Raw genomic sequence first — 227,551 nt, forward strand, 5'->3', positions numbered from 1 at the left:
CACATTTACTATTTACATTACTAACAATTCCGAATAACAAAATTTACAGAAATTTGTATCAAAGTAGTTAGACTATGAAAAAATTAACATAGAAATGATGAAAACTTAAAAGTAAATGACATGCATGGAATGCATGCTAGCAATAGGCTAAGTGCGAGCCAGCAAATATATTTTAGCCTCCGGGCAATAATTTCTTGCACGAAAACTCACTGACTTGTGGTTTTCGATTTGTTTACTCAAAGTCACAAGTCACAAGGTGGGTATTATTGTTTTTTTATTCTTATTTTATTTCCTATTCATGTGCAAGGTTGTTTGGTTTTGATCAACTGCATTGCCTACTAAATCCACCATTATCTTTTTGGTAGATAGATGATTAAATGTGATGTCAAACTTGGCAGCTCTGTCATCTAAAATGACATCGGGTTTGTTTGGTAAACAATTTTGTTTCAGTTTCGGTTTGATACTGTAGTAAAAATTGATCGATGTGAAGAAAAAAAAAAAAAAAAGTTTTCTTTTCTAAGTGAAAAAAATAAGAATGTTTGGTATGAAAAAATGAAAAAAATTTATTTTGTAGTAATTTTTTTTATATAAATAATAATAAAAAAATATTGATATGGTGTAAAAAATAAAAAAAAAAATATGTTGCGTTTGCCAAAACCCTTCATCATCATTCGTTTGGAGGGATAGGATGGATTAAGGCGATGATCTTTTACTTTACTGGGTCTTGGATTAAGGCGACGAATGACAGCTCGCCTAACTAATCTTTCTGCTGTGGGCTTGGCTAAGGTAAGCTTGCTTCCTTTCGGTTTTTTTTTTTTTTTTTTTTTGAATCCTCCTTTCGGGTTATTATAACTTTTACTGAGGGCCCATGGGCTTGCCCCAGTCCTCACTCTCACTATCATTGCTATGACTTATGGGTTCAAATTCCCAACAGTTCAGGAAAAGTTGTCAAATGTATGGGAAATCCACCGGCCGAACGAGAAATTTTAACGTGGTGGGTAAAACTATAAAATTATTTGTCAAATGAGTAGGGTACTGATACTACAACTTTTCTTATAAAGTCATTTTATAAACTTACGTGGCAGTATTTAATTGGTAAAATAGTTAAGAAAAAATCTTGATTGTCAATTTTTTATAATTATTTAACCAACTATGAATTATCACGTCTGTTTGTATGATTTTGTAATAAAAATTATAGTATCTCAAGCAATTTTCTTGTCAATTGGTCAAGGATTGAGATCCCCTCAGAATTTTTAAAATCTGAGATTTTTAGATTTTAAAATTTGAGTCTTCCATTACATCTAACGATCTAAATAAATGTAGAAGCTTGTATGTTACCAAGGCAAGTGGGTTTGACATGTTGAAAATTAAAATTACCTAACTCGGTAACACAAATCTTTACATTTATTTAGACTGTTAGAAGTAATTGAGTGCTTCAAATTTTTAGAATTTAAAATCTAGTAATCTCATATTTTAAAAAATCTGAGAGGATCATAATCTATTGGTCAATGTGCATGGTTTGACGGTGTGATAAATAGATTATTTGGTTTTAAAATTAAAAAAATAACTCTTTGTGGTATGTATGTGGTATCATTACCATGCAAATAACTTGATATTGTGTACTTCAACCTCGAAAACACCCCATATCCAATTAGCCATCTCCAATATAAAATGGGTAACGTTACTCTCTATACTAGATTTTTACATCTACTTTAGAACGATTGTTGTTACATTTTTTAAGTGATACAATCACTTAAAAACGCGTCAAATCAATCAATGCTATTCATGAAAAACATGTTTGAGCTAAAATGCAAATTTTTGTTTATTCATTTCTCTCTCTTTAATTAAGTGTTTGTATCTTTTGAAAAAAATTAAAAAAAAAAAGAAAAAAAAATATTATAAAGAAATAATAGATAAATATAGCCTGGATAGGCTGGATTATCTATTTCAGCTTAAAGAGAGAGAGAGAGAGGGAGAGAGAAACGGTTGGATATATAGTAGAAGGTTAGAGTACAGTTGTTTCAAAAATAATGAATTTATTTATATGATTATTTATTTATTTCTAATTTCCTTTTGTAAGTTTCTCCTAATAAAATTTAAAAATCGCAATTATATACGTGAACTGTGATGCACAAATTACAAAACAATGCACGTTCTCTATTGTGACAAAGATTCTAAGCGAATTCATTGCACCTGTGATACTGCACGAGTTTACACACACTTGTTACTGATTAAACACGGACCCAGCTCATGGCCTTCCTTTCTAATCAACATCTTTCAGGTGGCCATACCATGCAGCTGGAGGAATTAATGCACCAATATAAGAACAACTTCAATCTAATATTTATGAAAAATCTTTGGGGTTATACAAATTTTTACCGCAATTTCTTATAAATAGACGTGATAGTTGATATGATTGTCGCGTTAATTTATAAGATATTTGTAATAAAAAAATATTATAGATTTAAGATATTTTAGTCAGTAATGTGGTAAGTATCATGTTTGTAAATTGTAACATTGAAAATTCTAATACATGAATAATGAAGTTTTAATATGGATATTCATATATGAATTCTGAAGACAAAATGGAGTTTACTACTACGCTTAAGCACATTATAAGAAATGTGCTTAATATAGCAGTTTAACGGGCAGAAATCCCTCGTGGGACTCGAGAACACCACATGAAAGTTGATCTAAATAATTTTGTTTGATGTCGTTTATTAAATTCCGTGGGTCTATTCTATTAAACTTAAAGCACATGACTCATGTATGCATTTTTAATGAGCGATGCTTACAAATTGATGTAGCAATCTATAATCGAAGAAATATTTAAGCAAAAATATCACTTATTAATTTCTCAAAATTATTTTAAAAATTATGAATTACCATATCAAATTGTAAATGAATTTTGTAATAAATTTGTAGTATTTCAATGGCGAAGCATCTCCATTTTCATTTTAATTATAACATATTTTAAAGATATATATGTAAATTTAATAAATTGAATTAAAAAATTTATTCAAACTCAATTTAGAAAAAAAAAACTTTATTCAACAAATTATATATACACACAAGGCTATAAATTATATTTTTTATGTCAAAACTATCCATTAATACAACCTACTCTTATATATATATATATATATATAATAGAGTTCTAGAAATCAGCAACCTCTACAATGATTAATTCACTTGAACGGTCAGATTTGATAATGCACAAAAAAAGACAAAATTGATTTAATTGTTCGGGACCGCACATTTTCCGGTTCAGAAAAAACACAGTGATCGAACATGGGTATTGGTACATCATATGCAATTACCCAGAATCAAATGTAACAACCTCCATCTCTGTGTGTTATGAAATTGAAGAAAAATAGAAGAAGATCCATCATAGACTAGCTGCACATTCAGGTAGGCTAAACTTGCAGTTCACATTCTATGATAAAGTACTAAACAAGAGTCTTTTGCTATTGACTATTGTCAAACACCAAAAGGATCGGACGGTCCAAATATGAACATCGAAATCATATATATTCGTCACGTTTAGGAACTTAGGAAACTTAGACCAACAAAAAGTGCCCAGGTAGGCTTGTAACTGAGAGAGAAAAGTTAAAGAAAGAACCTGAAAGAAAAGCAAACTAAGAACATAGAATTATCTCAGTACTCCATCTATGTAAGACAGAGAAAAGGAAGCGCCAACAAAGAGAAAAAGGAAAAAAAAAAAAGAATTTGACGAGTCTATAAACTATCGCCATCACCAACATCTTCAACATCATCATCGTGATGCGTTGTGGATCTTGACCGTCAATTATTCATCTCGTGAAGTCATGGATGAGGCCCGGCCTATCAGTGACATTGAGGCGCCAAGAAAGGAAGGGAATGCCGGTATCCGAATCTCGGTCATTGTCTTCGATGAACCGGAACTCGTTGCCAATGGCAGGAGAGTAGCACGGCATTTTCTGGCTCTGTGAATGTGCGTACCATGAAGTACTGTTATGGTGGCCTAGCATGTGATTCTGCTCTGTTAGTCCTCCTGAGCTCGCGCCGTTGATGTTTGTCGCTGACGCCGCGGCGCTGGCTCGCCGCTCTTCCTTCTTGAATCGAATACCACAAGCATTGCATAGCGACTGCATTTCACAAATATATACATACATGTTACTAAAATCTACAAAGCAAAATAAATTAAATAAGAAACAAATTAAGTGATCGATATATATTGTTAGTACCTTTGGGCCTCTTGGACCGTTTCTCCAGAGGGGTGTGGAAGTGGTGTCACAGTTAGCACAGCGGCGAGCGAGGAGGGGGTCATTGGCGGCGTTGTTATTGCCGCCATTATTGGCTCCGCGGCTACTTTTGTGAGATTGAGGTGCAGAAGGTTGTTGCTTGGTCTGTAACAAGTCCCAGCAAAAGTTGGAGACGGAGGAGCCAGAGCGGCGTCGTTTTTCGTCATCTTCGGTTAGACGAGTAGATGGGGTTCCTAAAGAGAGAGTGCAATCGACAGAAGAGGAAGAGGATGTGAAAGAATACATATCGGATTCATCATACGGCCTGTGGTTGGGCACGGAGAATAGCATGGAGAAGGGACTGCTTTGGCTGTGAAACATACCACACGTACATGGCCCCACCTGAGAGGTGCTGCAGCGATGCATCGTTTCCCTTCTTTTTTTTCTCTCAATAATATCTTGATTTGAACGGGTGCCCAGTAGTACACAGTTGTAGTCTTAATTTGCTTGAGGAGAGATCAAATGAGGGGTTTCTTTGAAGGCAAACAGAATTGGGGAGACGGATTGAGTTTATAGTTGGAAGGGGGAAGATGAGTACAAGCGAAACAGTAATGTGATCAGAGGGAGGGAGAGAAGTAATAATATTAAGTTTGAAAGGAGAACTTAGATGCGAGAGCTTAGTGGGTTGTACGAGATCAGGGCCGGGGCTGAGAAGGAAGGATTGTTGTCTGGTAGCTTTATAAGCTAGTAATAAAATGGCGAAATACCAGTCAGCACCTGCAGTCCAGCTTTGTCGTCAAATGCAAATAGAGGGATCTACATACGTAATGAGTGAGAGAAAGAGTTATAAAGAAGAGACAGAGAGGGACCCGATTTGCATGTTGTGGAGAGAGAAAGCCTGAGTCATCTAGTCAGTTGGTCAGTGTGTGTGGGGGGTAGGGGATGAACAAGTGTATGTGCTCAATTTCTCTCTGTGCCACTGTCTGTAACTCGCATAAGTTTCACTTCTCGCAATTCAATTTATACCCAAGACAGCACAAGCCTAGCTATAGTAGACTATAGAGAGAGAGAGAGAGAGAGGGGTGTTTTGGGGCGCTCTTAACAATGGGGGAGAGAGAGAGAGAGAGAGAGAGGGAAGGAGGGGGGGAGTGGTCATTGGGGTAGTCAAAAGAGCCCACGTGACTAGCGGGAACAGTCTTCCATGGATCTGCCTTCTCCGATCACGAGGCCTATTAGTCTCAAACCCAATACATCAAAACCTCTGTCCGTATCCGTATCTCTGCCACTCTGTTCTGTCACTGCCAGCCTCCCAAGGAAAATGGAATAGTCCCCATTCCCTCCTCCACGCACCCCCATCCCAAACGCGTCCCACGCACTCTCCGATCCCAATGTCACATATACCCCTCCTGTCCACAGTATATTCATGCCTAAAGTTGTAGCACCAATTCCCCAATTAAGAAACCACGTGTAACTAGCTTATGCTTCCATTGAGATTTTTTGTAATTCAAGTAATAAATATGTGATATTATTTAAAATTATATTTGTTATCCAAATTACCGTTCATTCAGGCAGTTAATTGTTTAAAATTGAAATATGTTCAAACCTTGACACTCTAATTTACTTTTGTTTCATTTAATTTTTCTATCTAACTTAACTTCAAAACTTTGAATCAGGGTCATGTGCAATTTATGCTTGTTTGTTGAAATTCATGGATTTGAATTGTTGCAATTGATGTGAACTAATGTTATATGATCACATGCAAAAATGGTTTAAATCAGTGAAAACGATCATGAAAAAATCTAGGGGGGGAGGGGGGGGGTCAGTTTGACGCGCCTTGGGGCGCTTGGAATTGGCAATAATTTGATATGTGTGACGTTGAAATATTTTTCAACAGAACAATGACCACAACTCTGTTAGTACATAGCCCACTCCGTTAGTAGTTATAGGGAGTCCAATCCGTCAAATCTCCAAAACAACAACAATAACAGCCAGTTTTTGAGCTTACTACAAGCAGTAGCCGTACCGTGGGAATCACGTGAACCAAAAACAAAGCCAATTCGTCATGATAATCACCTCAAGTCCCGAATCCGAAACCCATCACAGCAATGGTAGCTTTTGGTGGGTAGTCGCAGTAGTAATAGTAGAAGATCCGGAGATTTTGATCAGAGAGAAATGAAAAAGGTAAAGAGAGAGAGAGAGAGATAAAGGTATCTAAATGTGATACTCTGCAATCATCAAAGCAACAACTGTTTCTTCTTGGCTTAGCGTGAGAGAGAGAGAGATCTCTCTTCTCTTGGGTCAAAGATAGAAACTCAAAAAAGAAAAGGTCAAAAAATGTTTTTTTTTAAAAAAAAATACTAAATAAACCCAAATATATGAACAGTACAAAAAAAAAAAAAGGTCGACCCCACATTCATCATGGCCAAGCCCGAACAAACTCCTCTGGAATATCGTCCCCATTCGATCAAAAGATTCAAAAAACATCAAGAGAGAGAGAATCAGATCGTCTAGAGATTGGTGAGCCACAGTTCGACAAACGGGACGACCACCGCTTTCCAAAAGATGCTCTCTATTAGCTTTGTGAACTACGAGCAAACTACGTTTAGCCCAAGACACAGCGTAGCATTTGCCCTTCCCACATGCACTTCTCCCATCCCTACGCGACCTTGTTCCACGTGACTCTTACCCTCTTTAAAACTTTTAAAATGAGTTATTAAACTAAAATTATGTAGCGACTGTGTTTGGCACGCTCTATGGAGGATGGTGGTGGAGTTTGGGTGGTGCTCTAATGCCCATAAAATCCTTGTAATTAATGAGAATCTAATTATACTCTTTTTAATGAAACTCTGGGATTTGCTTAATCATACAAAACCAACGAAAATAATTAAGGTTCACCGCCTCACACCCACTATAGAGACGCATTTTGAGATGCTCCCTTAATCATGATGTTATGTGGCTCGTTGGATTCGGTGGGACCCGGTTGGTTTTGGTTCCACTTTTCCAAGGTTTAAGCAGCAGGAATAGGATCGTATCTGCTGCCTAAATATAAATAAATAAAAACACTCCATTATCGCTAATCAAGGTGCCACGTGGGCTTCGTGGAGAGATTTCCTTTGCATGCATGCATGCAAATGTGTTAAACAAGCCCTAGAGTAGAGGCATGAAATTATTAACAAGCTAGCTTTGGAAGACATAAACATGCATTCCTCAAAAGCAACAAGATACAACTGGAATGTTTGTCTCTCTCTCTCTCTCTTTCTCTTCTCTTTCTTATACATTTTTATTTTTAAAATTTGTTAGGTGGTCTGGGATTGGTCTAGTGATTTTGTGTTGACTGAGATTTGCCTGGCAATGGTAAAGTAGTAATATTTAAGTGTGGGTGGAGAAAAGAAAAAGCGAAATCAGGAAACTAGTGGACCAGCGTTTAGAAAAGGGGTTGTAGGAGAAGTCTCTAATAAGCCGTCCTATGAAAGATAACTTATTGTCAGTGTGATGACCTAAGGAACACTGTAACCCCTAATTGTCTCCTCTAAGGAGGTCTATAACTCCTTTAGCCCTATAGCCAATGGAAATACTTCTATCTCTCTCTCTCTCTCTCTCTGGGTCAGGATTCAGGAACTTTGTTTTATTTTCTTAGTACTTTAACGTTTCGTGACATTGTTAAAACATTAATGGTACGTTTGTTGTTAATATATATATTTGGAGGTATTTTTTGTTTTTAATAAAATGTATTGACCTAACATAAATAAGATGAATAATTTTATAAGTGTTTTATATTATTTGTTTTGATTTTATAAGATATATATTCTTGCCAATGTATCTTGTTTGATGTAATTAAACTAAAAACCTAATTGAACAGCCTAATTTTAGGGGATTTGAATCGAAGTTGTCCCTTGTTTCTTCTCCAAATTATTTTTAGTTGGCAGGTATATATAGTTTAAGCTAATAAGAATATGTAAATTTAATTATTTAATCAATACTCTAATACTCTTTTAATAAGTAAGACTTAACACGTAAAATATTTAATTTAAATGAGAGAGTAAATTGCTGAAATCAATATTCAAACCTAAAACATATTGACTTTATTATCATGCTAAATTACTATTTATTTTAAAAACTTAAACTAAAACAAATTACACATGGCTCACATAAAAGAAATAGATACTTTATGAATGCAGGAATGTACATATGATGAAGTTTTACATCCAAACAAGCTAGGTACAAACCGTACAATAATTTGTTCAAACAAATAAGGTACAATAATTGTGTATCTTAAATACGTGTTTATGTGGGCATAAGGTCCATTGGTTGTCAGTACGTAGGTGTAGTAAATTACTACTTATTTTAAAAACTTAAACTAAAACAAATTACACGTGGCTCACATCAAAGAAATAGATACTTTATGAATACAAGAATGTACATATGATGGAGTTTTACATCCAAACAAGCTAGGTACAAACCGTACAATAATTTGTTCAAACAAATAAGGTACAATAATTGTGTATCTTAAATACGTGTTTATGTGGGCATAAGGTCCATTGGTTGTCAGTATGTAGGTGTAGTAAATTACTACTTATTTTAAAAACTTAAACTAAAACAAATTACACGTGACTCACATAAAAGAAATAGATACTTTATGAATACTGGAATGTACATATGATAAAGTTTTACATCCAAACAAGCAGGTACAATAACTTGTTCAAACAAATAAGGTACAATAATTGTGTATCTTAAATACGTGTTTATGTGGGCATAAGGTCCATTGGTTGTCAGTACGTAGGTGTAGTAAATTACTACTTATTTTAAAAACTTAAACTAAAACAAATTACACGTGACTCACATAAAAGAAATAGATACTTTATGAATACTGGAATGTACATATGATAAAGTTTTACATCCAAACAAGCAGGTACAATAACTTGTTCAAACAAATAAGGTACAATAATTGTGTATCTTAAATACGTGTTTATGTGGGCATAAGGTCCATTGGTTGTCAGTATGTAGGTGTAGTAAATTACTACTTATTTTAAAAACTTAAACTAAAACAAATTACACGTGACTCACATAAAAGAAATAGATACTTTATGAATACTGGAATGTACATATGATAAAGTTTTACATCCAAACAAGCAGGTACAATAACTTGTTCAAACAAATAAGGTACAATAATTGTGTATCTTAAATACGTGTTTATGTGGGCATAAGGTCCATTGGTTGTCAGTATGTAGGTGTAGTAAATTACTACTTATTTTAAAAACTTAAACTAAAACAAATTACACGTGACTCACATAAAAGAAATAGATACTTTATGAATACTAGAATGTACATATGATAAAGTTTTTCATCCAAACAAGCAGGTACAATAACTTGTTCAAACAAATAAGGTACAATAATTGTGTATCTTAAATACGTGTTTATGTGGGCATAAGGTCTATTGGTTGTTCAGTATGTAGGTAGTAGGTAGTTTGCTAAACCACATCGTACCTGTTTTCTCCTGTAAACGTTTTCCACAAAATAGTACTGACTACCTAAAAGTCCATTAACTGCCCGTTGGCTAGCCACAATGAGTTACCGGAGTTGCTTGGACTGATCACCTATTATGGCCACCATTTCCAAGTTCTCGTGAGATATTTTCAAAGTTCAAAGACATGAATAATGCTATATTTTTATTCTATAAATATTTCGTAATGTGAAACATGTAAGATAATTATATACATTTTGTTGAAAATGTTAATGGAAGTGGTATATAGTATTACTGCCAAAGATATTCATCTAACATTACCTTTGTCATCTTGATCAGAATTAATTTTCTTGTTGTGATTTCCTGTTTAGATTAATTAATGAAAATGCTAGAAAGACTATAATTTTTATATAAATTGATACGACAATTTATAGCTGGTGAAATGATTAAAAGTGTATGATTGATAAGTGAGGGGTTCAACTATCATAGAGGGCGGGATATATACCTGAAAACTATTTAGGTAGGTGAATCTCGTAATGACTTTTTCATATTTGTTGACTAAATTATTAGCAATTTAAACAGTAAAATTAATGCTAGAATCTCTATCTTGTAACCACTGCCAATTTTATCCCAGCCACACCGGTCATGATCCCATGTTTAAAGGAGGTGATATGGGTTTCCTTTTTTCAAGAATAAGTTATATATTAATTAGTGGATTAATTTCTGAGTATGAGTAATGATGATGATTAATTAGGTAAATTAATCCACCGACATGGCAGTTTGCCCGAAATCGGGGAGTAGTATCATACTGTTGCTGGGTTGGATCTAGTCTCCTACATGTCCTTTGCCTACCCCATGCTTTCTCCCTTATCCAAAGATCTTTCGTCGTATAGCTTTGAATCTCTTTTGGACCTGATGATGAGGGGAAAGAAAATCGATTTCTTTGATTGAATTCTTTACTTCATGATGGGGGCATTGCCGCATTGGAACCTCTTTCTACTATATATTCACACAATTGTTTAATTATGGTGCTATATATATATTATTTATTGTAAGGTACCTCCAAAATTGTTGTTTATTATTGAAGTGGATCCTTTAAGTAATAGTACTAGCAAAGCAGTTATATTTCCCATTAAAATAAAATAAAAATTTTAGACAGATTGGAATGTTACATTAACTGGGTGAATAGTTGCTGATATCTTATGATGTTATTGTTAAATGACGTGACACAATGTATACCATTAAATATATCTTAATTATTTGATTTAAAATGGAGAATACCTTGATCCGGCCTGAAGTAGCTGGTATGATTCAATCTTAGTTGTTTGGTTGTAGAGTTAAAAGGAAAGAAAACTATTTAAGTTATGGGTAAAACAAAATCTTTAACTGTTTGTTTATTTAAGTTATGTTGAAAAACTTTCCAGTATTATAATATAATTAATTTTCTCCTCTTCTCAAAACTATTTGGTTTTTTATTTTTATTTTTATTATTGCAAGAGTAGAGGGAAGAGAAGATTTGACAAAATGATCTCCATTTTACAAAATGTAATGCCTAAACAACTTTATTAATAAATGGTAAAAATTATATTTTTATTACACAATTATCTCGCAATGTTAAAGTGAGAAACTGTTTTTTATTTATTTTTAACTATAACTAATTCAAAAGTTAGTTAGAATTGTCACATTGGTATTATCTGATAATTATGAGTAATGCTACAAGTCTCTCTTATATCCTTCTAAAGTCCTTCAAAGAATGATGTGGCTATTAAATTTATCATTGGGCTTGGGTGATCGTTATTAAATTTTGATCAAATGATGATTTTAATATCCACATCATTCTTAGAGTGACACAAGAAGAACTTCTAGAATTACTCAATAATTATAGAATAATTTTGAAGTCATAATTTTACAAAAAGAAAGGAAAAAAAAAGAAAAAAAAAAAAGGGTAGTGGCACAATTTTGACTCCTTTGTGAGCTGTAGCTGCTTTTGTTTTTGTTTTTTTCTTTTTCTTTTTCATTTGGGCTGGGCTTACCCAGTTTTGTTATTGAGACTTTTTGCCTTAGCAAGCTTTTCTGGGCCTCGTGCCCTACAATGATGAAGGTTATTGGGCCTACTTGCTCGGATGCTATTGGGGGAATCAATTACGGCTGGATTCTAAAATCCCAAAGACTACAGAATTTGTCTAACCCAATATCGAGCTTCATTAGTTACCCATATATATATATTGAACTTCATTTGGGTGCATCGAAGTCCAGATCAGCATCCTCCACAATTTGTAATATATTCTGTCATATATAATTCTTCAAATTCTATTTATTTTAAATATATATAATTTGGTTATATTATTTTTACCAACCTTCAATTTATCTTTTTAACATTAAGACCTGTTATCTCTTTATCTTTTATTTTTATTTTATTTTTTCTTTTCGAAATCATGGTTGATTTGGAAAAAAAAAATGCTGGAAGATGAGAAATAACATTTATCTTTAACGTTTACTACATTTTAAATTATAAATTTTGATGTGATAAAATTCTAATAATTTAATTTTTAAAGAAGTTAAAATTTACTGAGTTATGCATGGTAAAATCTCATTTTACTCCCATTTTCTATACTCCCTAATGTAGTAGTGCGATGCGGCACCGGCACACCAGCCCCCCTCCAAACAAAGCTGATTTGACAATGCGACATGACATTGCTACTTTATCTCAACAAAATTTGGCTAGCCTCTCTCGTGAATGACTAACCACGCCCTTGTTTAGTAGTGCAATCCCTAGAGCCATCGAGGTGGGTTGTAGTCATATATGACGTGCGATTTGGTAGTTGCAACTACCAGCTCTCTTTGGTTGGGTGGTTGCGGTTGCGACCATCAAATATCTCCAATTTGAGGTGGTAGGAGGTGACACGGACGATGGAGGATGGGATTTTTTTTTCCTGCATAAAGGAGAAAGTGAAATGAGAGTATTTGTGTTTTGTAGCATTAAGAATTATAGAGGATTTTAATAATAATAAAAAGTGTCAAAAACATGAATTGGGACCATTTAAGAGGAGTAAAGTATTAAATGTTTCCGGGACTTAAAGCCCAGCCCAGAATTTATAAGAATAGGGTGAGAAATGAATTTGGGCCTTGAACACTCCCAGGCTCAGCTCCTCGCTCCCCCCGCCGTGTATTCTGTTAAACCCTAATTCTTGGCAAAACCCTGATTTCCCGTGTTTCGCCTACAAAACCGTTACTACGTAGAGGAAACGAGCGAAGAGCAATGGAGCCTGATGCACTTACGAACTCCATGGACCTGAAAGTAAGGGAGTTCCTGAAGGAGGTCCGGCTCGACCACTCGCCTGCCTTCACCAAGCTTGTCGACGACACGGTTTCGGCTATCAAAGACGCCATCGATAAAATCCCCGAAGACTTGAAGGTTTCCAAAACCTTAAGGCCCATCCTCTGTTTGGTTACCGAGAAAACGGAACATTTTGAATTCAGTTTTTATGTCTCCCCTTTTTTTTTTCGGCATTTGGTAGGTACTTGTTGAACTTACTGGCAGTGATTTATTAACAATGAGCAGGTGACAGGGGATGAAGCTCCTGGGTTTGTCAGAGACATTGGTGCGGACAAAGTCGAGTTCAAGTTTAAGAAGCCAAAATCTATCAAAATTGGTGGGAGCTATGCGATACAGTGCATTGCAAAGCCTGATGTAAATGTAGATCTTTTTATTCAGTTGCCAAAGGTACTCACATAGCTAATCTATTATGTGTGTGTGTATATATGTATATGTATATGTAAGTGAGTGTGAATGGTTTCGTTGTCGATGGGTATGTAGGGGTTAGAATTATGCGGTGAGTACGGTTTTTTTAGTGCTAATGACTGACGTCTGGATTTAGATGGTCGGCAACTTACTATAACATTAGACTTTGGGATTTAGTGAAAAAGGAAATCCTAAAGAACTTGGATGATTAAGTTTGTGATTTATGTAAAACTAATTTCTGCTATTCTTAATTGTTTTCTGTGTGAGTTTGGTAAGTTCATCCATTTTCAGTCCATTATGCTGTAGCAATGTTAGTTGAATCAGTTTATGATTTTACTGCTCCACGTACCGTATGTGGAAGTGTAATTGTTTCTTAATTAGCTTAGACATGGTCAAATGAACATGATTTGCGTTATAATTAGGATAGGTGCAGTTTCATGGTGGATAGTGTTTATGTAAATATACATTTTTTTATCAGCTTACCGTGGTGAAAAGAGAAGGCATTGTGTTACTAGGACCATGCTTTTATTAAGTTAGACATGAATACACCTGTCATAAGATGGGCTTAGCACCAACTAGGACCAAAATGAGAGAATAAGTGCTTTTATGTCACATGAAGATGGGTGGAATAGGTGTAATTGATGGGTGACGTGGCTACTCATCAAGGGTCAAAGTAGTGTATGAGAACGATATTAGGTCATTCACCTTGAATTGTACATCTAGTGGTAATTTCCTTGAGAAGACATAGGTTTTTGTAGAGCATCAAGCAATTGATTGTATTTGAGTACATAGATTACAATATGATCCCTAAATTGTCTTAAGACTCTTAGCGCAATGATAAAGCAGTTGTTGGGTGGGAAGGGATATGCTTTCAATCTTTAGTGCTGACATTAAATGATGTAGGATGGATTCAAGGTCGAGGCATAATGGCCCGATCACACCCACATTTGGATCCCTTACATTTAGAAGGGAAGAATTGCTTGATCGCACCACGTTTTAACAAGAGTGCAATTGGGGGCTTTCATTAGGCCAAGCCGACTCAATTGCCTGCATCTAGTTAAAACAGGATTTTGACTAGTTGTCCCTAGAGTCTTGGCAGAACCGCTCGGTTGCACTCCTGTTTGAATGGCGAACATAAAGGTATAGGAATGTGTGGAAACCTAGCAATCGACCAAAAAGGAATGTGTGAAAACCTCAACAGACAATGTCATTCGATTTCCTGAAAGTTTGGGCGGTAATGTACGTATGGGAATTTTTCCTTGATTGATCAAAATGCCTACCAATTTTCTTCCTTATTAGCATTAATCTTAGCATCGATAATTTCCATGAAGATTATAACTTGTCATTTTTATTTAGTCTTTCCATCTTTAATTGATTTTATTGCCTCTTAAGATTTAATATTTTCCTTTTTAGATGATTTACTTACTCTTTAGGTTTTAATTTCCATCCTTAGGTGCCTTAGATTGATGTTATATCAAGACCGATGGATATATTGCAAATCACCTTTGAGAATGAAGTATTGAAATTTTAGTGAAAATTTCCACTTTGTTTTTCTAAGCTACTTGTTAGCTTGTTCCTTCGAATAGAAGATGTTATTGCTTATGTTTGTTATCTTTCATGCTATCCGCTACGTCCAGTGTTATCAGAGCAGGCTTTATCCTATTTTGATGGTCAACTTGTGCAACAATAGCTATCTCTCTAACAACGTCACTTGTAAGAGGGGGGCTGTTTTTTGGGTTAGCTTGGCTTCTCTAGGTGTTTGTTTTTGAGGGATTTTGGGTGGGTTTGAGGCATTTCTTGTGTTGGATTTTGGGTGGGTCTTTTTTATTATTCTAGTTAGGTGTTTCTGCATGTATACTTCTGGTGTACATAGGGACACCTTACACTTTTAATAAAATTTGATTATTACTTATCAAAAAAAAGAGGGGGGCTGTTTTGAGAGCTGAATTTATGAAGTTCCAACATGCGAACGCACAAGTGTAGCAAGAGTTGCATCAAGAGGTGCAACAAGCGTTACGCAAACTCCCAGACACTTTTATTAGACAGATGGGGAAACCTGTTCAGTTTCAGGGTGTTGAGAAGTTTCATGACGATGATGGAATTCACTTTCAACCTGTTCGTAACCGTAGTCTTGAACCTCTGAATAGGCAGCCAATTTATGAAGAGAATTTCATGAGGATGATGATGTTAATTTGGCCATGAAAGTTGAGCCACCATTAGAAAAACAACTTGAGCGGTCACAACCTTTTGAGCTGTTAACCAAGCCAGTTGGAGATCACTCATCACGTTTGCAACTTTTCAATTCAGTCAACGAGATGGAGGAGAATGGAGACCCTTTTAGAAAGAGCAGTGCGGTCGATGCAAAGATAGTTGAAGATTACCCTCCACCTCCTCAACAACAATTGCAGATTTTCCATGGAATGAAGGAAAATGGCGACTCCTTGGTCAAGTATCAACTCTTGGAGGAGACACCATATCTAGACGAAAACTTAAGGACGAGTTGTTTTTAAGTTAAGGAGTCTAATGTAGGATGGATTCCAGGTTGAGGCAAAATGACCTAATCGCACCCACATTCAAATGAGAGTGTGACCTGTACATTCAGAAGTAAGAGCAAAATAGCTTGATCGCACCCTATTCTAACAAGAGTGCAATCTCGGGCTTTCGAGAGGCGAGGCCGACTCAAACAGCGAACATGGTTGCTACTGGTTGTCCTTAGAGTCTTGGCAGAACCAATTGCTTGCACTCCTATTTGAATGAGAGTGTGATCGCGACAAACAAAAAGGCATAGGAAGCCTCCTGGGCATGAGGATAAATTGCTTAGCCCGTCATGGGTGAAAGCTTCTAGGTTACCTGGTAACTGGTTCTGGCGGGTAGGGTCAGTTACTTGTAGGAGTTTGATTAGCGGTGAGAATTGTTGTACAGTATGCGTTTGCGACGTGCAATTAATCTGAGTAAAGTTCTCCAATGTTAAAAGAACTTATCAAAAAGAAAGGCATAGGAAGTGCGGAAATCCTGATGTTCAATATCGTTTGATTTCATGTAGATTTTGGGCAACAATGCACATATAGGAACTTTTCCCTGATTGATCACAATGTCAACCAATTTTCTTCCTTATTTAGCCTTAATTTTAGCATCAATAATTTCTATAAGGATTATTCTTTCCATCTTTAGTTGATTTTATTGCCTTTTAAGATTTAATCTTTTGTAATGTTTTCCTTTTTAGACGATTTACTTACTCTTTTTGTTTTAGTTCATCTTTAGGTGCTTTAGGTTGATGTTATATGAAGACCAATGAATGTATTGCAAATCAGTTTTGAGAATGAAGTATTGAAATTTTAGTGAAAAATTTCAGTTTATTTGTTTTTCTAAACTACTTGTTAGCTTGTTACTTCGAAAAGAAGTTGTTGTTTCCATTCTATCTTTCTCGCTATCAGCTCCGTCACTAAAAGGATTAAAGCTAAGAGATAGTAAGTTAAAGAATTTCTTGGGCACTAATTAACCAGATGGTAGTTACAGAATCTGCTTATTCAAATTTAGGTATATATATGATATTAATTGTTATATTTGTCAACATAGCATATTACTATTTATTAACAAAGTTTATTTTCTTACAGGAATGTTTCCTTGAGAAAGACTATTTGAATTATCGGTACCACGCCAAAAGGTGCCTATACCTTTGTATAATCAAGAATTACTTGAAGTTTTCTTCATTAGTTCATAAGGTTGAATGGTCTACCCTACAAAACGAGGCCCGAAAACCTGTATTGCTTATCTATCCTGGTTTGTTTTTCTGTAGTATTAACTTTTAAGTATTGTTTTTCTTCTTGCATTTACCTGATTCAGGTTATTAGAAAATGTTTCACTGCTGCACCATTATTGGAATTTTGGGTTGAAATAGTATTTGTATTGCAGCTGGGGAGTTTGCTGAAGTTCCTTCATTTTTTGTGAGGATAATCCCTACGGCAAAATCCCTGTTTACCATCAAGAAGTTGAACCTAAGGCGGAATAATGTCCGTGCTCTGAATGATGGTGGTATGCTATATTCAGTTGTATTTTATTGTCTTGGAGATGTTTGGTGATGTCTTTACCTAAACTATTGACTATTTCTTTTTCTTTTTTCATTTATTTATTTATTTAAGGGAGTATTCCTCAGGCTACACCAAAGTACAATACTAGTATTTTGGAAGACATGTTTTTAGAGGATAGTGCAGAACTTATTAAGAAAACTTTTCTTGGATGGAAGGGGCTAGGAGAGGCTTCAATTTTACTGAAGGTATAATTCCAGAATATCTTGTTCATGCTCATTTTAACAGGTTATGTAGTAGCCTTATACTGGCTTATGGAAATAAGAGTTTGTTTTATTGATGTAGGTTTGGGCTCGGCAGAGAAGTTCAATATATGTTCATGATTGCCTAAATGGATTCCTAATTTCTGTTATATTGGCATACCTTGCAAATCGGGAGAGGATTAACAATTCTATGAAGGCAATGGAGATATTTCGTGTTACTTTGAGCTTCATTGGTATATTTAGTTTTTCTATTGCCCTTATAGTTAAGAAGTTTTAAGTTTTTAACTATATTTTGTATTTGAAATGGTTGTTTTGAATGCACTGTGAAATGCATTAAACAATTGAACCTGAAGTTATGAAATTAACGGTCCATTTTACTTGTAGAATTTGATATCATGTATTATATGTGGTGCAATGGTCTAGCTGTAATTTCTATCAAGGGCAAGTGGTGCTTATTATTGGTGAGTATAGTGGTACAATAAGTATCCTTGTTCGAGCAAACGGTCTTGGGCGAGTTAAATGGTAAACTATAAGGGAAATAAGCCTTTTCTTTTGTCAATCGGGGCTAAAGAAATTTGAATTTGTTGCCGTATTGGACAATTTCTCAGTCAAACTTTTTTGATAAGTATAATAATAAAGAAAACTTCTCAGTCAAACTTGTTAGATTTTGTATTATCTTTTCTGATATTTTAAGAATTCTTGATAGTAATTTTTCTTTTCTGTTTCAGTTTGCAACTAGGTTGAACTCTTGGACCAGTTAATTGCTTTTCCAGGAAAGCAAAATGGGGAGGAAAAAAAAAAGAATAAAATTCCAATACGTAATTTTCTTTTCTGTTTCAGTTTGCAACTAGGTTGAACTCTTGGACCGGTTAAATGCTTTTCCAGGAAAGCAAAATGGGGAGAAAAAAAAAAAGAATAAAATTCCAATAACCATAGTTATTGAAGATGGTCAACTGGCCTATAAAGTGTTTATTTGTGTTGTACTTTAGGTGGTTCTCTTTGCAATGAAATAAAAACAGCAATTTTGATGAGACTTTTTAGTTTTTAGAGGGTTGTTTTTGTGTTTTTGGTTGAAAAAGTGTTTTGTTGTGACATAAAAACAAAAGTTGTTTTGAGTGTTTGGTGAGTGTGAGTGTTTGTGTTTGAAGTTGTTTGTTAATGCTTTTCCTTTTTTGCAAAAAAGCTTTCCCAAAAAGTGTTGTCGAACGAGGTTCATATCTTTTACCGTAGTTAGTGCTTATAGTGAATATCAGAGGAGTAATACAGAAAAGATGGTTGAAAGTGCCAATGTGCAATAAATAATTAAGTACTATAATTATTAATCTTTAGAATTGACATTATTCATCTAAAGGAAGTTCACATTGTTGGTGGTCTTGTTACTAAAAATTGGCTCTTTGGGGGTGTAATTTAATGTCAGATAGTGCATTTTTGCCACAATAATGTAGGTTAATTTGTTTGCAGCCAGGCAATCAAAAAAAGGAAAAGGATTATGGGACTATGGGCTTTACTTCCAGCAAGAAGGGCAGAATGTTATTCCAAATGAGGTTTGCTGCTTACCTATTCTATATGAATTTAATTTTTGATTGTTATTTTTTGATTTTTGATTTACCATTGTCATGCACATTATGAATAATCTCTTGTATCTGTTTTTTTGTCTGTTTTCCAAAAAATGATCAATAAAGATAAAAATATTATAAAAAACAAAGATGGCATTATAGCAAGGGCGAACTATAGTTTAGTTTAGGCCTATTAGTGGTACCATGAGCCAAATTATCTTCTGGTATATTGTCAACCTTGAAACTTGGAAGAAAATAGGTGCGCAATGTAGGCTATTGATGTGTCTGATCATGTGAAAAAATTGAATATTGCCTTTTCTTTGTGTATTTTTCATTTCTGTTTTGTTTTTCTTCAATATCTTTGTCGTGAAACGTGTGATATTGCTTGTATATATGTAATTATGAACCTTGGAGTTGCAGGAAAGGATGCCATACAAAGAAACGTTTCCAGTTGTTATATGTAATCCATCAGCACCCTACAATCTAGCTTTCCGTGTATCAAGGAGTGGTTTCATGGAGGTATTATTTACCAGGACACTAATTTCTGGCCCATGTCTATTACATTAAAGACTTGAATTTATTTTTAACATCTTTTTGAACCACATTGGACTTATTTGATGAAACATATACTTTTTTTTTTTCACCATTTCAGCTCCAAGATGAAGCTGCACTGGCACTTAAATGCATAGAGCAATGCAAAGATGGGGGATTTGAGGAGATTTTTATGACCAAGGTTGACTTTGCTGCTAAATTTGACTATTGCATAAGGTAAAATTGTACAACTAATATCTGTAATGGTTGTCATTTATTGTTCCATAGAAGACTTGTTTGATGGAATATGGAAATGAACTATTCTTTCTAGACGTTCCTTTTTGTGAGTGAATCGTTCAATTAAAATCTTGTGCTTGAGGGGTGCATAGAGGGGCGCAACCATATTATACAAGCCCCGTATTAGGGAGAAAAAGAGGATCAGAAGTCCAAAACATAAGAAAAACTAGAAAAATGCAACTAATATACGCCACTATCCATGTTTAAAGGGATTTGAATGTAACAATTTTTAGCTCTACCACCAAAATCTTTTTTTATTTTATTTTTATACGTAATTTCGTATCATTATCCCCAAGGGGTTGGCCCAAGTGGTGGAGGCCTTGGTCTTAAAGTTTGCTCCCTTTAAGGTCTAAGGTTCAACACCTTATGGGTGCAAACAATTTCTTGGGGCTACACTCCCTAGTAAAAAGCCAGTGATTTAACCAGTTCCGTGTAGGGAAACTTTCGAGGGTGCGGTGCACGGGACCGAAGTTTACTCTGCAGGGGTGGGTCCGAAGGACCCTGCCTTGGAGAGGTTCCCTGACATCAAAGAAAAAAAAAAAAAAAATTAAAATTAAAATAATAATAAAGCTCTACCACCGAAATCTTACAATCTTCAAAGCTCTTTCCATTCCGCTCACTCCAAATACTCCACATTAAGCACAAATGTGTTATCCTCCAAACTTCCAAAATGTTACAGCTTCCCAACTAACCTCTTCAAGTAACCAACAACTCTCTTACCCTTCTAAGTATGACCCAATCAACACAAAAAATACGGAAACACGAACTCCATAATTCTCTTGTCACTTCAAAGTGAAGAAAAAACGTAATCAATGGACTTCCCACTCTTGCACATGTAACACTAATTCACTACTATGACGTTCATCTTCCTCAGGTTATTCAAAGTCAAAATTTTCCCTAATGTTGCCGCCTACACAAATAATGCAACTCTTGAAGGAGCCTTAACTCTTCAAATACTCTTTCAGGGAAATGGGGAACTAGTAAGAAGGGACAACACACAATAAAAGGACCTCACTTCGATCTTCCGCCTTTTGGAGGGGATCTAACATATTCTATCCTCATTGCCTTGCCTCAATCTGATAGAATACATCTCAAAGAAAGGAGAGACCAAATCTACCTCCCAATCATGCACTGGCCTAGTAAAAGATATATTCCACTGAAGACTGCATATTTTTTTTTGTTTTGCTACAAGTTTTACTTGTTAGATATATAATTACATGACAATTATGATGTGGTGGATTTACACTAATTTTTATGCAATTGACTAACTCATAGCACCTTAATCAAGTTGAAAGTAACTGTCCCTCAATATTGTCTTTCCAAAAAAGCAAAGCAGATTTTACTGTAGGCATAAGTAATTATGCCAATGAACTCTAACTCAAATGCCACCTCATCTTCTAGTGATAGTTGGGTGGGGGGCATGGTCTTGGGTTCAAGACACATTGTATGCACGTTTAACTTTTTTTTTCATTTAAATTTTTATAAATAACTCATTGCATTGCTAAACGCAGACGGGTGCAACCAACACAACAAATTTATTTTCCCTGTTTTCGTTAAATGAACAAGAGCCACCCTCGATCCATACCACCATCTTTGCTTTCTGAATCTCCTCGCTGCCTTCCTCCAAATCTTTTCCCAAGAAAACATCAGAATTCTTAGAACCACGCCCCAACGACAGCACCCTGTCACCTTCTTCGGAATGCATTATTATTCTGTCTAAATGCATTGTTTGAAGCTAGAATTTTTGAATCAAGGATACAAAATAAGCTCATGGTCAAGTTTTTTAACATGTTTAGCATTGTTCTAGATGGAATGCTTTAGTTACAGTCAATTATCTTGGTATTGCAGTTTTAAAAAAAAAAAAAATCCTCAATTGAAAGCTTGGAAGTCAGATGGCCATCATCCTGAGAAATTGTCGCTCATGATTTTAACTTTAAACATTTTGTCAGTGTTTTGCTAGAGTGATGTCAAATAGGATCCTGCATTTTAGTCATAGCATAAAGTTGTGCACATTTAGTTGTTCTGTGCAGGTTATGGCCTTAAGTTGAGGAAAAAAAAATTCAAATAGGAAAATCAGGGTTTATTTTCCCCTCATAGTTTAGCGAAGCAATGGAAATGATTCTTAGGTCTACCACTTGTTTCTTCTTTTAACGCATTTTCTATTAATTTCTAATTTTCTAGTGTAAAGCTGGGACATAAGTTTTAAAAATTAGGCTGGCTGGTAGTTAATTGATAATGTTGGGGGCATTACAGAAAACTATGGGGATTAATATATAATATAAGAAACAAGGAGCTGTGACATCATAGCATGTTACTCTAATTAGCAGTTAAGAATATAAAACATGTGCATGTCTTTCTTTTACATGCGTTTAGAGTTTCTGGTTCCCATCTGTACAATTTATATGCTTTGCACAATGCATTCCTGTTACTAGTTGTTGCATTCATTGAACTATTGTGGTGATCACTTGCTTGGAATTGTTTAAGCTGCAATATATCTTTGTTGCCCTTTTCTTTTACATTTTTGCTTTTTTAGATTGAACTTGAAGGGAAAAAATGAGGTTCATACATCAGGATTTTGCTTGGATGATGAATGTTGGAGACTATATGAGCAGAAGGTACATGGTGTTCTGAATCAGGGGTTGAGCAATAGAGCAAAGTTGATTCGTGTTACCTGGAGAAACACATTGTCAGGAGGCAGTATAGAAAATGTATGCAATCAAGTATTAAACTTAAATATCTCATTCCATTGATCAGTTATGTTTTGGATCAACATATCCTAATGAGCTTGCAACTGCAGGGCTTGTCAATATTTGATAGAGAGCCATTGCTTGTTGGAGTTTCAGTGAGCTCTTTGGAGAAAGCTTTTAGGGTTGTTGATATTGGTCCCAATCCTGAAAATAAGGAGGAGGTATTTCAGTTTTTTTTTTGGTTGGGGGGGAATATGTTGTGATATATGCACTGATTCTACTCATGTTTGCACTAGGCTCTCAAATTCCGAAGGTTTTGGGGGGACAAGGCTGAGCTTAGGAGATTTAAGGATGGTACAATTGCAGAAAGCACAGGTGAGGCATTTATTATGCTACTGTTGGCTACTGTTATTGAAGCTTCATTTCTTCCGGATGATTTTCATGCATTTTTTAAAGACTTTTGGCTTAGATCAAGTGTCAAGATGATAAACCTAATGATTTTCCCAATTTCATAGTATGGGAAAGTGAGCAGTGGACGAAACATCTCATTTTGAAAAGAATTGCTGAATATGTACTTCTGCGGCATCTTTCTTTGTCAAAGGAGAATATTGTGCATATTGTGGATCAGCTTGATTTCTCTCTGCTTCATGGTGTTGGTGGTACGATATTGAGCACTGAGTACTTTTAGTTTTTGTGAATTATTTTTTCTTCTTTTCTCTTACAACTAATCAATCCCTTGTATATATATATATATATATATATATATATATATATATATATATATATTTGTCAGATCCTATATCATTGTCAGGAAGTTTGCTTCGAGCACTTGAAGTTTTATCGAAGCGCCTGCGTCTTATAGAAGACATTCCTTTGAAGGTATCTAGTGTGCAGCCTATAGACCCAGGTACCTTTTCACAGCTGGGATAGCAATCATTCTTCATGTTTATTGTCTTTATTTTAAAGATTTTTCGTTTTTTAAAAAATTTATAAAGGTAGCTTGGCTCATCAAAATTCTATCAAGAATAATGGTTCCCATTGTTTTATGCATACTTTATTTCGTAATTAAGGTACATCTTAATTGGGCATATCTTTTATAGCCAGTTGCCCTCCCTCTGCCAAGCAATACTATGTGCTTATCATAAATTACTGTAATTACAGCTTTCAGGTTTACTTCTGTCTTCCCTCCTGAACCTCATCCGCTAGCTAATGACAAGGATAATGTTCCAAGGCTACATAAACTAATGCCATCCTGCACTCGGCCTCTGGAAGTTATGATTCAGGCATGATTTCTTGTTGATCAGTCAGGCTTTTTTATGTATTCTTATTATTTAATTTCTGAAAGTTATTATTTGCTTTTATCTAGTTGGAAGGCTCTGGGAATTGGCCGATGGATGACTTTGCAGTTGAGAAAACTAAAACTGCTTTCCTTCTTAAAATTGGAGAAAGGTGGGTTGGGTCAGCCATGGTTTTTTTTTTTTTTTTTTTCTTCGATAAATTAATTTTTTTGGCTCTCATGGGGAGGGAAAAATTGAGATTCTAACTAGTGATCTCAGCTTAATGAGGCATGGTCTCCAGCCCCCTTGAGGTCATATCAGGCATGGGTTCCTTTTCACAACAGTTGCTATATTCTTTTAAAGAGTTTATCTAATGATACTGCTATGGCAGTCTCCAGAATACTTGGGGGATGAAATGTACTGCTACTGAGGATGATGTGGATATTTTTACTTCTGGATATGTATTTCGTCTTAAAATTTTGCATGAGAGAGGCCTGAGTTTGGTGAGAAAGGAAGGTAAGAACTCTTGAGTCTGAAATACATATATACAGGTGTGCTTGTGAGACTATTGCATGTTGTCTAATGAAACCAATGCTATTGCAGTTGGAAGTGACCAAGTTAAGCGGGTCACATCTGTAGACAAGAAACTTTTTTTTCGCAGTCAGCATTCGAGCATGATTAATGGATTACAGGGTTGTTATCCGATATATGTGCCAGTTGTTAGGTAAGCATTTGATTTTGCATGCTGAATTATCTTTCTAGTTTAATCTCTAACTGCACATAACGTGTTTAGTTATTTTGTAGGCTTGCAAAACGATGGGTTGCTTCACATCTATTTTCAACTTGCTTGGTAGAAGAGGCAGTTGAGCTATTGGTTGCGTACCTCTTTTTAAAGCCTTTACCATTTAATGCTCCTTGCTCACGCATAGCTGGATTTCTAAGGTTGGGTATTTGTTCCTGCTTATAAGGCACCTTAAATGTTAGGAACTGTGTAATGCTTTCATGCTTGGTTTTGCATATTAAATAAATCATGGAGATTAACTTAAAAAATTATAATGAAATGGATTTACAGGGAACCTTTCTTCCATTGCTTTCTAATATATAACTCCCTGTTGTTGATTGGACTGGAAACAAGTAAAACTATTACCATTGAATTTAATGTTGGTTAATATGAATTATGATGGCTCCATATGTGGTTGTTTAATAAGTGGGTAAGATTATTGTATCTACGAACTATTACAGTCTTCTTGGGCCTCACGCTGTTCTGTCATATGCATGCCAACTTTATTAACAGGTTCCTGCGATTACTATCAGAGTATGACTGGACCTTTTCTGCTTTGGTTGTTGACATAAACAATGATCTGGGCCCAAATGACGAGAAAGAGATAAGTGTAAGTTCTGTAGCTGAGTGAATTAGCACCAAAAAATGTATGATAATTTTGGTACATTTCTACTTAATCTGTGATCTTATTTTTCACTTAACAGCTATTAAGCATATCATTTTTTTAGGATAACTTCATGTTGAGTAGGAAAGCTTATGAAGAGAACAAACAAAATGTAAGCGCGGCAATGTTCCTTGGTACAGCTTATGACAAGGCATCTGAGGCTTGGACCAGGTTTTCACCAAATGTATCGGTTAGTAGTTCTTTTGGATAGAATTTAGTTGCATAATTGTTGGAAAGATGAAGCTTCCTCAAATATATTCATGCTTGCTATTGTGTCTGTTTTCCCTACACTCTTCTGCTTATTTGATAATATTGCTAACTTTCTGGTGGTTCTTCCTCTTCCATTAAGACATGATTTCTGATGTTCTTTTGTATTCTGAAAGAATCTGGCTGGTTTTCTGCAAATATTAATTTAACCATAGAGGACATTCTTTTGTATCATCTAGTAGATTATGTATATGTTAATGATAGACAAAGTGGATCTGCTGCATTATGCAATAGGCCAAAAATTGACTTGAACTTGTGCAATGGTGACACTTTGTGCCTAGGGGCACGCTCAAAACCTATATTCCTGCATCTAGTTCTTGTTTTTTAGTGCTAAATAGAGTTAGATTTATTATGTGTGGTGTTCCTGTCCTATTCCCTATTGACATATGGAAATTGTTTACTCAAAAGGAACTTAAAAGGTTGGTGGCTTATGCTCGAAGCAGTGCAAACTTGTTGACCAAACTCATATTGCAGGACCAGATTGATTTTTATAAGTGGGAGGTGAGTCTGAAACATTTCTCACGTTTTATTGGCTTAGGGCTCTTGGATTTATTTTTATTTTTTTGTGTATGAGTTACAGCGGGATTTTTTACTTGCAGTGCCTTTTCCGAACTCCTTTGAACAACTATGATGCCATAATTCTTCTCCACATGGACAAATTACCTTATCCCCAACGTCTTCTCTTTCCTTCTGAACTAAACCTAGGTACATTTCTGCAGCCTTTTGCACTGGCAGTGCTGAATCTTTGGGATAGTAATTATCATAACATGTACATCCTGTGCAGGGAAGCTTGTTGCTCGTGGGAATGGTAGCAAGTTTTTCAATCCCTTCATGTTGCCTGGAGACTTGAAGGGGAGCTTAGAGGAAGTGAAAAATAAGCTATTGGTGAACTTTGATCCATTGAGGTGCTTTGTTGGGGATTTAGAGGCAAGTCTCTTTAATGCTATTACAATAATCTTCAAAGAATGGATCTCCTTTTTATTTACATTTTCTTTGGGCATGTGCAGAAAGAGTTCTCTGACACGTTCAAGGTATGGTATGATTCTCTGGGAGGTGATGCTATTGGCATAACGTGGGAGAAATTTCAATCCAAGGTATACTTGAATACGTCTCCTGAGTAAGAACATTATGCGTTGTTTATAGTTTACATCCTTATCAACTTTAATTCCCTGACCACTGAATTTATTTTCTGCTTCCAGAAACGGAGCCGAGAGGAGGAACCAGGTGAGGAAGCGGGTGAGGAAGGAAAAGATCCAGTTGAAGTATTAAAAGCTGTTGGTGAAGTTGGTAAAGGATTTGTGAGGAGTGTTTATTTTCTGAAGGCCCCAAGGCTGAATTAACCCTCTACTCAAGGCCTAATAGTTCGGAAATCACAAAAATATATTGTTGTAAACTTGTTTTCTTTTTAAATTTATTGGTAAATCGTGGCGTCCCATTTTCCTCATGTCACCACAGTTTTGATTTTTTTTTCCTTTCTGTTTTGGGTTGGGGAGTGAGGTGAATATTGCAATGAAACCCCATTTGGCGAGCTTGGGAAGAATGTGGAAGAGGTAAATTTCTGTGTTAGGTATACTGGTGACTGCAACACACGAGTTGAGAAAGTAACCCTCTGTAATATTGGCGGATGTTGCTTTTGTAAAATAAATTTAATGATTTGGAATGGTACTAGCCTACTAGGTGGTTCATTTTCAATTCTACGTGAAAGATAGAGCACTGATTGGGAGCACGCGTTGTGCGTGGCACGCCCACGCACGACAGTGCAAATTTTTTTTTTTTTTTTAAAAAAAAAAAATTTTTTTTGCACGCGGCGTGCATTACCCTGAAAGATATATTGAATGCCAATTATGGAAAAATGTTTACTATGAATCCCTAACAAATTCACACGGTAATTCACATTTGATAGAAATAGTGCTACATGGACTGGTAATCCATATTTTAATGACCAAGACTTGTAATAAAAATTATAGTACTTCTAGCAACACACTTTTTACATTGCCGTTTGAATCATTTTAATTTGTTTTCTAGTTTTCGTATAACTGCTTCTTTGTTAAATAAAGAAAGACTTCCTGAATAACGTTCCGTAGTTGCTAGAATGATAAGTAATGTATTAAAAACCCACTAGCCAAGAAATAGCCTCATTTATCACCGTTCACCGGACTATGGCTGAGTTCGTAGCCAAAAATGCAATCTTACACAAATGGAATAAAGTTTCTATGCTTTGTCGTAGTTGAAACTTTCATCCTTGTAGTTGTGGAATTCTTACACATCATGAGATATGCTCTTAGAATTGAGAATAACTTTTAGTCTTAGTACAAATTAAGTTTTTTGTACCCTCCAATAAGAGGATGACATATAGCATGAAACAACAAAAATGAATTTTATAGAAACACCCTAAACCACCTCTATCACTCATCGGCACAAACAAAAAAAATAAACAAAAACAAAAAACTCCCCATCATCTCCCAATTCTCTCAAGACAAAAATCTCACCGCCACCAGCCAGGCCAATGGCACCCTTCCCACTGCCAAACGCCACCCTACAACACCATCCACACCGTCTTCCACACCAAATGAAAAACTCACATACAGCTTACCTCTAAGTCCTTGGAAAACCCATAAGTTCAAGCACCGAGCTTTGGTTGGTACAAAACCCACTAGTTCGAATCTTCTGATACGGCCATGTTCAAGTTCTAGTATCAAGTTCAACAGTTTTGACCTTTCTTGGTTTTCTAGAGGAAAACCCAGATTTTATTCAACCTCTGATTCATCCTCCGAAAATGAGAAAAACCAAAATCCTAGTCATTACCCAAGTCAAAACCCTGATTTCAAGCACCAAGAATTGAGGGACCAACGGTAGACCGTGACCTCTCGGCATTGGCCAATGAGACCAGAGAAGTTTTTGAGGGGAGATGAAGACCATGTATGGTTAAGTAAAGGTATGATGCACTATATCTGCTGCAATATTTAGACAAACTGTTACTGATGTAGGAGTCATCATCATCATGAATATGCTGAGCAATCGTGATCGGAATAGGTAGGTTTAAAATGAGGAAGTAATAAGGCCCAGTGTGTTCAAATTGGAAAAAAATTAAATAGAACTTGGCTAAAAAATTGATAAGCAACAATCAGTTGTTAAAGTCCACAGCTTTGAAATAATGGATGAAAAACAGATTCAGCTCATGTGAAGGGTTTTGAATAGAACCGTGTTGATATGACCACAGCATCTATAGGGCTTCCCGTATGAATTTTTCTGTGAGAGCTATAGGAAGTCCCATCACGGTATCAGTAGTCCCCACCTGCCAAACATCAAACCCGAGCTTATCTCAGAAGACTTGGGGAAGGTGAGTATCAACTCCTAGCATGTGACAATGGGCAATAATTGAACTTATCAAACCCTTGGCCTATCATAATCAAGTCAGTAATTCAGATAAGACCCTTCCATTTTTTTTGTAAGTACGTCCAAGCCAGAAAGGGAAAACAACTAAGCCGAAATAGAGGGGGGAGGTGGATCTTTGTCTCTAAGAATTGAGATGGAGGGAACGGGGGGATATAGGAATGTGGCCACCATTTTTGGCTGTGACCCATTGTGCTGCGTGATGGGTACAAAAGTTTGAATTTTTATTGACATTCCTAGCTTCCCAAGAGAAGGAGGCTGGGATAGTGTCAATGATGTCTGAGATTGTTGGAGAGATCCTCGAGTCTTGGATAAAACTGGGATTTTGTATAGATAGTGCTACAACAAGGGAGTCTCCTTCCAAGATGAAGTGATCAAGTTGGAGAGAGACTGCCAATGCCAATGCTTGATAAATGAGAGAAGTGATCAAGATAGAGGTAATCTTAATCATCCAACATGCCGATGCTTGATAAATGAGAGAATGTGGCAAGAACTGCATTTTTGTTTGCAGAGAACATAAAGAATAGAAAAGAAACTTTAATAACTCATCGACAGAGCATATGAAAGGTTTTAACTGGGGATGTGGGCCCACTATTCTGGTAAGTTCTTTGGAGTGGCTTAGGGTGCCAGAAAGAATTGAGTGCCGAGTGGCCTGACCAGATCCTCCAAAGTGGGTGCATGTGCATACATGTTTGTGTTTGTGTATGTGTGAAGGAGAGATAGAGACAGAGAGAGCTCTGCTGACCACTGCTTCCACAAAAGGCAATGTCATTGGATGTTCCAGCATCAAACCCCCAGCAACATTGAGTGTAATTCCCTCGTGGATCTGAGTACAGCTCATCCATCAAGAAAGTTCATGAACAATATCAGCAAAGCAAGTTGCCTGGAAAAATAAAATCTGACAGCAGAAAGAATATGGATGTTAAGAATTTTACCAGGCTATCAATGGCCTCATCTGGTATGTTATAAAAATAAACCTGTACACCACACCCACGAATATTAGTCTTCCAAAGCTAATTATAGAGGTATCTTCTCCAGGGAAGGTAACAAGATGCTCAACTCAGAACCTCTAATTACAAACCTAAACAGAAGTTATTGCAGAAAATGTGAACATTGAAAGTACCATGATGTCAGAACTTCTATAACGAAGTATTATGATTTTTTTTTGTCTTGCATGAAACTAGGTATTAAAATAACTTATTTCAAACCATAAAGATTGATCATATGTGCTCGACCCATGTTAGTTTGAACAAGTATCTAACTAGATAGACTCAAAAGAATGGGAACAAAATATAATAAAAGAGTACCAGTAGCTTCTTCATATTTAGATAAATGCAATTTAAGATGTCCTTAGAGCAGGTTGGCTTAAAATCATTTAATTGTCACTCATCACAAAGAGCACAGCTAAAATAAAAGTGCTAGCAAGCTGTACCTCTGCTCTGTCCCATCCACCTTTTCTTTTTCCAGTCTTAAGATTGGTTACAAGAACAGATCCTACCACAGCTGCCTGACCGCCAGAATATCCTGCAACCCACAAGTATGTAACCATCAAATCCAGCTTAACTTATTAACGTAAAAAGGTGAGAGTGAAGCCCATTAAGCAAACCTTTGATAAACTCCCGTGCTTCTTCCTTGCTTGATGGTTTTTCCCTGATTATCCCTTCATACACCACCACCTCAAAATCAATTAGATGGAGCAGTAAGAAATAACCTTGAATAAGCTCTACATGCCAACAATACAAAAGACAAAGATGCTCTATTAATAGTAGTCCACAACTTTAAAAGCATAAATGCAAAAGGTCAGTTTTAAAAACAGAGGTACATTCATGACTAGAGATGTGGCTTATGGGCTATCTTTTAGAGGTCCGAACCAATGCCAATTTTTTTTTTTTTTTTTTTTTTTTTTTTTTTATTTTTAAAAAAGGGTCATTCAGGCATTGCCTAAGAGAGGGTAGAAGGATCTAGTTTATGCAACAATAAGGTACATTATCAATCAGGCAGTAACTAAAGAGGAATCAAAACATACTGTATCTGCAGTAATTAACAGTGTTGCGTGAGCATCCTCCTTAAATTGATCAGTACTTTGGAGCCTTGATACAATGGCATCTGCCTAATAAGAAAATCAAGATAAGGAGGTTTAGTGAAACTTCTCGTCAACAAACGAGTCCAAAAGACAAACCAGGTACTGAAAATCAAAGAAACATTGGGAACAGATGATGTTCACAAGATGAAAACAAGGTGCTGAAAACATTTTAACATACGTAAACAGAATTATAGAGTTTAGCTACGAAGACACGATTTAGTGAAGAATGAGGTGTACTAACCCATGCGGCCATGCCCCAACACAAAATAAGTTTTTCTCCAATGTTTTGTACAGCCCACCAGAATTTGTTCCAATTGCTATTTGAAGTCATTCTTTATTCAAGTATTTCACCTTGTATCTCTCAGTTAATCTCATCTTTCCTCACAGCATGTCTCTCTTTTTCCCCTTAATATCATTAAAAATCCTTGACATTGTCTGAGGATGATAAATTGATAATTCAGAGGCCATTTATAACATATAGGTCGTGTCTCCTAGACATAGTTTTCCTCCAAAATGAACTATTAATTTGACATCTGTACTTAGAGCATCTGATTCTTACATGCTCTGTTAATCCTATTAAAAATGTGAGAATCACATGCTCCGATGACAAATATCTAATTCTTCCAACTTAGTTTGGATGAAAAATGTGACAATCACATACCCTTCTCACGTGAATTTACCATAAAATATACAAACATATGCACAATATTAACACCAGGTTTTAAATGTTTGCAACACGTTGAGCTCCGATTCCTAGTTATTATAAGTCATAAATCTCATCCAAAAGAATCAACAGCATCTACATTATACTAGTGAACCATGTATTACTTACTAGCCGTACATCCCTAAGATATTCATCAGCGAAAGAGAGCAAACAATTACGTCATACCTTCGCTTCGGCTAGAGCCATTACCAAATCTTCTGGCTTTTCCTTCCTAATAACTTTCTCATCTATGTCTGCAGTCTAATTCATAAGCCAAGTTAATCCTCTATAGCTCCACCCTAAACAAAGAAAAAAAATAGGGTTTCCATTACTATAAACCATACCATTATTGCGAACTCATACCCCATCTCGGCTAAAATTTGTCGGCGAGCCATCGATGACGAACCCAAGATTATCTGCCATTAAACATCAATTTCATGCTAATTCAACTCTTTTGGACCCGTTTGTTTCAGTGAAAACTAAAAATCAGGTAAAGAGAAGACAGAGATAGGCCAAATTTGGCTACAGTGCATGTAATTTACCTTAAATGCGGAACTGTTCATAGCCATCTCTCTCACACGCGCCGCTTGTAGATGCGATTTGCGTAGTGCTCGAAGAGTTCGTATACTTTTGTCTTTAAATATGATATTTTTCACACTCATTTACTACATTAAATGTCTTAATAGGTGACATACTAGATTTTCTGTCTTATAATGTCAACCATTTTAAAAAAATAAAAGTATAACTTACTTAAAATAACGGTGTGACATAAATATAGGAAATGAGTTTGGAGATAAGCATTACTCTATCATTTACATGCTAGTAAAAAATGACAATTTTTAACCTAATCCCCATGACCACGACAATGAAAAGGACGTTGTGTTGTGTTATCTTCGTTGTTAGATGAGAGGTCATTCTTTTCTTTTTTCGCATATGCATCCATGCTCTTGTGAATGAACATACGGCATTGCCTCAAAATTAGGACTGCCAATTTTTTACAAATATCTTAAATTTGATATAAACTTATTGACTTAACACGAAATTAGTAATAAAGTTTAGGGTTCTAACAATCTGATATATTTAATTAAATAAGTTATATTATAATTATTTAATTTATATAGCCTCATTATCACGTCTCAACACAACCTGAGTATGATTTCAATTTTACTAGAGTATTGTAAACTCAATGTTACTTCTATAAAAGACAGTTCATTAAAATAATAATAATAATAATGATAATGATCTTTGCTTTTAATTTGATGACTAATTTTTGTAAGAAAGAGAGCAAATAAGTAAGCACAACTACGATTGATCTTCCTTGGTACACATGTAGGACAGAAGAAAAGCTTATTACATTCAAGCAAAGGTAAAATAGTAGCAAAAATGAGAACCGTCTAAGGCTGTTGGTTGTTAAATGCCAGATACTTTTAGAGGATAAATGGAACTTGTTTCTAGCGTTGGGAATTATTCTTGGGTTCTTCAACCTGCAGGAAAAAAATAAATAAATAAAAAAAAAAATTCAGAGTTGTAGGTCCTTACTCAAAATTATAGGCAAAACACTGATCAGTCCATGTTAAGATTCTTGTAGAAAAAAGGAAAAAACTTCAGAGCATAGAATCTATTTGTGATTTCCATTTGGGTAAGGGACACGACTTATTATTAGAGTGGGGATTGAGTTCGAATTATATCTTTGTAATTCACTTTTCAGCTTAATATTTTGGGATAATCGATAATCTTAAAAAAAAAAATCTAGAGCCCATATAATTTTTTTTCTAAAGACTGCTAGTCCTGAAAGGCTAGAGGAGAAAGTGTGTTACCTCTCTTCTCATCAATTGTTAGTGTTATTTAATCCACTGCTTCCTCCAATTTTCCTGTAATTAGGAATAGGCACCTTCCCTGACTCAATGCACTTGATGTCCTCTAAAAGGATCTCATACTGCCTCTTCACTTCCTCTTCAGTTGTCCCTCCAATCACATTTGCAATATTCTGCCAACGGTCTGGTGTTTCCTTGTGATATACTGCCAAAGCATTTTCAAACACTTTGTGTTGCTTTGCCGTCCAAGTCGTATTGGAGTTGGTAGATCCCATTTCTTTAAGCTGAGATACCAAAGCAAAGAGAAGGTGTTGTGAATGATGGGTTTTGGAGACAGAATGAAAGAGGAAATTGAAAGGAAAAACCCAAGGCTGGGAAGATTTGTGGGGAGGGAAGCTGGTAAGACAGATAGGGGGAAATATGGGTGAAGACTAAAGACTGAAGACTCGAGTCAATGGAATGCGGATGATGAGGAAACACTTCACAAAGAAAAACTGGAAACTCGTCTGCAGAGTGTACGTTAAAATAATTTAGAGTCTTATAATATGATTCCTAATGTTTCCAAAGATGGTCAATTCCTTCATTTTCAAGTCTTCATTAATATAATACGAGTGGTATATATGTTCGTATATAGTATATATAATTTAAAATAAAAGCATGTGGGGTTTCCAAGTATTAAATTCATTAAACAATCTTGAAAAAGATTAACCCACTAACCTGTAATTAAGCTCACCAGCAGAAAAATTAAAGTGAGAAGTCAAAAAAAGGTCCCACCGAGACTTGAACTCGGGTTACTGGATTCAGAGTCCAATGTCCTGACCACTAGACCATGGGACCGCCGTTGGTTGGATTAATGACAACCTTTTTACTTGTTTACTAAACCAACAATTTGAACGTTTTCGCTCCCTCTTTGATTTATGGTACCGCTTTAGACAATTGGCAACTAAGAACCGCCCTCAACTCAATACAATTGCCAACGAAAAAAAGCTAAAAAATATATATCGAATCCCAATCCAACTATCAATAATTAAACATTTTTAATCAGATTAAAGAAAGCACACATATATAATCAGATATACATACCCCTGGTGACCTCCACCGGCGGTGAAGAGAGTGAGGAGAGCTTAATTTGAATGATGTGGCGAAGAAGCTTCAGCAGCAGCGCTACGAGCGCGTTGAAGGACAAGAAATGGGACGCGCTAGTCATTGGCGGCGGCCACAACGGCCTCACAGCTGCTGCCTACCTCGCACGCGCCGGCCTCTCTGTCGCCGTCCTCGAGCGCCGGCACCTCATCGGCGGCGCCGCCATTACAGAAGAACTCGTCCCCGGCTTCAGGTTCTCCCGTTGCAGCTACCTCCAGAGCCTCCTCCGACCTTCCATCATCAGGTAAGTCTCAAATTATTACGATAATCAAATTTGGTTAATTGCAATCAATCAATTTAATTAATTACGCAACTGTGTTTGTTTTCTTTGATTGCGCTGGATGGAAAGGGAGTTAGAGTTACGGCGTCACGGATTGAGGCTCTTGAAGAGGAGTCCGTCCTCGTTTACGCCTTGTTTGGACGGTCGTTATCTTCTACTGGGGCCTGATAAGGACCTCAATCGCTCAGAGATTTCGAAGTTCTCGGAACGAGACGCCGATGCTTATCCAAGGTTCTACACCGTGATCTCGCTCAGTTCAATGTTAATTTGAGTCGCCAATTTAATCCAACTTTCTGGGAGTGTCAAATTAAAAAGTCTTTTAAAATTTCAAATAAAAAGTTGCTATTAAATGCGCCTTCCTTTTCTTTTCTTTTGTTTTTGACGTAGCGGAAACGATAAAAAAGAAAAGAAGAACAGCGTCTTCAATTCTAAAACTCAACAGGCTGAGAAATTAGCTTTGAAAAGCAAAGAAACTCTGAAATTTTACTAATATTCAAAAACTCTCTTCTTCAATACAGTCAAATTTGGATAAAAATTAACTACAAGTCGGTTTGTAGCTAATTCTTACAAACCAGTCTAATAAAACACCTGTATTCCTAAAGCATGTGAGAACTTATTAATGCTATTAAAAAAAGAGAAATGAATTGTGTCAATATTTTTCCTATATTTTCTTCATCTCATTTTACAAATCAACCATTAGATTTGTACACTTATGTGTTGAAAGGAATTGCTTGGGCAATGTTCGGAGGTTGTCCTTCATCAGCTTTTATGTTCTCTGATCATGAATGGTATAACAAAGACTCAAGATTCCAATTCAGTACCCCGTGCTGATACCATGTAAAAATCACTGAAAATGATTGGAAATGGTGTATGCAATCATTTATTTAATATTCGAACAAAACTTTTGTAAACTATGTTGAGCATTTTTCTTTCCATAATATGCAGGTATGAAAATCAGCTAGAGAACTTCTGTAAATTCATGGATCTGCTTTTGGATTCAGCCCCTCCTGAATCTTCGCAAGGCGAGTCGTCTTTTAAGGATAAGTTCAAGAATAGAATGCACATATCAGCTTTTTGGGCTCGTTGTCTGCGGCAGGCTGTAGCCTTGGGCCAGAAAGATATGGTGTAAGAGTTCTTGTTCTTGATGTGTAGTCGTTTTCTTCTTGTGTTAACACTTTGCTTGGTGGTTTATATGTTACATTTAACTACAAATGACATTTCCTAATTGGGAGTCTCTCTTATATACTTCATGTGTACTTGGATTGCGCTCCTTTGCGCTTTCTAACAAGATTGAATTAATTATTTAAAAAAAAAAAATTACAATTGGTATAATAGGGGATTTACTCTAGTTGAGTCCATGTGGATTCCATATATTGAATGATGTAAAAATTATGAACTATGGTCTCAACCATTTTATGATATGTATTTATTCGCTTTTGACAGGGACTTTATGGACCTTTTATTGTCCCCAGCTTCAAAGGTTTTGAATAACTGGTTTGAGGTTGTCACTAAAATCTTCATTTATTTGAATTTAATCCTTTAAATTTACGGACTGTAATTGTCAAGAAGATATATTATTTCCATTTGTGTCAAGAGTGAAGTTCACTTTTCTGTTTTTATTTTTATTGTTATTTATAAGTAATCAAAATATCTTTAAATGTGAAAGGCGCCCCTGTTACACATGAAGTATATATAAGAAAACACCTAGCTAGAAGGAGAAAAAAGTGCAAGAAAATATTGATAATTAATTACCAAAGGAGTAACAAAAGCGGCTGTCCAAAGATATAGAGTATAGAAAAATAAAGACTTAATCTATTCCAAAGTCTTCTCACAGTTTTCAAAACTTCTATTTTTTCCCTCCATAGACACCACAAAAGGCGCGAATGCACCATCTTCTGCACAACTACACTTTGAGCACTACCGGCAGTTCACCAACATGCATGTAAGTCGACTACTAGTCTAGGCATAACCCAAGACAGCCCAAATCGACTAAAGAAAAAAATCACATAATGCACATGAAACCTCACAATGGAGAAAAAAATGGTCCAGAGACTTATGCAGTTCACCCCTACTCATCAAATCATGCCCATTTCTCATAGTTCACCCCTACTCATCAAAGGGTTTTCCTAAAGGTTTGGAATATACCCTTTTTGGGGCCATAATTTAGGATGATAATGTTCTGATGGGGCTTATGCAGTTTTATGTTTATCAGTTTATCGAATGTGTATTATTGATTTTGCTATTTACAGACAGGTGTTCTGAAGGCAACCCTTGGAACAGATGCTGTAATAGGAACTACGGTAAGATTTATTCTTAAAAAAATCGAGCAGCATTAATTTGAGCAATTATTCATTCTATATAATACAAATAGAAATGCGCACACCCTCAAAAACAATATGTCACTCTTTCTGCTACATTATAACTATTAATGTACCATTGACCTCCTAAAATTCTGCAGGCAAGTGTCCATACACCAGGGAGTGGATATGTTTTACTTCATCACGTGATGGGAGAAACCGACGGTGATCGGGGAATTTGGTCGTATGTATCTCTAACGATGGCTTGAAGTGTAATTTGTTCATCAAAGAAATCTAAAATTCATCAATTATCAGTAGCCAACTATTATTTTGTATACTTGAATGCCAAGGAAAATGAAGCAGTGATATATAATAATTCTAGTCTAACTGCATGGGGCTAGTTAGATGGCAAGAAAATAGGGCCTAGCACAGGATAGCAACGTCATAATTGGTTTTGGAAAGCGGAAGAAAGGGATGCTGCATCCTGTAATAACTTGATGACAAATAAACTTGATCATTTGGGTAAAATTCTAAAAATATGTGTGACATTATGTTTTTGAGACTTCCATCAACTTCAGCAAACTTCACATTTGGAGTGAAATTTGCAGAAACAATGCAGCATTTTGCATCTCTAAAGCATTATATATGTTTCTTAAGATCATATTCCATGCCCATTTGTTGGTCAAGATTAATTTAGTACCTTTCAGAAAAATCCCAAATTAATGTTTTCTGATTTTCTCATTAAGCTTGGTAGTTATTGAGTTACCCATCATGTATTTAGATTTATACAAGTATGACTTATTGCTTCAAGCCCTTCTTAGAGAACAGGTGTACTTGAAAACCATTGTTTCCTGTAGGTATGTGGAAGGTGGGATGGGTTCAGTATCCTTGGCTATTGGTAATGCTGCTAGGGAACATGGGGCTCATATTGTCACAAGTGCAGAGGTATAATATGTCTGGAATCACTCCTAGAAACTGTGTCAAATTTTGAAAAATTTGTGTGCATGTTTCAGATAAATTGAAATAATGGAATGTATTGAAACGGGTGGGCAGTTATGGCATCATGGAAATACTGTTCACAATTTGATCTTTGGATTTGTTCTGGTAATATGTTGAAAGTTGCATTACTTGATGCCTCCATTGGTATGTCAGCATGCGGAGGTTTTGTCCTATTGCTCGTTATGAATCTGAGTGCCTACTGGGAGAAAGACCTAGAGCTTGGGACCTTTTTCTAACTAGTGACCAAAGTAGAAGTTTAGAAGTGTGGATTTGACCATCAAGTAGGTCTCTTATTGCTTCTGGTCAAAAGAATTTAGACAATGGTACATCAAACACCCCTAAGAATTCAGATGACAATGATGTGAATGCGGAATTTAAATGTGATATTCTCTATATATTCTTTAATTCAGGGATCACTGTGAATTAGACTAGGAGTAATTCATCTCAAACAATTTTCTTCTTTGTTTCTTTAATATTCTTCAGCTTTTGTCTTCATACTTTATGGGGCTATTTTTTGCTACCATTGACTTTTTCACATTTGATATTTAGGTTTCGCAATTGTTGATTGAAGACTCTGGTGCAGTGAATGGGGTTAGTTTGCTATGTGGCTTTCCTCAATGAAGCCAGTTTCAAAGCTTGGCTAAACTGATTATTCTACACTTGGTTAACATCATTTAGGTATTGCTGGCTGATGGTACACTGGTGCATTCTTCAATTGTTTTATCAAATGCAACACCTTATAGAACTTTCATGGTATAATTTTCATCCTGCTCATTTATTTTGTAAGTACCATAAACATACACATGTGATATTGTAATTATAAGAAAGGCATTTAGATTAAATTTCTGAACCCTCTCTTCTGCATGGATTTAATGTTGATCATGGGTTTTGCTCGTGTGACACAGGATTTTGTGCCTAAAAATGTTCTTCCTGATGATTTCATGCAAGCTATTAAGTATTCTGACTACAGTTCTGTAAGCTCCCTGTATGACTTTATTTACAATTAGACAGTCCGTGCATTCACCTTCTATTCTGTGTCACTTTGTCTGATATATTGGAATGCTTAGGTAGAAAAACACACATGCAAACAGCTTCTTGTGTAGTGTAGTCTATTGAAGAAGACTGATGTAACGTGCAATTCTATAATACTTGAGATTTTATCATCAATTGAACTTGGTCCAATTGTAATACATGATTGATTGTGGGATGAGGCTATGATCATTGGTAAAGGCTTGAGGTGTTTGCTTTCATCATAGTGTTATTGGGCTCAGTTGTCTAAGATTACCATCCTACTTTTCTTTCTACGGACTATCATTACCAAAAACCATTGGTTTATGTTGCTTCGCAATAAAGAAAATGTTAGCAATCTATCAGCCTGAAGGATATAGAAAATTATGGTTGACAGAAACTAGGACCGTGTAGTAAATGAATTAAGATGGATAAAGTAAATATCACAAGAAGCTTGAATCAGCTAAATCCTCTGGTGTGCTGTGTACTTTAGTTCTTTGTTATCCTCTGTAAAAGAGTCTGCAGCAAGATCCCATATCATCTCATGAACTTGAAAGTACTACAAAATTCCATCATTCTTGGAAGTCTTAAAATCTTGAAATCTGCACAAAGTTTACAGTAGTTTGTAATAATGGTAGCATCATTTCTAGTACATGCAAATTGCCAAATGAGCATATAAAGCAAATTGTGAATTGTTGCGGGACTTCTTTCCTAGTACTTTAAGTTACTTCCACTGTATGTGGCTCGCATCTACTGAAACAGGGAACTACAAAAATAAACTTGGCAGTTGATAAATTGCCCCAGTTTCAATGTTGCAAGCTAGGCCATCCTGATGCCGGTCCTCAGCATGTTGGCACCATTCATATTGGTTCTGAAAGGTGTGTGCTACTATCTCAGCTTAAATAATATCTGGGTTCTTGATCCTTCTTTATTTTTTTTCTTCTTGTTTGATCTATGAGACAGTTAACTAAGAGGTCATTTGGGAGTCAATATTGTTGATCTGTAATTTTGGGCCTCGGAGCCCAAGCCTGAATAGAGGAGATGAATCATAAAATTGACAATGCACTAAAGTTTGTGCTTATTCTTTGGCAATTTGTTTTGAATAGGGTGAAAGGTATAGCTGAACTGAATAGCTGACCCAAAAATATTTGATGACAATAGTACTCTGTTTAGATGCACATTTAACCTGCTATCGCATTGGACTAAACTCATCTAAAGTGGTTCAGTTTTTGTTAATTTTTTGACTTTGGAAGAAGGGGAGGTGTCTGGTGGACGATTGGCTCAAAATTCTGCTGATTCTCTTACCACCAACATCAAGCAGGTTGAAAAGGCAGAAGAGAGTTTATGCAGCTAACCCAATAACTGTACGGGTAGGGCTGAGCATGCTAGTAGACATGGCGGCTGTTGCAGTTATGGGATCAACTTTTGTTGACCCGTTTGGATAACATTCCTCACATGCTGTTCCCCTTCCCAAACATACTATAACAACATGAAAGTGAGTGGTAGCCTAAGATGAGAGTGAATGGTAACAGATTTATTTGAACTGTCTAGTTCTATCATTTAATGGTCAACTACCTTCAAAAGTTGAGTGATCCTGTCAATCTTCAATATAAAGGGTTCCTACCTTTAACTTTAGATCTCAATTGTGCACCTTAACCTTTATTTGTGACATGTAGTATTTGAATATAATCCCATGCATTCTGATTCCTGTTCTATCGCTCTTCTCAAGTATGGAGGAGATTCATGCAGCCTGTCAAGATGCTGCCAATGGATTACCATCACGAAGACCAATTATTGAGATGACCATTCCCTCTATACTTGACAGGACTATATCTCCACCTGGTACTTCGTCTTTGAGGCATTTTTGTTATCTTATTCCTCGTAACATTTTTATGTATGTTGTTAAATTGATGGGTTCTGTGCACTTACATGGTTTTCTATACCAAAGGCACAGAAAGTGCAGTAAAGCTCCAATTCTCCGTTCACTCTCATGTTGGTCATGAAAAAGATATCCTACCAACTGATATTTAGCTTCTTACTCTTCTAGCAATCACACACACACACAAAATTTTTCCTGTTTAGCCTGCCTTTGATTAATTTGCAAAATGCATCTCTCATATTCTTTATATAATTTTAATTTATGTTTATGTATTTTTACATTGTAATTTTCACATCAAACCTTCTGCCTGTTGTTGTTAGTCGATCAAGCTAATTGTGTATCTTTTTCTCCTTTATAGATATATTCAAAGTAAGATGATGTCCTAGAATAAACCTGAAATGTTCTTAAATAAAAATGGAAAAGAAGAGGAATAGACTAGTAACTAGGATTTCCCCTATAAGCTATTGTATTAAAACCAAACCACTTTGCGGGAAAGCCATATTTTCAATGATTTTTTCTACATTTTGTTTTTCGTAGTAATGATGTTCTTTCATGGTATGGACTAGGAGCATGGTCTAGAGTTGTTTTCATTCCACTTTTCTGCTTGCTCATTTTCCCTTCACGGTTCTCCTTTTTGAATTATTTTTATTGTCATAGATATTTCTATTTACTTTTCCACCAAGTATTTCCAAATCTCTTATTAAGCTCTACTGTATCAGCCTGGCAAGATTTATCTGTATAAAATTTGATTTCAATAGCACGCTGAAAGAATCTTTTTTTTTTTCTTTTTTTTTTTTCATAGGTAAGCATGTGATCAATCTGTTTATTCAATACACACCCTATAAACCATTGGACGGTAGCTGGGGAGATCCTGCTTATAGAGTAAGTTATATTTTAGAAATTGACACACTGATATCCGTATTGCAATTGCTTCCTCTTTCCTTTTAGAGAGTCTCCAACAAGGATATGTATTTCAGCTATTCAAAAAGTACAATTTTTTTATTTTTTTTATTTTAGCTACTATTTTTTCAATACACACCAACATATTATCTATTCTCATATCTACTTTCTTTAAATATTATTTATCATTCCATTTTTATTATATTCTTGCCAACACTTATATTTTCAAACATTCATCTTTTCTATCATTAATATTTTACCAACGGCCATATTTTCTAACGGTCGTATTTTCCAATGGTCGTATTTTTCCCAACGGTCATAGTTTTTTTTTTTCTTTCAACGGTCATATTTTCTTAGGGTTATATTCTCTCAATATAAATCAGATTACTAAGCCATAAATAGGGCAAGCTATTATAGTGTTTCATACATCAGAAATACCATCTCCTTTTCACAATTCTGTTAGCTTTTTCTTAATACCCCAACAAACAAACCCAAACAACCAATCTTGCAGACTCATTCAAACACCCAATCAAAATCAAGAAAAAACAAATTTAAGAACACAAAAAGAATTGAACACTCACATATTGAGAAACTAAGAGAGGCAGACGACTGTCTTCAGAGCTACACATAGCTCCTCAATTGCCTCTTCTGGCTTGACATCCATGTGAATACCACTACTATGCCCTATATTTCCTCACCCCTTTCCCTTTTTCCCCAATAATTTCTACACCCAAATCCCCACATTTTCCTCATTTTCTTTCTTTTTCCCAAGAATTCAATCCTGGAATCTATTTTCCAATTCTATGTCTGGGAAAAATGGCCTTTTGGGAAGAGAACTAGATTTTGATCAAGGAGGAAAGAGAGATGACATGATCAGAGGAGGAAAGGGGAGCGACAAGGAGAGATGAGAGAGAGAGGATTAAAAAATTGGATACATAAGCAACAATGATTGTTCAAATATGAAGCACTGTAGCAAAATGTGTGTTTTTACAGAATTTGGAGATAATCTGCTAGAGGGGACTTTGAGGCCTTATTAGTTAAATTAAATTTTTATAGAATTTGGTATTTTGGCTATGCTGTTGGAGATGATCTTACATAAAACGTATTCATGATTCATCATTTAGAGTTCTCGTTTGGTACCACATTAGTTAAATTTTGCCTCTACTGATCTATAAAATATGCTGGATGGCAGATCTTCACTGTTCCTACTAATCCTTGGATAACTGACTATTATTTTCTTTGTAGGACTCATTCGCTCAAAAATGTTTCACCTTGATTGATGAATATGCCCCTTCATTCAGCTCGTCAATTATTGGCTATGACATGTTGACTCCACCAGATCTCGAAAGGGAATTTGGCTTAACAGGTACTTCATAACCACCAATTTTGGCCTAGGAATTTAGGCAGATGTTCAAGCAACTAAATTTGGGGTCTAATTGGCGCTCTATGAAATTGTTCAAAATTACGATTCCTTTTCCAAGTTTATTGCAGTAAGAATTGGACTAGGATTGTGATTCTAGTGTTTGAGTGACAAATATTTGGCAGCTGAGTCGAAATCCTAAATGAAAGAGTAATGCTACTTTTAATGCCCATTGCACACTAATTGATGTGACATATTTTTAGTGGCTTTTTTTTTTTTTTTTTTTTTCATTTTTAAGTGGCTCTTATAAAAACTACTTAAAACACGTCACATTAGTCAGCATGAAATGAGCATAAAAAGTAGCATTACTCTAAACGAAATTATTAGTTCTTGCTTTGAAAAGAAAAAGAGTAGTTAAATGCATCACAATTTATTGGTCAAACATAAAAGGGGTTTATTCATTGTTAGCTTCAGTTGAACAGTTAAATAATGTTGAAAAGTGTCTGCATTAAATCATCAGAAATATAGTCCGTGGAAATAGGAATTTTTGAGATCTTATTATTAGTATTGTTCTTCTTCCTCAGATGGACGAGCTTGATAAGTTGTTACCTCTGACTCTTATTCTTAAAAATTAACTTTTCTGCTCATTATATAATTTCACGAAGTTCCTATTTTTTATACAATTCTAACATTATAATATCTCATGAAATCCTCGGTTCTTAAATGATTTTCAACAGGAGGAAATATCTTCCATGGTGCTATGGGATTGGATTCTCTCTTCCTCATGCGACCGGTAAAAGGATGGTATGTTAAGTATTATTAAATTATTAAATTAATTATTTTCGATTAGTTTAGACTTTTAAGATAATTGATAATTTAACATGGCAAATCATACAAAATATATATAATGACTTATGTTAATTTGGAAACAAAGGTCAAATTATAGGACTCCACTCCGAGGGCTGTACCTGTGTGGGGCTGGCGGCCATCCCGGTGGTGGTGTGATGGGTGCACCAGGACGTAACGCTGCACAGGTAGTTCTTCAAGATGTAAAGAAACATTTGAATTGATATACGGGATCATTCGCAGCAATACGGCCTTAAGGCCTTTAATGTTTTTAATTTCTTTTATCCTTTCGGTAGGATTTTCTTTCATTTATTTTATGGGTACCCAATTTTCTAGTTGTATCTTTATACAGCAGAATAAGAACGGCAGATCAAATTGCCTTTTGTTTTTATCTCCCTCAGAAGTAGACAAATAGATTGGAGATTCGTAACTTCAAAATTTGGATATTTAGGATGAGGCCAATCGATTTACCCCAAATTGGTTATTGGAGGGTGGCTGAACAACCCATCGTTAGAGTGGCCAAGCTATTCATTTATAGGAGCGGTATTCATATGTTGAGTCATATTGATACACGTGTATAAGGCTAAATATGTTAATCTGAAATTGACTTGGATTAGTCTACTAAACCCTTACACAATCCATTTAAATTGGTAGGTGATACAATCTAACATGCACAATCCATTTAATAAAGAGGTCGTGTTGGATTGACCCAATCCGATCCGATCCCCACAACCTGTTTAATTACAAAATTTTCAATTATTGAGCATGAAGATATCATTTTAAACAAGATATTGGTAAAAGAATTCTCAATTATTACACTCAAAGTTTTCTCATATGCTTTCCCAATATGGGCAATGAATGGTCCAGGACTCCAGGTAGAGGGTATTGCACCAGTCGAATCTCAATCGAACTCATGCAGTCGTGAACTAGACTATTGAAAAGTTGCAAAATATGAGATGACCCAAATTTTTTTATTTAAAAAAAAAAAAAAAAAAAAAGAAGAGGAAAGTTAGAAATAAGAGCAATTCTAAACCAATCTGTAATTGCAGAACAGAAAATACAATCTTTATCGATTTGTAATACTTAAATCGAACAACATTTAAACAATACAGGCCAATCAGATTAGATCCAAAGAGCAATCTGGATCAACAACGGAATGCAGGGGATGGTACACACCGGGTTTCAATATTTATGAGCTCATAAATGGAACATTTACCTCCATAGACGATTTACAGCGATACTTATAACAACTCGATAAATCGCATTCTATCGAGAGCAAAATTTGAATTATTGCTGATCATCTCAACAGCTCACTTAAGAACCACATGCTATCGAGTTCGCCAACCAGAAACAGATTTGGGGACAAGGCTGATAGAATTGGAGGCAGTTTCTAGCCTGCATCATGTATATGCACAACTTCCAATAAGTAATCGAAATGCATGTACAGCGAAATCTTATCCACTCTATGCACACGCTCACATGCAAACCCCACACACGCCAGAGAGAGAGAGAGAGAGAGAGAGAGAGAGAGAGGGCACTTTGATATTTCTTCAATAGCCTTCATAACTTCCGTAGAACTTGTTTCCAGCACTTGGCCTCCAAAAATGATCTCATCTATAATAGTATGCATCTGCACCAAACAGAGGACAATAAAAAATTTGAAGCCTAGCCCAGTGGAGATTTTGCACATATTTATTGTTGGGAAATATAAGACTAAGAAACAAAAGCAATGGTCTGAAATCATTATAACTTTGCTGATTCAGAATCTAATTCAGTTTGGCTTAATTTGTGTAAAGCTACTAGCATAAATTATAAGGAAAGACATTGACCCCTTCAAAGAAAACCTCCAGCAAGTAACATAGAAAATCTAAATGGAGAACTGCATAACATTCGTTCTCAGAATTTAAAGAGAGACAAACCTTGCAATAGTTGAACACTAAGTCGAGCTCGCATACATTTTTAAAGCATTTGTCCAACGTTTCCACAAACACTGAAGGCATGAGGTAGGAGTAAGCATATAATTTAATCAAAGCAACAATCAGGCGAAACAAGTATGTGTATGTACACGAACAAATAAGCAATTCACTGTTACACCTGGCTTATATAATATATGAATACATGACGAGCATGTTCAGTTAGCATTGGTTAGGATAAACTTCAACATGGCCCAACAAGTAATTGACAGCTATAATTTAAGACTTAGTAACCTACATAATCATGGAGATAAACCTTAAGAGCAGTAAATCTTAACTTCAGACAAAATTATTTCTCACCACTAATGGCTTATACAAAGAATGTTGGAAGTAGGAATGATTATCCAAACTTAATGTTTTCCATGGTGGAAAACTAACCACAATAATTCGAAGGATAGACATAAAGGGTCAAGACACATAACCAAATCATTATTCCCCGACAGATAATTTATTCTCACTCTTTCTATATATTCTTTCTAGAATAAATTGGGGAAAAATTAAATACTTTCACATGCATCATGCATGAAGAACAAATTTCTCAACAAACTAATGACCAAGAACTCCTCGGATTAGTATTATTAATTGGAGAAACTTGCCACATTATTGTGCTCTCTATGTTAAGTCTACATTTGCAATAACCAATTTCTGACAAAGTTGCAAAATCGATTAACTGCTATCCTGATTCTCAAACTGTCATATGTTCTACACAAACATCGAATGCCAGAGATAGTATAGCAATGCACAATGGTCGATGCAGAGTGAATGACTCGAAAACATACCTTGTATCAAGTCAAGCATGGCAAGCTCATTTTCAGAACTATCAAAAACTAAAACAAAGTACAGTGTTGCGTAGTGCTTGTACACAAGACGGCTATCCTGCAGAGGATGCAAGTATTGTTTTGAATAACACGAGCATTGCTAATTGATGTAAGAGCTAAAAAATTCAAAATTAACAATAGAACGAGTAAATATTCCCTCCGTCTTATGCTGTTCGCCTGTTAATCCATTCTGGAATCTCCCGAAATATTGTCCACTTTGAAAATTCAATTTGGATAAACTCCCTACTTTACACCTAAATTTATTTGAAAATTTAATACGTTTTATTCATTTGCTTTATTTGAGCTTAAAGTGAGGACGGTAGTTTTGGAAATTTATACATTTTTATTTGAAATACAATGCATTAAAAAGTAGGATTATAAACAGAAAGAACAATATGAGGAGCAGAGTAAGAGTTGAAAAAGAAAAAAATAAAATTACCGGACCGAAAATAGAGTCGGTCTCCAAGAAATTGCTTACGTTCTCAGCTCTACTGCATAAGACTATATCAAAATCAACATTTAAAAGTGAAATGAGAAGAAAACGTAAACGAATCCCTAAAAAAGATCTCAAAAATGATCAATTGCACCAAAAACATAAACAAAAGGTCAATTGGAACTGTGTAGTCCAACCAACGCACAATGTGATACCGAGATCCTATGCAGGAATTCGGAATTAATCACAAAATTTTGAGTGTGCGTGAGAGATAGAGAGAAGAGAACAGAGAGATAACCTCCAAAAACGCTGCGGATAAGTTCTTGCTGCTTCTCGACAGGCTGAAATCAAAGAATTTAACTCAATCTCAGTATTTATTGCGAAACTAATCCATGTTCTTCGGAAATTAGAAATGATGGCCCGATTAAATTCAGGAGAGAGAAACCTGGAAATCGTAAAATTTGGCAAGGCGAGGCTTGCCCTGCGTGTTCATCACCATCACCGACCGTATCATCTTGCGCTCTCTCTACTCCCCCTCACGCTTCAATGGTTTCCAATTCCAAATCGACTGCCTTACGGCTTATACACCATTTTGTGGCTAACGACTCGCCGTTTAATCTTACAAAACGGTGCACCTTTTCTTCTTTTTCTTTTTTTCTTTTACTTACTTTCTTATATAGTTATATGGTTATACAGACTAGAGCATTTAAGGAAAACGGTGCCGTTTTTACGGAACACAGACGGATGAGTCGATGACATGGACACGGTATAAAGTACTATAAACGGGTCATGCCCTAAGTCAAAGGAAGCTTTTTCAGGAAAGCGAAAACTTGGCCACAGCTGGCGCCGTAAATGTCACAAAGAAGTAAACGATGGCTACTCGGGAAGACGACGAAGAAGACATAAACCCCGTCACAATGATCCTACCAGATGACCAAGACGATGCGAAGCGATTCTCTACGAGACAAGAGGGTGCACCGATTCAACAGCTAGACCAGCAGCATTACGTCCGTTCGATCGACTCGACGGTGGTGATCAGGCAGCTCCCGTCCCAGGGCATCTCCTTCCAGCTCTGGCCCGCAGCCACTACACTAGTCAACCTCCTCGATCACCACCGCCGTGACCCTACCAACAGCCCCCTATCTTCCACCCTCATTGGCCATCGCCGCCCTCTCAATATCCTCGAGCTCGGCTCCGGAACCGGCCTCGTAGGAATCGCCGCCGCGGCCACCCTCGGGGCTAATGTCACGGTCACCGACCTCCCACACGTCATCCCGAACCTTCAGTTCAACGCCGACGCAAACGCCAGCGTTTTGACCCTGAATGGCGGGGCCGTCCACGTGGCGCCACTGAGTTGGGGAGAGGCCGATGACGTGGAGCTGATGGGGCGGGACTTCGATCTAGTCGTGGCCTCGGATGTGGTGTACCACGATCACTTGTATGAGCCTCTGCTTGAAACGCTGCGTTTGTTCCTCTTAGACCGCGAGAATGAGAAGGGAGGGAAGGTGTTTGTGATGGCCCATTTGAGGAGGTGGAAAAAGGACTCCGTTTTCTTCAAGAAGGCCAGGAAGCTCTTTCAAGTTGAAGTGCTCCACGTGGACAAGCCGTGCAACGGATCTAGGGTTGGCGTAACCGTTTACCGTTTTGCTGGGAAGAGTCAGAATTTGAATGCTTGATAATTTTGGTTTGTTCGTCAAAGAAATGCATTCGAGCTTGCTTTTGAATTAGCCCTCTGCTTGTCATTAGAAATATAAATAGAATTTTCAAGATTAAACAAAAAAGAATCAAGTAAACGGATCATTCGTTCATCAATTGGATCGACGTGGAAGGCAAAATTACATGGACAAAATTTTCTTTCAAACTGAATTTAAGGAATTTTTTTCAATCCAGTTTATTAACAACCCAATTTGAAAAAAACACTCTATTCAAATTACACAAGGCACCTAAACAATTTGCAAGCATTCTGGTTACATTGCCCTTTCTTATACACATAATCAACACCATTTCTCAATAATACACCCTTACAAATAAAGAAACTCAAACCCTTAAAATGCCGACCTCACATCCACGCAATCGACCAAGCAATATAGGATGATCCTCATCCTAAAGACAAACCCAACATTCTGCCATATTTATACCTCTTTTGTTGTTTTCCACTTCACAGCAGGGATACAGGTTTTTACATCTCTATCTATCTCTGGATGCTCGGACGAGTGCCTTTAGCACCTGTTTTCAGCTTAAAGTTGTTGACGAAAATCATCCCTCTGCCGAGTTTAACTGGAAAATGGATCTCATTCATCCACTGTGAGCACTGATTATCATCGCCTCCTTCGCGGTGAACCTTTGCCCACGGCTTTCATACTCTGAGAGTCCCTAAAGCAAACAAAGTGCACAAGTGTCTTCCCGTTAGGGTAGACAGCAAAAACGCTTGTGCCTATCTTCTTATGGCAAAGAGAGCAGATGCTATCACCGGTGATCTTCACCACCGTTTTCCTTTGGTTGTAGAGTTCATCCTTCACCTGTTTCATGGAATGATTTTTTTGGAGAAGTAAATAATGGTTATTTGTGCTGAACATAAATTTGTCAAAATACATAAAAATGAGAGCAGCCTACACAGAGATATACGATTGAGCACCAAAACATAAGAGTGAATGTATGCGAGGACATTTGTCCAAGAAACTACAATTTACAGCTAAACCTTTCAAGATGGAGATTGAAAATAACTTTTAGCCAAAGATATTTAACTCATTTCTTACATGAAGTCCCATGCATGATAAATGCATACCTGCAGGTTCTCACTCTGTCTCAAACTTTTGATAACTGAAAGATTTCTGTGTGCTTCACTGGATTTTCGCAGAAGAGGTCCAAGAAATGGGAGCAAGTTCTGCAGATAACATATAAAATTACGAACTTTCAGAGTAGAGCTTAGAGTTGATATTCTGATGCCTAGCTACGCAAAATTGAAAAGGGGGGTGGGGGAAAAGATGTTGATCAAGACAAGCATAAGACTATTTCCTCACTATTCCCAAACTGTCACAAGCATAAGTTTGTATGTCCTCCATCAATAAAATTGATACCTGTAGTTTCGTTTCCCTTGGTAAAAGTTTGAGAGCTTGAGCTCCATTTATTCTATCCCACCTTTGGCTCAACAGATCAAGGACCTCATCAAGCATAATAGTAGAACCTCCTTCCTCACTAGATTCATCTGCGTCACCATCACTCCGGCTACTGTCGGTGCCACTCACATTGACTCGCATGTCCTCTGCACCCTCTATTGAAGCAATTTTCTTATTTCCACGGCCAACTTTAGGCTTAACTGAAGTCCATGAACCGACCTTTGGAATGCTTGTATTTGGAGGTGATACTAGATTTGTAATTCGCTTTTCAAAGTTTTTGGTTGTCCTCCGAGGATTCAGATAAATTTGCAGAAGAGTGAGGTATATGTTGCTAGAAGATTTAAAAGATGGTTGACGAACTGCAGACTCGTATGCCCGATCACAATAGGCCAGTGCCAGCTCAGGAACATAAAGCTACAAATACAACAGAACTTGATACCTCAGTGAGTCTTAATAAGAACATAAAGCAATATATTGGGTTGCATCAAAGAACATCTTGTTTCATATGTTACGATAATACACTATAGATAGAGTACGTAATAGGATAGGAAGCACTAAAAGTAGTGACTACATGTTAAAGAGGCTGAAAAATTCAATCTCAAATTCAACCAACTCATAAAAGCCAAGGTCCCAGTATGAACAAACAAATGCATTAAATTTAAGGGACTTTTATCTTTTGTCAAAAATTCAAATAAAAAATCGATAAAATTCACTTTGGCAAACCACTGAAATCAGATATAAATGCCATAAACTATTTAAACAAATAATTCAAAAACTGGTGTGAATCCAAGCCCCATAAAAAGCTTTCTGATCATGACATGAATGGTTAGTAAAACTATAGTAAGGCTATACAGTTTCACTAAAGATAACCCAATATAAAGAACGGGATTAAGGCCTAGTTAAAATGAGTATAAGCCAAGTATAATAATGTGGAAGGACGAATATTCGACAAAACCTCCACCAGTTTTATGTATAACCACATAAGGGGAAACCCAACCCAGCTCTTTTAATCAAATGGTGAAAAGAGAGAACATTACCCATTAAAGTGATGGATAGGTGGTGGGCTTTATCAAGGTTTTCCACCTTTACATAAGAAGTCACATAAACAAACAAACAACCCTGTTCAATTGCCAATTGAAATTAAAAAAGCCAACCCAACTAGCAGGATTCCCCAGTTACAATGCACAGCTGAATTTAATAGTTTCTTATTAAGAACATCATCACCATACGCACTTTGGGTTGGCTAGTGGCACCCAACATATTTACAGACTCATTTCATGTCCCCTTGCCAGCAGATTTTCTAACAAGGAAAATATGTTGATTTATGTTGGCAAGTACCTTATGAACATATAGAGACAAGGCAAGCTCATGTTGGTTCATTTTACCCAGCAATATTGCACGCTCTTCGTATAAAGCATCTGGTGGAAGACGTTTCAACAAAGCCTCTGGATTATATCCTGAGATGCTCTCTAAAGCAGATAATAATTTCTTCCTTGTCGAGGAATAAGCTTTCTCATCCCATTTCTGTTGAGCACTCAGATCTGCATACCAATCAAGTACTTCCGAGAGATATATTTGAACCTACCATGCATAAAATGACAAGTATAAACAATTTTTATTAGTGAAATCAGTCAAACTGCCATCATCACCTACACTAACCATGACAACAGTGAACTAGCTCAATTTGGCATAACAGAACTGTTCTGTCAAGTAACTTTTATTTTTCAATCTTTTTCTTTTACATTCAATTTTGACAGTTGTACTGACTCTCAAATAACAAATATTTATTCCTTTAACATTACCAAACTAAATGCATGAGGTCTTCACCATTTCATTTTGCAGATTTCCTGAGATCCCATTCTCATTCATCGCAAGCATGAGTTCTAAGTACTTGGCCTGCATGCTTGGAGCATGTTGCTTCAAGTAAGAGTTAACCAAGTCTGCTGGAATATTTCCAGACAAATACAGCTCAATAGTTTGCGTCGGACAGCTTTCAAGAACAAGCATTGAGCACTCCAGGACAAGCATTGGATCAGTCCCACAGAGAGGCTGCATAGGAAAACCCATCAAATCTTAGTACATATATAACATATGCTGGCTCTAAGTCAACTCTTAAATCAAATTCTGAAATTCTATAAAATCAAACTGTTGCCAGAACAGTAGATGCTAAAACTTAGTGCTTTAACTAAGCAGGGCATGGAATAAATTAGACATTTCCATAATTATCATTCAGAGAGGAAAACCCCGGATCACCTTCTTCGGTTTAAGGTAGATGGAAAAGAGGTGACCATGTATGCATTCACACAAACGCAAGCACAAAATTTGGTAATGAATGCCAAGAAACATTGAACTTAGTAAGGACCATGGAAGAAATTATTGTCATAACTCAGATTCTTCGAAAAAGTGTTGGTTGACAATTTAAAAGGCTGAATACATGAGGAAGGTGAAGGTTGAACAAAATAGAAGGGAACCTTCTTCGCACTAAAAATAAATACACAGGAGATTACTGTAAAGTTAGTATCCGGTTCATCCAGACTCTAGTATGTGGAAAGAATAGCGAGTGTAATGCTTCCTTGTCACTAACACAATATGGTTTTCAAAAAAGAACCTTAACTGAAACCAAGAAAAAATTTCCCTACCAAGCAACAGAACTTACCTTGAGGTATTCAATAACTGATTCGGGCTTAAACTTTTGGGTAAGCTCAGCTAGTGATTGATTTGATTTCGACTCTTCTATTAATTGATGTAGAAGTTTAAGAGCTTCACGGTGCATTGAATTGCACTTGTATAGCTCTAACAAAGCAGCATAATGATTCTTTTTTCGAAGAATTTCCTCACATATTTTCACATCACAGTAGTTAACACCTTTCAGTAATTCTAAACCCACCGAAGACTGTCCAGTAAGAAGCAGAGCTTGGAGTAGAGCTGTGTCAAGTACTGCTGCCATCTCCCTAGCACCAGAGCTAATGTGGATGTTACCACGCCCCTGAGGAAAAAAATATTACATCTAAGAAACTGGCTTTATTTGACATGTTTAGACAAACCAGATAAGAAGACCTACAAATAGACATTAGCTGGATTGAGGTTACAATACATTAATCAAATACTGTGACATCCATGGCACCAACATTTTAATATATATTTATTAAATTACCCAACTGAATTTGAACAAGATCAAGTATATTCTAATATAAACAAAAAAGTTTAGATGACACAAAAATTCCCACATTTGATAAAGATATAGCTCATATTAATAACTATTTTACAATAACAAATTATTTATTTATGCATAAAGTACTTTTCAGCTTATTCTAAGTTTATTTTTTTGATAACTAAGGTTATTATAAGTTTAATAACACATATATTCCAACAAACATAGAAGAACTAGCAAGTTTGCATTCAATAGTATTCACAATCTCTATAATCATGTAAACACATAAAATAAGGTTCGGAATCCATGTATCATCCATCATATCAAAATAGGTGAATCACCTAGAAAGGAAAATAAGCAGCTCACCTTTGTTGATTTTTTGAACCTACTAGAGTCATACGACGCAAAATTATCTCCAACTGCATCTAAAACAACCTCTTCTGTTCCCTCAGCAGTGGCCTTTTCAATTATACTGTATCTTTTCTTCTGCAAAAACTTAATGAGAGCCATGAGAGTATTATGGCTCATTTTCTTGGAATTGAGTGCTGCATTCTCATCAGATTCCAATTGCTGTAAGGATGGTGCTTCCATATCATCTGATAAACCAGATGAAGTTCTTGAGAGATATGGAGCATCCCAAGAAATGTCCACCAGCTTCTCTGGCTCCGGAATCATTGTTGTTTTAGGAAGGATAATAGATGGATATAAAGAAAGTACATAGGTTATATCTATTTGAGATGCCAAAAAATGCTCCATGGCCTCCTCATAGCTTTCATTATCAAAGAGGTAGTGAGCATACCTGGGATACAGTGAGACAAATTCATTTAATTCAAACGGTTGATTAAATGCATAACATGCATGATTGATCTATGGCCACTGATGATATCCATTTTTTTTTTTATATAAGTAATCGAAAATTCAATAAAAAACGCAAAGTCGCAACCCAAGTACACACGATATATACAAGAGAGACACCTAACTAGAGGAAGAAAAAATAACTAGAAAAATATTGAGGTCAAAAGCAACAGCCCAATGGTAAAGCATCTTAAAAAATAAAGCCTTTAATTCCACCAATGTCCTCTCATGATCCTCAAAGCTCCAAATGATCTACCACGGCACCTTCCTTAAACGTGCAGTATTGAACAAGTTCAGAAAATGCTATCGTGAGGGCTTGATCCCCACACCACACTTTATGCCAAAAATATAATTTTGGAGCTGTCGCTCACCTCAAATTTAGAATGACTAGAGAGCTTCTCCCAGCTCCTCCTAATATTTTTCCAAAGCCCTACACCATACGTCCCATAGACCTCATTTGAACACCACCCACCCAACACACTGCCATGTTTAAAATCCACAACCACCCTCCATAAGGCCTCTCTCTCATGAGCATAGCGCCATAGCCACTTCCCCAAAAGAGTTCAGTTGAACACAAGTAAATTTCGCCCACCTCAAATCTAGAATGACTAGAGAGCTCCCCTCAGCTCCTCCTAATATTTTTCCAAAGCCCCACACCATGCGTCCCATGGACCTCATTTTAACACCACCCACCCCACGCACTGCCATGTTTAGGATCCACAATCACCCTCCCTCCATAAGGCCTCTATCTCCTGAGCATAGCACCGAAGCCACTTTCCCAAAAAAGCTCGGTTGAATACAAGTAAATTTCGGACCCGCAACCCACCTTCAGAGTTTCGGATTACACAGCTTAAGCCAGCTAACCAAGTGGAATTTGAATTCTTCACCAAAACCACCCCACAAAAAATCCCCTCTCAACTTCTCTATGCGATTGGCAACACCAACCGGTAGGGGAAAAAGAAACATGAAGTAAATATTCAGATTAGATAAAGTAATTTTAATCGGCCATTGATGAATTCGTTAAATCCACTAACTAGAAAATATAGCAAAAACCTTTCACAAAGCGTACCTAGTAACAAAGATCATGATATCAATAAACATCTTAATGAGTTATTAGAAGAGTAGATTATTTAACGGGAAATATCCACCTCAGATGAATTGACCCCTCTTTTGCTGCACGAAGACTTGAATCTTCTGGTGGAAGCAGCTTACACAAAGCCAAGGCTTCATCAAAATTGCCAGATGCTGTTAATTGTACAATCTGCAATTTGGTTGAGAACTCTTACTGCACTTTCAGGGCATAAAATCATCATGTGCTTTTTTAGTTAGCCCACATATGTCATTGCAAAAAGCATTATTATTCACAGGCATAATATAACGACAAGTATAAACAGGACTTATAAACATTTACATGATTAAGAAATCTTAAGAATAATTCAATTTTGTATCAACATGTCTAACTCATCCATTCAATTCCAAAGAAAGAGATGCATCCACACTTCAAGCTACTAACAGATACCATTGGCATTTCTTATAGAAGAACTAGGAATACCCAACGTAGGACAGATTAAGAAATATGGCTACAGATGCTTATGGAGGACTTTAGGGTTTACATGTTGTGGCTTCAGGGCTTATAAACATATTTGCCGTTTGCAGTTTGAGTTGAGTGTGAAAAGATTGTAACTTGGTGGCTGAAAAGTTGCAGGAATTGAGAATTAGGTTATAGGAGACTTGGACAGCAGCTAAATATGGTTGGTGTTTGATGGATAATGGTTGGGGAAAATATATGGGTTTGTAGGATTTTTATAGGGTTTTGATAGGGTAAGTGAAATGGCATGAATTAGTAACCTCAAAGAAGCAAGAAGAAAGCTGTAATTGAATCCTTAATTGACTGGTAAACAATCTCCGAAATAGAGTCGACCAAAACCCATGGCCTAGAACTTCAGCTCACACCCAATAATTATAGAATTACATATATATCCCAACTCCAGAAAAACCAAACACAAAATAAGATTAAATGTTAATGACCTAATAAACTACAATGGACACTAGTTCCTAGACTATAAAAGCTTCTTGCTTGGTCTTGTCCTAGTCTTAGGCTTCCAAAGAAAATGCTTCATATCTAACTGAATACCTGTGCACCGAGCGGAACAGGGAAGAGCACATAGACAGAATTTTCTAATGCAACAATTACAGAATTGTTGCTTTGGCCAATATGACGGACATTTCGGAGAACCACAGTCTGTATCAATGGATATGGATCTCGAAGAGAACGAATCTGAAAAACACAAGTTGCAGAAAATGAATAATTGCACACCCAACTACAGAAAAGCACATAAGTTGCTCTTGCTTAGCAAATGGTCAGGCTACCTCAACATATCTTGGCAATAAAGCTATTGCATACGGCTTCTGAATGACAACTTCTGCAGGGGCCTCTGACCAACAAATCCTACCTTCTTGAAGAAGCTTCCCATTTTGGTCCACAAAGACACCAATGTTCTCCTATAGAAAATAATAAACATTTGTATCATTCGACAATCAGAATTGAATACAGGATCATATTTCTGCATATATGTTCCACACACAACAAAAGGAATGAAATGTTTCACTATATGGAAATTTTTTGAATTGTCTTTAGCATTCAGTTAGCGTATGTGTACCCAACAACCATAAAATATACATTCAATGAGCAATTCCTGTCCCCGAAAGCAGAATATCAACAGCCAACAAAGAAAATAATACCTTCCCAAGAAGAAGTTCCCCCGAAGGAAGAGAGACCACCAAAGGTGAGGCTAGCCTCCCGGAAGGAAATACTTCAGTCAATGCACCATTAGTGGCGTTTAGTATCGTGTATTCTTTTCTAATACCCAAACATATATTCTCACCACACCAAGACATCGACTTCACCATATCCGGAACATTATATTCTTTCACCTCCACAAATCCTCGACCCCCTAAACAACACATACAAAAAGGAAAAAGAGAGAGAACAAAAAAAAAAGAGTTACTTCCACCAGATATCCACAATATTAGTTCTATTCATTGACAACATCTTCAGCAAACCTCAGCCAAATTAGGAAAACACATCCACTTATCCATACAATATAGATGAAAAAGCACATTTAAAAGCCAGTTAAAAAATGACAATTTTTGGCATTTTACATACAATACGTGATTGTATCTTCATTTTCAACGTTATCACAACATGGTATTCTCCACAACACACAATTAATCACTTAAAAGTTAATAGAATTGCCAAGTTTTCACATTCTTTCTCACACTTGCTCAGCAACCAAACAAACAGTGATGTTGAACCAAAACTCAAACACCTAAAAATCCAGCAAGAGATAGCAACGAATTCATGGAATTACCGTCATGTCTGAAAATACAGACCCTCTTTTGCCTCGCGAAGCACAAAAAGCCTCTCCGATCGTCCCACGAGTACACATTCGCGCCCTTCGCTTTGGTGATCACAGCGTTGGTCTCCAAATTGGGGAGCTTATGGAACGCGATCGATTCCGAGAGCGATAGAAGAAGCTCCCTCGACTCCAGGACCTGCATCGAGACCAGAGGCTTCTTCGAGAACCCGGACACGTTTCTCTCTAGTGCGTACGGTTCATTGCGCAGCTCTTGCGCCTGAACATGGTAATCGGACGGCGGAGGGCGATCGGAGCCCCAGGATTCGGGAGCGTAGATTTTGAGGGACCCATCGGAGCAGCCGAGGAGGAGCTTTGAGCCGTACGATTCGACAGCGTCGATCTTGGTAGGGCAGTTGCTGAGGAGCTCGAAGGAATCGTAGGCACTGTGTACCATGTCGTCGTCGTCAATCAGTTCCGGACCTTGTTCATCGGAGCTTTAAGTATGATATGGATCAGAAATGAACATAACTTATTGAAGCAATACGACACCGCTTGAATCACCAGTGTTTTTAGCAATTTTAAGTGTCAAATTTTTGAAGATCAAGCCATTCCAAGGTCATATTTTATAGTGTATATTATTATTATTATTATATAATTTAAAATTGACTATAAAATGTACTTGTTTATATTTTTATTTAGAAACGAGAAGGATGGTGAGAAACAAATTTTTTTTTATAGACATTGTGCTAAGTTGCTGCTGTTCGTTGTAACACCAAATGTTTTAGTTCATCTCGATTGAAGGTGAAAAATAGAAAATACTAACTAAATTTAACAAATATTAACCTTTTATATGATGTGTGAAAGATCTTCAAAGTAATTTCGATTTGACATTTCGATTTTTACGCATAAAATTAATTGTTTTTAATTTCCTTTTCAAAAAATTAAAGAAGTATTTTTTTTTGAAAACGTTCAATTTTAAATATTAAATTAATATTTTAAATACTAAATTGTAATTTTGTCAAACATTTAATTGTGTTTTTAAATATCACATTTTCAAATTAAACATTTTAAAATTACTATTTTTTAAATCATACTTTTAAAATCGCAAACATAAACCAAGACGCTATCATGAATCCTTGACAATGTCCACCTTGGACAAATTATCTCAAAAATAATAATAATAAAATCTAGGACAGAGTTTTCTTTTAAATTGGATTGGAAGAACTTCCTTCAACCTAATCTATAAAAATTACATGTGTCAATTTTTTTAATATGTGAAATGCACATGAGTTTTTAATATTATTTATTCAAATTTTGTCCCTACTATTCAAATGACACATATCATTTTTATAGACATAGTTTGAAAAAGTTTCTCTAACCTAATTTGAAGAAAAACTCTGTCCTAAAGCTAATAGGAACTGAAGCCATGAATTTCACTTATGACAAATGTTTAGGGTATTATGATATTTTGACTATACTATTTAATAGCCATTGAATCAAAGTCTGTGGCAGATTATTTTTTTGAAGTTTTTCCACGTTTAAGAAAAGAAATCAAATTTAAAAAGCTGTTGCTATTATTATTTTAAATGACCTCTCAGCACCCTAAAAAGAAAAGAAAAAGACCTCTAAGCGATAATAAATATTTGTGAAAGATTGATATATTATATATTACTACTTTAAATTTTTATAAACTTATACTTATACAGCAATATGTTAATAGTACAAAATTGAAATAATAAATTTAATTATTTAATATCGGACACTATACTCAAGAAGTAGTGCCGCTGAGTCGCTGACAGTAGCTGCAGCCTGCCGCCGACTGTGAGGTGGAATGCAGTAAAAGTCGAAGTAATCCTAACAATCAACACGTGGTGCGTTCTCATTTGCCATCCACTTATACGTGTCATGCTGTTATGGGAATCTCAACATGTAATTATGCAATAAAATAATTAACCATCGTTACGAAACTCGACCGAGCTGGTCCGTGAACAAACAGCAACAGCCAACAAGGCTTTCCAGTTTCCACGAGAGGAATACAGAAAAAAGAGAAAAGGAGGGCGAAGATGACGCTGGGTCTTATCAACGCCAACCCCGTGGTTCACGCTAAGAAGGAAAGGGTCGCTCGCACCGAAGATCTTCACGGAGACGACGCCGTTGATCCTCTAGAAATCTATGATATCCTTTTCTTTTTTTCTTTTCTTTTGCTTCTAAATTCAGTAATTTTGTACTGAGTATTTTTGATACAACAAATTTGGGATCTTTGACTCGAATTGGTAAATTTCGTGAGGGATATAAGAGATCCGGAGCATCCCTACTCTTTGGAACAGCTCAGCGTTCTTTCGGAGGAATCGATCACCGTTGATGACAAGCTCGGTCGTATTCTGTGAGTATTCGCAGAGCTCCATTTTCATTTCTTTGACTTTGGATCCAACTGTTGTTACTTGGAAATTGCAATATATGATTGAAGCCCATATCTTCCAAATATGATTATTATTGAGCAAATACCTTGAATTTTATTGCCTTAATTTTTCCTTTCAAAATCTTGGTATTAAGATGCATAACTTAAACTATTGATAGTCTAAAAGCTTAAACCAATAAGAAATCCAATAAGAAATGATTAATGCAGAACACATAATATAAAATATTTATCTAAAAAGGAAAAACTGTGGAGAATACTAATACTTAATAATTACACTGATAACTGTGAAATATAAAATATTTAACTGAAATGAGCAAACTGGCCGGAGAGTCAAGTTTGAACTCAGAATAACTGCCCATAAGAAATAGTAAATTTAATCGTTTAATTAATACTGCAAAGCGACTTGATTATTTTATTTTGGGGTGCTAAAATCTAATTGCTTATATTAGGATCACTTTCACACCAACCATCCAGCACTGCAGTATGGCAACCGTAATCGGCTTATGCCTAAGAGTGAAACTAAAACATTATTTCCCTCCGCATTATAAGGTCAGTTTTTATTATTATTATTCACTTTGGAGCATTTTGTTGGTTCTTTATTGTTTCAACAGTGATGGCACATGCGATTGGTAAACCTTTTCTTTTGCATATGTACTCAGAAAGCTAATATTTAGTGCATTGATTCATGTAGTTTTGAAAGGAGTAGGCGGTTCATGTTATATATTTAATCAAATATCAAATGCAGACTTTAGAAGTTCCTTGAATGGGAGTTTGTCAGACTCTATAGAATGTGGGTCTGTATATACTTCTATAAAGAGAAGAGTATCCGAAGCTTTAAGTTAGATTATCTTTATATGCAGAAAGTCCACCTTACTTTGTTCTTTCGCCTATAATCACAAACTGCTTTAGACATTATGTTGAAATGATATTCATGGATCTCATAATCAGACTCTTTCTTTCTGCATTGCACTATTCTCTCATCCATAAATTTGATGCCCATTTCAGGTAGACATCAAAGTATCTCCTGGATCTCATGCAAACGAAGAATCAGGTGAATCCCGAACGAATTGCCATTCGACACTAAATTCACATTTTCTTCTTTCCTATTTTCAATCTGAAGATTGGGTAATGGTCGACAAACTTCATCACGAGAACAAATTTTCCAAACAGGAGGCTTTTAAGAATATAGCCATTCTACCTTAAAGGGCATATTAACATACAAATTTTCCAATATTTTATAGATTTGTACAGAAAACTGAGATGAAAAATCCAAGAGTATAGCATCATTTTCATGTATTTTTTGTTATAGTACGATAGAACTAATAGTCTGTCTTGTGGTAAATTTATATTTCCTGTGTTATTCCCTACTCCAATCACTCCAAACTGATACAGATGTTGTGTAATTTGTCCTTTTGGTAGTTAACAAGCAGTTAAATGATAAGGAAAGAGTCGCTGCGGCCTTGGAGAATCCCAACCTTCGCCAACTTGTGGATGAGTGTCTCTACTCCAATGACCTTTGATCAAGTACACTTTCCTGCTCAATTAGCCTATGTACTGGGAAAACGTCACTAGTTGTCAAATGCAATAAGAAGTGGCTGTTCCTGTCTTATGAATTTTATCTACCCAATGTCATTAGCTCCTCGCAGACTTGCTTACTATTTGTTGCTTCACATGGATGTGTGAGGAACTGCATGTTGATAGTAGACTCTCTTAATGCACAATATAAGTTTCTGATTATATAAATGGTTCGCAATCTTGAAGGCTATTGCAGCCTACATCAAATTGCCAATAGGACCTGATGATACCAAATTTCACATGTTCGACGCCAGCCTGCTGCCAGCGGGGTAGCTTCCGACAGTCAGAGTCGGTATTTTTGACTTGAGGAGAGAAAAAATGGAGAGAATTCTTCTAAGAGAACATTCTTTGAATTTCTGAGAAAAAAAAGGTCTTATATTTTAGGCTTCCTTGGGGCTTTTTTGGGCTCTAGTAATAGTGGGCATTTAATTTGATTTGATCTTGGGCCCTAAGCTAATTTCCCAAATATATATATATATATATATATATATATATATATATATATATATATATATACATTGAACCCCATAGCCCCTTAAATTGCCCGAATTTCTGTGAAAGACCCCAATACTTATCACGTCCTTCAGGTAAGTTTGATAACCAATTTAATCTTTTTTTAAGACTCCAAATATGGGAGCCACTTTTTTCTCCCAAGTAAAAAAAATTCAGGAAGCCCTCTATACCTCAATGTTGACGAATTTGATAATTGGCACTTCATATTTTTCAGATGAATTAAGGTGCACGAAAGAAAGGGCACGCAGGCTGAAGTAGATCTAGTAGCATTATGACAACTGCTGGACTCTCACCAGCGTACTATTGCAACACTCCTTTGCTTCGCCCTTTTGTTGCTGGGCGGCATTGCAATAGGCGGCCTACTAGGCCCGTAATCACATCATTGATTTGCAAATGAGTAATTATACTTTTCATACTCATTTATACATTTATTTTATATCGGTTGATGAACATGTTTTAAGCAATTTTTTCACATTAGTTACTAAAATAAAAATAAATAAAAACCACTTAAAACACGTGAGATTAGCTATAAAATGATTATAATAAACGAGAGTGAAAATTGGCATTACCCTTCGCAAATGTCGCATCCCATGAACAAACTCTTATACAATTTGGGTGCGCTCCACAGAAGATAGGTGCAAGGCCCACCTGCCTACACTTGTCCTCTATGGAAAGCTACCCCAATTGCCTGTAATTTAGTAAAAAACGATCTTTCAAAAATATGATAGTAATTTAATTTTTTTTTTTTATACAAAAATTACAGTTTGCTTATCTTGAAAATAGGGAACATTAGGAAGACGAAGATATTTAAAGAGGAAATAATAGTTATCTCTCATAGTTAGAAATAAGCACAAGAAATGCATGTTTATTAACCCCAGAACAAGGAACTGAGCAAGAGCATCATTTCCTGTTCCCATCAGTAAATTTGATACTAAAGTTTGCATCTATCTATTCAGTCAGGCTGCATTGCACATATTTACTACTCTGAGCACTAGAAAATGCTCACTCAGCTAGCTGGCGGGTGCAATGGGTATTGGCTACTGCCTCACCTCTTCTCCTGAATGGCATTCATAATGTGGTAGGCTTCTCATCAAATCCCCAGAACTTGGCAGTTTTCACGTCATCCTGGGCCATCAATCGTGAGAACTCCTCATGGTCGTAATTTAGGGTGGCTTTTCCCCCAAACTCGCTTGGAAGGTTTTCTACATCAAAGTATGTCTTCATGAGCTCCACACTATCTTTACTTTTGGGGTATACAAACTTCACCTTCTGAAATGTCTTTGCATCCAGGAAGTACTTGACAGCCTATAAAAACCGAGAAACTAGCACAAATTACTGAAGGATCTAAATCAATCTGAGAATGACAATCCTCAAGCCCGACAAGAAATTTTACATAATAATTTTGCTTCCATGCCATGATTGATAACCCTGTTTACTTTTTATTCTTGAAAGGAGGAAGAAGCAGTAATTGTTAAACTTCAGTCCAACGGTACAAAAAAACAATAATATCTATGTAGCCAAAAACCAAAATGAAAACAGAGCAGGAGATCAAACCTTCCAGAATGCCTGAAAAATCCTTGGTGGACTATACAGAAATGCAACAGCAAGCCTCTCGGGGTAGTGATTTTGTAAAATGTTAATAATATCACGGGCTGTTTTAACGGAGACATTGGAGTTCAATGAAAATCCAGTGAAATCTATCAGCCACGACATTTGTTCTTGACCTTCAGGAAGGTTCAGGATAGCATTTTCTAAAAGATAGACTAAATGGCGAACATTATCCTCTCCTGATGTGGTGTTCTGACAAATGGGAAAGAAATAAAACAAAAAAGTTAACTAGTTGATTCATAAAAGCGTAACACACCTTACAAAAGAAAATCGCCAGACCAACCTGCATCCCTGGCCTCATGATAAGCACAGTCCTTCCAAGACGATCATGAAAATCTGCTCTGGACACTTTGCCAGTCTCACCTTCGTGGGCTATTTCATGCTGGACAATATCATCTTTCTAAAGTAAGGGGAGGCTTAAATAAAACAGTATTGAAATATTAGCATCAATAAGTGCTACATGTCACAGCCTCGGTCATCACATGCATGTCATGGAGAATGGGTAATAATAGATTGGCTATTGCAAAAACAACTTAAATTCTGAATGTAGCCATTCTGGAACTGGCATTTCCCCCAATGTTGTTTACTCTGAAAGCTTCTGATTACTTAACAAAGAATTAAGGTTTGAAAATTAGACTTGAAACGATATTGAGATTAATGACTCTGTGATGCGAGGGGGGAGACACGAATTTTAACAAAGGAAAAAAAACTAAAAGTATAAAACAAACATAAAATTAGAACATACATACTTCTAGTTTTGCACGTCGTCGAGAACATGTAGTAAAAAATTCATTACTTACCCAACGAATTTCTTCAGGCTTATAAGCGGACCTCCACTTGAATGTCTCTTCCAACATTTTCTTTGCCTTAACAACATTCCAGTTCCGAGCTTCTAAATATCTCCTCAGGCATGCATCAGTGCAGAACTTTAAACTACGTCCAGATAGAGGTCCAAGAGCAGTCCTGAGTTCATTGACCTGTTCGTAATATGCCTCATTAATTGCCTATTTCAATATGTTATGAAAGCCTTCAGCTCTATTATGAACAGAATCATCATAATAGAGAGCAAACTTGGTGGCAATCAATAAAAAGGAGAAGAAAAATCAAAGATAAATGCACTCTGCCCTAGAATGATGTCCAAGTAGTTTAATAACCTTTGCATCTTTCTGTGAAGAGTCATTCTCTTGATGATTCTGAGGGTTCCTTCTCAGAAGATACATGATGGCTGCCAAATGAGTTCACCTACAAGATATAACGCTCAACTAAGACAACATTAAAGCTTCCAAGCCAACATTTTTACTTTCTTTGGACAATCTAATCATTGTTTCCATAATATATCAACTTAAAAACACGAGTAGCAAAGTGCATTAGCTACATTAAGGTTGAGAGAGTAGTGAAGCGGTAAAGCAAACCAACATCTAAAAGTAAACAGAATGGTCCCAAAAACTGAAATATCTTATCCAGTGAAATTCGATATCTCCATCAACCTTAGCCTTTAATAACACCCTTTCGCATACGAATTATTCCCCTCCCCAACCATCAGCAATTCAATGTCATCTCACTTGATTATGTCCATAATAACATAACTTGGGATAAGACTATAATGTTTATATCTATAACAAAAAAATAAAATAAAATAAAATAAAAAAGAACTCCTCAATTTATCGACCATGCATAAGGAAAAAAGATAGTTGTTCAAAACTAGAGGTCGTAATTTATGTTCACATATCGTGTTCAGGTCATGTCGATACATGAGTATAAGATTATAAAGGCTAACTTTAATCCGACCAATTTAATTAAACGGGATAGACCCCTCAACTAAAACCTGCTAATTTTGTGTTGGATTCATGTCATATTCATAAATCGTATAAAAATTTGTCAATCCTGAATATCACGTATTAGGTTCAAGTCATATTAAAACATAGATATAAGACTATATTGACTAACCTTAATCCAATCCATTTAATTCAACGGAACAGATCTCTCAACTATAACCCGCTAATTTTGTGTTGGATTCATATCAGATTCATAGATCGTGTCAAAAATTGACAGCTCTAAATGTCACGTATTAGGTTCGAGGTATGTTAAAACATGACTATAAAACTATGAGTCATCTTACACATCATTCTCCCAACCATCCATTTTGCAAATCTACCATTATATTTGTGGGACCAGCATGTGGGTTCCACAAATTCAATGATGGATTCACCCATCCAGTGTAGAGAGATGAATGAAAAACTGGATGACGAATGATTTTGATCATTTCTCATACGAGTATATAGATCAACTATAATTCGACTAATTTAATTAAACGTGTAAACTACTTATCCCTAAACTGCTAATTTCATGTTAAATTTGTATTGAATTCACAAATAGTATCAAAAATTGCCAACAAGCTATTAATGGCCACTCCATTTTTTTTTAGTAAAAAAAAAAATTACTAGTTCTTCGATCAGCCTACTCCATTTGACCCTATTCATCTAATCCATCTGTTGACCTCAGCTTTGACTCTGACCATCGCAACAAATCCAGAAGCGCCATTCCGGCCCGCTGTCTCTTGGAGACATGTCACATATTTTTCCAATGAGACAGACAATTCTAAAGCCTTAATTTCACAAAAAAACAATGGGAAAGCGAGAATCAGCAACACAACTAAGAATTTTGCCAGATATGACTTTTATAAATTCCCAAAACTATCCCGACGTTGACCAACAATAGAACCATGAAAATAACAACACCAACCACCACAAAAACTTTTCAGCTTAGTTAATAAAAATAACGAAGACCATATTCTAACTCAATCAAGATCTTTGAAACCCAATTCCCAGAACAACATTTAGACGTCTTTGGGCATCAAAAAAGGAGTTCAAGAAACTTCCTAACACATTATACACAATGAAAAAGTGCAAGATCCACTAACAAACGAATCAAAAGATCTAACTACGAACTTTCAACACGATACCAACCCAGAAAAATCAACAAATAAATAATCTAGAAAAGTAAGGGCAGAGAAGTGAGCCATAGATCCACTTCAAATTGATAGACAAAAGGCTTGCATACAAATTTACAAACAGGACAAAGGCTCAAACTCTTTTTACGTTAGCTGATATAACGTACCTGACGAAGCGTAAGAGTGGAAGAGAGTCTGAGCTCCTTCCTCAAACCCTGTTTTCCGAGCGTTTTGGGCAATGAATAACGACACAGGGCATGTGATTCTGTTTGGGCGAGAATATAGAGGCCGGAGGCAGAGGGCACCTTCTTTTCTTTTTTTTTTTCTCTCCAAGCTCGGATGGCGCCCTTCTGTTTGGCTGTGTTTTGTCCTCAATAAAATGACATTTACATTAAACTCTCTCGCCGACCTATGAGGCCTGAGAGACAAGGGAGAGGAAGATTTGTATAAACAGGGTAGGTCTTCTTTTTGATTGATATATAAATTAAGTAGGCTTCGAAGACTATAGGTGCGGCCACCTGAAGGGTCTACTCTACTTGCCCCCGTTTCCACCGGAAACGCTTTTTTTTCTTTTTTTCTTTTTTTCCTTTTGTTTTAAAGAAAAATACTTTTAATTTTTAAATAACTTTTATTTTCTTTTTGAAGATGGATTGTCCCACCATAACGGAGAGGGATTCTGTTGGGCTACACATATCTATGGTATGCCCGCCATAAAGGAGATGGACTGTCCCACCATATTTCTTTATTTGATTTAGGTATTGTTTTAATTCTACATTTAATTTTACTTTTTTAAACTTTTTCAAAGAAAATTTAAAATTAAATATAGACCATTCACATAAGTTATAATTTTTTTTTTTTTACAATACCTAAACCAAATCATTTCTATAAAGTGTATGATGACAATCATTTAATGATTTTATTGAGGAGGAATTTGGCTTGGGTTTTGTAAAAATAAATAAATAAATAATTATGATAGTTTTTTTAACTGTCCAAATTTAATTTTAAATTTTTTATGAGAATTGAGAGAATGTGATATTTTTTGTTTAACATAAAATTGGATGTCATATATCACTGACTGAGGAGCAGATTGCTCAATCAAAATAATATCATGAGTACACTCAGGAGTTTCCTACAACTAAACCTTGTCTATAACCTGAGGTATAGACATCTTAGATCAGAGCATTTGAAAAAACTACAATAAATGAGGTATAGTTTGTTTTACGTACCTAAACCAAGTCCATTGAGGAATCTCCTTTTAAAAGGGGCACACATTTAACAAAAAATCAAGGTTATTTAATTTTATTGACTTGAGAGTAATCTTTACTCACTGCAACTAAATGTATTTCATCCTCCTTAATCTTATCAAATAGAAAATGAAAGGTTAGTTCGTTCTCTCTAATTCATTTGAACTGGATAAAAGATTTCAAAATGGAATAACTAAATGTTACTTTTATTTAAAATAACTAATTAGATTTGTTAAAAAAAAAAAAAAAAAGCTAAATGTAGCAGCACTTTTTAACTTAGCCATTTTATTTTTTATTGTTTCTCTCACCTATTTTCTCTTTTTCCCAAAACTTTTTCCCAATAAAGAGTAAAAAAAATAATATTTAAATGATATAGATAAATATATAGCTAATCAGATATTGGAGGCCTTTAAAAAATATTAGCTAAACTTGATAAAATGAGTTTTGATGAGCTATTTTGAATAAAAATTTGGCTCCTCCATTGTGAATGTTCTAATAGGCAATATATTAAGTTAGTTATATTGAATGGGTATTTTTGTCTTTTCACTTTTTGAAATAACAAAAATACCCATTCAATATAACTAACTGAATATTATTTGAACTGTAGAAGATCCTAAATCAGATTAGTACCATTCTCAAGGGATTGTGAAAATGGGCAATAAATTTATGAGTAATGTTCAAAGTTACTTTTGTGTCATTCTCATGTCCCGTGACTCTTAAAAGTACCATTAGATTTGTAATTGATTATTATTAAATTTTGATCAAATAATAATCTCATTTTTAGGGAATATGATCTTCTCCAATCCAAAATGGACTAAAGAATATAAAGTTCATTGTTAAAATTTCTTCTCATAAATCCTAGACCCACAAATGAGACATTTGTCCCACTAATAAAATATAATAATAAAATATTATTTAAGATTAAAGAAAATAAATAAATAAATAAGGGGTAGCTGGCCACTCCATCATGGCCATAGGGGGTGGCCGGACAACCCCAGTTTAGTTGGGGTGGCTTGATAGCAACTCCCAATGGCCAGCCAAGGGTGGCCGGACCACCCCATGGCCAAACAAATTTTTTTTCTTTTTTTCGTTTGGCCTTTGGGGATGGCTTCGGGCCTAATGACGGTGGTTGACCACCCATCCTTTTTGTATTATTTTAGTTTTTATTTATTTTTTAAGTATTAATTAGGATTTTTCTATTGGGAGGACACGTGGCATATTTGTGACGCTAGAATTTCTTTAAAGAAATTCTAACCATGAACTGGATACCCTCGAGTCCATTATAGACTATAAAGGATCTAAATCCCATTTTTAGAGGGACACAATCAAAACTTATAAAAGAGTTATGTGAAAGTAAGCGTATTTGGTGAGGCAATAATGCCCTTCTTTTCTTAAGGACTACGCCATTATTTTTTTGTTCGCATTGGACCACTCTAAGGGGCCTGAAGTTGAATTAGATGGTATTTTAATTATATTAGGTGCACGTTTAATTGATTCTAGCAATCATAATTTTCTGACTGTTTATCTTGCAGCTCAGTGCTCATTTTCAAAACGTCTTAATATGAACGCTCAATTATTGAGGTAAGTTCCAATAAAAATATCAATCATATCTATCAAGAAATTAAGTATTTGTGTCTCCGATACGTGTAGCACTATTATTCCCTTGAACAATTGAACATCACTGCAGGATTTTTCTACTTCTAAATACACCAGGACGGTTGCTTTCTGATTCAATTACTTGTGATTATAATTCTTAAACCTTTTTTTTTTTTTGTTTTTTTGTTCATGTCATGGTTGAGAATGAGGGAAATTCGGTTGTGATTATGATGAAATTCTTGTATATTTAAAAATGAATGATTCTCTACAAATTTAAATAAAAATGAAAGATCGGTTGGCGCACTACTATTAGAATTAGAATATGAGTTTATATATATATAATCTTTTTAAATTTTAATTATTTTTAAAAATATATAAATATAAATATAACTTATAATTTATAATTTATTTTTTCAATCCTCCTGTCAATTTATTCAATTTTCATCATGGAGCAGTCAAAGAATGAAGCAACCCAAGATGATTCTTCTAAAATCGCTATTCCTACATAAAATTTAATTATCGTAGTGGTGTTTGCCTTTCCGTTTTAAACAAAAAATGCTAAAGCTTTAAAAAATAGTAATACAAATATGAAATTATATTCCTAGTTAGAAAATAATAAAGAGAATAAAAATAAGAGTTTGCATCGTCTTTGTGTGTGCGTGCTCTATTTTTCTATGGCATTAATTACTAGATGCATTAATTACATGATTGAAGAATGTTAGATAATGACTCTTTGCATTTAGATATTTTATACTGAAATTGACATGAAATCTCCATCTTGACTTTTAGAAGCTTTTGGGTTATGAAGGAAGAGCGAGATCCGCGTGAGAATTGAAAAGAGAGATGTTTTTGTTTAGGAAAAGAGATGAAAAACAAAAAAAACAAAAACAAAAAACAAAAAAAGGAGGAATGTAGAAGAGAAAAAAATAATAATAATTAAAAAAAAAAAAAAACAAATGTTAGCTCAATTCAAAATGATTCCAAAAGGACAGCAGCAGAGGCAGTGACGGAGTCAGACATTTTATATTGTAGGTGCCGCTATTTTTTTTTTTGATATCGGGAACCTCTACAAGGTAGGTCAAGGATGGAACTATGAAGTTTTAATAATGTTTATGGGAGGGGGCCAAAGCAAAAAAATTTCTAAAGTTTTTTTTTCTTTTTTCGTTATTAGAATTGAGCTTAGAATTGTGTCAAATTCTCCAATTAAATGTTTAAATTCTAGCGGCCAATATTCTCAATATTTAATAATTAAAATATCCAAATTAGAAGATTACTTAAATTAGGAATTGTGTTGATAAGGAAGAAGAGAAGAAAGTGAAAGTGAAAGGGAGAGTATGAGAGAGAAAGAAAGAGAGACTATGGCCTATGGGCTATCAAAAGGAAAAAAAGACAGAGAGAGGGGCTGGGCTTAGGGGGTGCCGTGTTCAAAGGAAAAAAAAATTTTATTTTTTATTTTTGGGTGCCGCTAGTCCCATTGGAGGAAAAAAAAATTAAAATCTTTGAGATTTTTATTTTTTAATTTTGGGTGCAGCTAGTCTCATTGGAGGAGAAAATAAAAAATAAAAATAAAATTCTTTGGGGGTGCAAAGATTGCTATGGCTTCGCCATTGAGCAGACACAGCATTTTTTTCACTTAAAAAGAGCTCAGAAAAGTGAGAAACCTTCGCTACAAAAAAAGGTTAAAATAGTGACGCATTAATAATGATATGTTTTTTACCCAAAAAAACGTCACTTTTTAAAAGGTCACACCTAGAACGTGACGCTTCAACAACGTCAAAGACTCAAAATATAAGAGGCTGTAAAAGCTAGTTAATGACCTTTTTATAGAAAATAAGGAGTTTTAAAGGTAGTTCTTTTAAATCATTGGAGTTTATATATATATATATATATATATATATATATATAAAGTAAGTAATTAGCAAGCAGGATTAGCGTGCTTACATTTTTTTTGGTTTTAAAGTGACGCGCGAATCACATTACCCCAAAAGAATAATAATAATAATAAAAAAATGGTGATGGCCTCGCTGTTGATCGTGGGTTTGTTGAAGTTTGAATTAGATTTATAGATTAGCTGAGAAAATATGAACAAAATCCGTAGTGAAAGGAAAAGAAAGCGCCTAGTAGCCTCTGTTGTCAAACCCTCCCCTGCTTTTCAGGTTCCACGCCATAAACACGATGAAAGCTATTGCATTATAAATGAGTTGGTGAAGATTTGTTTTTGTTTTTTTTTTAATTATTATTTTTTTATAAATGAGTTGGTGAAGATTTAATTATCATATTTCGTATTTAATATGGTGACACGTTCCATCAACGTGTCATCATATTAAATACGAAATAGTATTTTCCTTTTGAAATGAAAATGTAAAAAATAAACGATGAAACATATACTATTTGCTAAGAGCATTTTTAATGAAATAGTCATATTTTTATGTAAAATAACTCTTCAAAACTCACTTTTATCTAGTTTAGCTAAGCCATTTTTAAGTGTCTTCACATCCGATTAGCTATATTTCTAAAAAAAATATGGGAAAAGATTTGGGAAAATGATAAAGCAGGAGAGAGAAACACTAAAAAATAAAATGGCTCCATTAAAAAGTGTTGCTACATTTAACTTTTTTTTTTAGTTCTTCTAATCAAATATCTATTTTACATATATTTTTGGCTCATCCAATGTGGGAGGTTTTTTTAACATTTGAAGAGCTATTCTAGATAAAAGTAACATTTGGCTCTTCCATTGGGAATGCTCTAAGATCTTATCTATTTCTATTATTAAATCTTGTCACATTAGTTTCTTGGAATATTAATAGGATATTTTATGTGATATGTAACATTACTTTTTAGAGGAAAATTGTAAAATCAATTCATGTAGATACACTAATTTGCAATAAGCTCTATATGATATAAAAATTGGCTAAGAACTTATTGTGGTAAGCAAAAATAACAAATAGCCTTCCACATTCAGCTTCCATCCAATTTTTTTTTTTGAAAATCGTTCAACACCATGTAAGCACTAATCAATTTTTATTTTTTTATTTTTAAATAATCAGTTCAGTCTTATTCATTGATAAACGAGCATAAAGCTCAAATAACACAGAATAAAAACTCTAAGGCAATCATAGCCGAGAACCACCAATCAAATTATGATTTATGTCACACACAATAAAAATCATAGCATCGGCATATCAAATTATGACATTGTTGTATCAACGTATAACTATGACGTTCGGACCAGTAAGTGATATCATTGGGATGTGGTCCGACCAAGCCTTCAACTGAACTTCTCAGTTTAATTGTAATATTTTGAGAAGAAAGTGTTGATCTCAAGATTCGAAACCAACACTGTGTTGCTTGGCAACTGGAGACTTCGCTATTACTAAATAAATAATAGTTCGTACTTGGTTCAATGAACAGCCAATTTCAATTTCTTACAATGATAAAAGGTGAAACAATATGACATCACCAATTTGGATAACATTCTCTAATTGCTACATCAGCGCCCTAAATGTAGGTTTATTGTCAATTTGGGGCTATAGTTTTAATTTTTGAATAATTATAGAAGAGAGACCTTGGTGCCACTTTAGACTCACTCATTCTTAAAAGATTTTGATGATTGACCCTATTGTGTCGTTCTTTCATTTCCTTGTAAGATCGACATTCTCGTTTGCAAGCCAAGGCCAGTGATGGCCCTTGGGGCTTTTAATTTAAGTGATAGAATAATGATGTAAGTCATTTTTGTGTCATTTTAAAAAGGATGTGGATTATTATTATTATTATTATTTTGACATGTCCACACATAAGGGGGGATTCAAACTAGTGACTTCTGCTTCATAAGGCTGGGAGCTACTCCTTTAGGACAAAATGATGTAGCTTATAAAATCACTATTAGGCTTTATTACTAATCATTATTGAATTTTGATCAAATTATAGATTTAAAGCCACCTCATTCACAGAGGGATACAAGAGTAATTTTTATAATTACTCCAAGTGATAAGATAATAAAAAAATAAAAATAAAATAAAAAAAATAAAAAATTACTGAGATTACACTATATATATTTTAACTTTGAATCCCATCCCTAGTAAAATGAAAATGCCAAATGCATATTATATATTGCCGACCCTTAAACTTTTATAAGTACTACCCTTTCAACAAGTACAAATGCTTGATAAATTTTGATGTAAAATACTTTATACGTGACTATGTGTTTTGAGTGGTAGCATTGTAGTAAGGGACGGAACTCAGATGTGATATGGAATTAAAAAATGAATAAAGGATAAAACTTAATTTTCATAATGGCCATATATATATATATATATATATATTATAATTTTATCCAACAATGCTAGTGTATCACTCACAACCAATCATTTGAATTTTTATTTATTTAATATGAATTAATCCAATGATTAATTAAAAGTGTTACATCAACTTTGTTAATAAAATTTTAGTACTAACATGTCCCATATTTGAGAGTTGAGGCCATTGGATTAGAGAGATTTGGTGGCCACAACCACCAAAATAATGACTTCTCGAGTGATGTGACCACCCCTTGACGTTCGATTGGGGTGGCTGACCACCCCTTAGGCTGGGCAAATTTATTTTTGGGGGTGACGTGGTAATGCCACGTCGCATTACCACATAAGAGAGTATAAAAAGATGAAGTAAAATGAGAATACTTTTTAGCATTTTTCTAAGAGTAATGCTAGGGAGAATCAAAATACTCCAATTTTTTATACTCTATGACGTGGCACTACCAAGTCAAATAAAAAATTTGCCCCATCTTTTGGTTGACATTACCCTTAATCACTATGTAGAGGTGGTCAAATCACCCAATCTTTAACCGCAACCACCAAATGACCCATTAAAAGTGACCACAACTACATTGGACCCGGATAATCACCCAAAACCTATGAAAAGAGTAGACAATTTTTCATTTTGGGATTAACATAATAGTGTCAGATTGCATGCCATGTAAGTAACGTTTTTTAAGATTCTGACATGAGGAAAAGTGCTATACTTTTTAAATTTGTATTTTTTTTTTAATTTCTAAAAATTGTTTACAAAATTGCGTGTCACCATCTCATAAAACTATCAAACTCATTAGATGATTATGCATCATTTGAGAAATAACTTTTGATTTTTTATTTTTATTTTTTTTTTGGTTGAAAGGTGTATCATTTATATTTTCTTTATCTAAATCAAAAGTGAATGAATGGGACGGAGCTACAAGAATAGTTTTCATTGTCATGAGAATCTCACTCGCTAATGCTAAGCAGCCACATTATTTCCGAAATTCGTCAGGAAAGAATTGGAGCTTCATGGCATACTTATCATTTATAAATGGCACTCCATTTTTTCGAAATGAATTCCGGAAAAAATGGTGCTCACTTGGCATTTCCCAGAAAGCTTTGACTATCAGCTTTCACGGCTCAAAAAAAAAAAAAAAAAGAAACAAAAGCTTTTCAGCTTCACACGTAAACGAGTCCATTTATTACTATTATCACGAACACGACCCCTCGCATATTACCGACAGTATGAACCGATTCTGCCCTCATAAAAACCAGCACTTCACCCACAAACTCAAAGGACGAGGAGAAATGGAGCCCAGCAGGAGTTTCAGGCTCCAGAGAGGTACTTCCTTTCGGATTGGAAGGTCATACAGATCGGCGCTCGTATCGGAGACTATAACTTCCGAATACGTTGGAATCGCAAGGTACGAGAGGCTCTCGGAGTCCATGAGGCTAAGCGGCGAGCACACTACTGAGACAAAGAGTCGAAGGAACAAAGATTGGGGGCTTCTGACTCTGAGCAAGGTCTTTAGCTTTAGAAAATCCCCAGGCGCCGCTGAGGCCAAACAGGGACCGGAGAATGTGGTGAAGAAGAAGAAGAAACGGTCTTCGTGGCTTCCTGATCCTGATAGGAGGTGGCCCGTGCAGGGGTGGTGATGTAATAATGCCAAGTCAAGGAGGTTGAAAGGGTAATTTCAGTTGTAGGAGTTAGCTGGATGAAGATAAGCATTGCTAGGGAATTTGAGCTGTCAAGGGAAGTATTACAAGCAAAAGTTTAAGAAGAAAATTCAATTACTCGGGGATATGTGGTCGTGGAATCTGCAGACAATATTCCAGTGTTCGCTCAACTATTTGTTATTGTTTTTGTACAATTATTAATTTCTTTGTAATATAATTTTTTTTTTTTTTAATTTTTATATTTGTAAAGGAAATTGTTTTGTAATGATAGGGATGGAAGGAAGGAATTTAGGCAGATTCGTGGTGCCAACAAGCCTCCGAGAATGGAATACAATCGGGGTAATTTCTTGGATGCTTCACAAAATCACAATTGGACTTATTTATAGTTGTAGCCCAGACTCGATGTTTACAACTCATTATTCAGTTACAACAAAACGCACATTACAACAATATAAAACGCAGCCTCATCGAATCCTCTGCCCTTATCCTTGATGCAATTCAGCTCGCATTCTCCTTTTCTCAAAATCAACCAGGTATGAATTAGGATACTCTTAAGTTTATTTGAATAAGAGAATATCTAGTTAGGAGTATTTTTGTCTATTAAAAAAGTGAAAAGATATAAATACTTATCTACTATAACTAACTAGATATTCTCCAATTCATTTAAACTAGAGATAATCCTATTTAACGTAGGTCTAGGGCTTAATGTATGACATATTAATTGATGTAACATAAAAATTGATTAACGTAATATAAAAATAAAAAATAATTTTTTTTTAGTAAAAAATGAATAAAATTGTTTGTTAATATGAATAAATGAATTTGACTTTTTTTTTTTGACAAACGAGCTCATAACTCATAAGTCTAAAATGGTGAGGCATGAGAAGGCGTGAGGTTCGACAGTCCATGCGTCTGAACAAATATTCCCTTTCTGACTTCTTCCTTCTCTTTTTGGCCCGCATTCTTGATTTAATCATCCAACAATTTTTAAGCTTTTGTTATTACTTGAGTGATTGAGATTTTATTATCTCTATATTTTCTTCATTTACCAAATTCAATGTTTATTATATGTGATAGCAATTAGTTATATAAAAATTTGGAATATTTTAAAAATAATAATTGTTGATGTGATAAAAGATATTTGGAAAATTAAAAAACCACATTGTACTTCCCATTAATTCAAGCACAAAATGCACTAGACTCATCTCATTCCCTTGAAGCACATAGTTAAATGTGACTCAAATTTTTGTTAGAGAGAATATAACTCTTATTGAGTGGTGTTTGGAGTACTATAATCTTGGTTACATACTTCTATATAAATTAACTCTTGGCAACTATACAATTTAAATTATTAATTATGACATTAATTTTTAAATGATTTTTTTAACAAAATTCATTGTTTAATTATATTTAAAGAATAATGCTATTTTAATACTGACTTATCACATTAATTTAATAACCATTAGTGAAATGTGGTTTAAGGGATTCTCCTATTAGCCACTTAAGAAAGAAAGAAAAAAAAAAAAAACACACTTAAAACACGTCACATCAACTAGTATAGAATAAGTGATAAATTAATATTGCTCATATTTACCCGTACATTCAATGGATTGTTACCAATCTAGTGATTAGAAGGCAAACACAAAAGGGAGTGTACATTGAAAGAGGCCTAATTGCGATTAAAGTCACGATGAAAGTAGGGCCATCAATTCATCAGAAAAGAAAAAAATAAAACTAAAAATAGGGCCATCTCTCAAGCGATGGGCCTCTCTCTCTCTCTCTCTCTCTCTCTCTATATATATATATTTATTTATTTATTTATTTATTTATTTTCCCCCATTTAAAAGTATAACGTTTCATTTTCTATCGTGTAAGAGCATTCATAATGAATGAGTCAAATTTTATGCAAAATAGCTTTTCAAAACTCACTTTTATTTAGTTTAGCTAATGAATTTTTAAATGCTTCTACATCTCATTAGCTATATTTCTATCTATTCTATTAAAATATCATTTTTTTTTATTATTGGGAAAAAGTTTTGAGAAAAGTTATTGGAAAAAAGTGAGAAGTTTTAGGAAAAAGAGAAAATAAGTGAGATTAATAAAAAATAAAAAGGCTCACTTGAAAAATGCGGCTACATTTAACTTTCTGTATTTTTTTTTGCTAATTCAAGATAGAAAATATTTTATAAATCTAATTAGACATTTTAAATAAAATTAACATTAGGCTTGTGAATGCTTAACGTACAAAGAACCAAGGGAAGTCAAAAATAAAAACAATTCTATTGTCAGACAGTAATATGCATGTAGGTTAGGCACAAAAAGCGAAGTTTGGTTGTGCATTGAATATTATATATAAATAAAAACAGCAAATTTCTTCTCTCTTTTTTTTTCCTCTTTATTTTATCTTAAAGAAATTACATTTTCCTATTACCAAAATAGCTAACCAAATGTAGATTTTTTACCCATATGAATCCCCCTTGTGTGGACATGGACAAAAAACAAAGAAAAAGGTAAGTTCTAAATGCATACAGGCAACAAATTTAAAATGTTACCACTTATAAAGATCTGGGCGGATTCGAACCACCATCCTCTCGAAGCCCGAAAGGGCATGAGCGCTCTTCCGTTTTGAGCTACAGATCTATCAATTAAAAAGACATTATACTATTGCCAGCTCAAGATGAGAGCTTATCAACCTTTCGTGTCTTCCTTCATTTTTTTTCGGGTTGAATTCTCACTTTCTTTTCTCATTTTAACTATTTTCAAAGGCTTAAAACAGGCTACCTCAATAAATAATGCCGACTATAAATTGGTGTTTAAAGGCAAATCCAATATCTTTAACAAACACTCGATAGAATTCTCTACATACTCAAAACGTATTTCTTGTACTTTTTTGATACATCAAAACAAATAAATAATATAACTCCAAAATTATAAAAATAATTAATTAAACCTTTTGACAGAAAGATTTGAGTTGTTTGCTTCCTTTTTAATTTTACCTTTTTTTTAAAAAAAAAATAATAATAATTGAAATAAGAGAACGAAAGATAGCAAAAAATTTCCTAAACCTCTTTTCCTGAAAAAACTGCCCAAGCTGAGATTAAAAAGTACCAACTTCTCTCCGTGGAAAAAACTTATGAAGTAAAAAAAAAAAAAAAACCAAGCTTCCATCTCTTCCAAAAAATATCAAATTTAGAAAACAACATACAAGATATCTTAAACACTAAAGCAGAACATCAAGAAAAACAAATAATAAATGCTCTTACGAATTAAAGCTCTAATTTCTAAGTTAAACTTGTTGAACCAAATTTTGCCAAGCGTTTAAAAAAGGTGTTTTAAGTAATGAGGAGCGTAAAAGAAAGAAATGCAAGGTTGATATAAGAATGCAAGCACGAGGTAAATAAATTATTAATTATGTTAAGTCCCTACCAACTCCTAAATTTTTGTTTTAAAAAAAGACCTATACAAGAGTTCAATGAGAACAAGAAGTCACTATCGTAAAATTGTTACAGGACACAGTAGCTTCTACCATCACTCTACACGAAGTGCAAATCAAGAAGGCTAAAATATTTTTATTTATCAAGAACGTTCAAAATTAAATTAAAATTTAAAACGGTCAAGAGATAACTGTTTACAGCACAAAACCAAATCAAATATGAAAGCAGTAAATAATATATCGTAGAAAATAATTGAAATTAAAAGGAGCCGAATCTTTGCTTTTAGACAGACAAATTGTCCAAGAAAACAATAACTGTCCCTCTAAAAGCAAATAGACAGTTCTCCCCAATTCAATTGAAATGGAGAGAACCCATTTTCATATATTACATATCTCAAGTAGAAAACTTTGACGCTTTTGGCAACTTCAATGTCAACATAAGAAGGCTTTGTTTGTAACAAAAATTGATTGAAGTAAAAATAAATATAAGAATTACATGGAAAAAAGAAAAAATTTTGTATTATAATAATTTTTTATTCAAAGAGACATTGATGTAATAAAAAAATAAATACAAATGTCAAGCAGTTAAATTTTTGCAAAATAATGCCATAGCAGTTTTTTATGCTATGTACCATCTTTTCCACTGCCTTTAATCCTTTAAATCATATGTGCAGTGGTCTTCCCTAAGGAAATGCTAAAAGAACGCTGATTTGCATCACACACCAGCCAAAAAAATTTTTTTAATAATTAAAAATATTAAATAAAAAAAATTTTGGCAGACGTGCAACCACCGTTCCCTGTATCATGATAATAATTAAATTATATTTTAATTATATTTTTTAATTAAATAACACTAACGTACGTAACTATTCATACACATGTATTACACAAATCACTGCCTAATAAAATTACTACTTTTTATCATTAATTTGTTACTATTCAAATAATAAACTCACTACAAAACATAATATTTTCATTTTTCCATATCATATCACATCAATCAATTTCTACTACAGAAAAAAATCAAAGCATTTGCAAAACAAGTCAAAGCCTTCGCAAAACAACAAGCCTCAGAGAGAAAAGAGAATAAATGACTAAATTAATTTTTCTATCATACCCCTTTCTCAACCACGAAAAAAAAATGGCCCACTCTTAAAAAGGGTATATCATCAAATGACAACCATTTTTACGAGGTGGTTTGGTAACCTACTTTAAAAATACCTCCTATCCTCCAAATCCAAACATGATGCGCGGCGTTCCTACCAACCATTTGTAAGAATTGGGATATAAAAGGTAAACAAAAGAATAAAAACTATATTCCTTGCAAACATTTAAAACATAACAAATTCTCAACAAAAACACCAAAAAAAAACCGTTTAAAAAGAGTTACCAAGATTGATGATAGCACTTTTTAAGATAAGGTTCGATCCTCTTTTAAGATCTATTTTGTGTCTTGGGAAAAAGTGTATTATTTGTGGATTTCTATGATCTTTCTTCGGTCCCTGATCTAAACATTGGTAGGAAGACAACGGCACTACATAAATATGAAAAATTTTATAATTATTACTGAGATGTGATTAAGTGATCACTGACATGCATAAACAATATAGGTAAATTGATAAAAGGCACACCTGTTCATGCCCGCCAGCATGCCCTTTATCATTACCCGTACAATATACACACCGTGCTCATATATTATAAAATATTATGTAAACAGTAAAAAATAATTTTTATTTTTATTTTTTCAGTTTAAATAATATTTTATATTATATAAACACTGGAATGTTCACTTGATCACTACTCATTATTAGTGCTCCAATATATCTTTCACAGAAAAATAACATACATACTAAGCAGGTCAAAGATACCAAAGCAAATAACTGTTGCAAAGCATTAAAACCCACGCCACAATGAAGATGGACAACAGGGGAAAAAGCATAAAACATAAAATAATATGTGATACGATCATTGATCACAGATTTGTCACCTCAAACGACCAGCCATCGATCTGATCGGTAAAATTGACAATGTCACAGACTTGCCACTCAAGACAGCGGCCGTCTTTCTCCAGAAAACTCTTGAACAGCAAAATTCTCCTCCACGAGTCACCAAGTTCTTGATCAACCGTAAGAAGAAACCAACTTGTCCGACATACCAGGATTAGAATCCGTAAATGGGTTATGAGATCCGGAGACTCGTCGATTAAAGTGAAACAAATTCCTTCCTAGTACCACAGGAGTGGGAACAATACAACACATCTCACCAAATTATACAGAGTTACATATAATCACACCGAATCCAGGGCTACACATGCCACAGTACTTCAAATAAACAGATGTTTTTTTTTTTGTATTAAGGTCAACAATTTGTTGCAATAAAAATTCCGGGTAATTACCCAAATATTTCTTCTGGAACCCGTCAAAGCTAATTTAAGCTATTATTTAACATAATTATTTACTATTTGTAGCTAGATCGGAACAAGATGATCGTATGCAAGCCTCAATGATCGCAATATCTTAATGGTTTCAACACTGTTATCACAAATATTTAAACAAAAGCAGGCCAATGGACGTAGTCAAAGGCCTTCAGTACTATCTTGAAAGCCCTTTTAAGTAAAAAGTCGAATGATTTTCAGATGTTGCAAACAAATATACAATTTCCCGGCTTAGCCGTGTTAACATGAGATTGATGAAGCATGGTTTGAGATAACGCTAGTTTCAGTCGGCAGATCTCGACGAATTCGTTTCAAAAAGTAATTTTAACATAATAACTTGAAGTATGTATTTCTCTCGGGAAACTAAGAATAGAAACTTGTGTAATTTGAAAAGTAATTCAAGTAGATGAATAAATGTTGTGTGTACCTTTAATCCCCGGAAGTTGATGCAGATCTGAAAACGCTACTACGCTACTGACTCGGATTGTCTGTGTAAGATTCAGATCAAGCACATCATGATGGATGCTATGGCCAAATCAATGGAAAGAAGGGGAAAGAAAACCATCAGAACACGGCGCACCAGAGGAGAGACCCCGGGAAAAAAAAAATCCCCGTGCGGTCTTCCCTCGAAACCAAAAAACTTGCATCTTTTATTAAGAGATTGGGTGACCTGCCATGCAAGCGCACCTGTCATGGCAAAGGTCGACAACAAATTCAATCATTGACTCGAGCTCCCTGAAATCAGGCCCCTCCTGATTTCTTACGCACACTACTAACAACCGCGATGAAATCTATGGCGATTACAACGCTAAGAACTTGCTTAACAATCGCGTACAAAGAATAAATATCAATATGAGGAAAGCGATTAGCCTCCGTCCGGAGTAACAGGCACAGATCTCAGCCGATTTGACCAGAGACCCCAAACAAGGACAGCTAGCCACCGATAAGCAACACCACGTCAGATCTGAGACCGGTATGACTCCCACAGCAGACGATCGCTGATCTCCGCCATAAACTCAGCCTTTGGAAGAAGAAAACAGAAAGTGTCAGTGAAAAAAAATTAAAAAAATTCACAGCTCAAACGCTAAGAGATCCATGAAGGAAAACATACCTCTGGAAGAGGAGAGATCTGATCCGGAGAAACATTTGCGAAGAATTGGATCGACAGTGAATCTAGAAGAAAGAGAGGCCAAGGAGGCAGGGACGAAAGTGAATGGATGAATGGTAGGAAGAAGTGGAGAACCTAACTTATAGATGAGGTTTGAAAGCTTGAACGGTTGAGATGGACGACTTTTAAGGGATATCAACGGCAATCGTATAAACTACGTGGGTGAAGAGCTGTCATCCTTTTCCTGCGGGCGGTGGCGTGTAGATATTAACCATTTGAATAAGTTTGGTTGTTGGCTTTGACACGTCGCTGTGCGTTGTTCTTACGCACATCGGAAACTACCATTCAATATTTGGTGCGTCCATTTTGGTCGAGAAATACCGAAATAGATGCTTTAGCATATTCCATTATATGCTTCCCCTTTTCCTAAATTGTTCATAAAAAGGATAAAAATAAGTAAATAAATCTAAAGTTCGGTAACACGTCACAATGCGTTGCCCTTAGGCACATTGAAAACTACCATTTAATCTCGACGGTTGGCTACTTTGAAATCATTTTCATTTTTAAATGAACGGTTATGATTTTCTCATAAACTATTTCTTAACCCCATCACCCTATTACGGTCCCAACTTCCAAGGCATCGCAAGCCATGGTCGGACCCATGGGTGTTTCCTTGTAAGTGCCGATACTTGTCTCTTCTTCTTATTTCTTTTCTTCTCTATTTTCTTTGAAATCATTGGTGTCTCGATTAAACACAATTTTTCTTGATGTTGTCTTTTTTATGAAGAAAAATATATCAAAAATAATGTTATATATTATATTTTTATCATACTTTATAAATATTACACTATTAATAATTTCTTGGGTTAAATACTCCAAAACCCCCAGGGATTTCTCAACTTTATTTTTTCTTCTTTGGGGTTTCATTTTTATCACAGGAGGTCTCTGTTGTTTTGATAAGTGACTAAATTAGTCCATCCATTAGTTAACCGTTAGTTGACCATTAGGACTGACACGTGGACCAATTAGACGTCGACACGTGATACATATATTAAAAAAAAATTTTAATTAAAAAAAATGGATTTTTTTTTTTAAATTAAAAAAAATGTATTTAAAAAAAAAAAAAAAAAAAAAAAAAAAAAAAAGGGAAAAAACTGGGGGTGGCTCTTGGCAATTTGGGGGTGGCCGAGCCACCCCCTTTGGCCATGGGGGTGGCCAGGCCACCCCCATCTGGCCGGATGGGGGTGGCCGAGCCACCCCTGGTGCCCCCCAGTTTTTTTCGTTTTTTCTTTTTACTTTTTTTTTTTTAATACATTTTTAAAAAAAAAATTAATATATGTGCCACGTGTCGACGTCTGATTGGTCCACGTGTCAGTCCTAATGGTCAACTAACGGATGGACTAATTTGGTCACTTATCAAAACCACAGGGACCTCCTGTGATAAAAATGAAACCTCAGGGGGGGGAAAAAATAAAGTTAAGAAACCCCAGGGGAGTATGGAGTATTTAACCCTAATTTCTTTTATTTTTTTAAACAAATCTTAATTTGCTGATATAAGAGGGAAGATAATATATTTTTGGTGAGATCCACAGTAGAGAAAATGAATTTTGTTGGCTATACCTACTTATTTTGAGAAAATACAAGCAAATATATAGCTAAGTTGTAACACTAAGACGAATAAAAGCTAAAGAAATTATGAAATGAAAATAGTGGAATAAAATATAAGGATAAGTATAGGTGGGCAGTGTATAGAGCATGAGATGTTATGATAAACATAGGATAGTAAGCCAGAATTAGAAGTTGAGATGAAAACATAATTAATAGAACAAAGAGACTTTTACTTCCCTCAAAGAAAAATAAATATTCACTAAATTGGCAAAAAAAAAAAAAAAACTTAAAATATGCTTCAAAAGGGAAATGATATATTTGAAGCCTATAAATAGCGCTTATCAAGCTATTCATAGTAACTACATTCAGTGGGCCGAAAAGAACTATTCAAATTATAGTCTCTACACAATTTGGACACACGCAACCTAAGTTTCACCCAATTTACTGCCACGTGCACAATGTTGCGCAATTGAATTGAGTATGACTCAACTTTTGAATTTTGAATTAAAGAGCTCAATCCAAATGAGAAACAAGCCTTGTCTGAATGAGTTTAAGGTAAATTTGGGAGGCACGTTTACAGGTCCGCACGTTTACGTAAATTTGGGTGAGCATGAACAACAGCAAAAAACATGGCCTTAAATAGGACCCTTAGATTGAAGAATGCTTCACCAATCTCACACTCTCATCTTGCTCAACTAAAAGGATGCCAAACACCCATCTCACTCTCTCATCTTGCTCGACTAAAAGGATTGCAAGAGCAAAGCGCTTACCTAATAGAATTATAATGTATAGAGAAGACGAAACCTCTTCTTCCTAGAGGAGTTGGCTACAAGAGATAAATTATTACATGCTCTTCAAACTCCGTATTTGTCAAGTTACTAATGTAATTGTATGGTTGTTATTGACGAGTTAAAAAAGTGAATTGTGGAGGTAAGACATTTTTATGTGTTAAAAGTTGTATTAGGAGAGATTTTCATAAGGAATATAGTTTCTGCATGATACACGCCAAAAAAAAACTCAAGATGACTCTTATTATAAGACACTCAAACTATTAAATATTCCATGATCTCTTGCAAAGAGTTGCTTACCTTTTTATAAAGGTTTAATAGATAAATGGACAAGAAAGAATATATCTACTTTAAAGATAAATTGTTGTACAAGATTGTTACTTTACTTCTAACTAGAGTAAAATCTCCATCAAGTATTCATTATTGTTGCAAGCTTGGAGATTGCCTCTTGCTTTTTTACAAGTATTCCAGCAAGCTTCTCGCATGTTTTTTCTTCACCCATTCAACTGGTTGATAAAATTGTGGTATTCTATATTGTCTAGTGGGGCGAAGAAATAAGTCTTCAACTTTTTTATTTTAATCAGCAAAGATGGAGGGGGGTGAGGGGACAAAGGAAGGTAGGAGTAAGGATATGTGGCTAACAAAGAAGCAAGGGCCTTGGAGTAAAGGGAGAGTTGGTGGGTGGAGAGCAAGTAATGGTGGAGGACGAGAGAAGAGATGGCCAATGAGTTTAAGGTGCGGATTGGGTCGATAAATTGGCATATTTTGGACCCTTCATTAAGGTCTAAATTTTAAAAATTGCATTCCTTGCAGCACCAATCTCAATCCAATGAAATTAGAGACTAAAAAGTTTAAAAAGATTAAGACTAGCAACTTAAGAGTAGGGCCAAACCTATAAATTTCAAAAGAAACGGGGGCGAAATTGATGCGGCCTTTGACAACATAAAAGGGACAAAAAAAAAAAAAAAAAATACAAGTTTCTTCTTAATTACCTTTGTTACAATACTGAAATGAAATTATAAAAGAGGGTGCTGAAGATAATAGAAAGAGACTTTGTGTAAAGCAAATTGACAATGGTAGTCACACGGGGTATAATGGCTATATAGCATAACATATTTAAATTGAAAACTAGGAAATCAATAAGGTTGGAATGCAAGGATTTAGATCATACTCAATATCATCACTTCAGACATTGCATAGCATACACAGCTCTACCTTGGAAGAATCTGCTGCAACTGAAAAACACCAAAGAAACAAAACTTCCTTACGAATCAAGCCTTCAAGTCCTGCTGGTGGCAATAGCCTCACGCTGCTTAACAACTTGTCAAATCTCCTACTAGAGTCAGTATACCAAGCTTGGCCTCGCCATAAGTACATCTAATTGCCAAAAAGCTTTGCTTACAGGAATACAATTGATGATCTCAAAGGGTAGCAGAAATGCAACAGAAGGCCACCCAGTACACATGAAGTTATTATCTTCACAACATAGCAACTTGCTCATACAATAGATGCAATCAAGCAATCTATATTTGATTCAAGATGTAATGATATACAAGTGTAATAAAATTCTCTCCATTTCAATATTTTGTTTTTATTACATCTCACGGTGATACTACATTTAATTTTATAATTTTAAATTATTAGCCAACATATTCACCTAAGTATTGCGGGATAAAAATGTATTTGGCATTACCCTCTTTGTTCCCTAAAAATTGTACTTTTTTTTTCCTGAAAGTTTTACTTGAATTGCTGCATAGGAGGTCTTTATAAATAATCAAATATTGGGATATCATTGAGAAACTATAACTTCGTCGTGAAAGAAATGGATATGAATGATACTGCTGAAATGCCCTGCATTTAGATCTGCTGAAAATAAAAATTTAGAGAATCCTTTACTCTAGTCTCTACTTAAAGGCATTGGGCATCAAAAAATCATTGCGTATAACATAACGCTACCCTATTTTTGTTCTGTATTAGTTGGGGGAACCATAGCAGTGACCTTTTGCATATACCTTTTACCTTTAAAACACAAGGACCAGTCGATTTGATGAACTCCACATATATATGCAGTAAACTGCCAACGATAAGATTCCCAATAACAAAAATTAATATTTATTTTCATTTTCTGTTTGTCAAATATACCGAGAATTATACCATTAAGACTCCTCAATCATATCCTCCAGAAGTAAATGAATAGAATTACCACGTCAGAGAATTTCCAAGAGATAAATGACGAATGCATCTTGAGGCCTAGTCTAACCATTTTGAGAACTTCTATCCCCGGCAATCTGTGTCTTAAGAGTCTGTTTGGCATAGCAGGATAAAAGTACGTTTTAAACAACATTGCAAAAATGTGCTTGGAAGTTTAATCGTGCGTTTTTTTTTTTTTTTTAAATGATGTTTTTAAAGGCCAAACAGCAATTACGTTTTCGCTATTTTTTAAATCGGCCGCCAAAACGGACCCTTGGCTAATATTTCATTAGACTTTTTACCTTCACAATTAAAATCTAAAGCTGAATAAATGGCTTGGTAAGAGGATACCTTAAAATCCAGGTGAGTGCGAGTGCATCAATTGCAATGGTTGCTCATGTTCCTCAGCTACCCCTTTCTTTCATCCGGTTAGAAAGCATAGGCGTCGAGAGCTATAATAGAAATGAACACAGAAAAAGCAGCACACACAGGTGGGGGGACCCCGGGCAAACTCCCGTGCGATCGCTCCCCTCACACCAAAAAAAACGTACGTATTTTATTATGTTTTTTTTTGTGACCCGCCATGCAAGCGCACCTGTCATGGCAAAGGCCGGACGACAAAGATAAATCAGGACTCAGCCCCCATCAACCTCGGGCCTTTTGTCCCGATATTATCTTATACATCCACTTACATCATCAACCTCTTTGCTTGGGTATAGAATTACATCACACTGCCAAAATTGTGATTGTCAAAAAAACAAATCTGTTGTTGCACTGGGATTGAGCCACGTGTGGATCCGCAAGACTTGCCGATAAATCAAACGCCGAGACAGCGGATAGAAAAGGCTGCTTCAACACCATGCCTGCAATGATCACAATCACAAAGCACAAGCACTCTCCAGGGCTGAAGTGAATAAGCGGAGATACAAACCTTAGAAGCAAAACAGAAGCAGGTCCAGCAATAACGAATTGATTTGGAAAAAGAATTAAACCAAAAAAAGCCGATAAGAAATCAAATCAAATAGAGAAGCGGTTTCAAATTCAAGCATTAGCAACCCAATCATCAACATCAGTTGGAGATGAATTCGAATCCAGACCTAGAACAGATCTCTCAGAAGTAAATTCTCGAAAAGCAAAACAGGTCAAACCAGAGTTTTTGCAGGGTCTATTGGCTTAACCTCTAGAAACCGCCATTGACGTGTAGCTCTCGAAGCAATCTAGCTGAATCCGAGAACGAAAAGCGTGGCAGAGAAGACATGCAGCATAGATCTGCAAAGGAAACACGAGAAAAGGGAGCAGAGGTAGCTGAGAGGCGTTGAATGAAAGGCAAAGGAGAATTAGGAGACAGCTGATATTTTGCTTGGTGATTACTGATTACATTTTATATTGCAATGGACGGCTGCAATTGGACTACCACATTAACGATCGACGGATAATATATTACCACGTCTGTGGGTTGGTACACTAAATTCTAATTGGGTAATGCTGTTTTCGTTATATGAGAATTTTAAGTGAAGTCATTTAATTAATTAATTAATTATTTAAAAAAAAAAACAAAACTAGTCCCGTGAAACGTGCAATATCAGCGAGAAAAAATAGGTGTGAAATCTCTTACTAAAATCGGAAGGAAAAAATCCTGATGCGCTTTCGACGTGGCTCCATGAAAATCGACGGCTTCTATGCGCTGGCCACAGTTCAACTTTTTTTGTTCTTGACTTGTTGGTCGTCTTGAAACACGTTGGATTTTTTTCAAAAAAAAAAAAAACAAAAAAGAAAGAAACACGTTGGATTTACTGACCTTGTCAAACACGTTGGACGGGCGTTTATACGTTAGTGCCACGGAGCTTATCCCTATTTAGAGCATTGACATTGAAGGAGCAAAGTTGTATTTTTAGATTAGAAACGTTGAGATCAATAAATTTTTTATATTTTATCTATATTCTTTTGCCGTTAGCCATTGAGTTTGTGGAGTTCATCATTAACTTATATAAAAACTATATAAGTCTACAAATTTAGTAGTTGATTGTAAAGAAATAAAGAATATCTTCAACGTGGACGTTGCACAAAGTTCACCTTTTGTACAACCTACTCAATGAATGCCAAATAAGCATGTTCCAAATTAGAAGATAGGTTTGGATACACTGGATTATAACCTCATCATAAATCAAAACAAACAAAACCAACTTGACTGTTTGTCTGTTTCTGCTGCAACATGCCCTCTCTACCCAGCCCACGCTGCCCAACCTGCACTGCTCTTCCCCGCACAGTTGGCTTCGAGAATCTCGCGTCCAGCCTACGCCGCCCAGCCCCATTAGAGAATATCTTCATTTGTAAGCCCCAATGTGGACGTTTCTTGTAACCCATTGTTTTCAATGGCTCACTATCACTTTTCCTTAAATATTAGTTGAAAATATTATGGGTGTTTGTTTATTTGAGACCACAATTTCAGACCAAACGAAAAACAATAAAACGCCGGTGGATTGGGCGTGGCGCCAGTGGACGTGGTGCCGGTGGGCTGGGCGTTTGAAGCTGCCGGATTTTTGAAGCCGGTTGCAGTGTTCCGGCATGGGTTGCAGTGGGCCGGCGTGGGTTGGGCGTTAAATCAACTTACCAGTGGATTGGGCGTGGTGCCGATGGCTGGGTGGGCTGGGCGTGGGTTGGGAGGGGTGCCGGCAGGGGATGGCGGCTGGCTATGCGCTGTGGGTCACTAGTGGGCTGGGCGTGGTGCCGACTGGGCATGAAGGACGGTGAGCTGGGGTTGGGTGTGAAGGATTGTATTAATCTTTGTTGGTTTTGATTTATGATGAGAGTATAATCAGATGTTTCTAATTTGCAACATGCTGAGGTATCTTTCATTGTGTGGGTTGCACAAAAGGTGAATTTTGTGCAACGTTCACACAGAAGACGCACTCGTAAGGGAATATGTGTTAAATATATGAAATTTATTGACTCATAATATTTCTCTTATCTAAAATGGCTATTACAAGTAGCAAAACTTTTGTGGGGAACCATTTTTTTTTTTATTATTTCTCTCACCTGTTTTCTCTTTTTCCTAAAACTTTCTCCTACTATTTCTCTTCCACATCTCATTTTTCCAAAATTTTCTCTTACTATTTCTCTCAACATATCTTCTTTCCCAAAAGTTAAAAAATATAATCTTTAGAAAAAATACAATCCATATAAAAAAAAGGGTTAAATACTATTTCAGTGCTCGTGGTTCGCACTAAAATCAAATAGTCACCTCGATTTTTAAAAATATCGCAAATGGTACATGTGGTAAGCCAATAAACTCACTTTGTACCTCCATTAAGATTCCGTTAAGTGTTTTAACGGAAAGCCATGTCACCCTTACATGTGGGCACCATGTGGTGTGGTACCTGAATTTTTTGGTGCTATGTCATTTTTTTTAATAAAAAAAAAAACCAAAAAACCAAAAATTAAAAATTAAAAAATTAAAAAAACCTGCGTACTGCCTAAAGAAAAACCAGTGTTCTCTCCATTCTCCTCTCCCCCAACCCCCTGGGTTTTTGCTGGACCCAAATACCATCTTCGCCATCCCTCCCTCAACGCTGTTGCCGTTGCCGTCGCCGTCCCTCAACGCCGTTGGTCTTCCTCAAAGAAAAGATTTTCCCCCATTACCCAGCAAGCCATGCGTGAACCTGATGAACCCATAAAACAGGGTTCTTGTCATGTGGATGTGCCTGAACCTACTGCAGAAGGAACGAAAATCGCTAAAAACTCTAGAATCCAAGTTTCACAAGTTTGGTAATGGGAATGAGATGCCTGATTCGCTACATAGGCTAAGGATTGATGATAAATGAAATTATGTAGCTCAAAATCCTTAATGATTTGCCAAAATCCTTAATGATTTGCAGTGATATGAAAATCACTTGATGCCCATTCGTTTTGTTGGAGTGGCCAGAGAAGGAATGTTGTCTTTCTTTTTGTTCCTACCGTTCTAGTTATACCGTCAAATGAATGTAATAGTAGTGGCTTATATTATCCCTTCGTGAATTCACAGGGAAAAGCTAATATGGTTCTTGTAACTTAACAAATAAGTTTGCTAAGTTCACAAAGCTTGCTATTAAAATCAAAAGGATTTCCCTTGAGCAGTTTGCTACTTGGAATTCTTCTTCTCTTCCAGTTAGAGAATCATGGACCCCTCCCTCGACCGCGACGGCGTTGAGAGGGACGGTGACGACAACGGCAACGGCGTTGAGGGAGGGATGGCGAAGATGGTATTTGGGTCCTGCAAAAACATAGGGGGTTGGGGGAGAGGAGAATGGAGAGAACACTTGTTTTTCTTTTGTTTTTTTCTTTAGGCAGTACGCAGGTTTTTCTAATTTTGGTTTTTTTTTTTTTTTTTTTTTTTTTGGGGTTTTTTTTTTAATTAAAAAAAAATATGTGGCACCCAAAAATTCAGATACCACACCACGTGGCGCCCACGTGTAAGGGTGACATAGCGTTCTGTTAAAAAAAACTTAACGGAACAGAATCTTAACAGAGGTATTAAATGGGTTTATGAGCTTATCACAACTACCATTTGCGATATTTTTGAAAACTCAGGTAACTATTTGATTTTAGTACAAACCACAGTATTTAAGTATTTAACCCTAACAAATTTTTTTAAAAAAAATTAAATGATATAGATCAAAATATAACTAATCATATATAGGATGCCTTTAAAAATTTATTAGCTAAGAGCATTTCCAATAAAGGAGCCAAATTATACTTTTATCTAAAATGGCTAATCAAATTTGTAAAAAAACCCTACATTGGATTAGCAAAAAAAAAAAATGCAAAACTGATATTTTATTAGACTAAGCAAAAAAAAAAATGCTACATATAGCGCACTTTTCTCATGAGCCATTTCATTTTTTTATTATTTCTCCTCACATGTTTTTTTTTTCCCCACAATTTTCTTTTGCTATTTCTCTCCTACATCTCTTGTTTTTTCCAAAATTTTATCCTAGCTACTATTTCTCTCTCCATATCTTTTTTTTTCCCAAAAAGTTGAAAAATAGGATATTTAAGAAAAATACAATTCCTCTAAACAAATAATAATAATATTTAAATGATATGGATAAAAATATAGCTAATCAGATGTAAGAGGTATTTAAAAATTTATTAGTTAAACTAGATACAGTGAGTTTTGATAAATCATTTTACATAAAAATTTGACTCATCCATTGGGAATGCTTGCTAAACTAAATAAAGTCAATTTTGACTTTTGACTGTTGAGGAGCTATTTTGCATACAAATTTAACGGGACATAATTAGGGCTTTTTTTTTTTTTTTTTTTTTTTTTTTTTTTTGGTTAAACGAGGACCTAATCGCATGGTTATACTTAACTTTGTTTGGTAAAGCTATCTCTTCTTTTACTATTTATTTTTAAAATAAAAATATTAACAAGTAGTTTAAAATACAAAACATTCACCAAACAATAAAAATTATTTTCATATATACAGCGTATTTTCAAAAATAAAAAATAAAAAACATTTTAACAAACAAAGTCAATATTGTATCAATATTCAATACATAGATAATAGATATACTCTTGTAATACCATTTGCTAAAGGTCCCTGGAGGGCCTACTTAAACCCAGTGAAACATGTTGTCGCATGGCTCAAGAATGTGATCAAATCAATATTTTGTTAGCCTGTACTTAAAAAGCTCTAAAACAATCTAAAACATATTCTTATCTTTTGGACGAAGAATATATCATATTCAGACGAGAAATAACATAAAGGGTTTAATCAACATAACGTTTGGACAGGAATAAACCATATTTGGACGATAAACAATATTATGGATAGGTTTGGTATGCTAAAATGATTATTATTATATTTTAATCAAATTCCATAAAAACATTGTAAGCCGAAAAATTACATTTCAAAAAACCACCTCTATCCATGGTCGTCCTCTACTCTAGTGGGGAACTCTAGTAGACAAAGAATAAATCATATTTGAACGATGGTGTGCCCCTTCAAAAACGTCGTATTAACTACTTGTGCATCAAAGTAATCGACGTAATCGATGTGATCGATGTGCGATAAATTGTAAAAACATACTTGAACACCTAAATATTATTTTCCATTTGGACGGCCTTTTTTATGCTTCTATTGTAATATTAAATAACATCACCTTTTTTTAAAAAAATATTTAAGCTGCGAAAAGTGTGTCTAAACTTTAAATACTCCACCAATAAAGCTTAAATTATGCTTCTATTGCAATATTAAATAACAGAGTGATGATAAAAGGAACGCCAAGCGTGCCTACGCCCAGCTGATTTAATATTTAAAAAAAAAAAAAAAAAAAAAAAGAAGAAGCCAGGCATGCATGAACAATACCCAGGATCTATAACATAAAAGCCAAAATTTATTTAGGAAAAAAACAAAAGAGGGGAGAAGAAAAAATAGCTGTCCCGAGCAACATTAATACATAGAGACAGACGTACTTGGAGAAAGACAAGCAGCAGCTCACTCATCGTTAGCCATGGCTATACGGAAAACAAAGGTTACGGATAGTATTTAAAATCTAAGAATTTGCGTTGGTCTGGTGTCGCGCTTTTTCCTTCTCCTTCACTTCGCTCCCTTGGGACTTGTCATAAGCTTCACGTACAATTCCAAATATGCAAATTAAAAGTTTAATTATAAATAAAATAATTATGGGTAGAATATAAATTAAATAATTAAATTCTAGTACAAATAAATAGTAATTTAATCGTAGTAAATATAAAGAAGTGATGATTTAAAAGTAAAGATGAAGTTATATCTTATATGCAACTTTCACTTGCCACCGCAAAATATTGTCTCAATTAAAATTCCGTGACGAAAATTGTCTTTAACTCGGCCCATCAACCGGGCTTGTCTTTAAAACGCGTCTCTAGATTGCATGTAAGCGGAATTTCCTCCCAAATGCATGGATTTCTTCCGATTCAATTCAATGCATGTATGTAGACGAATTTCTTACCTGCATTCTAGAGAAATTTCCATATATATATATATATATATGGAGAGAGAGAGAGAGAGAGAGAGAGAGAGTAGAATGCATGTAAGAGGAATTTTCTCCCAAATGCATGAATTTCTTCCGATTCAATTCAATGCATGTATGTAAGATAAATTTCTTACATGCATTCTAGAGAAATTTCCTCTTAAATACAAAAAATTTCTTCAAATTGTGTTTATAAAATATCATATATATTTGAAATAGAGTAATACTCAACTCATATCCTACGCCCATATAATTAAATTGATGTGACAATTTTCATAACTTCTTGAATCAGAATTTATTATAAAAAAAAAAAAAGTCTAAGGATTAATGTGCTCATTAGGCCATTTAAAGAGGGGGGATACGAGTTGGGTATTTAAGCATTACTCTTTAAAAAGAAAATTACTGAAAAGCTCACTTTAATTTGTTGGTCTAAGTGCTTTTTTAGTTATTAAAAGTAAATTCCCTAGCACAAAACTAAACATGCCCTTAATAGACCAAATTTGTAGAAGAACTAAACTTTTTCCGTACGTGTATTGGATGAGGGACTTACCAGGGTGATTTTCATGGACATGCCCATCCTGCTCAGGCTTTGGAATAGACTGGTTGCCTCCATATATCCCACCAAATCCTTCCTCATCCGACCTGGTGGAGTACCCCTCGCCAAACGAATGAGACATCACGTCCCTTACCACATACACCCACAACAATTCCAAGCACATCAAATAAGACTAAAGAGATATTGTATGAAACTGATTTAAATAAATAAATAAAAGGAAAAAAAAAAAAAAAAAAAAACCAACAACTAACCCAGTTTTCTCATTTGGGTTGTCGGCCTTGTCCGTCTTATGCTTGCTATCAGGTTGCTGGCTCGCCATAGTTGCGCCCTTCCTGAATCCGATCCCACACGCTTTCCGGCCAGCGTTATACGGCAGAGGTGCTGAGAACAAAGTAGGTGGATGTATTCGAGTTGATCGGATAATTGCGTTATTCATCTTTGTGCCTCTCTGGGTCTTTATATCACTAGCTTAAGCTAAATATACAAGATCCGCTTTGGAGTGAGAGAAGATATTGTCAGCAACGACGTCCGATTCAAGGGACCAGAAAACCCGATTCTACGTATGACACGTAGAATTTGATTGCACACGAGTCATGTTATCAGAGTGTTTGAGTGTTATAAATGTCACGTCGGCCACCTTATGAATCTTAAACTTATCGATGGTGCTCAAAAAAAAAAAAAGGCTTATCGATGTTTTTGCTGCAAATTAATGGCGAAAGCTCGTGACGAGAAGTGGATTTTGCCCTTGCCCCTTTCATAACTTAAGCGTGAATAGAATACGGTGATGTCTTACCAAAAAAAATGAAATAGAACACAGTGATGTTATACTTTGCACTACAGACTACAGTCATATTCAGGGGTGGGCAAAAACCCGCCCAACCCGCAGACCCGCCCCGTCCCGTCCGGGTTTAATGTTTATTTTCGCGGGTTCGGGTTGATAATATCCAATCCGTGCGGGGCGGGGCGGGTTTCGGGTTTACTAAAATTTCCTATGTGGGTACCCGCCCCGACCCGCTCCTACCCGCAGGTCCTAAAACACAAAAAGAAAACCCTATACTTACCCATAACCCATTCGATTTCGGCACCTAGCACTCAAGTTCTCAACACTCAACACACAGCCCGACAGCCGCACCGCACGGTGCCACGGTCAGCACCTTGATGAAGGCTCTCGATCTCTCATCAGAAATCAGAAATAAGAAATGATGATTTGGAGGCTATGGTGGAATTCATATCACTGGTCCACTAGATGAAGAAGAAGAGAAACAAGAAGAAGAAAGCTTTGAAGATTTACCCAGTAAAAGTCGTAGCAATTTTTTTCTTTTTCTAGAAGATAGGTACAAAGGTCCTTTTTAATTTTAGCCTTTGGATCATTTCCTTTAAATCCTAACCATAGAAATCTTATCACCAACTTGAGCTGCAAAGCTCTTTTTTCTAGGAGATTGGTACAAAGCTCTTTTTATTTCTAGCCTTTAGATCATTTTCTTTAAATTCTAACCGTAGAATTCTCATCACCAACTTGAGCTGTCATCCATTACCACATAAGGTTGTCATCCTGACTCATCCAGTAGCCCATCATCTCAATTCTCATCTTGAAGAAGCAGCGCTCTAGTTTGTGATACTCAGCACCTTGAAGGCTCTCGATCTCGCATCTCACTCAGTCACTCTCGCCTCTCAATCCTCTCGGCTCTTGATCTCTCATCTCACTCAGTCACTCACGCCTCTCGATCTCTCACTCTCACCTCTTTATCAACCCCGACCCGACCCGCAAAACCCGCACTTAGTTAACCCGCACCACAAATACCCGACCCGCGCGGATCTTGGTCATTGGGCTCGGGTGGCGGGTTGGAAAATCCCAAACCCGCAAGGTGCGGGGCGGGTGGAAAAAAAATCAAATACCCGCTCCGACCCGTGCCCAGCCCTAGTCATATTATGTTGACATGGCATAGAGTATATGAGGCTTTGCATTTTTTTTCTTATTTTTTATTTTTATTTTTTTTCATAAACAAAGATGGATTTAAGGGTTACTATCTTATGCCAAGCTAGTGTATTGTGAATGTGGTGTGAAAAATAGCATTTCTTCTATAAATGAGTAATATTATTTTTTATACTCATTTTACACCGAGTGACTCGTTGCGTTTTAAGTGACTTTTTAATGTTAGCTAAAAGAAATAGAGGAATGACTGACGACAATATTTTTCTCATCTCATCCTATAAATTCAATAGATCAATTATTAGATTTGTGAATTTTACATAAATTCAATAATAAATTCATCAATTTACTATGTAGATGGTTAAAATATTATTAAAAATAGAATGAATTATATTATTTTTTTTTTAAATAAAAAAAAAAGTCACTTAAAATATATCACGTTAGCCAGTATAAAATAAGTGTAATAAATGGATGTAGAGAATAGTATTACTCCTTATGAATATATAACTCTAATAAGCGGATTCATATAAGCATCCCTTATCATAACTAAATAACGTACTCTAGCTTCCTCCTTATTTGAAATAAGATTATCTCTGTTTATAGTGAAATCTAGATAATTTATAGTTAATATTTTGTTTTGTAGTATATGGGAAATGTCAAGTTAGTTGAAAATTTTAAATAACGTAGCAATATATTTATTATATAATAATATATATTGTTTTATATAAAAAAAATATATATATAATTTACATCATGAAATAGCTTATCTCAATTTTCCTGATAGGAATGATTCGCCCTTTTTTCCTTTTTTTCTTTTGGTTTGGTCTTGCATCCGCTTGAAGTTCTTTTCCCATTTATAAATTATAATGTTTGGGTGCTGATGTAAAACGAGCTAGGCCTAACAAAACCATACATGGCCCAGATTCACAGCTCATTCTGTCCAAAAGATCAACCGGGCCGGTAACTTTTTCCACAGTCATGCCAGAATGAGAATTTCGTCCAATAGTAGATACATCGGGCCGGAAGCGTGTGGCTGAGTCAACAGCCGACCAGGCGACCATCACCAACATGTTGTCCTTCAGCTCTTGGAATGCCACATGAAAATTAAGATTAATTTAAAAGATTGCATATATTTTTCATCGGATGCTAAATCTACGTAGAACTTATTATATTAGAGCCACGTGTCATGTGAGTTTTTTTAAAAAAATTATAATAAAAATTGCAGTAATTCAAGTATTTTACTTTGGAATAAAATGCCAAACAATCAGTCCGACTTGAAAACCAGAGAAACAGTTTGTCCGTATTGAACAAAGTTAACGCAAAGGCAATAAAGGCTTTCTTCGGTTTCCAAATTGCATTTATGGTTGCAATCCACTCCTTGTTTAGAATAAGATTGGCTTTATTGAACTTTTAGGTTTCAAATCACTTTCGGGATTAGCCCAATACATTTTGGTAGCTCTGCGGTCAAATTAGGCCCATTTCTCTCTCTGTCAATGAATAAGAGATTTTAATGAGAGCCTAACACAGAGAAAACGACAAATGTGGATAGACTCAGGGGCCCAACATCTGCGACAAGTAACGAAGGTAGCGAATAAAGCCAATAGCTTCGCAAGAAAAATGGTGTCTACTGCTTGAGCCTTGAGAGACGTTTTTAAGAGTTCATTAATCATTGCTAACAGAAGGGAGGAAAAAAAAAAACTGGTTTAGTAAATTTTACAGTATTTAACGATATACGTAGTATTATATTATTTGAAAAATTTTATACAACGTGATAGCATAAACAATATATAATTATAGATACTGTTAAATACTTTAGAGTCAAACATTTTAGAGACACACAAGAACAAAGGCAGAGTTTAGTATGGGCACGAACTAAAAGCTAATAAATTGTGTTGTTAGGGGCGATAAGCAAAAAAAAAAAAAAACTTATAAATTATTATTTTTTACCTTCAACTTTTTTTTTTTTTTTTCCTTATGAGTTGGGGGGTGGACATGGCCTATATAGGCCACACCTTCCTCCGTTTCTAAAGACACATGTCAGTTTATTAATTTTTTATCATTCTATGTAACCCAAATTTCTTTTTTAAAAAAAAACTTTATTCCATGACCAACAAACATTTAAATCGAAAAGGGTGGATTCTTTCATGTGCACAATAATGAAGCCCACGCACCCAAACACATGATATCACTTTTGATTTGTTGAATAAAGTTTTTCTTTCACATTAATAGTAAGCACAAGCTTTTCTTTTTTCAAGCCATTAGTAGAAAGTCGGTCTAGATCATTAAAAAAAAAAAAAAAAACGGTGGATGTTCTCAATTCATTCATTGTATTGTGGGTGTGTTAAGCAAAGGACATTTTAATTATATATATATATATATATTTTTTTTTTTTTCTCAAAATTAACCAACAATTTTTACTTTTTTATATAAAATATTTTTACTTTTTGTCTTGTATCAATTAAATTTGCTAAAATTTCAATCCACCTTTTTTTTTCAAGTCATTTAGCAAAGACACCCAAGGTGCACACATTACCGTTGTTTTCAGAATCTGATATGATGGGAGTGTCCTCGTCAGGATCTAAAACTCAACGGGCAAATTCAAAAAGGCAAATAGGGTTGGTGAGAGACTGGGGAGACTGAGAGCCGTAGTGGGTAGGGTACACTAGTCTGCTGTCCAGTGAGTCTAGGACTGTTGAGTGGCACGTCATTTACTACAACAGTACCAACCTCAGTATCTCGATAAGGTGGGACCACCCGACCGTTGCTGCATCCATGACGTCAGCAAGCACATTTAGGAAGAGAGAGCGTTGATAACATCACCGGACACAAGACGCGCTTCCCGATACGCTCCTTTATGATTACCCGGTTTGAAATACGGAGGCGACTGGAGACTGGAGTGGTCAGAGTCTCAAAGCTCTGGAGCTGCGACACCAAGATGGAAACAGATCCGCAGAGGCAAGTCGTAGTCGGGTAAATTGTCGTTGATTTAACTCAACTACTGTGAAGCTCAGAGAAAAAACTTAAAGATGTGTGTAGTTTTTTGGGGGCAATGGAGCAGTGGCTTGGCAGGCTTTAGCATTGGGTGCCGATGCTTTTCACCAGGGTCCAATTCTTGCGAGGGCTTCTTTCCTTGAATCAGGAACACCGGGGTCCCTTAAAACATTGAACATGAAAAGCTTTCGTATGGAAAATCTACTGATCGAGACAAAACTTCATCATTTTGTACCTTATGCAATTGACACCCATCAAAAGAAATTAAAAAGAATTGCCTTCAACACTCAAGTTTTTCAGGGGAAAAAACAATTTTGCGTGATTGTGTCCATGGCTGCCAGCCTGCCACCTTCAATTTCCATTACTCGCCTTGTACACAGTGCGTGGTAAGAAATCAAACAGAACTCAGATTCTCTAAAGATTTTTCTTCCAATTTCTCGAATTTATAAAAAGACTTGTTCCGATGCATCCAAACTCAGGACTCTCTTTTTCATTCATTGTCCGAATTGCTTACTGTTTGAGCAAATTCAAGAAATCCAAAACCACTCAGATAGCTACTATAAACATGTTTGCACCTCGTCACCTGGATTAATTAAATACAAAAGATGAGGGAGATTCGTTAATAACCAAAAAGTCCATCTCCTTTTCAAATCATTATGGACTAGGATTTACAATAATTTAATATTGAAATTGCTAATAATTTTAGCATAAATTAACACCATTCCTATGAGTGCATTTTCCTCTAAGAGCCAACAAAGGGGCATTCCTCTCTCTCTCTCTTGGTCTTGGTTTAGCATCATATATCGATTTGGAAAAAAATTAGATTGGGTGTAATGCGGATTAAGGTGCTACTCCTCAGGGTTGTGGGCTGTGGCTATGGAGGTGGGGGCTACCACTTTCATTGGCTTCCATCCCAATTATTTAATAAGTCCAGTCGAATATTAAAAAGTGAGTTTTAGAAAACGTGGCAAGAGGAAGCAAGTGTTGTCACTGCTTGAAAGTAGCAGAAGCCTATCTCCATTGAGTGTGTCAATTGAAAGAGGGTAGACAACTCAAATGTTGCAACGATTGTGAGAGAACTCATATGAGATTCACTAGCTAAATAACTTTTGAATTATTTAGCCACTCTTTTGGGCAGATAACTTCCAAATGAACTATCTCGCAATTATTATCGAAATCATTAATAATTTGCTGGAAATTTCAATCCAACAACAAATTATTCAGGTTGCATGATTTTCAGAGTGTTTTGAAGCCAAATCTTGACGAGTTTATAAAGTTTAAAGGTTATTGGAGCCGATTTGTATAGTTTAAAGACCAAAGGAATAATGAACACGCTTGTGCTTAGCCCTTATAGCACTCACATTAGGCTTAACCAAAAGGTTATTTTGACTGCCCTATAGTATAAAATACCAAAAAATAGCTTCTCAAACGACTATTCATTTTGAATAAATATTTGACTATCTGCTTGATTAATACCTTTAAAAGATCAATATGATCTTCTAAATAAAATAGTAAAAGCAAGAAATAAAATTTGATATTGAGCAAAGAATTTGTTAATGTTTTGTGAGATTGTTAAAATTTTAGAGAAAATTTAGAATTTATCCTTTGAACTACAAATAAACACACAAACCAAAAGTCACAAAGTGCATTTCTTAGTTAAATGGGACCCTCTGCAAATCAAATTTGTAAGTACTCAAACATGCATTTCACAATGACCACGAGAGGTCACATCACTCGGATTATAAAACGGCAAATATCATGCAGTCCACTGCCTCCCTTGTCATGCACTGGCCCATAGATTTGTAGATACATACAAAGAGGCCGGTTTCTCCACCCCTAAATTCATCTGTGGGACGCCGAAAGATGTCAAGTGCCCAAGAGAGATAGAAAGAGTGAATGAAAGGTACACGCATTAAAACTTAAAAGCAACACTCGAGAGGAAAATTGGCCCATAGAATGGAGAAAAAAAAAAAAAAAGACTATTGGGAGGGAAGGGAGGAGGGCCCTTACACAGCTCTGAAGAAAAATAATAGCAGGGCAGAGGAAAACAAAGAAGAGGATTGAGAAGCGACAATAAGGGGAAAGATCGTTTGGCAGGTTACCTACTCAAACAAATTCATATTATTGGAGGCCTAAGTCTTCTATTCTCATCACAGAATCAAAAGAAAAACGTCTAACATAAGTAGTCATTATCAAAAACCAGTTAATGAAATTACAGCCTCAAGCACTATTTACAGAACCTGCGAGATAATGACACGCCTTAATCAATCTCAAAAAAATACAATTGAGGCAAATCAAAAGCCAATCAAAGTAAAAAAAGAAGAAAAAAATACAGAGAGAGAGAGAGCCATCCCCGGATCAAAAAAATCTAGTATCTTGGCCAATAGGGACATGGGAATTGAACTAAAATCACATCATGGATTTAAATTTACATACAAAAGCAAGGACACCAAGGAAAAGAAACATTTTTCCTTTTCCCCTAGATATGCAATTCCCTTCTTTACAATTTGCCATATTCTAAGACCCAAACATGTTACATAAAACCAAACAAAAAAAAAAAAAAAAAAAAGGAAAAACAACATTATATAAGGATGATGAAGTCAAAAAAACTAAAGCACAAACTGCAAATTTAACAAGCAGGGTTTAGGCCCAAAAAAAGCTTCAGAGGTTGTAGAAATGCAGTATTTGAATGCTACTAGATTGCAATGAATACTAACTGTAATTTCGGTAAGCATGACTAAGTTCCATAATAAGCTGATCGTCAATGGCGTATAGACACTAAATGGTTCCACATCGGAGAAAAAAAGACCTGGTGGAAACTGTTACCAAGCTTGAGGCCAAACCAGTCAACGCCAAGAAGAAACAGTAAGAAGTGGGACTTCATTCCATGCCAGAGAGAAAAACCCAGGTGAAGATTCAATCAGAGAGTATGAGGAACTGTAATTGTAGTTCCACAAAAGGATCCTAGCCTGACTAACTGCGTAATGGCTGAGGGCTACGGGCTCGAAACCGGAACTTTCCATCAAAACCCTCCACTGCTCCTTGTTCTCCATACGCACTCTGCTGGTTCCCAGTACCTCCGGTCCAATCACACCGGTGATTCGACGACCCAGTAATAGTCTTTCCATTTGTAGCCTCTCGGGCGAGTCTCGGGTCAAGTTGGGTTCCAGCGATTCGAATACGGCCGAGTAGTACTTCAACGCATTTTTGAACCGGGGAACAAACCCGACCCGGTTTAAACTCGCTTCGTATTCGCCCAAAGTAACGATTTCTGGGTTCAGCGACTTGGCCAACCGGAGAGCCGTTTCAACGGCGACTGGAGTTTCGTCTAGTAGATTGTACAGTTGAAGCATGAAGTTCACGGCCAAGGTCTCGTCCGGGTCGATACGGAAGCTCGCCTCGTTGAGCTCCTGAATCGGGGTCAGCACGGGCTCAAACTCGAAATTTATTCTGAGAATATTAGCGAACTCGCGGAGCCGGTTTCCGGTGGCTAGCAGAGACGCCGCCGGAGATTTCCCCAGCTCTGGGGCGGGTATGCCCGAGATTCGAATAATAGTAGGCTTACCGGTGGACCGGGTTGCCAGGGCTTGTAGAAGCGCGGCCCATTGAACCCCTTGCACGATGCCAAAATCCACTATGTGAATCTTGGTTGCCCTCTCCGTAGCTTCGAGTATCGCTTGGTTGGCTGTTAAATGCGAAAATTTTGAGTACGGGCACGCATCGTTAAGAGCTTTGTAAGTGAGCGTGAAGTCCTCAGAAGTGGTCTCTGCTTCAATCACAGCGGAGCTGTTTTCAGCCGGTACGGATAGTCTGCGGTATAGTGCCTGATAGAAGTAATAGGCCACCCTCTCAATCGGATCTCCGTGCTCTGACACCGATTTCCCGAGCCCAATCAGCGATTTCACGGCACGGTCAGGCGTGGACTCCGCAAGTCGAGCACAGTCGAGGAGTTTTCTTAGCAGTGGCGGTGCAGATTCGATTTCCGGTGATGAGCTAGACGAGACGCCAGCGACGTCGTTCTTCTGTGGGCTCGGTGGCTTGGAGTCCTTAATTGCGGCCGGAGGAGACGGCGCTTGGGACGGAGGTGGGGTCCACGAGGGGACCTCGGGTTGAAGCGGACTCTTCTGAGTATCCGTGAAGATAACTCGGTTGAGATCGGACGGCGGACAACAAGCAACGCTGACTCGACTGGGGCAGGTGGTAAACGGATCGGCACCGTAGAGTCCGAAATCAGCATTGCTCTGCCACGCGTCGTATCCGGAGGGCAGATTGGAACTATCCGTTGAATCCCCACCGCCCATTAAGCTCTCCATCCACTCGTCTGAGTCAAACTCGCCACCCGCTCCACCACCGAAATCAGAAAACCTGAACGCAGTCGTCGAGTGGTGCTCCAAGTTCGGAAACTGAAACCCGGGCTCACCCGTATCTGCCCCACCGCCGACTTGAAATGGGTCGGCGAACCCGGTACCAGTGAGCCCGCCGAAAGCCGAATTCGGAGAACCGGACAAAGAGTGGTGAGTGTTGTTCCATGGGTTTAGCGAGAGAGGATTGAGGCCCAGGAGTTGCTGTTGCTGGTGGTGGTGGTGGTGATGGTGGTGGTGTTGCTGTTGCTGTTCCTCTCGCTGTTGTTTCTGCTTGATGACCTGCTGAGCTATCGCCATGAGGTTCCCACTGTCCGCACACATATATGCCATTCTCCGGCCAAATCTCGCCGGTAAAAAACTGCACTTACATTACCCCAGAAAAGATCAGTAAGAGAGCAAGTGTTGGGTGAGCATTCAGAGTGATTTATAGTCAAAGAAGAGAGACATAGAAGCAGGGAGAGAAACAAAGTACATACACTAGTGGAGGCCCAGAAACAACGGGATCTGAGAGTTAGGTCTGCTCAAGCTATAGACAGCGAGAGAGAGCCAGAGATTTTGGATGTACTGTAGCTCTACAAACCGCTCCAAATCTTTTACGCATAGAAAAACAGAGAAAGGGGAGCCTAGAAATGATGAGAACCCTAGGACCCTTACCCATAGAGCGCCCTTTCTTAGCTCTATGAATCTCGCTAGCTGTGCGGCAATGCATGACGTGGCTCCCATACGACAAGTGGGGCCTCTATTCCTCGATAGGACAACACCAGGTAATCAACGTCCACGTGTACCACTTTCCCCTCCCGCTCTGTTCGGGAACCTTGACATGAGCAGCGGACCCCACTCCCTACATCTTGGTCATTGACACGTCGGTATACGGTGCTTCGGTGTCGCCGTCTTCATGACGTCATTCTCTGTGATCCTTCGGGAAGCGCAACCCAATCCTCACCGCTCATTTTGGCGATCGACAACAGACTGCGCTGTTGCTTCTGTTGACGGGAGACAAGAGTGATCATTTCACGCGCTCATTTAGCCGAACATTAAATCATCGAGCTTGGTTAATTTATTTATTATTTTTTGTTTTAACACTAGCCGAACTCGAAGTTAAACCGTATTAGATAATTTATTCAATGTTTGTTTACTTATTTTTTGAATTCAATTAATTTATAAATAAATGTTGTGATTGTTTAATTTTTAATTTTTTAAATTCTTACTAATTATTTGTCATTTAATTTTTATTAAGATTTATTATTTGAGTAATTTGATAAATTAACTTAATTTTTAAATAATTTAATCTCGAGTTTATATATTTATTTTATACCATATATATACATTTGTTACATACACACTTATATATACACAAATACATATATATTTTTATCAAGACTTATAATTACAATAATTCGAACTATATCCATTACATTATGAAAAAAATTCATAATGTTCTCATTGCAAAGTTAAAAATAATTTTATAATAATAATAATAATAATAATGAAGTTATGTAAGCTTATATAAGCCTAGCCAAGTTAATTCGTGTTTGGCTTATTTAATAAACAACATATTTTTTTCAAACTATGTTCGTTTAATAAATAAATTGTTCCAAGGCAAGCTTATCGGAAACGAACTTTCACGAACAACTTTAAAATAGTGATAAGTGTTTAAAAATATACTAATTCTTATATACAACCCTATATATACAATAGCTTATTAATTTTTATTTCGTTTATACTGATAAGTGTTTAAAATATACTAATTCTTATATACATTTTAATTTTCATGTGCATTTTTAACATAAATGTTTAAGATAGTGAATGTTTGATATTTAAAAATGCATATATTTTGAACACATAATAGTTTAAGATATTGAATTTTTTTTTTTATTTATTTATTTTTTTTTATAAATATAGAAGAAAAAACTCGACTTCAATTGATAAAAAGAAAATAATAATAAAATTTTTTTAATATATTTTTGAAATTAAAAAAATATAAAATATAAAATATAAATATCTTTATCCTTTTCACTGTTTTAGATTGACAGCAAGTCTAAATAAATAATGATTATTAAGTTGAAAGTAGGGATAAAAAGAGAACGGAAAGGTTAAAAACGGCCTTAGCCTGAAGTGTCAAATGGTAAAGTGGAGGCTTTGCCAATTGGGGTCCGTTCTTTTTGGGCGGCTGGTTGGCCCAGTCGGACCACATGGGCCCCAGGTGCCGAGGACGAGTGAGGAAAAAAGAGGAGCGGTGGGGTCCACATGGGTATTATCTGGGCCAACCGGAATGCAACAACTGAAAAAGCAACGGTGGAGGGTATTTTGACGGGGCAGACAACAGCCAGGCGAAAGCAACTACACTGTGTCACGGCTCGGTGGTAGTGTCGACCACATCGAAGACCCTGAGTCAACTTGCAACATCTATGTGATGAGTTTTTTTTTTTTTTTTGTTATTATTTATTTCTTTTGGACGAATAAAAAAATTTATTTATTTATTTGGTTTTTATGTGTTTATTTATTTGCTCTTCTTTTTTTTTTTTCTTTTTTTTTTTTTTTTAATTTATTTGTTCTTTCTCCACTGTATTTGTCACAAAGCGTAGTCTTGTCCTGTGATTGCTAAGTGCACTAATGAAGCTATAAAAAGAAAATGATTTTGTACTAACCCATGTGCCACTTTCATTACCAACGTTATGAGTTCACCTCCCTACTTTCAACTTGGATATGACTAAACCCACACATTTTAGCCCCTGCTAATTTTCTGAGAGCAAATATATATATATATATATATATATATATATATATAAATTAACATAACTATTATCAAACAACTTTTTATTGTTTTGTAGACACTTTCAAAATAATTTAGAAAGTATTTTCTGTTATTTGGTTGATTCCGAAAATCCATATCATTTTTATTTAACCTTATATAATTAATAAAATTTATTTACTACAAGATATAACATAGAGAAACTAGAAGATCAATTGATCGGATAAATAAAAATTTTATGAAAAAAAAAAATTAGTGAAATTCGAATTTTTTTTTACCATGTTCATGGACAGATTTTGTGGTTTGCTAGTTTTTATGAACACACACATAGCATCCAATTTCTAATAATATTGACACTAAAATAAGTGGGGAAAATGGATCATTGTGATTTAGTTGCAAATAGCTCCCTTGGGTTTAAAAATGATTGAAAACTCCCTGTGGTAAAAGCAAAAAATATAAATAGGTCTTTCAATGCGTTTTTAATTTGAAAATTGGACGGATCGGAGTTCATTAATGTGCAATGTTAGAACCAATAATATTATGACAAATGTCATTTAGAATTAAAAAATTAAAAAAACCAAAACAAAAGAATAAATAAATAAGTAAGTAAAGGGGTGATTCAACCACCATTTCAACTGTTTTGAATAATCTAGTAAAAAAAATTTATACTATCCCAAACATTTTTGTGCATTTTCCTAGATAATGTACATTATTTAGACAGCAAAATACTAATGCTTGATGCCTTTACCTTCTTTTAAGAAAAATGCTAATGGGTATTTTCAAATATTCACCTCTTAATATTCTCTTTATTATTATTTTTTTAAGAAAATAAGTCGATGTAAATGTGCCACATAGATAAAAATAGACACTTAAAAATACTTAATAGCATTTTTCTTCTTTAAAAGCTGTAAAGTAAAAGGAGGTTCCTCTAATTAATACAAGTGTTTACTCGTTAAACAGCTAAATTAAAAACTAGACGTCTCTATCCGCGTCCCTGGTTGGATGATTAGACAAGAAATCAAAGCAATCCATTGCTAGCTTATCTCCTAATTCCTAAAGGCCCACTAATGCACCCCATCCCTACTTTTTTCTCACTTTTCTTTTCATACTTCTTTACCAAGTTTCCAAATTTTCAGTTTCCCAAAACCCATAAATCCCATTCTTACCCTGTGGTAAAGTTTTACTCTAAATAAGTTGGAAAAAAAAAATATTTTACCACTATTAAATTGTCAAATATTTTTAGAGCACCTGATCCTCACATGTATTTTCGTGTTTTATTAATCTTAATAAAAATGATTGTGAGAATTACATATTTTAAGAACAAATATCAATATAATAAATTGAGTTAAAAAAAAAAAAAAACTATAATTCAAGTTATTCAACCTATTAAATTGGCATTTGTCTTTAGAATACATGTTCCTCACATGCATTTTTACGCTCTATTAATTGTATTAAAAATACTTATGAGAATTACATATTTTAAGTTTAAGAATATATGTTAGTTTGATAAACTAAGTAAATCTTTTTTTTTTTTTTTTTTTGAAGAAAAACCTTATCCAATTCCTTTTTTTGTTTTGTTTTGTTTTTGTTTTTGTTGTTTTGTATTTTTTTTTTTGTTGAAATAGTTCAATCCTAGTAAGATGCGAAGGGCCTAAGGCCACGGAGTGTGGAGGGTGAAATCAAAGTAATGCGTGTGATTTGATGGAATCTTCCTAAGCTCATTGAAATAAACCAACGGACGTTGCAAGGTGTTAAATTGTGCTAATTATCTTCTACATGATAAATATCACCAAGGGCTTCATTAGAGTAGGGCAGAAATATAGTCGAAAATTTCTTATAAACTCAGTTATATGAATTCCTACAATTCAACTTTTAAAAAGTAAAACGTGAAAGCACATGCTATTATTATCATTTTTTTTTTGGGCTAACCCCACCCCCCCCCCCCCCCCCACATTTTTTCCCCTAAGCTATTGGTTCGTTTCCTAAGCAAGAATTAGTGCCTCCAAAAGGTCTCAAGAACTATAAAGTTGATAGAAGTAGATATATAGAAACTACTCTATTTAGGACATAGCCATTAGTCCTAATCGTATTCCTCCTGCTACCACAAAATAATTCAATTTGGTCAAGCCTCACGAGAGGCATTAGTGTTATGGTATCTGCTATCTAGCTGTCTGCCCCATTCTAAACAAGCCTTAGGGAGTTAAGTCTTCCAGCTCAAGGGATACAATTCAAACAAAAAAAAAAAAAAAAAAAAAAGGAATTAAAGGGCATTTACCATACATTAATTCATATACTACCGTGAAACCATGGGCAAACCATCCTTTGGTTTGGGGGTAGACAGTAGCTCTCGAAATTTTAAAAAGTCCTTTATTTATTTATTAATTTATGAATTAAATGGATCTCCATAAATAAATTTTTTTATATATATAATTTTGCCTCCCCTCATGCACCTAAAATTATGGTTCCACCCTTGCTGCAACTATTTGCCAAGCATGCATGATATAAATGGATCTGCAATATTTAGGATTTTTTTTTTTTTGTTGATAATATTTATTTAGGATTATGCACGTCAACATGTTGAAATTTCATGAGCAGCTCGTATGTCTTCTATCAACTATGTGATTTAGGGCCAATAGTAATAAGTGTATGCAAGAAACATTTGTCCACCTGAAATTACGTACAGAAATGATGAAATGGAGTTGAAAATGAAAGCAGCGTCGACGATGACCATTAATCGTGTAATCTTCCAAAGACTACTACCCATTCAGAGAATCATAGTTTATTAGTGTTTTCTGATTTATTACTTCTTTGAGATGTTTCTAGTTCACCTACTGACTTTTTATTTATTTATTTATTTATTTTTGTTGTCTTTCTTCTTCTACGTTAAGAGTGTTTTTATTCATGAAATGCGGATGGTCCTAGAACTTGATTTTATTAAATATAATAGTAAATAATTAAATTCATTATTTACTATAAATTTATTTTATTTTTATAAAAATAATAATAATTTAACATAATATTTGAACTTTAATTTCACAGTTTATTTTTATTTTAATTAAAATAATTTATGTGTTAGCTAGGCTTTCTTTTACATTTTTAAGAAATTGCGAGGAAAAAATAGTGATGTTTAGTTCTCCATTTCTTTTTTATCGTTTCCAATGTAGCTTTCTTTGACTAGTTGTTTTCATCTTTCTTTTTTCCACTTATGACTTATAGAATCTGACCAATGGCTCTACTGTCAGACTAGTCTACAAACGTCTCTACCAAAGAAGCTAGGAAAGCATTATATATGTATAAAATGCGCACAAAAGATATGCTGATAATAGTATCTGATACAGACTACAGTAATTTGTCAACAACTTACTCTCACCGTCTTTGCTATTGACTACCGAGTTGTTTATTGGCATCCTTACCAACTAAACAATTCATGTGGCTATGAACTTTCAAAGATGCTGGCCTCAATCAATAAGATGTTTGTAGTAAATAAAAATAAGAGATCTTTTTTCTTTTTTCTTTTTTTTTTTAAGGAAAATATGTTTTTAAAATTATAACTTTAGGGCATGTGTAGTTAGCGTGGGGATAGAGAAATTCATATCAAAACAGTCTTTTAATCAGTATAACTACGGGAAGTAGGAGATGTTCAACTACTTCTCACATTTGGGGAAAACCCTAGAAGCCATCTCTTGACTCTTCTCTTTAGAAAATAGGATCTGCTCCCTTTTTCTCTCCCCTTCTTGTACTCCTTGCTCTACCCCTCCTCCCTTTATTTTTATTATTATTATTATTTTTTAAAAAAAATTTTAAAATTTTAAAATTTTATTTATTTATTTATTTGTTTATGTTTGTAGGTATTCTTTAACCAGATGAGCAGCTTCGGCCTATCCAGATCTTTCACCATGTTGTGTCATTCATCACCTCTCTGGCCGTTGCTGTTACTTGCTGGTTGTTTGTTTTTTGTTTAAATATAAAAGGTTTCTTCTCTCTAGATTTGCCCTCATGAGCGATAATAAATAATTAGGTGTGAGGGTTTATCGGCTGGTTTAAATACATTTTGTTAAGAAATTTGGCTACATTTAGTCTGTTCAGAGCAGATTTGCTTTATAGTGTAAGAGTTTTTAGTTCTGCTATGTAAGAGCTTTATGCTCATAATCTTTCATCAATAAAATTCTCAAATTTCCTTTAAAAAAAAAGAAAAAAAAAAGGAAAAAAAGGAGATGTTCAACTTGGTGTATATTTCTTTCTTTTTTATTTTGTGAGCAATTTGCTGTGTATTTATATTGTATTCCAATCGCCGTTTAGCAATGACAGAACTTTCAAACTTTTATAATAGTCATAATATACTGTAAGATAAAAACAAATTTCAAGTAGTTATTTAAAACGTTCTTTTGTAAATCATGACGCTTGGTGTTTCTTCAGTCAAACTTGCAATGAAGCGGTGGCCTCATCCAAAGACTGCTTTATTAGAAACAAGTAGGCGAGTCCGACACTAGTGGCTTTTAATTGGACTGGAGATAGAGAAAGACGTTGGTATATGGTAGTGCGGGACACTATGCATTTGACAAATTGAATAAGCTACTCATGACTTTCATCTACCATTTCAATATATTTTACACAAAAGAAATACTACTAATTAGTCATCATGACAATAATCAACATTTAAATCATATAACATAATGTTTTCAAATAATATATAAGCCCACTTGGCATAGATGATTGATCTTTGTCTGTCCCATGATTGTGATGTTTGTGATTTTGTTAATATTAGGGACTGATCTTCTGGATTAACCTTTTATTATTATTATTAACCAATAAATCATTCACGTGTGTTGCCCTCATTCTTCTTCGATACTTGATTGGCTCCATCTCTTTATTATATTTTAAGTGTATTTTTAACCTTAGTTAGATTTGATAGTTTTTGATATAACTTGTCAACTCAATACAAAATTAGCAAGTTAAAACTCAAAGATTTGACATGTTTAATTAAATGAATTAAGTTAAAATTAACATATATAATCTTATATACATATCTCAATGCTACATAAACCTCACACGCAGCACACATCCATGTTTTGGCCCCAATAGTTTCAAATACCCAGCAAAATGGTGCACTATCACACTCTAAATCAATCACCGAAACAAAAGATCGAGAGAAAGAGAGAGAGAAGACCGATATACTATAATTATATTTCCTCGAATGCATTAGAGGTCAGGTCAATTTGTTGAATCTTGACCACTCAAGTAAAAGTTATTTAAATCATCATTAAGAGAATCAGGAGAAACTCCTGTTGATTCCTCTTGTTGGGCAGGAGGATGTCTCCCCTTGGTGTGAGGATCATGAAGTTTTTGGCATTTACTATATCTCATCTGGTGTTCAAATGTTGCCACACATGAAAGATAGCCTATGTTCTAAAATCTAATGGTGAATATGTTGTCAAGTTATTTAAAAAATTTAAATAGCATGGCACTATATACAACATTAAATGTAACAAAACAAATTATAAACTATGAAATAAAACCTTTTCATTTCACTTTAAATATATATAACCTTGTATCATAATTTCCCAACCATTCACTATAATTTCTGAAATAGACTTACCTCTTGAACCTGCAAATAGCGCAATAGACATTTTACAAGGCATCTTTCCGTGAAATTCAAAAGATAAACACCACGCACCTAAGAATGAAGCCAACATCATGTGACCAACAGTAACTTTATGTTCCTGATATGTCACTAGGGAGTGAAAGATGCAGCAACCAAAACACACACGCACAAACCATAACAACTGCATTCTATCATGCAATGACGGAACCAAACCACCAGTTAATGGGAATAACATGGAGTTATTAATATCAATCACAATTTATAGAGATAATTATTTCTTGCTCCGAGTCCAAGAAATCACTTCAAGTTCAAATAGCATTTAGGTGTTGTAGGCTCTCAGCGAAAACAGAAAGTTCTGCCCCTCCTTGTCATATCTATGAATTCTGCGAGCTCTTCAAAGCATACAATCGATTATTAAACTATCATGCACTTTTGCAAATACAAACCAACTTTAATTGAATGGATCATAGCAATTTAACACTGATAGTGCAAAAATTAGTGTCAAAATGCTGTACCTACAACCATTTATTGCATCCATTTTATCTTGGGAGTTATTGCATGCTAGTAGAGAGACATCCATATAATGCCACCTCGCAGATTTTTCGAGCAAATGTATCAATATACACGAGCTTTAGGTGGGAATGACTCGATCTCATCATCTAATGTGTTCAAGTGAACTGGCCTGTAATCTAGCCGGACTTTCTCATTCTCCCAATATCTGCAAACCAAAATGAACAGAACTCAGTTAAATTTTTTTTGAAGCAGAATAAACAATTACAAATTATCGTCACAGTGATAGTAGTAGTAGTAGTAATAACAACATTAACAATTAACTTGAATTGGAATTGTTGATGAAACCAAGTGATGAAGAACGCATGCTTTGTTTGGCTTTTCATAAAGTTAGGGTGATCGTGGTCTGTTTTACTTTTCAGTGATGTTTTCAGGTCCTTTTCCTAGCAGTTGTAGAGCAACTGTTTGATCTTTCAACCGGTTACAGTAAAGAGGTATAAAGATCAGGATGCTCATAATAATATAATAAATCATTTATAACACAATGAGGAGCAATTAATACAAATAAATTTCTTGCACCGATATTACTGATATAAGAAAAGCCTGGGATCAGGACTAACAATAAGTTAATTTAGTATGGGCAGGATTATTTTCAACACCACAAAATATGAAAAATATATATGACGTCTGCCACTTCAAAAAATTGGAGAAGCTGCCTTCTCTAACTTTTGGATGCCATTTCAGTTGGCTCCAACAAACTAAGCTTGTTCATCCAAGATATGCACATTCTTCAGATTACACCAACACCATTTTTTGCTATGGCAAAAGCCACCCCTACCTATTAACATTAATTGAACTTCACATCTTAATTTATTGAATCCATCCATGTTTTCTCCCCCTATTTGATTGTTAGGTGATTGCTCTGTCATCAGACCATACTATTCCATCAACTTGTATAGACGGCACTTAGTGTGCTGCAAAAAGTATAATTAGGGCATTCTCCTTTCCTGTTTTGATCGTCCCAACTTTGGGAGATAAAAAGTAGGCCAAAAGGTAGGATTTTTCTGATAAATAATAATTTATTGAAAGAAAAAGGCAAAACCCTTGTATATGAAAAGTATTCAAGAGAGAGAATCACTCAACAGGTGTCTAAAATCTATAAAGGATCTAACAAACACGAGGACGAGAATTGGGAACAAAAACTACAGCCCAATCCAAGAGAGATCTAAAAAATGAGGATTTTAAACAAAGCATGTTGGACTCGCAATCTTCAAAAAGGCGAAAGTTCGTTTATTTCCAAATGGAGACTCCACAAAAGAAATGCAGGAATAACGTTCTAGATAGCCAAAAGGTGGGATTTTACCACACCCCCCCCCCCCCCCCCCCCCCAAAACTACCCATCAGGATACATGTTAGTCATCCAACAGACTCAATTGTTACACCACAAACCACACAAAAAGCTCTCCAAATCAAATCTGCTACGACAATGGCAATGTATATCCTTGATTTCAACTCAAAACCATTCTTCTAGGAGGATAACTTACCCCACTGTGTGTTTCATCCAGTTCTCATCATCTCTTTTCTGCACAACCAGAGCAACTTAATTCATTATACAGAAAAGTAAGATGAAAGGGAAAGCATCAACTTCAAAAGAAACAAGACTAACCGTAAAATCTTCACGAGCATGTGCTCCTCTGCTCTCTTTCCTGGCTTCAGCAGAATGCATCGTGATACAAGCATTTATCAGAAGGTTTTCCAACTCTATAGTCTCTATCAAGTCTGAGTTCCTGTCAAAACATTATAGAAATTCAGCTGAGAGTAAAAATAAATGAATTCATGTAAAAAATATTGATCATCAAGATCCTTATCCCAAATGTTTACCATATCAAACTCCGATCCTTCAATTTAACATCATAAAAGCTCTCCCATGTCTTGTCAATCAATTGACAACCTGCAGAAGCATCATAGCAAGAAGATGGTAAAGAGGCTCATTACTAGGGCTGATTAAACGGTTTAACAGTAGTATTGGTTTCCAACCCATGTAAAGATTTCTACAAGGAAAACACAGTCTGTCTTATGGATTGAGTTGTAAGTCTTAACTTCAAGTTGATGTAAAACAGTTACTCTATGAAATAGAAGCAGAAAAACAGTACAAATGGGAAACCAAAACTTGCAAAAGGTACCTTCTTCTAACGTTTCCTGTGTACGGAACACAGCAGCATTACTTTGCATTACTCGTTGCATATTCAACCGAATTTGTGAAGTTGGTATTGAGCCATTTGAATTCCTTAATTTGTCCAGCCACGCAATAGTCTTCTCACCGGCACCCTTCTCCAAAGGTTTTTGTTTCTCCCCTACACAATTTTAAATGAGTCATCTTTAGTTTCCCAAACATATTTCATAATAGAGTCTCTCGTAACCTCAACAAACTTGCCTGGTCTGTGAATCTGGGCAACTCTATTTGCACATGCTCGTCCAAAAACAACAATGTCAAGAAGGGAATTTGCACCAAGTCTATTGGCACCATGAACTGACGCACAAGCTGCCTCACCAGCAGCCATTAATCCAGGAACCACTGCATCTGGATCATCACCGTTAATGGTAACTACCTGAGGAACAAAAAGGCATACTGATAAGAAACAAGCAGATTTGCACAGAGGAACTACCAATCGGCTCTCTGATAATTTATAATTGAGGTGGAAACATAAATATCATCAAATAATAACAGTATCTTAACAACTGACTTTAAGACGAAAAATTGAAGTCTTAAACCACTAGATCTATATGTACTTTATTTATCATTTAGAAGCAATGAAATGTAAAGGAGAAAGTGAAAAAGATTTGACCCTCGCAATATTTTAATACCCCAGCATTTATTTTGTTTGTTGCCTGGGTTATGCCCAATATTAGAGACTGCCTTACTGGAGAGTCAGAGAGGGCTAGTAAGCAAAGTACAGGAATTGTAAATTAGCAGGATACTGCCTTCATCTTTGATAAGGAAATACCACAGCTTTTAAGGGGCAAGATCCTAATATAAGATCTTAAGCTGGAAGTCTTCTCTTGGAATCCAGTTTATCCGATTTCCTTCAAAGGTTCTATTGATGCAATCATTGCAGGTGTTAATTTCTCCAGTTGAGTAGAAGCTTTCCCATATACAAACCATGTACTGGGGCTTCATCCTTTTCTCCACTTTTCAATTGAAATTCTAGCTTATCTAGACAACCGGCCCTTCTGTTCCTTAAATTGAGAATTAACTTAATATTGAGTATCAAAACCTCAGCAAATATTATTAGTCATTGACTTTTACATGATATGAATTATAAATCATACGCCTGAGTTAGTTGGACATATTAAGTTTTTTTTTTTATAAGTAATCAAAAAATATCATTAAAGATTATAAGAATAGATTTATCAAATACAAGAATCAATTTATAGAATATTAAAATTAATTTCATAGGGCCTACTTTATGTGACTTTATTTAAATCATACCTCGCCATGGTAATTAGTGGGAATTCCACCCATGTTATAGTGCACAGTAGGTAAAACAGGAATGGGCTCTTTTGTAACATCAACACCAGCAAATATGGCAGCAGTTTCAGAGATACCAGGAAGTCTCTCCTGTAATACTTCGGGGGGTAAGTGATTCAAGTGGAGATAGATATGGTCCTTCAAAGGTCCTGTGGAAAATTAGAGATCAGTTAGAAGGAAACACAAAACAAGGTATAGAAATTTTAGAACCGAGCTGGTACTTACCACAAGAACATACACACACATGATCAGTATGTATATATATCCTACACGTATAGTTATCATGAGTAGTTATTAATCATTGATTTCATGGAACAATGACCAGAAATAATTACTTTGTGTAAAATTTTGGCATAAATCAATCATCCAAGACCTGTAAGACCTACGCTTTTTTTATTACTGGACAAAACAAGGCCACTGGGATGAAAAAGATAATTCGAGCATGTCATACCTACGCCACGACCCTCCCGAATTTCCATAGTCATAGATCTCGAAACAACATCTCTTGATGCAAGATCTTTTGCAGTAGGGGCATATCGTTCCATGAATCGCTCACCTTCACTGTTCCTAAGAATACCACCTTCACCACGGGATCCTACAAGTGGCAATAAAAATGACAAAAATATTTGCTTAAAATAACAAAAGATTACCGCAGTTAAAATCATAAGGAGAGGAAAACTACAGAGGGTATGCAACCAAAATCAGTGGATCTCCACAAAAACTCAATAAGTACCAACCTTCAGTGATGAGGCAACCAGCACCATATATACCGGTTGGGTGAAACTGCACAAACTCTAAATCCTGTAGGAGGGATATATCAGCAAAGGAAATATAAATAAAAATTAATAATAAGATAACAAGGCAAGTCAACATAGAACTCCAAGATTGAGAAGCAACAAAACAAACCTCGAGCGGGAGCCCAGCACGTGCAACCATGGCGTTGCCATCTCCAGTACATGTATGAGCTGAGGTTGCAGAAAAGTACGCTCTACCATAACCCTGAGATAAACACAATGTATGTGGACATCAGATGAATTTCATTAACAACTCCCCAGCAAGGAAAGAAAAAACGTAACAATCATAGTACCCCTGTAGCCAGAATCGTAGAAGCAGAATGGAATCGATGTAATGTCCCATCCTCCATATTCAATGCAATTACTCCTTGGCAGCTACCTGAATATCCAACAGAAACAATCACAAAAACTTCCCATAAAATCAACAAACTTTCTCTTTATTCGGGTTTCTATGAGTGCATTTGAATCACCCTAAAAAATTTAGTCACATATTGGGAAGATGAATTGTCTATACATTGAATGAGTGGATTATAAAAAGTGTTATAGGTGCTAAGTCCCACATTGGTTCCTTATTAGGTGAGATTGGGCTTTATAAATAATTCTAGGAAGCTCCAATTACAACTTGACCAGTCATTTTGGAGTGATGACACAAATATGGCTAGCACTTTTCCTGAATAATTACAAATGGTATTAGAGCAACATAGTAACACCATGGGGCGTTGAGACACTATATAGTGTGGGCCCTGACAAGGACATCAGGTATTTGAGTGATAGAGATTGTGACACCCTAGAAAGTTAGACCCACATAGGAATGATGAATTGCCCATATTGAATGGGTAGATTATAAAAGGTGTTAAGGGTGTTTATCCCACATTTGCCCCTTATAGGGGCCGAGCTCTATAAGTAATTCTAAGGAGCTTTAATTGCAACTTAACTAGTCCTTTTGAAATGATAGTGCAGATCTGGTTAGCACTTTCCCTGGTTCATTACAAAATTGCCCAAAAAAAAGGGAACTGAGTAACTCCTAAAAAGTCTACACTAGGCAAAGACAAAGACAACATCTAAAAGCCACTTATATGCAAAGATTAAACAAAGTACTGATCAAAGTCAGCCTCAGGCAATTTCAAAGAACCCCTTGATCAATATTCTCTAAGCTAGCACATATTGACTTGAGAAACCTGTTGTGGAGAGCATGGATTTGTTACAAGACCAGATATATATGAAACCAACAAGACATGAAGATATTACAAGGAATAATATAAACAAAGATGATAATACTGCATTATCAAGCAGCTCCAGGGAAAAGCAAATCCACAGATACCATGCAATAACTTACCGTCACTGTTCATTATTAGATCCAAGGCAAAATATTCCACAAAAAATTGGGTATTATGTTTCATAGCCTGGCCATAGAGAGTATGCAACAAAGCATGTCCAGTTCGGTCAGCAGCACATGCACAGCGATATGCCTGTCCACCTATAATAATAGAAAAACAAAAGAAGGAAAAATCAGACAACTTAAAATGCAATCATGAGAAAGAAGTTTAAACTCCAAACATGGATGGAAGCATCACCATACCTTTTCCAAAATTAAGGCTTTGACCACCAAATGCACGCTGATATATTTTTCCATCTTCAGTTCGAGAAAATGGTAATCCATAATTCTCAAGCTCAATCACAGCTTTTGGTGCCTCCCTACACATATATTGAATGGCATCCTGATCACCTATATGAAACGCAATCCCTTTGCATGTTAAGAATAACCAGAACAAACAGACCTAAAAAACTAGATAAGAATTCTTGCAATGGATGTGACAGTGCAGGAGGCTCATGAACTCAACCATTTAGAACAAGCCATATGGTTCCCTCAAAAAAACATTTCAAATTAGTTCTGTTCAAGGTAAACACACCATTACATGGAGCAACCACTATAATGCATAGCAGGAAAACACAGGGCATTGCTCTGGGAAGACATATGACTGTATAATGTGCCCACTACGTCAAAGCACTCTAAACCAAATGTGGAAGAAGCCAAACATGAGAAGACTTTTATCCTCATTGTAATTCATATAAGACAATATTTTGCTTCATACAAGCACCCAATCGGTATATTACGTACGAGTGCTGTAAATAAAATGACAGATTTGTCTGTTTAACAAGGAACGTACCAAGCCAATCACTTCCCTTGACTGTGTCATACATGTGCCACCTCCAGTCATCTTCAGACATGTTTCCCAGTGCAGCATTTATACCGCCCTATACAGATTTCAAGTATGACAGTTAGGCAAAGGATCCAATACATTAACAGCTACACTGAAATAGTGACATTAAGTTAATGAAGAGACATGCAAAGTATACGTTTGATTAAAAAGGCAGAAAGCCCAACTTGGATAATGGATGTGGAGACAGGATGAAATTATGAATGTGCAAATGGTGAAGAAATAAACAATAGCCTTTATTGATCTATGTAAAACAAAGAATTCATAATTGTCATTCTAGAATGCTCCAGATATAGTGCAAGGAAACCAAAGAATTGAAATGTAATGGCCCAGATAAATTATATTGACACACTGCTTATCATTCAGCTTTTCAGAATTCAATGCATAAGATCAACTGAAAACTAAACACTCCGTGCTTCCAATTATTAATATAAAAAATCTCTGTGAAAGTAAAATCCTTAAGATGGCTTTAGGTTGACCAATAGAGGCTACATACTGGCTTAATTTTAACTTCAAGTAAGAACTTAGAATTATCAACGAGTCATGCAAAACAGACAGCCATGATCATAATGCTAAGAAATGCCAGTGACTAAATTTGACAGAACAATGGAAACAACCTCCCAGTGCATAAATTTCAATGACTATCTTATCCTACAACCACTGTACCCATAATGACAAACACATATCCAAAATCATATTTAAAGCAAGGACAGAGCAAATTACCAGTGTAGTACAGCATAAACAAATCTTAGTTCTAATATCTCATACCTGAGCAGCAACAGTGTGCGAACGAGTAGGGAAGAGCTTTGTAATGCAAGCTGTATTGAATCCATGCTCTGAAAGCCCTATGGCTGCTCTTAGGCCAGCACCACCAGCTCCTACAACAACGGCGTCGTATGTATGATCAACCACAGTGTACGAGGAGCGTTCTGCAGTCTGCCACAAGCAAAAGCGTTTGCAATCAAAAGGCATGAAAACGTAAATGCATGCACATTGATAACAAGAAACGAGATGAGCCAATAGAATATTGCAAGAACTAGAAATTTGAAAATTCATAGACTAAATTCAAATAAAACACTCGCGGTAGCTTATGCTTTAAGCATAGGAGAGGAATCAAATACAAATAATTCAAAAAGAAAAATCAGCTACGTCAGATAGTGAATATTAATGCTGCATGAAACTCCAAACAGTAGAAAATCTAAGACGCGTAAGCTCATATTCTCTAATTTTCCTCCAAGTTCTCGGCAACCAATCGGTCAGAAAGTTTTTTATTTAAAAAAAAAAAATCATCTCAGAGACAGATCAAAATCAAGTAAAAGGACGTCGATCACAGAAAGAAGCACAAATACCGTTCAGAATCCAAACATCCAAAATTATCCGTCAGAAAAGAAAATCAATCAGATAAAGAATGTAAACCTTCGCTCACATATTCCAAAAAGCTAGGAGACCAAAAGATCGATGAACGCATTAACCCTAAAATTTAACCATTCAAAGGTGAGAGAGAGAGATATCGCACCGAATCAGAGGAGAAAAAACGTGAAATGTGAGATCTGAGAGAGTCATTAGAGAGCGATCTCCTGGAAGAAGGGACACGAAGTCCTCGGGAAACGCACCGCCACATCTCGCTCTATCTAGCTATGCTACCTCCGGCTGTTCGGACTTTTGGTGGTTTTGTCTATCTCTGTCCGCTGTAGCTGTGGAGGCGAAATGGGAATTAAGGAGCTGCTGAAAAGCACAGTCGAGGTGGCCAAATGGCTGACGCATGTGATTCGGAGAACCCTTCTGTCTGCCCCTGATCTTGAACTGTATCTACGGAAATGCCACTCGGATTATTTTAAGCAAACGTCTGTTTTTTTTTTTTTTTTTTTCATTGTAATTTGAAAGAGAAATGAATTACATCTCATAATCGTTACTATTTTATGAATGTTGATGTGGCTGTTTTAATTTGCATATGAATTTGTTTTTTAACATTGACTTATTAATCAACGGTTGAAACTACCACACTATAATTATGTAATAATAATAAAATAAAAATATATTTTTCAACTCTACTCAAATTGGAAATATTTGCTCGGACTTAAGCTTGCCAACCGCCGACCAGTCATATTTTCTAATATTTGGTTAACAATATACTAACAAAAGTAAATAGGTTAGGTGTTTATTTTGGATAATCATGGATAAATCACAGCTATGGTTCTAAATTGGGTTGAAAAAAATCTTTTAATTCAGTTTATAAAGAACAAAAATAAAAATCATGTGTCACTTATTAGAATAGATTACAAGAAAATTCCAATCTCAGTTCAGTTAGGAATAAAACTTAGTTTCACAACCTCATAGAATTACTTTTATTTAAAAAAAAAAAAAAAAAAAAAAAAAAATTGATTATACAATGGGGTACTAATCATTTTCTCTTAATTCTCTATTTATTCATTGTTACAATGAAGAAACATATTTGAACCAATAAATAAAATAAAATAGAACAATAATAAGAATATTTTTTGATGGATGTGTCTATCTTCTTTGCATCAACAAATTTTACGCAAATAAGAATCCAATGTTAGAATTGATTTTTTTTTTTTGCCACTCAACATCTGAACCGTCCTATCAGTCACCTTTCTAAGCGTGCATGGGTCAACGTTTCATGAGCTGAAATGGTGTTCGCGATGAATAAGGAAACCACCAAGGCTCCTACAGTCCTACGTCGACCGATTACTGGTGCGAAGAGGAAACACGCTGGCGCTCTTTTTAGCAACCACGGACATGATGGAGATATCGCCACGAGGCCTCTAATACCACCACTAACGGCCAAAAGAGTAATGTTTCTTGCACTAATTTATCGAATTTTAGGCAATTAATGTAGAAAATCACTTAAAATACATAATATTATTCAATATAAGATAAGTATGATCTAAAGAGTCGGTGACATAACTATTCATCAACCATTCATCAACCAGGGGCAGGGACGGGCCCAAGTTTCAATTTGGAGAGGGACTAATGGCCAAAATATTTTTGAAAAATGATCAATTGGCAAAAAAAACTTTTTTTTTTTTTTTTTGCCTAAATTTTCTTTTTGTCTTGTGATTTGGGGGGGACGGGGGACTAGGACCACTCTCGGTCCCCCGGGGCCATCATTGCAGGGGGCATGGCGCCTTGGGTTTCAATTTTTCTTTAAATTCTTTTATAAAGTTGAATATATGTGTATTTTTAAGCTTGACCTCTATAACAAAGAGGTTTAACTATTCGTTCATACTTTGATCATTTTAAATAAAAAACCATAATTATGTCCCAACAAAAGTAACATTACTCATAATAAAAAAAGAAAAAAAGATGTCCAATTAGATTTGTCTAAAAAAAGGTTTCGAAAGGGTAGGGAAACACAAATATATTTAATTGATAGGTATGTGATAAAAAACTTCTTTAAACTTCGAAGAATTTAATTTTTTTTAATTTATTATATTAAATCAGCATGTTTAAAACATTTAAAAATATACTTGACGATTACTATACATATCAATTTAATATAAAATCAACTCAATTTAAAAAATATATATATATCTTTTGCTAAATGTTTGCCAGTATGAACAAATGCTTACTGGAGTGGGCTTACACTGGACCCTCCTATTTCATTTCGGGTTGGGGTTATGCATTGGTCATCTTCGTTCAAATGAAGAAACGGTAAGCGGGCCTATTTGGATACATGGGCTGGAGGAGTTGTCCTGGGCTGAAGCCTGGTAGTTATTATTTTAGCAGGACAGTCTTAACAGTAATTGCTCTTGGGCTACCACGGCCTACTTACCGTCAAGACCACAAAGAAAGAAAAGACGTATTTATCTCGGAAAAATGCTACATTTTCAAACACTTTTATCTAAAAATTAGTTCTCAAATGATATGCTACCATCTCCTGAATTGGTTACATATCTTTCAAAATAATAAATCTCACGAGATAACTACACATCATTTGAAAACCAATTTTTGAATAAAAGTGTTGGGAAGTGTAGCACTTCCCTTTAATACGACTATAAGTTGTGTAATATTGGTCGAGATGTACAGTAAATACATAACGTGCCAAATAAGAGTCTCATGACACTAATTAATTAAATTGACATAGCGTAGTGTTGAATAATTAGGTGGTAAGTTAATGAAAGAACCTATTTGAAGCTAAATAAAAACATATTTAATTGTCGAAATCACATAAAACTTAGAAATGAAATTTGATTTTTTTTATTTTTTTAATATTGCTGACTTTTTCATACCTTAGTATAAGCTATATATTGGGGCAATGCAGAGGGGAAACCCCACCCCCCCCCCCCCCCCCCCCCCCCCCCCCCATCTTGGATAAGAGATATGGGTGCATCCTTCCTATTGCATTACCACCAGAAAGGAAAATGATAGGGAGCTGTTGATGACTCTTTGGTCAATTGATCTCAAAGAGTTGTTTTAGAGCCCACATTTAAATACACAACGTGCAGCTTCCCATGCCACAAAAGGAGACACCGTCCATGACAAAAGCATTAACAGAAACCCTTGATTCCTTGAATCATTGAGTAGAAGCGTAAAATAAATATTGGAAAGCGAGAGGCAACCCAACAAGGAGGCGACGGTCAGCTCAAGTCAAAGGAAGTGGTCTGAATTTGGAGTAGTGCTAGTAAACTAATTGACCTTGCTGGTTTCTATTTGAGGAAGCTATGGGTAGAGCTTATAAGGTAACTAAAAAATTGTGTTGGGAAAATGAAAGTGAATTAATTATTAGTGTTAAAATTACGAATCCATCCCCAGAGTGTATTTTTGTTAATGTGTTTTGGAGGTACAAACTGTTTTTGTGTGTTGGGTTTTTTTTTAATGTATTTGACTTGAAAACATAATACAAAGCCGTTAACAAACATGGCTGAATTGAAAAGGAAAGACTAATTATGTCTCAATTTGCATTTAGTCCCACATTCAAAAGGAAAATATCCCACATTTTATAAAAATGAGTGATACGTGAAAAGTTCACAGTTTAATAGTTGACTTGATAAATGTAATGTGGATTATTATGTCAATTTGTAAATGTGATAAGTCGCATGTAAATTGTCACGTTAATTTAAAAGAATTTAGAGTAAAAAAGTTGTAATGTTATTGTCGACCATTCATCCAAAATTATCTAATTCAGATAGGCAAAAAAATAATTCATAGACACATCCACTTTGGAAAAGGCAAATAGTTTGATGGTAAGAGACATTTGGATCAAGATTTGAATTGCAAGTGAGAAGCAAACTACAAACTAAATGTCTAAATTAAGGGGGGGTTTGAGGAGTGGCCGACATTCCTATTGTCAATCAATATATAGTAACCAATTGGGAGGACCTTATTGAATTCCTGTTGCCTACGTTCTGATCACCACGCGGACCCATTACAATGTCAATAATGAACTCCTATACATTAATTAGGCCTTCCACTTGGCTGATCCTTTTTACAATATCTCAAATTGTCCCACCACAGATTGATCGGTTGATAAATTAACATGGATGATAATAATATTTCTTTGCTCACAGACTATATATTGTGAGACAATCCACTTGCACATTAATTATTTTTCTTTTCTTATTACTATGAAAATCAAATGGAGAGTCATACTAAGAGAAGAAGATGTACATATAGTAAAGGGTCCCCCAAAGCAACCGTAAGCTAGGGTACCCACTACCCAACCAATTATAACCTTTTTTTTTTTTTTTTTTTTGTCCTTCTTGGGCTGCAATTTTGGATCGGGATCTCTTAGAATTTTCTTACAATTTAGACACGAAATTTATGAAATCAAGATTGGCATTTCCTAGATAACTATAGGAGCTGCAGCCCTCTATTTTTGTTGGTGATGACAGTGGGGTCCTTAGTAAGCCATCAGGAATCAAACTATATGAGTGCTCCATAAAGAAATAAGCACCAATATTAAGTATTGATGTGGCCCTAATTTAGATGGAGGGAGATTATTCAAACCTAATTATAATGCCAGGACCGCAATTGTTTATTTACATTGATAGTTATTTATGCACATTTTTTGACTATATATGTTTAGCTCGCAATAAATCTCGCCCAAAGTAATAGTCAAACCGATCATAGATATGTGATGTGGTCGTGTCTATTGATGATGAATGAAATTTCAAAATTTATTCCAAAAACAAAGAAAAGAAAAACTCCTCTATCTTTTAGTAAATTTAAAAATTTAACTCTAATGATTTAAGAGATTATACAATAGTGCTCAATATTTGGTGGTAGTTAGAGAGAATCATGTAGAGATGGTGTATGGTCCACATGCAATAGTCCTATCACTATGCCATATCTTTTATTATAGATTCTCAGCAGTGACCAGCACCCCTTCACTCTCAACGAAGCACAAAAAGACATAAATCATATTTGGATGATACAGAAGTAAATTACAGCGAAGGAAATGAATATATATATATAATTCCTCTCAAGCCCCAGCATGGAGAGAGCCAGAGGAAAACAAATTTACAATTTAGAGTGGCCCTAGGAAGGATCGTGTGTACTTGATTTCTTTGTCTTCCCTTTGCTCAGGTGAGCTGCATAATGTAGTCAAAACAAACTTACACTAAGCCGTTGGAAAATCCAAGAACTCAATCGCCACGTCAAATGAGCTAGCTATCTAGCTAGCTTGTTCTGTTTTTATGTCCAGCTAGCATATATATATATATATGAGAGGCTGAGAGGTTGAGAGGCTGAGACCGAGCTGGAAGAGGTGTCTTTTCTTGAAAGTTGAATTTGATGCATGGGCTCTTGTCTTGTAGTGTAGCTACATGAAGGTGTGGTGTTGAACTCTGATTGGTAGGCCTTTGGGGAAATCGACAAAGGGGAAGGCAAAAGCTTGATCCATATCGGCTAACTCCCAGTGGTAGTTGAGGACCAGATGGTGGATGAATACGGCCATTTCAAGCTTAGCCAATTCTGATCCGGCACACAGTCGTGGTCCTCCTCCAAATGGCAAGAAGTTATTACTTGTTGTCATGCTCGGGCAACTGGATGAAGATTCCCGCGTTCCATTATTCTGCTCAATCAATATCGCACCATTACAACAAGGAAATTATAAACACACAATAATATATCCTAGTATCTAACGTACGTATAATCTTAGTATACAGAAGAACATAGGACATAGGATGATCTATCAGAGGTGTTCTAGACTCCTAGCAACAACTAGAACGTCCAACAGGAAAACCCAATTAACTTCCCCTGATTAATTTATTAATTTCTTCCTTTTATTCTATATTATGGAAATTTTATTAATTGGTAAATCCTTCCGAGTGTGATTACAAATCATGTTATGACTTCTGAGAGAGACCCATGGAAAGTACTCCCCCCAAAAGCATGTTTTGTTTGCGTGCGACAAGGGGGTGTTAATAAAGGCAATTAAGTTTATATGATTATTTTTGGAATATCTGTGTCTCCAAGTATTTTGTTTTATCCTAAACTATTTTGCTTTATTTCCAAATTTTAAGGTTATATATATATATATATATATATATATATATATATATATATATATTGCTTGGAAATAACTCTCGATCTAGAGAGCATTCTAGTCTTGTGATATTTGGCTTTTTTTGTTTTTTAGGACGAGTGTTTTTTTTTTCCTTGCGAGTGTGGTTAATTTTTGCTCTGTATCTCGTGGAAAATAATTGTCATTGAGTAGTCTTTATCACTAAAACTCTATATATATCCCTTAGACGTGTGTAAATTATCTACTCAATTCCTTTATCAGTATGAAATCAATAGACATAGATGCACTCACAACAAATAATTAATACTCTCTCTAAAGAGATCAAAAAAACCAAGATTGAAACCACTCCACATACAGCGGGCTGGACAAATGGCCAAACTAATGATAAAGTTTTGGTTTTGTTTTCTTCTCCTACAACTGCTAGAATAGATAAGCCCCAAATTTACTTTTGCACAATCCAAAGTACGTAACAGGGATTTAGGTAGGTGTCTTTTTTCCTTTGAGCTATCTAGATTGAGAAGAAATTATGATATAATTTTGCCATGTTTTGCTTATCTGGTTGTGTCAATAAGATATAAGGACTGATTAGCGACGTTATATCAGTAAAATGAGATAAAAATATAATGTAAAACATTATTCTTGTTTGAGAGATGCTACTAATTGAACAAGAAAGTTGGACGTATGTGCCACTATTATACTCTCAAATGGGGTTAAGATTGTTGTTAAGAGTATTATAAATTTATAACTCTTTATTCTTTTTACAATGTGATGTATCAGTTCATAATTAATAAAATAATAACATAACAGTTTTACTTTTTAATCGTATATTTTTAATTATTTCTCTAATTTTGTATGAAAATTATAGTAAAAACTATAATATCTTAAAAGAATTTAACGGGGCCAATGGGGCATTTATGAGAAGATGAGGTCCAGCTTCTTGAGAATAACAATTCAATCTGCCAGCATCTTTACCGTATAGTCATTTTGTCACTGTCAAACTATTATATTTGTCGATTAGTGTACGTCTCCGACTTCAAATATCTTCTATACTTTACTAAGAAAGTATCTTTTCTTGGCTAACTAGCTAGATAGGGAGTAAGGGTTTTCTTTCTCCTATATATATTTTTTAAAATTTTTTAATTTTTTAATTTTTTAATTTTGGGAATTTGGCCAGGACCAGTTTCGCTATTGACCCACAGAAGAAAAGCACTCGTGCACGTGCATGTGAGAACCCCACATCCACATGGGGCTTTAATCATCTCGAACCCCAGGCCCTCCCCACACGCACGCAGGGGAGGGATCGGAGACAGAGAGATGATCACAACTCGTGGGGCCAGAGAGGCCGTACGGTGTGCAACATTGGTTCACTGATCATGACAGTTCATCTGGAAGAAAATGGATCCGTGAGATCGTAGCATGTCTTTTTTATACTAGCCTTATCCGATTGAGTAATGCTATTTAATAGATTGTCGTACTATTATTATATAATTAAGATAATATTGTATAAAACTTTATTGATAGAATTTTCATAAGAATAATTATGTTTAGTATACTAATAACTGAGATGACAAACTGTGCAAATCAACCATTAGTATTTTTATTTTTTTTACAAGTATTGACTCAAGAGTTGATTTTCACTAACATGTTAATAAGTTGTATAGTCATCTGCTAAATAACAATATTCTTTTCATATAACTATTTTTATATTAGAATAATGTTATTTAGTAAACTGTCATACAGCTTGATGACATAATAGTAAAAATTAACTATTGGATTAGCACTTAAAAAAAAAATCAATGGCTAATTTTCACTGCCATATCATCTTAATTGTATGTTAGTTTACTAAATATCATTAATCTTTATTTTATTTTATTGTTCTCCAAATAAACAGTAGAAGAGCTTATTTGGTTAATTAAAATTTGTGGATTTTTATAATATATTGCCTTCCTATATCTTCATAACTGTAAATATATATTCTCTTATTTTTCAGGAATATTTTACAAGTTGATAATTATCACCTATATTAAACACTTAATTTCATGAGAAGCAACACTTTAATTATTCTAAACTTACCAAATTTTTCATTAAACTTGTTGTAGTTGAATTATCACACAATGTTTATCACGTTATTTTCATTAAAATTCTATTTTTCACGATCATATATTAATTTTAATTTTTCACGTTATTTATACAATGTTTAATTGTTCAACGGCACAATGTTTAATTATCACGTGATTTTCATTAAATTCTATTTTTCACGATCAATTATACAGTTTTCAACCCTCATGCTGACTTGTTATTGTTTATCTATCCTTAGATTAATCACCGTTAAAAGAAAAAAAAAAAAAAACATAATGGTTGTGAAAAATGTCATGTTAGCATAGTCAGCTAACAATTTGGTATATAGTATATCTCTTTTTTAATAAGAACTAATGGGGTGCCCCGGACTTTTTATTATAATCTCTTTATAAATTAACGTAGTAGCCTAGGTGGCCACATCGACCATATGGCTGGTGAATTTGTAAGAGATAAAAAGGTATGATTTATAACCTTACCAGTTTAACAAACATAACCATAATGACGTCTATAACAGTGTTTAGGAGCAATCTTGGATTCTGTTATCATTTTCAAGCTAAGGAACAAAAAAAATATCTAAATTTTGACAGCATTTTTTTGTTTTTCACTTAATTTTGACAGCATTAATTGGCAGCATCGATCGTTTGGGTCTACAACCAATCATCCAATGCTTTTGCCAGTGAGAGCCACAGCAACAACCAATGAAGTGCTTGGGGACCTCTGCTTAATCAAACCCTTTTCCCCTTTTCCTCCCTCTATTATTTTAGCAGAATAATAATAATAAGAATAATAAAAATAATGCTAGTATTCATTAGACAAGGCATGCTGTCAAAAAAGGGTCATAACTGACCTGCCATCTCCACGGATTGAACTGTCGAGGCTGGTCAAAAAGCAAAGCATCCAAGTGCACGGCTGCAATCACCGGGAGCACTTTCCATCCACATGGAATGTCATACCCTTTGAAGCAGAATAATAAACAATTCAAAGAGGGTCAGATTCTGGCAAAAATCCAGCTAAAACACTCGCTCAAAGTGACTAGTATCCTACCTCTATACCGAACATCTTTGAGTGCCTTTCTGTGGAGAAATCTTACTACATTACCAAGCCGGAGTGTCTCATTAATAACCTTCACATGATAAAAAGAAATTTGATTAATTATTTGAAGTTCCATAATTTTACTACAAAATGATTTAAAATACTCCCCAGAGAGAGAGAGAGAGAGAGAGCTTACACATTGGGTGAAATCCATTTTCCTGTAGTCATCCCAATTTATGTCCTTCTCCCCTGATTGCTTCTTGTGTCTGGCAATTTCAAGGTGTTCTTCCTGAATTCATACAGAAAAAAACAAGAGAGATGATCATCAACATGAAGAATCTAGTATATATATATGTATATATGTTTGATTTCAAAAGGAAAATAGCTAGCTAGCCTTTGAGGAGGTGCTTACTCTTAGTTGTTGAATAGCAGTGGGACAACCTTGCAAGAAGTAAATAGCTAAAGATATGGCCACTGATGAAGTTTCATGGCCAGCAAAGAGCAAGCTTAGAATCAAGTCAAGGATTTGCTCGGTTGAAAGATTGGAATGCTTCAAGACCCATCCAAGAAGATCATCGTCCTCCATATCTTCACTTCCCTCCTTCATTTTCTGAATCCTGTCTTCCATTTTGCGCTCAATAAACTTCAGGATGGTTGATCGAGACTGTGGGAAGCAGAGCATCAGCAAGATGAAGCCAGTGAAACCATGACTTCACAATAAAACGTTCGGAAATATCATCCAAATGGGGGCCGGGGAAAATAGTTACCTGTAATGCCCTTCTGTATGCAGTTCCAGGAAAATTCAGAGGAGCCGAAACTACTCCCTTCATGAAGGTAACATATTCTTTCTTCAGCTGCTCGGTCTCTGGCATTCCGGGATCCATGCTCATAATATGCTTTGCCATCAAATTGAAGGTAAACTGCAATTCTTGTTAATAAGCTAAGCTGGCTCAGTTAAATTGTCTTGTTGAACACAAAAAGATTACTGTATATCTTTAAAATTTGTTACCTTCTTGGCTTCATCTTGAGCTGAAAATGTAGAATTCTCCTTCCAGGAGTTGAGTACAAGCAAGGTATGCTTCTCCACTTCTCTCAAGAGATGGGTTCTAAGCCTGGCATGGCTCAAGAAGTTGAGTGAGATACTCCTCATGTCTCTATGCATGTCTCCAACTAATACCAGCATAGACCATTTTCCAAGAATTCCACCTATGCTTCTAGGATAGCTGCATTCAAATAATCTTCCTTCGTTCTGTAAGATGAATTTATTCAGCCCAGCATCTGCCGAGACTATTGTTGGCTCGCCAAACAAATTGGACTTGTAAATTTTGCCGTACCTGCAGAATGAGTAAAGAGTTTTAAGAGCGGTTTTAAGGTGTTTTTCTTTGTGGGTGTGCGTGATGTTACCTTGATATGTGTTGCTCCATGAATTCTCCAACTGAAGTAGCAGAGTAAGGCTTAAGATAGCCGATAGTTTCTCCAAGAAAAGGCCAGCCCATGTTGCCTGGTGGGAGATTGAGTCTGCGTTGCTTCCTTTTGATGAGAATGAAGATTAGAAGCAAAGCTAGAATGGATGGAAGGGAGCAGAGAATTAGCACAGAGTCAGGCATGGAGACTGACTGACTCTCTCTCTCTCTCTCTCTCTCTCTCTCTCTCTGTGGGCGTGTGCTTTGCCTGGAATTTGCTTAGCTGTTTCTAAGCACTTTGAATCAGATATCTGCTTCTTTTTGATGTTCCTACGTCTATTGAAAATGAGCTTTCAATTTTCATGAGTTTTTGTAAGTCACTAAAAGAAATGGTTTTTGAAGAAACCATACATAATGAAAGGCTTCGAAGCCAATAGGCTGCTTTTATAAGCTTCTCTTCTATCTTTAACCGAAAATAGCGCGGAAAGTAGCTTGGAAATTGGCTTTACACTTGGAAAATGCTAATCTCTTCAAATAAAATTACATTTTTTAATTCCCAAAATTTGTTTTGCTCATGATTCATGAGTAACTTTTCCTTAGCCACACTTCCATCCAACTTTTTGCTAAATTAGTCCTATATTTTGGCATAACACAGCATGCAAAACGTAGGTGGATGTTATAAGAGTGGATGGGGATTTTCTACAATTTCCTGCTTGAATTTCAGGAGAGAGGTTGGGGTTTGAGATATCCCGGTAGTTTCGGGTGCGGATCCCACCTGTTTGGATATCTCGAGCTTCGGACTTTTCTCTAATTTTTTGTTCCACATGTTTGGATAACTCGAATTTCGGATTCCTCGCTTATTTTCTATTCCAATTGTTTGGATATCTCAAGCTTTACATTCGTCTCTCATTTTCTGTTCGAATTTTACGAATCGAATCTTATGAAACTAATCTTATAGCTATAGGACTATCCGAGTAGTAAAAGTAAAGGTATATACCCTACTATTTTTGTTCTTTTGGATGGTTCCTTTCGAAAACAACAAGTAACACCAGAAATCATGGTGCAGGCTAGGGACTAGATGATCCTTGTCCTTGTTAAGTATCATGAATTATAACTAAAATCAGGACTGATTTGGGCTTTCATCCATGGCTACTGGTCCATACAAGGTTTGTGAAAAAACATCATATGCTGCCGTGTTGAGATTGCTAAACCCAAACTACCAATTAATAGTAGTACTGTTGATTGTTGAACTTGAATGAACATTTGTAACTTCAAAATGACAAGAGTGCCCTCCATATCGTGTAAAACATGCATGTTCAAGATTATAGTCACCAAGTCAACTATTGGGATTCCTTTTCCTTCGTCGTCTTCTTTTTTTTTTTTTTTTTTGGTAAAAATAGTTAGAGTTTCTTAATTGGTCAAAAGAGTAAGAGGGATCAAAGCGTAACCATACAAACTTATTTCTTTTCCTATTCTCATATCACTAGGTTAATGTGACAATGCCAATTAATCTTTGAATTAGTTTTTTTTTTTTTTTAATTGTTGGACACTGTCACATCAACACAAAATATGTATTTAGAATTATTCTTCTACATTGAGGCATCTAACGGGAGGGATCTAAGTAGGCCCATGACGTGGTAGATCCATAAATCCTTCCTTATGATAAGTCTAGCTTGAACTAATAAGAAGTAATAAATTTAATCATTTAATTAATATACAATCATTCCTTTCATGAGTAAGGCTAAACATGTAAAATATTTAACTATAAAATTGAGTGAATTGTAGAGCTAGCTAGTATTCAAACTCGTAACATTTATTATAATTGTAAGTAAAATCATCACTTATCTTAAAATTTTAAATTAATAAAAATAAGTAAATTTAATTATTTAATTAATATTTTCACAGAGTAATAACTTAATTAACTGCCTCCATTCTCGTCTAGAAGGGCCGCTGAGAGGTCGACCCCGGCTGCTCGTGCCAAAGAGCCACCGAAGTATAATTTTTGCCTTGGCAAGTTATTTCTTTCAGAACAAACAAGTCCTGGTCCCTGGAGACAAAGTTATGTCATTGGCTTTTGCTTTGGACAGTGTATTGTTTTCTTTGACGACGTCGTCCAGAATATCATCACCGATGGTTGCCAGGAATACATCACAAGCGTTTTCCATATGTGAGATATTATATATAACAAATGAATGGCTTTGTATTTTGCTATGGCTGTGTCCCCGGTTCTCCGGTGGCTTTGTATCGGAGGTTATTACGTTCCGCACGTGGGGCGCGCGTGGATAATACAAAAGGAATAAAATTTTAGGAAGCAAAGAAACTTAATTAAACTCCTTCCTTTACGAAACCAGTCAGAAATTGGGTAACCGTGCCATTAAATACAAAAGGAATAAAATTCTATTAACGTGCCATTAAATATAAAATAAATATTAAAAAAACAGATGAGTTGGGTAACCGTCACTAGGTGTGCATATATAGAGATTAGGAGAATTATAATCTAAATTAAAACATTGATTTCATAATTTACATTTCTATTTTAATTATATATTTTACGTGTTTGATCTCTCTTCCTGAACCTGGATTACAATTGCAAATAACTTACAAAAGCTACTTAACTATATATGGTGGCTTATGTGGGATTTGTTGAATTGACGATAAGGAGGTAACACACATTATTTTCTATTAAAAAAAAAAATATATCATATATTTTTATTTTACGTTCTTACTTTAATTGTTTAGTCTCTCTTGTAGGCCCTGGATTACTTTTGCAAGTAACTTACAAAATTAAGCTACTCAACCATATATGGCGGCATATGCGGGATTTGTTGAATTGATGATAAGGTGGTAATGCATACGTTATTTCCTCACAAAAAATCATCTCGTATAGTTTCATTCAAAGTATAGATGAGGTTCCCCACCTAAAATTTGGCATCAAGGACTAATTGCAGTTGACGACAAAGAAAATACAAATCCTGTCAAATGTGATAGCTACAATACTCTTACTGTGTTCTTTTTGTCACGTTATACCAACACATACCAATCAGTTCCTTTGAGAATTGAGATTGCAAAATACGACATATATGCTTTCATTTCTTTGATTGATGATTATGACTAATCACCTCCTTGATTGATCTACATTGTCATTTCAACTGCTCTAAGTTCTAATCATGGACAAATCTAGCCATCTAGGACATGCCTAATGCCTGGCCCCGATAACATATATTTGTATATTATAATATCTATCTATATTTATGTATATATATATATATATATATATGTATAGAGAGAGAGAATCTTCAATCAAGATTTTTTTGCAGAAAAATATTAAGGAATTTATACATGCGGAGGATATACCAACTGGATTATTTAATTATAAAATATTAGAAGATGACACGGGTGTAATTTTTTCCTCAACAACAACCAACCATATTTCTCTTTTTTCTTTTTTTTTTTCTTTTTTTTTTTTTTTCCACTCTCCCTCTGCTGACTTGTTCTTTGGAAAAAAAAAAAAAAAAATTAATGATAGCTTTTATTCTGGAAAATGCTTCCTTGAATAGATACGAAACTATCTGCTTTGGGGTTTTTCCTTGAAGGCTAGGGTCCTTAGGGATACACAATATTTAAAATATAAAAGACATATATAAGTCGGTGGCCACACAGAAAAGTATAGCTAGCTACCAGCCTACCATAAATATTTTTAGTTATTTCTTCTACGGACTAATATTATCAATTTTGAAGAAACAATGGGAAATGTGGTTTTTCTTCTAATGAATTGTAGAAGGCATATTTAGTAAAAGAAAAAAAAATGGTAGAAGGCATAGATTCAATTGACCATAATGGCCAGAGACGAAAATGGAGTGGCTGGTGTAGGCCATGGCTCCAACACAAGGGGAAAAAAATTAAGGGAGTTTTTTTTTTTTTTTTGGGCCTTTGTGGTCTCTACCTACTGAATTTTTTTTATAATTGACCCCTATCCATAGCAAAGTCTCTCATCATTCTCTCACCCTTGAATCCTTCACGTAGGAATTAACAGAGTAATGGACAAGCTCCCTACAAGATTATGTGTACTATATTAGCTATAAAATATTGACGAAGCCTGATGATAAGTTACATCAAAATTGGCGAAAAGTATTGGAAAGAAAAGGAGCACACATTAGCACAAAGGAAGCCCAGCCAAAAATATATATAAAGAAGTATTTGAAAAAATAATATTTAATTTGAATAGTGAAAGTTGATAATTAAAATAGTAAGGGTGTTGGAGTGCTTTAAAAAAGTGAGTAGTTAAAATAGAGAGAAATTTACTTTTAGTTATTTTGGTAAGTAAAATTTGATGAGTCTGCTAAAAATGCACCCTTTTTTTTTTTGGAAAAAAATACAAAATCAGTCATTGTGGTTTACTTGATTTGCAATTAACTCCTTGTCGTATCAAAATAAACTTAAAGGTCCCTAAGGTATGCCAAAAAAATAATTTAGTCCCTACGGTCAAATTCTGTTCACTAACTTAACAGATTATGATAACATGAAACGTTAGAACCAATAAAATTGTGATACTTGTCATATTTAAGTCAGTGTCACATTAACATAATCTGTTAAATTAGTGGACGGAATTTGACTGTAGAAACTAAATTGTTTTTTTTGGCATACTTCAAGGACCTTTAAGTTCATTTCGATACCACAATGAGTTAATTGTAAATCAGTTAAATTATAAGGACTAATTTTTATTTTTTTATTTTTTATTTTTTTATTAACTTACATGTTTCTTGTTCTTCAGTGATGATGGCTCTTTACCACGATTTTTCCACTTGCGTTACTCGCAGTCATCTTTGCCAGACACCACGTGCGGTTCACATTATTGCTTTTCACGTGCATTCTCGTTTTCTACTTTTCTCTTTATCTTTCCAAGTTCACATGCCCGTGCCCATGACTCCCATCGGAGAGAGGGAGAGAGAGCTTTCTCATTGCAGATATTGTCTTCCTCGGAAGGGGATGGCCTGTAATTACTAATTAGGCCGCCTTAATTTGAGTGAAAATTTAAGCTTACTACACAAAAGAGATTGTGGATAATTTACTTGTTTCAGTTAGCTTTAGGTGCGACTCTTATATGATATCTTGGTCTTGAAATAAATATTTAATTAAAAATTATTTTATAGTCATAATTTAATGTTATTATATTTAACGACGTAAATAACTTACTAACATATTTATTACATGATATCATTTTTATGATTAGATATAACAATATTAAATTCTAACTATAAAATTGTTCATAGAATTTGAGAAAATCATATTGCTTCTTACGTATGGAAAGGCATATTCCATTGATCTAACCCATTAAAGCACAAGGCATTATTTACTTTCTTAAAAAACGAAGGGCTCCCAAGATGTCTATGTGGCCCAATTATACTACTTGGTTATCGTAACATCCACATTACGTGTCTAAACCAAGACAACACAACACAAAACAAACAAATGAAGACCACGTTACGCTTAAAAAAAGAAAAGAGGCGACGTACAACGAACCACTCGTGCGGGTGGCCACACAGGCTAATCATTGCGACCATAGGTCTCCACCGAGTATCCTCCACGTGGCAGGACCACACGTGTGTTTGACAAGACTTGTGGTGTAGAAAATTTATTGCGCACCAACCGTGTGCTTTTAGGCGCTTTTGGTGTCCTTAGCGTAGGCCCTTTTACTGCCCCGACTTGATTAGACTGGGATTTGCAGAATACAGCCTGAAAAGTCAAGCAAAAGATCTTTAATGAGACAAAGCTTTCGGATTTTACCACAGTAACCATGCCCTTGTCCCCCGACTGGAGCCACATCCCACACTGTTCGAGTAAAATTATCACTTCGTTGACTTTTCTTAATCATCTTTTACTGTTTGTGACCCTTAAATGCATTACAAAACACTAATCATTCCTATGACATCTCATGATTGATGTGTGTCGGGCCAAAACTATTTGTTTAATTGAAAATTAGTTTTATAAAGAAAAATGCTATATTTCTTTTTTCGGCCTTGTTTGGTAATGGGGTGAGGTTGGCCTAAACACTGTTCATCACCATTTTCCAAAAAAATCAACATCAAAACATTCTAACTTTTTCACTTTTAATATCAAATCATTCACTTTTTATTATTATTCAAATAAAAAAATCACTACAAAACAAAACTTTTTCACTTTTCTATACTACTTTTTTATTTTTTTTATATCAAACATTCTTATTTTTTTTCACATCAATCTACATCAACTATAGTGTTTAGGCCATCTCATTTGCCAAACACCCCCGTAAAGAGGTTAAAATTGGCCTAAACACTATTCATCATTATTTTTTAAAAAAATTAACATCAAAACATTTTAACTTTTTTACTTTTTATGTCGCTTAATTACTTTTTATTATTATTCAAATAAAAAAAACACTACAAAACAAAAAAATTTCACTTTTCTATACCACTTTTTCACTTTTTATATAAAATATTCTTACTTTTTTTTTCATATTAATCTATATCAACTACAGTATTTAGGCCAACTCATTTACAAAACACCACCTTAATCTTCTCTTATTTCTTATTTTTTAAAATTACCGTTGTATACTATTAGTTAGCCCTTAAATCAGTAATGCTTTTAATTCAACATTTTTTATTACAATATATTTTTTAAAAAAAAATTGGCAATGATAGTCCACAATTGATTAAATAATAAGAGTATGAATAAAAAAACAGTCAATACATAGAGAAGAGAGTCTCTACTTTAATCATGCAACATAAGAACTTCTCTACCACGGAAGCTTGGAAGCTTGACCTAAGCTGCGCTTTCTTCTTGGCGAACTACTTTGGGGACTAGAGCAATGGTTGTTGGCGGGCGAGATAGGGTAGGCCGGAGACGGAGTAGCATTAGTTAACTTTCTTTCTTTGACCATGAGATCAATTGTAAACAAGTGTGCCGCACCATGATTAATTACGTAAATTGACAAGTTTAATTTTTTTATATAATTATTTCCTTAAACATAGACTGTCACGTCAATTTATAAAAAAAGTTATACAATCGTAACAACACTCGACTGTTGAACTTTATAAATCTCCCTTATTTTTGCTTACAATTTTGGTCAAATATAACTTAATTACTAAATGCCTAATGGTGTCTAGGCTGATATCAAATTGGTTCTGGGTTCTTTTAGGAGTTGGGAAATAAGCATGTGAAACGAACGCAGCTCACGAATTAGCAAAGAAAGCAGTCAGGGAGATGATGGATAGGGTGTGGATGGAAGAAATTCATTTGTGTATTTATGTTACTATCTCCTCAGAGCAGTTTGCTCTTTTTGTTTAGAATTTATATACTCTAAATTTGATTATTTTAATGAAGATCATCAACTTTTCTTTCTTTTCTTTTTTTAAATGGTTATGAGTTTTGATTTCTTAATTGTTTCCTGATTTAATATTTGACATTTCAAAATATTTAATATTGTTTTTATTAGTGAATAATAATTACTCGTGCGACAATTTTTTTTTTTTTTTACTCTTTCTACTCTACTAACATGATCATAAGAAAATCACATGCTACTCACAAAATATAAATTAAATACATTAGTTGTTTGTATTATATGTGATACAAAAAAATTAATGTGAGAAAGTGGGTGAACCATGCACCTATTTAGACGGAACATGATGCTCTCAATTTATGCTTTAGATTAAACTTCATAGCATCTAACTGTGTATATAATGTCTATATTTTTATTTTTAAATTACATGGCACCATATGTACCATTAAATATTATCAAATATAACTTGAACCATGAAATGATTTATCTTTATTTCACTTGAAATATACAGAATTTTACTTTTGTTTGGGGCAACATATGTCGGGTCTTGTTTAGGTTGCTCAAATATCTGCACAGACAAATGGGAAGCTCACCTATCCTCTCACATTAATTATCCTTATTGTGCAATTAATTGCACCATATCCAAATCGTATTAAGCAAAACAAGCCCCCTCCTTGAAAGAGCAGAGTCATGACAAAAAAAAAAAAAAAACTTGGACACAGCGAGCTAGGCAGCAGAAACTTGTACATTAGCGATCAGATGTTTTATTCCTTTTGTAGGAAAGGACAAGTACGCATGCCATGGCGACAGAGTGTGTACGGATAAATATAATGTTTCTGTATGGTGTAAGAGCCCTTGATAGAAGAGCCAAGACTTGAGAGGACGAACATGCTTCTTGCCGGGTTGACCACATTATTAGTTTTGCGTTTTGCCTCTGCCCACTACAGTCTCTTGCTTTGTTCCTATCATCTCAAATTCAAAATCTTACCATTTTTTTGTTGCTTTTTTTTGTTTTTGTTTTTTTTTTTTAAATAAATAAATAATAATGATGTAAAACTTTCAAGGCTGCAGTTCATTTCGTGTACACAGGACAAATTTCTCACCCACACAGATTCAATTAGATTTAACTTTGCCTCAAGTGTGGCCCAAAGAGTTATTTGCACTCATGAGAAATTGTTTGCACGTTGATGCAGAAAAAATGAAGCTATTCATTAATTATGGAAACAAACTGTAACAAAAGTTGGCATCTTTTATAATCATATTTATGATTTTGCGGAGCAGTTTCTCTAGTAATAATAATCAATATGTTTTTAGCGAGCAGAGATAATGCAATTAATTATTTTATGTTTACTGTCCATAACACATGCGAAGCATAAAAATAATTAGAATATGTTGCACCAATGGTTCTCTCTCGCAATGACATTGAGATTCATTGATTTAAGCACCTCCTGGTGAAAATATCACTTTTTGACTCGTAGTAATTTAAATGTACCCTTCTTTCTGCAGCTATTCATCAAGGCAACCCTACACCTGGAAAAGTTAACGAAGCATTAAATATTAACAGTTCCAAAAAGGAGACTGAGGTTTGTGTGTGCTTTTCTTACATATGGTGCTTAAATAGTGTGCTTGTAACAAGTTAGAAGCAAATTTTGAGACGGCAGATTATCGTGAAGACAAAGGAAAAGTTACCAGAGTGATAACGGCCGGAGGAAAGCCAGAGAAATAGTTTTAGGAGAGGAAACTGTAATATGTTGGCTCTCCTCCGGCAGATGTCATCTCAATAATTTTTTTAAAATTTGTAGTCAGATGATCTGAAAATTTGCTTCAACACTATATTGAGAGACTTTTTTATATGAAAAAGAAAAGGGTGATAAAAGGAAAAGCAGAAGCAATTAATTATGAAAACAAACTGTGACAAAAGGTGGCATCATTCATAATGATATTTAGCAATCCATACGTGTTTAGCTATCAAAGATAATGCAATTATTTAGATTTGAACTCGAAATATTCCACATGATTTGCCAACTCGGTAAGTGCTGGTTTACTTTCGGAGACGTGCACTTACAGCTTGCCATTGATGAGCCCACTAACATTCAGCAAGATTTGACATTTATTTGTTCTGTATCTTTCGGTCTTTCCCATTGACGCATGTTAAGCCAAACCATATATATTTCGCTGCTTTTTGTTGACTAAATATAATAACATATATAGCTCCAATAATATGGAATTAATGCATATTTTTCTTTTTCTTTTATAGCTGAGATTGTATTATTAATAATAATGATAATAAAAGGAGATATTCTACATATAGATTCTAATTATGTAAACATCACAATCTAAGATAAAGCTTGAAAACATTTCAGAATTGACTAGATAAATAGTCCATCCTAATAATTTATTAGCACATGGGCAAAGAAAGAGGTCACCAAAAACAATAACTTTTTAGATGGTGCAATAAATGAAATGATTTTTGAGACAGTCCAATAAATGATCTGTTTAGAGAAACACAGTAAGTAATCGAAACAAGATCCGATCATCTTCATTTTACTTGCTGAAGACGAACCATTTCATAATATATATAAACTAAATTTTAAAGTATCTAACAATGTATATATTAACTATGTTGTTACATCATCGTATACATCGTTAGATTCTTTCAAATTTAATTTGAATTATAAAAATGGTTACTCTTAAAATTTTCGAGTAAAATGGAAAGAATACATGTAATAGAATAGTACACCAAGTCATGGAATACGTATTTAATTTGGATATATATGTTTTTTTTTTTTTCGGTAAGCAAGCCGAGGGCTCCCAATATTATTATTACTCAAGAGTCAAGAGAAGAGAGAAGGCAAAGTGTTAAGCTGGATTACACTGCGGAGTCTGCAACGAAAAAAGAAAAAGGTTGGGAAGAAAGAAATGATTATGTCAGCGTTGGAGAAAAGAATTTCTCCCATCATGATTGTGCAAACCAAGGGGACCTCAATCATTGCTCACGCGCGAGTTTGGCTGAAAACGTGGCCGCACGATGCTCCAAGAATTCTAAGCCATTGTCAGCCAAATGATGGCACCTTCGGCCTCTGCTTTCAAGTCACAATCTTTGACCACTTCTTTTCTTTTACACTATTCACTCTCTCTCTCAAGCTAATTAATTTGTAGCAATTAAGTTAAAATTTGGATGCGAGTTGTAAATGATGATGTTTGTGAGAATAATACTTGAATGAGATAATGCTGTTTGGAAAGGGCCAATGTTTGCACATGAAAGGAAAACATCTTTATATATGGATTGATTTCTATATCGGTCACCCTAGCAAGATTGTGACCTGCAATCTTGTCCCGCTTTAGATTTCAATCATTTGGAAGAATTAGATGCCAACAAACATTAATATGACAACCTATTGGTACACTGTATAAGATGTGTTTGATGTTTATATTTTATATAGTTAAAGGCGAGCTCACACGTTAAATATAATCTCAATCAAATCCCTTAATTTAGGGAAATTCAATCTCATCAAATCTTTAATACTCACCCAACATAATATAATTCTCATCAAATCCCTAACTTCAAGGTCATTCAAATATACTCTAACAATTCTAAAAGAGTGTTTCTTTTGTAGTGAGGCTTATGTTATGTTTTATTAAGTATGGTTATGAATATTTGGACATTGATTATTAAAAAAAAAAAAAAAAAAAAAATCAAGATTCAACGACTTTCCCTATTAAACTCAAACCAAATCTCCCACGATTCTTCGATGATAGAGAATTATTCGTAGTTGTTTCAAGAAAATTAGAATAATAATAAAAAAAAAAAAGTCTAGCACAATTTTTTTTTTTAATGTACGTTGGATTTGAATTTTTGTGCAGTTCTAAAATATTACAAACGCGCGGCATGCGCAGGACATGATTTTTTATTTTGTTGACGATCGATACAATTGGAAAAAGAATAACGACTGCTTAATGTTTAATTAATGGAGGAGAACCGAACCCATTAAACATTATAATTCTCTTTAATATCCACAGCATGGAGCATCAAAAATATAATTAGCTTTCAAGTTGCACCAATGGATTCCCTTCATCGATTTCAACAGTACACCTGCCGCGATGAAATTGTTATATCATTATTTTGTGAATTTAATTATTTAATTAATATTTTAATACTTTTCTTAAGCTTAAACCTTTCCTATACAAGTGATGCCCATAAGGTAAAATAGTCGAGTGAAATGCAAGGTAAAGTCAGGATTCCTACGGGGATATGTTAATTCATTTCTTTTAGAATTGATAAATTATCACCATTTTAAAATAAAAAAATTTAAAAGGCAGGTGATGGAGACTAACCGTGGTTATTTTAATTGTGTATGGTCATAGTAGCACTTATTCACTAAGAGCCTTACATAAGGGGTTTAAAGAGTGAAAACCGCATGCACTTCCTCAAATCCTGAGCCATAGTTTGACCCAATTTCGTTAGGCTATCAATATGAGCCAAAGTGATTTACTGATTACTTAATCTGACTCGGATTTTGAAAATTTGAGTATATGATGATATTATACACTGAATTTAATCATGAAAAATGTATATGATGATATTATTTGCAAATCATAGCCAAGGTTATGACCAAGTTAACTTCCTCCATAACTCCAAATGAAAAAGAAAGGGTTGATCAACACAGACGTGGATGAAATAGTCTGAGTTTACTAAATTGGAAAGCGTTACAAGATTGAGAAATCTAATAAACGAATCTAAGAAAAGAACCATTTTTAAAATACTTCACTTATTTCGATTTTTCTTTATTCTTTTGCCTACCTAACAAAAGCTTTTCTTTTTTTAATAATTTAAACATGTCGTACAAGTTACAAGTGATAAATTATTGTTGTTTAAAACTTTTTAAAAAATGTTTTGATATGTGCCAGCCTCTTCTAAGACCTAAGACCCTGATAAAATCACCTTTGAATATTTTAGAATGAAAGTAAGTGTTACTCTTCGGACTCATCTCACATTTGTCAATGTTGTGTATTTTAAGTGATATGTACTTTCCTTTTTCTTTTTCTTTTTTTAAGTAGTTAATATATTTAAAAATTACTTAAAAAATGTCATGTCAATCAGTCTAACATAAGTGTAAATGTTATTCTCAAGATGTAGCTCAATTGGCTAGAACCACACATCATGAAACGGAGGTTACTAATTCGAATCGCCCTCCCATCTTATGCGGACATGTCAAAAAAAGAAAAAAAAAAAGTGTGAATGTTAATTTTACTATTTACTCTAATCATTAACATATGCAATAATTACAAGCGATAGATTATTGCAGTGTAATTAAAATGAAAGGATTATTGGCACCTTGTACTTTTGGGATTTTTGTACCTGAGGCCTTTCGGGCTTTTTACTTGGGTTTCTTCTTCTTCTTGCTTTCAGACCAACCACTTCAGATGGATTCAATACTCATGGCTTTCTTTTGCCCATTTTTTAATATCTTTTTACATCAAAAGAGAAAGCATATAATTAAAGCCGTAAACCTTGTTACTAGGGTTGGCTCAAACTAATTAAAGGTTCACAGAATTTTTATTTGGGGATAAGCGCAAAGGTCAGGATTCAAGCATCATAACTAAGGACTGGAACCAAAATTTATCATTGAAAGGCTAAAGCATGAACGAAGGGTCAAATCTAATTTTTAATAGGTTTAAATTTAATTTTTAAACCCAAAAATAATTTATATGTAACTATATATAATTTTTTTTTTTTAAAAAAAAAAATCAAAACTAGAGGAAGAACCCCCGGGCCCCCGTTCCATCCCTGAGTTGAATGGGTGTATGTTGGGGGCCAAGGCAACATTAGCATCACAGCACATCGTGCTTCTTAAATATTTGTTACTAAAATTAAAGTCTTGCATGATGAGTGAACATTAGCCAACTAAGATTTAATTAGTCTAGACTTAGTGGAAGGATATTGATTGGCCGAGAATTTTGGCCTTTTGTGCAATGAAACTGAGTGTTGCCATGTCTTATCAACTAAGAAAAGGGGATGAACAATAATCCCATGACAACAAGACCTAAGGGTTCTTAAGACATTAGATTATATAGGTCTTTTAAATTAATGATGCTCTTGTTTTGGACATATTATGTAATCACCATCGAAAACCTAACAAGAAGAAAAGAAGGTGGCCTCCAATGTCAATGTGCATAAAGCAACCTAGGTATTATATAAGGTCTTCCATTCAGAACTTGCAAAAATCATTTTCCTTTTCTGATGGACAATATATAAACTTTGATCCATGTCGAACTATACCTACAAAAGACAAGTATAAAACAAAGTTATTGGAAGAAGTTTCTTCAACCATATCTATTAAATTGACATATATTCTTAAAGCACATGATTCTCACGTACATTTTTATTATAATATTAGAGTATATGAGAAAGGTGAGTGTAAAAACAAAACTTGCCTCCAAACTTAGTTAAAAAGAATTCCTCCAACCTATCTATCAAACTGACATATATCCTTAAAGCACATGGTTCTCACATGAATTATTAAAAATGTATGTGAGAATCATATTCTCTAAGGACAAATGTCATTTTAATAAATTGGATTGAAGGAATTTTCTCAAACCCAATTTAAAAGATTTTTTTCCAACCCAGTTTAGAAGAAAACTTCAGCCCAAATACAATGAGTTTCTTCTTCCAATAATTAAGTAGAATTTACTAGAGAGAACATATGTGGAAATAATAATTTCTATCAAAGATGAATCTTCAACCTAAGAAAAACAGGCTTTCATTTAGGTTGAAAGAATTTCTTTGAACGAAGTCTATTAAATTAGCATATGACTAAAATGAATATAATCCTCACTTACATTTTTAATGGACCATATAAAAATGCATGTAAAAATCACATGTTAGCTTTATAGATTGAATTATTAAAAATGTATGTACAATCCACATGTCGGCTTAATAGATTGAGTTAGAGGAAAATTTTCAATCCAATTTCAATAAAAGCTATCCATCCATATGAAAGAAACACTCATGATGGCTTGTTTAGGAGAAACTTTAGGAAAGAAAAAATATCTTTGGGATGGAAATAAATATAGAATAGAGTGCCACTAGATAAATTCTCTTTCGTGATAAGGTCTGGGATGACACTTTACCCGAGTAGTAAGGCTTTCGGTTCTATTAACATGCCATTCTTTTAGCTATAAAACACAACGTTCCTACTGACACCATTCCACAGGTTAACACTACCCATCATCAGTCACTAAAATTCCTAGAAAAAAGAAATATTAAGCAAAGTCAAATTGTATTCTCTAGGGCCAAAGCTGCGGCTCATGTGGACAACATGTTTGATAAAGTTACTTTCTTTCCTGTGCCACTACGTCAACTTTTTTGCACTCAAAGCACATGCCATGCGTCAGTTGTATGCATCGCAGGCACCAAACGAATCCTATCATAATGCACCATCAGCATGCAGGATTATATAATTCACATATCTAGCCACCCTATGAACCCTACAATATCCTACAAATCGATCCACTCACTATAATAGTAACTGTATTTCGCAGTATCCAACTGCCACTAGACCACCATTGAGAGAGGGAGAGAGAGAGGAGAAAACCTGCACAAATTTAATACAAGCATGTCTCAAATGAAATGGAGAGCATCTACTTTGTAGTCAAAATTTTATTTTGTTGCATCTAACAATGTACATGATTAAAATAGAAAATGATCATCTTCATTTCAAGTAAAATAAAGACGAACCAGTTCATGGTCCATATTAAATATTGCGAAATCTAATTTGTATCATGAAATGATGAAATGGTTCCCTGTTTCAGTAAAAACATGATGTTATGTCATTTAAATTTTTAAATAATATGATAGTATATACAATGTTAAATATGTGAAATATAATATGAACCGAAAAATAAAATTGATCAGATGAATGTAGAGGAGGAAACAATTAGAAGGTAACTTCAAGAGACAATACAATCGGCTGGGGATTGTTATGAAGCAAAGGTAACTGAGTGAAATCTCCCTTTACTTGGGGCCAAACACACTTATCCAAGAGGAAATAAATAAAAGGAAAAGACAGATGGGATGCATATATATATATATATATATATATATATATATATATATATATATATTCATTTGGAAAGATAAAGCCACACAGAATATGCTGGGCTGATTCATCTTATCAACTTCCCAACTAAACCCATGCAATCTGAATTATAACAACAAAGAAACAAAAACAGTGTGTTATGCAGCAATCATTTACTCATGCAATATCCAACAGAAGAGGTCCCTGCAGCATTTGTTGGAGGGCCACATACTCATTAATTTAGAGCAATCATGCAACTTGTATGCCACCCACTACAAGCAGTTTTTTCATTTTTCTTACTTTTTTTCTTCTCTTGCTCATGATAACTGGGGACTTGAGAGCCATGTTTAAGAGGAACAGAACAAAATGGTCCCATGGGGGACCACGACAGCACTACTAAACCCAGAATAATGAAACCAAGCAAAGCATGCAAGTAGTTTTTGGTCTTGCTAAATTCGCCCGTATCTGCTTCTTATAAACCATCCAGTAATCTCCACAAATGAGTGACATTAGAAACTTAATTTTTTTTGATAGGTACATTAGAAACTTAATTAAATGCAGCAGTAACTGAAAATAATATGATGTAGTATAGCTGCCCCTGCGAGGCTTCTCGCTCCTGCAGCAGGCAGATAAGAACAGTATATCCTTTTTAAAATCAGCAAACAGAGATGACCATGAAAAATGTAGCGAGTCTATCGCTAAAAATCAACAATCTCAATTTCCAAAAACATTAAAAGTAAATGAAAACAGTCAAAGTATACTTTATATATTGTTTTTACAAGTTATTGAAATCTAGAATTCATTTTTTTATCTACTAGAATTAAGAGAGATAGAGAGAGAGAGAGAGAAATTAAAATAACAATAAAAGAAAAAAAGGTGTTGTGAAAGCCTGCACAAAAGCAAACTTTTCAATTTAAACCTTGAACTAGCTACGCCTTTTTTCAATCTATTGCCTTATAACATGTGTAAGTCGAATATAATTACATTACTCGAATAGGACCCTTTCTACTACTACTTCTTTTTGCATGAATAAAATAAATAGAATATTACTCATAAAGTAACATAGACCCATATATTCCGATCCGATCATTGAGGCACCTTGATCTAATTTTCACAACATTCATACTTCTTATTTCCCTAGGTAACACAACCGCTCTGTAAAGTGTCCTAGCCTAAAGTATAACAATCAAGATAAAAAGCTTTAGGAAATAAAGGCATCAGGAATCCACTCTAATATGCTCAGCAAAAAATATAACAAAATATACGAAATAAAAAAGAAATAGCAGAGCCACATAAGATGATAACTTCTGCCTGTGTTGCAGTCCATTAGGACCCCCAAATCACAGGGTTCATATATTTTTTATTTTCCTATCAATTCAGAGTCTCAACTATTAATTTTCAAATTCGTGACAACTCTTGGGTCTCAAAACCTGAACAGGAAAAATATGCAACAATTTGATCTGCACAACATCAAAGCAAACTATTTCTTAGACTGAATTGAATTTACAAGCCCTTGAGGGAAAATCAATAGAAAGTTTCCTTTTTCTCTATGCTCAAAATGTATGGAGTTTACATGTGAAGAAATGGTGTTGGCAAATTATCATGCCTTTGTGTGTGGGTTAAAGGATAAAAAAGAATCATACCATCTATCTCAAAAAGCTGCAAGCAAGAGCCGTTTTCACCATATCAGTACCCAAGTGTCTAATACATTCTAGCGAAAGCCAAATGAATCGAAGGTGAGCAATGAGTCATTCTCAGCTAAAGAACATGGCTGCATGATTTCACTGCCATAGATGTTCACATGGATAATGGTAACAACAATCTTCCCTCCTTCTTCCTGGCCAGTGCCTGCCTAGATTTTCTTAGGCGTACTGGAAGAAGGATACCGAGGCAGATAATCACAAATGAGAGCCAAAAGTGCCTGAAGTACATGGACACATAGGATGACACCACAAGCACGCTAAACACTAAAGCCCAAAAGATCGCCACAGAGACATCAGCCCTGCATGAAGTTAAGAGAACCTTTTACATTGATTGGCATAAGAACGTAAAGATCTAAAATGCTTTTTAGGCACTGATGATGGGAGAGTCCACTAATCTAGACAATCAACAAATGTTCTCTTGAGATTTTATGAATTAAAATTAATAGAAAGAAGAACTGAGCAAAAAGGAAATCAAATGAAAGAGGGCATGGAAACAGTCATACTATTCAAGACCAGAAAAATCAGAAAAAGAATGTTTTTTTTTTTGATAACGTAGGAGAACTTTACTCAGATTAATTGCACGTCGCAAACGCATACTGTACAACAATCCTCACCGTTAATCAAACTCCTACGAGTAACTGACCCCACCCGCCAGAACCAGTTACCAGGTAATCCAGGAGCTTTCACCCCTGACGGGCTAAGCAGTTTATCCTCAATTCATTAAAAAATGACTCAAAAGCCTACAAGCAAAGATAAAACCAAGCAGTCACGTCCAATCAAATCCTGACTGAGTCGATTCCTGTGCAATCACACCCATTCTCCCTCTATCCCTCCACATTTTCCTTCATACCCTGCCTATCCTTGACATATCCAAACCAGCTGCAACCTCAGCGGGTCTCATGTTGTCAAAACTGTCCAAGCATCCATCTGTAATCAAAGTTGTAAACCTGATCAGGTAGATGCAGCTCTATATCAAGTAGATTAGCCTTCTCATTGTCACCCAAAGGGAATTATCAATAGATTTAGGCTGCTAGAGAAGATGACAACACATTTTTGCCTGCAAGATCTTGCTATACCAACCCCTCTTTAGGATGGCGTGGGCATGATTATTGTTTCCAAAGTCTCCTTAATTCAACATCTTAGTTATGGTATTTAAATGAGGCTAGAGAAACATAAATCTGAAGCAAACTCAGAGACTTCTAAAAACACTCGATCTCCAAGTGCCTTGCTAGTGGGAACTTGGAAACACATTGCAACTAATATTGATGCTCGGGTTCTCCAAGGATATGTATCATGGAGATAATAGATCGTAAATTACTTATCAAAAAGAAAATTTTATTTCTAAGTTGAAATCCTAAATTACTCCATGCAATCTATTAACACTTCAGTCAAAGGCCTTTTCTAGCTTTACTAATTTTTCCAGCAGTGCAGGCAATTGACAACCCTGAAAACAGAAGATAGAATATGGGACTCTCCAGCTTAAGGAGCCTCAGTGTTAGTCACCAAAGAGTTCAATTTTAATTGTCAATCAAAGCCAATATTTTGATACAAGTGAAAAATCTTTGCAGCATGAGGATGCAGTCATTGCTACTAGAATTAAAGAGCCCTTGCAATTCATATCTGTTTGATTAATCATTGATGTCAATCCACTGCAATAATTGCTCATAGTTTAAGGCCCCTTGGTGTTTTTTCTTGAATCAAACTAATCTCAATGGTTTTCCCTTCAAAGCTGCTTCACTCCAACAAAACCAAATTGAAGAGTTTCTGGAAAACAACCTCTAATAATCTAAACACTAACCTTCCAGTTTGTACCAGAGCTACGTGAAACTCAGCTCAACCAGGCTCATTTATGCCACCAGAGAGTGAAATTTATTTTCGATACCCATATATTTTAAGTGAAAAAAAAAAATCACAAAAACTCCTTAAGGAATCAAATAAAAGTTCATAAGGATTCAGTTCAGATTGAACAGGGTAAATAATAATTAAACTTCCTGATATCCAACCTACTGTCCTTACTATGAGACACTGCTGGAACTAAAAGAATGAGAACTATGAGTAACCATATAATTTTCTCCAATCATAAAGGACCTATATAAATGTACTTGAATGATCTTGTTATTATTCAACTATTTACCAAGAAAAAACTTATTTTGCTGGAATCAAAAGAATTATATGAGAAATTAAAATAAAAAGCGGTTTCCTCTATAAGAGTATTGTTTCAGTCAGGGTATGAATGAGTAGGTCTATAAATTTGAGATAAAAGTACATGGTATTTCAACTTGACAAACTTCTTCCGGGACTGAAAGTTACTTTTGGCATATGGAGAAAAAAGAAGAAGAAAAGACAACAAAAATGCACACAAATTGTCGATTCATCATTTGTTGGAAGACTCAATGCTTAATTTACCCTTCCATTTTATCCAGACCAACTAGGTTTTATAAGTAGTCACATCAAAATTCAATGTCTTATTTCTAAAAATGTTGTGGGCAGACAGAATGTTTTTCTTGACAGTAGTTAGGGAATCATTAACATTGCAATTTTCCAAGTAGAAGTATCCACAACTGACCTGTAAAGGGCTCTAAAAAATTACAGCCCAAAACAATTTACTGTATTACCTAAATGGAAGGATATACAGCCATACAAAGCCAAAATGGTAATGGCCACACACACGGTCATGGAAATTTGCAAGATAAAAAGAAAGGAAACGGTTAAACTCTGTTTCGGTGACAAAGCTACAAAACATTATAATTGAATTTTAGTTTAATTTTTTTCCAACAAGCATCATAAATAAATAATGGGGCCAAATGATGCAGGCTAAATTTTGCATACCAAACACGTGTTTTTAAAACAAAATTGTGGAAAGTATCCCGTTTGAGAATGCATTTGGGAAAAAATAAATGGTAGTTTGAAAATGCAAAAAAAAATCCACCTTTTTTTGCAGGAAATGGGAGTGCAGTTTGAAAATGTGGAAAAATCTACAATTTTTAAAACACAGGTCAAACAAAACAAACACTAAGGCTAGCCTACTTCTCTAAGTAATTAAGATGCTGTCATAATTAAAATTCTAGCGGCTAGATTTTGAGAAGTAAACACCAGTAATTCTGTAATTCTATGATAGCGGCTCATTATAGGCTATAGCTAATCCCTGCTGAGAGAGAGAGAGAGAGAGAGAGAGAGAGAGAGAGAGAGAAATCAAACACAAAGCACTCTACGATAAGTCATGCACGAAGTAGTTTGATTAGAACCAATAAGAGATAGTAGTTAACAGAGTATGACCAAATTCAGATAACAACGAACAATTAAACGTACAAAAAAAAAAAAAAAAAAAGGAGAAAAGTTCTTCGTGGAATAGCTGAAATAATAAATTTGAATAAAAATAATAATAAGAAAATGCGAGTCAGACAATGGCCGATATTAAACTGCCAACTCAACATCAAATTACGAAATAAAAAAAGGAAATAAACATTTATTTTCTCAAATAAAAGAGTAAAGAGATGTACCAGGAAGTGATATGGGGTTTGGGAGAGAAGACAGTGAGAGCGGGACACTTTTGCTGGGATCGGATCTGGTAGTCTCTGAGTTGCTCGGCGAGTTTGGACCGGGTTATCATTTCTCGGATCGGGTGCCTTCTTCTCCGAACTTCAACCGGAGCATGGAATTCACAGGAATTTCACGAACAGCGAGATTTCCGAGCTGGAACTACGGTTTCCCGAGTAAGAATCGGTACCAAACACGATTACAGGAAATTCGGGTTTGAGTATAGCCCTGTTCCGAGATCGAACAACCACCGAGCAAACAGTGAAATTCGTTCGCCTCGATGCTCCTCCTTTTCTTTTTCCCTCTCTCTTTATTTTTTGGGAAATGCACTTACTCCTCCTCGAACACACCTAATTTGGACCAACCTCTCAAAGTCAAACTATTACGGACAGTTTAACCATTCAACTATTATTTCCTTGGTGTACATGCATGCCCTTCAGTAGCATTTGGCGTTAAAATAGAAAAAATTAAATTAAATTAAATGCTAAAAGGGGTCCAGGAGTAGAACAACCCCCTTTGGGCTTTTGAGGCTTGGGGTTGGAGGCTTTAACCTGTTCCCAATTTTTTTCTTTTTGAAAAAAAATTCTTTTATAATCCTTACAAAATCAAATCCTTAATTAAGCCCTTCTTTTTAGTTTTAACTCCCATACCTAAAAGTATAGTTCCACCAGGTCGTTTTCGGCTAATGAATTACTAGAAACGTGCGTTTCGATATGACAATTACTCGGAACTTATGGTGATAGTGATAGATAACAAAATTGCAAGAGCAACTACAAGACCATACCAACTGGCAATGGCCAATAAGCTGATTGATAATTTGATACCTCGTGAGTCGTGTCCTGTCCTCCTTCGAGGAGGCCACCATTCAAGCGACAAAAGGGACGGGGAAGTAATCACAATCCCAAATTCTTACCACCCACTGCCCAAAAACCCAATTCATCTCCAAGCCATCGAGGCCTAATCCCCACAATTTGATTTAGAATTAGGAAATTTAATAAGCTACACCAGCGGTCCATTCTCCTAACACATCTGAAGAGTGGATCCAATTTTATCTGGTGAGGCAAATGATGGTGGGCCTTATCACTTATGTTAGTGTACGGCGTACTATCTGAGCTCGTAGGTTAAAAGTGGTTTTGGCGCCCAAAGAGAATCGCTAGCTCCGTTGTCGTCCAGCGGTTAGGATATCTGGCTTTCACCCAGGAGACCCGGGTTCGATTCCCGGCAACGGAATTTTTCTCGTTAATTCTTTTTTGTTATTGTAATTTTCTCAATAAAAAAGTTTCTAGACTCCAGATTACAACACCAACATATCCAACGGTTGGAACTCATCACATACTTGTAATTCAAGTCACAATTGGTAGTTTTTCTTTATATTCTATCATTTTGGGTTGCCTATCATTAGTCGTTTACAAGATCATCCATCAGAGATTCAGTAAGCAGAGAATAATTTAAATTAATAGAGGAATGTCTGTATCCATCGCAATTAAATTTCATCTTCCACCAGTCTTGGGCATGGAACATCCACATTCAATTTAATAAAACCACAAAATTGGCTCCCTCCCTCCTATTGTTCACAATAGCTATCTCATAAATTTACAGAATCAAAATATAAAGCCCATCGCCCAAGTTCCATGCCCACAAATTAAGCACTTAGCTATTAAGGGTAGAGAGCATGCCTCCAGTTGCAGTTGGTATCACCACCTCCCAACCAGGGCCTTTAAGGGCAAATGCACCACCGGCACCATTGGGCTTTTCATCATTGTTTAATGCACCGACAACCAGATCACTGCGATCCAAGACCCTCTCCAAATCTTCGTCACTGATATCTGTCTGTATCATCTTGTCTTCAGCTGTTTCTTCCTCTTGGAGCAATGCCAGCAGATCGTCCACCTTAGCTCATACAATGTCAAATCAGGGTTCAGTTCAGCTTTGCAGTACACAAACTCCTACTTCTTAATTTAACAATCAATAAGAATTTTTTTTTTTTTTTTTAAATAAAAAAAATAAAAATGCGAACATAATCAGGTTAAATCACAACTTAGCCAACTAAACCCACCTGTCTACTCTATAATTTCTATTATTAACAAGAATTACCACCAAGAACAGATTCTCATTTAGGTTTTTGCTCTTTTTTCAAGAGTAATACATCAAAGAGGATCAGTTTGAGACATCTAAATATCTTCCCATTCCATAAATAAATATGACTCGCATACCAACATATGTTAATCAACATATATGGAAAAGCTCAAGAGGATATGGCCAACCTCCAAGACTTCTGCAGCGTTAGGTTTGCTTCTTTCCAGGTGAAACTGCCCTTTCCCAATCACCAAATGCTCAAGCTTCAACTTGCTAAAGGCCCTTTTCAACATGCGACCCTGTTGACAGAAACTGTCAAATTTTTACAGGAACCAAAAGAAAGCATTTAGTTATATATTATAAGAACAAAAACTTTGAAAATCAGAGTTACCTCAACAGATTGAGCTGTTGCAAGCCTGTAAACATGAACAGGCTTGGTTTGACCAATCCTATGACATCTATCCATGGCCTGCAAATCCATTTGAGGGTTCTGGGTGGCGAGAGGTAAATGAAAAATCATTTTAAACCTTTATGAATGCTGAATACATTATAAGTGGAAACAAAAGAAATTAATAAAATAAAAAGACATGGCATCAAAGAAAATACCCAATCACTGTCATAGAGTATACAAGTATCAGCTGCAGTGAGGTTGATACCCAGTCCACCAGCCCTGGTGCTTAAAAGAAATATTCTGCAATTGCTGTTCACATCATTGAACTCCTCGATCTGTTTACAATTTGCCAATAAACAGGAGTTGATTAACCCCTCACAATATTTACTAAGAGAACCAAAAAAGGTAGCATATCACTAACACAAAGTAATGCACATCTAAAGACATGAATGCAACTGGAACCATATTGTTTGCCTGTCTGCCGCTTTCAATAACGGTGACAAAAAGCTCTATGGATTTCTTCAAAAAAGTAAATATTACTTCTCTCAATTGACCAGGACTCATTAAACAAAACCACAACTTGATCATATCATATCAACAGAGGCAAGCACTGGAATGCTCAAGCGGGAACATATTTCTTTTACCAGTATACAATTATGTGCTACCCCTAGATGCTTAGATTGCATTGAAGGAGCAAAAAAGGAAAGACAAAACGCTGAGTATAACCATATAATCTGAGTGTGACAAGATGCAAAAATGGCATCCATCAAAACAACCGACACCTGTCGACGAAAAACAAGGCCTGTAATGAAACAGCACATCTGAAGTTGAGCATAAGAGACCAATAACTATGAAAACTCTGGATATCACTAACAGCTTCCCACTCTTAGCTAGCCTCACCACAGTGCAACTTAAATATTTAGGTTATGCAGCCATATATGATTTGGTCAAAATATGAACAAGTCCAGAATATAACAATGTATAATGATCAAATCAGTAATGCAATAATTTGGCAACTACCAAAAACCAACATTCAAGAGAACACAATATTTAAACAGCTTTGAATTCTTATCAAACTTAGCAAAGAACAAACCTGTCTTTTCCTTTCATCTAGCCTCACGCTGCCATCAATTCTACAAACTTCAAGCCCTTTTTCACTAAAGTAGTAGTCCATGATATCCAAAACTTTAGTCCACTGGCTGAAGATCAGAACCTGATTGTAAACAAAATGGAAGATAAATAGGCAACTCAATAACAAATGACAATGTAAATGAACAAATATGAACGTACTTTATGTTTACGGGCAAACAATTGCTCCAATAGCCGGTCTAGCAAGCAGAATTTACCACATTTTTCAACTATCTCTTCAACAGGTGGGTAGAAATCTGTAAACAAAAATAAGGGAAATGTTAAATTTTAGGTGAATTATATGGCACCCATTTGATATGAATACACACAATATCGCAAAAAAGATACATGAGCCATCATAGGCAGACTCTAAGAGGTCAGGATGGTTGCAATTCTTCCGAAGTTGGATCATCAGATTATTAAGCTTTCCTTTCATTCCATGTCCTGCAAATTACAAATTCAAAAACAACTCTTCAGAATATAAGACATTAGTAAACAACCGTATGGCTTTCAGCAGATAGACAAGCAGCCTTACAAAAACATGTCAAAGCTGATAAAATGTGTGATTATCCAAAATCCTGATCCAGCTCATTTCACAACCAACATGATAGAACATGATACCATCTTATGCTAAACCAAACTCAAAGAACTGCCTATGGGACCCCAAAACCAACTACAAGAAGCCAGTCCCCAACCTGTGATCTGAACATAATATACCAAAACATAATCCATGGCTTTTTTTTCATAGAACAATTGAACACTGGATGTAGTTGCATCAGACAGGACATGCCATGCAAAAGAGTCTACTATGATATCACTTAAAGCAAAAATAATAAACTGAAATCAGACCTTGGCTTGATCATTTGATCTTTTTCTTCTAATTCAACAATCAATAAGAAAGCAAGGATCATTTGGCGGGCTATATTTTAGCAGAGCTGGCACATTGATAGTGGTAGCAACAGCCTTACATGCTACCTATTACATACCTAGTCTTTCCATCATCAATGCAAGATGAAATTCCGGTTTGTTAATGATTTTACATTAAAACTACCAAATAAAAAACAAAAAGTTTCATTCTCTAAGAATAGACAAGGAGAATCAAATGGAATCTTTTTTTTAAAAAAAGAAAGTAATGACCCTTGTCTCTTTGCAATGAAAAATAATCAACGCAGTTTTACACAAACAAAACTGATCTTGTACCAATGTTTGCCGTCTTAATTAAGTAGTTCTCCAAGGACTGATTGATTAAATGATCTTGAAAATTCTTCTGATGGTCAGTCATGGTAGCATACAGTACGATCTCTTTCTTTCGAGGTAGCAGCAGCTCAACATCAGCCTTCATCCTTCGAAGAAGAAAGGGACGCAATATAGCATGCAGTTTTGCTACCACCTGCAGGTAATAAAAGCCTCCAAGCATTATATATGCATTGTAAAAATGTTTTAAAAATGTAAATGTACAAGAATAGCAACAACAAATACTTGAGCTCTTCTCTTCTCTTCCAATTCTTCCTTCATTGCTTCATTGTTGCACTTTCCCGACAGATCAAACCTGAAAAGAAATGCCTCAAAAGCTGATAAATGGCCAAAGGCAGTAGATATCATCATGTACAATACGGTTAGCATATGGTAATTCCAGCCTTTCAAGAAATTCAAACAGTCTTGCTATATTGAGATCACTAAATCTTCCAACCAAACTGAAGCAATACTAACTTCATTCCTGACATGTAAGTAGATTGCATGATTTATTACATCTGTGACTCAACAAGTATATGGTAGAGAAAGAAAGTTGAGAATCCAACAGTAGTTCTAAAATACTCGAGTGTGTTTATATGATTTTTTTTCTTGGACCCTTTTTTTTTCCTTTCCTTGGATGCTTAAAAAGAGTGAACTTTTAGGATATGGGAATGGAGAACAACCAAATCACCTAAGTCCTAGATACGACAAACCTATAAGTGATTGAATGAACTAAGGTATTACTAAACATTATCTGGATGTAGGAAAGGTCATCGAACCCCTAATCTTTGTAACAAAAAGAAAAACATTTGAATCATGGTTTTAATTTTTTATAAACAGCATAATTTAAAAATGAATGACCAAGTTCTATCCAGGGATATTAAAACCACAGTTTAGCAAATCAATCCAACAAACTTACTCAGTTACTTGTGGGATTGCCATAATATGTAGGGAAACCCCACGGGTAGGACTTTCTTTTCCTATACAAAACGTATTAGCATTTGAAAATAATGAAGCATATCACAGTATTTAAATAGTTAGAGGCTGGCAAAAACAGTAATCAAGGAGTATGAGCTCTCATTATATTCTACATTGCCATTATTACCTAAAAAGTAGTTGAACATTGCACAAAAGAGGTAAGTTTACAAGATCAAGAGAAATAAAACAAAAAAAAAAAAATTGCCCCATAAAATAAGGAACAAAAAAATAACAGATAAGCAAAGCATACTCACCATGACTCAAACTCTTCATGAGATGAAAAAATATCAGGCAAAATGAAGTTCAACAATGACCAAAGCTCTGCCAAATTATTCTGCAGAGGTGTCCCAGTTAATAGAAGCTTATTTTCTACAGGTAAGTATTTCAATTCCCTTATCAGTTTGCATTTTGCGTTTTTCAACCTGTGCCCCTTCAGAAAGAAAGATGTAGTTAAAATAACAGGAGTGAAATTATTCATCCTGACAATTCCTAACAAAATATCATGGAAAGCAGAAGCAGATCTACAAACAGTTTAGTCAGATCACTAACCTCATCAATCACAAGATATTTCCAATTATAGTGCCTCAAAAATCTTTTTGAATCGTTTAAGGCCACCTCGTACGAAGTCAGGACTATAGGAAATTTGGGGCCAATTGTTCTAGGCATGTGCTTCCTTCGTATCTCATCCCTTTGCTTCTTGTCACCATGGTAGATAACAGCATTCATTGAAGGCACAAACCTTTTTCAAGAAATTAAAAAGAAAAAGAAAGAAAGATTTTTTTATTTAAAAAAATGGAAACCAAAAAAAAAAAAAATTAAAAAAAAAAAAAAAATCAGAGTATACATATTAAGAAAGAAATAATTGATTCAAGCCGGTTAACCAAAAAATCTAGATGAAAATTTACCTTGAGATCTCATTTGCCCAATTTGAGAGAGTAGAAAGAGGAGCAATCACTAAATATGGCCCATCCAATCCCTTTCCTTTTAAATGTGCAAGAAAACTAATGGTTTGAATAGTCTTTCCAAGCCCCATTTGATCAGCAAGGATCCCATTCAGCCCATTTTGCCATAACGATATCAACCACTTCATACCCTTGATCTGATAGGGCTTCAATTTTCCACCAGTTAACAAAGGTACAAGTTCTTTTTGTTCCTTCTCAACTCTTTCTTCCTCGGTCAGATTCACATCTTCAACTTTCTTGGCTTCTTGAGATCTTGTAAGCATGGCTGCTACTGCCCTCTTGGCCTTCTTCTAAGAGAATTTAATAATAGGAGATAGAAAATGTCTAAATGCATTAATACAGTCTTAGATAAAGAGTTATATTAGGTGATCAAGTATGACTAGAAAAACTATGAGGTCAGGCTTATAAAACTGCCTGCACATAAACAGGACGGTGAAAAAATTTATTGCAAGAAATATGTCAACTAGTTGGAAGAATATATTTAACTTTCTAGATGTTAAAAAGATGGATGCATCCAGACAACCAACAAGCTCAGTAAACAAATGATCCACCCTAACCTGAATTACATATCAAATCAATATAAAACAACAAAGCATAAGAGAGAAGGAAAGATAAATCAATAAATAGATAAACAAAAGAGAAGAAAGCAAGGGCTTCTACAGAATACATAGCAGTAATTCTATTCAAGCACATGTGGCCAAGCAAGTGATATGCTTCCTTCTCCAAACCTGATGAAACAACTCAAGCTGCCTGAAACATATTTTGGCCACCTCAATTTCTGAAACAACTCTCAATATATTGAGCCTTTCCATTGTGTAAAACTTTCTGACAATGTTGTTACTCCCTTTACTCAACCAGATGCGCCATCTCTCTTTTTAATGTTTGTCAGTGGTCTCAATAAACATCAATGAACCTATTATTCGCTTCATGATTAAGGAGTAGTATATAATTTGAGAAGTGATTAAATTTCCTTTATTTGACCTTCCTCTCTCTGTTAGTTTTATGAACTTTCTTCTCCACTTACAGGAAGATTTTTCACAATTCATAGATCCACAACACAACAAAATTAATTTCAAATAGCAGGAAATATAGAGTAAATACAATAAATTACATTGTGCCAACATAACAAGACATTCATAGAAATCCTCACATTGTTGTAATCTGCAGCAGCTTTTCTTTTCGAGCCACGACCTCTCTCTTTTTTAACAGTTTCGGTCTCTTGCTCCACTCCATTCTAGCAATAAAATTTATAGCACCTCATTAGCAATAAGAAAAACAAATTACCCCAACTATAAAAATTCATGGTAGAAAAGTACTTGAGAGGATACAGCTGTGATATCATGCATCTTTTCCAGCAAAAATTCAGAGTACATCTGAGTTTGTGTCAAAAGCTCATCCAATTTGGTAAACTGACTATCATTCAACAGGGCCTCCGCCTGTGGCTCCTTTCTTCGATCTTCATCTTCTTCTTTGATCCGAGCTTCCAACAGCTTTTCTTCCTCCTCAGCCATCACTCTTGATATCAAAGAGGAATCGCCATTTTCTGCATTTGGAAATGTTTCTTCCTCTGACTTGACTTCCATTTTCGCCTTGCACAAATCCTTCATGTTTAATAAATAAATACAAAACAATCATTTCCTTGTAGATATCCTTCATGCTTAATATAAAATATATGGATGATCTAGAAAGAAAATACTTAACATCAACTACAAACAAGAAAAAATGCCAACAAAAATTCCTATACATACAAAAAAACACACACACAGAGACATGAATACGTGCAGACACTCTAGGACTCACACATAGGCATTTAGTGCGCATATAAAAAGTCCTAATATAGATCACATAAGATTAGAAAGTTCCTCTTCTTTTGGACTAGATCACATAAGATTAGAAAGTTCCTCTTCTTTTGGACTAAACTCCCCAACGTCAAATTACTCCAACCTCGCATTATTAAGTTACAGCTACTCAAACTCAAAAAGAGCATCAGAATAAATGTTAGAGCAAGCAACATTATGAAAACCACAAAACTCCCAAGCCAAGGCCAGACACCGAGATATTGACAACCAAAACTCACAGTGCACGATAAAGTTCTTGCAGCAAATTAAAGCCCAACGAATTACGAATAACAGTCGCCCTCTAGTTGTTTCTCAATAAACTATTCATAAGCACCGACAACACTCAAAAAGTTTATTTCTAAGCTTCTTTATTCTTCTACTTTCCTAACCCGCAGTTTCCTTCATATTCCCGAGAACCAAACAGAACAAGCAAGAAGAAAAGAGCGAGAATGCCACTAACGGAAAAAGGAAGCAAACCTCGTCTTCAAGCACCGAAGTCGGCGACTCAGCAGAGCCATCGTCCTTCGTTTCGTTCTTCGCGGCCATTTCTAAACCTGACATTCTGTAAAATAAATAAATAAATCAGAACGAAACAAATCATCAGAGAGCCAAAAATCGAAAAAAATAGGCTTTATCAAGAACAGTAAACTTAGGGTTTGGTTTCCATTCCAACCGACTACTGTTCACAATGCGATTTCCACACAAATAAAAAATAAAAAATAAAAAAAGAAGAAGAAGATAGCTTTGTTTGCACAAAAATGCGATCATTAGGCATTGAAAGCATGAAATGTACAAATACGAACCGTAGGATTTGGAGTTTCTGAGAGCGAATAGGAGAGAACGGTGGAGGCTGGAGCACACTAGAGAGCAAAACGTAGAAAAATCAAACGTTGCGAAAATTACAGTGAGTGGGAGCTGCCAGATATTAAAATGTGCGAAGGAAATTATTATTATTATTTTTTTTTAATGGCTTTGCGTGGGGTATTGGGCGGGAAAATGAAGTCTTATATTTTGCCCTTGAATGTCCACCAAATAACTCTGACAACCTACTTGTCGACGCTGGTTTTCATCCTCTCGAAAGGTCATTCTTTGAGGTTTGAGCTGTTCTGCTATTTCTTGGGCCTAATACCCCTATCGCGGCAATTGCTGACCGAAGGTGATGGCCCTGATGGGTTCCCAATTCCCATAATGGGGGGACGCGTGCTTTGTCTGCCGATTGTGGGCTTTCACTTTTATATTTGTATCAGGTAATGCTGTTTTTTAAATTATCATTAAAACAAAATTTTAAATTTAATAATAATTTTATCTTAAATTTTAAATGTCATGTATACTATACTAGCTCATAACTTGTATTATGCGCAGAATTTTTTATTGTAATTTAATTTTAAAATTTAAATGCATAGTCACCATATTTTTTATTATATGTTAAAAAGACGTATATATAAGAAAATAAGAGAGATTGAATATAAAAATTTAAATCTAAAACCCACTCTACAAAATAATAATATGTTAGATCAAAAATAGTATACTTTTCTGAGCACCAAATCCACCACTTTTGTAAGAATTGAACCACAACGATTATCACATCAACTATTTTTTCTTTTTCTTTTTCTTTTTAAATCCAATATATATATACTACAAATTTTATGGTTTTATATATATATATATATATTTTAAATCGCATATATTGGATTTTAATTATGGTTTTTTAAGTAAGCATACTAAGGGACCGGTTCACTACTTAACAAATGAAAACATGGAGAGAGGAAAAAAATATGATTTGTATTATTTGTTTCCTTATTAGATTTTGACATTAATAATACTTAATTTATTGAATAATATATATATATATATATATGGCAAGCTCTTGAAACATAATTAAATACCCATAATTACACAAATTTAATCGCCGGTTCATTATTAAAAAAATATATATGTTTTAAAAAACTGATTTTGTCTTATTTTAAAAAGGGTTTACACCACATGTCGCAATATTAAAACACTTATGAGAGTGATTCGGCTATATATATATATATATATATATATATATATATGTATGATAGCATTACTCACTTTTTTAATCTAGTTTTTTAAACCAGCATTAGATTTCAACCAAAAATAAAATAAAATAAAGTGAAATAAAAGAGTTGTAGACAAATTGATTCATATCTCTTGAACCATTTATGACGTGGTGCAATTTGTACATCCTGTAACATTGGGTGTCCGTGTCACTCATTCCATGTTCAAGACCTAGTAATTGAAAGGCTTGGAGAGAAAAATACAAAATGCAAATAACCTAACAATATATGTACACTATGCCTCGTTTTTTAATTTGTTGTATTCAATTAGAGTAAGATACAAATGTGAATACAAGATATGGTAGATCCTATTTAAAACACGGTTCGTTATTAGCTCATTTTTTATAATGGCTTTGCTTGTAACCGTAGCTTTTAGTTTTATTAGAAGAGTTGGTGAATCAAGGTTCCACTAAGAGAAATTTTTTTTTTTTTTTTTTCTCGCTTGGTTGACGGCTTTGAGAGAGATGTTTATTAGAAAGAGACATTCTATTGTGGTTGATTGGTATTATATGTACAAGACAAATGGGAAGTCCGTTGACTATCTTCTTATTCATTGAGATAACTTGTTATTGAGGTAACTTGTGCATTATTGAGCGGATTTTTTCAATCGTTTTAGATTTTTTTGAGTTATACCTGTACGAGTGTCTCATTTATGACACTAGCAATAGCTTTCTTAAATCTCATTATCTCCTCTAAATATAATTATTAATCATCTTGCATTATTGCAACATTTATATTGAAACCTTTATTGGGTGCCCTACCATGTATGATCATTTTTTTTCAAGTAAAATGAAAATAAGTTATATCATAATCAATATTTTATTTTATTATATCTAATAATGTATATGATGCTACATTATTTTCAAATTTGAAATAACACAACAACATATTAAATATTAACATTATATATACAATTAAATTCAACAAAATAAAATATTAACCATAAAAATAACTCATCTCCAATTCACTTCCTTTCATCCCACCCTAATTTTATATCGTATTTTCTTATATTAATGCAATATCGCTTATATTAAAAAAAAAAAGAAAAAAAGAAAAGGCATTATTACTTGTTAGCATCGGACGGTGCAAACCCAATGAGCCGCGTACTCATTGTACTGGTACAGACGCAGTCACATCTGAACAGGAAGTTTCTCCCTCCAAAAGCTCAACCGTCGGTAATGTATATTTACTCTTCTTAAACCCCATTTCACCTTGGTCCTAAACCTCACACAACGCGTTGCCCGATTCAGAGAATTAAGACTTTGAGAAACTCATCAAAAAGTTTAATCCCTGGAGGCTTTTGGGCATCTGATGAATGAAGCTTGTCTCCCAGAGTCGACATAGCTCCCCAACACAAACACACCAACAAGTTGTGTCGTTGCGTCAAAGGCGAGCATAGAGAGCTAACAAATGGGTGGTCTCATGCACTTGAACCAGGTGAGGAACATTTATTTTGCTAATGATTGCTTTCTGGGAAATTTGTTCAACTCATTGTCTTCTTGTTTAGTATAGGTTTGGAACCCAAATTATCCAATTGATTAGACCCCAGGATTATGGAAGTAGGTAAGCGCATTATCACCGCTTTATGTCAAAAAGGTTATGCCAATAAAAAATGAAGAATTTAATTAATATTTTAATACTCTCTTTTATCTTTGGACTCAAACTTGTGTTGATCGATGGCTTAGAATATTTAACTAAAACGAGGGTAAAGTGTGAAGGTCGAACTCAACTTGAGACTATGTCAAGTCATTATTTATTATAAATAGAAAATAATGAATTTAATTATTTAATCAATATTTTACGCCCAAAATAAACTAGACTATATGGCAATGCATTTGGGGTGGATTTGGAGCCCCCGGAGAGTTGGGGGGAGGAGACACTGGCCCCTCAGAAGTGAGAACCCCGGCTGGTACTGGCAGTTTTGTGCTGCCCGGCCTATGACAATAAAGTGCTGTCTTAGAGTGCAACGGTTTTATGTTGGCATCATACATGCATTTGAATTATATGTTTTTTTTTTTTTTTTTGAAGTAGTTTTTAGGGTTGCAAATGTGAATTGTGTTCCTAACAATCTGAAGCTATTACAGTGCAAAATTAAAGAATCTGCAAACATACGAATAAGAAACTGCATATAACTTTTTTATATTGTTTCCCAAAAGTATAGACATGTGATTTGATATTTGATGAAGAGATGCATCTAATGGGAAGGAGGATAACAATAATGTAAAACATTGGCATTTCATATTATTGTGCTCAATGGTGAGCTTACAGAATTCTTGGATCATGGGCATGCTTTTGGTGGAAGAATTTTTAATAATCTAGAGTAGTAAGACATGATGGTGAAGTTTCACGAGAGACTGATTTAATGAATTGAACATCTAGTAACATAGACAATCCATGATCTTTGCTTGAAGCCAAATGGGAAAAAAGGCGACTTTGTAAAGCTGAATGTAGTGTGGATATAGGTGCCCTCTGTTGAGAATTCCACAACATACTTAAGACTCGTGACAGAGATTTTCAAAACCCATATACTCTTGATTTGCCATCTTCTCAACCATGTTTGCTATGCCCACCCCACCTGTAATATACAGAAGAAAAATTCGAGCACCTTAGTGTGAAAATAAAAATGAATAAGAAGCTGGAATATCTTGAAATGTAGTGAAATGATGGAAAGCTAGAGAGCCATGTACCTAAGCTGATAGCGCTCACAAAGATTGTCAGAGCTAGTATGAAAATGATTATTGATGTCCTGCCGAGGAATGCAATTATCTTTCTCACTACATGCTGACCGGTAAAGGCAGCAATAGTTGCAATTAAAACAAAAAAAGCAGCTGGAGCAAAGAGTAAATTGAATATTAGGTTGAGTCAGAGAAGAATAAATTTTGATGCTAAATTAGCAATAGCTACCATTGGTATGAGTTTCCTTCTTATGCAGAACCTCTTCTAGTAGTTAGAATTAATTATTTTATATTACACTATTATTGTTACTTACCGTATGGAACTGGGAAACGGTTGAGAAGGTAATACTGTACAACTGACATGGAGGATGAAAATACCATTGCGAAGGTGGAAGTCGCGCTTGCTACCTGCAAAAGGTGCGAATTCATAAGCTGGTTTAAATGTTCCTGTGTGCTTGAGTCTGAATTTTGTATGTTGTATATAAGTTTAGCCTTTCAATGAATTTTCCCCACCGTAAATTTCCAGACATGATTTTCGGACTGAAGAAAATCATGCAACCAACTCTTTCCAGTACTATTGTCCGTGTTTAATTTGTGTTGTAGCCATTACCTTTCATCACCTCGCCACTAACTTATTTTAATGTATTTTATCTGTGCTAGGTTAGATTTATACCTAAGATCTACCGCAATCCCACTTCAGCCCAATCCTTGACCACCTGACCAGACTCAAGGATCACCCTATCATTGTTTCTTTAAGAGTATTAAGAGTAGTAGATGCATGAAAAATGTTAAATATACCTGAGGAGGAATTCCCAATTCAAGAAAAAGGGGTCCCAAGATAAAGCCACCTCCCAGCCCAAGCAGTCCACCTACCATGCCAGCTACTATACCACAGCTGCAGTATAGAAAAAGCTGATGCACCTTCCAGTTTGTGATTTCCTTTCCCTTAGATGCAATCACCCTGGTCCCTTTGTATAAGCATATGCCTTCAAAAATTGTGACTGAGGCAGCAATTGGTACCTATGCAATGGAAACTATTATGTCGAGCTGATTTTTCCTGGGAAGATGTGATGTTTATACAATTAGAGCTTGCTTTTCTTTGTCTTAGGTACTTGGTTCTCAAACGTACAGGATGAACCTAAAAAGAAAGGGTACAGAAAGATTTATTGCCATCAGATTGTTGACTTTCTTAGGGATCTAGCTGCATCTCTTTTCTGTCCCTCCTTGCTAGTAGTACTTGGCAATACTTCTTCTATCCATGTAAATAGGGTTTGTAACTCTACAAGCAATTTTTTTCCTACAAGTCTGTCTAATCTTTCCATTGATATATATTTTGAATTGAGAAGCTTGTATAAGCTAAAAAATATGGTTATCCACGTGTGGTGCATTTTTCTGTGCTGTGGGAGTATTATGAAAGAAATATGACTATTTTAGGTTGACAAATTTACCTGCAAGGAGTTCAGAATCCAGTACTTGATGGAGCAGGTCACAGTATATGTCTGCATACAGATTCATATAGATACACATTCAGTACCACAAGGCAATTCTTGGTGAGTGGTGACTGTCAAACAACTGAACTGGCAGATGAACTAGAAAGACAGGTCTACCAGCGCTATGAGGCCAAGGACCCCTACCACTAGATACATTTAATTAGGACAGTGGTAAATTCATTTGATACAGTTAACTTCATTGACTAGCAATGCAAAGAGATGAAAGACTTAGAAAGAATACTTTCTTGCATGAAATTTCTGTCCTTAAACTTACCTTAATAATCTGAACAATAAGGAAAGCCACCCAAACATACACAAGCAGTGATAATTCTTTCCAGTATATGTTGCGTAGTAGAGGAACCTGGATGAGATGATGATAGTTATAGCACAACAGCAACAACAACAAGAATAAAAAAGTACCAAAGGATTCTTGAAAGAGGACTGCCATATAGAAAATTATACATTCTTGGACTCACCTCCTCATCCTGTGCATCAACAGGACCACTTGGTAATGCTTTGTATTCTTCTCCAGAACCGTCTGCAATTCAGGATTTTGGCACAACCCTTTCTTAATTTATTATATCTAAAGGAAATTTCTCTCAGTTAATGTTTATATTTCCTGTCACAAATCTTCCTTTCCTTAATTTCTTTGATATGAAAGAATGGTGCACTCTTGGTTTGGTTGAAATTGTCACACATTTGCAAACACGCAGGCAGCTGTAATTTCTGTGTGGATCTGGTAACTTTTGGTGTCAGTGACTATCTGTGACCTTATTCACTGTAAATATGTAACATGTAGACAGTGGGCAAACAAGCCAATTTGCGTGCCAGGGCTGATTAATTCTTATATCACAAGTATGTGAAAAACCCCCATTAGGGAACATTTGATAGCATGCTTTGTCTGATTGGTGATACGAGTCAGTTTGACTCTCACCAGTTCCTAGGGAATGTTTCATTCATTGCTCAATAATAAATAGTTGCAATTAATTCAAGTTCATTTTTCATTTTGGTAAATTATGAGGGGTGTCACAGTTGAATGATGCAATGCAAATCACTCACAAGCAAACAAATTGGGACTGGAGCATTTGTGTAAATCCAGTTCACTTGGTTTTGGTTGTCATTCTTATAAAAAATCAAGCTCACTCAGCATTACAATGTATTGCTATTATGCTAATGTTCATTTTTTTAAGATCATATCCTATGACGCAAGTCCTCTTATTAGTATGCAAGTAAACAAAAAGGTTATGGAACTAATTTTTCACTCTCCTGTATGAATCATAAAATTTTAAAGTTGAAAATCTTTTGTTTTAAATTTTAATATGTTGAAACTACATCTGTTCACCCAAATAACTTTAGTCAGATGCCCAGTCAAGAGTCTATTGGCAAATTCTTTGCCATTTTGGGAGGTTATACCTTTATATGGTAGGCAATAGGCATAAGTATGAGGAGACTAAGTTTTCTCCATGGTCATTTATACTCGAAGCAGAAAAAAATAGTGAATTGGAATTAATGGACAGCAATCTAAATTGAACTTTCACGAAGTGTTATCGGATAAGATTATATTTTCATTAATATTTTCCTTACTAGTCATATTTCAGTCTCCTTTTTGTTTTTAATTATATTTAGCAAAAGGTTGAGTTTTATAGGAAAATTGTGCTTGGAGAGGACCACGGGCACTCACCACCAGGTTTCGACTCTGATTCCAACAGCTTGGCTGCTTCCTGAACTCAAGTAGCATTTGTGTCTTTTCATTAGTAAGTCAGCAACTATACATTATAAGCTTAAGAAATAGTTAGTGGAAAATTTTACCTTCTTCATCATTGTCTCTTTCTTCCATGTCTCTATGCCTTTGAATAAAGCTTTTGTTGATGTACCTGGCACCAATAATTTTCAGCAGTAATTACATTAGTTTCTGAAATAAGTAGAAATTCTAATTCAAGTGATATGGAAGTCATGGAGAGACTGTTTTTAACTTGAAATGATTTTTCTTCTGTTGCACTACCCAAAAAATAAAAATAAAAAGAAATATTGCTCTTCTGTTGCCTAGACTGGGAAAGCCTTGTGAAATACAAAAGATTTGGATGTAATAATTTGATCTTGAGAACATTTGTGCAAAAATGTTTTCAAGTAAATACTCTTCACTATGCTAAGAAAATTAAAATTCCTCACTATGATCAAGATATGTGAAATTAGAATATGATTATTCAACTCCAAAGAACCATAATTCTAAAATCGAGTGAAAGAAAAAATGGAAGTGTAAAAAAAAAAAACCAATTTGGATATTATATTATCGAGTTGTGTTCCTGTATTCCTAAAACTATTATGGAAATAGGTTGGTGCTGATTAGTATCAATACTACCAATGAATAGGATGATAAGCAAAACTGTGACCATCCAATCAGCAAACATGACATTGAAGGCAACTCCAATGCTAATTCCTAGCATAAGCATGGGCTGAAAGAGCAACGCCAGGTCATAATCTATTAGGGGCATGTCCAGTGTTGGGTGTCTAAGTCTCATGTTGTAGTAAACTGTTGATCCTGCTGCACCCATGATCATACCTGCAGCCCAGGAAATCACAACTGTTAATATAGACAGTAAAATCAAATCTGGTATATTTTTAGGTAAATTACAATTGCCCTTTCTATAATTAGGTCCTTCTTGAATTTAAAAAATTACACTAAATCTCCTTGCAGTTTGTGAGATTTAAGCACTTTAGTGAACTAATGGAATTATATCACACTATCATAAATTTTGCATGGTTGCGCACCATTGGTTTCCTTGTTTTTTTCTTCCTCAGTTGCAGTGACATTCTTGAGTAGTATACATATCAGACGCAAGAATACATGCACACTCTGCCACTCTTGAATCTCCCAAATCTCTAATTAAGAATTCAAATAAATGATGATGTTGCATTATTTGGTCGGTATTGTAACTTTTCAAAAGTTAATAGAGTACAGTTAGTAACGTCCTTGTGGAGTACACATAGCAGGAAGACTACATGCATATTTTGCCACTCTTTAAGTTTCTCAAATCTCTAATTAGGGATTCAATTAAATGATGATATGACATCATTTGATTGATTCACCAAAATAAATCAATTTCACCCAAATTTCACAGAGGTTTATTGTGACTTTTCAAAAGTTAGGGAGGTAGAACATAATTAGTCCTAAACCATAGGAAGATAAATTATAATTTGCCCTATACATTTCAGAAACGACCTAATAAACTAGGGAATACCTTAAAGGTCATGCTTAGCATTGTAGACGGTCACATTAAACCTAGCTTTTGATGCATGCATATTATGTATGAAACACGCATGTATACTCTTTTTTCTTTTTTGCTTTGTTACTTAATATTTTTTTACTTAATATATGTAAGAAAAATGCGTGCAAGAAAGCATTTATGTCTGCATAAACCCAAAGAGTAACTAGTTGATGTCAATGCTGTTCTGTAGTTTTTGCTAAGAGACTGCATTATGTTTGGATGTAAATCAAGTAGAGCACACTGACACTTGGAGATGGCAGTGGAAGACTTGGGGTCGAAACCAATGATCAAGGTGAGCATTGGGACGAAAATTCCACCACCTCCGACCCCTCCAACGCTACCCAATGCTGCGCCAAAGAATCCTACAATTGATCCTACTATGATTTTCCAACTGAATTCCATTTCCTGTTCAACCCATTAATCATATATCAAAATGAAGATATTCAAATGGTAAGTGAAGGAAGAAGTTAAGACTGAGTTCAAGAAAGTTGAAAACTCACCGGCCAAACATGTTCATAAGAAGATTTCCCACTCTGCCAGAGGAAATGAACCGTTCTAAGTAGAAATCCTTCTCTTACTTCTTTCTCAAAATTTTCTGTCTCTTTATCTCTCAAGTTTCTCTCAGCAGAACCAACACTGCTCATCATGACTAGGCTCCAAAACAAAAACCATGCTGCTGCTGTTGTTGATATTGCTACAGCTCTGTGGTTCACATGAGTCTGAGCCATTGTAGACAGTTTATGTAGAGCTAAAAGCGAGGCAAGCTAGTTTTGTGACTTGAGAAGATGGCTATATGTTTTTCCTTGCCTGACTATTCCTCTTGTTTTTCTACGAGCATAGCCACACTAGGTTGGGGAAAGCATGAAGAAATCAAGAAACGAGGAGTGCACTCTTTCGGTACCCGTCTATTGTCTACATATATATTTCTCTCGCACTCTTCTTTCTCTTTCTCTGTGGCCCAGTGATTTGGACTTCTTTTTTTCTTTTTCTTTTTTCAAAATGTAAGAAAATTGTGAAGAACTTTTGTGTGCCTCGGATCTTGTGTACCTCTTTATAGCTTTCCTTAGGGTAAACAAAGTGATTAGAGAAAATCACTTTTCTTGATGAAAAGGGAAAAAGGAAGGAAACTCATATTTAGTTTCATGAAATGGCAAATGGCCCTTTTGTTGTTTGTCATGAGTCTATGTTGTCTTTTCTTGATGAGTTTTAAGTTGTCTTAAGCTTTGCATATTTTGTACTTAAAACTAATTGATTTTTTAAGAAAAACAGACAATCCCTCGGTGTAAATAATTTTTAAAATATTTCGAATGCATTACAACTCTTTTTGAACCATGTTTCAGAGAAACATTTTGGGGTTTAATTAGGGATTGGTTTAGCTGCACCCACCTAAATACTTGTCAAATTTCTAGGTGAATTGCCAAGAATATTATACAGGGAGCACAACTTATTATTTTCACTTGAATTTCAGTTTATGAAAGTGACTGATTGGACAAAGCACGGATCATGCATATTTATGGATTTCGATCGAATGCAATGAGGTTGTGCAATAGGCAATAAACAATCTTATATGTGAAAGGGCACTCATGTCTTACCGAGCAGGAGTTTGGATACCTGTTTAAACAGAGTAAAGCTTATGTGCTCTCTCACATAAAGCTGCTCTGTTGGATTTCCATCGCATATTTGTAGGTACGATTTACTTGATGCATCAGAAAATTAGTTGCAGTTAATAACCATTTTTCTGTTGATATTTTTTTAAATTTCTCTTTGGCCATTTGATTTACAGCATAATATATATATATATATATATATATTTTTTTTTTTCTTTTTACTTTGGATGTATTATTATGTTGAGTGAAAAAAGTGATTTTCTTTCAAATCGTTCTACCTAGTCCTGTTATTAGGTTTTACTTTATAACAATTTACCTCCCTCAATGCTTCCAAATTCTAAATCTTGCAAACACCGCAACGGTAGGTGCATGTAGGGGTCCTCATGAAAAGACGAGTACCAATTTGAAAGATAAATGTAAAATTAAAAGCGGGAATTGTCATTAATTCCAGGAAAATCAGTAATGCCAAAAATCGGAAAGCACCCATGAAGCTTCCATTGTAGCGCAAAATCATGCTCTAAAATCAAAACAGAGTTTGTGTATTTGGAATACAATGGAAGCTTCCATTTCCTCATTTCCCTGTAAATTTATTTTCATCTATGAAGCTTCCATTGTAGCGCAAAATCCCGTCACTAGAGCATCTATAACATGATTTTGCGCTACAATGGAAGCTTCATAGGTGCTTTCCGATTTTTGGCATTACTGATTTTCCTGGTATGATTGGCAAGGAATGAATTTGTCCTCCAAATAGTCTACAAAATCATGGAGGGCTGGCTCTTTATGAAACCTGCTTTAATGCTAATTTTTAAAACGTTACACAAACGAGTTCAACTGTTTTTTTGTCTATACTCCTTTGCTATTCATTTTTGTCAAAAAGAATTTTAATTTTCATGAAAGCCAATGATAGTTTTGTACAAATCAATTGGAGAGAGAGAGAGAGGGAGAGGGGGGACAGTCCTTTTTTTATTTCTAATCAAAGCGGAAGAAGGGAAAAAAAGAAAAGGGGACAATTCATTTGATCAACGAGTCACGAGTACATAGTTTTTCTTTAAATTTAGTTTAATAAAATTCTTCTAATTCAATCTATTAAGAAAAATGTTGTATATTATACTCTAATCTCATTGGATGCCATCAGCACGTGGAATTTTTTTTTAAATGGTTAATCTAAGTGAGATAAAGTTGAATGATTGTGTAGTATATAGTACTACTCATCTATTACACTTTTTAGAGTATATGATTGTCACATAAATTTTCACATGGTCTATTAAAGTTGCATCTGAGAATCATTTGCTCTATAAACAAACCTCAAATTAATAGACTGAATTAAAGGAATTTATTTTAACTCCAACTCTACATTTGATTGGCATATCAGTCAACTCTGTCAACCCGTAACATGTCAAAAGCAAGTAACTATTTTCCTTGTAATTTATTACCGCCTGCTCTGAAGCAGCAGGTAAGTAAATATGTAAAATATCATGATCAAACACCCTTTTTTTTTTTGTTAGTATGATGATCAAACTTAAAACACAAGCCAACGGGATTTCTGAAATTTCGCAGAAGCAGCGTCAACTTTTGAGGACAATGCAGTACGAACGAGTGTGTGATAATGTCTCCAGTTATGATATTAACAGACTGGGCAGAAATCCACTGCCGCAACACCCGTTATAGCAAAGCCATGAAGCTTCATGGGTGCTTAATTTGGTTTTGGCCTCTTCTTTGGAGCAGAAACACATTGCACTCCCTCCCACACTTACCAATATTAACGTCTCATTGGAGGAGCCGCAGCTCTCTTCTCTCTTGAGAGAAGATTTTTTCTGCAACTCTCCACCTCCTCTGTGAGGCTCTTTCCGGGGGAGGAGGGAGAGACTTTGCTTTCTCCTTTCTCCACTCTTTCCCTCCGCCAAGTACGATCGCTTCTCCTCCCTCCTCCGTAATCGGTTCTCTTCTTTTTCTTTTTTTTTTTACCTCTGAGCAGCGCTGCCGCCGTTCCTCCTCGCCCAGACCACTTCGCCCCGCCTGGTAGCCCATCTCTGTCCGGCCTCCACCCCTAGCAGACGCGCTGTTCACGGCTTTTTGGTGGTTCTCAGATCTGGTTTTCTAAAATCCAGATTTGTTGGCTTCCAATCTTCCACAGCTCCAACGTCTTCACCGCCCTCCCAGCTTTCCGCTGCAGCTGCCATCGCCTTCCACCAGTCTTCCCCAGCCCCGTCCTCTGTTTATGCCGTTGCTCGGAGTGCTTTATTACTAGTTTTTAAATTTTTCCTGTATTTTTATTTACCTTGTTTTTAAAAAAGATCCAAAAGAAAGCTGTATTGCCCTCAAGAATTTCTCTCTTTCTCTGCTAGTTATGACCTTTCCACGTGAGCCCAATATTTTATTTTGTACGGTTATACCCTCTTTCTCCTCTGTCATAGTCTTGTAGTATTGTTTGTCTGAATTTTGATACAAAAGCCGTGTCACCGTAACAAACTATGTTGGGGGCAAGGATAGAGATTTCCTGCGAAAGGAAAAACTTTGGCTCCCATAGTGTGACATAATGAAAATCTGATTTTTTTTTTTTTTTTTTTGGTATGTACCAAGGTTTAATGGGGTTGTATTGAAGCGTTGAGATCTGGGTTGATGCTGAAACCATCTATGGAGAGAGGATTTTTCCGTTTCAAATAAAATGGAAAGAATTTATTTCACGGTGTCATAAATTTTAAATGACACTACAACATATTTCATCATATGACAATATATATATCATTAAATTTATAAAATTTAGTCTAAATCATGAAGTAGATCTACATTTCACTTAAAATGGAATGGAAATGAATATTAGGTTGATAGATTCTGATTAAAGAGGACCTAACATTACTCTTATATCACCCTTGATTCACTTCAAGATCAACATATATCCGACTGGTTGAACCGCACCACTTCAACATTTCCTCTTTAATCAAAATCAATCAACCTAATATTCCTTTCCATTCCATTAAGTGAAATGTAGATGATATACTTCATGATTTAGACTAGATTTTATAATTATAATGATGTATATATTTGTGTAATGCTAAGAACTATATTTTTATCCTCTTAAAGTTGATGTGACTTTCAAAATCACCCTTTAATTAAAATTCAAGTATAATTTATCTAAAATTTAATAGTGATTTTAAAGTCATATCAACTTTAAGAAGATTAAAAGATGATAAAAAAATAATCTCTAACATTACTCGATAATTGCCCAGTTGATTTTTCAGAAGATCGACTCCTGACGTTGTGGAAGTTGAGGATTTGGACCTACTGGTGTTTGATATTTTGCAAATTTGCTTTTGAAAGGATGCTTGATTTCATTTGTGGGGTTGGGGCTATTCTGGCTATATGCCAAGCTTGCCTTGCACCTGTTCAATTTTCTACTTGAGAGCTTCAGTAATAAGCGCTCGCTGCCATCATTATTGCCGCTTGTGCAATCATTACCAATCTATACAACACATCACAAGCCATTACCGATCTCATACTGCTCAATTACATCACCATCGACGCTGTTTTGTTAAAACAAAACAGCGCCGCAGGCAACCGGCAGGGCTGAAGGACAGTAACCACTTCAATAAATAAGCAAGGTAACCAATAAATACTTTTAGCCAAGGACTAAAGACCTAAGCGATACAGTTGAAAATGTAAACCAGTCACAATATTTGAATTGCGGCATGTGCACCAACATATTAAGTCCATTACTTCCAAAATTTTGAAAGGGTTAAGAATAAGAAACAAAAAATTAAAAAAAAAAAAAGAGAGAAAAGAACAGTAAATAAACCAAGCATACAGTCTTACTCGATCTCAAACAACAAAACAATAATCACCAAACACAAGAACAGATCCACGAGGAGCTCAGTCATAAAACCTTTAAACAGAGTTTTTGTCAACAAAGAAAAGGAGAATCCAACATCCATTCAGAAGTTGCTCCAAGAAACACTCCTGACCTTCGATTTAATAATGCCCAGAACAGCAGAAGCACAAGTTGGGAGATACTAGCAGTCTCAGTACTCGTACTCCCGAGAAAGTGACCTCTCTGAGCGTCGATATTCACGCTCCAGATCTCGAGTTCTCTCCCTTTCACGTGACTCAGATGTTGCACGCTCATAATGGTAATCATCCTCCTCCATTCGATCAGGATAGTGATCGTAGCGGTCAGGGTCATCGGGGACATCCAGATGATCATACTGTCCCCTACTTCGACGATGCTCATAGTGCTCGGTGTCATGGTCTTTATCTGGATGCTTATGCTCATGCTCGGGCTGTTCATACCACCCACGATCATCCTCGGGTTCAGTGTGATCATAGTCCCGCTCCCTTTCACTATGCCGGTCCTTCTCATGCTTTGATTCAACTTGATCATAAGTAGACTCCCTATCACGGGACCGCCCATGGTCACGGTCATGGTCTTCAACTTCTAGGTCTCTCTCACCCTCCCTTTCTCGACCACGATCACGTTCCCGATCACGGTCTCTGTGTCGATCACGCTCGTAGTCGCGACCACGCTCCCGACCTCGGTCTCTATCGCGTGCTCGGTCACGATCACGACCCCGATCTCTTTCTCTTTCCCTATCCTTGTCCCTGTCCCTATCCCTATCGCGATCTCTGTGGTGCCTATCCTCCCTATGCTCACGATCCCGATGTCTGTCGTGGGAGAGTTCATGGGATTTCTCCCTTTCCCTCTCTCTATCCCTTCCCTTTTCACGAGATTTTTCCCTATCCCTGGAATAATTTCATTCAAAGTCAATTTAATTTATTAAAAAAAAAAAAAAAAAACTGATGATACTGCAAAACAGTGTTGTTTTGCAGAAACTAAAAGGCTCAATTAGAATATGCCATAATGTTAACTACAATATGATATCATGAATGTTATAATTACTTCATGAACATTGTACAAGATTTTTATTAGACCATCAATTAGATACACAAGTTAAAAACAGTGCTCAAACATGCAACTTCCAGATGGATTACACCCAATCTATGAACCTTTTTTTTTTTATTACCAAAACAAGCTTTCCTATTGTTGAACACATAAATTACCATCTAAGGCTAAAATTAAAATGACGAAATGGAAAACAATTTGGATGAATCATACCGCTCTGTATGCCGATCCTCACGTACCCTTGGCTCCTCAGAGCGAGATGGTGCTCCTGACTGCACTTGCTGCTCCCTGAGCAATTAAAATTTACAGTTCTCATAAGAAGACCAGAAATTAAATGCAATAAAATATCTAAATAGAGCTATGTATTCAGCCAGACCAACTAGATGTATCAACGTGCCTTTGCAAAATTAATAGTCAATCGAAAATATTAAGAACACATTCAATTTCTTTGCTTCAATGACGTGCAACACTTAATATATCCATAATGAATTCCCAAAAGTCCAGGCATTCCACTTAAAAATATTAGGATAGCAAACTGTCGAATCTAAAGAAAATGTTTCCATACTCAAATTTACTTCTGAATATGCACAAGCACATCAAAATAAATTTAATGCAACTTGAATTTCTCAGCAGGGCTACAATACACAGCACGAAATGAAAATTGATTCTGTTCAACAGATGTGAAGTTGTGTGAAAATGTTGCAATTCAGTCATTTACCTCCCTGAATATCTCTGATTAACATCTTCACCTCCAACTCTGGTGGTTCCTAGCCCACCACCAAGTCGGCGAGGACGCCAATTTGGGACAGTTCTACCACGTTCAACATCCACAAGCACTCTTCTACCATCAATCTTCCTCCCATCAGCTTGTTTATATGCAGCTGTATATAATGTATGTAGGAAGTTTCAGTAACATACAATGTAGCATATCACAATTTTTTTTTTAATAAGTAAATCATTCTTATCCAATGCGGCACAACCCTAGCACACAAGAAATATAAAAGTGAAACCCCCTATTAAGGAGGAAAACAGATTAAAATGTGATATACCTTTCATGTCCCGGGTGTGCACATACTCAATGAAAGCATAACCTCTAGGCTTATTGGTCTCTTTATCAGTAATCAATCGAACCTGAAATGCACATAGAACAAAATAAAAAAAATAAACAAGTCACTTAAAAAAAGGATTCCTATCTCAAAGCAGAGTCATAAAACATGAACCTATAATCTTTAGTTCCATAACTAAGTGACAGAACTGTAAAAAAAGTTAAAAATAGTAAATCCTAAATGGCACGGCAGACAGGCACTATGCCTCATTAGCCGTGCTCACCTTCAAATCATAGAGCTTCCCATCGCGAGATGCATCACCACCAGCTAGAGTTGCGGAAAAACTGATGTATTTGTGGCCAATTTACCAGTTGGTGAACAGACTACCCTCCCCTTACCAGGGATTTTTATTTTTTAAATAACTAGAAAGCTATAGATAATGTAAGAAATACCAGGAAATCTTCTCTCAACTGCTGCTATGTTTATGACAGCCTTTAAAGCCAAAAATGAAAGTTTTAGCAACAGGAAAGTACTAAAAATTCAAACAAAGGAGAGTAGATGCTAATACTCCCAACACGTTTTACCCCGTCCAGGAAAAAGAACAGAAGTTGTCAGTCTCCTTTTGATGCTTGAAAACAAAGGCCAAAAGGCACAATGCATCATTGCTCTGCTCAACTTAAAATTTTCAGCTTTGCTGTGCAGGATGAACCACCATCTTTGGAATTGGGTTGGTAGAAAATTATGGAGTCAAAAGATACATTCACTAAATGCAATACTCACCTCCTTACCAAGGATATTTCTCGATATGTCGTAACTTAAGTAATTCCTAGAACATCCAAGTCTAAAAATAACTCTAAACCTAACTATATCAAGAGAGGTTAAAGGATCAAAGGAACAAACCCGTAAGCCATTACCAGAAAATTGGCAGTGACACCAGTGCTCTTATTACCAACTCGCACAGACACTCCAAAGTTAATATATTAAATCAAAGAACCTTTAAACATTATCCCTTTCAGACTTGAAACAAATGCTGAAGAGAATATAGGCTACAATTACACTTACTCAAGTAGAAAAAAACTGTAATCCATTATATCATCAATTTGATTGAAATTGGATTTTCAAACCATTTGATTCAGTGGAATATCTATTAACAAGCTTGATTAGAGGTCTAGCTGTAGTCAACTTGTGAATTTTTGTTTTTTCTTTTAAAAATTTGTAAGATAATGAAGACACTTTTAAATCTCAAAAATTTTCATGAAATAATCAATTTTTTTTTTTAGTAAGATAAACCAGAAGGATAGAGCTACCACAGAACTGAACCTCTTACCGAACCCCGTTGGGGAATGCTCAAAATACCTACCCGCTTGATTGGTCCATAAGACTCAAGCTCCCTTTTGAGTCTGCTCTCAGTTGTCTCATAACTCTGTGAGAGGAGAATAAAACAAGTCATCCCCAAAAAAAATTATTGGCCACAAGTTGGAAAATCCAAAATACAAAGGACAACATTACTTACAAGTCTAGCCACGAACAAAGTCTTGTATGGGTCTCCAGAAATATTTGGGTCTTCACTCGGATTATCTGTGTCAAAGTACATGTAAGAACAAATATACTGAAGCTATTGAACTCCAAAACCTTAAAGTAAAACAAAGTGGTGTGTCTTCACATTTCTGTAGCTCCTCAGCAGCCTTTTCTGCACCCTTCTCTAGTCTTAACTGGTGTACTCTAGCCCTTCTTTGTGCCTGGATCCATTCAAACATATCAAAAACCAGATATGGTGCAAACACCAAGTTATATTTGGGCACTTCCTAGTTGTAAGCTCTACTTGCTAAGTTTGTAGCTTTTCCTCTCAGGCTAAGGGTGGTTTAGGTGCTTGGAATCGGTTAGTTTGTAACGCCTCCTTAGGCAAGTGTTTTACTCACATGAAGGCACACAGACAACAAAATGAAAAAAATAAATAAAAAGGAAGATTCAAACAACAAGCAGAAGAACCTCTACAGATAGGCTTTGCAATGTTGTGTCTTATTTTCCCAGGATATGTGATGATGAGAGAAAAAAATACGCATCAGTAACAAGTCAAAATTTACTTAACGGTTATGTTATATCACTAACTTAGAGCTGAACCAAGTAGTTCAAATTTAGGGTCAGTTCAGTTGAGTTGTATCATTCATTTTGTAATTAATGAACAGGATACTTCATTAGTATCACTTCCATGGACAGAAAAGAATCACACATAATTCAAGACCATTCAGTTAAATAAGTTGAAATAATTACGCGTCCTCCTTGATGTGCTTCCTCTAAAGCTGTTAGAATTTTGTAATTAATGAACAGGATACTTCATTGGTATCACTTCCATGGACAGAAAAGAATCACACATAATTCAAGACCATTCAGTTAAATAAGTTGAAATAATTACGCGTCCTCCTTGATGTGCTTCCTCTAAAGCTGTTAGAATTAAACTCCTGGAAGAAACTAATATATGCCATTTACAAAAAATTTCAAAGAAAAAAATTACTGATCTGGCCATCCATTCAGCAAATTGTGACAACACAGACAAATGATTATCCAATGTAAAGCACTGGAGCATAGATCAACCCCCTACAGAAATGTAACATCTTACAGGAGTTTCAGCCTCTTGGACAGGAGGAGCATATTCAGGATCTCCAGGCTCGGCAAACCTACTCACAAATTGCGCCATCCCTTCATAGTATTAAGAAGAACGATGATCATATTATAATTATACAAATCAGTATCAAAATGAAAACCATTCAAACACGCTCTAGACCACAACAATAAACCTGTTAATGACGGGCATTTCCGCTTCTCTGGAGGCGGTTTAAACTCCAAAGGTGGTCGAGGCTCAAAAAGCTTTAACAGGTTGGCTGTTAGACCAGTGGGATGGCTCTGCCCAATCTGCATTACAAGCGAAAGTCAATAATCAAGTCCACCACAGAACTTCACCATGATGTTTTTACAAGCCCAGCTAAATTGTTGCAATGATTGTGATTAAAAAATTGTTCCAACACTAAATTCCATACAGCAAAATTAGCAATTTTGAAATTCAGATAAGAACATTATATTTCTATTTCCTCTACTAAGATGTGTTGTATCAAAAATTTTGATGTATAATCAATCAATTGAACCAAATCCACCAAATATAAAGAAGTAATAATATGGATCAAATAAAACCCAGCTAAAATTAACAAATCTGTACCATCAAAATATAGATCAACCTTTTTTTCTGAGTCAGACCTAGGGTTGAAGAGATTTTGCAAAAAACCTTAACTACGACCAAACAATAAAACCCAGAGAATTTCACAAACAAGAACGAGGAGTCGGAAGCGGAGAGAGAGCGAACCAGTTTGAGCTGTTGGACGCTGGCTCGGTTCTGGACTTTGGTGCGGGCCTGAACGGCGGCGTTTTGCTGGTTGCGCATGAGCGCCTCGTTGTAGTCTCCCATGGCGAAGCGATCGGACCTGAGCTTAGGGTTTATGCGAGAATCGAAGGTTGGTTACCAGGTGAGAAATACGGCAAGCATCGATGGGTTGTTCGGATCCGGTTTGCGTGAACCGGGTCGGGTAGGCGAAGAAGCCTCAGAAAGCGGCAGCTAAAAAAGAGAGGGTTTCCTAGAGGGTCTATATATATAAAGAAAGTCAAAATACACGTACGAGTTCGGCACAGGGTATAGTATCGATTTATTTGGCTTTTCATGTATTTATCTAGAAATGAAAAACAATGATCATACGACGTCGTTAAGATAGTGTCCTGACCATTTCGGCTCATCCAGTAGATAAGGTTAAAGACGCTCTTTTTTTATAAACCAACAAACAAACAAAAAAAATATTTGCTAAATTTGTGGAGGTAACAAATAGCTTTTTAAGGTTTAAAAAGTGAGTAAATATTTGAGGTAAGAAAAATAAATAAATAGGTTTATGCAGTTAGAAAATTTGACGAAGTCCATTAATATGTCATGCAAACTCCAATAATATTGTGACATGTATCACTTATAATAAAACAATATGTATACAAAATATTAACACATTAAAAAAATAATAATAAATAAAATGAGGAAATGGTTGAGCCCCTTTGGCCCAATGACATTGGGGTGTGGCCAAAAACACCTCTCATGGGGGTGGTTCAGCCACCTCCACATCCACTTGGGGTAGTCAAACCCACTTCTCATGCCATAATACCCCGAACAAACATGTGGCAATTTATTAAAAAAATAATAATAATAACATATATACTAATAACCCAAAGAAAGTTTTAAGTTCACGAAAATCATAAATTTAAGCAAATAAATTAATTACTTAGTTATGGGGATATGTAAATTAAAACAGAAACAAACAATAGATGCTTTACAGTAAAGACTTAGAAAACACTTAAAATGTCAAGATTCAGATGCGCAGTTCGAATGAGTCGGAATGACTCAAGAAACGTTTGAACGATGCCACATTAAAGCGTGAAACCCCCTAACCCATCATTCTAAACTTCTAATGATTTGTATTAACGATCTAATTTAATAGGTTGTCATAAAAATATCTGAACCGTTCGAATAATGACAACTTGAATGCAAAAGTAATACGTTCAAAAACTTAAGAAAACGCAGGAGACTCATTATAAAAGTCCCTATAGACCCTAGTTGAGCCATTCTCCCACCCACCCAACAACTAAGAGAGGGATAGAGAGAGAGAGAGAAAGGAAAAGAAGAAGAAGAAGAAATTAGGTATTTTTGAGTCGATTTTAAAGTAAAGATGAAGCATCTACTCACGAAAAGGGCAAGCATACTAAATCCTAACCTTTTATTTTGTGCCGCATAAGTCTCTATTTTGTCAATAAGTGTGTTTAACATGTTAAAAGGGTACTCGAAGTTCAAAAATATATATTTTTCCAATAAAGATCGTAACTTTATTTTATGAGACAAAATTTTAGAATAAGATGACCACTTAAGGTAGTATTTGGAGTAAAATGAGTACGAAAGTTAACAACTTAAAGTTTTATTTTATTTATTTATTTATTATTATTGTTTTTTTAATGTCAAGTTAATGCTCGTAAATAGGTAATTTTGGGATAGTTCAATAGTAACTATTGAACTATCCCAAAATTGTTCATGACTGATTCAATTAAAGTTTTATTTTATTTATTTATTTATTATTATTGTTTTTTTAATGTCAAGTTAATGCTCGTAAATAGGTAATTTTGGGATAGTTCAATAGTAACTATTGAACTATCCCAAAATTGTTCATGACTGATTCAATTGTATGATACAAACAACAGTCACAAATAATAGAAGCTAGATCGATCTGTCTCCATTGCTTAGTATTATGTGTATATATGCCAGAGTACGTACACATTAATATTAGAGAAAGGAAATAAATCGATTAATTAAAGATCTTCCAATGTCACCTCAAAAACCCAAATCCCCAAATAACTTATAAACCAACGTACAATAAGCACATAAATATGTATATTAAATTTTGTTCAAGTGTATGTGGCGAACTCAAAGTCAAAGGTACTGCTTTTGGTTTTCTCCATTGCCCGTCTCGCGGGACTCATTGCTGGATGTGCCGTACTCGTTGCTAGGGAAGTCCTGGCTTGAAAGAGCCATCTTTCTGAACTTCTTCATGTCAGCATTGTAAGCACTGCTGTCATAGTCTGAGCTCCCATTATTGGAGCCGAAAACCGAGCTCTGCCCAGGCTTCGTCCCCACATTCAAGTCGTCCAGCGATACGTCTCCCTCCAATGCACGTACAATCTGGTTTCCAGGATCATTTCTATTGAGTTAAGCTGTCTTCTTCTTATACGTACACTATAAACAATCATTCATTTGCATAATATTCTTTTTTTCTTCCGAGAATTCATTGCATACTCAAAGTTAAAGATTTTTTAGACCCAACAAACAATATCAACTTAATTATTCTTCTTATAGCTCCATATATACCTGGCTCATTTTCGGGCGCTTTCTTGCAGAGTGGCGAATGCTGGCAGCAGCGCTAGCTACCATGCTTGCCATCTCATGAGGATTGTAATTGCCCTCCAACCGTGGATCAACCAGCTCATCATATTTGCCTTCCTCCAAAGCGATTGCCATAATTGGTCGAGCCTGCAGTTTGTCACACATTTACAGAAAATCTCAATGGTTTCAGGGCAAATTAATGGGAGGGAAAAATACTTTTTTCTTTTTCTTTTTAATTAAACTCACAATCTCATGAATCTGAACTGCAAATAATGAAAAATTGGCAAAGTATAGAGGAAGCACAAACCCAATCTACTAAGCTATCTTCCATTGCACCTGAAGGATCCACAGGTCGCCGCCCAGTTATTAATTCCAAGAGCATGACACCATACGAGAAAACATCAGATTTATCTGACAACTTGCCACTCGACGCATACTCTGGAGCCAAATACCTGCATTCATTGGCAGATTTCTCTCTCTTCTTAAGATACAATGTATGGAAGAATAGCGATTATCTTTCTAACTTAATGACACATCAAAAAATTAGTCCCATATTGGTAAGATGAATTATCCGTACCGAGTGAGTAGATTATAAATGTATATATTCTCGACATTAATTGGTGTAAAAATATATGTATAACTTCAGGTCTATTAATTCCTTGCATAGCATAAGCAAGGAATTAGATGTCTGCTTAAGAATCAAGTTGTATGCCAATGCTGAAGTTGCTTCATAGCAGTCCCTTAATTAATTATATATAGCAAAATCCTGAATACAACATACCCGAATGTTCCCATGACACGAGTAGAGACATGAGTGTAAGTGTCAGAAGACAACTTAGCCAATCCAAAATCAGCCACCTGAATTATAAGCATTGGGGAATGACTAATTAGCTTCAGCAGCATAAGCATTCATTCATATTAAATGCTAGCTAGGAATTCATTCATGGTTCTATACATTTTCTGCAGATATATTTATGTGTAGGAGCACTCGGTAAAAGCAGATACCATGGCTTCAAAGTTGAAGTCAATGAGGATGTTTGCTGCTTTGATATCACGATGGATGATCCGAGGGTGGCCTGCATGCGCATTTCAATCAAAAATAAAAAATAAATAAAACAACTATCAGAGAGAGAAAGAGAGAGAGAGAGAGAGAGGCTGTGGATTTCTTACAATCTTCATGAAGGTATGCAAGGCCTTTAGCAGATCCTGTCGCAATTCGAAGTCTAGTTGACCAATCCATGACTGGAACACCCTTTCCTGCAACCACTAGTGAGGTAAACTCATTCAGATATCCATATATATGATAGTAAAATCACCTTATTCTAAAATTTTATCATCAACATTAATTCAAAAGCTGGCAAAAAAGAGTACATATATATAATCATTTAATCATATTGTTAAAAACTTACCATGGAGGTGAAATTCCAAGGTCTTATTGGGGACGAATTCGTAAACCAACATTCTCTGCCCACCAGCAATACAATATCCAACGAGTGACACAAGGTGTCGATGATGAACACGACTAATGATTTCAACCTCAGCCTGGAATTCTCTCTCTCCTTGCCCGCTGCCCGACTTCAGGCTCTTAACTGCAACTTCCTTTCCATTAGGCAACACACCCTTGTGAACATAGCCAAACCCGCCCTGACCCAACAAATTGGCCTGGGAAAACCCGCCCGTTGCAGCCGCAAGCTCCTCATATGTGAAAGTGCTCTTGTTGAATCCAAGAGCCATATTTGGTGAGGGAGGTGGCAAGGGGGGTTTGTATGGGCCTGAGAATCCGGAGCTCATTTCACCGCTACTTGACATCATGGGGCCCGGAGGCGGAGCCCACTGGCCCACACCGGGTGATCCAGCGCCTGGCGGTGCGGGTAGCCTGACATTAACATGGTCAGGTGCTTGGGGACTATTGTGCCAGTTAGATGAACCTTTGTAGTAGTCACCACCTGCGCAATAAATTATACATTAATAGTAATTAATTATATGGAAATATTTCAAACGGCTGTGGCAAAGCTTACAAGATAATTAAATAGGCGGAAGGCATATATATAGGAGGAATTAAAAGATGTGAAAGCAAAGAATGTTGTTGCAGAATTAATTGGCACCTTTTTGTGAAGGATCTCCATAGTAATGCATCTGCATATGGCCACGCTTTTTCTTCTTCTTCCCAAAGCAAACTGTACAAATGATGATCACGGCAAGTAGAAACAACCCTACCCCAACTGTAACTCCTATTATCAGCGCGTTGTTATTGGAATCTGATGAACTAGACGTTGAGCTATCAGAATCCGACGATGGGGGTGGGGGTGAGAGTTTGTGTGGAGGTGGCGGAGATGAATGGTGGGGTGGAGGTGGCGGCCGGGAAGGTGTACCGTTTTTTGGAGGTGGCGGAGGAGGGCCATTTTTAGAAGAAGGTGGCGGCGGTGGTGGTGGTGAAGATGACGAATTACCTCCTGATGGAGGTGGTGGAGGGGCCTCGGAGGGTGGGGGAGGAGATGGCGGTGACTGTGAGGGTGGCGGTGACTTTGAGGGTGGTGACGGCGATGATGATGGAGTTGGTGAAGATGATGAGCCTGACGGTGGTGGAGCGTTTGGCGAAGGTGGAGAGTCCGGCGACGAAGCATTCACAGAAGGCGAAGACATTATACGGTCATCAACTTCCGGTAGCTAAGATTTACGTCAAAGTATACGCCGGAAAGTAACTCCACCTCTCCCTCGCAACTGCTCGTCTCAAGTACTATTGGAGACCCCTGAATAAGATTAAAAGATCCAAATAGAAACAGTTACGGAGAACAACAATAAAATGTAAATAACATTAAGCAATACGACCCCAGCTTAAATCCAACGTAAACGTACGTTTTTAATTTTTTTACTCTAAATGGAGTTCCATAAATTACAGTAATTTTAGCTTTTACATCTTAAAATTCTGTTTCTGAAGGAGAAAGCAACTTTTTTTTTTTGCATTAGAAGAAGGGTACCTGATTAGAGATAGGAGGGTTCTCGAAGGAGGGAGAGAGAAAATCTGTTGGATATTGAAATTTCCATAATAGAAAGGAGACCCTGTCCAATTCCCAATGGCCTCCTACAAAGGTGGATTCTCTCTCTCTCTCTCTCCCTCTCTCTGTCTCTCTCTCTCTCTCTTCCTCAAGTCTAATAAACCTTTTGTTTTGCCACCTTTAACTTAGTTTGGGTTCGTTATTCGTTTTACCAGTTCCTGGCTGGTGTTTTGCTTACTTCTTATTCAGCCTATGTCGACCCTATAATTTCCTTTCAGGTAACCAATATTAACTTCAAATATAAACTCTCTCCACATTGCACGCTTGTCTTCACACTTGTAACAAACACAACCTCACCTCTTGTTTCTAAAATAAAACATAAAAATTAAGGATTGATCCGCAATATCACATCAACAAAATAAGATAAAATTGTGATAAATGACAATATTACTTTCTGTTTCTACGAATCAGAGAAATTGAGAGATTCATTTTATGGTCTAAATTAATTTTAATTTACATGTTTAATGATGCATGCATGTGTTACTACATGGTAAATATATTGTCACTATTTTTAAATGACTTGGCACCATTCACACACTATTAATTAGATGCAACAAAACAAAATAAATTTACCATGTGCGGGTGATCCAGTAGATAGACCAAACATGATGGCTAAATATAATACCGGGCAAAAGAAAATGAAAAGACGTAAATGATCGAAATCCTTCACTTGGATGTAGGCGTTGCTATGGCAATCTCATTATATAGCTTAAAAATTATTTATTTTTGTCACTCAAAAAAAAGATTTATTTATTTTTGGAAGATGTATCGAGACCCATTATCCTCAATGGAAATCAGTTGAAAAACTTTAAAATTTTATATCTATTACTTTCCCTGGACAGAAAACTGTTTCAAGGGGATAAGCAGATCCAAAATATAGTAAGTAGATCTCAATCATATCCAACAAGAAGGAATATATATATATATATATATATATATATATATACACTGAGGCTGTTCGAAAATAACGAAACTCCAAGGCTATAAGGAGAACTTAGAACCTAGCGATGAAATATCGCATACATTTATCCGAGCAAAGAAAAATCAGTGGCTTCTTGTTGGAGTGAGATCGCCTAAAACCTGGTCACCCGAAATTCAGGCAAACCTACTTGCCCTGAACAGCTTCAAATGCGGAGCCCTGCACTTACGCTATCTGAATTTAAGTAAAATTTCAGTAAAATTCAGAGTGCCTAATTTCAGGGATGCTCATCCTTTCTTGTTAAGGAGTCTGCAATCTGCATGATTTGGAAATTAGAAGCTTCTATGCAGGTCAAAATTCCGAAGCAGCCTACTAGTGACAGGTTTAAAATAAAGGTCCGATAAACTGAACAATTTCATTAAATTGTTTCATTTACTTGGCATCCTAATTCTGAACCCCAAATCAAATATATTTTGTATTTTGCACCAAAAAAACCCGAAAGTAGCAAGATGTCAAACAAAAACACAGCCAAATTTGATAGCTACAATTCTAACACAAAAGCCATAAAATTATTTCCCCAACTATTACGTAATTTCCAAACCATTACCACCTAATATAACAGCCCAGCGTGTCATCTTCTGGCTACAAAGCGTTGCAGATGAGGTAGGCACATAAGATAAGAGAGCCAAACTAAATTTCAACAAGGCTATTCACATAAGCAATGATTCTAATATCATCATCAGCTTCATCGCTCAGGCGTCCAAATTTTTTAGTCTTCAGGTCGTATGAATAAAGCGTTTTCTGGCTCCGAAACACGATCACATCCCTGCTCGCAAAGAGCACAGCTCCCTTATTGTATGGCAAAGATCCAGGACATGAAAATCCATGAAGCTCTGAAAATGAAATTCCGCGGAACTCCGAGCTGTTGTCGATACTGACACTAAGTTTTAAATCCCAAGCCTTGACTCTGCTGTTCATAGCCATCGTGTTTGTGTAGGGATTGGACAGCACACTCACAGTTAGTGTCCGATTATAAGCGCTAGTCGAAGTAAGCTTCCCATTCATAACACCCAAGCAGCCATAATGACCATAAAGGCGTTGTGACCGCTCCATGGTGAGATCAAAAGCAACAATTCCACTACCCTCTGAAAGCCAGTAAACAATTCCATCCACATGGACACCTGAGTTAGGAATGAGCTTTGTAGCACCAAAGTATATCTCACCAGAAATTCTCCAGGACCCTTCTGCAGAGGAATAGATCTCAAATTCGCATGTACTGTCAAAGTCAGCAGATGGAAAAGCACAAATGAGCTTGTACTCGGCGACGAAGTTGAGTAACGACGGCTCAAACATCAGTACAAGGGAAGGGTCAGACCCATGATTAGCATTGGGTTTAGGGAGTTTCTTCCACTGCTTGGTAACAGGATTGCAGATGTAGTAGGCCTTGTCACCAGTGTGACCCTGGCAGCATAGTAAGCCATTGGAAGAAGTCTTGATGTCAACTGGTTCAGGCAGAAACTGCAAAGATGGGTCTGGAACACCGTAAGAATCTGGGTCAAGGGAGATAAATGAAGGTGGATTCGAACTAGATTGACAAAATAAGCCCGAGATATCATGGAAACTATTTGACTGATTGTGGGCAAAGAAAGGAGTTGAGATCTGGAGCTTCCAGTCCCTACAAACTGTTTTGAACCTAAAAAGTGATTTAGCAGGAAGAAAAGGCAGGGTGTGCTCCCTTATTATGTCTTTGAGGTCCATGTATATCTTGTTGTTTCTGTTTGCAATGACATTATTTGATCTCTTCCCTCGATCCATTAAGCCTCTTATCAAATTTCTTTGTCAGTAATTGAACTGTAGCAAGACATGGAAGTTTTTGTCAGTAAAATGGAAAATTACATAGATATAATAAATCTTACAAAAAAGGAAAAGAAATGTAGAGAGCAGACATAAAACAAAAAATTTTCTTATCCACATTATAGATTTGGTTTTTGAGTTTTCATTTGTTTCAAAATGCTGAATGTCTCATAAGTTAGCTAAATCAATATGCAAACTCTCAATTGCTTCAATGTTTACCTCCTATTCAACAATACTAGTATTCTACGCAACAGCTGAACCAATAGGTGGCTTATGATAGGGTTTGTGGCAGCATGCGGTATTCGGAAACAAGTTGATGAGTAAAACATCATATGTATTAATCCTTATTTACAAATTCCTTATTGGTACTATTTCCAAACTAACAACTCTGTAACGCCATGTATGAATCACAATCACAATAAGGAAATACTGCTCATCAGAAAAACCTATTAATTCTTTATTTTTCTATACAAAAGCTCTGCCAGTCATATTCATGAATTGAACATATCATTTTGCAGTTGTCTTTCCTACTTATAAAAAACCAATCATTTCTCTTTCAAAGTATTGGAACACATTAGAAATACATGATAACATACCCAAATTCAATTCTCATCAGACATTAAACTTAATATAATTATCTATTTCTAAATAAAATTATAAACTGGTCAGATTCTGCTCGACTTTATTTGGCCATATGTTAATATCAGTCTGCCCCCATTGCCATCCAAACAATATCTCACCAAATCAAAGTAGAGAAAGACGCCTGCTAATAGAAAAAGTGGCATATCTGCAGATGATAACGAGAGCAATACTAATAGCACCAATAGTATCCATTCCAGTTCCCTTTACTAGTAAGGGGAGCCATCACCATGGCCAATGATCCAACACCATACAGAGATGCCCTTATGTTAATATCAGTCTACCCCCATTTTTATCCAAACAATGTCACCAAATCACTGTGCACATTTTGGGCTATTAAGAACTCAAAAAGATTGATTTACACCAAAAGCAAAAAACTACAAAGAACTATCCATTTGCTAAGAAAATTTCTATTCTATACGAAACTTTGCCTTCTTTAGGTACACTTTGTTCCTCATAGAAATTGCACCATTTTACCTACATTAACAATAAAGATTCCACTAATTAATACTTAACAAGGGTGGCCCTATTTTCACATCTCGAATGGTTGTTTCCACACCACTCCCTCTTGTAGGTTGAGATCCACCGACTGAGAAGGAGTGGTATGTAATTAACAAAATCTACTATTTCAAGAACGTTCAAACGCCGATTGATTCCCCGTGATAAGATTAACGATCTCAGAAAACATAATCTAAGTCCAAACAAAACTACACATATAAGAGAAATATGTACTAGCCAAATTAAAATCACTGAGCATAACCCAATGCAACTAATCGGCACCGTCTAATTTGATTTTTGTTCATTTTTATTGGTTATTCTCAGAAACAACAAGAACATAAAATTTTGTTAACTTTTCCTTCGTATTCTCAGCAACCAAACAGGCCCTCGTAGTACAGATCCCCTTTACGCGATCAAATAGTTTACATACGGGCGATCAGACTGTAAAATCCAAACATTTCTCCTGAAGAAAAAAGCTAGCAACAGCAAAAAAACTATACAATTTTGATCTAAACGATGCAATAGATATAGGAGCGTGCTAATAACGATTAACTTAATCTAACATCTACAGAAACTGATCAAACTAAAATTATCAATTTGATAATGAGCTAACGACTGCACCTCAATTTCGATCGGCGATAGTTTTTGATCGAGATGGCCAGCGAGCAAGCGAGAGAGAGCGAGTGAGTGAGTGATTTAAATTGTCCGGTGTCCATTATAAAATACGAAAAGAAACAATGGAAAAAGACTACAGCTTGACTTGTTGCAGAAGGTTGTCAGTTTGGATTCCAGTATATTATACGCTAGCCGAGGGCTATCACTATCCTACTCCAGCTCAGGATATGAGTTCACCTGGAAAAACGTGCACTTTGTTTGAACCGGCTGTAGCTAGGCTGAAATAAACCCTCGCTAATCGCCCTAATTACTAGCCTTATAATCGCTTTATATATATATATATATATATATATATATATAGAGCATTCCTAATGGAAGAATTAAATGTTACTTTTATTTAAAATAACTTTTCAAATATTTAAAAAACTCCTTACATTGGATTAGCCAAAATAAAATGTAAAATAGATATTTGATTGGAAGAGCTAAAAAAAAAGCTAAATGTAGCAATACTTTTCAAGGGAACTATTTTATTTTTATTGTTTTCTATTTTCTCTTTTTTCCAAATCTTTTCCTACTTTTTTTTTGCATGTTCTCTTTTTCCCAAAACTTTTCTTATTTTTCCTCTCACGTGTTCTCTTTTTCCCAAAACTTTTATTGCTTTTAATAATATTTTAATATAATATATATAAATATAGCTAATCGGATGTAGAGACATATAAAAATAGCTTATCTAAACTAGATAAAAGTGAGTTTTAAGAAGCCATTTTACATAAAAATATGGCTCCTCCATTGGAAATGCTTTAAGGATGTCATATGTAAGTGACATTACTATCAAAACGTCATTTTTGGTTTTTTCTGATTTTTTTTTTCTTCTCTTTTTTTCCTTTTACAAAGAGGTTAACAGTTAATAGCGGTTTTCTCTTATTTAATAATCGCGTGATTCTTAAATAACCGCTAATCAGTGGTTATTAAATAACTACTAACTGCTTAGGCGGTTGCGATTAGCAGTTTTAGCAAATAACCACTAACGTAACCCTCTTTTCACCCACATACTTAATTAAGTTGAATTTCTTTTCACTTCGTTTAGAATATTCATTTTTCGTTAAAAAATGAGAGGAATGCTATATGCTTTCTATAAAAAATTTTCCAAAATTTGCTTCTTAAATGATGTGTCACAAGCCCATAAAATGATGACACATTTCTCAAAATAATGAATTATATAAAATTGTGATTCATCATTTAGATAAATTTTTTGAGAAGTGTAGCATTTCTCAAAAATTATGTAATTCTCACTTATTCAGAAAACACATATCAATTTTATAAATTGTGCTAAAAAAATTTCTTCAAAGCTAGTTGGAGGAAAACGTATTGCCATGATAGAATTGATTTTTTCTTTTTATTTGAGATACTAGTATAGCTTCTTTTTTTTTTTTTTTTGTAAAGTATATGAGAAAACGAAAAAAACCCACTAAATAGAACTCTAAACTACAACCGTGGAAAAAGCGGGTATTTTTCACTTACAATTTAGATTGAGAGAGGAGAGATATGGAAATGCAACTAAAAATATTTCTAGTTATGACCCATTATACTGCATTATGGGCGTAGAAATTTACACTTTTATTCATATTCGTGACTTCTCAAATAGAAGATACTATGATAGAGTCAATAGAATAGAGAAGAGATTCTTGCATTATATTGATTATTTTGGATTATCTTAAATTATTTGATTTTCGTGCCTTAAGTTACATACCCAGATACGCATATAATAATGTTTTGGCTATATATATATATATATATATGAGCCTAATAGTAATAGCCTATGGCCCCTACTACATACCCTCCACTCAGTCCGTCTCTGCTTCCAGTGAAAAATCATCAGAAATCTTGTGCAAAGCGAGAAATGCATGGTAATGATCACCTCTAATAAAAAATTTGTTAAATATAATATTCTAACAAAGATAATTAAAATTCTTTCACAATCTTCATTATTAATTTAACATACGTAAAGAAAATTAACATGACAGCTTGGATGAAGTGTGGCCACAGACACAGGATAGAATTCTAGTGGTCGTCGACAACGCATTAGCTGCTAGAGAGAGAGAGAGAGAACTCAGCCAAAGCACTGGTCAGCTGGGAGAGGGCCGGGAATATAACCCTGCTCAAAATACTGCAACCCGAACACAACGACAATGGCAAGCAAAGTTAAGTACGATAGACCTTCAACAGCTCCTAACAACCCGAAAGGACCATTGGGCAAACCCGAACCGGTTTTGGTTTTGGTGTACAAGGACCAAGCTACGATTCCCACAACAACTAGATAGCTGACGCCCTCTATTGCGCCTATTGAGCCCCCTGGCCCAGGCGGGAGGCCGCAGCCAGTTGTCTTGAGCGTGTAGAGGGACCAGCCTATCACTGGGGTTGAGACCAAGCCACCAGCTATTGCAGCTTTCTCTACAACGCCGACGTTGCCGCTGTCGCTGCTCTCTTTTGCCATGCCCAAGAGTTTGAGTGGTGCATGCAACCTTGCTCTTCCATGGGTGAAATTGAAAGAGTTACTTCGTGGTGACGGTAGGGATGTTGATGCGGGTGACAATAGCAACATCTTTGAGGCTTCCAAGAAAAAGCTGTTGGCCTAGTCCTACAAATTTTCTTCCGCACAGAGAGAGAGAGAGAGAGAGAGAAAGAGAGGCATTCTTTCCAAGTCATCATATAAAGAGAGAGAGAGACCATAAAAAGTAAAATAAAGTTGAAAATGATAGGTTTTAAATAAAAGAAATGCTATTTACCAAACCGATATTTTACTATACTGAACTTAAATCAGCCGTTGTTTAAAACATAAGAAATAAAAAATCAATTGATACTAGATCCTAAACATAGTGGGATACTTGTGAAATATTAGTATGACAAATACTATTGCTCTTTAAATAATTTTTTGTTGGAGGATTGATACTAATGAATCCAAATATCCAGTAAATTCTGCTACAAGTTGATGCAACAATTCCTTAACTACCAAATAATTAAATTTAATTATGTAGTACATATAAATTGCCATGTTAGTTTGAATAATGATTTGAGCTACTTCATAAAATAACAAGTTGCAAGGCCCACTTGCTCGAACTTGTCTCCCATAACCTTCTCTCTATGAGCTGTCCAAATTATTAGTAAATTGAACACTCCCAAGTATAAAAAAGATTTGGATTTTGTCAACTTATAAGTTATCATGTTACTTATCATATCAACTAATAAATAATTAAAAAAAAACAATAAATAATTAAATAATAATGCGACAAATCGCAATTATTTTATTACAACATGCACACCAATATTGTGACATGAACATTTTGCTCATATTATGCCATGTCAGCCTATGTGTGGGTGTAGTAAAAGATATATACTATAATCTAATAAAAACTTTATATTTTGCTTATAAAAGTTCATGTGACAAGAAGTCAAATCTTTTTTGTTTTATCTTTTTTTTTTTCTAAAAAAAATTAATGATATAACATCTTACCATATAAATTTTTATGGACAAAATGAGAAGTTATTCTTAGACTAATATTTGTCATAATAAAATAGGTGTAAAAGAATATAATTATCGAGAATTAAAAGGCTTCTGAATTGACAGCGAAAAGATGGTAGAGACACTAAAGTGGAGCTTGACCCGGCTAAGCGAGTCGAACACGGCGTCGCTTGAATAGATAATATAAATTGACTGCCACATAGGCTACCACATGCATTAGGACGGACTTTATACCACGAAATGGAATCAAAAACAGTTGAGCTGCTTCACCCGCAAAAAAAGGTTAAACAGAGTAAAGTCGACGTTAAACCGTTGGATCAATGATGGATACCTAGTTTTAAGGACGAATATCACATGATGAACGATCATCAGAACGTTTCAGTACCAAGGGGTACTTGCACCACATCCTTTCCCATCAAACCAAAATAAATCTTATTGCCACCTGGCCTTCCCTGCGACAATAAATATATATAAAGCAACCTACAAATAATACACGTCAGATGTAAAATAAGACAGTAGTGAACACGTCATAAGAGACTAGAAAAGCTCAAGCCCACTTGATTGAATAAAACATAAAGATAGTAACTATCTACAATCGTTTTACAGCCCCCCTTTTTTCCGAAAACTGCTTGGACAAACAAAAGAAAAAAACAAATTCCAGGAATTTTTTTTTTGGTCACCTCCTACTACTAGTCCCCTTGGAAATGAACTTACTGATCATGGGCGGTGAACCGCTCATAACTGTCATTTGAAAAACAAGGTGTAACGGCTATATCAGAATAGCTAGCGGGGACATGAGCCTAACGACTTTTTGAACTAAATCACTAAATTGTCCAAGAAGATGGCCAAAATCACTACCATACTACTACCAACCAAACTATCTAATGTGAGGTTCACCTGTTTCCATATTTGAAAGACATTAACATAACATTAACATGGGAGATCTGAGAGCTGAGTGCTAATGATGCTTCTTGGATGACTTGCTGTAGTCGACATCATCGTTTTCCTCGTCATCCTCACCATTCTCATCCTTCTTGGCGTCTGTGTCTGCGTCTTCGTCCCTTTTCCTCTTAAGGTGCGAAGAAGACGGTGGGGGCAGCACTTGAACATCGTCATCATCTTCAACTTCTTCCTCCTCTTCAGCATCATCTTCATTTACTGGTTCCATATCACTACCTCCATCATCATCTTCTTCAGCCTGCGCCACTGGCTGAACTAAGTATCCTGCACCATAGTCTTCTTCCTGACATAATGAAAACAAACTTCTCTGAGTTGATAGATTTTTTAAAAAAACAACACACACACACAATATCTAACATAACTTATAGGATGATACTAAAATATATAACAGGAATTTTAACAATAATCTCAATAACCGAGGAAACCTCAAACTAAAAGAAGAAAGTATTCAATACAGCCAACGGCAGTAGACATATTTGGAACAAAGATTATGCAAGATATCTGAGAACCAACAGAAATCCAAAGGAATAATCTCAGCATTGAGCAAAAACTCAAATTAACAATAAAAACAACTTAATAGAACCAAAAAGCATTAAAAAAAAAAAATGAAAATAGTTAAATACAAAAATTGAAATAACGTACAAAAGCAGTCACTACATGGTTTACGCTGCCAATGGGAAGGAAAACTTATACATGGCACCAAAAATATACAACTGCACTTTTGTTTCAACAAATACAAAAATTTATGCAACAAATCAAGTACACCAAATATAAACAAGCGAATACATCCACAACACTAACAAATATGTATTGGACGAAACTGAATATTAATAAATGAAAACATATAATAAGTTCAAAAATTAGAGTAAAAAATCCACATTTAAAAACAGCTTGACACCAAGAAATACAACATGCAAGGAAAGTAAGATCAGAAGGACGTTAGTCACTACCCATTATATGGTGCACAAAGACAGCTCCATTGTCAATTAACAAGTTCTAATGCAGCAGCAATCAGAGCACACTTCACAAAATTGGCTTTAAGCAATTTACTCAGCAACTTTAAGCCGTGATTTTTGCTTGTATAAGATACCACAAAACAAATCTTACCACAAAACATGACAACAAACTGAATGTTGGGACATTGAACATCTAAAATATCACACACTATGCTTGACCAACTATGTCGTGAAATATTGAAAACCTAAAAAAACAGGGGATGATTCACCACGAGAAAAACAGTGTCAGAAAAAAGATAAGTTAGGAAGAACTTAAAATATCATGAAAAACATCCCAACACAACTGGAATCAAGGGCATCTATGGGAAAACTTCAAATCCTGTATCATACCAACAGATATTTTAATATTGTGAAATCAAGTTGAAGTGAATTCAAAATTTACTTTTCCAAACAAAGATAGTTGTTTACATAATTTCTTTAATCTCCAAATCTTGCTTAAAACAGCAAAATAGAGTGAACCAGCAGTATCCCCACAATTTTCTCCTATTTTAATAATAAATAACCATACACCCAAAAGTTTTCAAAATAGGTTTGGTACCAAAACCAAAAATTGCCCAAAGATTACTAATTTTTTAACAAGAGTAAAAAATGCAAAAGATTGTAAAACAGTTCAACCGCAGAATGCAAAATAGAATATGCTTAACAACCTTTTCATCCACTAAATAGAAATACATACGAGTACCATTTAAGGCTCAGATCAAGTGATGAATGTACTACCCATTAGCTAGGGCGGGAATCACATTAGACACACGAGTAGTAATTATCGTATTTAAGCAATTATTTTCCTAAATAATGTATGAGAGCAAGAGCAAATAAACACAGAAACATAATTCATCATGCAGATGCAGAAGATTATATGAAAATAACGAATCTAAAAATAGACATGATTCAATCAACAAATCCAAACAAGAAATATCAGAAGCAACTAGAAAATAAGCATTATCTAGCAAAAGCCACATCAGTTAGAGGGAAAAAAATGCCACAGATTCAAAGTTGATTTTCACGCAAGTAAAAGGGAATCTCACCTCCTCCTCACCCTCTTCTTCGTCCTCAAACACTCCAACTTCTTCAACACCCTGCTCTTCCTCCCCAGTCTCACCGTTATCCTCCTCATCTCCAACATCCTCACCCTGCTCGTGTCCATCAATCTCCCCCTCTGTGCTCGTCAACCGCCCTGTACTCTCCGGCTCCGCAAGATCCCCCTCGTCATTGTCCACTTCCTCCTCTTCATCCTCGTCATCCTCTTCGTCATCCTCGTCCTCCTCATCATACTCAACCACGTCTTCCTCATCATCACTGTCCTCAATCTCGTGCACCTCAACTACATCGTCATCGTCACCCTCCTCCTCATCAATTTCCTCCCCCGATTCATTGTCTTCATCATCATCAGCGTCCTCTTCATCCTCATCACCATCCGCTCCCTCAACACGCTCAACCCGAAACCCATTGGCCTGATGATTTGGCCCATTCACTCTCCTAGCCGTCTCCGTCTCCTCCTCATCTGCATTGCTCTCCTCGTCCTCATCCTCGTCGACATCGACAACTCCTTCAGCCCCCTCGCTGTGCCCATTGTTCATCACATACGGCCTATCCTCACCATCAATTTCGCCACTCCCGGGATCATCCTCGTCATCTTCTTCCTCCTCCTCCTCGTCATCGGACTCCGGCCGCTCATTCTCCTCCGCGTCCATCTTATCCAAATACTTCAACGATTTGATCAATCCGAAAACCCTAGATCGATAGTCCTTGACGCGCGTCACGGGGCACTCGTAGAGATCCAGCGAGACGAGCTTGAGCTGGGCGAGCGGGGCGAGATCCTCGATGAACTGAATCCTATTGTTGGAGAGGTCGAGGTCTCGGAGCGAGTCGAGTCCCGCCTCGACTAGGAACTCGAGGCCGCCGGCGATCCGATTGTCGGAGAGGATGAGCTTCTGTAGGTTCCGAAGCCGAGGGAACTGCTCGAGAGACGAGACGCCGATGTTAGCGATAGAGAGGTGCTGAAGATTCTGGAACCTCTCTAGAAGGCTCGGAGGGGGAAGCCGGCCTTGCACGCACTTTACGGCGCCGTCTAGAGTTAGGGTTCGAGCCGAGGCGTGATCCGTTTGGCCGTCTAGCGCTGTCTCCACGGCTCGCTCCCAGATCTCGTCCATCAAATACGAAACCCTATATCTCATACACCAATTCCTCAATAACTCCCTAAACGAATCGTTTCAGAGCATGGAGAACCACAATTTCAGAGCCAAGCCACAGATTTCGCTGTAAAACGAACCAGAAATTTCTTATTCCTAAAGAAACCAATTTTTTTTGTAAGACAACCCTAACCCTAACTCTAGCCCGAGCCCAAACCCTAACCGTAGATTTGAAAATCGATTCCGAGACCCAATAACTATCCTTTCTCAACGACTTAAACCCCTAAAAATTTCTTCTTCTTTTTTCAGATGTACGGACTTTCTTCTGCAAGTTCGAAATGCTTTGAAGGCACAAATAGACCCCTCTCTCCCTCTCTCTCTCCTATTGGTTGGAATAGGCGAGTCGTGATAAACCTCAAGGGGAAGGGGCTCAGGGTGCGTGGCTAGGGTTCGGGTTTTGAGGCTGGCCCGTGTAGTTGAAATGTGTTTGAATCGCTACAGCGTGGACCGTCGGATTGAAGAGGCACGCATCGATGACGTGGCTAAATGGACGGTATAGATTTGAGGTTAGTGTGTTTGTTTTTGAGAAGGATCTAGGTAGATGGAGAGAGAGAGAGAGAGAGAGAGTCCGACACGTCTCCTTTGGGTATAAATATCGGGGTCTTAGTGATATGCCACTATTGTTTCGGTGAATTACGTGTTTACCATGGCCTTGTTTGTTAAACCCCACTGCACTATTCATCATCCCACCACACTATTCACTTCATTTAAAAAAAAAAAAAAACATTTTTACTTTTATATCAAATTATTCACTTTTTATATCACATCATTTACTTTTTATTACTATTCCAATAAAAAAAATCACTACAAAACAAAATTTTTTACTTTTCAATACCACTTTTTCATTTTCCTATATCAATTATTATTATTATTTATTTTTTATTTTTTTATTCATGAACAGTGCGGTGGAGAATGAACAGTACCGTGGTGTTTAACAAACACCCCCAATGAGATCAGAGATCTACGGACGAATGGGGTCTTAGCTCTAAATTTATTCTTTTTTTTTTTTTTTAAATGTTTTGGTTTAATAAAGAAAAATTAAAACAATTTGGAGCTTAGTTGTGTTTATTTATCCCTCCATTTCATTTTGTCAATAAATCTACCTTAAACATCAATTTATTTGTGTTTTATTAAATTAAAATTGATTTTATGATTTTCAATATACATAGATCTTGTAAATGTGGTTTCTAAGAGGGGATTGTTTTTATAAGATTTGGGCCCAAAGAGAAGAAGCATGATGATGACGTGATGAGAGCGTGAAAAGGGGAATAGCAACAAGTTTCATGCGAGACTCTAAACTCTTAAAAAAAAAAAAATTGATTTCAATTTGTTGACTGAATTATAATTTGTTTGAATTTCTAATGAGAAATGAGTCAAATGGGGCCTAATTAGCGAAATTATTCCGACAAGTGAATTCAACCAGATTCTCAATTGGTTGTCCAAACGAACTACAATTCAAATAATTAATTATAGGGAATTTTAGTTCTAATACTTCTATTCATGTCCTATTTTTAAAAGGTCAAGATAATTCTACAACTTAAATGATTGCGTAGATAAAAAATAAAAAAAATAAAAATTAGATATTTATCTTATAATTATTTAATAATATTGATATAACAGTCTTAATTAATTATCAATGATTCATTCTAAAAAAAAATAAAAAATAAAAATCTAAGAATTATAAGATGAAAAGAAAGCCTAATGTACAATATGACTTTTGACGTTTACACGTGATCCAGTTGCAAAAGGGTCCGTATCCGTATCTATATAAAACCTTGGAATCAGATAGTGCGGATCTATTCATTTATTAGAAAGAAGTGATTCAATACAATTGTGTTTCTATTTCCAACGTGTGTCCCTTCATAACTTGAATACTTGTGTTATTTCGCAATAATAAGCCTACCAAGCAACATGCACTTCCAAAAAGGCTGAGAGTGGCAGAGAGTCAGAGACGGACAAGCAAATTTTTACTATAAAAGTGTCAAATCAAAAGCTGAATTGGGAAAAAGCATAGCTTGTAGGCTTGTAGGCTTGTAGCTTTCTGTTCTCGTGACTCAGCATCTTATCCAATATCCACATATATGTAAGAAAATATTTTCTTGGGGTTAACTCATCAAAGAATTTTCTACTATTAAAGTTACTATCAAAGGTTCTATATTTCAATAAATCATACGTATTAATTATTTATTTTCAATAAAAAAAAAATTACAAACTAAGTGTAATAGCTTGGAAAATGACTTTGAAAGAGCACAAGGGTTATACAGAAAATCTAGTCAAAGACAATTCTTTTTTCCTGATAATAGAGGAGAAAAGAAAGAACAAAAGTCCATAAACGAGAGAAAGAAGCCATGTGAACGCAAGCCCCACCCCACCTATCTAAAGCCCGAACACTTCATTTTCAAACGGTTGTTAAAAGGTGTAGTCCCATGGGACTATACATTATGTGGAAGAGCATTCAAACCCGGCTATATATGGGCAAGTGTTCGAATAATCCGAGCATGTGCCTAAACTCCCTGTCCTAACAGGTGGGACTCGAGTTTTTCCTCATATGAACTACGTAAAACATGGACAAAATAAAACTACTGCATCGGTACGCTGTGTGCTTCAAATGTTTCCTGATAAGTTAAACAAGAAAATGCAGTATCGTGGAGGCATAAAGTGAAAAAAATTACATCACGCTCTTCTCCAAATTCACAATAACCCCCGCAGCAAGTGTCTTTTGTTCCTCAGGTATTAATTAAACTAATCATATAGTGGTGATCTCGTTGAATCTGGATCTTTAGAAAATAAGGGCATTGAAGCTCTAGATCAAACACGTACGAGTTATAAACATGATTAAGATCATTTAACCAATCAAATTAACTTTGTTAGAACATAAACCATTCTCAATTTGGCAATGAACTGCTTTGAGTACTTAATAGTTAAAATTGCTCATAACAAACTTCGTGATATTTTACAGGCACATACGCTAAGACCAACAATTTTTGACACGATCTGAAAACTCAACACAAAATTAGTGAGTTAGAGTTAAAGAGTTTGATCCATTTGATTAAATGGGTTGAGTTAGAGTTGACCTATATAATCTTATATACCCGTGCCTTGATGCGACTTGAACCTGATACACGAACACGAATTGCCACTCCTACTATACTGTAGGAACAAGACATGTGGCTAGGTATCCCCAAACTGATTGGCATTTCTAGTTCCATTTAGACTCCCAGCTCCTTGATGTTCAGCATAACCAGAAGCTACACTTGGTGGCTGAACAAATCGAACGTTTGGAGGAGGCACAGGGATAGGTGGGGGCCAAAACTGCCTGGAAACTGAACTTCCGCTTGAAGTTGGGAGACTCACAAGCTGGTTTGGCTTTAGGGAATTAGTAGTCGCATGATTTGTATCCTGATCTACCTTCCGCTCCAACTCTTGATGGTTAGAGTGCAGTTCATTGATGTCTGTTCCTCGAGAGATATTCGGAATCTTTTCCCCCACTGTCCTGGAGCCAGAAGTCACAAATGGGGCCTGGGGTTGCCAGAATGTGGGTGGTCGGCTCAACACAGGGTTAGAGGCACCGAGAGAGTTACCCCTACTTTCAGCTTCCTCTTTAGCTCGGGCCAGATGGCCCGTATCTGGACACTCAATTGTTTTGTTACCTTTGATTTCTGATTGCTTGTCTCTGTCTGATGAAGAAGTCACTTCAACTAAATCAACTTTAGGTGCTGAAGCACGGCCTGAAGCAATCACAGTTGTGGGAAATGCTCTCTCTGGAGGAACAGCTGGGGTGTAATTAGATGGGAGCAAATCATCCCAATTCTCTAACAGCTCCTTGTAGACTTTACGAAGAGTGACCTCAGTGAGGCCGGTCACCTTACAAATCTCTGCCTGGGTTTTGCGTTTGTCTTCTAATTGGCAGGCCAAATAAATAGCAGCTGCAGAGATGCTAATAGGATTCCTCCGAGTGCAGAAGCATTTATTGATAACAACTTCTCCAATATGAGTTGCAAGCTCCTAAAACAATATGCAGGACTATGGTCAAATTCGATGAGGAGAAAAAGATGGACGGGCATAAAATTCTCAATAGAGTGAACTTCATTGTAAAACAGTTGCAAGTTTTATCACATCACATCAAATTCCAACACTACCAATACGAAATAAAGACTGTTTCCTATGAACAAAACATTAGCACTATAAACCTGACTAGATGATTTGAGAAAAATGCAGAAATGTCAGTGCAGCAATTAATAAAGTTTTCAGATGTGAACTAGAAGGTGATCTGTAACCAAAAATGTCATCCCACATCGAAAAACAATTTGGTTTCCAGTGTAATAGCCTATATGAAACCAGCAGGATCAGATTCAGACTCTTGCAACCATTTGGAATCAAAAAGTAATTTTGAGATTCCTCTTTATCCCTCTTTTTTTCCTTCAGTCTCACAACTCCTCCGATCTATTATAACACACTTTCCTTTTCTCCAACTTGATTGTTTTTCAAATATCTTTTTGGCTGCACATCCCTGTAATCTACCTATTGCATGATTACCACACCACGTGATATCAAGGATTTTTTTTTAGTAGAGGAGTTTTAATTTCAAGTCATTCAAGTTGATGATCAGGTTCAAACTGGTACTCTGCACTCAAAGAAGTGTACCTGGGCAGATTTGTTGAGTTGGAGAAGTGTGCAAAACCTTGGCATATGGACTGATATGGAATTGCTATTAATGGGCTGACTTAGTTGTAGAGCTTCTCCAAGTATCTTGATGTACTTCCCAATCTCCTTCTGGGGTACATTAGCTGCAATTGAGATTTCCTGGCATATAAAATCAGATACCAAATTATAGAAGCTCTGAACTAGAAAGAATTGGCAAGAAATACTACAAGTGACACGTACAAAGCATAGAGGATTCACATATAAGCAAGCTTTCTCACTAATCTCAATGGACAAAAGATTAGCCATTGCAATAACACCATCCACTGAGAGTTTCATAAATTATTTTAAAAAATGAATGAGAAGGATTTAGATTCCCATAGCAAGTACCAAAAAAATAATAATGAAAAAGTAACTAAGAGTGATCTACAATGCTGCTTCGACAAGTTGGGGACTTCATTGCTATAGTTTGTGAAGGAAACTGTCCCTATTTTGCCATTGGGAAACATTTGTGCAATATAAGTCACTTGCATGGGACAAAAGACAACCATTGCTGTAAACAATGACAACAATAACTATTGATGTCTATCACGCTGGACAGAGGAATGAAACAACTTCTAGATTAACATGATGTGGATAAGTAATTCCTAGGAATCAACTTTCTGGCCACCATCATGTAGGCTTAAAATCAGCTAGTTTTAACATCATAACTATTTTGCAAGAATGCAGCCTTGCAGTGCAATTCTCACGTGGCCTAAAAGAAATATACAAAAAAGAGATGATCCCATATGGTGCAAGAACAGTCAAAACATATATAACCAGTGTGGCCCTAATTCAGAAATTAAAAAAGTTTTGCTTGCCAATGTTTCCATGATGCACATAGAATGTCATCGCTTAAACCAAACAGTTATTTAATGGTTTCATCTACAAAAGGGTAATGCATTTAAATGCGAGAACTTGAAATAAAAATGATTGTATTTAAACACAAACAGAAAGAGCTAATAGAATAAGCACAGAAATCTCATTTATGGAACTAAAATACCCGCTGCCAAGGATGCATAAAAGGGTCAATGTACAAGTAAACCATTAAGATATAGAACCATATGCAAAACAAATAATCATTGGTGATGAACAATCCAATTTTCTTGCCAACAAAACGATATGAAAGTAAATTTTCATAGAATCGACCAAAAAATGAAGCAGAAGCATTGCCTTCTGGAATTCAAAGCAGGCAACATGAATCACAATCTCTGTTTTCCCCAAAAGGCCTTAGCTCTACACATGAAAAATCCCAGCCCTATTTTCCTAATCTAACCACACAAAAATGTGTATTGACTATAATGTGAAAGAGCAAGCAAATAGCTTCAAATTCCTCAAAATCTATTCCCACTGCACCAATTAATTCCAAAAGCTTCAATAAAACAAGGACAAAGAAATAAAATAATAGGGAATTAGAGTGAAAATTGATGTACCTGGAGGGTCCTGGGCTCTTGGGCCTCCCTAATGGCTTGGACAAGAGCGGCAGTGGCGAGCGCCTCCACGCTCCGATTCCTCAAACAAGTGGCGGAGCAACAGTCCCTAAACAACTGGAACGCGTGGTCGGAAATGTCGTGGTCCAGGCCCAGAATGGAGGACACGTCGATGATTTGCATGTACGCCCTCAGATTGTCGACCACAACAGTGGAAGAGGAAGAAGAAGACGACGATGAGGAAGAATAAGATTCGAGAGTGCGCTCAAGCTCGGCGAGGTGGCCGGAGAAGGAAAGGCAGGAGCTGAGGAAGAGAGGGCTGGGCTCGAGGGACCAGGTGGAGAAGGCGGTGATGAAGCCTGTGGGCTCGAATGGGTCCTCTTCGTCGTGGTGGGCCTCGAGGGAGGGCAGGTCGGGGGTGACGAGGCAGAGAGGGTTGTCTTGAGCACGGAGGTGGAAGAGGTGGTGGGGCTGGGACTGCCGCTCCTCGATAACGTGCCCGCACGACGCGCACTCCGTTACGGACCGGCCCGAGCTGGTGGTGGCGCACCGCCCCTGCGCCAAGGAGCAGTACGGGCACTTCATTTCGCGGCTTGCGAGTGAGGGTTGGAGCGGGAGCGATTAGTGGGATGGGCTTCTTCTTAGACGGCCTGGCTTGGTTGGTAAAGCTATCCCAGTGTTTTTAATTAAATGCTTCTGATTTTATCATATTTTCTCATATATATTAAGTGAAGTTTGATAAATTTAAAATTTACAATCTTTCAAAAATGATGAGTACGTATTAACTTAAGGGACAAAATCTAACCATAAAAGACCAAGTTTCTTCTAAATTGGGTTTGAAAATTATTTGTATGTTATATACATGTCAATTTAATAAATTAAATTAAAAGAATTTCTTAAACTCAATTTTGAGCAAAACTTTGTTAATCATAAATTACAATAAGAATGATGCTTACTTTGTTTACTTCTTTGTTTTGTATTTATCTATTACTTTTTGTGCATACGTCTTTATCTTTTCAAATCGAAAGTAAGCCCCACGAACCTCACCTAATTCTCCCTCTTTTCACCTGTGGCTCTGCGATTGGCCAATTACAAGCTAATTCTACGGTCCCCGGTGTCCTAAATTCTGAACCATTCCTCATTTTCTTCAGTCAAATGAGTAGCGACTAGATCAGGTCAATTGAATTGGCGGGTTCGTAAGGGAACTCAACAAAGTCAATTTAGATCAGGTGCTGTAGGGCTTATGTAATAACATGCCCAAAGCCCACCTATTCACAATCATTTTGTACGGAATTCCCCGTCCACGAAAAGGGCAGCCAGGTGTGTGTTCTTATGTGTTCGTTTTTTTTTGGAATGACATTTTTTTGTGCTTTACATTGCAGAAGATGCATCAAGAGATATACAAGTCCTACGCTCTACCTATGATTTTTGAATCAATGCTGTGAAACACTAGAGAAGCCGTGAAAAAAGATAGAAGATTGTGCAGTTGCAGCAAGCACTACTTTCCCTGATTTAGCTGGAACTCATACAAGAGAAGAGAAATGAACCTCAGATAAGTGGAAAATATTCTACACAAAGTCAAGAGATGAATGAATGCTTAAATATATGCTTATCCATGCTAGTAAGGAACTCCTGTACAGCACAAAAATTCGAAAATTCTTTCTTTTGAAATTAAATAAATAAATCTCATAAAAATTTTTTGTTCGCTAGATTGATCTACTCGATAGTCAATAGGTTGTTCCGGTTCACTCCTCGCCTGGAAAGATTGTGACGGCAAAATTTGGAAGAATAATAACCTAATTAAATACATTGTTTGTCATTGTTATGAAACCAAGTAAGATCCGAGTATGATTTGGCCCACACTACCTTTCACAAACTTTGGGCAGCACATGAGCACCTGTGAGGGTACTGAAGATTTCAATCCTCAAATCCTAAACATCCTTCACCATCATCGATGACCACCTGTCCAGGTCACTACTTCCCTGCCTGTTTCTGCGTGCTTCAAACTCTTACTCAATTCTCGTGCAGTCTGCCAATATAGAAAAGGAAAAACACAGGACCAGAACACTTTTGTTAATATATCTACACAAATCTGGCTCCGGTACCTAAAGCACAGTCTCAAATAATTGGGAAACAAACAAGGATGTGAATTTTTTTATCATTTGCAATCTAATTTTCCAGGTAAAAACCATTTAAAGTGTATGAGTTTCACATAGACAGCAATTCTGAAGTTATACAATGTGAATTCGATACCCTCTCAATGATGCCCTTCCAATGCTAATCCTTACAATCAGGCAGATAGATATGGCACATAACTCTCATAAATTTGGAAGAATACAAGAAATAATCAAAAACCATAATATGACTCTAACACAGATTTAAATGGCCATTGAATTCATCCTAACCAAATTTGCACAATATAAATGGTATTTATCAAGATCAGAAATTGATATCAGAGGGTAAATCTGGAGACAATCATTGGAGCAAATCTGCCATCACCCTGCAGACACTAGCACCCAAAATGTACCGAAATCAAGTTTTTCATAAAATCCAACATGCATAGTGGTCCAGAAGGCTAATCCAAAGTTTTCCATTGCACTGATCAAAAAAAAAATCATAGTGGTTAAGAGACAAGAGGATCACAAAGAGTTTAACAAAGCTGAGAATTTTCCTTTGTCTATCATACAGTGCTTACAACTTGAGAATTTCATTGACAGCATAACTATTTTGTCAATAAATTTCTAGTACTTATCCCCAAGAATAACTCATCCGTAAATTTTTTGTAATACGAAATGAAAAAGTAGTCAGCTAAAACAATTGCCCGTCTGCCACTTCCCCCTATCTGTGTAGCCCCAGATAGGACTGTACAGTTTTACAATGTGCTCATCACTTTCTTACATTCTGAACTATGAAAATCCATGGTTCATTGTCCCTCTGGCAGATTGGACTTGCCAAAATAGGCAGATAACTCAGCCCACCCAATGTCCTTGGCTTATAGCTTTTCCTTTAATTTATTAGGAGTACCAAGTCCTGTTAGGTCCAGTAATAACTCCATGCTCTGTGAGACTGTGATCAAACCAAAAAGGGTTGTAGACATAGAAGAGAAGATGGTCCAAACACCCTGGAAGTAGATTTTCACACCTTATTCTTCAAAGTAACTAGAGGGGGAAGAGGAAGATAAACCATAGAACTTTTCCGAAATGGAGATTGTAAAACCTAATGCTGATTTTAGGACTTTGTAACAGGATCTTAATTAGCCTGGCGAACATGTTACGGATCCATAGGAGACTAATAAATTTAGGGTCTTCTGGCCTAGCCCCTCTATGATGTTTAAAATGGACCATCGTAGATAACAGATAAACGGGTGCTTCTCGATGTGCTAACATTTCAAACTTCTTGATCATACAAGATAGTCATGACTACTTGAATCCGCCAGTATGATGAACAGCATTAATGTCATTAGGCATTTGGATAACACAGATTGGCTGGCTAGCCATCATCTCCAGCATCCACTTAGACTATAGTGTTTAAAATTATTGTCCTCAAGATTGCTTTTCGATTGCATGGCAGCAAGGAATTGTTCCACTTTTACATGGTAAAATTCTTAAATCTATTTGACTTGAGAGTTTGTTTTCTTTCTTTGGTGTTTTGCTTGTATACATCTCTTTCTTTTCCGCATTAATGAATTATTACCTTATAAAAAAAATAAAAATAAATAAAAGATAACTTAGATGATAGTGTCCTACATTAAAAGTGGCTTAACCATTCAAGTTATCAAATACAAAAAGGCTGTCAAATTTATAGAGCTTGTGTTGCCCACATAACCTAAAAACACCACCGCTGCCCAACAACAGGGAACAAATCATAAAGAATTTACAGCTAAGATGATTGTTATGTCACTGTACTTGTCAAAAAAAAATGATTGTTATGTCACTGCGTAAATTTTCAATTGGGAAAAGCTGGTTCTCAGCAACAGATGAAGGCTCATGAAACATTTTCAGATCGGAAAAAAAGTACATATTAGTCTTGGAAGGAAAATAGTACAATTTAGATACGATGTAGATGGATATTCCAAAGTAAATATAGAAATGATGGAGACTAATTGGAAAAAAGAAAGAGAAAACAGGGGGAAAACATCTTCAAGCATTCAAGTTAAGTGAAAACACATAAATCACCAAAGTTTAGTGAAAATGATAAATCTTGCAATTAATAAAATAATACAATCAATCACAACGAGAATAAAAGGCTATTCTAGCCCAATAACAAGATCAAAAGAAGTTCATAACACTGAGATTAAACTGATTAGGCAAAATAGTATCAAAATAATCTCAGAATAAATGCATAAACATCAAATCCAAAACTAGTCAGAATTTGAATCATGTGGCAAAGGCTACCCCATTCCCAACATCAACCAAGGTAAGGGTTATTAGAAAAGCTTTTTTTAAATGTTTGACCGTAGTCTAGACTCTATAGCAGGTCACGATTCTAACTTAAAAACAACGGAAACAACAATACATCTGAACTTCCACACCGGATCGAACAAGTTTTGTAACACCCCCGGCCCACTAGGGCTGGCCTGCACAATCTAAGTCCATCACCCTGGGCTAACCTATGGAATAAACTAGGGCTAAGGTAGGGAATGTTACAAGTTTAATTCCTAGTCCACCCTTCTCTTTCATTCCAAAACTACATTTTGCCACAAAAGGAATGAAAAGCATTATCCTCTACCTCTTAGTATATGGGGTCGCTGAACAAGCACTTGGACTGTTAAATGAAAACAAAAACTAACAATGCAATTCATTCGACTTCCAAATTATAAAAACTCTCATATTGGGAATGAGGGAAACAATGCTAGTTGTGGATTATAGAAATATAGCACCAACCATAAAAATCAATCTCAATCCCCAATGTCGAATAATAATTCAGCTGAAATCCCTAAATTAAGCGCTCAAGCAAGTGACAATCCACAACGCTAAGACGAAGAAGAATGAGAGAAGAATTACGAACCGTTGATTGGACGGGAGGAGGATCGAGATCAATGGAGCGTACGGACATCTTAGCAATCTCAGTAACGGCAGCCTCTCTGACGCCAGGGGCGTCGCTGGTCAAATCCTCGTAGGCAGCCTCGAAGGCCTCCTCCCAGAACCTCGGTAATCTGATCCGACGGCTGTTGGTGTACACGTTCCACATGTGCCTCACCACCTTCTCCCTCTCCTCCATTTCCTGTATCCCAAATCAAATCGATCAAATCCCCCTCAAAGATCCAACCCCAAACACACACGCAAAAAAACAAACAAACAAACAAACAAACAAACACAAATGCTTACGAGGACGTCGAGATCATCGTGGATGGGGCTATCGAAGTCGTCGGATAGGCGGTTGAGGTTACCGGCGGACCAACGGAGCGTGACGGTGCCGGTGAACATGGACCACAATGCTAGCAACAAAATGGCCGCCAATGCCCAGAACTTGTACCGGCATTTACCAAATAGACTCGAATCCGAGCTTTCTTTCTTGGAGTTAGCCGTCGTAGTTGGAAGGACATCGTCATCCTTCATTTCGATCAGGTAAACAGCGTTGGAAGTTTTGGGGTTGGATTTCAATAATTTGATTCGGTTAAACACAATTTTCTAAATTCAGTGTTGGTCTGAGGTGGACTCTCAGATTTGAAAGGGAAAAAGCGTCCGATGCGAGAGAACTTTTTGCCGTTTCGGGGAATAGGTGAGAAGCCACTCACTCAATTCTATGTATTATGTATATTATTATGCGGGCCACCGCATTATATTATTATTGATTGCCTTGACTTTAGTTTTTTTTTTTTTTAATGCAGTACAAGGGAAGAAGGAAAAATAGACTAAAAACAAAGGCCCATACAGTTAGTTTGACGTATGTAAGGATTGAGTTGGCCCAACTGAATGGGCTCAAGGATTGAGTTGGCCCAACTGAATCTCAAGAAAAGGCCGTCAGTAAGCAACTATTTGAAGGGATAGTCGAATGGCATAAATTTTATACAAATTAGTTTATAAGAGCATTTTTTATGGAAGAGTCAAACATTACTTTTATTTAAAATAATTATTTAAATGTTTAAAAAATCTCCTATATTAGATTAGCAAAAAAAATGTAAAATAGATATTTGATTGGAATAGCTAAAAAAAAAAGCTAAATGTAGCAGCACTTTTTAAGAAAGCCATTTTATTTTTTATTGTTTCTCACTTGTTTTCTCTTTTTTCCAAATCTTTTTCTACTTTTTCTCTACATGTTCTCTTTTTCTCAAAACTTTTTTCCATTTTTCCTTTCACATGTTCTCTTTTTTCCAAAACTTTTCTTACTTTTAATAATATTTAAATGATACAGATAAAAATACAGCTAATCGAATGTAGGAGACGTTTAAAAATTCATTAGCTAAACTAGATAAAATACATTTTGTAAAGCCATTTTGCATAAAAATTTAGCTCCTCCATTGGGAATGCTCTCTTACTTTATAAATTAGTTTTTATATGTCTTTTAAGTATGTACATTTTATTAAAAAAAAAAAAAGAGAAATACATGTAATTAAAAAATTATATATTTCTCATATTAAGAACACGTCACTTCTAAAAATTGGTTTCTAAAAAAAAAATATTGGCAATTTAGCTAATAGCTAAATTGCCAATAATTAATTTGCTATTCAAAAGAGAAATTCACTTAAAAAAATAAATAAATTGGAAGGCTACTTTAAAATGAATTAAACCTCAAACCCTCTACGCCATTCTATACTTTACTTAAATATACTTTTTATTTTTTATTCTCTCAAGCATAAAAAATTAAATAACATTTTTTGGCTATTGATATTTAAAGAGCTTTATTGACAAAATTTTAAAGAAAAATCAAATTCAAAGAATCCTCTAAGACTAAATTTACTATCTATACATGTTTCTATTTGTTTGTAGCGAACCGTGCAAATTGTATGAACAATGTGGACGTACAAAGCATACATTATAATATTTTGGGAATAATGAATATGATGCTTAAGAGTAAACCAATGAGAAACTCATATTCCCAAAAATATTATCACATTCCTAATTATTTTCAAATGTGGTAATAATCACATTCCTAAAAATCCAAATTTCCAAACATTACATTCTTAGAAATGTGGATGCAATGCAAACATTAACAAACACAAAATAATTGTTTAAACAAAAAATAAAAACCACCATTTAAAAAGTATTAACAAAAAGTTAAATGACTTATTAAATCATTAATTAGTTATCCTAAAACCTTAAGCGGATAAAAAATTATTAATTTAACCATTTAATTAATATTATAAACAAAAGTATTTACACTTTTCTTTTTTTTTTTGTTCACTTAATACTCCTCAATTACCGAATACATTAATATTTTCTTTATTTTCTAGATCAGCAGGCGGCATAAAGCTTTCCATTGTCAAACCCCATATGTTGAAATCCACCTCTTCAATTTTCCACGTCTCTTCCAACTCCCTCTTGTGGTTTGCAGAATGCTCCCCATATCTGAAAACTGTGACGTGGGTCTTGCCGCTATGCGCAATATTTACACCATCGACATATTTATAATCCTCCATCACCGACTCCGTGCTCGTCTCCCAGAAAACGTCTTCGTCCCCTCTGGTTTTCATCCTGAGTAGCCTCGAGTCCTCAAATTGAATCAGGAGGCCGGAGCGTTGGCTGAAGTAGCCCCATATTGTGTGGTGGATGATATCGTAGTTTGGACCGCTTTGGGCCTCCCGAATTGCTGGGCTCGTCTCTAGCTTCAGTATGAAGCAATCCTCATCGTTTATTATCCTCTCTCCAATACACAGTGCATCTATAAATAAGTTGGCTGTGGCCCTTGGGTCCAATCCCTGCCCAAAAAAAAAAAAAAAAAACTATAGTAATATTATTGTAATAACTGACAACGAGCTAAGAAATGGATGGATTTGAATCTTCATCAATTTATTGTTTCGATTGCCCGCAAATGTGAAAGAATTTCTACAAAGTTAGTGTCAAGCAATTGGGTGGGCGGCTTGAAATTTACTTGGTAGGTGAGCTTCATCTAAACTTTCTCACACTTATTATTCGAATTGCTAGTAATTCAATAGCAAAATTGTTGTTAATTTCTAATTAGAAGGTTTGAAATTTTTTGTTTGAATTTAATAAAATTCTTACAGTTGTGAGAGACTCAATATCTCTTTTGTTGAGTTGCTGAGTACCTGTTTGGGCATATGGACCTTAAGTAAGCTCCATCAGGATTTTCACAATTGCAGAAAATTCTTGAGATACCAATTATAAGCAATTATAAGGAATCCCGATTCATGGTAAAAATCCCCATGTGTATTTGACTTAATTTTCCCATAGATTTGCTTCTTTTTTTTTTTTTTTTCCTTTAAATTTAATGGGGAAAGATTTTGGGTTTTATCTAAAAGAGAGGGATGCTTGTTCTCACTCTATACTCTAATCATCTAATGATGTCGTTTGATATGGAAGAGAAAACGACTATGTTATATATATATATAACAAGAGTATTGTTAGGATCGAGTTGTACAAATTTTATTACAAATTTGTTATAAACTAATGTAATTATATCACTTTAATTACTAAATAATTAAATTTTTATTATTATTTTTCCTCTTTGAAGAGATGTATAGATATTGATCATGTATACTAAGCTAGACATGCAAGATCGTAGCTAGAAGAAGAAGGTAAATTATTTGGTAAGATAGATAAACCTGTAGAAAACGGCGCAAGGGTCTGGGTGGACCTTTTGAAATGGGTGTGAGTTGATTAGAGGAATGCCGCCATGAAACCTTTCCATTGCTTCCACAGCTCACCTTGCAGCCGGAGACGACAAGCTCTAAGCACCACAAGTCCGGATTCTTCTGCCAAAGCACAAATCCGCCAACCTCCTGGGTGCTCTTTTTCACCTCTATACTCTCGTACTTCCCTTGGTGAAAATCCGACGCTCTTATCTTCACCTGCCCGGTCACACACATGCTTCCCACTGAGTTTAATGCCGGTTGCCCTCCCGTTGCTGCTGTGTACTGTTGAACGATATATTTAGCCGTTGAAGCTTCCTGTACGTAAGAACAACAAGCAACCACGATATATATTTATATATGGGTTTTTCCTTACGGATAAGATCAGCATAAAAACAGCAACTCTCAAGACGAATTTTACTACGTTGATGTTTCATCTGATGGCTTCTTCATAAATTATTTGTGTCTAATTTATTAGCCTATACATAAAATAGTTTTCAAGTGATATAAACAAAAATTATAAAGTTTACATAGAGAAACTATAATTTAATTGAATCTCAATTTTGTTGAAATGACAAGTTCATTGTCATAGGTTTCTATTTGAAAAATTGACTTACAGGGTTTTTTTTTTTTTTTTTAATCAATTGACCCTAAACTTGGTTTATTAATTATCTCAAAAGATTAAGCTAATTGAATAATTTAATTAATTAGTATTTTAACAATTCCTTGAAGTATGGATTCAAATTCCTCCTAAACAAATAAGGTTTGACAAGTAGAGTATTTAATTAAAATTAAAATTACCGAATAATACTAGTGATGATCATTTTATTATCTCAAAATTAATGCAAAATAAAGAAAGATATATATACATTAAACTCTTACAATGGAACAATCTTTGACAGGGCGGTGGATTGAGTGTCCCAGTTGGACCTGAAGGGGGATGAGTGGGGATCCGACAAGGTAAAGGAGGAAACGTAGCTCGTTAAAGCGTCCGGCAATGACCGGCGAAGACCATTTGTCGGAAGTTTGAGCTCTCATCCACGTGAGCATGTTTTGCCACCGTAATGTTACGTTAGTCCCCATGCTTGTGAACATTTCTTCTGGTATAGGGACCTCAAGAACCGTCTCGAGGCCATCTTCTCGATCGATATTCGGACAAAGTCTCCTCATGATTGAAAGAATGAGTTGGTACGTAGGAGAGGCAATAAGAAGGGGCAAGAGAAAAAGAGAGAGAGAGAGGGGGTTAGATCAATCAAAGGCTTAAAGGTACGCCTTTCTCCCTCAGGGAAAAAAGAGGGGCCACGAGGGAAAATGGGAATGAGAGGATGGGGTGGGTGTGAATTTGCCTTAAGGCTCTCCTTTCTTTTAGGTGTCGTGTGGGCAAAATCAATAGAAGAATTTGATTGGTCCACTAGGCAACTCAGCCTTTACTGTGGTTGCATTCACGTTCTGATCTGCATTATTATTATTTTTTTTTCTTTTTTTATTTCAACTTAAAATATTTTTCTGAAAAATGATTTTTTTATTAACAGGAAAAATTATTTTTAACTTTCATTAAATAGTTTTTCTTTTTTGTTAAACCGTAAACTATTTTTTGAATTTGAGCTTCTTCTTATATACATTCTCTTATGTTTCATTTTTTGTCGCCGTTGGAAGACGTCAGCCGCCACTGGAATCCGCCAACAGCCAAGGATCGTCGCTCGCTATCACTAATTTATTATAGGAACAAAACTCTGAAAAAATGATTTTTGTTGAGCCTTAATTAAAAAAAAAAAAAAAAAAAAAAAAAATCTTTTTTTTATTCTTTCTATTTTAGTTTCTCACTTTTTCAAAGCACCTATATATTACCTTTTTATTTTTTATTTTATTTTATTTGATAGGCATCATCTATTTTTAGGCTAAAGTAAGTAGCTAGCCAGATGCAACTACTTTTACCACCCAAATTTGCATTCCATTTAGCCATATTTAGCACATGATTGGCTACTAGGCATCCAATATCATAAATTCAAATTGGTAGATGGACCCTTCGCCCATCAACATGGATCAAGCTCAACTCTGGTTACAAGTTCTTTCAGTTTTACAAGCCCAATCAAGGGGGAATAGGTCCTTGGTTTAGATATTGTTTTGTTATTTTTTACGATATATATGGTGTCGTGTTATTTAAAAATATTAAATGACATAACAATATTATATATAATTAAATTTGTAAAATTTAATATGTACTTTGAAGTAAAAAGGATCCTTAATTATGAGGACCGAGTCACCGTTGTTTGGTGTAAATTTAGATCTAATATTACTCTTTTTTTTTTTTTTTTTTTTTAAGCTAGATCTAATTAGAGGTAAGTTGCTAATTCCCTAGTTCTGTTTAAGAGAATATTTGGAAAGAAAAAAAAAAAAAAAAACTATTGTTTTCCTGTAACTACAACATTATGTGGTCATCGGATTTTTTTAAAAAAAAAAAGAAAAAAGAAAAGAAAGGAAATTGAAAATTTGTGGAGAGATAAACGTTAAATTCTCTAGTAATTGAACTTATATATCTTCGACTAAAACTGTGCATAGGGAATCAGAGATAGAGTGGGGGAAATGCAATGAAGGGGGTGATGCTGTTTTCTTTATTTTTTAGTTTTGGTTCTTTTGTGGGTGTCGTGGCCCGTGGGCATGAGTATAGCTCGATCTGATTGATTAATTTTCTATATTAGGGCCCAACCCATTTGTGATTTCTTTTTTTTTGCTTCTTAACAGGCTGATCTCAGGACTAAAGCCCAAAAGTGTGCCCAGAAAAGCAATCAAGTGGTCTATGAACCATTCGTGGCTGTAGTCTCAACTGGCCTTCAATTCTTTCTTTCATCGGATTAAGAGCGAGAAAAACTCTTATTTATAATTTTTTTTTTCATTTATTTGAATAGAAAAAAAGATGCTACCACAGTCTCGCCGAAGAAATATTAAATTATTAATTAAATAGTTAAATTTATAATTTAAATTTTCAAAAATAATTGGTGATTTAATAGAAAGGATGATGTAGCGGACTATATATATATATATATATATATATATATACCAAAAAGGGCATAAAAAAAATAAAAAATAAAAATCCACCTCACCATAACGATTCGCTAGTCATCATCTTTGGAAAATGTCACAACTTTGATGAATAAAAGTATAGAGCAAGGTGTCACAAAAGAGGGTCCATGCATTTAATTGAAGGTAATTTCTGCACTAGGTTTTATATATTTTTTTTTGAAGTAGGTAATTTCTGCACTAGGTAATTTCTGCACTAGGTTTTATAGAAAGCAATATTGGGATATCATATACATTTTAATAGGGGTCTCACAAGCCTTCTGTGAAAGGTTTGTTTATATATATAAACATATACATAAAACTTCTATTGGTACTGATGCCTCATGGGCTGAGATTCTATGGCAACTTCCTTCTCCTTTTTCCCAAAGAGCACCTCAATCTCTTCCAAAGTCTTCCCCTTGGTCTCTGGCAAGAAGAAATAGAAGAACACCATAGACAACATACCAAGGCCACAAAACATGAAGGCGGCTCCGCCCATTGTCATTGCTTTGTAAATTGAAATGAAACTAAACGAAACCGTTGCATTCATGAGACGATTCACAGCCACCCCAATGCCAACGCCAAGCGCCCTCACCCTGAGGGGGAATATCTCGGAGAGATACACCCACGCGATGGGCCCAATCCCCATAGAAAAGAAGGCAACAAATGTATAGACGGCAATAATGCTGACGATCAGCGCCCACATCAGCTTCTCTTTTGTGTTCTCCACCATGGTGAGGGCAAACCCTAATACTGCTAAGGCTATAACCATACCCGATGTGCCTATCATCAACAGTGGCTTCCTTCCAACTCTGTCAAGAAGAAACGTAGCCACAGATATAAACACCGTCTTCGTTATCCCTACCCCGACAGTTGCAAGCAAGAGCTTTTTCTTGCTGTGGACTCCCGCTGCCTTGAAGATTCTTGGACTGTATAACAGAATCGCCTCAATGCCCGTTGCGTGGTCGAAGAAATGAAGTCCAACTGCTGCGAATAAAATCCATCGGACGGAGGGTGTAGGCCTTAGCAACAGCTCTTTCCAAGCTCCTCCGCCCTGTTCCTCGTTGGAACGCTTTACAAAATCGCCTGTGGCGTTTTCATCGATCCCTGCTGCAGCTTTGATGTCCTTGAACCGCATCTCGGCTTCTTCTTCACTGCTGCATATCTTCAACAACATTTTCTTGGCTTCACCTGTTAGAATATAAGAGATCCATGTTTTAACATAGTTATAGCATTCTCGTCCCGAAGCTTTCTACTTTATTTTAAATTTAATTTTGATCAATAAAGCTCTTCAAATACCAAGTTTCAAAAAGTGAAAGCTATTTAGTTTTTTAATCTTATATATTCATTTTCCTCTCATCTATCTAGAGCAAAAAAATAATTAAAAAAATAAGAAAATAATAATATTTAACTAGAATATAGAAAGATACAGAGAATTTGATATTTGGATCATTTTAAAATTGACTCTTTAAATTTAAAAATATAAATTTTTCTCTTCAAATTTAACTTTTATTTGAAGATTAAGTTCAATATGGCTGCTCTTACAAAGCATAAGTCTTCAATTTAAACCTTATTTTTGTCATTTACTTTTATTTTTAATTAAATATTTCACATGTTAAGCTCTCTTATTATTATTTTTTTATAAAAAAAAAAAAAACCAAAACAAAAGGGCCTTTCATTGCTGCTGGTGGGGTTTTAGGCATTTTCCATAAATTATTAAATTATGTTTTTGTATGAGATTTAAGTTTTTAGAATTATAAGTACCTAAACGGCCTTTCATTGTAAGCCACCGGGGAGACTCAGGCATTTTGAGGATGCCTATAGCCAAGCCAAGCGAAGGGATTGCTGCAACACCAAGCATCATCCTCCATCCAAGTGTCAGACTCAGTTTGGCGAAGAAGAAGTTTGAGACATAGCCAAGTAAGATGCCAAAGCTAATGGCCATGTCCGGAAGGGAGGTCAGGAAACCGCGGGATTTAGGAGGAGAAATCTCCGCAGTGTAAACAGGTGCAATCATAAGTGCAAAGCCGACGCCAATCCCAGCAATGCACCTTCCGGAAAGTAGTACCGGATAGTTCGGGGAATAGCCCATCAGAACCGAGCCGACCAAGAAAACTATGGCGGCCGCAACAATTGTGTAACGACGACCGATATAATCTGAGAGTCTCCCGGCTATAAGTGAACCCACCAGGGCGCATAGGTTTAGGATTGCGGCGAGGACTGACACTTGGATGTCATTGATTTTGAGATCTTCTTCTATGAATATCATAGCACCACTCATAACACCAGTATCTGTATATCAAAGAAGGAGAAAGATTAATTAATATTTTTATCAGAATATATATAATTCAAGTTGTTGCATGTCATGATGGAAAACTTTGGTTTTGATTAAAAGACATCGATCATATATAGTTTTGGTCCGACCACTATAGACAAGCAGTCTGATGAGCACTGAATATTATGGAGAAAGAGAACTCACCATAACCAAATATTATGGAGATCATAGAGATAACTATAGTACAGGAAAGAGCATATTTGTTCATCTTTTCTTCATCACCCTTTTCCCTTGCTCCCGCAGTCATTGCAGCTGGTTAGAGAGGCAATTGAATAAAGATAGAGGGATTGGAATAATATTGAAAAGATTGGTGCCCTTTGTCGAGGTAAATAACAGGGAATATATATGATCAGGGGGAGTGGGAATTTTCAGAGGGAGGTTTGATGGACAATTTCCTAAGGCTCTCCCTCTTTATAGCTAGCTGTCAAGCGGGAAAACTATAGCTGGATTTGGTTGCCTAAATATATATATATATATATATCGATTGATCATCCATTCATCCAGTCTAGATTGAATTGCTTACGTGGATTGGGATTGATTAGGGTTCATATATAGGTTATTCTATCCAGTAAATTTCTTCAAATATTAACTAATTTTGGTTTGTAATCCAATGGATGTGATTTTACCATATTAACAGTTACTATTTTCAAATTATGAATAAATAATATTGAGTTATTAAAAATATCTACTAAATATAATTGTCCTAAAAATCTTAATCCAACTTGGAGGCTCCAAATTATGTGCGTTGACAAGGGACAAAAATTCCAACTGGTCTCCAAGTTATTGGCGACTTTTACTCTTGTTTTGGCAAGCCTGCCTATCTACATACTCATTTCTATTTAAACTTTGAAGATTTTAACAACTTTTGAGATAAATAATAATTTATTATTATTATTATTATTATTATTATTATTATTTCTAATGGTGATTTAACATGATTTTTATTTTTTTCTAATTGATTTAATATGATTGATAGTAAACAAGACCCACTCATGTAGTCTTCTTCGCATCGATTAATATTCTTAGAAAAAAAAAAAAAAAAACCAAGCTTTTATCTAGTCGAGTGGATTGGCTTAAATTGTTAAAATAAAAATTAAATGATTAAATTCAGATATTCTTGTTAGTTTAAGCTTTTAAAACAAATAATTATTTAACATGATCTCTAGTAATTTGTTGTCCAAATTGGGGTAGTATATTATTAGAGAGTCCATATAAGAGCAATTGGTCCAAAAAAAATTTGGGTTGCTCAACTACCTATTTGGATAGATGAGTTCATATAGACTTTCTCAGTTCAAGTTAATGGATATCATTTTAGGCATTAAAAAGACAAAAAGCTGAGGAACTTTTTTCCTCTAAAGGGAGTCTTTTTTGTTTATTTTAAAAAAAAGGTGAGTTGACACTTCCACATTAGCATAATGGGATATTGGTATATAACATTACTATTTCTTCAATTAAGGGGAGATCAAATAGTAAGATAAAAGTCCTCAAGAGCTAGTTCAATCGGCTAAGATCACGTCTAATGAAACAGAGGTCACTAGTTTGAATTTCCCTTCTCCTCTTGTGAGGACATGTCAAAAAATAAAATAAAATAAAATGACTTTTCCTGTACCTAAATTAATCCGCTCCTATATATATTTGATTAGGAACATAAAAAAACTATATAAATGCTTGCATCATTTAATGAATTTCGACCATTTGAAGTACTAGGAATATATATAAGAAGGTTTATTATATAACAACCATTGATCATCAATATTCAGCCCTACACTCTTCCAACTGAAACAAACATAAATAGGGTATATGTAGTTTAACATAGAACATAGTTTCACTAAATGACACAACATATTACACATTGCTTCTTTGCTGAACTTCTATACCTGTATTTCTAGGCCTTGCGTTTTTGCTGAACAACGTCTCCATCTCTTCCAAAGACTTTCCCTTTGTCTCCGGCAAAGAGAAATAAAAGAACACCCATGCCAGCACAGAGATACCAGCAAACATAAAGAAACTCCCACCTATCGTAATTGCTTTGTAAATTGAAATGAAACTCATAGAAACCGTAGCATTCATTACCCTATTCACAGCAACCCCAATACTTGCCCCTTGTGCCCTCAACTTCAGAGGAAATATCTCAGAGCTATACACCCATGTTATCGGTCCAAGCCCTATAGAAAAGAAAGCCACGTATACATAAATAGCAACGATGCTAAGGCTCATTGCCCACAAGAGCTTGATCTCCTTTGATTGCCCTGCCATTGTTAAACTAAACCCTAATACTGTTAGGGCTGCAATCATGCCCCCTGTGCTTATTAGAAGAAGTCGTCTCCTCCCAACTCTGTCGATCCAAAATGTTGCCATAAATATAAATGCAGTCTTTGTAAGCCCTACACCAACCGTGGCAAGCAAGAGCTTGTCCTGGTCAGTGATCCCAGCTTTCTTGAAGATTCTTGGACTGTATAAAACGACTGCCTCTATGCCCGTTGCATGCTCAAAGAAGTGAATACCGATTGCCGCAATCAAAATCCGGCGGACGGCGGGAGAAGGCGTAAGCAAAAGTTCTTTCCAAACCCCTTCACCGCGCGCCTTTCTGGAAAGTTTGACGACATCCTCTTGGCAGTTCTCGTCGATCCCGGCAGCCGATTTTATGTCACGGATACGGGCTTCGGCTTCTTCTTTAGAGTTGGATACAAGCAACAATACTTTCTTGGCGTCTCCCAGACGGCCTTGCATTACTAACCATCTTGGGGACTCGGGCATTTTTAGAATGCCAAAAGCCAAGGCAAGTGAAGGGACTGCAGCAATTCCTAGCATCAATCTCCAGCCAAGTTTCAAAGCCATTTTTCCGAAGAAGTAATTGGATAAATAGCCGAGTAAGATTCCAAGACTGATGCAAAGCTCCGGTAGGGAGGTTAGAAAGCCTCGGGACGATGGAGAGGAGATCTCTGCCGAGTAAACGGGAGCTATCATGAGCGCAAAGCCCACACCAACCCCGGCGGTGCACCTTCCAGTCATTAGGATTGCGTAAGTTGGGGCGTAGCCCATCAAAATTGCACCAAGCAAGAAAATGATGGAGGCTAAGACAATTGTGTAGCGGCGCCCGATGTAGTCTGATGTTCTTCCTGCGACGAGGGAACCTACTAGAGCACATAAGTTCAGGATTCCAGCTAGGACTTCAACTTGAGTGTCGTTTATTTTTAGATCTTCCTTTATGAATATCATGGCTCCACTCATTACACCAGTATCTGCACAAGAAAATGAAAATTATATATATACTTTCACTATCCATATATATAGTTAGGATTTTGATGTAAGTTTCGTTATAAGCTAGATTTGTATAATATATGCTATATAGGAGATCATTTGTAACTCATATATATATTACAAGAATATTGAAATTATGGAGGGATATGATTCATCTAAAAATTTACTGGTTATTTTTACTGTCACGTCAAGTAATGTGCACATGAGAGTGTTAGAGTAGAAGTACTGTGTGTAGCATTTCTCTAATTAAGGAGGTTATTTACCTTCTTTTTTTTTATTTTTTTTTTTAAAATTTCATATTAACTTAAGTTCGACAAAAATTAAGCAATGAGCTCTTAATTAAGATGGATTTAATAATTTACCCTTATGAATTTTAATTAAATAAGATAAATAAAAAATAATAATATATCTCAGTATATATTCTCTAGACTCCAAGCCATAAAGAGTTAATAATCCAGTAATGTTGAACAGCATTGTTTGTGTATGTATTTGTTTACTACTACTATATATATACTTTTTTTACCTCAAAAATGATTACTGTGATCCTGTACAAAAACGAACATAATCCGAACAACCCATATGAATCCAGTAAAAGATCTAGCTAGAGAGAGAGTTTACCGTAACCAAATATAATGGAGACAATAGAGGCAACTATAGCACAGGCACAAGCATACATATTGAACCTCGTCTGCTTTTCTCCGCTACCATCCTCCATCGAATTCGAACCCATTGATACGAAAGGCTGAGGCTCCTCCCGTCTGTGTGTGTCTGCGAGAGTACGATATTCCTTCTGTGTATGACGGTCTGGTTAATTTGTGTCTCTGTCTGAGTATGATCGATCCTTCTGTGGCCAATGCTCTGTCATTATATAGAAGAAGACGATGAGCGACATACGAGAGAGTAAAATAATTAACGCTCCTAATCTTGTACAGTTCTCGTGGTAGCCCACGCGCGGTACGTACGTAGTGTTTGGTATGATATGGAGATATCTTCCCGATTTCATGTCATGGCAATAGTTCATATCTGAGTGAAACAAGCATTAATGAGAAGAAATTGGAGTTAGGTTATCTCTACCTAATCACCAGACTTTAAATCCGTCATTCTCGAAATTTTAACCGTTCTTATCTTCATTGGCTCTTGCAACGTAACTTTGGATAAGAAGGAACAGTAACTACTTACTCGTAGCATTTCCTTTTCTCTATATATAATACAAATCATTATTTCCATTAAAAAAAAAAAGGTTTATTTTAGTATTTTTTTAATTTTATTTTTGAAGTGCTCGACATAAGTGATGCAGCGTGACTTAGTGGGCTGCAGCGAAGAACATCAATAAGCAGCGGATAAATAACTCTAGATCTAGATTCTATCAAAGATCTAAGAATTCTTCTTGACAAAAGCTAGATACTCTCTAGGTTTTGAAGGAAAAGAGGAATAAACTCAACTCTGAGTATTCTCATTAATCAAAATCAATAATAAACAACAACTGTTTTCTCTGGAGGCTATAAGCATATATTTATAGCCTTAAAACCCTAAACATAATAAAATATTACATAAATACCCAAAAAAACCCTAAACCTAATAAAATAACGAAATATTGACTCCTAAAACCCTAATCCTACTAAAACAAGGAAATAAAGACGGCTAAACCTAATTAAAACGCGGAAACAAAACATAAGCAGCTCCGTGTGCGATCGATCGCAAGTGCAAGTGCGATCGATCGCACAACCAGGGACCTATTGTGCAATTGTCTGGAAGTGCGCTCGATCGCAGGTATACGTGCGCTCGATCGCACTTTTAGGGAACCCGCAATCTGCATCATTCTCCCCTTGTTGGAGAGAATTCGCCCTCGAATTCGGCCGGTCCTTTCCACGGTCCTTCGGATGTCCAGTCAACTCATTCCATTCGCCCTTCCTCAAGATCAAAACAAGGCAACATCCCAAAATAAACATGACGCTTCTCATCATCGAAATACCTTGATGGTTGTCATGAAAACCCCATACACCATTTGGCAATACTTCAGATTTGTCGTTCTTCATTCGTTCTTTCTCCCTTCCATGTGCCATGAAGATACTCAAAAATGGGTCAACCATTGTTTCCCTTGTGAACATGTAATTTTCCTCATCCGCATAAAACTCACCATAATCTTCGTTAGGAGAATTTAAAATATCTTCAACACCAAGGAAATCAACATAACTCTCTTCATCATTATAATTAGGCACTTCACCTGAAAAGTCTTCATCAACCTCTTCATAATTGTCGATGTCACCCGTGGGCTCTTCCTCTTCCAATTGATCATGTTCGGGGTAGAGGCCGCCAAACATGAGAGAAAAATCATCTTCTTTGTACTCTTCCTCTTGGTCATCTTCTTCGGGGTAGAGGCCATCAAGCGTAGGAGAAAATCCATCCTCTTCGTACTCGTCCTCTAGGTCGGATGCCAAAGGTCCTTCAATCGGTTCTTCCTCATTGACATCGTCATCATAGGTTGGTGGGGAATCCCAATCCACGAATCCTAGTGAAGGATCTTCAACATCTTCATGTTTGAACTCTTCATCAATGAATTCGGACTCCTCAACCTCTTCATCCACAGATTTTTTTTCCTCCTCCACAGAATATGGATTCGGTTTATGGATTTGTGGTTGGCAAGTAAGGGTCCAATTGCCCTGTCGTGGACTCTTCGCTTCACTCCATGTCTCCCTAAATACCTCTTTTTTGTAGGAATTTTCTGTTTTCTTCGTCACAGTCATAGACCCTTGTCTCCAATTTTGTGACTTTTGACCCATGGTATAACTATGGGGAAAGAAAGCGACCCGCATATATTTCAATAGTTTCTCCCAACTATTGATCTTCAATTTGCCTTCTCGCTTCCTAGTTTTCTTCAGTTGTTGCCACCACGCATCAATTCTTCCCTGGAATGTATGTACCACCAAAGAGACTTGTTGTTCATCGGGCACCCCGTTGAATTCAAAAACCTCTTCAACAGCCAACACCCAATCCAAAAATTCGTCGGGTTCTAGATCCTCGTCGAATTTCGGAATTTTGAGTTCGAATTTACTTACCCGCCGATTGGCATGAGCTTGCGCAAGGTGCTGACGTCCGTGCGTTCGGCGCTCCGCAAACGAGTTTCTAGATCCGTTCCCATGTTGACCACACAAGTTGGATAATTGGGTAGTGAGGTCTTCAATTTGATCCCTCATAGCCCTGAATCGATCCTCCGTGTGTTGCCAAGGTTCAGCGATAGATTTGACTTCCGCCTCCGCGAATCGCGATCTTGGTTGGCGACGACAATTGTTCGGCCCACCACTCATGTGCCTCAAACGAATTGCCGGTTGCTCCTTATGTGCTGTCTCCGTGCGCACGTGCACCTCGTTCATGTCTGCAAAGCGGTTGCTCCTCCCCATTCATGGAAAGTGACTGGGCTCTGATACCAACTGATGCAGCGTGACTTAGTGGGCTGCAGCGAAGAACATCAATAAGCAGCGGATAAATAACTCTAGATCTAGATTCTATCAAAGATCTAAGAATTCTTCTTGACAAAAGCTAGATACTCTCTAGGTTTTGAAGGAAAAGAGGAATAAACTCAACTCTGAGTATTCTCATTAATCAAAATCAATAATAAACAACAACTGTTTTCTCTGGAGGCTATAAGCATATATTTATAGCCTTAAAACCCTAAACATAATAAAATATTACATAAATACCCAAAAAAACCCTAAACCTAATAAAATAACGAAATATTGACTCCTAAAACCCTAATCCTACTAAAACAAGGAAATAAAGACGGCTAAACCTAATTAAAACGCGGAAACAAAACATAAGCAGCTCCGTGTGCGATCGATCGCAAGTGCAAGTGCGATCGATCGCACAACCAGGGACCTATTGTGCAATTGTCTGGAAGTGCGCTCGATCGCAGGTATACGTGCGCTCGATCGCACTTTTAGGGAACCCGCAATCTGCATCAATAAGTCACTTAAAAGGTGTTATATCCGTTAGTGTGATAAATAAATATAAAAATTAACATTATCCAAGAGATAAAGAATGTGAATGCAGCCACTCGATGAGGTAGAACCGTAGAAGTCCCATCCTTTATATTTTGCTCTCCATATAAAAAGTTAAGGTTCCGCCTTTTTTTTTTTATTAATATTTATTTTAAATTTCACCTAGCACGAACAATATTGCACTAAACCTGTAAAGACATTAACCAAGTGGAAGGCCGGTGCGCGAAGTGGTGGATCATATCGTCAGCTAAAAAGCGAATCGCTTACTCCACGTACGAAATGAGGGGCTGACGAAAGATTCAAGCATGACACGTACGTACGGATTCGAAGGTGTTGATTTGGTCAAACAAGCCACCTATTTTTTCTGGTGTAGGACGAGAAAAGGCGAAGATACATGCATGGTAGGTTTCAGTGGAAAAAGGTTTGGTGAATACATGGTCATCACACAACTTTTTTTTTTTTTTTTTTAGGAACGCTGATCTACAACTTGTTGATACGTACGTAAGACACTAAATTTGTCTTTATTTAAGTTTATGATGATACTTGTCAGAAAATTATAAAGGATGACAATCAATCGACTTTCTAAAGCATTGGGAAAATATGGATTCAATAATAAAGGGAATGTATGGATTCAAATAAGTTGAAAGTTTCGTTCCCAATGTCGTTCAATG

General features: G+C 35.6%; 25 protein-coding genes, 2 long non-coding RNA genes, 2 other non-coding genes and 2 pseudogenes across 39 annotated transcripts; 5 read left to right on the top strand and 26 right to left on the bottom strand.

The window, feature by feature from the left end:
* Positions 1-3,519: 3,519 nt before the first annotated feature.
* On the bottom strand, positions 3,520-5,178 carry GATA19 (GATA transcription factor 19). Its single transcript, XM_059602762.2, has 2 exons — positions 4,227-5,178; positions 3,520-4,127 (listed from the first exon to the last, which is right to left on the bottom strand). The coding sequence occupies exons 1-2, from the start codon at positions 4,647-4,649 to the stop codon at positions 3,813-3,815; spliced, it is 738 nt and encodes a 245-aa protein (XP_059458745.1). The 5' UTR covers positions 4,650-5,178; the 3' UTR covers positions 3,520-3,812.
* A 7,627-nt stretch (positions 5,179-12,805) lies between these two features.
* On the top strand, positions 12,806-27,466 carry LOC132187164 (nucleolar protein). The gene is made up of 26 exons (XM_088517427.1): positions 12,806-13,099; positions 13,247-13,408; positions 17,041-17,206; positions 17,339-17,458; positions 17,566-17,699; positions 17,797-17,947; positions 19,176-19,258; positions 19,691-19,789; positions 19,923-20,038; positions 22,632-22,806; positions 22,896-23,006; positions 23,082-23,160; positions 23,301-23,444; positions 23,579-23,692; positions 23,947-24,068; positions 24,152-24,234; positions 24,454-24,578; positions 24,666-24,786; positions 24,867-25,004; positions 25,357-25,453; positions 25,572-25,697; positions 26,183-26,275; positions 26,374-26,479; positions 26,559-26,705; positions 26,786-26,868; positions 26,974-27,466. The coding sequence occupies exons 1-26, from the start codon at positions 12,944-12,946 to the stop codon at positions 27,112-27,114; spliced, it is 3,192 nt and encodes a 1,063-aa protein (XP_088373553.1). The 5' UTR covers positions 12,806-12,943; the 3' UTR covers positions 27,115-27,466.
* Positions 27,467-28,321: 855 nt separating this feature from the next.
* Positions 28,322-32,599, bottom strand: LOC132187165 (uncharacterized). Of its 4 annotated transcripts, XM_059601369.2 has the most exons (9): positions 32,496-32,599; positions 32,298-32,369; positions 32,140-32,214; positions 31,194-31,277; positions 30,774-30,843; positions 30,600-30,691; positions 30,103-30,144; positions 29,913-29,993; positions 28,322-29,069 (listed from the first exon to the last, which is right to left on the bottom strand). In XM_059601369.2, the coding sequence occupies exons 1-9, from the start codon at positions 32,520-32,522 to the stop codon at positions 28,998-29,000; spliced, it is 615 nt and encodes a 204-aa protein (XP_059457352.1). In that variant the 5' UTR covers positions 32,523-32,599; the 3' UTR covers positions 28,322-28,997. The 4 variants fall into 4 exon arrangements, with proteins under 4 accessions (XP_059457352.1, XP_059457351.2, XP_059457353.2 ...); XM_059601368.2 differs by having other exon boundaries at positions 28,322-29,993; XM_059601370.2 differs by lacking the exon at positions 32,298-32,369 and having other exon boundaries at positions 28,322-29,993; positions 32,140-32,252; positions 32,496-32,589.
* Positions 32,600-33,355: 756 nt separating this feature from the next.
* LOC148584763 (transcription factor RADIALIS pseudogene) lies at positions 33,356-34,042 on the bottom strand (annotated as a pseudogene). Its single transcript, XR_015912709.1, has 2 exons — positions 33,771-34,042; positions 33,356-33,437 (listed from the first exon to the last, which is right to left on the bottom strand). The product of XR_015912709.1 is annotated as a transcription factor RADIALIS pseudogene (transcript).
* A 490-nt stretch (positions 34,043-34,532) lies between these two features.
* On the bottom strand, positions 34,533-34,604 carry TRNAQ-CUG (transfer RNA glutamine (anticodon CUG)). The gene has a single exon. It is a non-coding gene; the product is annotated as a tRNA-Gln (tRNA).
* A 183-nt stretch (positions 34,605-34,787) lies between these two features.
* Positions 34,788-44,872, top strand: LOC132186223 (FAD/NAD(P)-binding oxidoreductase family protein). The gene is made up of 16 exons (XM_059600083.2): positions 34,788-35,154; positions 35,260-35,421; positions 36,136-36,315; positions 36,634-36,691; positions 37,440-37,490; positions 37,649-37,731; positions 38,345-38,432; positions 39,036-39,077; positions 39,165-39,239; positions 39,392-39,460; positions 40,257-40,372; positions 41,224-41,336; positions 42,176-42,255; positions 43,519-43,639; positions 44,371-44,437; positions 44,568-44,872. The coding sequence occupies exons 1-16, from the start codon at positions 34,901-34,903 to the stop codon at positions 44,701-44,703; spliced, it is 1,695 nt and encodes a 564-aa protein (XP_059456066.2). The 5' UTR covers positions 34,788-34,900; the 3' UTR covers positions 44,704-44,872.
* Positions 44,873-45,495: 623 nt separating this feature from the next.
* LOC132186224 (Clathrin adaptor complex small chain family protein) lies at positions 45,496-48,329 on the bottom strand. 2 transcript variants are annotated; one of them, XM_088517160.1, is made up of 7 exons: positions 48,149-48,329; positions 48,002-48,069; positions 47,710-47,761; positions 47,232-47,328; positions 46,399-46,469; positions 46,018-46,109; positions 45,496-45,874 (listed from the first exon to the last, which is right to left on the bottom strand). In XM_088517160.1, exons 1-7 carry the CDS (start codon positions 48,215-48,217, stop codon positions 45,808-45,810), a joined length of 516 nt encoding a protein of 171 aa, XP_088373286.1. In that variant the 5' UTR covers positions 48,218-48,329; the 3' UTR covers positions 45,496-45,807. The 2 variants fall into 2 exon arrangements, with proteins under 2 accessions (XP_088373286.1, XP_059456067.1); XM_059600084.2 differs by having other exon boundaries at positions 47,710-47,771; positions 48,002-48,044; positions 48,149-48,322.
* A 150-nt stretch (positions 48,330-48,479) lies between these two features.
* LOC132188467 (uncharacterized) lies at positions 48,480-49,421 on the top strand. Its single transcript, XM_059602921.2, has one exon. The coding sequence runs from the start codon at positions 48,576-48,578 to the stop codon at positions 49,377-49,379; it is 804 nt and encodes a 267-aa protein (XP_059458904.2). The 5' UTR covers positions 48,480-48,575; the 3' UTR covers positions 49,380-49,421.
* Positions 49,422-49,590: 169 nt separating this feature from the next.
* EMB2754 (Vacuolar sorting protein 39) lies at positions 49,591-58,760 on the bottom strand. Its single transcript, XM_059600386.2, has 12 exons — positions 58,197-58,760; positions 57,568-57,779; positions 57,196-57,327; positions 56,960-57,103; positions 55,974-56,086; positions 54,337-54,769; positions 53,476-53,805; positions 52,647-52,868; positions 52,158-52,400; positions 50,781-51,233; positions 50,489-50,587; positions 49,591-50,222 (listed from the first exon to the last, which is right to left on the bottom strand). Exons 1-12 carry the CDS (start codon positions 58,636-58,638, stop codon positions 50,022-50,024), a joined length of 3,024 nt encoding a protein of 1,007 aa, XP_059456369.2. The 5' UTR covers positions 58,639-58,760; the 3' UTR covers positions 49,591-50,021.
* Positions 58,761-60,152: 1,392 nt separating this feature from the next.
* LOC132187511 (MIP18 family protein (DUF59)) lies at positions 60,153-62,368 on the top strand. Its single transcript, XM_059601849.2, has 5 exons — positions 60,153-60,359; positions 60,462-60,567; positions 61,053-61,152; positions 61,609-61,654; positions 62,023-62,368. Exons 1-5 carry the CDS (start codon positions 60,248-60,250, stop codon positions 62,121-62,123), a joined length of 465 nt encoding a protein of 154 aa, XP_059457832.1. The 5' UTR covers positions 60,153-60,247; the 3' UTR covers positions 62,124-62,368.
* A 1,135-nt stretch (positions 62,369-63,503) lies between these two features.
* On the bottom strand, positions 63,504-67,710 carry LOC132187690 (Sec14p-like phosphatidylinositol transfer family protein). The gene is made up of 6 exons (XM_088517469.1): positions 67,417-67,710; positions 65,454-65,541; positions 65,100-65,276; positions 64,583-64,681; positions 64,246-64,491; positions 63,504-63,996 (listed from the first exon to the last, which is right to left on the bottom strand). Exons 2-6 carry the CDS (start codon positions 65,517-65,519, stop codon positions 63,760-63,762), a joined length of 825 nt encoding a protein of 274 aa, XP_088373595.1. The 5' UTR covers positions 65,520-65,541; positions 67,417-67,710; the 3' UTR covers positions 63,504-63,759.
* A 13,641-nt stretch (positions 67,711-81,351) lies between these two features.
* Positions 81,352-83,420, bottom strand: LOC132186705 (uncharacterized). The gene is made up of 2 exons (XR_009440766.2): positions 83,034-83,420; positions 81,352-82,943 (listed from the first exon to the last, which is right to left on the bottom strand). It is a non-coding gene; the product is annotated as an uncharacterized LOC132186705 (long non-coding RNA).
* A 3,038-nt stretch (positions 83,421-86,458) lies between these two features.
* Positions 86,459-88,954, bottom strand: LOC132186228 (uncharacterized). The gene is made up of 2 exons (XR_009440736.2): positions 87,968-88,954; positions 86,459-87,729 (listed from the first exon to the last, which is right to left on the bottom strand). It is a non-coding gene; the product is annotated as an uncharacterized LOC132186228 (long non-coding RNA).
* A 5,020-nt stretch (positions 88,955-93,974) lies between these two features.
* On the bottom strand, positions 93,975-95,818 carry LOC132186229 (late embryogenesis abundant protein). The gene is made up of 3 exons (XM_059600088.2): positions 95,417-95,818; positions 95,160-95,293; positions 93,975-94,227 (listed from the first exon to the last, which is right to left on the bottom strand). Exons 1-3 carry the CDS (start codon positions 95,599-95,601, stop codon positions 94,154-94,156), a joined length of 393 nt encoding a protein of 130 aa, XP_059456071.2. The 5' UTR covers positions 95,602-95,818; the 3' UTR covers positions 93,975-94,153.
* Positions 95,819-102,370: 6,552 nt separating this feature from the next.
* Positions 102,371-105,163, bottom strand: LOC132186977 (GRAS family transcription factor). Its single transcript, XM_059601108.2, has 2 exons — positions 104,927-105,163; positions 102,371-104,808 (listed from the first exon to the last, which is right to left on the bottom strand). The coding sequence occupies exon 2, from the start codon at positions 104,778-104,780 to the stop codon at positions 102,933-102,935; it is 1,848 nt and encodes a 615-aa protein (XP_059457091.1). The 5' UTR covers positions 104,781-104,808; positions 104,927-105,163; the 3' UTR covers positions 102,371-102,932.
* Positions 105,164-113,003: 7,840 nt separating this feature from the next.
* Positions 113,004-121,583, bottom strand: SDH1-1 (succinate dehydrogenase 1-1). 2 transcript variants are annotated; one of them, XR_009440785.2, is made up of 17 exons: positions 121,373-121,583; positions 120,625-120,792; positions 119,806-119,893; positions 119,217-119,363; positions 118,974-119,114; positions 117,931-118,016; positions 117,750-117,842; positions 117,581-117,644; positions 117,295-117,438; positions 116,805-116,992; positions 115,749-115,923; positions 115,498-115,668; positions 115,196-115,265; positions 114,981-115,101; positions 114,859-114,896; positions 113,320-113,522; positions 113,004-113,196 (listed from the first exon to the last, which is right to left on the bottom strand). XR_009440785.2 is itself a non-coding variant. In XM_059601149.2 (16 exons), the coding sequence occupies exons 1-16, from the start codon at positions 121,475-121,477 to the stop codon at positions 113,420-113,422; spliced, it is 1,902 nt and encodes a 633-aa protein (XP_059457132.1). In that variant the 5' UTR covers positions 121,478-121,583; the 3' UTR covers positions 113,004-113,419. The 2 variants fall into 2 exon arrangements, 1 of the variants encoding a protein (XP_059457132.1); XM_059601149.2 differs by having other exon boundaries at positions 113,004-113,522.
* Positions 121,584-126,217: 4,634 nt separating this feature from the next.
* On the bottom strand, positions 126,218-132,509 carry DWF4 (Cytochrome P450 superfamily protein). Of its 2 annotated transcripts, XM_059602782.2 has the most exons (8): positions 131,861-132,509; positions 131,466-131,790; positions 131,224-131,376; positions 130,869-131,120; positions 130,653-130,745; positions 130,469-130,547; positions 130,272-130,378; positions 126,218-126,892 (listed from the first exon to the last, which is right to left on the bottom strand). In XM_059602782.2, exons 1-8 carry the CDS (start codon positions 132,061-132,063, stop codon positions 126,641-126,643), a joined length of 1,464 nt encoding a protein of 487 aa, XP_059458765.1. In that variant the 5' UTR covers positions 132,064-132,509; the 3' UTR covers positions 126,218-126,640. The 2 variants fall into 2 exon arrangements, with proteins under 2 accessions (XP_059458765.1, XP_088374021.1); XM_088517895.1 differs by having other exon boundaries at positions 130,469-130,745; positions 131,861-132,119.
* A 13,752-nt stretch (positions 132,510-146,261) lies between these two features.
* LOC132188643 (uncharacterized) lies at positions 146,262-152,617 on the bottom strand. Its single transcript, XM_088517120.1, has 3 exons — positions 152,456-152,617; positions 148,896-149,254; positions 146,262-146,769 (listed from the first exon to the last, which is right to left on the bottom strand). Exons 1-2 carry the CDS (start codon positions 152,563-152,565, stop codon positions 149,050-149,052), a joined length of 315 nt encoding a protein of 104 aa, XP_088373246.1. The 5' UTR covers positions 152,566-152,617; the 3' UTR covers positions 146,262-146,769; positions 148,896-149,049.
* A 1,033-nt stretch (positions 152,618-153,650) lies between these two features.
* Positions 153,651-153,722, top strand: TRNAE-UUC (transfer RNA glutamic acid (anticodon UUC)). The gene has a single exon. It is a non-coding gene; the product is annotated as a tRNA-Glu (tRNA).
* Positions 153,723-153,925: 203 nt separating this feature from the next.
* CHR1 (chromatin remodeling 1) lies at positions 153,926-162,014 on the bottom strand. 2 transcript variants are annotated; one of them, XM_059602939.2, is made up of 16 exons: positions 161,902-162,014; positions 161,576-161,660; positions 160,589-160,861; positions 160,411-160,494; positions 159,204-159,550; positions 158,848-159,037; positions 158,553-158,728; positions 157,567-157,636; positions 157,288-157,477; positions 156,436-156,531; positions 156,250-156,344; positions 156,053-156,172; positions 155,175-155,294; positions 154,960-155,058; positions 154,757-154,867; positions 153,926-154,382 (listed from the first exon to the last, which is right to left on the bottom strand). In XM_059602939.2, the coding sequence occupies exons 2-16, from the start codon at positions 161,657-161,659 to the stop codon at positions 154,143-154,145; spliced, it is 2,295 nt and encodes a 764-aa protein (XP_059458922.2). In that variant the 5' UTR covers position 161,660; positions 161,902-162,014; the 3' UTR covers positions 153,926-154,142. The 2 variants fall into 2 exon arrangements, with proteins under 2 accessions (XP_059458922.2, XP_059458921.2); XM_059602938.2 differs by having other exon boundaries at positions 160,577-160,861.
* A 3,372-nt stretch (positions 162,015-165,386) lies between these two features.
* Positions 165,387-171,724, bottom strand: LOC132188610 (sulfite exporter TauE/SafE family protein 3). Its single transcript, XM_059603122.2, has 12 exons — positions 171,108-171,724; positions 170,853-171,012; positions 169,701-169,901; positions 169,151-169,215; positions 169,023-169,062; positions 167,818-167,879; positions 167,616-167,702; positions 167,300-167,350; positions 166,650-166,871; positions 166,166-166,259; positions 165,864-166,004; positions 165,387-165,751 (listed from the first exon to the last, which is right to left on the bottom strand). Exons 1-12 carry the CDS (start codon positions 171,333-171,335, stop codon positions 165,669-165,671), a joined length of 1,434 nt encoding a protein of 477 aa, XP_059459105.2. The 5' UTR covers positions 171,336-171,724; the 3' UTR covers positions 165,387-165,668.
* Positions 171,725-176,002: 4,278 nt separating this feature from the next.
* Positions 176,003-181,787, bottom strand: U1-70K (U1 small nuclear ribonucleoprotein-70K). Its single transcript, XM_059600027.2, has 10 exons — positions 181,510-181,787; positions 180,950-181,064; positions 180,772-180,851; positions 179,818-179,893; positions 179,668-179,732; positions 179,515-179,577; positions 178,158-178,239; positions 177,827-177,989; positions 177,322-177,396; positions 176,003-176,948 (listed from the first exon to the last, which is right to left on the bottom strand). The coding sequence occupies exons 1-10, from the start codon at positions 181,609-181,611 to the stop codon at positions 176,231-176,233; spliced, it is 1,539 nt and encodes a 512-aa protein (XP_059456010.1). The 5' UTR covers positions 181,612-181,787; the 3' UTR covers positions 176,003-176,230.
* A 1,777-nt stretch (positions 181,788-183,564) lies between these two features.
* LOC132186182 (proline-rich receptor-like protein kinase PERK4) lies at positions 183,565-187,202 on the bottom strand. 2 transcript variants are annotated; one of them, XM_059600026.2, is made up of 9 exons: positions 187,086-187,202; positions 186,213-186,857; positions 185,517-186,053; positions 185,278-185,364; positions 185,113-185,183; positions 184,889-184,965; positions 184,415-184,559; positions 184,093-184,254; positions 183,565-183,906 (listed from the first exon to the last, which is right to left on the bottom strand). In XM_059600026.2, the coding sequence occupies exons 2-9, from the start codon at positions 186,748-186,750 to the stop codon at positions 183,658-183,660; spliced, it is 1,866 nt and encodes a 621-aa protein (XP_059456009.2). In that variant the 5' UTR covers positions 186,751-186,857; positions 187,086-187,202; the 3' UTR covers positions 183,565-183,657. The 2 variants fall into 2 exon arrangements, with proteins under 2 accessions (XP_059456009.2, XP_059456008.2); XM_059600025.2 differs by having other exon boundaries at positions 185,278-185,373.
* Positions 187,203-188,465: 1,263 nt separating this feature from the next.
* Positions 188,466-191,782, bottom strand: LOC132187044 (F-box protein At5g07610). The gene is made up of 2 exons (XM_059601196.2): positions 191,695-191,782; positions 188,466-189,933 (listed from the first exon to the last, which is right to left on the bottom strand). Exon 2 carries the CDS (start codon positions 189,895-189,897, stop codon positions 188,773-188,775), a length of 1,125 nt encoding a protein of 374 aa, XP_059457179.1. The 5' UTR covers positions 189,898-189,933; positions 191,695-191,782; the 3' UTR covers positions 188,466-188,772.
* A 1,817-nt stretch (positions 191,783-193,599) lies between these two features.
* Positions 193,600-194,373, bottom strand: LOC132188286 (anti-muellerian hormone type-2 receptor). Its single transcript, XM_059602706.2, has one exon. It carries the CDS (start codon positions 194,288-194,290, stop codon positions 193,799-193,801), a length of 492 nt encoding a protein of 163 aa, XP_059458689.2. The 5' UTR covers positions 194,291-194,373; the 3' UTR covers positions 193,600-193,798.
* A 1,369-nt stretch (positions 194,374-195,742) lies between these two features.
* Positions 195,743-199,772, bottom strand: LOC132186842 (Leucine-rich repeat (LRR) family protein). Its single transcript, XM_059600937.2, has 2 exons — positions 198,210-199,772; positions 195,743-196,451 (listed from the first exon to the last, which is right to left on the bottom strand). Exons 1-2 carry the CDS (start codon positions 199,356-199,358, stop codon positions 196,167-196,169), a joined length of 1,434 nt encoding a protein of 477 aa, XP_059456920.1. The 5' UTR covers positions 199,359-199,772; the 3' UTR covers positions 195,743-196,166.
* Positions 199,773-202,368: 2,596 nt separating this feature from the next.
* PBRP (plant-specific TFIIB-related protein) lies at positions 202,369-206,149 on the bottom strand. The gene is made up of 3 exons (XM_059600855.2): positions 205,487-206,149; positions 204,018-204,176; positions 202,369-203,378 (listed from the first exon to the last, which is right to left on the bottom strand). The coding sequence occupies exons 1-3, from the start codon at positions 206,066-206,068 to the stop codon at positions 202,545-202,547; spliced, it is 1,575 nt and encodes a 524-aa protein (XP_059456838.2). The 5' UTR covers positions 206,069-206,149; the 3' UTR covers positions 202,369-202,544.
* Positions 206,150-206,924: 775 nt separating this feature from the next.
* Positions 206,925-211,209, bottom strand: LOC132187406 (polyol transporter, putative (DUF1195)). Of its 2 annotated transcripts, XR_015912666.1 has the most exons (4): positions 210,811-211,209; positions 210,491-210,706; positions 207,350-207,512; positions 206,925-206,999 (listed from the first exon to the last, which is right to left on the bottom strand). XR_015912666.1 is itself a non-coding variant. In XM_059601707.2 (3 exons), the coding sequence occupies exons 1-3, from the start codon at positions 211,039-211,041 to the stop codon at positions 207,432-207,434; spliced, it is 528 nt and encodes a 175-aa protein (XP_059457690.1). In that variant the 5' UTR covers positions 211,042-211,209; the 3' UTR covers positions 207,031-207,431. The 2 variants fall into 2 exon arrangements, 1 of the variants encoding a protein (XP_059457690.1); XM_059601707.2 differs by lacking the exon at positions 206,925-206,999 and having other exon boundaries at positions 207,031-207,512.
* A 1,628-nt stretch (positions 211,210-212,837) lies between these two features.
* LOC132186467 (spindle assembly abnormal protein (DUF620)) lies at positions 212,838-215,402 on the bottom strand. The gene is made up of 3 exons (XM_059600447.2): positions 215,115-215,402; positions 214,206-214,550; positions 212,838-213,341 (listed from the first exon to the last, which is right to left on the bottom strand). The coding sequence occupies exons 1-3, from the start codon at positions 215,400-215,402 to the stop codon at positions 212,838-212,840; spliced, it is 1,137 nt and encodes a 378-aa protein (XP_059456430.1).
* Positions 215,403-217,614: 2,212 nt separating this feature from the next.
* LOC132186468 (putative polyol transporter 6 pseudogene) lies at positions 217,615-219,871 on the bottom strand (annotated as a pseudogene).
* Positions 219,872-221,469: 1,598 nt separating this feature from the next.
* LOC132186470 (putative polyol transporter 6) lies at positions 221,470-223,600 on the bottom strand. Its single transcript, XM_059600449.2, has 2 exons — positions 223,504-223,600; positions 221,470-222,866 (listed from the first exon to the last, which is right to left on the bottom strand). Exons 1-2 carry the CDS (start codon positions 223,598-223,600, stop codon positions 221,470-221,472), a joined length of 1,494 nt encoding a protein of 497 aa, XP_059456432.2.
* Between the last annotated feature and the right edge of the window lie 3,951 nt (positions 223,601-227,551).

This window comes from Corylus avellana, chromosome 6 (assembly GCF_965113065.1).
Source record: "Corylus avellana chromosome 6, dhCorAvel1.hap1.2, whole genome shotgun sequence".
In the NCBI taxonomy this organism is placed as follows: Eukaryota; Viridiplantae; Streptophyta; class Magnoliopsida; order Fagales; family Betulaceae; genus Corylus; species Corylus avellana.

Coding starts and splice junctions, on each gene's coding strand:
- GATA19 (XM_059602762.2), bottom strand. CDS start 4,649: ATGCATCGCTGCAGCACCTCTCAGGTGGGGCCATGTACGTGTGGTATG. Junction 4,128..4,226: donor ACGGTCCAAGAGGCCCAAAG/GTACTAACAATA, acceptor TGTGAAATGCAG/TCGCTATGCAATGCTTGTGG.
- LOC132187164 (XM_088517427.1), top strand. CDS start 12,944: ATGGAGCCTGATGCACTTACGAACTCCATGGACCTGAAAGTAAGGGAG. Junction 13,100..13,246: donor AAATCCCCGAAGACTTGAAG/GTTTCCAAAACC, acceptor AACAATGAGCAG/GTGACAGGGGATGAAGCTCC. Junction 26,480..26,558: donor TCCTTCTGAACTAAACCTAG/GTACATTTCTGC, acceptor CATCCTGTGCAG/GGAAGCTTGTTGCTCGTGGG.
- LOC132187165 (XM_059601368.2), bottom strand. CDS start 32,522: ATGGCTATGAACAGTTCCGCATTTAAG. Junction 30,844..31,193: donor TGTTAATTACTGCAGATACA/GTATGTTTTGAT, acceptor ATTGATTTTGAG/GTGGTGGTGTATGAAGGGAT. Junction 30,692..30,773: donor AGCACGGGAGTTTATCAAAG/GTTTGCTTAATG, acceptor TGTGGGTTGCAG/GATATTCTGGCGGTCAGGCA.
- LOC132186223 (XM_059600083.2), top strand. CDS start 34,901: ATGATGTGGCGAAGAAGCTTCAGCAGCAGCGCTACGAGCGCGTTGAAG. Junction 35,422..36,135: donor GACGCCGATGCTTATCCAAG/GTTCTACACCGT, acceptor CATAATATGCAG/GTATGAAAATCAGCTAGAGA. Junction 43,640..44,370: donor AAGGGAATTTGGCTTAACAG/GTACTTCATAAC, acceptor GATTTTCAACAG/GAGGAAATATCTTCCATGGT.
- LOC132186224 (XM_088517160.1), bottom strand. CDS start 48,217: ATGATACGGTCGGTGATGGTGATGAACACGCAGGGCAAGCCTCGCCTT. Junction 48,070..48,148: donor CCAAATTTTACGATTTCCAG/GTTTCTCTCTCC, acceptor ATAAATACTGAG/ATTGAGTTAAATTCTTTGAT. Junction 46,470..47,231: donor CATGCTTGACTTGATACAAG/GTATGTTTTCGA, acceptor TCATGCCTTCAG/TGTTTGTGGAAACGTTGGAC.
- LOC132188467 (XM_059602921.2), top strand. CDS start 48,576: ATGGCTACTCGGGAAGACGACGAAGAAGACATAAACCCCGTCACAATG.
- EMB2754 (XM_059600386.2), bottom strand. CDS start 58,638: ATGGTACACAGTGCCTACGATTCCTTCGAGCTCCTCAGCAACTGCCCT. Junction 54,770..55,973: donor GAGGGGTCAATTCATCTGAG/GTGGATATTTCC, acceptor ACTGTATCCCAG/GTATGCTCACTACCTCTTTG. Junction 50,223..50,488: donor GACAGAGTGAGAACCTGCAG/GTATGCATTTAT, acceptor TCCATGAAACAG/GTGAAGGATGAACTCTACAA.
- LOC132187511 (XM_059601849.2), top strand. CDS start 60,248: ATGACGCTGGGTCTTATCAACGCCAACCCCGTGGTTCACGCTAAGAAG. Junction 60,568..61,052: donor GACAAGCTCGGTCGTATTCT/GTGAGTATTCGC, acceptor TGCTTATATTAG/GATCACTTTCACACCAACCA. Junction 61,153..61,608: donor ATTTCCCTCCGCATTATAAG/GTCAGTTTTTAT, acceptor TGCCCATTTCAG/GTAGACATCAAAGTATCTCC.
- LOC132187690 (XM_088517469.1), bottom strand. CDS start 65,519: ATGTATCTTCTGAGAAGGAACCCTCAGAATCATCAAGAGAATGACTCT. Junction 64,682..65,099: donor AGCCTGAAGAAATTCGTTGG/GTAAGTAATGAA, acceptor GATATTGTCCAG/CATGAAATAGCCCACGAAGG. Junction 63,997..64,245: donor TTTTTCAGGCATTCTGGAAG/GTTTGATCTCCT, acceptor CGGTTTTTATAG/GCTGTCAAGTACTTCCTGGA.
- LOC132186229 (XM_059600088.2), bottom strand. CDS start 95,601: ATGAATAACGCAATTATCCGATCAACTCGAATACATCCACCTACTTTG. Junction 95,294..95,416: donor AACCCAAATGAGAAAACTGG/GTTAGTTGTTGG, acceptor GTATGTGGTAAG/GGACGTGATGTCTCATTCGT. Junction 94,228..95,159: donor TGTCCATGAAAATCACCCTG/GTAAGTCCCTCA, acceptor TTGTACGTGAAG/CTTATGACAAGTCCCAAGGG.
- LOC132186977 (XM_059601108.2), bottom strand. CDS start 104,780: ATGGCATATATGTGTGCGGACAGTGGGAACCTCATGGCGATAGCTCAG.
- SDH1-1 (XM_059601149.2), bottom strand. CDS start 121,477: ATGTGGCGGTGCGTTTCCCGAGGACTTCGTGTCCCTTCTTCCAGGAGA. Junction 119,894..120,624: donor CGCACACTGTTGCTGCTCAG/GTATGAGATATT, acceptor AAATCTGTATAG/GGCGGTATAAATGCTGCACT. Junction 115,102..115,195: donor AAGGATCGGAGTTTGATATG/GTAAACATTTGG, acceptor ATGTTTTGACAG/GAACTCAGACTTGATAGAGA.
- DWF4 (XM_088517895.1), bottom strand. CDS start 132,063: ATGCCTGACTCTGTGCTAATTCTCTGCTCCCTTCCATCCATTCTAGCT. Junction 131,121..131,223: donor CATACAGAAGGGCATTACAG/GTAACTATTTTC, acceptor TGCTTCCCACAG/TCTCGATCAACCATCCTGAA. Junction 126,893..130,271: donor TCAATCCGTGGAGATGGCAG/GTCAGTTATGAC, acceptor TTGATTGAGCAG/AATAATGGAACGCGGGAATC.
- LOC132188643 (XM_088517120.1), bottom strand. CDS start 152,565: ATGATAACCCGGTCCAAACTCGCCGAGCAACTCAGAGACTACCAGATC. Junction 149,255..152,455: donor AAACCCCATATCACTTCCTG/GTACATCTCTTT, acceptor AACTTCATGCAG/GGCTGATGTCTCTGTGGCGA.
- CHR1 (XM_059602938.2), bottom strand. CDS start 161,659: ATGTCAGGTTTAGAAATGGCCGCGAAGAACGAAACGAAGGACGATGGC. Junction 159,038..159,203: donor TGGGCAAATGAGATCTCAAG/GTAAATTTTCAT, acceptor TTCTTGAAAAAG/GTTTGTGCCTTCAATGAATG. Junction 157,478..157,566: donor AAGAGAAGAGAAGAGCTCAA/GTATTTGTTGTT, acceptor TATTACCTGCAG/GTGGTAGCAAAACTGCATGC.
- LOC132188610 (XM_059603122.2), bottom strand. CDS start 171,335: ATGGCTCAGACTCATGTGAACCACAGAGCTGTAGCAATATCAACAACA. Junction 169,063..169,150: donor AAGAGACAATGATGAAGAAG/GTAAAATTTTCC, acceptor ACTTGAGTTCAG/GAAGCAGCCAAGCTGTTGGA. Junction 167,351..167,615: donor TTATTGTTCAGATTATTAAG/GTAAGTTTAAGG, acceptor ATCTGTATGCAG/ACATATACTGTGACCTGCTC.
- U1-70K (XM_059600027.2), bottom strand. CDS start 181,611: ATGGGAGACTACAACGAGGCGCTCATGCGCAACCAGCAAAACGCCGCC. Junction 179,578..179,667: donor CTTTGTTCGTGGCTAGACTT/GTAAGTAATGTT, acceptor CTCCTCTCACAG/AGTTATGAGACAACTGAGAG. Junction 178,240..179,514: donor CTTATGGACCAATCAAGCGG/GTAGGTATTTTG, acceptor TGTGCATTTCAG/GTTCGATTGATTACTGATAA.
- LOC132186182 (XM_059600025.2), bottom strand. CDS start 186,750: ATGTCTTCGCCTTCTGTGAATGCTTCGTCGCCGGACTCTCCACCTTCG. Junction 185,374..185,516: donor CTTGGAATTTCACCTCCATG/GTAAGTTTTTAA, acceptor TTACCTCACTAG/TGGTTGCAGGAAAGGGTGTT. Junction 185,184..185,277: donor TGCATACCTTCATGAAGATT/GTAAGAAATCCA, acceptor ATGCGCATGCAG/GCCACCCTCGGATCATCCAT.
- LOC132187044 (XM_059601196.2), bottom strand. CDS start 189,897: ATGGATCGAGGGAAGAGATCAAATAATGTCATTGCAAACAGAAACAAC.
- LOC132188286 (XM_059602706.2), bottom strand. CDS start 194,290: ATGTTGCTATTGTCACCCGCATCAACATCCCTACCGTCACCACGAAGT.
- LOC132186842 (XM_059600937.2), bottom strand. CDS start 199,358: ATGAGATATAGGGTTTCGTATTTGATGGACGAGATCTGGGAGCGAGCC. Junction 196,452..198,209: donor AAGAAGAGGGTGAGGAGGAG/GTGAGATTCCCT, acceptor TCATTATGTCAG/GAAGAAGACTATGGTGCAGG.
- PBRP (XM_059600855.2), bottom strand. CDS start 206,068: ATGAAGTGCCCGTACTGCTCCTTGGCGCAGGGGCGGTGCGCCACCACC. Junction 204,177..205,486: donor AAGAGCCCAGGACCCTCCAG/GTACATCAATTT, acceptor TTTATATGCCAG/GAAATCTCAATTGCAGCTAA. Junction 203,379..204,017: donor AACTCAACAAATCTGCCCAG/GTACACTTCTTT, acceptor ATATTGTTTTAG/GAGCTTGCAACTCATATTGG.
- LOC132187406 (XM_059601707.2), bottom strand. CDS start 211,041: ATGAAGGATGACGATGTCCTTCCAACTACGACGGCTAACTCCAAGAAA. Junction 210,707..210,810: donor ACGATGATCTCGACGTCCTC/GTAAGCATTTGT, acceptor TTTGGGATACAG/GAAATGGAGGAGAGGGAGAA. Junction 207,513..210,490: donor CTCCTCCCGTCCAATCAACG/GTTCGTAATTCT, acceptor CTATATTGGCAG/ACTGCACGAGAATTGAGTAA.
- LOC132186467 (XM_059600447.2), bottom strand. CDS start 215,402: ATGAGGAGACTTTGTCCGAATATCGATCGAGAAGATGGCCTCGAGACG. Junction 214,551..215,114: donor CTGTCAAAGATTGTTCCATT/GTAAGAGTTTAA, acceptor TCTTACGTACAG/GAAGCTTCAACGGCTAAATA. Junction 213,342..214,205: donor CCTTGCGCCGTTTTCTACAG/GTTTATCTATCT, acceptor TTTTTTGGGCAG/GGATTGGACCCAAGGGCCAC.
- LOC132186470 (XM_059600449.2), bottom strand. CDS start 223,600: ATGGAGGATGGTAGCGGAGAAAAGCAGACGAGGTTCAATATGTATGCT. Junction 222,867..223,503: donor CTCCATTATATTTGGTTACG/GTAAACTCTCTC, acceptor TTTCTTGTGCAG/ATACTGGTGTAATGAGTGGA.